General features: G+C 39.3%; 5 protein-coding genes across 9 annotated transcripts; 3 read left to right on the top strand and 2 right to left on the bottom strand.

The window, feature by feature from the left end:
- Positions 1-13,478: 13,478 nt before the first annotated feature.
- On the bottom strand, positions 13,479-25,635 carry LOC122911252 (DLA class II histocompatibility antigen, DR-1 beta chain). Its single transcript, XM_044255753.1, has 6 exons — positions 25,456-25,635; positions 18,135-18,404; positions 15,438-15,719; positions 14,594-14,704; positions 14,107-14,130; positions 13,479-13,814 (listed from the first exon to the last, which is right to left on the bottom strand). The coding sequence occupies exons 1-6, from the start codon at positions 25,553-25,555 to the stop codon at positions 13,801-13,803; spliced, it is 801 nt and encodes a 266-aa protein (XP_044111688.1). The 5' UTR covers positions 25,556-25,635; the 3' UTR covers positions 13,479-13,800.
- A 49,715-nt stretch (positions 25,636-75,350) lies between these two features.
- LOC122911244 (SLA class II histocompatibility antigen, DQ haplotype D alpha chain-like) lies at positions 75,351-81,867 on the top strand. The gene is made up of 5 exons (XM_044255740.1): positions 75,351-75,509; positions 79,962-80,210; positions 80,661-80,942; positions 81,169-81,343; positions 81,518-81,867. The coding sequence occupies exons 1-4, from the start codon at positions 75,428-75,430 to the stop codon at positions 81,321-81,323; spliced, it is 768 nt and encodes a 255-aa protein (XP_044111675.1). The 5' UTR covers positions 75,351-75,427; the 3' UTR covers positions 81,324-81,343; positions 81,518-81,867.
- Positions 81,868-103,642: 21,775 nt separating this feature from the next.
- On the bottom strand, positions 103,643-226,447 carry LOC122911212 (HLA class II histocompatibility antigen, DQ beta 1 chain). 5 transcript variants are annotated; one of them, XM_044255689.1, is made up of 6 exons: positions 226,280-226,447; positions 224,489-224,758; positions 220,621-220,902; positions 220,028-220,138; positions 104,501-104,586; positions 103,643-103,989 (listed from the first exon to the last, which is right to left on the bottom strand). In XM_044255689.1, exons 1-5 carry the CDS (start codon positions 226,386-226,388, stop codon positions 104,519-104,521), a joined length of 840 nt encoding a protein of 279 aa, XP_044111624.1. In that variant the 5' UTR covers positions 226,389-226,447; the 3' UTR covers positions 103,643-103,989; positions 104,501-104,518. The 5 variants fall into 5 exon arrangements, with proteins under 5 accessions (XP_044111624.1, XP_044111643.1, XP_044111617.1 ...); XM_044255708.1 differs by having other exon boundaries at positions 104,563-104,586; XM_044255682.1 differs by lacking the exons at positions 220,028-220,138; positions 220,621-220,902; positions 224,489-224,758; positions 226,280-226,447 and adding exons at positions 105,073-105,183; positions 105,665-105,946; positions 107,678-107,947; positions 109,424-109,623.
- LOC122911203 (creatine kinase B-type-like) lies at positions 139,873-140,780 on the top strand. The gene has a single exon (XM_044255671.1). The coding sequence runs from the start codon at positions 139,873-139,875 to the stop codon at positions 140,743-140,745; it is 873 nt and encodes a 290-aa protein (XP_044111606.1). The 3' UTR covers positions 140,746-140,780.
- LOC122911237 (HLA class II histocompatibility antigen, DQ alpha 2 chain-like) lies at positions 195,802-202,013 on the top strand. The gene is made up of 5 exons (XM_044255731.1): positions 195,802-195,928; positions 200,291-200,536; positions 200,980-201,261; positions 201,506-201,680; positions 201,855-202,013. The coding sequence occupies exons 1-4, from the start codon at positions 195,841-195,843 to the stop codon at positions 201,658-201,660; spliced, it is 771 nt and encodes a 256-aa protein (XP_044111666.1). The 5' UTR covers positions 195,802-195,840; the 3' UTR covers positions 201,661-201,680; positions 201,855-202,013.
- Positions 226,448-288,358: the final 61,911 nt, after the last annotated feature.

Below are 288,358 nucleotides of genomic sequence, written 5' to 3'. Positions count from 1 at the left end.
GTTACCCACGGAAAGGTAGGCCAAGCTTGTACTAGTCCTTGCAATACACCTGTATTGGAAGTCTCAAAAGCAAATGGGGAATGGAGACTAGCACAAGACCTGTGCCTGATCAGTGAGGCAGTGGTTTCTATTCACCCATTTTTATAGTGCCCAACCCCTACAGGCTTTCAGCCCAGATCCCAAGTAGCACCAAAAGCTTCTCAGTCCCAGATCTCAAAGGTGCCTTCTTTCGCATCCTAGTGCATCCGGAGTCCCAGTACTTACTCGTATTGAAAGATCCCCCCGGGGCTCCAAGCACCCCGGAATGGACCCCTTCTCAGGAGGAGACCCCCGGACCCAAAAACCAAGCCGAGTCCACTGATCAGATGCAAACAGCACGAGGTTTATTGAGTTGACACAGGTACCTGCGGGCGATCAAGTCTTAGGAAGACTCGCGCGCCAGCCCTTTGTTCAGGGCCTTTTTATGGGGTTTGGGGAAGCGAAAGCATACGTACAGAAGCAGAAACATAGTTACAAGGTTCTTATTGGCTGGTTTGAATGTAAGGCATACTCGGTGTTTGTAGATTGGCTTTGAAGGACCCCGGCGCGCGAAGAGAAAGGTGGGGAGGGGGAGTGAGGAGGGGGAGTTGGACCTTATTACTCAGCAGAGAAACATCCTGCCTACGTGACTAGGCCCACGTACCTAGGCGACCCCCTTGCCTATGTGACTATGCGCATAAGGTATCCTGTTGAAACAGGAGACCAGTATCACCCCCTAAAAGCCAAGTGGTTACAGAAAGGCAAGGGAGTGGTTAAACAATTAACTGGGGGAGGGGTCTAACAGGGGAAGGGCTAGCGATTACAGAAAAGCCAAGAAGCAGTTAGTTAATCAATGGCTGGGGGGGGGGGTGTCTATATGCGGAGTCTTTCAGTATTCCAGGCTCTGACCCAGAAGGATGCCCAGCTCACCTGGACGGTCCTGACTCAGGACTTCCGGGAAAGCCCTCACCTGTTTGCTCAAGTCTTAACTGAAGGTCTTTTGGATTTCAAACTCCCCAAAATACCTGTGCTATGAGACCTGGATGACATCCTGGTACTGCGTTAGCATCACAAAAAAGCACAACCACCCTCCTTAATTTCTTGGCCTCCTGGAGACATAAAGCCTAAAAGGAGAAAGTTCAAGTATACCAGGTCTCCACAAAATATCTGGAGCTGGTGCTGGCAGAAGGGACACGGGGCCGAGGAGAAGCCAGGATTAAGCCAATCTTATCCTTCCCTTTACCTCACACTCCCTGGCAACTTTGGGGGTTCCTGGACATCACTGGGTACTCCAGACTATGGATACCTGGATAGGGGGGAAAAGCGGGCCCCTGAATCAGTTAGTCATGGAAACACAATCGGTGGGAACCTTGATCATATAGCAGGACCCAGAAACCTTTCAAATACATGAGGCTCAAACATGCCTTGGTGAGAGCCCCAGGCTTGAGCCTTCCTATCGAGAAGAATTTTAATGTCTAGGTTATGGAAAGAAAAGGTATGGCTCTTGAGGTTGTAACCCAACCCAGAAGCCCCACACAACAACCTGGGAGGTACGTTAGTAAGGAAGTGCATGCTGTGCCTAGGGGATGGCCAGCCTGTGTGAGAGCTGGGGCAGCAGCGACCCTTCTACCACCCGAGGCCTTTGAGGTAACCAGGGAGCAGATATTACCATCTTGCCCCACATAACCTAATGGGGCTAATAGAATCAAAAAGAGGCCTCTGGCTGACAGATAACTGGCTCTTAATATGCCAAGCCTTGCTCCTGGAGGGACCTGCTGTCTGCATAATATCCTGTCCAATATTAAATCCTGCCACTCTTCTCCCAGAAGGTGGGACTCAATTAAAGTATGATTGTAAACAAGGTATTGTTCAGCATTATGCAGCAAGGTCGGATCTGCCGAAGAAAGTCCTCACTCACGCTGACTGGCTGGACTCTCCGTACCCGTGGAAGCTCATACAGAGAGCAGGGAATTCGAAAAGCAGGATATGCTCTTATTACAGCTTTTGAAATAGTGGAGAGTAAACCTCTTCCCCCAGGCCCCAGGGCACAGCCAGCAGAATTAATAGCCTTGACCTGAGCTCTGGAGCCAAGTAAAGAAAAAACAGTAAACATACACACTGACTCTAAATACGCCTTTCTACTTCTGCTGGTTCATGCAGCCTTCTGGAAGGAATGTAACTATTTAACAGCCAGTGGTTCTCCAATTAAATATTGTAAAGAAATAGACCGGTTATTAACACCCTCTTCCTGCCTGAGGAGGTGGGGGTTGCTCATTGTAAAGGTCACGAAGAGGGCGCAGAGAACATTCCCCGGGGAAATGCACTGGCAGACCTCACAGCGAAGGCGGCTGTACCCTGGAGGCCCCACTCATACAGAAACAATCTATCTCTAGCTTCAGACCCACTCCTGCAGCCATCCTGACTCATGGAGAGAAAAACTATTTGTTAATCCCCATTGAATCTCCTCAGAGGAACTAGGAGATTCAATGGGGATTAACAAATAGTTTTTCTCTCCAGCTGTCAGGATGGCAGCAGACAGCGCAAAGGCCCCTCTTGCTGGCAGCATCCCAGAGCTGGAACATTATGAAATCCTCACAGCAGAACTTCATCTGAGAAGACACAAAATGTACCAGATGGTTCAGATGTCCTTTGCTGGACACGATTTGTCTAAAGTTATCCAGCAGGTAGTATCGGCCTGTGATGACTCTCTTCAGAATGATCCTAAAGCAAAATCTTTAGTCCCTCCTGGTCACCAGCACACAGGAGATGATCCTGGAGACGACTAGGATAGATGTCACTCATATACCCAAATCCTGAGGATTCCAATGCCTCTGGTCTTGGTAGTTCCCTTTATTAACTGGTTGGAGGCCTTTCCACGTAGAACTGAGAAAGTTCAGGTAGTCATAAAGGTATTAAATGAAGTAATACCCAAATTTAGGCTGCCTCGGGGCACACAAAATGATAATGGGTCTTCTTTTAAGGCCACTGTGACCCAAGAGGACTCTAAGGCTTTAGGAATCTAATACCATGTTGCCTAGAGACTTCAGTCTTCTGGAAAAGTTGAAAAAATGAATGATATCCTTAAGGGCCCTTGGATTAATGTACTTCCCATGGCTTCAGCAAGAATACGGAATCCTCCTCTCATTCACGGACTTAGTCCATATGAGACGCTCTAAGGTCATGCTCTCTTACTAATGATTTCCTAAAAATCCTAAACTGAATGTTCAGATCCAGCTTATCACTTCTTTAGCCTTCTAGCCCAACAACAGCTTAGACAACTGTCTGAAGGACGGGAAAGACAGCAGGGCACCCACATTTGTCAACCAGGGGATAGGATAGTCATAAAAGCCATCCCCACTAACACACCCTCTGTGAAACAGACCTGGCAGGTCCACACATCGTCGTCCTTTCTACTCCCGCTGCAGTTAAAGATGCAGGTCTGGAGTCCTGGATTCATCACTCTCGAGTTAAGCCCTGGACCAGTGAACATAGAGATAAGGATCCCCCAACCTCCTCCGAAGACAATCCCACTGATTCCTGTGAACCAGTTGAAGATCTCTGGTTCTTATTCAAGAAAAATAAGCGAGTAATCCACTATGAAGGTAATCTATATGTTAGCTTAGCCATCAGGTGGACTGTAATCCAGGCCACTTTGGCCTTGAAATGTACCATCTTAACACCAGAAGTTATTAATGCAACTCTAGGGAGGCCCCTGACTCTTATCTGTTGGTCCGACTGCTCCACCCCAGTGGGCCCCAACATGGAAAAAAGGTGAGATACTATCTGCCCACAAAAGGTCATGAGATCTTTTTGTTTCCTAATTTAACTGACCAATACAAGCAGCAAAATGAAAACTTTTCCATACAATTAGCTGTTAGCACCTGCTAGATGCTGGTGAATATTTGTGTGTGAAAATGCAAAGGGGAAATCCAGACATTGAATACCATTCATCTTAATTCATGATTTTATTAACTCTGACCCCTTAAAATCCTTGTCTACCAATAACTTCTGTTTACATTTGGTGTAAACATAAAGAAACAGTGCCAGTGTCGTATAGTGAAGGTCATGGTCCTCAAGACTTATTTGTCAATAACCTCGTTGGCATTGGAGCAACACAGGCCAAGCTATAAAATTTAAAATTAAGCCAAAAGACATGATCCCCTGCTCTCACAGCAGCACCTAGACCCCCACTGGGACTAAAGCATATACTAAAACCTAATCGTGTTTGTATTGATTAGAACAGTGCAACAGTGTGAGTTTACTCTCCACATTCCATCACCACAGGTCGATTTTCACTTAGCAGGGCCTGGACTTTGTGTGTGTGTGTGTTTTTTTTTTTTTAAGATTTTATTTATTTATTTGTCAGAGACAGAGAGAGAGAGAGAGCGAGCGCACAGGCAGACAGCATGGAAGAGGGAGAAGCAGGCTCCCTGCGGAGCAAGGAGCCTGATGTGGGACTCGATCCCAGGACACTGGGATCATAACCTGAGCCGAAGGCAGCCGCTTAACCAACTGAGCCACCCAGGCATCCCCTGGTCTTTGTTTTGTCACAATAAGGTGTATTGTGAATATATATATATATATATATATATATATATATGTATCTAGAGAGATGATAGATTGATAGATAGATAGAATACTATACTACTCCCAAAAAGGTATACTATACTATTCCCAATATTTCCCATAATTTTACAAGATTGTTTCCTGAGACAAGTGGGACTATTAATGTTGTCCAAACCCAAAAGCCAAAAGGGAGATTTGCTGCATTTGTCATCTGATTGCAATGATAATGTCATCCTCCCATCAGAAGCAGATACAATAGCTTTGACTATCTCTTTGGTGGGACTCCTGGACTTACAGCATAAAATAAGCAAAACAGTAAGCTCACTCAGCAGGACTCGCAATGATATGTCCCAGGCACTAGATGCACTCAGCCAAGAATTAAGTGAAGTCAGAGAGGGATTTCTGGGCAGCAGGCCACTACTGCCTCTCCACCATTGGCTACACCATTTGGCGGGTGAGGAGTTCCTCACATGTGTTGTTTTAACATACTGAAAACTCCCACAAGGTGTTCCAATTAGTAGGGGACATTCGTGATCAATTAAGATCGAGAAATTCACTGTCTAGTTGATGGAATTGGTAATTGGGGAGCTTATCTAAGAGAAGTGATCACAATTTTGAGCCTAACATTTCCTGCATGCTTATTCTTTTGCATGTGCTGATGCACGCACCATTTGCTGTTCATTGTGATGCCCCTGGAGCCATACCAAGGCTCCTTGGAACAATCCCTGGATAGATTCTACTGCCGCACTGTCTGCCGCCCCATTTCCGCAGGAAGCTGCAAGAGTGGTCATCGTCCCATTCCCTAAGGGCAGTTAAGGTTACTGTTTCAGGGGAAGGAATGAGTGAGGGACAGGCAGGACTAGGTAGGGAGAGATAGGTAAGGGGTTACGTGACCAGCCTCACAGAAATCCCATATGTGGAAAAATGCTGAAGCATACAAAACCAGAAATAGGGAACAAAACGAATCCACCTCCTTTGTCTTAAAGGTCAAGATGAGATATTTTCCTGATAGTTACAAAGTGACCACTGAAAGTTACCAAACTTCAGAGGAGAAGTAATCATGGCGTGATGTAATCATCACGTGGTGATGCCAAGAAGTTTACGTTCCGTGGTCAGTTTTCTATAAAAGATTGTTCGTAAAAGCCCTCAGTGTCAATCCACTTGGAAGCCCGTTCACTCTCGGGAGCTTTTTTCTTTCCTTTATGTTCTCACCTTCATTTAATAAACTTTCACTTCACTTTGCCTTTTTATGTCCGCAAGATTCATTCTTTAACTCCTTGGCACAAGAACCCTGCAATCCTGCAACAGTAAGACTTTAGTTCATTCGAAATTGCCTCAAAATATCCCCTTCCCCCCAACCCTGGTGACCTGGTGTCCTAATCCTTTGGAACAAGGGCTCACATCCAGCTCTGCCTTTGATCTCTTGTTTTATCTTGGTCAGAACCCAACATGCACATAAATAACTGCCTCTGGACTGCTGATAACTTGGTACTGAGATGTGATTATTATTATGGGTCCCACTCCAGTGCCCATGTACAATAGAGACAAAGTCTCTGATAATATCAGGGACAAAATTTCTGCTATTATTCCCCCAGGAAAGGTACCTAAGTCAGGATATTGGCTCATGGGGATGAAACAACTACTGTGTTGTTGCCACATGAAGATTTGCCATATGCATTGTCTTTAAAACATTTGTCTTATTGTCCCTGCCTTCACTGCTGATGTCCCTCCCTGTTCCCTCAAGAAGCATCTGCCTGTCATAGGTCACCAGTGAGCTGAAATTCACAATTGTTCCAACTGCCAGGTCTGTGGAATACTGAACGTAATATCTCATAAGCAAAAGGTTATTAATCATTTAGAGAAGATCTCTTTTACTGATGCCCTCAGTACATGGCTTATGTCTTCTCCGGTTTTCTGGGGAACTATAGTTTTAAGTATTTTATTTTGTCCTATACCAGTTTCATGTTGCTATTTATGTTGTTTCTGGGATATAAGGATGCAAGTCACATCCTAATATCTGGCTCTAGGGCAATCACGGAAGAATGGCATGTAAAAGATTGTCCAGGTTATAAAGCTGCTGGGGGAGGAGGGCAGGAGTGCTGACGGTACCGATCCTTCTTTGGCCTGCTATCCTGCCCACATTGTCTTGATGACTCCCTTGGGGCTCCACATCCCAGGCCCCTTGGAGGTTAATGTATATTCCTTGGAACTGTAGGCCATGAGCAGAATGCAGGGAGGCTTATTCCAGTCTTCCATATATCTGCTTAGATAACTGTTAGACATAACAGTTTTTCTCCCTCCTGTGTACACATAGTGTCACAAATACATTAAATGTTGTCTATGAATCAACTTTGTCAAACCCCTGATGTCACTACATGCCCTCCTGTATTTCCCCCCACTCGGTAAAATCTGTAATCTAAGTCTAGCTGCACAGGTGTGTGGATTGCCAGCTGCTGGATCCTTCCTGTCTATACATGACCCTGAATAAAACTCTATAAACTATATGGAGTTCCCACCTTGGTTTTTCAATCTCAAAGCGCCTTCACACTTTCTAGGGTATTTTACAGTCCCTCCACCCTCTAACATTACTGAAATTTTTAATTGTGTCTTCTCGAGTCCCTTTGTCAGTCCTTGTAGGAGTTTGTCAGTTCCGTTGACCTTTTCAAAGAACAAACTTTATGTGTCACTTTTTTTTCTTTTGTTTTCTTTTTTCCAGTTTTGTTCATTTCTGCTCTTATATGTACTAATTCTTCTCTTCACCTTGCTTTAGGTTATTTTTCTGCTACTTTTTCTACATTATTGAATTGGGAACATAGATTATTGATAATTCCCCTTTTCTCTTTTTTTAATGTATGCATCTCGCACTATGTATTTCTCTAATTACTGCTTTAATTATGTGTCACAAATTAGATATATATTTTCAAAATGTGTTATTTTCCCTTTCATTTGGTTTAATGTATTTTATATGTTCCTTAAGACATCCTTTCTGATCCAAATACATTGTTCAGGGCCCAAGTGTTAGGAGTTGTGCTGGTTATCTTTCTATTGTTGATTTTTTTTCTTTAATTCAACTCCACACCCGGCATAGAACTCAACATGGGGATTGAACTCAAAATCCTGAGATCAAGACCTGAACTGAGATCAGGAGTCCAACACTTAACTTAATGACTGAGCCATCCAGGTTCCCCTCTGTTACTGATTTTTAGCTTAATTCCACTATATGCAAAGAAGACAATCTGTAGCATTTCAGCTCTTTAGCATTTGTTTAAGTTTCTATATGGCCCATGAGACCATCTATCTTCACAACGATTTCATGGACACTTGAAAAGTATATGTTCTGTTCCTGTTTGGTGGAATGGTCTGTGTTAATTAGATCATGTTGGTTGATGGTGTTGAGTTCTATAGTCTCGCTGAATTTCTGTCTAGTGGTTTCATTAATTGCTCAAAAAGACTATTGAAGCCTTCAAGTATATTTGTGCTTTTGTATATTTCTTCTTTCAGTTTTATCAGTTTTTGTTTCATCTACTTGGCAACTCTGTTGTTTGGTACATACACATTTAGGATTGCTATGTCTTCTTGGAAGATTATCATTATGATTATTATGTATCATATCTCTGCACCTGTGGCCATTTTCTTCCATCTGAACCTTACTTTAACTCATACAGCTATCTCTAATTTTTTTTTTTTTTTGGTAATTGTTTTCTTGGCTTATCTTTTTCCATTCTTCTATTTCAGACTTCCCATATTCTTAAATTTTAAGTGAGCTTCTTGTAGGAAGCACACAGTTGGGTCATTTTTTTTTTCCAAACTGATGTTTGTCTGTTAATTGATGGTTTAGGTCATCTACATTTAATGCAATTATTATTATGTGAGTGCTTTTGTTGACTATCTTACCATTTGTTTTCAGTTTACACAGCTCCTTGAATCTTAAGGTGCATATCTTTTCCAGGGTTTGGAATATTCATTCAAGTTGCCCTCATAAAGTTTTTCAGTGTCACCTATTTTTTCATCTCCTTCTGGAACTCAAATAACACAAAGATTTTATGTTTTGTTTTAGTCCCACAGATTCTTCATCATGAAGTAATAATAGTAAATATTATTAATAAGTTTATAAAAATAAATTTGTTTGTAGTGGATAAATTATTCAAAATATGCAATGTATCAAAACTCACAAATGATGTATAAAATAAATAATTTCTTATTTAATAAAGAAAATAAGTCCATTCTTTCCCATAACAAAACCCCAAGTTTAGCTCTCTAGTCAATTCTTCAAAATATTTAAGAAAGAAACCACCCTAATTTATACAAACCTCCAAAAGAGTAAAAAGAGAAAAAACATTTGTAAATAAAAAATGAGCCCAGGATAACCTTTATTTGAAAACCTAACAAGGACACTGTAACCAAAAGAAATATACAGCCTAGTCACTCTTATAATGTCAAATTCTTAAGAAAAAATGATCAAATTGAATCCAGTGATATTCAAAAAGCACAATACATTATGACTATGTGGAATTTACTCCCAGACTGCAAGGTTATTTTAACATATAAGAATTAATTAATGCAATTTATCATACTAAGTTAAAGAAGGAGAAAAGAAATATGACCAACTTGATAGAATCATAAAATATTATTTGACAGAATTCAACACCTACATTTAATTTTTCTATATCTAGACTTTAAAAATCTATTGAAAGGGAATTTTCTTGATCTAAGAAAGAATAGCTACCCTACTACACACATTAGACTCATTTACCACCCCCAACTTTCCACTTTTGGCAATCACCCATTTTTTTCTCTGTGTTTGTGAGTTTGGCTTTTTGTATTTGGGGGTTTTGTTTTTTTATTTTTTTAGTTCAACATACAGGTGAGATCACTCTAATTTGCCTTTTCTGTATGACATATTTCAATAAGCATAATGTTCTCAAGGTCTCTTCATATTGTCACAAATGGAAAAACTTCATTCTTTCTTATGGCTAAATAATATTCGTTGATGTATGTATACCTTATTTGCTTCACCCATTCATCTCGTGATGGACACTTAGGTTGTTTCCATATCTTCTCTACTGTAAATAGTGCTTCAACGAATATGAGGATGCAACTATCTTTTCAAATTAGTGTTTTAATTTTCTTTGGTTAAACACCCAGAAGTAGAATTCCCAGATCCTGTGATATTCTTATTGTTAATCTTTTTTAGAAATTTTCGCACTGTTTTCTATAGTGGCTGCACCAAATTACTTTCACACCTACAGTGCATAAGGGTTCATTTTGTCACAGTCCTGCCAACAACCCCTGTTACTTCTTGCCTATTTGATAATACCGTCCTAACAAGTGTAAACTGATATGTCAGTTTCGGATTGGATTTGCTTTGTCTTGATGATTCGTGATATTGAGCATCTTTGCATGGGCCTGTCGGTCACTGGTATGGATGCTTTGGAGAACAGATCCTCTGCCCAATTTGTAATTCGACTGGGACTTTTTTGCTACTAAGTTGAAAGAGTTCTTTATGTATTTTGGATATTAATCCCTCACCAGACATATTATTTGCAAATATTTTCTCCCATTTTATAGGTTGCTTTTTCATTTTGTTGATGGTTTCCTCTGCTGTGCAAAAGCTTTTTGGTTTCATGTAAATGCACCTTTCATTTTTACTTTTATGGCCTTTACCTTTGATGTCTAATTTAAAAACTCATCACCAAGACAGATGTCAAGGACTGACCACCTATACTAAGTCCCAGGATCACTGAAGAGTTAAATGGTTTCAGGTCTTACATTCATGTCTTCAATCCATTTTTGGTTTATTTTTGGGGTATATAGTGAGATAATGATTCCTTCTCATTTATTTGCATGTTGTTGTCCCATCTCCCAACACCATTTATTGAAGAGACTGTACATTGCCCATTGTATATGTTTGAAATGCCCTATTTTAAACTAAACTTTAACTGTTCAGAATCTAATTCTGGACTCTGCTGTATTAGTGTATTTAACCAATAACGAACCAATTCCAAAAAGAGTGCCTATCAAAATTGATGTACAACATATTTTAGCATCATATCAAACTTAATATTCATTAATGTTTTTGTTTGAAAATTTTTTGGAAAATGCACGTTTCTTAAAAAATTAAGTACGAGCACACTAACTTCTAAGAACAAATAATCCTCTTGCTTAGTTGCTGTTTTTAATTGTAATTGGGTTTATAGCTGCCATTTAATACCCTGTATTAAAAAAAAACCTCAAAACCTTCATGATCCTGCTTCCCAACAATCAACCGTCCTTCATGAGGAAACAATTAAAAATAATAACACTAGTAATACCCAATACTATAAGTTCCTTACATGAAATTGTTCTCCTCTACCGCATCTAACACTTATTTCTTCCTGAACAAGATTATTTGCTCCCATCTTTCCAATCCATCACGTGAGGCAGGCCCAGCCCACAAAGGATGGAGCATGGTTTGTCTGAGAATACCACAGTAATCCCATGGTCCTCCCCATGTGTGGGGAAGTAGGTCACTGGGGACACTTGAAAATGTTTAATTCTCCCTTAAAGTATATGAGGAGAAACCATTCTCTTTTCCTGCCTTTGTAAATTATGAACGAAAATGAAGCCTAAGCCACTTCAGACATCCTACTATCATTTCAGGAACACTGACATGTGGTATATGATAGAAAGATGAGATACTAAGTCCCAGGATCACTGAAGACATTACTGGTCTGATTAATTGATCAGTTCTGGAGATGAGCTACACTGGGTCTGTCTGCTATGTGAGACAAGGAGTTAAAGGAAAATAAAGCAAATTAGATTGTTTTTTCTCCACTAGCAATAGAAAGCATCTCCACTGAAATACTCTTGCCATGCATTTTAATCCTACATTATAATGTCAGACCACAGATCTAAGATAAATGAGAAGACACACTTCATCTTGGACAACACAGCAAAAGTCAAGTTGCAACCCTGAGGTCAAACAGGGTTTGATTAAACCATATAAATATTGAATTCATGAATGTTAGCTTATAAAATTCCTACAGGATGATAATCCATTTCAGACAAATAATGCATGATAGAACTAATACATAAGATAAACTTTGAATTGGCTTGATAATTATGGCTATCTCTGATAGTGGAGAAATTGTGTTGAAATCACTTTATTACCCTGAAATGAAGTTTTGAATCTATTGTCCACTTTTTAGTTTTGATTTACATTTTGAAGTGACTCTTCAGACAGAATATGAGAGCAGCACTCATCCCCATAACCAATTTAGGTGCATTCCTCTGAAGCCTTTCCAACTCATACTGTTGAAGTCTAAGGAATTTAGAACTATGTACTGATTTACAATTACAGTTCCACAGTGTTTTATCAAAGGGCCAAAAATACTTGGTTCACATTCTAGTTTGTCTCCCACCGTATAATTTTTGTCACATTTGTTTCATCGTTGCCATTTGGTTTTAGTTTTTATGTACTGTTTCTAAACTTTTTATTTAAAGTTTTTATTATATATTTGAAATTTCCTCAAATTAAAATTTTTAAAGAAGACATACTCAGAAAAGTCCAGCCTTCATCTCTGTCCTTTCAAAGTATTCATTTTGCCCAAGATGCAACCATTTTTCCTAAAAAAAAAAAAACTTCTATTTTCATATAAAGAGAATTATGTAGATTAGAGATAATGATAGATGTGATATATATAAAATGAGTTGATATAGCTATATATTCCTATTCTCTTCCTCTAATTAAAAAAAGTGTTGTGTACTATATAAATTTTCCTGTACCTATAAAAATGTTTTTTAGAGATTATTTTATAGTAATGTGTTGTTTTTCCTTCCAGCTGCATAGTATTTCATTGTTTATATGGACATCAGATTCATAACTTCCCCTTTCTTTCCCAGCACTGCTTCTGATTTCTACTAAGATAATATCTCTCTGGGATGTTCCTGTAGACAGTAAGTTTACACACAGTCTGGAAGGGTCAGAAATGCATCTTTACCCCTAGAGTCATGGCCTTGTCCAGATGATCTGAGACTTAGTTATGGGGAAGGCTGCACCCCAAGCCCAAGTATCAGCATGCTACCAAGTTTATCTGAGAGACAGAAAAAGATGGAAGTATAAATAGAGCTCACCTTCAGTATAATGAAAGGGGTTTACTCAGCTTTAGTTTCCTATAAAAAATCAGGGAAAGGGGCACCTGGCTGGCTCTGTCAATGGAATATAACTCCTGATCTCAGGTTTATTAGTTTACATACCGCATTGGGCATGGAGTGTACTTAAAAAATAAAATGGAATTCAAATATTTTAAAAATGAAATAAAAAATCAAAGATAAAGAGACAAAAAAATGTGATTACAAAAATTCTGAGCACATCGTATCCTTAAAACTTACTTGAATTTCTGGGATAGCTCTGTGGCTCAGGCATTTAACTGAGTCATTTGCCTTTGGCTCAGGTCGTGATCCCAGGGTCCTGGGACTGAGTTCCACATCAGGCTCCCTACTCAGCGGGGAGCCTGCTTCTCCCTCTGCCTGCCACTCTCCCCCCTCTCTCTCCCTGACAAATAAAAAGATAAAAAAAATCTTTAAAAAAAAACTTACTTGCATTTCTCATATTTTTTGTCCCCTTTCCTTATCCCAAGGTGAAAAGGGACTGTGTGTTTGTGTTAGAGAACACAGACATGTAGGGCACCATCATCACATGGATCATTAAGAATTTCTTCCTAGACCCAAAAAACATGCTTAATTACAGAACACATAAAGCCCAAGAATAAACAAGGAATGAAACAAGGATACCTTCCATGATCAACATCCCAAGCAAAATTATAGAATATAAATGAAAACCATTATTTTATTGTGATGGAACCCTCCCTTTGTCTTCTTTTATGCTTCTTTTCCTTGAAATTATATGAAGCAGATGATTTTTACTCCGTGTTTATTTAAGAAAAGCTTATGAAGACATGTGAGAAGAAGGTGAGTTACCATGCAAGGGAGGCAGGAAGGGCCACACAGAAGGGGACCAGGAGAGAAGGCAGAGGAGGTACTGTGCAGTCACATTGGGGCTTCCAGGTCAAGGAAGGGGCAGACAGAGCCACAGAAAGGACAAGTGCTGCAAGGTCACTGAAGCCAGGCCAACCACATCTGAGAAAGCACTGTAATTGTGGAGGAGTGAGAGCTGGAAGCCTTTCACTCTAAGAAGCTGGGAAGGAAGGTTCTTCCTGGAGTGTCACCATCTCCACGTCAGCTCAGGAGACCTGCAGAGACAGAGCAGAGTGTTGTTCCCAGACCCACCCTTCCAAGCAGCCTCTTCTCCTCTTTCCTAGGGCCTCAAGTTAAAGCCCTACAGTAAGAAGAGCATATTCTTAGGTCTCCATGAGACAAAGTATTCTACAACAGGGGACTTTTACTAAATGGGGGAAAGGAAGCTTCAGTGTAAACTGGGGATCAGAAGTCAGATCCAAAGTCTTTCCCATTATTTGTCTTTCACCTTTACCACCTGTTCTGGAATAACCAAATCTATCACTAAAGAGGATGACAGAGCATTACCTGTTGGCTGAAGTCCAGAGTGTCCTGAGAAAGAAAAGGGAAGACATATACTTAACAGATAAAGAGGTAGATCTGTCCCCACACATAAGGTCCCAGCTGCAGCCCCCCTCCTTAGATTTCTCCTACATCACAACCCACATGGCATGATGCCAGAGTGGAGAAAAAAGTGATTGATAGGACCCATGAAGCTTTCATCACACAAAAACAGTGAGATTTCACTAGCTTTAGTGACTCTTCCTGCATTTGGCCCAGGATTCCAAACCGAGATCCCCACGCTTGTCAACCTCTCTCTTATCTCTACAGGCCATAACCTCTTATGCAGCAACCCAGTAACCATGGGCTATTGCTTTCTAGATTTCTTAGAAATATGAGGTCAAACTGGGAAAGAAAGGCTCATACAGGGCCACTGGTACACAGAGACCTTGTTTGTTCAACTGTATTTCTCCTCCACAGGGTCTCTGTGGAGTCTCACAAACAGGCGCCTTACCCTTCTGATTCCTGAAGTAGATGAACAGCCCCACCATGAGGAAGAGCAGACCCAGAACAAAGCCTCCAGTTCCACTCAGAATCTTGCTCTGTGCAGACCCAGACTGTGCCCCTGAGAGAAGAAGCAGTTTTAATGATTTTTACAACAAATTCAATTTCAATGGACATTCGGGGATTGAGAACTCTGAGAATGAGAAAGGCAGGCTGCCTTTCAATTTCTGGAAAAGAAATTTAAAAGAAATTTAAAAATCACATTGCAGAGAAGCAATGTTTAGTCACTGAACTTTTTAAATATCACAGCTCTGACAAATCCACTATTTCAGCATCAAAGAATGAGAAACCTGGACTCCATGGAGCTCAACAGACTGTGCAGGACACCACAGTTAATGAAAGGCAGATCAAGATTGGATTCCCCTCAAGTCAGGAAGGTCCCTACATTATGGAGGATGTGCCTCTTCTGAGACCACAATCAACAACCCAGAGCAATAGTGCCTGAAGCACAAGCCCAGCCCGAGGCAAGGAACTGGTGCCCAGTGTGAAGAGGGAACCATGACCTGTGAGCCATGGAAAATGTCAAAACATGGACAAACTCTTTTCTGCCTGCCAGGCATAACTGCCTCCCCAAGGAATGCCGGACCTGTAGAAATGATCACAGAATATCTAGAAACTATCAGAGTATTTCTATCACAGGATATCACATGGCTACCCCCAGTGATCTGTGCTGAAGAGATGAGATCATGGAACAAATGAAAACATGGTGTAAAGAGAGAGAACCCTGACACTCAGGAAAAGGAAAGTCCCCTCCTTAGTGGGTGAGGAACTTAGGAGATCAGAAAGCTTCTCACTCCATTCCACGGTGACAGGGCTTATCAAACTGGGGTGCTCCACTTGGCAGGTGTAGACCTCTCCACTCTGAGGAACTGTCTCCAGCATCACTAGGGTCTGGAAGGTCCAGTCTCCATTATGGATCAGACCTGTGGACACGACCCCAGACTCCTCTTCCTGGCCATTCCGGAACCACCTGACTTCAATGTGGCCTGGATAGAAACCATTCACAGAGCAGACCAGGAGGTTGTGGTGCTTCAGGGGCTGGGTCTTCAAAGGATACACAGTCACTATAGGCTCCACTAGAAGAGAAGAGGTAAAGGGACTCAGTGAGGAAGACAGACTCAGTCTCCCAGGCTCGTTGCCTGGCTGCCTCTGGTCTCTGGTCCCCGGCTGAGTGTCGAGCAGTCTCTCCCAAAGCTGACCATGTAGCCCAATAAGACCAGTATCGTGAACCTTGAGTTTAATCCTGACAGCATGGGTCCATTAGATTTGAGAGCTGTTGGGGAAATTTGTGGGATTCATTTTTTGTAGTATGAAGCAGTTATTCCTTATAAAAGTGTTTCCAAGTTTTGTAAGGCATTAAAGTGTCTTAAAAACACAATTTCTGGAGCAGGCTGACTTGGTTCAAATCCAGAATCTGCTACTTTACTGTTTCATCCTGGGAGAATTTTGGCATTCTTCTGTGCCCCAGCTTTCTAAGGAGAATAGTGATATCAACTTAGCTCTTAAGAGTTATGTGAAGATTAATGCAACAAATTATGTAAAATGGTAACTGGAGTTTAGCCTTTAGTATGTGTTAACTACTTATTATCTTTGTTTTGTTGCTCAAAGCAGGGTGGATAAATTGGGGAACAGCTTGAGATAGATGGGGAAAGAGAGTGTGAAATCCTGGGAATGCTACACTCACACCTTAGAACAATCCAGACATGGTTCTACCCTGGGAAGCAGGAAAGACAGAGCTGGTTCTCTAGCTCTGGGAGCAGAGTCCAAGAATAGCAAGAGTCCTAAAAGAGGAAAAAGAGCAAGGAAACTCATTTATTTAATAAAGGTCTCATAATTCCACCAGCAGATCAATCCTTCTTTTTTGCAGTGTAAAAATATCTATTATTAGAATTGTTATCATTTTATAATTGTCTCCCATTTACAACTAACATTTGAGTTGAGGGCAGGGTCTGAGACTCACTAATTGGTATCCTTAATGCCCGAGACCATCCCTGACATTACAGTCTGAATAAATACAATTTCTGTTTTTGTAAAAGGAGAAATACGAGAAAAGCTCTTTATAATGCCATAAAATGGTAGATTTAAGATTGATGAGAAACCACTGTTAAAAATTTTGCAGTATATTTCCTTAAATAAAAATGTTTACATCCCTAGCAAGAGAAGTAATACACAGAACCAAAATACAAACCACAAACTAGGGAAAATGCTAGATCAAATGTCAGCAAAGCATTAATAATCTTATTTATAGAGCATGCATAAAATCACTGAGAAAAAAACAAAACCCAAAGATAATAGACAGTAAATAATTTTTAAATGGTAAAAATGATTAGCTAAATAATACATGAAAAAATGCTCAATAATCTTAGAATCAAAGGAATAGAGATTAAAAATTAACAAGATAAATTTTCAACTGAGTATGTGGCAGTATTGGAAAAAAAAGATCTAGCAAAGGGGAATGTGAGGTGAATTGTTACAACTATATAAAAAAATCATATGCAACTCCTTAAATACTTTCATCATTATAAAAACAGCAGTATCAATATGTTTTGTAACAAAAATATAATTAAAAATGCAATTTCAAAATCATTTCAAGTATGTAAGAATACATATGCTAAGAAACAAAGCAAGGAGCTTCTGGGTGGCACATTAGAATTTTGGTTTTGAATTTGGGGTCGTGAGATGGAGCTCGCCCCTTCTCCCCACCCCTTCCTCAGGCTCAAGCTCAGCAGAGAGTCCAGTTCAGAAGCTCTTTCTCCCTTTCCTTCTGCCCCTCCCCCTGCCTGTGGTCTGTCTCTCTCTAAAATAAATACGTAAATCTTAAACATTTTTTAAGAAAACAAGAAGTTGAGACCTAAAAGCTGCTTCAGATCAGAAGAGTCTCAGAGGTCCCCTGAACCTACTAAAAATTAGTCTGACACTTTTTCTCAATGAAATGGCCCCACACACAGACAGGCACACTTACTTCAGGGGTTCAGGATTAAGAAGGGTGAGTGCCAAGAACAGAGGGTGACTGGCCTCCTCACATTCTCCCTAATCTTTTAATCCTCCCCTCCCTTCCCCTAAACCTTCACCCCAACCAGGACACCCTCCACTTTCCTCCCCAGGTCTCCAACCACTTGTCTAGTGTTCCCTCCACCTGCAGCTCCTGAGCCCCCCTCACCTCTCCCTCAGGGTCCACCAAGGATGTCAGATGTCCCCTCCTGTGTCCTTCCCTCACACCCTCTCTCCCAGCCCATCCCCACATCCAGGCCACAACCATACAATCACAACCACACACTCTGCACAGTGACACAAACAGACCACAGTGTCCCTGACAGGGCACTCGCACAGGGATCCTTCTAACCTGTACTTGCTCAAGACCCTGTGCGCTCACTCCAGACGAGTCTGTCTCACAGTCTGTCTGTCTGTCTGTCTGTCTCTCTCAAACACACACACACACACACACACACACACACACCTCTTCCCCCAGTTTCTGCCCCTGCCGCGCTCACCTCGCCGCTGCACCGTGAAGCTCTCAAACACCCCGTAGTTGTGTCTGCACACGGTGTCCACCTCGGCCCGCGTCTGCTCCACAATGTCCTTCTGGCTGTTCCAGTACTGAGCGTCCGGCCGCCCCAGCTCGGTCACCGGCCGGAACTCCCCCACGTCGCTGTCGAAGCGCACGAACTCCTCGCGGTTATAGAAATACCTCTGCAGGAACCGCACCCGCTCCGTGCCGTTGGTGAAGTAGCATTCCGACTTCACCAGAACCAGGAAATGTGCTGTGGGGACAGAGACGATCCGGTCACCCGCGGGCTCCTGGAAGACACTGACGGCGGCTCCCTCGCTGGCTCTCCCCGGCGCCCCCAACCACCAGCACACACAGCCCGTCTTCCCTCTGCGGGCGGCGGCGGAGGCGGCCGCTGGGTCCCGGGCTCGGCGGCGGACCCCCAGCCTGAGCAGCGAGGACACTTGCCCCTCACCGTCTCCTCCTAGACGCCTGCGGCTGACAGACACCGGCCTCCCTCCTCGCCTCCCACAGCCCTTTCCCCCGCCTTAAACACGCCCCACCTACTTCCCCGCCCCCTGAACACTCGGTTTGGGCAGAGCTGACTCCGGCCCCTGCCGCCCCTGCGAATCCAGAGAAGGAAACAGAAGCGTCCCCTCCCCTCCCGGAGCTGAAAAATGCAGGGAAAGTGACGCACAAAACCCAACCAGACCAGACTTTGTGCGGAGTGAGAAACGTCCCAGGACACCTGTGCAGTTCTAGAGCCGAGAATAATTGGATGATCTCAGTTTCCTTGGAGTGCCAGAGAGGTGGTCTCAAGGGTGACATTCCAGATGTGACATGAAAGATTAAGTAGATGTGAGCTAGAGGATGTGTGTGTGTGTGTGTGTGTGTGTGTGTGTTTGGGAAAAAGGGAGGCATATTTCAGATCAAGGTCATGTAACTGTGCAAAAGCTTGAAAGAATTGAGAAACTTCTTTAAGAAACAAGAGAAAACAGTTCACTGAAGTAGAGAGTGAGAGGAAGGACTTTTAGAGACATCACATGGGGTGGTATTATTTGACTTATATACTGAATTCAAAGGCATAAGAGTGAGGAATTTTAAGGAGATTAAAACCATGGTTGTAATACAGTTCCTCAATTTTTACTTACATTTCCAAATTCAGAAGTCTCAGAAAACCAGATCGCATTAATGATTTTGACGCAGAACCCATTTGGCAAATCTAGTCTGATGAGGTAAAGGGTCAAATATGTCAGAGCTCTAATTGGTCAGTCAGTCACATGTGCTTCTGTAGTCCAACATATGTAAACATACACACATCAGAATATATGTATACATATATATGCATATTCATGCACACATATGCATACATGTATATATATATTGATCTTTCTGTTTTATGTTTAATCAAACTAAGAAAAAATTTTATTCAAGTATAATTAACACAAATTTTTAAAAATAGGGAAAAAATACCTCTGTATTTAAAAGGGAGACAAATAAAAGGGAGCATTTGACATTATCTATAGAATAGAATGTAGAATTAATACAAAAGTACAAGTTACTGAAAAATATTTGTGGCAGTCACAATTTATGCCTTATAAAGGCAAGTTGTTGAAAGTTAACAGAGATGGTGATGATTGAGAAATCATGAAATATTCAAAAACATTACATAAGGCAAAAAGTAAAAAATAAAGATTCTGTCTTGCATTGATTGAATGGGCTCGACAAGAAATTGGTGAATTTATACAACTTTATAGTTTATTATTTCTGTATTTAAACAAACTGAAATAAACCACAAAGACCTGAATTGGAAGGTGAGTGTGTGTATAAAGTGTAAGTCTAGAATTTTGAGAAGCAGCACAGTATAAATCAGTATTTTCAACCTCAGCACTGTTAACATTTTGAGGTTCTACTTGTTTGAAATTACACCCTGTAAATTTCCCAACTACAGTGGTACAAAACTAAATGCCAACAATAAAACAAAGCTAGAAAATCTACAATGTAAATATTAAATATTTATATGTAAATATTAAACAACACACTACTGCACAAGCAATGGGCAAATAGAAAATCAAATGGCAAGTCAAAATATGTCTCAAAACAAAAGAAAAAGAAAACACAAGTGAAATTTATGCTATAAATGCTTGTATTAAGAGAAAACGTTCAGCTCTCTTCACCAACAATCCAAGATGCTGAAAGGAAAGGAGGCTGAAGGTGGCTCTGGACCCTGGTGAAAAAGCAGAAGGCCAACAACGTGGTAAATCCCCTGTTGGAGAAAACCCAAGAATTTTGGAATAGGATAGGACATCCAGCCCAAAAGGGATCTCACCCACTTTGTCAAATGCCCCTGATACATTCCTCTGCAGCCACAAAGGGCTATAAATGTCTAAAAGTTCCTCTCACAACTAACTAGTTCCTAAACCTTGGACTGCCACACAACTACGCAACTGCTTAAGCTGGCCCACAGATTCAGACCGGAGGCAAAGCAAGAGAAGAAGCGGAGATTGTTGGCCTGGGTTAAAAAGAAAGCTGCCAGTACAGGGAGATAATCTCCCCTAAAAAGCCTCCTGTCCCTGGAGCTGGGGTTAATCCTGTCACCACCTTGGTGGAAAACAAGAAGACTAGCTGGTAAGGATTGCACATGATATGGATCTGAGCTGGATATCTTCCTGCCTGCCCTGTATCCTAACATGGGGATTCCCCACATGATTAAGGCGAAGGCCAGGCTGGGTTGTCTGGTCCACAGGAAAATCTGCACCGCAGTTGCTTTCATATAAGCTAATTTTGAAGACAAATGAGCACTTCTTAAGCTGTTGGAAGCTATCAGGTCAAATTACAATGACAGATATGGTGAGATGCACTGTTCCTGGGGAGGCAATGTCCTGAGTCCAAAGTTGGTGGTTCACAATGCCAAGTTAGAAAAGCCAAAGGCTAAAGAACTGACCACCAAATTGGACTAACTGTGCACTATATAATTTTCTGTACCTAAAATTAATAAAAATTCAATTTTTCAGTCAGTGTCAAGGGAAAAAAAAAAGGAAGAAGGAAAAAAAATTCAAACACAACATTACACCACAGGGAACCAGAAAAGAAGAAACTTGGAGGAAATTTATTAGAGGAAGGAAATAAAAAAGAAAAAGCAGAATTACATAAAATAGAGACCAGAAGAAACAATCACATAACATTGAAAGTAATGACCAGTTTAAAATAATAATAATAATAATGATAATAAACAAAATTGACAATGCTTTAACTATATTAACTAAGTAAAAAAAAAAAAAAAAAAAAAAAAAGACAGAAGACTCAAAACCCAAACTGAAAAATGGAAGAGAAAACAATACAATCCAGGTGAGTGCTGTGAATTTTGTAAGACTGATGAATCACAGACCTGTACCCCTAAAACAAATAATACATTGTATGTTAATTTAAAAAAAGAAAACAATACAATCCATAAGCACAGCTGTTGACATTTTGGACAAGATAATTATTGTGAGAAGGCTGTTCTGTACATTGTAGGATGTCCATCAGCATCACTAGCCTCTACCCACTAGAGTCAGATGAAACCTCAGTTTTGAAAAACAATAAGTGGCTCCAGACGTTGCTCTATACCCCAGGGGTAGAGGGTGCTGGCAAAAATGCCCTGGGTAAGTTAAACCACAGTTAAACCATCTGATATATATGTGGTAGAGAAGCTGCTGTTAATTATGGAGCAGCTGTGTATTACATTGAAAAACTTGCCAATATCATATTTGATAAAAACCTTATACCAAGGAAAGATTTTTGGTCTGAAAAACCTCAGTACAGAGGCCAGACTCCTAGAAAACATTCATAGTACCTAATGAGAGAGTATCAAAAGCTACTAAGAATTCGAACCAAAAGATGATTCTTCTTAGTTGTGCTAATGCTTCAGTCTCACCCAAAACAAAGTGATTGGACAAACTAAATCCAGGATGTCTGAAAGCTGTAACTATTTTCCCTGAGCATTATTTCCAAACAAGAAAATACACATAACCAGATATATATTTCCTAACTGACTCAGTCACCACTTTGCATCAATGACACGTTCCTGACAGCCAAGCTGGACTGTGAGAAGCCTATAGCGTCACTGTGTTGTACCCGAGTTTTCGCGTCTGAGAGACCACCAAGGAGCCAAGCGCCGATGCAATCACACAAGGGTTTATTTGACAAGCTTAAGCTTGGGCCCAAGTATACCCAACACAGTGGAGTAGGGACTTGGACCGCGAACCAGATTACAGTCAGAGTTTTTAAAGGCAGAGTAGGGGTGGACTCGGCAGTGGGTGAGGTCAAAGGGGATAATGGATGATGTAAGTCTCTAAGGACTTTCAGAAGCATGGACGCCAGGACCTTGAGGGGCTAGCTATTGTTGGGAGAAAGGTTATTTATTACCAGTAGTAAAAATCTTCTCATGAGACCCTTTAGCTATACAGTGGTCCATATGCTTGGGAATGATTCTTGACACTATCTTGGAGGTTTAGAGATAAACTTTCCTAAAGGAATTGTTAAAGTAGACTTACAGGATCCTGGTCGGACCTATTGGGGTTGGGGGTAGGTCAGGCTAGGATTGTCCTTCAAGGTGAGGGCAGTTAAGTCCCCAGGGGAGAGCCACTCTGTCTGTTTCAAGGGCTTGTCAGTAGGTAAGGAATTTTAATGATTTTCTTCTGCCTCTGTTTCCCACATCAGCTAAACCTGAGGTGGGATGGCCTTAATTTTCTTGGCCTCCACAACTGTTCCTGGATAATTGTTCCACCCAAGGTTCCTCTGAGCTTCCTGTAAAAACTAAAGCTTTTCACTTTGAATTTCCCCCAGTACGACATCTCTGTTGAAATCTTATGACCAAGGAATTTTTGTCTCATTAAGAGCAGGTATAAACAATTTTTAAATGCCTTTCTTGTTGTAGTTTACAGAAAGACACCTACAAATCCACAGTTTTCTGAAAGAATCAGTTCTAGTGCCTGTTTTGGAAGTAAAATTTAATAAAACAATTTTAACAAATGTTTGGCATAGACTTTGAGCTATATTCATGTTTGCATGAACTAGTAGATGAAGATTTTGAAAACTAGCATGTCATTAATGAAAGAAAATCATAGGGATGCCTGGGTGGCGCAGTTGGTTAAACGACTGCCTCCGGCTCAGGGCGTGATCCTGGAGTCCCGGGATCGAGTCCCACATCAGGCTCCCAGCTCCATGGGGAGTCTGCTTCGCTCTCTGACCTTCTCCTCGCTCATTCTCTCTCTCACTGTCTCTCTCTCTCAAATAAATAAAATAAAATCTTTAAAAAAAAAAAATCTTTAAAAAAAAAAAAAGAAAGAAAATCATATCATACTTGAACACAAATAATAGTTCATGAGATAAAAATCTAAGTGAAAGGACCCTGACATCCACCAAACACTGAGCGTGGACACTGAGGCCATGGTGGGCATTTCCCGAATGATGGAAACACAGTCATGGCGACCCTGAGGGCACTCCTCAGCTTCCTTCCCACACTCCAGCCTCTCCAGCTTTCCTTTCCCTTAAACTCAGCAAACATCTTCCCACACTTTGGCCTCTATCCTGTTCTCTCCGTAGAACACTTGTCCCTCATCCTGTGCATGTCTGGCTTCTTCTCATCAGTCACATCTCAACTAAATGTCACTTTCTCAGGGAGAGCTCCCTCACTGCTCCAGCTGAAGTCAGGGAATCCAGTTTTCTCAGTCACAATATTCTAAACTGTTCTGTTTACACTGCTCTTACTGCTTTCTGAATTTTTTTTTCTTTTTAAATGTTTATTGGGCTTTCTACTCTGTCAGTACATAACACCCATGATAGTAGAGATATTTTTTTAATCTTATTCAAACAGAATTCACTGAGCCTAGAACAAAATGTGGTTCAAAATAGCTGCTCAGAAAAATATCTGTGGCTTAAATGGATAAACCTAGGGTTCTGGGAATTAGTCACTGTGAGGATCCTAGAAAATAAGAAGGGACTTTAAGCTTTAATACTCTTTTATTCTTATGATACATTATATCCCTTCCACTTCCTGTGAGAAATTCAAACAAACTTCCTCTTTCTCCTACTGTTCTAAAAAAATGACAGGTAAAGAAAAGGTGATTTCAAGGGGAAAAAAAAGGAAAATTTCATTAAGTTTCAGCCCATCTTGTAGTTCTGTGATAGTGCTGAGGGTCTGTGTCAACAACGGGGATTCTCAGTAATGACGATGACACAACTAAGAAAAAATAGTGAGGAAATGGAAGTGGGGGCAACCAAACATGGCTAATTAAGGAAAACAGGAAACATGACGAATGAATTTATGTAATTCAGGACCAAGACCTCAGTAAGCCAATAAGTTCCATTTTTGCATATTGGCTTTCAGTCCTATGTAAATAACCTTCATTCTCTCTGTACCCTGCTCAGGGTGTATCGCTCGAACCATACAACATTCCTGACACTTGCCAATTTTTTACTTACAACATCATAATTTCATTTAATTTATCCTATACTAGTTGCACCCCTTCCTGTAGGTTCAGGCCAGACAATAGAAAGATGCAGGAGAAACTGACATTATAGAAAGGTTCAACACAGATTCATAATGAAAAATAACCTGTTCCAAGTTCTTAGAAGATATATTAAGTTCTTTAAGGCACCAAAGAACACCCACATGTGCTTCTTATCTACAGTGTCATTTCAAGTACTAAGGATCACAGCTGTAGCTCCAGGGTGAGAAATAGAGATAATATTAACCCCAACTTCCATCAGAGAACCTCCAGTATAGGGATAAAGGACTTATAAACTTTGGGACCCAAGAGAAAGGAAAGGAGATAATGGAAGAGACCTCTTGATACATCCTCACATATTAGGGAGAGGCACCAACATAACTGACCCAGTGCAGACATAACACAGGGTCTACTAGGAAAGATCTTACTAATTCCTTTTGATTCTCCTCAAATTTTTCAGAGAAAATTTCCTATTTTCTAGCTTAACTCAACATAATAAAGGGAACCACTTGATAGGAATTAATTTGAAATCATTATTTATAAGTCTTCTCAAGACCCCGAAGGAATGAGATACAAACCTGGAGAACTTTCATTGGAGGAGAGTTGTGAATAACTGGCCTATATATATGGAGGTCCCTTATGCAGCTCTTGAAGAGGGCAAGCATTAAGGATCCTTTTGTTTTGGGTAGAATTGGGGGTCTATACCACAAGGGTGGTCATTGAAGAAAATACCACAATATTCTAAGGGACATGGCCTAGACACAGTGACAAAAGTAATTTCTTTCCCTCCCTCCTCTCCCCCACAATAGCTTACCATCAAAGGTATGCACTTACGTGGGGTGTCCCTGGCCCAAGCCAAGAGGGGACTCAGCACCATCAAAATCAATGTCAGAGCTGTCATCCAGGAGCCTCCAAGGAAACACAGACACACCATACTGGAGAGCAGGGAGGACAGGGCACAGAGGGAGCAGGTAAGTCTCACTCAGACTGTGACCCTCCTTTGGCCACTTCCCAAATAATACCAACCAAGGACTTCATTTCTTTGTTACTGGATTGGGTAATCTCGGTGCTGAGAACCAACCAGCATCAGAGATATACTGCATCATCAGTTACTGGTCAGAGATTCAGTATGAAGAGTCTTTTCTGAAACTTGGATTTCCTGCATTGAAAGGATTATTTTAATTTAATGCTTTAAAGGTTTGATCCAGTTGTATTTGAAATATTTTACTGAACCCCTATTGTGAGCCAGCTCTGTACTAGGCAGTGCTTTGCTCAAAAGTTTGAACCTTTTAGGAGTATTCATGTCTCTCCCTTGAAGACATAAGTAATGTTTTGACATATGTAATGTGTGTGTTTTTAGGAGCTGTGGAAGTGGAAGGATGATATTTGCAAGTCGAGAAACCTTTGATGTGGACCTTAATGTACCATCACTTAGTGTTGTAGACTTGGGGAAATTATTTAACCTTAACCTTGAAATGAAGGCACTGCATTCTTTCTCATACTTCGATAGGAACTGTGGTGTGATTATCTGGACAGCTCAAGGAGCAGCACTCCATAGTAACTGATGATATGACAGAATTAAAGCTGTTGATTAGAGGGCGCCTGGGTGGCTCAGTGGGTTAAGCCGCTGCCTTCAGCTTAGGTCATGATCCCAGTGTCCTGGCATAGAGGCCCACATCAGGCTCCTTGCTCAGTGGGGAGCCTGCTTCTCTCTCCGCCTTTCCCTGCCACTTCGCCTGCTTGTGCACTCTCTCTCTCTCTCTCTGACAAATAAATAAAATCTTAAAAAAAAAGGAAAATTTTTTAAAAAGTTGTTGATTAGAGAGTACAGTCTGTATCTCCTTATGGGTAGGGGGATCTCTAATAAACTAAAGGAAATTGAAATTTAGTCATTAACTTAACCTGAGTGAAAAGGTTTTTCAAGTTTATTTCCAGATGCTGTCATTGAGTTTGTAGGTATCTCCAGAATATGCATAGAGAAGGGGCTTAGAACATGATCTATGTCGAATGGAGGGTCTTGAAATTTCCTTTATATAGCACTTAACCTAACAAAGTGATAAGCCCAACTATCCAAATCTAAGTATGCAGGGAGCTGAGAAATTGGTAAAGGACTCAAAGTCAGCCGCTAGCATAACAGCTCTGCTTTGGAATAATTAATACTTATGTGGCAAATGTGTTCAATCCATACTCCTGGACCCCGCTCTGATTTCCTCATTTTATAGGGACTATGTCTCTTTTTATGCACCTTTTCTTTTTTTTTTTTTTTAAAAGATATTATTCATTTATTTGACAGAGTTCACAAGTAGTCAGACAAGCAGGCAGAGAGAGAGGAGGAAGCAGGCTCCCTGCTGAACAGAGAGCCAGATGTGGGCCTCGATCCCAAGACTCTGGGATCATGACCTGAGCCAAAGGTAGAGGCTTAACCCACTGGGCCACAAAGGCTCCCTTATGCACCTTTTCTTGCTTTATCTTAAGGAGAGGTATAAGAAGCTGGTGCTAATGAATATATTATAGAATGTTCAGGAAATAGAACACAATATAATTACAGTCTTTGATGTAACCATATGGTTTTAAACACATATTTCTATTTTTAGATAATTATTATTATACATTATACTTAATATAAATGTAATATCTCAGATTTGGAATGGACTTATTTTTAAGATTTTATTTATTTATTTATTTATTTATTTGAGAAAGAGAGAGAGAACAAGCAAAGGGTGAAAGGGCGGAGAGAAAGAGAGCAGCAGACTACCCACCAAGCAGAGAGCCCAAACCAGGGCTTGATCCCAGAAAACTGAGATCATGACCCAATCCGAAGGCAGATGCTTAACCAACTGAGCCACCCAGGCACCCCCAGAATGGACTTTAAAGGGCAATTATCTATCTAAAGTCCTGCATTAATTCACATTCTACCGTAGTCTGATAAGTAGTCCTTCTTTATGGACGAGTGGCAGAAAACTCACCATGTTGCAATAAAAATGACTGATATTTACTAAGCAAATTTTGAGTATTTTACATTGCACCCAGAATTATACAAGGGCTTTTTTACACATATTTATATTTAATTCTCACATCATCTCAGTAATCTGAGTGTCCCTTGCATTCCTATAGATGGAAAGAATAAAATGATGGATGACATTAAACGACTTTGTCAAGGACACAAGTCAAGTAAATAGTGTGTTCCAGATTAGCCAAGTTATATATGAGTCTAAATACCACGAGCCTAGGCATTACATCATACTACCTCACATTATTCAGTTTCTGAAAAGAATAGTGTTCACAATGTTGAAATTATTCTAACACTTTAATTCATGATTATGCATATCTATATGATTACTCCTTTTAATGAAAGACAGAATTTTATATCAATTGAGGCAATTACTGTGTAGTAATTCTAGTTTCTTCAGAAGATTCCTCTCATCACCATCATTACTTTCCTCTGGAAATGACAAAATTTGCATTTATCTTATATAATGCCTCCCAAAGCTCCCACGTAAGTCTCCTTCCTATTAAAAATAACAGTAGTTCCAAATTCCTAAATCTAATCATTGTTCTCAATCATTATTTCAGATTTATCAGCATAATTTATTTCAAATTTAAATGTCAGAATCAAGTAAAAATTTTATCTCACATACTTCAGAAAAATGTATTTCTGTTAATGTAGAAACTTCAAAATAGCTTTTAGAAGGTAGGTAGAAGTCATTATTGTCTCATCATAGTTCAAAAGAAACTATGTCCCTAAATCCCAATGATAATTCAATACTGCTAGAAGTTGTGTAATGGCAACCAGGAGGATGCCATATTTAATTTTAGAAATGAAAATCATAATTTACTCAGAATTAACTACCTATAACAATGATAATCTGGAAGAGCCAAACTAAAGTTCACTTTAGATTATAAAAGGAACAGCAAAAAAAATTCTATATCAAGAACATACTGAAATATTGAACACATTGAAATATCAAAGAAAACAATATCAAAACTCATCCATATAAATTTGACACTTTATAAATCATACACATTTGTTTTTTAAAAGAATAAGCAAACAACTATGTCCTAAATTCTATAGTTGTATACATTTATGAGTAAGAAAGTGTGTTGCTGGGAGGGTGGGAGGCTGGGGTACCAGGTGGTGGGTATTATAGAGGGCACGGATTGCATGGAGCACTGGGTGTGGTGAAAAAATAATGAATACTGTTATGCTGAAAATAAATAAATTTAATTTTAAAAAATGGTAAAGACAGTAAAAAAACATTATGTTGCTTTAAATAATATATATTTCACACTTTTCTTCAATATTAATTCAGTATAAGGAAAGTTCAGGTAGACCAATATAGCAACTTCTACCAAACCATCAATCCTACAGATATCCAGGCTGAACTTCACCTGAAGCAAAAGGAGAAACAGTGTATGAGAAGTGTCAAGTAAGACCTTATTTCCTGAGGAAAAAACAGTTAATGTGGTTTCTAGAAGAGTGGTTATCAGTACAGAAGTTCTACAGTCTCTGTTCCTGATACATGAAGTCATAGGTTTGTTTTCATTGGTAATAAATCAAAACAGTCTTGAGAACACACAAGTGACATCAGAAGTGCAAACTGTTGTTGAAGACAGGTTGAAATATGTAGCATTACAGAATGTCTTGAGTACTACCAATTGTCACAGAATGGGACTCAATTGTGGTAAGCCTGAAAAGTTGCAGTACATCTGGGAAAATCAGCTCTTAATTATCAGCAATCCAGACTGTGCATCACTTGTCAAAGTAGTCTCAAAATATTCTCAATAGTTCTCAAAAGCTATGACCATGAATATGGAACTTAAAAGGGATTCCTTTATATAAGAAAAATAGTAATAACAGAAGTGGATAAACAAGGCCAATTTCTTCTGCACTGGAAAACATGTATTCTTGACAAGGACTGTGCCATTTACAGGTCATATTAGCACTTAGTAGACTTGATAGAACCCCTCCTGTGAGATCTCATCAGCAATGTCTTCCATTGAGTAACTTTGAATGAAGCCAGTCTTTATACTGTGGCATTATGTAAGTCAGTGGACAAGGCTTCTTCAAGTTCTGAGTGCCATTCTTTGACTCAACTTATCCGTGTTGCATAATACTTAACATGGCACATTTTTTTAGAACCAGAGTGTTTGCCATTGAGTACTCACAAGGAGAACATCTAGAATTCTTATAAGCTCATCATTAATATTGTATATAGGAAGAGTTTTCTTTTCTTTCTCTTTGTTCTAGGCCATGTTTTAATTGTGCTGTAGCAAAGTATTTACCTCTTACCTAGTGCAAATACTGCCCAGATTATTTTTCAAAATTCTGCTTTGTTGTTTGACTAGCCAACTGTGCACTGATTCTAGTTGCATGCCTAGAATGTTGCCTGTTTTATTCAAAACTAATAATAAAATCTTTTAGCTATTTTACTAATAGTTCAGTAGTCTATCCCCCATAGATGCGTAAGTTTCCACCCTGAAAAGTAAATTTTTAGTAATTATTCTCCCCAAGGGGGAGAAAAAGACTTTGTTTTGTGGTTTCTTCTTACATGGCATTCCTGTCAAATAAAGCAACTCTTTCAATATTGTAGAGCAATTTTGAGAACATTAGGATATACAAACCTCAATAATTATTGTTGGAATCCATATTTTGGTCATCGATTCATTTCATAGTTTACACAAACAAGACATAGGAGTATAACTTAGCTCTATTACAGTTCCACCTAGAGATGCTAAAGATGATTTGGGTACAGTGGCAACCTCTCAGTTTTTAGAGTTCAGAATTTAGTACCTGATCTTAAAGAAAAAGTTTTCAGATGAATCACATCAGTTGTTAAAATAAGATCCAAGGGGTTGTTTAGGGGGAAAAAAATCTATATTAACCAGAGAAAAAGTGTTTTCTAATAACCACAGCAGAAGATAACATAAGGACACTTGAAGTTTTAAGCTTCTCCATAGATGAGGGATCCTTACTGCTTTTATAGCTTCTAAACTATGAAAATCACAAAAGCGTTAAAAAGGATCCATCATATAGGCAATTGATTCTGCCATGTAAGCAAAATACATAGCTGTTGGTTTATTTTCCACCTAGAACATCGGTTAAACCCTAAATTATTTTAATTGCCAACATTTCCTTCAGTGCTATTGCTGGCATTAATTGCAATATCATCAAAATCAACCATGGTCTTTGTATCTGTAGTTTTATAGCCATGTGACTTCCGATCATCAGAAACAACTTCCTCCTCAACCTCCTACATGGACAATTCACTGGAGTGTTTACATAGATTTCTAAGGGTAACTCTAGTTTCCCTCTCTATTAGTTAAAAACCAAATCACTATCATGACAAAGATTTAAACTAAATGAGTTGTAAAATTCTGGGTGGGTTTAAGAAATTTCAGGTGGACCATGAAATGTTGGGAGAAATTTATGATTTGCTGTAATCTTTAGCATACCTTTGGCAGATCACAGTTATAATATCACCTGTGAAGTCTAAATATAAAACTTCTTGGGAAAGTGAAGAGACATAATCAAACTCTTCATAGTTTTTCTAACCAAGAAGTGTTGGGAGTTGTGGCTACAATTTCAATTTCGTTTAAACAACTATAAAATAAGGAAAATTAGCAAAATGAACAAAATTTAGGCTGATCTCATAAGTGCACAAACTGATAGTCCTTTCTGTAATGGGCCTCCAGATTTGAAGTTTATACCCAGGGAAAAAATAATGAAAACCCTTCCAGAATGCAATCTAATATAGATTGAATGCAATCTAATATAGAAAAATATCGTTGGTAGTTATGCCAATATCCTTAACTGTGTCTGAATATTATCCCCAGACCAAACAAAAAATGATATCTAAGATTGACAGGAGGGTAGTAAAGAAAGGTTCTCTAGCTTAAGAAGCCTAACGCAAAAGGAAACCTTTTCTATAAGTTCCTCAAAGGAAGCATCTCTGAATCCCAGCCGCTGTGTGAAGTTAAAAGTAGAGAGTTGTCTTTCCATTATCATCTTTAATTCATTTCCCCATCTCAAACATGGAGCATTGCAGGTCATATATTTTGATAATGTTTATATTACAAAAATGGTCAAAAGAGGGTCACAGTGTTCTGATCTTCAAAATAGCACAAGTGGCAAACATGAAAAAAAAAACAGCTATTAACTTGAAAGGCAATTTTGTTACCATTAGTCATTACAACACCTTTCCCCTCACCCCAGTCAGCCCAGTAGCTTAAGAAGACTGCTATATCAATATCCTATAGCCATATGCAATCACTATTTGACAGAAGACACAAATTCCACTGTGGTAACCATGGTAGCCATCAGCTGGTCGTAAGTCAATAGTCCCTCTAGTAAAAACTGAACCTGTGCCGCAGCCAGCCAGCCAGACTCTTCTCCAGGTACTGAGGACACTGAAGATGCTTCACTGGCACTGATGATGATGCTTACCTCTTCTGAAAATAGCTTCCAGAACCAAGGAAATACCAATTGACATGTTTAAGAAACTCCAAATATACCAAACAATATAAGTGAAAAAATAGAACATACTAGACATACTTTAGTAAAACCATAGAATACCTAAGATAAAGAAATCTTAAAGCAGCAGGGCTGGGGGTGGGGGGAGAAATGCAGATTGTCTTCAAAGAGAAAAATTTAGATGAATCGCTGACTTTTCTTCAGCAATAATGAAAACCAAAAATAGTACAGTGCTGTTTTCATGGTGTTTAATAAAAAATAACTGCCCACATGGAATTTTATACCCAATGACTCTATTTTTCAAGAATGAGGAAGACAGGGGTGCCTGGTTGGCTCAGAGGGTTATTCCTCTGCCTTCAGCTCAAGCCACGATTTCAGGGTCCTGGGATCTAGCCCAGCTGCTGGCTCTCTGCTCAGCGGGGAGCCTGTTCCCCCCCCCCTCTGCCTGCCTCTCTGCCTACTTGAGATCTCTGTCTCTGTATGTCAAATAAATAAATAAAGTCTTAAAAAACAAAATTAAAAAAATGAGGAAAGAAAAAAAAATGAGGAAAGCATTTTCAGATGAACAAAAATCAAGATAATTTGCCTCCAACATATTTTAATGAAGAAAATTATAAACTGTGTACTTCACATAGAAGGAAAGTAACCCCAGATGGAAAGTCTGGGATGAAATGAGGAATGAAGAACAAAGCCAGTGGTAAATATGTGAGCCATGCTAAAAGATCTCAATTTATAAAATAGTACTGATTATCTTGTGAAGTTTTAAAATAATGTATAATTTAATACCCAAAACAGTAAAATATAAATTGAGAGAGAGTATAAGGTGTTAAATCACTTCAAGATCTATGTATTGGTTTTCTTCTTCCTTTTCAAAGTAGAAATAATTATCACCCATATCAGTTATCACATCTTCCAGAGCATAGAAGAGGCTGATTTTATGTGTTACTTCAGACTTGAGAAGTACTAACACCAAATCACACTTAACAATGTAGGCTTAGACTCAGTCTCTCTCTCTTTCTTTCTAATGTGTGACTAATATAATATAATGTGTTAATTCCCGGGATCAGTCCCATTCGGATCATGAACCAAGAATGTATACAAACTAGTACCCGTAACATTAAGTATTGCACTGGTAATTCTAGCCAATGAGAGATATTTGGAAGAGTAAGCAAATCCCAAACTCATAAACTTTCCTTTATACTTAGAGTAACCTTTTGAAAAGTATAATAAAAATTTAATTACTTTAATATTAATAAACTGTATCCAATTCATACTGTAATAAGAAATATTCTAAATTTTATGAAGAAATTCTACTACTTTATTCAACAAAAATGTGTGTAATTCCAAATAAGGAAACCAAGACAAAAACTCTCCAGCATTCCTTCTGTCAATATAAATATAATTTTTTTAAATATCCTGATTCGTGATGGTGTCGTGGAATCACACACTGGACTCTTTTTTTTCACCTAAGATTTAATTTTAATAGCAAGAATCCATTTAAAAGGTGATTTAATAATGCTATATAAATAAAGAACATTACCTATGGGTGTGGTTGGAAGAGAATGGGTAGGGCTCATCATCAATGAAAATTTCAAAAGTTATGAGAAACCAAGGTTGGGGGAAGAAATCCTCAGATGTATGGGGGATGAAGACACACTCTCAAACAACTTCTAGAGGTATAGCCTAGAGGATACATGTATGGAATATGTGTCTGTTCCCATCTATACCCATCAATAATCCTTTCACTGCTCCCACCCAAATGCAGACTGTTACCAAAAAAGAATTGGAGTTCAAGGATGGCACCAACCTGACATTTTTCTTGAGTATGTATAAACCACTAAACATATATATAAATATTTATAAGCATAAAAATATGAGTACTTTTAAACAAAAAGCCTTGGAAAACTGAGAATATTTTTGTGGATATTTGAGCAGTTAAAAGAAGGTAAGTGTGGAAAAAGGAAGTGGAGAGGAAACATTTCCTGGAGTGCAAATGTTGGGGTTCAAGGAATGAGAGCTGGGGGAAAAGCTGAGCATTGTGTTCTGTGACTGAGAACATGCATGGTAGGGGCGCCTGGGTGGCTCAGTGGGTTAAAGCCTCTGCCCTTCGCTGAGGTCATGATGCCAGGGTCCTGGGATCAAGCCCCACATTGGGCTTTCTGTTCAGCAGGGAGCCTACATCCTCCTCTTTCTCTGCCTGCCTCTCTACCTACTTGTGATCTCTGTCTGTCAAATAAATAAATAAAATCTTAAAAAAAAAAAGAACATGCATGGTATATGAGAAGTTGCACATGTGAGTCATGGAAGGACCATAACTAACACATGCAGAATGGAACAAGATGGTGCTTTGGGCCAGTTGCCAAAGTCTAGTCAAAAAACAAAGTAATAATTCAGTATTGATACTGAATATGGACAGTGAATAATGTGAAAATAATGAGAAAGTATTGAGACAAGATTAATGATTCCCAGGATGCCTGGGTGGCTCAGTCAGTTGGACTGCTGTTTTTGGCTCAGGACATGATCGCAGGGTTCTGGGATCAAGTACCACATCGGGCTCCTTGCTCGCCAAGGACTTTCTAGGAAAGTTCATGACCAGAGCCCTAAAATAAGTACAAAATAAGCAAAATAAGTACATGGTTAATTTCTCCTCCTCCTCCTCCACCTCCTCCTTCTCCTTTCTTCCTCTCCTCTTCTTCTTCTCCTTCTCCTTCTTCTTTTTTTAAAGAGAGAGATTGAGCAGGGGAGGGGCAGAAGGAAAGGGAGAGAGAGAATCTTAAACAGGTTCCATACCCAGTGCAGAGCCTGACACAGTGTTTGATCTCACAACCCTGAGATTACACATCTCCAAAGGCAAATATCCAAAGATTACACGTCACTCTAAAGTGAAAATGAACTTTTGGGACTTCATCAAGATCAAAACCTTCTGCACAGCAAAGGAAACAGTCAACAAAACAAAAGGCAACCCACAGAATGGGAGAAGATATTCACAAATGACACTCAGACAAAGGGCTGATATCCAAGATCTATAAAGAACTCCTCAAACCCAACACCCAAAAAACAGATAATGATGTCAAAAATTGGGCAGAAGGCACAGACACTTCTCCAAAGAAGACATACAAATGGCTAACAGATACATGAAAAAATGTTCATCATCTCTAGCCATCAGGGAAATTCAAATCTAAACCACAGGGTGATACCACCTTACACCAGTTAGAATAGCAAGATTAACAAAGATTAACAAGACAGGAAACAACAAATGTTGGAGAAGATGTGGAGAAAGGGGAACCCTTTTACACTGTTGGTGGGAATGCAAATTGGTGCAGCCACTTTGGAAAACAGCATGGAGATTCCTCAAAAAATTAATTTAAAAATTAATTTAAAAAATTAAAATAGAGCTACCCTATGACCCAGCAATTGCACTACTGTGTATTTACCCCAAAGGTACAGATGTAGTGAAATAAAATGTGGTCCATATATACAATGGGATATTACTCAGTCATCAGAAAGGATGAATACCCAACTTTGGTATCAACATGGATGGGACTGGAGGTTATTATGCTGAGTGAAATAAGTCAAGCAGAGAAAGTCAATTATCATATGCTTTCAGTTACTTGTGGAACATAAGGAATAACATGCAGGACATTAGAAGAAGGAAGGAAAAGTGAATTGGGGTAAATCAGAGGGGAAAAAAAACCATGAGAGACTGTGGACTCAGAAACAAACTGAGGGTTTTTGGGGGGTGGGAGATGGGTGAGCCTGGTGGTGGGTATTTTTTTTTTCAGTGTTCCAAGATTCATTGTTTATGCACCACACCCAGTGCTCCATGCAATATGTGCCCTCCTTAATACCCACCACAGGCTAACCCATTCCCCCACTCCCCCTTTCCAAAGCGCTCAGTGTTTATATTCCAATGTATATATGGACCATAGCTTCTTTATCCATTTGTCTGTTGAAGGGCATCTTGGCTCTTTCCACAATTTGGCAATTGTGGTCATTGCTGCTATGAACATTGGGGTACATATGGCCCTTCTTTTCACTACATCCATATACTTGGGATAAATACCCAGTAGTGCAATTGCTGGGTCATAGGGTAGCTCTATTTTTAACTTTTTAAGGAATCTCAACACTGTTTTCCAAAGTGGCTGCACCGATTTACATTCCCACCAACAGTGTAAGAGGGTCCCCTTTCTCCACATCTTCTCCAACATTTGTTGTTTCCTGTCTTGTTAATCTTTGTTAATCTTTGCCATTCTAATTGGTTTAGATTTGAATTTCCCTGATGGCTAGAGATGATGAACATTTTTTCATGTATCTGTTAGTCATTTGTATGTCTTCTTTGGAGAAGTGTCTGTGCCTTCTGCCCAATTTTTAACATCATTATCTGTTTTTTGGGTGTTGGGTTTGAGGAGTTCTTTATAGATCTTGGATATCAGCCCTTTGTCTGAGTGTCATTTGTGAATATCTTCTCCCATTCTGTGGGTTGCCTTTTGTTTTGTTGACTGTTTCCTTTGCTGTGCAGAAGGTTTTGATCTTGATGAAGTCCCAAAAGTTCATTTTTGCTTTTGTTTCCTTTGCCTTTGGAGACATGTCTTGAAAAAAGTTGTTGTGGTTGCTGTCAAAGAGGTTACTGCCTATGTTCTCCTCTAGGATTTTGATAGATTCCTGCTCACGTTGAGGTCTTTCATCCATTTTGAGTTTATCTTTGTGAATGGTGTAAGAGATTGGTCGAGTTTCATTCTTCTATACATAGCTGTCCAATTTTCCCAGCACCATTTATTGAAGAGACTGTTTTTTTTCCCCTACTGGATATTTTACCTGCTTTGTTGAAGATTATTTGACCATAAAGTAGAGGACCCATATCTGGACTCTCTACTCTGTTCCACTGGTCTATGTGTCTGTTTTTGTGCCAGTACCATGCTGCCTTGGTGATCACAGATGGTGGTGGGTATTAAGGAGGGTATGTATTGCATAGAGCACTGGGTGTGATACATAAACAATGAATCTTGGAACACTGAAGAAATTAAATTAAACTAAATTAAATTAAATATAAAATAAAATAGAATTGGAGGCTTAACTGACTGAGCCACCCAGGTGCCCCAATGTTAGCCTCCTCTTAACTGCACAGACTCAGGCATTTGGCATGGGAAAGTGAAGAAAGAAAAGATTTCAACAGGGTCTGAAATAGATAATTTGATGAACTACCAGCCTTGAACAAGACTTTTCGTGCATGTAGTGAGGAGTAGGGATAAGTAGAAATAAAAGAAATCTAAAAGATCAAACAGCCAGCATCTAGAGAATCTTTTTTTGATAAATGAATTATGGAATCAGGAGCATCAGAAATCATCTGGTACTTGATCCTGGGAACAGTTAATCACCATTCAGTAGTTAGTTCGCACTCCCATTTTCCAGGAAGAAATGGTTATCTATTTCTACATAGGAGAAATCCTATGTATTTCTACATAGGAGTCACACAGGGTGACAGCAGTAGACAGTATTTTGGTTAAAAGATAATTTTGTGGAGCAGATTGTTCATACCTAGTATTCTTACAATTAGAAAAATATTCTTGATATATATCCCTTATATTTTTTGTTGCAATGATTCAATTCAGTAAATTTTATCTGATAATCCACTATGTGCATATTTACATACATATGTTACTTAGTTGGAGATACGTAATTCACAAAAAGTTTACTGAGGACTTCCTATGTGTGCAGAATTCTTCTAATGCTAAGGATACATATAGGTAGTTTAGATTCTACTTTTAAGGAAACTAAAGTCCACTGTAAAGATAGACATATAAAATTAATATAAGATAATGTGACAAAATCTACAATAGATACATTTGTTTTTAAAAAATCAAAACACATTGAGGTCTTTTATCCATTTTGAGTTGATCTTTGTGTACGGTGTAAGAGAATGGTCGAGTTTCATTCTTCTACATACAGCTGTCCAGTTTTCCCAGCACCATTTATTGAAGAGACTGTCTTTTTTCCACTGTATATTTTTTCCTGTTTTGTCAAAGATTAATTGACCATAGAGTTGAGGGTCCATATCAGGGCTCTCTACTCTGTTCCACTGGTCTATGTGTCTGTTTTTATGCCAGTACCATGCTGTCTTGGTGATCACAGCTTTGTAATAAAGCTTGAAATCAGGTAAGGTGATGCTATGACCCTGCAATTGCACTCCTGGGTATTTACCCCAAAGATACAGATGTCGTGAAAAGAAGGGCCATCTGTACCCCAATGTTTATAGCAGCAATGGCCACAGTCGCCAAACTATGGAAAGAACCAAGATGCCCTTCAACGGATGAATGGATAAGGAAGATGTGGTCCATATACACTATGGAGTATTATGCCTCCATCAGAAAGGATGAATACCCAACTTTTGTAGCAACATGGACGGGATTGGAAGAGATTATGCTGAGTGAAATAAGTCAAGCAGAGAAAGTCAATTATCATATGGTTTCACTTATTTGTGGAGCATAACAAATAGCATGGAGGACAAGGGGTGTTAGAGAGGAGTAGGGAATTTGGGTGAATTGGAAGGGGAGGTGAACCATGAGAGACTATGGACTCTGAGGGGTTTGAAGTGGCAGGGGGGTGGGAGGTTGGGGTACCAGGTGGTGGGTATTATAGAGGGCACGGCTTGCATGGAGCACTGGGTGTGGTGAAAAAATAATGAATACTGTTTTTCTGAAAATAAATAAATTGGAAAAAAAAATCAAAACACAAATTGATGACATTAATTTCCAAGATGAAATTAAATGGTTAAAATTAGGTAAAAGTAATCCTTTACAGTAAAGCAGAGCATTAGTATAGATATGAGTTCTAGCGGAAGTGAGACAGAGCATGGAGAAGAAGTTGTGCTTCTGGTTGGTTGGAGACTAGCTGGGGGCAAGGAACAACAGAGAAAAAACTGTGTGGGGGAAGGGGTGGTCAGGAGGTGGTAGAGAACATGGAATCCTGACTGACACAAATTGAGATTCCTCCTTAAGTAAAGCTGGGAGATCAGAGTGGATGTGCAGTATTGAACTATGCTGCAAAAGGAAAAATTGGTGAAGAAGTAACATCTTTTAGAAAGATGGGAGTAGGATCATAAAAAAAATATTAAATTTATAGCAATCTAAGGTTAGTCATGAGGGATTGAGCAGAAAGACTAGCATGATAACAATAGGAAGGGACATATAAAATGGACAATAGGGACCTTCCATAATCAGGAGGGGGACAAGATGGCGGGGAAGTAGGAGGAGGCGCCTTTTCAACCTGTATCCCAAAGTGAGCTGATTACCTACCAAAGAACTCCGATCACCCTTGAAATCAGCCTGAGATCAGAATTATACACGTCTGGATCTCTACAGGGGCAGAAGACACCAGTGGGCAGGTAAAGTGGAGTGGGAACGGCGAACTGATATCAGAAGATAAACAAAAGGGGGAGGGAGCCACCAGAGGCGACCGGTTGGAAACTAATACCCCCAAAAGAGCGAGAGTGCCCTACATCGGGGGACCAGCATTAACTTGGAGACTGGTTGAAAGCACTCCAAAAGAGCAAAGGATCATGGGGGGGGTGGGAATCGGGACAGCTAGGGACAGGGGCTTAAGTCCCTGGTCCCAGGTCAGCCTCCCCTGGCACTGAGCCAGAGAGAGTGCAGGGGAGAAACCAGGTCTTGGTCCCTAAAATGAACAATAGGAATACCATGCTTTTTTTTTTTTTTTTTTTTTTTTTTTGATTCCCAAACATGCATCAGAAATTGGTATTTGATGAATAAGGAAAGAACCTGAAGTTTTGTTTTGTTTGTTTTTAAAGAATGTATTTTCTTTCCTTTTGGAAATAACATCCAAAGGATCAGACTTTGTATTGATGTAGGTGTTAGTTTGTGGGTGAGATCCTTTGGATAAAGGTGGGGGGGTGGTATGGTGAAAATCTCCATCCTTTCTCAGATAATTATTTTTTCTCTGTGTCCAATGGTGATAAAGAGTGAGGCAGCATCACTTATTTCTGGCAGAGCCACCTGACCAGAAGGTCTAATTGAAAATCTGAGATAGAAGTCAGGGGAGGGCAGGACAACTAAGTTAGATGTGGATAAGAAAGGCTGAACATTTCCTGTCACGGAATTATTTAAGACATAATTAGGTGGTTAGCTATGAAAGGATACCTGCAGAGTAAAGCAAAATGTGGAGTGAGGATTGGAGGAACTAGGCATTTAGAATGACATGATGCCTGGTTTTCATGCCTATATAGGAAGTCCCTAGCTATGATTAAAAAGCACAAATGAAAAACTCTTATGTTGGAATCTCCCTACTATTCCTGTCATAAAAGATAAGGGGGGCGGTGCCTGAGTGGCTCAGTCAATTGAGCATCTGACTTGATTTCGACTCAGGACATGATCTCAGGGTCCTGGAATTGAGCCCCACATGGGGCTCGCCACTCATCAGGGGAGTCTTCTCCAGGATTCTCTCTCCCTCTGCTCCTCCCTCCACTCATGCTATCTCTTTCTCTGTCAAATAAATAAATTAAGTAACAAAATGTATAGTTCAGTGTTTTTGTAAAAGAGATGGGGACTATGAAAGAAATCCATAACCCTAATTCCAGTTGCAGACATATGAAGGGGGAAGTAAATAAAGAATGTGTAGTTTCTATCAGCCACTAAGTTATATACTTCTAGGTACCTTATTTCATTTAATTACCTTCATATCATTGCAATAAGTATAGTGTATCACCTCATGATATCAGTTAACAGCTACATCCCTAGCACATTTTAAAATGTTGACCACTCGATTAGGCCACTGCCTTCGGCTCGGGTCGTGATCCCAGGGTCCTGGGATCGAGCCCCACGTCGGGCTCTCTGCTCTGTGGGGAGCCTGCTTCCTCCTCTCTCTCTGCCTGCCTCTCGCCAACTTCTGATCTCTGTCTGTCAAATAAATAGATAAAATAAATCTTTAAAAAAAAAAATTTGACCACTCATAGTACTCAATAAATAGTGATTACTAGGATCTGGTCAGGAAATTAAATATTTTACATTTTTAACACTATAATGAAATAGACCACACATACTAAAAAAAACACACATAAAGCAAAAATGTACAACTTATTTGATTATTATCATGCCAACATCCATGGAAAGCCCCAGATCAAGGCACAGAACATTGGGCCAAAGCCTTACAAGCCCATCATGTGCCTCTTCACATCCCTACCAAGAGAACTCACTATCCAAACTTGTATAGCAATCACTTCCTGACTTCTGGGTATACCTTTGCAATGTGTTATTTATCTCTAAGCATGCTTAGTAGCACCACATAAATTAACTCATATGCACATTCACTTTGGTGCCCTAATTGTTTTCAATTGAGCAGTCAGGAAAGCATAGTCTTGTCAGTAAATGCTGTTGGATCAGCTGGAAATCTTCATTGAAAAAAATAAATGAAATTTGACACCTATCTCACATCATACACAAATTAATTCCAGTGGAAATTTATTTCTATATATGAAGAGCAATATAATAAAACCTTCAGAAAATACTATTAAGAAACTATCTTTATGACTTTGAAATTGAAAATAATATCAAGGGGCACCTGGGTGGTTAAGTGGGTTAAGCCTCTGCCTTGGGTTCAGGTCATGATCCCAGGCTCCTGGGATGGAGTCCTGCATCGTACTCTCTGCTCAGCAGGGAGCCTGCTTCCCCTCCCCCACTCTCTGCCTGCCTCTCTGCCTACTTGTGATCTCTGTCTGTCAAATAAATAAATAAAATCTTAAAAAAAAAAGAAAAGAATATCAAACATAAGATCCAAAGCTCATTGGTCATAAAGAAAAAGATTAGCCAACAGTCATCAATATAACATTTAAATGGGACAGTAAAAACTTACTGCACACAACTAAAGAGTGTCATGGAATACACTAGGAAAACTGATGCGGATCTTCAATGAGCATATGACACTACTGGGTTTCAATATTTTTGGTTAGGAAAAAGAGAAATAAGACGATAGAAGAGCACACCCTCAGAAACTTTGGAAATCACTAAAGAGAAAGGCGCAGTTAATCTATGAAGCAATATGATTTTTAGGAAGGTAATGAACTGAAATGTACAAGCAGAGAAGGGTGGGGAGAGTGGCATGTCAGCAATGACCTCCTTAATCATCAAATCTGAAGTCAAAGAAAGAAACTCTTCCTTAATATCCACCTTCATTTCTCCTTGATGCAATGAAATCAATTAAATAATAAATTTTACCTGATCACCTACAAATGTCAAGCATTATGCTAATTACTATGTGAACTAGACAAACCTGGACATAATTGGTGAAATTCAAAGAGCAAATATTTTTTGACCACCTCCCATGTTCAAAGGAGTGTGCTAGGGACTAGAAATACAAAGATGAAGATCACAGGAAGATCAATACCTACTAGAATAAAAAGAAACACACATAGGACATAAATTCCATGAGTCAGAGACTTTATATTCTTTGTGTCCCATTTTCTCCTCAGTTTCTACAGAAAGTCTTGGTCCAAAGTAGGTGATCATAAATAGTTGCCAAATTAATAAATAATACATTAAGGATAAATATAGGCATTTATAAGTTACAATAAAAACACAAATGGCTATAATTTAAAAGTAACAAAGCTGTTAAATAGTAGAGAAATGGGATATATTCATATAGTTTGGGATATTGAGAGGAAACTTGAAAATGTAATTCATTTGCAGAAGCGAGACTTGAGGCAGAAAAGAAGGAGGATGTGATTCAGAAGAACAGCAGGGGAAAAGGAACAATCATGAGCCCCATGAGCAAAAGCAGTACTAGGTGGGATGGATTAATGTAAGGAGCGACTCTGATTGACCAGAGTGAACATTCAGATTAAAGAACAGTGTGGGATAAGAACGGATATGCAGAGAGGACCTGATGTAAGAGAGGCCTTGGAGGCCAAGCAAAACAGTTAGTTCTTTAGGAAGGTGATGAACTGACACGTACTGAAATATACTGCATGTGTAAATGCAAAGCAACAAAATCAACTGTTGGTAACCCAGGTGTCTTGGAGGCATAGGAAGAGCATCAAGACTAGGGAGGCAACAGTGAGACTCAAGGGCTGGCATTACTGAATGTCTTGTGTCTTCATGAACTTGTACAAGGTGCCCCTATAGGATGAATAGGAAAGAAAATGTGAAGCCTTTTCAAACTGTCTCTCTTCTTCTTTCAAGAGTAGCATCCAAAGGCTCAGACCTTGAACCTCAGCCTGCTTCTCTACCCCAGATCCTAGTTTCTTTCTTTTAGGATGAAGCAGGTCAGTTTTCTGTACAAAGTCACTACTAAAAGTTCTCACTGCTTCACAGTTTCTTTCCTACAACCAGTGGGTGAAGTAACATGACCTGTCTTCACCAAATGATGCTACCTCAATAGTTCTAGCATTAGTCTGGTTTCAAGAACTTGTGTGAAGTAGAGTAGGGACAGATCAGCTACAAGGAGCGAGGAAGGCCTGACACCTGGAGTTTGTGGTAAGAAACAGGATATGGCTGGGTGGATTGTCAAACTCCCCACATTTGGTTTGCAAGCATGATTTAGATGGGTGTAGAGGGCTATAATCAGGATACTTGTTCCTTTTCAGGCATTGTTGGAAAGCCCCTGGCCAGGGTTAAATGGAAAGGAAATTGCTGTGATGCTAGTGTCTCATTGCTGGAAAAAAATTAATCTCTTCAGTGAAAAGAAGATTGAAAGGGGAGGGAGGGAGGGAGTAAGGATGGGGGGACAGAGAGAGAGAGAGAGATTAAGGACCATCACTTCACTTGCTGGTTATCATGAGAAAGTGCAAGGGTGATGATGGAAAATGCAATCAATAGTTTTGGGGCCTGATTGGGCATTTTAAAATTATTTTATTTACTCTTTACAAAAACTCTGCAAATAAAAATTTATACCATTTGTGGAAATATTAGTAGGAATGTGAGAATTATAGCTTGATTTCAAAAAGAAAAAAAATATTATTTGGGGGAAATAAATAGTTCAACTCTAAATTTAGTACAACTGTATTAGTGCTGCAATCAGACAAAGCATTCTTTAAGGTGCTGGCATTACAAGGATGAATGGGATCTGTAAATCTTATTTCATAAGAGTTCAGAACCTACATAATCATGCTATAATATACTGCAGTAAGAATTGCAGTAAGTTTGTTTATGACATACAGTGAATACATTGGTAGAGTCATGAGATTTCAGAAGTGGGCAGAATTTGTTTACATGTCTTACAAACCTATAGGAACCTTAAAATAAAGACTGGAACTCTCTGTGTATATGAAATAGTAAGACTCATAAAAAAGAGAAAGGGAATATATCTGATTGATTAAGGGAGCCGAAAGGGCAAAGAGAATACAATGAAATAATATGGAGAACAATAAAGGATAAAGGATTCAGGCAGGGAGAAGAGAAGTCTTCTTCAGGGAATGAGAACAGATAGAGTGGAACCATTCTTGGAAAGCAAAGGAATTGTACAGCTGCAGAGAGAAATGGAAACAAACCAAAAAGTCATTTTGGTAATTCCAGTGTAGTGACAAGGCTAAGAAGTGACAGTTGGAATGGAGTTTTAGGACTTGCTGAGCATTAAAATTTTCATAGTCATGCTATGAAACAACATTTGATGAAGAGGAGAAAATGAGTCCTTCTAGAAGAAATTCATCTTCTCTCTTTTCAACCAGCACCTACAGGCTTAGCCCTCAAACCTAGAATCTGACTCGTCAGTTCAGGTTCAGGTTAATGTCTTCTTGGGACAGGATTTCAGCTCTTGCACTGAGGCATTTTATGAAAGGAAATTCGTCCTGGAAATCCCCATCCCTTTATTGACATTTCTCTTCAACCAATAGGGATAGAAAGTGAAACAGCATCACTTGTCTCCAGCAACGATATCTACTACACAGGTCTGATCTGATCCAAGGTCCTGGAGAGAAGATGCAACAGAAGCAGGATGATTGATACACGTGAGAGGAATGGCTGACCACTTAGTTTCATGGAAAGAAATGATATGTCATGTTGGAGAACCAAGAAACCACATTTCATAATTGCGAAGCAGAACAGAGAGTGAGGATCTAACTATTTAGTGTTGGGTGGAGGGTGTGAGGGTACCTGATATTTTTCATGCATCTGTGGAAATCCCCTGCTCAGTTTTAAAAGAGAAAGAAATGGCTATGACATTCAGCATTCCCTACTAGTGATGCATGACTACCTGTGGTGGACAAGATGGAAACTGTGAAAAAAATCATTGATCACCTGCTGGTTGTCATATGACAATCTGAGGGAAAGTCACAATACCACATACTGATTATTTTGCTCTAGAAGGAAGCACTTCCATATATATTATCTCTCAATTAACTGTCATGACAGACTTGCATTTTTATTAACTTCTGAGTCTCCAGCATCCAGAATAGTTCTTAATATTCAATATATGGTGGGCCAATTAATTAACAAATGAGTAGGATACTAAGAATTAGTGAATTTAGTAGATATAGGATTATAATTATTAATATCCAACCCCAGTTCTACCTAAATCCAAAACCCAGGAATTAAAAATATTAGATTATCTGAGAACCGAAGAATGTCAGGAATAAAATTTGCATCTTCATTCTGTGAAGTTTACACACCTCAATTTAATATTTCTTCTTCCAGTATCCCTCCAATACAAAGCAGTATCTTACTTAATCAGACTTACTCAGGAATTCAATTAGGAAATATATATCTCAGGGTGGAAAAAGCATTGTGTTCATTGTTCCTGAAAATTAATCTATATCTTCATTCATGATTTACTTTTTTAAGCTTCTATGTCTTCATCAATAAAATTAAAAGGTTGAATTACATTAATTCCCCATGATAACACCTACCTGGTTCCTGGAATATTATACTATTAATAAATGTTTAATTTTTATTTCATTTATATTCGTCATTTCAGTAACAAAATAATCACGGAAAGGGGAAGGAAATGGCCTAAAAATTGACTTAAACTGATGATAAGGATAAATTTTTTAACAAGAGATTTAATTTTTTTATTTATTTACTTTTTTAATCCAGTATAATTAGCATGTAATATTATATTAGTTTCAGGTACACAATATAGTGATTCAACATTTACTCAGTGCACATCATAGTAAATGTACCCTTAATATACTCATCTATTTTACCCACCCTTCCACCGACCACCCCCTTGGCAACCATCAGCTTGCTCTTTATATTTTAGAGTCTGTTTCTTATATTTGTCTTTTTTTTTCCTTCATTGTTTTGTTTCTTACATTTCACATATATATGTCCTTCTCTGACTTATTTAAAAATGACTAAATATCTAAAATTGAGACATGAAACCATAAAATTCCTAAAAGAATTACAGGTGCTAATCTCTTTGACATCAGTCACAGGAACATTTTTCTAGATATGTCTCCTAGATATGGCAAGGGAAACAAGAACAAAATTAAACTATTGGGACTACACCAAAATAAAATGCTTTTGCACAGCAAAGGAACAAAAAGACAACCCACCAAATGGGAAAATATATTTTCAAATGGCATATCTGATAAAGGGTTAGTATCCATAACATATAAAAAAAAACTTACACAAATCAACACCAAAAGCAAAAAAAAAAAAATCTAATTAAAAACTGGACAGAAGACTTGAACAGACATTTCTTAAAGAAGACATACAGACGACCAACAGACATGTGAAAAGATGCTCAACATTAGCTCATCATCAACGAAATGCAAATCAAAAGTAAAATGAGACATCACCTCACACCTGTCAAAATGGCTAAAATCAACAACACGAGAAATAACAGTTATTGGCAAGGATGTGGAGAAAAGGAACCTTTGTGTACTGTTGGTGGAAATGCAACTGGTTCAGTCACTGTGGAAGACAGCATGGCAGTTCCTCAAAACATTAAAAATAGAAATACCCTAGGAGGGGTGCCTGGGTGGCTCAGTGGATTAAAGTCTCTGCCTTCAGCTCAGGTCATGATCTCAGGGTCCTGGGATCAAGCCCGGCATTGAGCTTTCTGCTCAGCAGGGAGCCTGCTTCCCTTCCTCTCTCTCTGCCTGCCTCTCTGCCTACCTGTGATTTCTGTCTGTCAAATAAATAAATAAAATCTTAAAAAAAAAAAAAAAAAGAAATACCTTATGATAGGACAATAGCACTACTGGATATTTACCAAAGAATACAAAAATACTAACTTGAAAGGATATAAGCCCCCTGATGTTTATTGCAGCATTATTAACAACAGCCAAATTTTGGAAGTAGCCTGTGTCCATCAATAGATCAATGGATAAAAATAAATGGATATATATATATATATATATATCCATTCATATATAGGTATAGAAGTATCTGTATATGAATTCAGCCATATAAAAGAATAAAATCTTCCCATTTGCAACATAGAGGGTATAATGCTAAGTGAAATAAGTCAGTCAGAGATAGATTTCACTCATATATGAAATTTAGAAAACAAAACAAATGAACAAAGAAAAATAGAGAGAGAGGAAAAACCAAGAAATAACTTTTAACTATAGGGAAAATGCTAGTGGTCATCAGAGGAGAGGTGGGTGGGAGTATGGGTTAAATATGTGAATGGGATTACACTTACCATGATGAGCACTGGGCAATGTATAGAATTGTTATATCCACTATATTGTACACTAGAAAATAATACAACACTATATGCTAACTACACTGGAAAAAATAAAAAACTTAATATAAAAAATAAAAATTAAAGAGTTTTATCTTTAAAAAGATAAAGGCAGAGGACATGAGCAGATATTTTTCCAAAGAGGACATATAGATGGCCAAGAGGCACATGAAAATGTATTCAACATCACTAATCATTAAGGAAATGAAAATCAAAACCACTATGAGATATTACCTCACACCTGTCAAAACGGCTAAAATCAAACATAAGAATAAGCGTTGGCAAGGATGTGAAGAGAAGAAGGAACACTTGTGCACTGTTGGTGGGAATGCAAACTGGTACAGCCATTTTGGAAGACAGTATGGAAGTTCCTCAAAAAAATTAAAAATAGAATTACTGTATGATCCAGAAATTTCAGCACTGGGTATTTACTCACATAAAAATAAAATTTTTAATTATCCCAGAAGAAGGGGCACCTGGGTGGCTCAGTCAGTTAAGTGGCTACCTTCGGCTAGGGTCATGACCCCAGGGTCCTGGGATCGAGCCCCATGAAAGGCCCCCTGCTCTGTGAGGAGCCTGCTTCTCCCTCTGTGTGACACTCTGCCTTTTTGTGCTTTCTCTCACTTGCTCGCTTTCTCTGTCAAATAAAGAAAGAAAGAAAATCTTATAAAAAAAGTTATCCCAGAAGAAAATGATTTCCCAAAATGTCAAATAAATAAATAAAATCTTAAAAAAAAAATCTAGTCCTTTTTGGATTCTTTTTCAAGTATCTCTTAATGGCAAGAATAGGACATTATTTGTTGGGAATGTTCTTGGGGTAACTGCTCATTACAATTCAGGAGTTAGCCAGGATACTACTAGTAATCTTTGCCTCCTAACATAGACTTGTGGAACAGGATCCTCACCCTTTGGGTGGAAAAGCATATTTCCTAAATTAGACAAAAATCTTTGTAGTTTAATTTTTATCACTAGGTAGACACCTTCATACTATTCTAGGCTTGCCAGTTCTGGGGCAATGGTGAGAAAGTGGAAATCCTTGTTTGTATATGAGCCACATGATCATAGTTCATGGAGCTAGGAATATCCTTAAATAGAATTTGTTGCAGTTTCTTATAGGTATCCATAGATTATTGGACTACCTGTCAAGAAAGGAGAAAAATAACAAAATATCCTGCCATTTTCAGCATTGGAAAGAAAAGAATGGTAGTGGTAATACAGTTCTACTTTATGACTTAAAAGTTGGTCCAGAATGAAGCCTCTTACACATGCAATGTATGCAGAGAATTGGTCACTGTCTTCGATAATCTATCATGTACAATAGAATATAAAACCAACTTTATTATTGTCAGTTTGCAGCTACCTCTCAATGGGGTGTCTAGATTTTGGAGGAATTCCAAGACTGCCAAAATCCAAGTCCATAAAAACTAGAGTGGTTCACATTATTACTTGTTTTAAAAAATAAAAATTAATGCACCACATTCCTTATTACATAAAAATGCTTGCTTGATAAAGAATGTTGAAAGTCTACATAATTAATAGAAACAAATTAATTTGTCTGCTCTATCATGAGATAACCACTATAACCATTTTAATGTATATTTCTGGCTTTTTTCCAAAATACATGCATCTTTATTTTTTTAAAGTGAGTTTATAATATAGATTTTTTTATCTTGCTTAGAGTACTTAACACTATATTTTAAATATTTTCTCATTTCCTCATTCATTATATTTCTATAAATATTCATTGTAAAGTCTAAATAATTACTCATGAAGACTTCTGCCATGGTTCTATCTGCCATAATTTACTACTGCCATAATTTACTACTGTAACAGAGAACATGTTTTATTAATTAAATTTGTTATTCTGAGTAATTGAAGACCCACATGAAGTTGTAACAAGAAATACAGAGAAAAAAAATACAAAGAGATCTTTGTATCTTTGTATTTGTACCATTTACAGAATTTAGTCAAATGGTAACTACTTAAAATATTGCAGTATAATACCATAACCAAAAGATTAATATCAATAGAGTCCAGATACAGAACATTACATAATCACAAAGATCCCACATGTTGCCCTGTCATGACCACATCTACTTCCCTTCCATCCCCTATGCTTACCCACAACCCTCACCTTAACCCCTGGAAAATACAAACTTCTTCATTTTTATATTCTTTTCCCATGTCTAATTTCTTTTATAAGGCAATCACTTATAGCAGTATGAAATGTAAGAAGTCTACTGACATGCCCTCCCCCAGAGAAATTACTGAAAAATTACTATTTAGAAAAACTAAAGTCTCCATCTCAGAGGAAGGGGCAAACAGCAAATGATGAAATAGCTGTTCAAGATAATCTATAAAAGTTTACAAAGAAAATGAGGGTCTGTGGTATTTCAAAACAGACTCTATCCCTCTGCACTTTACAGTTTATCAAAGCAGAGATTCCACTCCAGATTTTTCCAACCAAGAACAAAGGGCTTTGCCTCCCCTAAGAGCCAGCCATTGGCTTTCTTCCCAGGAGAAGCAGGACTTCAGCATAAATCATCCTGTCTTCAGCTATCTGTTGCTGAGGCAAAGTCCCAAATGAGTGCAGTCTAGAGATGGGGTCTCATCTTCTGCCCAACCACAACTTGTGGCCTGGAGGATCTACCTTGAGTGTGGCATGCAGAGAATACTGGGACCCCCTACCCCTTTCCTTGACTAATAATGTGATGATTCCATGCCAGGAAAGTCAAACCAAGAGAACTTCAAGCTATTGGCCACTCCATGCACCCATGCTCCGCCCTTAAAGAGGAGATATCACTCCAAGAAGCTTTCCATTGGTCCCACAACTAACTACATGATCCTAGCTCAAATATTTTTCCTGGAGTAAGAGAGAGACCATAAAAGAGACACCTCCTATAATAGGCCTTAAGAAAGTGACTTCACTTGTGCAGAGCATGGAGACGTTTAAACCAAAGGCACTCCCAAAAACAGTAGAGGTTCAGTGGAGGGCAATTGGGAGGGGATTCATGGATCTAATGAAGATGCAGCTTAGACTGTAGGTTGACAAGTTTGCAGGAAAAAGCTGGTGAATGAGTCAGCTGAGATGAGTCCTCCTGGGGTCAGAACAAAATTCAATAACTGACCTCAGAAACTGTTCCACAGAAAGAATCACAATCTTACTGGATCATTTGAAGAGAAATGTATGCCCCAAGGCACTATTGAAAGCAATGGCAATTAGTGGAGTTTTAACAGCTGGATGTGGTGAGGAAAAGAATGGAAGAGTCTTACCAGTACCACTGTCATTCCAGGGTAACTGTGGGCATACTAGAGCTGCATCTCCTTGAGGGGAAACACCAGAAGCTTAGCTCTATGGGTTGAGGGAAGGAAAATAGACTTCACAGAAATAATCTAACCAATCATTATACAAAAAGAGAAGCAAATAACAAGTCTCAGGGGCCAGGGGTAGTATCCAAAGATGCTATTATATATTTCCCAATATATACAGTTCCCCCCCCAGAATTGTGAGACATGCAAAGAAATAGGAAAGTGTGATCAATGCATCAGAAAAAAAGAAGGTAGGAGCACCAGGTTGGTCAATGGACCTTGTAACTCTTGTTCTTGGGGTCAAAATTGTAAGCCCCACATTGAATGTAGAGATTACTTAAAAATAAAATCTAAAAAAAAAAAAAAAAAAGGGAAGGTAACTGAAGCTGAAACTGCCTATGAGAATAAGCAGATACTAGATTTATTAGAAAAAGATTTGAGTAACCATTATAACCAGATTCACAGACATAACTGAAACTATGATTACAAAAGTAAAAGAAGATATATTGATAATGTTTGTCAAAGAATATCAATCGAGATGAAAGTGAAAGCAGCAAGAAAATATAATGATTCATTGCTTACAAGAAAACACCTTAACACCTAAACACCTTAACTAAGCTTATTTATCTTCAGAAAAAGACAAGCCATGTGTATTAAGGTAACGAAGTGCTCAAAGGAAAAAACACTATAACAAAGAATCCTATATCCAGAAAAGCTCTCACTCAAAAATGAAGGAAAAATAAAGTTTTCCCAGACAAGCAAGAACTGAAAGAATTTGTTGCGAGATTTCCTTTACAATAAATACTAGAGGAAATTCCTCAGGTGTAAGCAAGGCTGGAGATAGTAATTTGAATCCACACAAAGAACACTGCTAAATGTAATTATGTAGTTTTAAAGACACTAAATGCCTATTTTTACCAATTTTCCTTTAACTGTTTTAAAAGAATTATATAAAATAATATACATATAATATACTATGGAGTATATAATATATAAACATATGTGTATCTATATGTTGTCAATAACAGCACAAAGGAAATGGGAGAGAACACAATTATAATGGGCTAAGGAAATTAGAATAGATTATGAATAATTCTTTACAATCAATATATATTTATATCTATTTATAATAATATACAGTTGGTTTTTCAACATTAATAGATGTAATATTAACACCTCATAAAAAGGGAAAGGGGAATAGAGCTTTGTAGATGGAAAATGTATATATAGATATAGATATATCTCAATTAAGCTAGCATGATACTGAATAGATATAGATATAACTAACAAAATTAAAATGTTACATTAGGAAATATTTACTCCATTTAAAAGAATAGTAGAGGTACAGTAGAGAAACAAAAAAGACACACCACATAGAAAACATAAAAGTAAAGTGGCAGATATAAATTCAACTATATAAAAAATAACATTAAATGTGAATGGATTTAAAATCTATCAAAAGGGAGAGATAATCAGACTGGACAAACAGTTGTCCAATTGTATGCTGTACACAGGAGATCCACTTTATATTAAAAAACAAAAAGAATAAAGATAAAAGGATAGAAAGGGTATATTTTAGAAGCAGTAACCACAGGAAAGCAGGAATGGCTATACTAACAGACAAAACAGATGTTAAAAGTATCTTTCCAGAGACAAAGAGAGCATTTTGTAATGATGAAAGGAAGCTGTAACAATTATAAACATATATGCATCTAGTAATAGAATATCAACTACGTGAAATAAAACTTGGCGGAAATGAAGGGAGATATAGACAATTAAAAATAATACTCTAAGACTTTAATACTCTACTTTCAATAATGGGAGGAACAATTAGAGAGAGGATCAAAAAAGGAACATAGAACTTGGCTAACATTATAAACCAACCAGACCTAAGCGACATCCATAGAGCACTCCACCAAACAAAATAAACATTCTTCTCAACTGCACAGGAAACATTCTCCAAGAGAGATCATGTAGTAGGCCATAAAAAGAACTTCGATAAATTTAAAAGGATAGGAATATTACAAAATATGCTCTCTGACCTCAATGAAGTGAAAATAGAAATCAAATGAGGAAAATTGTGAAAAAATATGTTGAAATTATAAAACACATTCCTAAATAACCAATGGGTCAAAGAATAATCAGAAAGGACACCAGGCAATACTTTAAAATAAATGGAAAATGAAAATACAAAATATCAAAGCTTATGGGATACAGCTACAACAATGCTTAGAGGGAAATTTATAGCTATAAATACATATATTAAGAAAAAAAGAAATATTTTTTAAAATCAATAATTAAATCTTGCATACTAAGACACAAAAAGAGAGGAGGGACATCAGAAAAATGGAGGGCTAGAAGGTTCTGACACTTGTCTTTCCAAAAAAACAATAAACAACTACAACCAAAATAGCTCTGGGAAATCTCTGGATTGCAACAAAGAAGCAAAAACATTTGCAAATTTTAAAAACTGAGGATAGCCACATAGAAAAGTAAAGAAAGCATTTTACCCATTTCTTCCCTTTCCCCATCCCCAAGAAATTAGGTGCTAGAATGGATATATCCCACAAGAAAAAGGAGAGCAGGAGAACCCCAGCAAGCCCCATCACTGTAGGTGTTTGGAAACCTTTGTTCCAGAGTCCTCCCATACTCTTCACCAGTGTTAATCTATCTGATTGAGCTACCTAGAATCCCCTTTGCCTGCACCTACTTCCCCAGGCTAGAGTTGTCACTGTAGTGAGATCTGCCTCCAGGGTCTCCAGGTGCTGTCATGTCCACTCAACAGAACTGGAATGCCTAAGCATCTCACCATATAGAGGGCCAGAGTTACCACTGCTTGGTACCCTATTCCATGCCCCAAGCAGTGGCTTTTGACTACTTACTGGGGTAGTCTCCTGAGTACCACCCTCTATCCTATGTCAGGGCCCTGAACTTTCAATGCTGGCAGTCCTGCCAGCGGCCCTGTGCTCTGCTCTCAAGGGTCCCAGGTCGTACTCTGCACCATCACTGCAAGCAACACTACCCCCGCCTAAAGCACTCATCATGCTAGGTTGCAACATGTAACTTTAATAAGACATCATTAGGGACTGATGCTTCTGTCCTGTGACTCCCCTCTGTCGCTAGAGTTGGGATTTTGAGCCACTACCACAGGCTGTGTTGCTACTGCAACTTGGGTCCTGGGCATAAGCCACTGATGCCCCTTGTCGTCCCAGGAGACTTGTTTCTGTGTTTTCCCCTTTTGCCCTCGAAGAGACAATGAAGGAAGCCCCAGAACCCAGATCCTGGCTCCGGGAGATATCTACACACACTCACACCTTAGATAGCAGTACCACTGCCTCAGAAAACACACTTGAGCTCCAGGACCCAGGGGGTGGTAGTTTTGGGCACCTGACTCCAGGATCCTGTGTCAACTATTCCTCTGAGTGCCAGCACACCAGAGTAAGTGCTAAGATGGATAACCTAGACTAGAACTTCCAATCATTGGTGAAAAAGAACAGGAAGACTGCAACAGCCTTCACCTGCAAGGATCTCACTAGCCCTACCATCACTGCCATTCATAGAACCTCTGCAGTCTTCACCACAAAAGACCACCACAGTCTGGCCAATGTCAAGGTCAGTTGATGGAGCTGCACAGAGACTATGCCACTCTGATTTCCTAGAACTAAAATACTGCACCCCACTCCCTGGTGCCATCTTGTCAGGAGCATATAGCAACTGGAAATAGGCACCGAGTAGGAGAGTGCCTAAATATATTAAACACTTGTTAAAAAATCACAGGGAAAAATTGGGGCACCTGGGTGGCTCAGTGGGTTAAAGCCTCTGCCTTCAGCTCAGGTCATGATCCCAGGGACCTGGGATAGACCCCCACATCGGGCTCTCTGCTCAGCAGGGAGCCTGCTTCCCTTCCTCTCTCTCTGCCTGCCTCTCTGCCTACTTGTGATCTCTGCCTGTCAAATAAATAAATAAAATCCTAAGAGGAAAGACCAAGAAAATCTTTAAAAAAAAAAATCACAGGGAAAAATACACAGTGATGCAATAATAGTAGGGGACTTCAATACCTCACTTTTAGTAATAAGTAGATCATCTAGACAGAAAATCAATAGAGAAAAATAGATGTGAATGACACTTTATACCAAATGGACCTAAGAGATATATACATAACACTCCATTCAAAAGTAGCAGAATACACATCTTTCCAAGTGCACAGGAACATTCTCCAGGATAAATTGTGTTAGGTCACCAAATAAGTCTTAAAATATTTAAGAAGATTGAACTGAAATGATATCAAGTATCTTCTCTGACCACAGTGATATGAAACTAGAAATCAGTAACCAGAGGAAAAGCTGAAAAGTTCACAAATATGTGGAAATTAAATAACACACTTCTTAACAATAAACAGGGCAAAGAAGAAATCAAAATGTATCTTGAAACAAACAAAAATGGTAACACAACATACCAAAATCTATGGAATGAAACAAAAGCAGTTCTAAGAGGGAAGTTTATAGTAATAAAAGTCTACATTAAAAAGAAAGACCTAGGGGCACCTCGGTGGCTCAGTGGGTTAAGCTTCTGACTTGGGCTTAGGTCACGATCCCACATTCCTGGAATCAAGCCCCGCATCAGGCTCTCTGCTCGGCAGGGTGCCTGCTTCCCTTCCTCTCTCTGCCTGCCTCTCTGCCTACTTGTGATCTCTGTCTGTCAAATAAATAAATAAATAAATACCTAAAAAATAACATTACACCTCAAGGAACTAGAAGTAGAAGAAAAAACTAAACCCAAAGTGAGCAGAAGGAATGAAATAATAAATATCAGAGCAGAAATACATGACATAGGGACCAGAAAGACAATTTTAAAAGATCAAGGTTTGATTATACATATTAAATTGTCATGAGTTTAATGCATCATGAATACACAAAAGCATCATATCACATATGAGAAACTCCCAGACATCAGTCTGAGTTTGATCCTGATTTTCATTCTTCATAACAAAACTAGAATTATAAGTAGCAGAAAAAAAATCAATGAAACTAAAAGTTACAAATTTTTTGGTATTGTTTTGAGGGTTTTTTGTTTCATTTTGTTTTGTTTTGGGAGAGAGTGAGAGAGAGGGAAATAGGCCACAAGAAAGTCAGGAAGAGCAGAGGGAAAGGGAAAGAATGCACCAGGCAGGATCCTGGCCCAGTGCAGAGCCTGACCAGAGCCACAATCAAAAGTCAGACACCCAACCTTTAAAGCAACAAAGACATCTCTTTAAAAGTTGGTTTTTTGAAAACATACTTAATATGCAAACCTTAAGCTAAACTAATAAAGAAAAAGAGAGAGATGAGTCAAATTAATACAATTATAAATGGAATAGGAGAAATTACAACTGATACCACAGAAATAAATGGGATCATTAAAGACTACTATGAACAATTATATGCTGAAAAATTAGATATTTTAGAAGAAATGGATAAATTCTTAGAAACACATAACTTAACAATACTAAATCATGAAGAAATAGAAAACCTGAGCAGAACCAATAGGAAGGAAGGAATTTGTATCAGTACTAATAATCTCCCAACAAACAAAATGCCAGGATTAGATGACTTTCAAGGTGAATTCTACCAAACATTTAAATAAGAATTAGTAACAATCCTTCTCAAACTTTTCCAAACAATTGAAGAGGAAGGAACACTTCTGAATGCATTTTACAATGCCAGCATTCCCCTGACCCTAAAGTCAGGCAATGACCCTGCAAGGAAAAGAAAATCACAGGCCAATATCCCTGACAAACATATATGCAAAAATCCTAAACAAAATACTAACAAGGTGAATTCAAGAACACATTAAAAGAATCACACACCATGATCAAGTGGGCTTCAACATGGAATGCAAGGATAGTTCAATGGGATACACAACACTAACAGAATGAAGAATATAAATTATATAATGGATTCAACAGATCCACAAAAAACATCTGACAAAATTCAACATCCTTTCATGGTAAAAATTCTCAACAGATGGGGTATAAAAGGAATGTTCCTCAATATAATTAAGGCCACATTTGACAAGCCCACAAGCCTATAGTTAGCATCATACTCAATGGTGAAAAGTTAAAAGATTTTCCTCAAAAATAAATAAATAAATAAATAAATAAGATTTTCCTCCAAGATCGGGAACAAGAAAAGGATGCCCATTCTTACTGTTTCATTTAAACTAATACTGGAAGTCTCAGTCAGAGCAATTAGTCAATTAATTAATTAATTAATTAAATTGTAAAAAATAGAAAATCCTAAAGACCCTACCAAATACTGTTAGAACTAAGAAATGAATTCAGTAAATTTGCAGGATATAAAATTAGTGTATATCAGCTGCAACTTCTGTACACTAATAAGGAACTATCTGAAACAGAAATAGAAAAAAAATCCCATTTATAAAGCATCAAAAACAATAAAATACATAGAAATAAATTTAACCAAGGAATTTAAAGAATGTACTCTAGAAATGATAAGACACCAATGAAAGAGATTGAGGAAGACACAGGTAAATAGAAAGATATCCCATATTCTTGGATTAGAAGAATTAATATCATTAAAATAGCCATAATAGGGGTACCTGGGTGGCTCAGTGGGTTAAAGACTCTGCCTTCGGCTCAGGTCATGATCCCGGGATCCTGGGATCGAGCCCTGCATTGGGCTTTCTGCTCAGCAGGGAGCCTGCTTCCTCCTCTCTCTCTCTGCCTACTTGTGATCTCTGCCTGTCAAATAAATAAATAAATAATTTTTAAAAAATATCCATAATACCCAAAGTGATCTCTAGATTCTATGTAATCTCAATCAAAATTCCAATGGTATTTTCACAAAAAAAAAATATATAATCCTAAAATAGGTATGGAAACACAAAAGACTCCAAATAGCCAAGGCAATTCTGAGATAGAACAAAGCTGAAGGCATCACTTTCGCTTATTTCAAGCTATATTACAAAGCTGTAGTAATAAAAGCAGCAGGATATTATCATAAAAATAGGCACAAAGATAGATGAAACAGAATAGAGAGCCCAGGCATAAACCCACACATAGATAGTAAACTAATTTTGACAAGGGTGTGAAGACCACACAATGAGGAAAAGACAGTCTCTTCAATTAATGGTCTTGGGAAAACTGGTATCCACATGCAAAGAGTGAAACTGGTCCCTAACCTACACCACTCACATAAGTAAACTCAAAACACATCACAGACTTAAATGTAATACTTGAAACCATAAAGCTCCTAGAAGAAAACTTAGTAAAACACATCTTTGACATTGGCTTTGGCAATTATTTCTTGGATAAAACATCAAAAACACAGGAAATAAAAACTAAAATAAGCATTTGGGACTACATTAAACCGAAGAGCTTCTACACAACAAATGAAACCATCGATAAACTGAAAAGACAACCTACAAAATGGAAAAAAATATTCAAAAAGCAAATACCTGATAAGGTGTTGATACTGAAACATATAAAGAACTCATACAACTCAATAACAGGGGGAAAAACTCAAATAAGCCCTTTTTTAAATATGTGAAGAACTTGAAAACATTTTTCTGAAGAAGACATACAAATGACTAATAGGAATATAAAAAGTTGCTCAACACTAATCATCAGCAAGATGCAAATCAAAACTACAATGAAATATCACCTCACACCTGTTAGAATAGCTGTCATCAGGGCACCTGGGTGGCTCAGTGGGTTGGGCCTCTGCCTTCAGCTCAGGTCATGATCTCATGGGATTGAGCCCCACATCTGGCTCTCTGCTCAGTGGGGATCCTGTTTCCCCCTATCTCTCTCTGTCTGCCTCTCTGACTACTTGTGATCTCTGTCTGTCAAATAAATAAAATCTTTTTTAAAAATGGCTGTCATTAAAAAGACCAGAGATAAATGTTGGTGAGGATGTGGAATATAAGGAACACTTGTACACTATTGGTTGGAAGGCAAAATGATAGAACCATTATGGAAAACAATATAGTGGTTCCTCAAAAAATTAAAAACTGAACTACTATATCATTCAGCAATCCCAGTCTCGGGTATATATCTAAAGTAATTGAAATCAGTATCTTGAAAAGATGTTTGCACACTCATGTTCGTTACAACACTATTCACGAAAGCCAGGATATATAAACAACATAAATGTCCTTCAACAGACGAATGGATAAAGAAAATGTGGTATATATGCACAACAGATATTACTCAGCCATAAAAAAAGGACACATTGCCATTTATGACAACATGGATAGAATTTCAGAGTACTATGCTGATTGAAATTAGACAGGGAGAGACAAATACCATGTGATCTCAGGTGGAAGGTAAAAACAAAACAAACCAAAAAAGGCAAGCTCATATCGCAGAGAACAGATTGATCATTCCCACAGGAAGAGGGTAGAGGATGGGTGAAATGGTTTATGGAGGACAAAGTTACTAACTTCCGGTTATAAAAAAAAATTAATAATAAGGTTGTAATGTATGGCATGCTGCCTATAGTTCATAATACAGTATTACATATTTGAAAGTTAAAGAAGTAAAAATTTTGAAGTTTTCATGAGAAGAAAAAAAAGTTATAATTATGTTTGGTGACTGATGTTACTAAACTTATGGTTATAATTTTGTAAAATATACAAATATTGAATCATGCTGTACATCTGAAACTAAGATAATGTTATATGTCAATTATACATCAATTTTTTAAAAGCGTGGTAGTAAGATAAATCAGATAACAGGTGAACTAGACTAATTCTCAGAAAGACACAATCTACCAAAATTAAATCAAGAAGAAATAGCAATATGAAATAAACAAATTCTCTCATGGAAAAAGTTTTTAGAAAAGATTCTCAGAATCTCTTAACCATTTACCAGATATGCACAGAGAGTTGCTGTGATGGAGATGTTCAGATCAAAATGTTCAGAGTGGGAAAAGAGAACAGTGCCTCTCACCGAATTACTCAACACAGTGCAGCTGGTCTCCCCAAAATAAAGCAACCCGGAGGACTCAGGTATGTCCTTCATTTTCCCCATGGGATATAGTAAGAACTCCCATAGTAAGGAGCCCTCAATAACTGAGATAATTAGGAGAGAAACTTATCCTCTGCCAGGGTGAGCACGCTGTCTAGTTGATAGAGCTATCGAGTAAACAAGGAATAGAGATGCTTCTTTTTGGCGTCCAAGTGTCAGAAAGGATTCCTAGTCTTACATTTAAAATTATGTATAAGGAAATCCACTGGAAAAAAATTACAGATTTTACAAATTTACTGGATGATGCCCGAGCAAGAGTGAGAAAGCTGTAACAAACTGTAAGAGAAAATGCAGGACAGCTAAAAGTGAGCCCTCGTGATACCAATCTTGTTATAACTCCGTAATGTCATGTATCTTTATTCAGCACCAGAAAAGAACAGGAGCATAAATGGGTAGTGAGACACAGTTTTTGTCACTGGTAAATTTGCTCAACAATACAAAATCCTATTCTTATACTTCAATTACCACATTGCTCTTGACTCGGTAGCAATGTAAAAACAAACAACCAAACAAACAAACAAAAACGTGGTTCAAATTATCAGCTTTCATGTTTACAAAATTGTATAACACAAAGCGAATTAGGGCTGATGTATCAGATTTATCATTGGGTAAATGGTAATGGGGAGAAGGGAGAGGAGGGTGATGGTTAATTTAGCCCAGGCCCGGAAGGACTCACTGGTCTGGAAAACACACTTGTGTCCTTATTGATGGTCAGCACATACTCATATGCTGGCCTCCAGGAGGGGACATTTACTGCCTAGACCCCGAGCTGGCAGCCAGCATGGTTCCCATCTCTGCTCAAGTGTGAGCCCTACCAGCCCAGCCCCCTGTTAATGCAGTCCTCAGCCTTCAAGCCCAGGCTCTCAGATGTTGAGACAATGGCCCTGAGACTGTTTGCCCAAAGCTGAATGCATTCTCACTAACATACCAAACAATTTCTCATTCTTCTTATTGTAATGGGTTTCCCTATTATGTTTGGAAAGTTTTGCAACATAGTTACAAATATGTTGGATACACAAGCATAGAAAGTGTCCTGTAAAATGTAGTGCTTAACTGAAAATTGTCTTCACAGCGGGAAGTATTAACCTATACTCTTTGGATAACTTTACTTAATAAAACTTTTTGGAGGATCAACCAAAGTCTATGGTATTACCTCAAATTTACATTGAAAACGTCAGAGAAACTAGTAACACATTTGATGGTTGTAGGAAGGGAGGAGCTCTCTGGGTGTGGGAAGTAGTTATTAGACCAGGATTGTGGTTGAAGGGTAAGGATGATGACATAAAGCTTTGCATAAACCACACTTAAATGAAACCATGATACACTGCTAAATACTTTTCCTTCCAGCTAACAAGGCAAGAGAGGGAAGGCAGCATCATTTGTCTCCGGCAGACTAAACTATCAAGAAAGCACACCCAAATCTGCGGTGGCAGGCAGGGTGGGGGGAGAGAAATTCCATTTCCATCTCAGTTCCGTGAAACTGGTGTATGGAACACTCGTTTTTGGAGCAGTGGGCACAATTTCTGAAGTTACTGACCAGGCTGTCCCCACTGAGTCTCTTCTCTGCCTTTCTTCCCCTCCCACAGGATTTCAGGTCCCCCTGGGGGATCATGGTCACAATGTTTACCACTTTGGAATCCTTTTATGTATCTTAATCATTTGAATTTCTCGTTTTTGTCCAACATGTTCTTTTTTTACCCACTCACTACATGGAATTAAAAAAAAATAAAATAAAATAATTACTACTTTGTACCTCACACATAAAGAGAGGAAAAACATGAACCTTCTCTAAATCCAATGAAGCCTTAAATTCAGAGCCCATGAACTGTGGTAATCAAGTGAGCAGAGACAGAAGAGCACTACTGAGGTTCACACTGCTTTCCCTGCAAGAGGAAACTTTCAGAAGAAACGCCCAGTCTGTCGAAAGTACAGCAACTTTCATGTTGGAACCTCTGGGATCAGAGGCAGCCTTGACTTCTTTGGCTGAATTTAGCAATGGTCTCAGCACAGGAACACTTGTTTGGTTTTTGATGAAGCTGGAAAGTTTAGCCTCAGAGTGTTTGAACCTGTAAGGTTTCTAGTTGACTGAATAACATTTCAGAATCTTCAGCTGAGCATGGATATGTCCGAAGGGTGTCACCTCTTTAAATAACAGCCATACACACATGAACAAAATACTGTGTCAATGATGAGAAACAGAGATGAGGAACAGCTCTTTTCTACCCAAAATGTGTCCACAAGGAAGAGCTACACAATAGCAACTCTCCACCTCAGGCTTATCCTGGTGAAAGACTGCTAGGTGGAGGCAATTGAAGGTGTATGGATGTGGCCAGAGGACCAAGCAATTCCTTCTTTAGAAGAATTATGTGGTCTTCTGCCTGTGAGGGGAAGTGTGACACAAATGCCTTTCTGGGACACAGTGTAGAGCAGCCACCCCGCTAGCACATCACCTTGAGGTTAGACTGTCTGAGTTTGAATTCTGGCAAAACTGTCTAAGTTTGAATTCCACCCCTTCCTAATGGTGTGGCCTTGGGCAAGTGTCCACCTCCTTGCTACAATTTCCAAGCTGGTAAAATAGGAAAGGGAGGTGATAATAATATACCTACTTTGTGACATCATGAAGATGAAGACAGTTAATATACTACAAGCACTTAGAACAGTGTCTGATATATAAAAATCACTCAGTAAATATTAGCTATTATTATTATTATTAATTATCAATATCATCATGTCTAGAGGGCAACCTGGGAATCTGCCTTTATTCTCTCGCTAGCCTGTTTGGTTGGGATACAGTACATCAGGGAGAAGGGTAGGGATTCTCACTGTCCAAAGCCAAAAGAAGCCTGGCTTTCTTTATATTAAGTGGGAAAGGGAAGGAGAGAAGGAATAGGAGGAATCAACCATTCATACTTTAGGTTCTGCTCTCTCCCTACTCACCTCCAGGAAACAAACCACCAATAAAACATCTAGACAAGTAACTGACTCCATCCCCTTCCTCCCTTCCTGATTTTCTTTCCACCATTGACAGGTCCCAGAATGTGTTGGTTGATTCTGAAACTGTAGGAATCAGGTTCACACCTGATTGATTCAGGTCAAACATATAGTTGATTTGGGGATTTGGGCTGTTTGGTGAGCACAGCATATCCTGAAACTGAGCAGACATAAGTAAAGTATCTTCTGCATTTCTAGAAGTACAAAGACTTTAAGAGGTTGATATTTATAGCTGTCATTTCCCTTCAGACCTATGGTTGTGAGCCCAGCCTTGGTTTAAGTGCAACACTTGGTTATGACCTAGATAAAAGGGATAATAGATATTCCTCCATCTGACTGCTGAGGCCTTCGCTCCTCTTTGCATGTGGAACATTTTACTCCATAGAGAAGCAGAGCACTCTGAGCGACATTCCCATATTTGACGTGCTATCACATTTCTTCACCCAAATCCACAACTCCACAACCCAGTTCCCTCTAGCCAGGCTGTGGTGACAGTCTTTAGGGAAGTTGGGTGCAAGTGAAACCAAAATAAGATAATGGGTACATTCCTCTCAGGCCAATTAAAACCATATGGGAGTCAGCATCATTGGTCTCTGGCAGACTAAGCTATGAAAGAGTCTATGAAAAACATATGTAGATATATGAGAAGAAAAAGTATCCATTAACAAGAGTAAAAACAAAAAAACCCCAAAATATTCAGTCATATATTTACCAAGGGATATAAAGATTCATCGGAGAAAACATTACAAAATGTTTCTGAGGACACCAAAGATGAAAAAGTGGGGCAGGACATAATGTTTAGTGAGGAATATGAGCTTTGGATTTAATGTAGTTTCCATCAAGATCTACATGACATTCTAAAAATTAATAATGTGTTTCCAAAAGTCAGTATTCAAAGTACTCATAAACAAATAAATGTGTGTGTGAGTGGGTGTATGTATTTCTGACATTCTACTGAGTAGTTTTTAAAAAATAATTAGCTTTTGCCTCCACTTTATTGCTTAATTTATAAAAATACTGTTTCTTGGGATGCCTGGGTGGCTCAGTAGTTAAGCATCTGCTTCTGGCTCAGGTCACAATCCAGGGTCCTGGGATCCAGCCCCAGGTCAGGCTCCCTGCTAAGGGTAAAAGGCAATTTAGCCCAACCCCCCAGGAACCTATGAGTCTACTTTAACATTTAAAATTTCCTTTGGAAATTTCTTTTCTCTCTTACCCCCCCAAGATATTTGTTAGCAATTGTCCTCCAAGCATAGGGCCCACTGACACACAACTGAATGGTCTCATAACTGACTTCTTAGGAAAGAATAATAAATGACATTTTCCTAACAATAGTTAGTGCCCTCAGGGTCCTGGAAACTTTGTTTCTAAAATACTTTGGCGGTTCCTTTTGTCTCCTAAGCCCTTGTCCACTTGAAACTATATAATCACCACCCCTCACACCCACAGTGCAGCTCTTTCTATACACAGGTCCTGTCCCTGTGCTTTAATAAAACCAGCTTTTTGCACTGAACATGTCTCAAGAATTCTTTCTTGGCTCTCAGCTCCAAACCCCAACATTTCCACATCAATATGCTTTACTTTTTCTCATTCCATAAAGACACACTGCATTGCTACCCCCTTTTGCTTTAGAGAGTCTGTAACTTTCTAGAGCAATGATTCCTCCAAGTGATGTAAGGGCCTACTTAGCCAGAGGGAGCCATTTTGTTGTTTATTCAGTAAACTTAGATTGACCCTGCCCCTACCCAGAGAAACTTACTTACAAAGCCCAGATACAAGGGCAGGTCAGGACAGGTGGAGACATCCAATCAGTGGAGTATGTATACTGCCTCCCTAGCTAGGGAGAGTGGGCCCTGCCTTTTGGGCACCAATTCTGACCAAGGTGATAGGCTAGGGTAAATTGTAATCTCATTGGCCACCTGTGTGTAGCCAGGCTCAACCACATGACCTTTGCTCTATAAAAGCTAGTCTGTGAGGTGGGGAATGGTAACTTCTTTGTAAGAGATGGCCCTCACCAGACAGTTTGATTCTCGATGCTTGGCCCGAAATAAAGCTTTGCTTGACCTTCGCTTTGTATCAGTCTCGCTCCTTTAATCACGGGCCCATTATTGGGGGACCTAACAGTGACATTTGGCAATGTCTGGAGATACTTTGTGTTGTCACAACTAGGAAGTATGCTACTGACATCTATCAGGTATGATTAGGGAACAGAAGGCTGGCTGAGGACAAAGCAAAAGCTGATACCCTCCAACCTTCCCCCACCCCCACTCCTGGGTGGGACATAAGTGACATTCTTTAGGAATCTCCCACCCATCTTAATGTTAATACCTTGCTAGAGGCCAAAATGTCCTTGGCAATGGCAATGCCTTTGGTAACTGGGTATCTTGTAAGTCCTTTTTAACATATGAAAGTTCTATTGAAAACTCCCTTTTCCTTACCTCCATGGTATATAACCTGTCACCTCTCACAACCCCAGGTCAGCAGCTCTTCCTGCCCATGGGTCCTATCCCCGAGCTTTAATAAACGACCATTTTGCACCAAAGATGACTCAAGAATTCTTTCTTGGTCATCGGCACCAGACGTCATCCCACCAAACCTCACCTAGGTTCTAGAACTTCATCAGGCAGAAGACAGGGATGCTGCCAAACATCCTGCAATGCACATGGAAGTCCCTAGAAAAGAGAATTATCCAAGTAACTGTTACAAAAGGTACAAATGTATAATTATAAAATAAATAAATCATGGGATATAATGTATAGCATGATGACTATAGTTAATCACTTACTGATTAACTGTCAATAGTGAACTTATTACTATCAATAGTTAACTATATATTATTGTTATAGAGAACAAAGGCACAATAAGCATAGCTAAAATTAAATCTTCTTATAACTTGTAGCCCATTGACAAATACTGGAGGTAGGCAGAATTAAAACAATTAATGTTTTAATCCCTCCAAGAACCCCCAGTCTTAATGTTAATGTCTTCCTAGAGGAAAAAACAACACTACTTTGACAATAGACCTCTAGGTTCCAGTAAGTCTTCTTCAGCATATGAAAATCCTTTTGAAAGCTTCCCTTGTCTTTAACACCCAAAGTACATAACTCCACAGTTATATAATCATTCACCCCTCACACTTACCATGCAGCTCTTTTTGCCCAGGGATCCTAACTGCTGTTACAATAAAAAACACTTTTTTGCACCAAAAATGTCTCAAGAATTCTTTCTTAGCCATTGGTTCCCAAATCTTACCTACTTTAAACCACATCATTATATCAAATATATTGATATTATCAATATTATCAATAGTTAACTATCAATAGTTAGCAAATAAATGTATATTTGAAAATTGCTAAGAGAATGAATCTTAAGAATTCTCATCCCAAGGAAAAAAAAAGTATAACTATATATGGTGATGAATGTTAATTAGACTTACTGTGGTGACCATTCCACAATATATACAATTATCAAATCATTATATTGTACACCTGAAAGTAATATAATGTTATAGGTCAGTTATATCTCAGTAAAAGAAAACAAAACAAAACAAAATCCTAGTCAAAATACTGTGATTGAGAAACCTTAAAAAAAAAAGGGGGGGGGGGCTGCCTGGCTGGCTCAGTGGGTTAAAGCCTCTGCGTTTGGCTCAGGTCATGATCCCAGGGTCCTGGGATCGAGCCCCACATCTGGCTCTCTGCTCAGCTGGGAGCCTTCTTCCCTTCCTCTCTCTCTCTGCCTACTTGTGATCTCTGTCTGTCAAATAAATAAAATCTTTAAAAAAAAAAAAAAAAGAGAGGGTAGAAGAAAAGATGACTTTTCTATTTAATCTTCATTTATGCCGTTTTGGGTGTTTTCATAATCTTTGTATAAATCCAGGTTTCTGTGTAATATCATATTTCTACCACATGAAGAAATGGCATGTATACTTTTATAAAGGACTGTAAAAATTCTGTGGACTTCAATATTCCTGCTTCTCAAAGGTAAGAATGAATGCATGACTCTCAAAAGCACAGGCTGAAAAAAGAGGCCTAAGAGTTGTGCGTTCTTCCTCTCCCCCTTATCCTCTCCTTAGAGCATAGTCTAAGCCCTCTCAAGCTCTATTATCTCTGGGGTGCAAAACAAAGTTTTTCTTTTAATGAGATCGTGTTTTGTGCCTGCCTCAGGCTATCCATAAACAACGTTGTTGCAGGACTAACCCCTGTGATTTTTAATAAGATGGCAAAACTCTGTCAGCAAAAGCCAACAGGAAACTTTGAAAGAGACAATGTTTATTACTTACAAATCCTGGAAAATACACAGCAGCCTGGGGCCATTCAGGGAGGTCATGGTTGGGGGTGGGGAGGAGCAAGTCTGGGGTCCTGAATCATTGAGGCTGAGTGGGGGGCAGGGTTTTGCAGATTTACTCTTGGATGATGAATTTAAAGCATGAAGGAAAATTAAGGCAAAAGAAGAGGGAAAAAGGAAGGGAGGGGGACTTAGTTATCCAAGTGAGCTCCTCCTTCTCTAAAAGAAACAAAAAAATCAAAGTGGGACACTGGGCCCTTTACCTAGTCCTTAGGTTGGCAACTTGTTTATTCAAAATAGCTTTTGAAGTGGATGTTTCTTTGAAGTAGATCCCTCAGCAATCAGGCTTAAGTAGAGCAATCTCATTGCAAAAAAGGAAAAGCAACTGCCAGGGTGTATACTAGAGAGTTTTAGAGAAATACTTCAGTAGGAATGTTTTGTAATCAATTCTATTATTGTAAACACTTTTTGAAGTGTTGTTTTTTTTTTTCCAAAACTCCCAAATTTTATGCATATGTGGATTAGTTTTCCCTAATATATCAGTTATTAGAACATTAGAATTCAACTTCTGTTATCACTTGTATCTTTAAATTCTGGCTAAATACCAATTTAAAACTTTCTAGGCAAAAATGCTTTAAATATTTGTGTTGAAATCTGGTTTCAAAAATGTAATTAAAAATAAATAATTAAATTTAAAATTTTATTTAAGAGTTTTTTCTGACTAGTGATAAGTAAATTTTTCTGTATATGAATTTTCATGGTAGGTACATTAGGATTGGAGAGTTCCTGGAGAGAGAACCAATCACCACTGGACGTGAAGAACATCATCTGTCTCCAGGCAGTCAGTTCTATAACCAGATGAATTAAGAGCTTCAGTTCAATTTAAACAAGCATTTGTTGACTACATGCTATAATCCTAGCACACAGTCCTCATCAAAGAACCTATTCAGTTGAGCTGAAGAGTTCTCTTGAACTCTAGTGAAAGAAGATCTGGACTTGGAGGCAATTTTTCAAGTTTTTCAGCAGTTTAAAAGAGAAATTAACTAGTTCATACATATAGGACTTTTGGTGGCAAGACTAGATGGGAGTGATACTAAAATAAAATAATCGTCTTTGCAAAGCCCATCTGTTTCATTAATGTGGTGCCTAGAAGGGGTTTCTCTCTCAAGCTGATGGGGGCTCCAAATGTGGAGGGATGATCAGGTGGAAGCCAGTGGCACTGGAGGTGAAAGAATTCACCTTAGGCAGAACAAAGGAGAAAGAAGTTTACTGAATAAACAAGAGAGGGTAAGACCACAGAGGAGAGACTGTCTGTAAGGAGGCAGTGGGTGGGGGCTGTGTTTAAAGGGGGAAGAAAAGGAGGTATGGCAACCTATGGAACTCCCTTTTTTGGTTACTTCCTGGATGTGAGTAGCCCATTGGTCAGTGAGGGCCTGTGGATATTTTGAGGTGGGTCACCTGATGGACCTGTCTGTATTCCATCCCTCAAACCTGTTTGCCTAAAAGCAGCCTCTACAATTACCTTTGTCATATGAGAGGCCACATGACTGGATATCAGTACACAGGCCTTTGCATCAGAATGTGCTTAGTGACCATAAGAAGATCACTTATAATTCTCCCACTTTCTTTGTTTTCACCTGGAAATCCTAAAACGTTTTTTGAGAGAACAAATCAAAACATCTTGCGCATGTTGGAATTCAACTGTTCTTAATTCACATCTCCTTTGAGAAAGTTATGAGGAGAAAGTAAAACTTAGTAGGCGAGTGGATAGAATTCAGGCCATATAAGGAAGCACTCCAACTCTCACATGCAAAACTCATTGCTCTTCTATACCCAGAAGCCAGAGAACATTGTGGTAAATTACAAAATAGTCATAAGTTCTTTGCAGCTCATAGTATTAAGAACTGCAATGTTAACTCACCTTTTAAATTGACTTAGTACTGCGACTTGCTTTTACTAATAGAATGTAGTGGAACTGCTAGTGTGAGTCTGAATTTAGGCTGCAGAAGCTACAGCTTCTCTCTTGCTCTAGGGAGACTTCCAGCACCTTGTAAGTCTGAGCCCACCTGCTGGATGATGAGCCCAAATGGAGAGGCCCAGCCGTCTGGGCTGCCACAGTGGCTGCCACAGACCTGGGAGCGCCTGAAAACAGAGGAGCTGGCTCAGAACAGAGTGCCCACATGGGTGTGGCAATGATTAGGGAACAAAAGACAAGCAGAGGACAAAGTAGAAGCTGACACCCCACAACCCCCTCCCCCACCAGATGGCATATATGTGACATTTCTCATGCACTCCTGACTGCCCTAAAGCTAAGAAAAGGAAAAACAACTTACAGAGACCACAATCCTGCAAGACCTAAGTCTCCCTCAGTTTACTTACAAATGCCTTAGCAATAGCTTCCAGAAGAGAATGTAAATACAATCAAATGTCCTTATACCCTGCACCTATTAACAGATACCTAAGTAGGCAGAGTGTAATCTTCCTCCAGGAAGTTCCCAACTATCTTCATGTTAATGCCTTCCAAAATGGAAAAACAACCTTAACTTGACAATGACAAGACCTTTGGTATCCTGTGAGTCTTCTTTATCATATAAAAATCCTTTTGAAACCTCCCTTTTTCATTATATCCCCCAACCCCATAGTATATAATCAGCCACCCCTCAAACCCTGGGCAGAAGCTGTTTCTGCCCAGGGGTCCTGTCCCCCTGCTTTAATATATCACCATTTTGCACCACAGACTTCTCACGAATTCTTTCTTGGTCCTCAGTTCCAGATTCCACCTTATCAAAACACACCTGTGTCCCAAAACCCCATCAGCTGCATTTAGTATCTTACCGAATCATGAGAAAATACTAAAACATTACTCAAATCATTACATTTTATAGCAGTTTGTGTATAGAAAAAGCTGATGAGACAACATCCTTCACAAAAGAATTCAATTTCCTGGTGATCTCTTGGTGCTCCTGTGGCTCACAGGCTCTCCAAACTCATCCTGCCACGGAGAGAAGGTTGGATGAATGAGGGAAAAGCTATGGGCCATCCCTGCCCTAGCGCCATTAATATTAGTCAGTAGAGTTGCTATCGTTTGTGAGTATTGCCATGTGCCAGGCAATAGACTGTATTTAAATCTTACATCGTATGTAAGGGCCTACTTGATCAGAGCAACCTCATCCCCATTGAATAGCCATTCAGTTGTTTAGGCAGTGAAGTCAGGTTAACCCTGCCCTCTTCCCCCAGAGGAACGCACTTAGAAACAGAACCGGTGAAATACAGCCGGCTGGTAAAATACAGCCAGCTAGCCTCTGATAACATAGCGCAGGTACCAGGACGTGTCAGACCAGGTGGAGACGTTCAATCAGTAAAAGCGCACTTATTACCTCCCTACCCACCAAGGAATGTGAACCCCGGTCTTCAGGCGCCAAACTAAGGTGCCAATTCTAACCAAGGTGATAGGCTGATTTAAATGACTATCATAGGGTAAAGTATAATCCAATTGGCCACCCGCGTATAACCTAGCTGATTGTATGACATTCTCTGTGCACTACATTCTCATTGGCCAGGCTCAACTATATAGCCTTTACTCTATAAAAACTGGCTTATGAGGTTAGGGGTCTGTGGCTTTCACTTTGTAGGAAGCGGCCCCCACCGGTTGGTTTGGTTCTGGGTGCTGGCGCGAAATAAAGCCTTGCTTAACTTTCACTTTGGATCAGTCTCATCCTTTTGTCCACGGACCCTTCACGTACTTATTTATAATTTCATCTCATCACATACTAACACCTAATGGTTTTCATCCCCTTTAATAGAAATTTAACTTGGGATTATATATTTTGAGTGACTTGCCCAAGGTGATGCAGGGTTGAAAACTTACTTATTTGATTACAAAGTCTGTCCTTTTCTTACTACTGCTGTTCTGGACTCAGTTATTGGGGTGAAGCACCTTTAACGTCTGCAAGATGGGAGAGGCTTTGACCTTTTTAGTAAAACTTCACCAACACATAATAAACAGGGTTAGGACAGAGCAAAGGAGTTGAAAGTCAGAACCAAGAATTTTGAAAATACACAAGTCCCTAGAAAATGTTATAAATGTTAATTAGAACTAACCTACATTCTGTTGAAATAATTTCTTATATTTTATATTGTATAATATATTGTATATATCAATATATATTACATTTATATTAGTAACTTTAAGTTAAATCAATGGAGGAAATTTGTGATTTTTGAGAAAATTATTAGACAAAGTAATCTCCAAATTTTATTTCTACAATTAATTTATTAAAAAGAGTCTTTCATTTACCTTTCAGTTCATGACAAATTAATTTTTGTCAAAAATGATACACCATTCTCTTGGATCCAATTCACTACTAATTTTACCTTATGTTAAAATTGTGATCTGAAGACACAAATGACCAGAACATGTTCCTTGGGTGACAGCAGGAGGAGGTGAGACAGAGTCAGGTTATAGACAGAGCTCATCTTCTCTTAGTTAATGACATGGACTTCTTGGACATCAACATTCCCCAGGACTTGAGATCTGAGACTAGACCTTCAACTTCCCATCCAAGGTACAATTCTGATCCACAGGGCTGACACACTTCCCAATTTGTGTTGAATTTTCTTTAAAGATGATATTAATAGGTAAAGTTCTGAGTATCATCAAAAAAGTTTTTGTCCATTTGTCAAAATTTTGAGTAATTTTCACAAGGAAATATCAAAAGTTCAAAATAGCCAAAGTAAAACCAATGAATCGCTGAAGTAGTAATTAGTAAAAATGTATTTTTACTAATGCCACATGCCAAAAAGACAGTTTGTAAACCAGAAGCGTTTAAACCAGAAGGTGGAAGGAGACTCAGGGGTCTCTTGTTACAAAATAGCTTATGTTATGAGAAATCAGTGACTGCTTATTCTTCATAGTCATAGTCATTGGCTACAATATTACAGTTTTCAGTGGTTACCTCATATCAACCATGGGAAATAGTTCAATGTTCTTTGTCATTTCCAAAGACAAGCACGAAATGATCCGATTCATTTAGCCTTACAAAATAAGCTAACTTAAGTTTTGTTTATATGAATAAACTGGTTTTGTCTGTTTAGGGTATTTTTGAGGCAAGCTCCATTTATTTCTGATTTTAACAGTAGAAAGCAGTTAAGTCTGGATCTAGGAAAAGTGTAGAAACATGTTATTTTCTGCACAGAAAGAAGAATGCCACATGGTAAATGAAGCATGCCTCAGTGGAACCGCAGAATCTCTCTTCATCCATAATGACACACACTTAAAGACTAAATCCACCCATAGGGTCAAATATCTATCCTAATTAGCTTAGGACTCTGTATTCTGAATCCACACAGGAAACTCCCAACCTCTACAAAGACTCATGGCTTCTACCCTTGTCACATTTCACCTCTGCACTCACCAGCTGTGTGACCCTGAGCAAATTCCTCCACCTCTCTGAAACTCAATATCCTCTTTGAAAAGTGGGAATACTAGTGTACTACAGGTAAAGTGGAATTTTTCTTTTCAGGTGCAGCATATGTCTATTCCTCTCAGCACCCTGATGAGCTGCCATTGATGCCTCCAGCCAAAGACCACCAGGAGCACACCTGTGGATGAACAAGGTGGTTTAATTGTTCTTGTGGTGAGGGAGAAAACTCACCATGGAGAATCACAGGGCATCTCAGTAAGAGGGTGTTGGAACCAAAGAGCAGAACCAGGGGAAGTATTCATTAAGAGAATTCTTGCAAGGAAGTAGTTAATACAATTGGGTGCACAATTGTGGCAGATTTGATCCACAGGGCTGGCCATTGTCAGGGAAGACAGACTTGACTCCAGGAATAGGCAGGCGCTACCACCCACAGTGCAATCTCTTATCTCAGGGAAGCCTCATCTCTGCCTTTTTTTTTTTTTTTTTTTTTTGTCCTTAATTGGCTCCACACCTATCATAGAGCCCTGCATGGGGCTTAAATTACCAACCCTGAGATTAAGACCTGAGCTTCAATCAAGAGCCAGATGCATAACCCACTGAGCCATTCAGGAGCCCACAGATCTGCTCTGAAGACATTACAGCTGGTTGGTTCTGACTCATCCAGATTATCCAGGAAGATCTCTCTTTCCTGATCAACTGATTATGAACTGTAATCACATCTCCAGAATATTTTCAGAGCCACACCCCATTAATATTTGATTGATTAACTGAGGGCTAGAGCCTAACCAACACATAAAACTGACAGTTTAACTACTATAGGGTTTGGGCTTGTGTTAGGTGATTTTTTTTTAATTTTTATTTATTTATTTGACAGAGAGAAATCACAAGTAGGCAGAGAGGCAGGCAGAGAGAGAGGAGGAAGCAGGCTTCCTGCGGAGCAGAGAGTCCGATGTGGGGCTTGATCCCAGGACCCTGAGATCATGACCTGAGCCGAAGGCAGAGGCTTAACCCACTGAGCCACCCAGGTGCCCCGTGTTAGGTGATTTTGAGGAGGATTTAAGAGAGAGGGTATTTGCTCTTAGTTGGATTGTCAGGAGGTAGATGGTGGGATGGAATATTTCTACAGTTGGGCATCTTAATAAATCTTACCTAGAATAAGGAAGACCAGGCTGAGGCTAAAGCTCTAACTGGTAATGAAGCAGAAGCAATCGTATCATCTAGGAAAGAGGGAGGCTTGGTCATTTTTGTGGCTTTGACAATCTTTGTGTTTTGTCTGTGTTCAGGCATGATTACTGAGTGGCCTTGTCCTCTGTCTTGATCCGTCATGGTCACTGAGTGGCTGTCTGACACTGCTGTCCTATGACATTGTTTATGTTCACCAGGAAAACACCAGAGCCTGGCTGTGAGTTGCAGACCAGCTCCTGGCAACACCAAGACCGGCTTAATAGTACCAGGTGGCTGCTAGATGCCAGGGCTTTTCCTGTCCCACTCTTCCTACAGTCTCTGTCATCATGAGGTATGACAGTGTGCCGAGAAACAGAAGGCCATCTAACAGGGAAAGAGTTATTGATTCTGAGTGGAATCACCCATTAACCGGTGGCTTCCAAAACACACATAAAATCAATTCTTCTGAAAATAAAATTAATAATAATAATAATAAGTCTCCCTCTAATGACTGCCTTTGACATTAGCTCAATTTCTAGCCCCTTACAAATATCTGTAATATGTGGCAAGATAAAGAATATGAAAATATTCAGGAGGTTCTCAGAAGGAAACCAATTTCTAAATCATAGCAATTCTCAATCTGCCCTCAACATTTTATTTACATTGTTATTGTAAAAAAACTTAAAAACTAAAAATCATACAATGAGGCAGCCCAAGCTGTCTTTTATGTAATCAGTGTCCCCAGATTGCCCTTAAATGTGTATAGACAGCAGTAAAACACAGAGCACAGAGAATATTCCAGGCAGGGGAAAATTGAGGTGAAAGATGATGCAATTACTATAGACAGCATTCATGAATTTATGATTTCTTCTATTGTCCCAGGTGTAAATATGAGGCTTTTGAGAACAAAAGAAGAACTTAAATCAATTAGATTTACATAAGTAGAAAAGCAAAGGTATTCCTTGGCCATCAGCAGCAGAAATACCCTAGGTAGGTAAATCAAAATTTGGAAAATTGTACATGCACCATGGAAGCAAAAAAGAAAGACAATCCATTTTCAGAGGTCAGGAAAAAGGGAGGAGTTACAGATTGCCATGGAGGGAATCAATTATTGGAGAATTTTTGGAGATTGTAACCCAGAAAAGCCTGAAGAATACCATATTAGTGATGATATCTACACATGAAGCTACTCAGAAATTCCACCCCTCTCACCACCAACAAGTACACACACACATAAGAAGATTCTGATTTAAGACCCTCCCTCCTTTCCTAGAGAATATTCCCAGGAGGCTACATCAGAACAAGGGGATTTCCCAAACCCTTCTTGGCTCTTAGTACAAGCTCTTCAACTAGCAACAGAAGTGTCATCAGAGGGGATTTTTCTGATTGGCCAGAACCTAACCTGGCAGGGTTTGGTTTGTTGTCTTTAGATTCCCTTATCAGTTGGGTCCTTACCGCTGCTCTGCAACTCAGAAGGACCACTGAGGAGACCACATTGAGAAAAGGATGACCCTAAGCAGAGTTCTGATTCTGGGGACTCTTGCCCTGACCACCATAATGAGCCCTGGTGGCAGTGAAGACATTGTGGGTGAGTGCACAGCTGAGGGATGTGGGGACTAGACTTGCGAAAAAGTTGGAAGGGGGAAAAATGGAGATTGGCATAGAAATAGCAGAGGCTCCTCAAAGGTGTTCTCAATATTAAACAGATCTAAAAATTATGGTCACTCCTCCTTCAGGGAACTAGAGACCCAACCCACTCTCTCTGCTACCTGTGCTGTTGCAGATTTCATCCTTTCTAATATCAGATCCAGTGAATATAGCCTGCAGGGCTCAATAACATTCATTTATGGTTGCCTCAGAGATTAAAGATGTTTCCACGAGTGGATGTTTTGTTACTAAAAATTCATGAACTATTGCTCTCAAATGTTTCTAAACAACATTTTGAAGCTTTTTATGTTTCTTTAAAAAAAAAAGAAAATATTTTATTTACTTATTTGACAGGAAAATAGACAGCAAGAGAGGGCAAGTGGGAGAGGGAGAAGCAGGCTTCCTGATGAACAGGGAGTTGGATGTGGGGCTGGATCCCAGGACCTTGAGATCATGACCTGAGCCAAAGGAATGCTTAATGACTGAGCCACTGAGGCACCCCAGCTTTTTATATGTTTCTTCTGTAGTCTCACTTTGGGTAAAGAGTTCCGTGAATTATGTATATACTATGTAGATATAAAGAAGTGTGTCCTCTTCTTTGTCTCAGATTTACACATTTTCATGCCAGGAACTGGCATGGGGGCAGTGACTAAACAAGCCCAGCTGAATACCTTTAGACCAGTCTACCACATGACCTCATATATGTCACTTCACAAATAATCAAATCAAATATGTATTTAGAAATGCTTTTCCAATGATGAAGACATAGAAATGTCAATGATCCCTCTTGTTTCTTAATTGTTACTATTACAGGTGTGGCTTAATAATTTTTTAAATTTTAATTCCAGGATACTTAACATACAGGGTTATTTTACTTTTGGTTGTACAGTATAGTGACTCATCATTCTATACCTTACTCGGTGCTCACCTAGATAAGTGTACTTTTAATCCCTTTCACCTGTTTGTTTGTTTTTTAAAAGATTTTATTTATTTTACAGAGATACAGCGAGAGAGGGAACACAAGCAAGGGGAGTGGGAGAGGGAGAAGCAGGTTTCCCACTGAGCAGGGAACCCAATGTGGGCCTCGATGTGGGGCTTGATCCCAGGACTCTGGGATCATGACCTGAACCAAAGCAGATGCTTAATGACTGAGCCACCAGGCGCCCCTCCTTTTTTAACTGCCCCCCACACCTAAACTCTGGTAACCATCAGTTTTTTCCCTAAAGTTAAGACTCTGTTATTCTTTTTATTTACCTTTTTACTTGTTCATTAGTTTTGTTTCTTAAATTCCACATATGAATGAAATTATATGATATTTATCTTTCTCTGATTATTTCACTTAGCATTACACTCTCTAGCTCCTACCATATTGTAGCAAATGGCAAAATTTCAGTATTTATATAGCTGAACAATATATATATATATACCAAATCTTCTTTATCCATTTATCTATCCATTGATCCAAATATCTATCAATGGACACATGGGCTGCTTCCATAATTATGGAATTATGGAATTCTGTACTTTCCAAACTAGAGAATATCTTTATTTTTATTTTAAAATTGAGAACTTTATGATGAACTTAAATTATTTTATTAAAAATTAAAATAATATAATATAAATAATAAATATAATATAATATAAAAATTAAAATGCATTGTTCTCAAATTGTCAATTCAAATGACATGTCTTGCTTTCTAGCTAATGGAGATCCTTAAAAGGAAAACAAAGCAAACACACATTAATTATTTAATCCCTCCAGCCCCCTGCCTTTATTGCCTACCTCTTCCCACCCTCTCTTCAGCCATTCCTTTATAATCTTTTGCTTCCAGAGTCTATTCCTGGTCCTTTTTATTGTTGTTTAATGACATGAAGAATGGTTTTGGAAAAACAAAAGTAGAAAAACTAAATAGTTAAGAGGGGATGTGAAATGGGGTATACTCTAATTTTCACCAACTTTGCTAACCATGACTACTCCCATTCTAATTTTCATTTGGTGGTGGAAGTTTCACTTGTTTCTCCAGAGAATGTCCAATTCCTTTTTTCAGCATCACACCAGAGCACCCTAGTCAGACTCATCTTATCCATTAGGTAAGCACAGTACCAAGCACATCACCAAGGGTGATGCTCATAGAGCACCATGAAAATGTTTTAATTTCTTTTAAAGTAAGAAGAAAAAAAATGAACTTTTAGAGTAGAAGAAAATATTTTAATTTTTAATATAACCTGTATTATATTTGTTTTTGTACTGATACAGTCACAAATACGATTCTTAATATTTTTATGAAAAAATGGTCCCATGAAAGGAATAGCACTTAGGCTCACAAGTCATAATACAGCCTTGGTCACTGCTGCTTCTATCCTCCATATGGTCCACCTTTATGCCTCCCAGCTTTGACTCCCCCAATTTCTATGATCCTTGAGAACAGCAAATGACATTCAATACACACTTTTCAGCACACATAGAGATAAATTTTGGGGATTCAATGATGAAAAGACATGTTATCTGTCCCTTGGTGCAGGAGCAAGTTGAAAATATAAAAGTTGCTTCTAGTTGGCCCCATAATGTGATATTCATCAACAGTTGGCTACCCAGGACAAGTACCAGATGAAAACAACAGTTGCATATATTCATGTTTGGAAAACAGTCAAGGATAAAAGATAGAGTTTATAAAGGGTTTGTTGAGGTCCTTTTAAATAATCAACCAAGTGGACCATACTTGGCAGGGAAGAGAGTGAGTTGGATGAGGTATAGAAAAATTGGGGAGCAAGACACTGGGATGGAGGTGCTGGAGGGTATAATGTGGTCAAAAACATGTTCAGTGAGAGAACTTAGCTAAAATGTTGGTAAGCAAGAGGAAACTTAAGGGAAAAAATGGAGATATCCAGGAAATCTGTAAAGATAACTTTGTTTCAAGGAGAAAGGCCCCTGCAAAGACCAAGGAACATGAAGGAATAATATACTTTGGTCTGACTGGGTAGCTGAGGTATTTGCAGAGGAAGTGGGACCATAAGACTGCTGCGGTTCCCTTCCAGGACTCACCACAGCTTCCTGTCTTTGTTCCTGTACTTATGCAACTCTCTCACCAGCAATAAGCTCCTTGATCCCTCCTCCTCATGATGTCTGACATCCCAATGATGTTCAGTAAATGAGGAAGAACATAAAGAGGAAGTGATTTTAAAACAAACAAACAAACAAAAACACACATGTATTTCTTCACAAAATTGTCCAGGTAGGCTCATTGGATAGAATCCTACTGCTGCCATTCTACTTGGGTGTCCTCACACAAGTACATTATCCATTTGAGAAAAAGGGCCATAGTTTACCTGGAGCTCTCAATAGACAGAAATGTTGCATCAGAATAAGGGGAGAGGTTTAGTAACATCCTCTAAGCCGTGGTGGGGAAGAGCAGTGCGGTGTGACAGAAATCTAAAATCCAATATAGCTTTCATTTTGTATCTCTTGATAAAATCAAGTGCTCTCCTCTAAGGATTACTACTGTTAACAAAACAGAGACCTTAGGAGCATTGTTTATTTTTTATATACTTTGTAGTATTGTCACTGACCTTGTCATACTCTCATATCCTACAATATTTAGAAGAAACTCTTGTAAAACAATACGGTCCTGCGTGCTCTTCTTGGAAAGACAAGAAGAAGGAAGACGAGGAGGAAGGAGAGAAGGAAGGAAGGAAGGAAGGAAGGCCTGTGTAGAAAATGTTCTGTTCTGAACCAGTCCTGAGGGGAAGAGGAATCCAAATGTATTTGTTATTAACTGATGAAAGAATTAAGTAAGAGATAAAACTTATGAAGCAGAGGGAGGTAAACTCAATCTCTGAGAAAGGAAGCTAAGAACATGATGATTTGTTCATTCCTTTTTTAATTTCACTATGTTTAACGTAAATGGCACACCTGGGTGTGCCAGAGGCTAAGCTAACCACACAGGGAATAGCAGTAACAAGGCTGTTGAAATTCTGTCCTCATGGAGCCTCATGACAGTGGAAAATCAGCTGTATTCTAACTGTACATCTACCAACCCTGAGGGAAAGGGAGCAGAAAAATTTGCCTAAAGACTGTGCCAAAGGGGGCGCACAGGTGGCGCAGTCCCTTGAAAGACTGAATCTTGTTCAGGTCATGATCTCACAGGTCTTGAGACACAGCCTGGCATGGGGCTCTGTGCTCAGTGTGGAGTCTGCTGGAGACTCTCTCCCTTTGCCCCTTCCCCGACTTGTACTCTCTCTCAAAAACACAAATAAATCTTGAAAGAAAAAAAAAACACACAGTACCAAAGACAAAGCCCACAATATTTGAAAACCAGTTTAGTTTCTTCTGTCACTCAATTTAATAAGGTTCTTTCTCCCTCTGTTTTTTTCTTGCTCGTCACTATCTCATCAGCTGACCATGTTGGTTCCTATAACATAGACGTCTACCAGTCCTATGGTCCCTCTGGCCAGTCCACTCAAGAATTTGATGGAGATGAGGAATTCTATGTGGACTTGGAGAAGAAGGAAACTGTCTGGCGGCTGCCTGTGTTTAGTACATTTGCAAGTTTTGACCCACAAGGTTCACTGAGAAACTTGGCAATAGCAAAACAAAACTTGAACATCCTGACTAAACGGTCCAACTATACCGCTGCTACCAATGGTAAGGGTCCACCACTCTGCCTCTCTTTACTGAATTTATCCCTACATATCAGGTCTCATTCCCTTCTTCCCTATGATAGATACCCTTGACTGCTTTCCAAGGATCTCTCCCCAGATTTCTCATAATAATTACCGAACACTCATTCTCTGCCATCTCAGAGCTGAAATATTGTCATGTTATACAAGGACCCTAACTCCCATACCGTGTTCCTTGAACCCCTCAAAGAGAAGTCCTGTAGATCTGCCACTTTAATAAGCACATCCACAGGGGGAAGGGCATGAGCATAAAGTACAGGCAGTGTGTAGATAACATTTCCCAAGCAGAAGGTAAGTAATAACTCTTCTGCCATCGGATAGGGAACTGTTGGTAGACGGGCTCTTGCAGGACACGGTGCAGAACCTCAGGGCAGAGCTCTTTGCAATTCATATCAGTGCTGCTTCCTTACCACAGAGGTTCCTGAGGTGACAGTGTTTCCCAAGTCTCCTGTGAGTCTGGGTCAGCCCAACACCCTCATCTGTCTTGTGGACAACATCTTTCCTCCTGTGATCAATGTCACGTGGTTGAAGAACAGGCACTCAGTCACAGAAGGTGTTTCTGAAACCAGATTCATCGCCAGGAAGGATCATTCTTTCCTAAAGTTCAGTTACCTCACCTTCCTCCCTTCTGCTGATGATATTTATGACTGCAAGGTGGAGCACTGGGGCCTGGATGAACCACTTCTGAAACACTGGGGTATGTATGAATTCCACCCCCTTGGCACCTTCTTTCTCTATCAGGTTCAGAATATCCTGCCTTTGAGTCTGTGAATCTCATGTTTTCCACACTTCAAAGGTTTCAAATAATAGACTTTACCCTCTACCTTAACCATAGTGCCCTGAGTCCTCCTAGAACAAAAACCATCCCTCCCGCTCCACCCCACACACTCTGTCTTCTGATATCCACAACCTCATTTTCACAGAACCTGAAATTCCAGCCCCTATGTCAGAGCTGACAGAGACAGTGGTCTGTGCCCTGGGGTTGTCTGTGGGCCTTGTGGGCATTGTGGTGGGCACCGTCTTCATTATCCAAGGCCTGCGCTCAAGTGGTGCTTCCAGACATCAAGGACCCTTGTGAGCCGCACCCTAGGAAGGAAGGTAAGCGTTCGGATTTGTCAGAGCTGAGAGCTGGAGACACAGCACAGGAGGAAGGAAACTGGGAGGAATTTGTGGACACAGATACGGTTGAAAGGTTGTAGGAGTCTGGGGGAGGGCATGATGACAGCACAGGAGCCCCCAGGGATCAACCATGTCATGTCTGTCCTATTGTAGGAGCACCGCATGCCCACTGACCAGAGCAGAAGAGTGGACTTGATAGGTGACCTAGCACTATTGCCTGGCTGAGTTCGTCATATTCCTTCTCTGTCCAACGTTACCCCTCTCACCTCTTCTCTAGGATTTAAGGTCCAGCTACATCCTCTGAGAGCTCACATATCCTTTGGAATTCTGCACCTTGAATGGCTGATTTTTTTTTTCTTTTCTCAGTTTTTACTTACTGTGAGATCTCTGGGATATTCCACCCAGTTACCTGATTCTTTGTAACCCTGATCCAGAACTCCCATGGAAATAATAAATTTCCCTTTATGAAGTCTTCTAATAAAATTTTCCTTTCTTTCATCTCAGAACTGACTAGTACTCTGGTCCCTTATGCTTATTGCCACTTATTCTCATTTTCCATATTATGTTTCATGTCCAGTAACAGAGGAGCAAGCAAATATAGACTAATAATATCTTGATATTTTAGCTGATGTTAATATTTCTTTCTTCTTATTCCCACACTAGGACATTACCACTCCCCCTAATTCAGACATTAGTGAAAGTAATCTAAGCCCTTTGTCTTTGCTATAGATTTGGTATAGAAGAAATGCAAAAATGAAGAAATAAGTTCCTACTCATTTTAGTACTTTATTACAAAGTTAAGATGGAGAAGTAAGTTAGGATAAAGGAATTTTGAATTTCAAATATACTGAAAGTCAAAATTGTTTTCCAAAACTTCAAAATTTCAATTCGTAAAGAATGAATGGCAATAGGAGAAGCTTTCCTCTCCTTTCCTCACCCATGAGAAGATAAGAATTCTTTAGGCAGGAAAAGAAATGGATGTCAGTTAGGAGAGCATTAGAATAAGACCATAAGGTGAATATGTTAGAAGAACCAAATTTGGGTATGGGGTATGTGTGTGAGAGTATGTGTTATGTAATACAAGGGTTATATTGAATCACATGAATGGTGTTCCAAGAATACATAAATGCTGACCTACTCAGACCTCTTCCCAATGAAATACTGAGGAAAACAAATTTAATGGAAGTTGTGTTTTATTAAGGGAATTCATTCATAAAGTCTTCATGTAATTTTAAAATGAAATTAATTCTAAAATGAGCAATCATTTCATTTTATCAGCTAAAAGTTAAAGTGAAGATAACCAAGTTATATTACTGTACATAAAATTAGGTATCAGAACTCATGATAGTAAATTATACGATTCTTTAAAAATTATAAGTTCTTTGAATTATTTCTGATCTTGTGCATAATGTGACTTTATTAATATTTAATATCAATATTATACTATTTAGTAAGTAAATAATTAGAAAATCATTTTTCAGCAAATAATTTGCATGTAAAAATAGAGAACAGAGAATATTCACATAAAAAAACGAAGACATATCAATCAAATGTTAGTTTTGGGAGCATGTTCAAACAAAACAACTGTTAAAAACTTCTTATGAGACACAAAAATTGAGCAATGGCTGTATTAAGAAATTATCTAATTTTAGATGTGGTAATGGCAATGTTGTGTTTCTAAGAAGTCATTTTATTTTAGATTTTCATAATAAAATATTCATCAGTGACATGATGTGTAAGATTGTCTTCAAAATAATACAGTATGCATATAGAATTAAGTGGGTAGGTTTACTAAATTATCCAGAATTAATAATTATTAAAGCTGGACTACTGATACATGTCACTGTTCTCTCTAATACTACAAATAGCTAAAATTTTCCATAATACAAAGGTTTTTTTTAAGTATTACAGAAAAGGAAAAAAAAAAGACATAGAAACATTCTGTTTGAAGATATATTGGCTTTTAAGGTTTTCCTCATTTTTATCCCAGTTAGGAAACCATGAATATCCAAGTCCTGCTCCAGACCATAGGCCTCCCAGAAATGTAACACTAAAGAATATGTATGTCACAATGAATAATAATAAAGGAAAGCAAAATACTGCTCACTTTACTATTGGCTGAATTAAGCCCCAAACTTTGCTAATATATTTACTAATTTAATCGATAATGCAAAAATAAAGTGGTCATTGAGTACCAGTATTATTGTATATATCAATCTATGCTCTGAGTGTATTCAATTAATGTGAAAGCAGATATATTTACTATCTTAGGAGAATTTACATTCCAGTGGGAATAAATATACATATATAAAATAATTTCATTAGCATACAATTATAAACTCTAAGAATTCAAAAAAGAACAGAACAGTGTAACATGAGCCTATTGCACAAGAACCAAGCACAGTTTGGTAGAGGTTAGAGGACTCTAGAATAAGTGTATACAATAGGTATTATATAATATGTAAAGCAAAAATAAATGCATAAATAACCCAATTAAAACAGAAATAATGGGGGAACCTGGGTGGTTGAGTTGGTGAAGCATCTGCCTTCTGCTCAGGACGTGATCCCAGGGTCCTGGAATTGAGTCCCACAATGGGATCCCTGCTCCGTGAGGAGTCTGCTTCCCTCTCTACCCCCTCCCCACCCCACTCATGCTCTCTGTTTCTCACTCTCTCAGGTAAAATCTTTAAAAAATAAAATAAAATAAGATAGAAATGATGGACTTGAAAATACTTCAGGCGGAATGGACCTAAGGGATATTTCTAGAGACCTGAATAGACATTTTTCTTTTTTTCTAAATTGTATTTAAATTCAATTAGTTAACATATAACTGTATTATTAGTTTCAAAGATAAAGGTCAGTCATTCATCAGTCTTATATAATACCCAGTTCTCATTACATCACATGCCCTCCTTAATGTCCATCACCCAGTTACCCTCCACATACCCCCCTCCCCTCCAGCAACCCTCAGTTTATTTCCTATGATTAAAGGTCTCTTAGGGTTTGTCTCCCTCTCTGACTTCATCTTGTTCTATGTTTTCCTGTCTTCCTCCAGGATCCTCTGCCTTATTTCTTAAATCCCACATATGAGTGAGATCATATGATAATTGTCATTCTCTGACTGACTTATTTCACTCAGCTTAATACCCTCTAGTTCCATCCACATCATTGCAAATAGCAAGATTTTATTTTTTGATGACTGAGTAACATTCCACTGTCATATCACATCGCCTTCATCCATTCATCTGTCAATGGAAATCTAGGCTCTTTCTATTCTTCTTTTCATAGTTTGGTATTGTGGACATGGCTGCTATAAACATTGGGTTGCAGGTGCCTCTTTGGATCACTACATCTATATTTTGGGGGTAAATCCCTAGTAGTGCAGTGGCTGGGTCATAGAGTAGCTCTATTTTTCAACTTTTTAAGGAACCTTTGTACTGTTTTCCAGAGTGACTACACCAGCTTGCATTCCCACCAACAGTGTAAGAAGCCTGGGTGGATTAGTCATTAAGCGTCTGCCTTCAGCTCAGGTCTTGATTCCAGGGTCCCGGGATGGAGCCCTGCATCAGTCTCTCTGCTTAGCAGGAAGCCTGCTTCTCCTTCTCCTACTTCCCTTGCTTGTGTTCTCTCTCTCTCTCTCTCTCTCTCTCTCTGTGCCTCTCTATCAAATAAAAAAATAAAATCTTAAAAAAAAAACAACAGTTTAAGAAATCTCCCCTTTCTCCACATCCTCCCTAACATCTGTCAATTCCTGACTTGTTGATTTTTGCCATTCTGACTGGTATGAGTTGGTATCTTGCTGTGGTTTTGATTTGTATTTTTCTGATGCCAAGTGATGTTGAACAGTTTTTCATGTGTCTGTTGGTCATTTGTATGTCTTCTTTGGAAAAATATATGTTCATGTCAACTGCCCATTTTTGACTGGATTATTTGTTCTTTGGGTGTTGAGTTTGATGAGTTCTTTATAGATTTTGGATACTAGCCCTTTATCTGATATGTCATTTGCAAGTATTTACAACATTCTGTTGGTTGTCTTTTGGTTTTTGTCAACTGTTTCCTTAGCTTTGCAAAAGGTTTGATCATGATGGAGTCCCAATAGTTCATTTTTGCCTTTGTTTCCCTTGCCTTTGGAGATGTGTCTAGCAAGAAGTTGCTGCAGCTGAGGTCATAGAGATTACTGCCTATGTTCTCCTCTAGGATTCTGATGGATTCCTGTCTCACATTGAGGTCTCTTATCCATTTTTAGTTTATTTTTGTGTATGGATCAGGAAATGGTCCAGTTTCACTCCCCTACATGTGGCTGTCCAATTTTCCCAACACCATTTGTTAAAGACATTGTCCTTTCCTGCTTTGTCCGAGATTAGTTGATCATAGAGTTGAGGATCCATTTCTGGGTTCTCCATTCTGTTCCATTGATCTACATATCTGTTTTTTTTTTAAGATTTTATTTCTTTATTTGACAGACAGAGATCACAAGTAGGCAAAGAGAGAGGAAGGCAGAGAGAGAGGAGGAAGCAGGCGCCCCGAGAAGTGGAGAGCCCGATGTGGGGCTCAATCCCAGGACCCTGGGATCATGACCTGAGCTGAAGGCAGAGGCTTTAACCCACTGAGCCACCCAGGTGCCCCTACATATCTGTTTTTGTCCCAATACCATACTGTCTCGATGATTATAGCTTTGTAATAGAGCTTAAAGCCTGGAATTGTGATGCCACCAGCTTTGCTTTTCTTTTTCAACATTCATTTGGCTACTAGAGATCTTTTCTGGTTCCATACAAATTTTGGGATTACTTTTCCAGCTCTTTGAAAAAGTTGATGCTATTTTGATAGGAAATGCATTGAATGTGTAGATTGCTCTAGGTAGCATAGATATTTTAACAATATATATATTTTTTTCTAATCCGTGAGCACGGAATGTTTTTCCAGATCTTTGTGTCTTCCTCAAGTTCTTTCATGAGTGTTCTATAGTTTTCTGTGTACAGATCCTTTCCCTCTTTGGTTAGATTTATTCCTAGTTACCTTATGGTTTGGGGTTCAATTGTTCAATTGTAAATGGGATTGACTCTTTAATTTCTTTCTTCTGTCTCATTGTTAGTTTATAGAAATATAACTGTTTTCTGGAAATCGATATTATATACTGCCAGTTTGCTGAATTCCTGTATGAGTTCTAGCAATTTGGGGTGGAGTCTTTTGGGTTTCCCACATAGAGAATCATGTCATGTGTGAAGAGTGAGAGTTTGACTTCTTTGCCAATTTCAATCCCTTCTATTTCTTTTTGTTGTCTGATTACTGAGGCTAAGAATTTAGTACTATGTTAAATAGTAGTGATGATAGTGGACAGCCCTGGAATGTCCCTGACCTTAGGGGGAAAGCTGTCAGTTTTTCCCCACTGAGAATGATATTTGCTGTGGGCTTTTCATAGATGGCTTTTATGATATTGAAGTACATTCCCTATATAAATACACAAGTGTTTTGATAAACAGAAGATGCTATACTTTGTCAAATGGTTTTCTGCATCTATTGAGAGGATCCTAAGATTCTTGTCCTTTCTTTTATTAATGTAGTGTATTACATGATTAATGTGTGAATGTTGAAACACCCTTACAGCCCAGGAATAAATCCCACTTGGTCGTGGTGAATAATCCTCTTAATGTACTGTGGGATCCTAATGGCTAGTACCTTGGTGAGAATTCTGGTATTGATATTCATCAGGATATTGGTCTGTCATTCTCCTTCTTGGTGGGGTCTTTGTCTGGTAATGATGGTTTCATAGAAAGAGATTGAAAGATTTTCTTCCTTTTCTATTTTTTGAAACAGCTTCAAAAGAATAGGTATTAATTATTTTTAAATGTTTTATAGAATTCCCCTGGGAAACCACCTGGCCCTGGACTCTTGCTTGTTATAAGATTTTTGATAATTGCTTCAATTTCCTTGCTGGTTATGGGTGTTTTGGGGTTTTCTATTTCTTCCCGTTTTTATTTTGGTAGTTTATACCTGTCTAGGAATGCATCCATTTCTTCCAGATTGCCTAATTTATTGGCAAATCGTTGCTTATAATATATTCTTATAATTATTTCTCTTTCTTCAGTGTTGGTTGTAATCTCTTCACTTTCACCCATGATTGTATTTATCAATTCTTTTTTAAAAACTTTTCCTAGTTTCATTGTTCTGTTCTACTTTTCTTTTAATTTCTATTTCATTGATATCCGCTCTAATCTTCATTAATTCTGATCCTCTGCAGAGTTTAGACTTTATTTGCTGTTCTTTCTCCAGCTCCTATGGGTGTAAGGTTTGGTTGTGTATTTGAGACTTTTCTTGTTTCTTGAGAAAGCCTTGAATTGCTATATACTTCCTCCTTAGGACTGCCTTTGCTGTATCCCAAACTTCTGAACAACTGTGTTTCCATTTTCATTTGATTCCAAGAATTTTTTAAATTCTTCTTTAATTTTCTGGTTGCACCATTCACTATTTAAGAGGGTTCTGTTTAACTTTTAATCTCACAAAACAAACTGAGGGTTGCTGGGGGAAGGCGGGGTATGGAGAGGGTGGTTGGGTTATGGACATTGGGGAAGGTATGTGATATGGTAAGTGCTGTGAAATGTGTAAGTCTGATGATTCACAGACCTGTACCTCTGGGGCAAATAATACATTATATGTTAATAAAAATAATTTTAAAAAGAGGATACTCTTTAGCTTCCATGTATTTGAGGTCTTTTCAAATTTCCTCTTGTGACTGAGTTCAATTTTAAAGCATTGTGGTCCAAAAATATGCAGGAAATGATCCCAATCTTTTGGTACTGGTTGAGACCTGATTTGTGACCCAGAATGTGATCTATTCTGAAGAATGTTCTATGTGCACATGAGAAGAATGTGTATTCTAATGCTTTAGGATGCAATGCTCTGACTATATCTGTGAAGTCCTTCTGGTCCAGTGTGTCATTCTAAGCCCTAGTTTTCTTGGTTATCTTCTACTTAGATGATCTCTCCATTATAGAGAGTAGGGAGTTAAAGTCCCCTACCATTATTATATTATTATGGATGTGTTTTTTAAATTTTGTTATTAATTGGTTTATATAATTGGCTGCTCCCATGTTAGGAACATAAATATTTGAAATTGTGAGATCTTTTTGGATAGAGCTTTTAATTATGTTATCCCATCCTTCCTCATCTCTTATACTCTTTGGTTTAAAGTCTGATTTTTCTGATATAAGTGTTGCCACTCAGCTTCTTTTCATGTCCATTAGCATGATAAATTGTTTTCTACCCCCTCACTTTAAACCTGGAGGTTTCTTTGGGTCTAAAATGAGTTCCTCTCTGTTCCTTTCTAGTCTATGTTTCTTTTGGGCTCTCTCTTCACTTAAAGAACCCCTTTTAATATTTCTTGCAGGGCTGGTTTAGTGATCACAAATTCTTTTAATTTCTGGAAGCGTTTTATCTCTCCGTCTATTTTGAATGACATCCCAACTGGTTAAAGTGATCTTGGCTGCATATTTTTCTCATTTAGCACCCCAAATATATGATACCAGTCCTTTCTGGCCTACCAGATCTCTGTGGATAGGCCTACTGACAGCCTTATGTTTCTACCTTTATAGGTTGTAGACCTCTTGTCCCAAGCTGGTTTCAGGATTTTCTCTTTATCTCTGAGATTTGCAAGTTTTACCATTATATGATGGGGTTTTGACCTATTTTTTATTTATTTTGAGGGGTGTTCTCTATGCCTCCTGGACTTGAAAGCCTGTTTCCTTCCCCAGATTAGGGATGTTCTCAGCTATAATTTGCTCTAGTATACCTTCTGCCCCCCTCTTTCTTTCCTCTTCTTCTGGGATCCCAATTATTCCAATATTGTTTCATTTTATGGTATCAATTATCTCTCAAATTCTCCACTCATGATCCAGTAGTTGTTTATCTCTTTTTCTTAGCTTCTTTATTCTCCATAATTTGGTCTTCTATTCACAAATACACTCTTCTGTCTCATTTATCCTAGAAATTAGAGCCTCCACTTTTTATTGCATCTTTTTAGTAGCCTTTTTTATTTTGACTTGATTTAATTTTAGTTCTTTTATTTCTCCAGAAAGGGATTCTCTAGTGTCTTTGATGCTTTTTTCAAGCCCAGATAGTAACTCTATAATTGTTATTCTGAACTCTGGTTCTGACAACTTGCTTATGTCATTACTGATCTTGTCCTTGACAGTCAGTACTACCTCTTGTTCTCTTTATTGAAGTGAGTTTTTCTGTCTTATCATTCTATCCAGAGAAGAACACCAAACAAGAGTACAAAATAATAAAATGAAACCAACAACCCCAAAGAAATATACATTAAACAGATCAGAAGAATGCCAAAACCAAAATAAAATAAAATAAAAATAAGAGAATATAATCAGACAGGTGGACAGAACAGAGCAATACACTGGTTCCTGTGTGTATTTTGGTCTGTTTGCTAGAGAACTAAATCTCAAAATTGTGAAGAAAGAAAAACCTATATATATGTACAAAAATGAAATTAAATACTATGAAAGGATAAAATGTAACTAAAAATGAAACTCAAAAGACAGAAAAAAAGGAATATAAACAGATGGGTGAACAGAACAGAGCAATACACTATATACTGAGTGTATTTTCGTTGGTTTGATAGAAGAATAGAAGAATCTACATCTCAAAATTATAAAGAAAGAAAAACATATATAGACAACTTAATTTAAATACATTGAAAGGATAGAATGTAATTCTAAAGATGAAAATTAAAAGACTCTAACAAAGCAAAACAAAACAAAAAGAAAAGAGATAGAGAATATGATCAGATAGGTAAAGAGAACAAAGCCATACAATAGGTTCTGGGTATATTTTGGTCTGTTTGTTAGCAGTAACTGTATCTCAAAATTGTAAAGAAATAAAAACTTATATGCGTGTATATATACATATACATATATGTGTATATATACACAATGAAAGGATAGAATGTGACTAAAAATGAAAATGTAAGATTTTTTTTAAAGTTGATAAAATAACAAAGGAAACAGTTAACAAAACCAAAAGACAACTGACAGAATGAGAGAAGCTATTTGCAAACGATATCAGATAAAGGGCTAGTATCCAAAATCTATAAAGAACTTCTCAAACTCAACACCCAAAGAACAAATAATCCAATCAAAAATGGGCAGGGGACATGAACAGACATTTGGGCAAAGAAGACACCCAAATGGCTAACACTCACTTGAAAAAGTGCTCAACCTCACTTGGCATCAAGGAAATACAAATCAAAACCACAGTGAGATACCACCTCACACCAGTCAGAACGGCTAAAATATACAAGTCAGGAAAAAACAGATGTTGGCAAGGCTGCAGAGAAAGGGGAACCCTCCTACACTCTTGGTGGGAATGCAAGCTGGTGCAGCCACTCTGGAAAACAGCATGGAGATTCCTCAAAAAGTTGAAAATAAAGCTACCCTACAACCTAGCAATAGCACTACTGGGTATTTACCCCAAAGATACAAATATAGTGATCCGAAGGGGCATGTACACCCAAATGTTTATAGCAACAATGTCCACAATAGCCAAACTATGGAAAGAACCTAGATGTCCATCAACAGATGAATGGATAAAGAAGATGTGGTGTATATATATATACAATGGAATACTATGCAGCCATCAAAAGAAATGAAATCTTGCCATTTGCAAATGGTTGGAACTAGAGGGTATTATGCTTAGCGAAATAAGCCAATCAGAGAAAGACAATTATTGTATGATCTCCCTGATATGAGGAAGTTGAGAGGCAACATGGGGGGTTTGGGGTTAGGAAAAGAATAAATGAAACAAGATAGGATCGGGAGGGAGACAAACCATAAGAGACTCAATCTCACAAAACAAACTGAGGATTGCAGGGAGGGTGGCTAAGGAGAGGGTGGTTGGGTTATGGACATTGGGGAAGGTATGTGGTATGGTGAGTGCTGTGAAGTATGTAAAGCTGGTGATTCACAGACCTGTACACCTGGGGCTAATAATACATTATATGTCAATAAAAAAAAATTTTTTTAAGTTGCTAAAATAAGAAATTGGTTGAATAAGGAAAGAAAAAAATGGAAAGACTAAAGAATCATGGCATAAACACATAATTCTATATACTATTTTCCTCTAGGACTGGAGTTTTGCAATTCTCTATGATTGGTAAACTTGGTCTTGGCTGGATGTTCTTGCTAATCTTTTTGGAGGGCGGGGCTCTTGTGATGATTATCAGTTGTCTTTGCCCTGGGCAGAATTGCACTGCCCTTGCCAGGGGGTTAGGCTGGGTAATCATCTCTGGATTGCTCTAGATTGCTCTATGTGACTTTTGTTCCCTGAAGGCTTTCTGCACAGATTTAGAGGATGAAAATGAAAATGGCAGCCTTTCAGTCTCCACCTCCAGAGCCAAGAGCTCGGGGGCCCTACTCCTTGGGGCACTCTCAGGGACTAACAGTCAATCACTCCTGTCTCCCTGGTCTCCTTCCACACTCTCTGCTCACCCAGCCCGTGGCTGAGTGTTTCTGTCTCAGGAACATGACTCCATTTTGAGTCTCCAAACCCTCCAGACTCCTGCAGCACAAACCCACACTGCAACTTCCTGGAAAGGAAGGGTGGGGGTTCTCCAGTTCAAAGCTTGCTGGGCCTCTGCTTGGGGAACAGTTACCCAACCATGCTGGGGTTCATGTTTTATGGCAACTCCAATCTGAGAGCCCACTCCTGGGCTTGCTGATTAGAGCTGGTTTCCCTGCTCTGATGATGCCTAGGAACTCTGCTGCACTCAGGCACTCCTAGTCTGCCTGTGACACCAGGGATCCTGAGACCACATTGTTCTACCTGGGATTCCACCCCACTTTACCACCTGAGCATGTTTTAGGGAGGGACATCCCTCATTGGAGCAGACTTCTGAAAGTTCTGATTTTGTTATTTGTTGCTATATCACCTTATGGTAGCCAACTGCCAGAGGCTCCCTCCCCGCTACTCAGATCTAACTTTCCATATACCACTGTGGTTTAACTTCTCTGCACCTCCTACTTTGCAGAAAGTGGTTGCTTTTGTATTTGTGGAGTTGCAGCTATTCTTTTCTTAGATCCCCAGTTGAGTAGGCAGGTGATCAGAATGATTTGATAGCTACCTAGCTGAATTCCTGGGACCAGGTGAAACTAAGGTCTCCTACCCCTCCATCAACCTGGAACCAAAAAAGCTGAAAAGACATTTATTTTTCCAAGAAAGTATTAAAATGCCAAAAAGTACATGAAAAGTACTCAACATTATTAATTACTAGAGAAATGCAGATAAAAATTTAATGAGATGTCACCTCACACCTGTTAGAATTGCCATCATCAGGAAAATAAATAAAAAGTGTTGGAAGGGATATGGAAAAAAGGGAACCCTTATACACAGCTGATAGGAATGTAAATTGATTTAACCTTATGGAAAACAATACGGAATTTCCTCAAAAAACTGAGATAATTGCACCTTCATATTCATTCAGACTTTATTTACCGTAGCCAAGACATAGACTCTCCACAGCTAAATGGAGAGAAGAGGCCACATTCAAGAAGCAAGGAAAGGCAGAGACGCTGTTGGGAACAAAATGGACCCATAGGACTGTCCACAGAAGGATGCTGTGGGATCATAGTGGGGAAAGAAGCAGACCTTCATTGTAGGTTCTCCAGGCACAAGGAACCCACACAGGGAAGATGAATCCCCATAATATTTGTCTTTGACAACCAGAGTGACATAATTTTGCAGGTTCTTAACATCAGCAGGACTTAACACCTGGAACTTTAAAAATCAGCAGACCCCTGACCCTGGGGAGCCAGAGGGAAATAGGAAACTGAGCCCCTGCCTTTAAAAAGACAACACAAAAAACAACCCAGGGAGATGCAACACACAAGCAGCAGTTTCAAAACTGCCTGGAGTATACAGAAGACAGTTTTGTTTACTAAACTCAGAGCACATGCTGGAGTGGCAGGGATCTTTGGGAGACTTCCTCAAGAACAAAAAAGCTGATGGGTGTCATTTTCACCCCTTGACACCCACCCTAGATGCACAGACACCTGCAGGAACCAGCATAGAACCAACACTTGCTACTTGCTAACAGTGCTCCCCACCCACACACTGTCTTATTGACACACCTACTTCAACCAAACCTCATCTCTGGGATCACTCCCACATTGGACCTATGCAAACCTTAATAACACCTCACATCCTTTCCTGCCTTGTTTTGTGGACCTGCTTCCTACAATACCTCTGGCCAGAGGCCATCTGAAGCAATGCCACACTCCTGGCAAGAGGCAAGCAGCCCTGACAGGAGCCAACATCATGGCAAAGTAACTCCTGCCCAGGAAAGAGGGAAGATAACCACACACATGTGTCTAGTTACAGCCCCAGCAGTGGACTGGGGGCAGATATCTGGTCTGAGTGTAGACATCTGGTCTGACTGCAGGCTCCAACCAACAACAAAAGCTTCTCAGGAGACAACACAGAGAAAGGTAGCAGTTCAGTTCTACCCTATCTCTGGCAAACACCTGGCCTGATTCAGTTCAAGCCGGATGATCTTAGTCTGGAGAACCTACAGTGAAGGCCTGCTTCTTTCCCCTCTGTGAGCCCTCAGCATAGGACCAATGCAGGCCCAGACTGCCCCATAAATAACACAGGGACCAAATTCTGCCTACAACAGACACAGAGAGCCATTGCATACAACTGAACTGAAGGCAAATGTGGGTCAACCAGAATAATAGGGTGCATGCAACATACATAGGAGACATCCCTGAAGCACCAGATGCTGATGAGCGGGACCAGTGCACTTCAGGGCACCACAGGACCCCTCTCTCATAAAGCCACCATTTCAAGAGTAGGAGATGTAGCTGACTTTATAACACATAGAAAGAGACCCAGAGAGTTAGACAACATGAGGAGACAGAGGAATGTGGTGCCAAATGAAAAAGCAGAACAAAATCACAGGAAAAGAATTAAACCAAAAGGAGAAAATTAATATGCCTAATAGAGGATTTAAAGTAATCATCATAAAGATACTCAATGGACTTGAGAAAAGAGTGGAGGACCTCAGCAAGATCCTTAATGAAAAGACAGACTTGGGGAAGATGAAGAGTAGGAGGACCCTAAGCTCACCCTGTGCCATGTATATGACTAGAAATCAGCCAGAGAGAGTGATCCAAGGACTGGCAGAAACAAACTCCTCAACTAAAAAGAGAAGAAGCTGTATTTGAAAGTTAACCTTTCTGTATTTTCATTGTTAGTGGAGATTCCTCAAGAAATTAAAAATAGAGCTTCCCTATGACCCGGCACTCCTGGGTATTTACCCCAAAGATACAGATGTCGTGAAAAGAAGGGCCATCTGTACCCCAATGTTTATAGCAGCAATGGCCACAGTCGCCAAACTATGGAAAGAACCAAGATGCTCTTCAACAGATGAATGGATAAGGAAGATGTGGTCCATATACACTATGGAGTATTATGCCTCCATCAGAAAGGATGAATACCCAACTTTTGTAGCAACATGGACGGGACTGGAAGAGATTATGCTGAGTGAAATAAGTCAAGCAGAGAGAGTCAATTATCATATGGTTTCACTTATTTGTGGAGCATAACAAATAGCATGGAGGACAAGGGACATTAGAGAGGAGTAGGGAATTTGGGTAAATTGGAAGGGGAGGTGAACCATGAGAGACTATGGACTCTGAAAAACAATCTGAGGGGTTTGAAGTGGCGGGGGGGTGGGAGGTTGGGGTACCAGGTGGTGGGTATTATAGAGGGCATGGCTTGCATGGAGCACTGGGTGTGGTGAAAAAATAATGAATAATGTTTTTCTGAAAATAAATAAATTGAAAAAAAAAGGTATGAGAGATTATTCAGAAATAAACACTTCTAAAGGGTAAAAAAAATAAAAATAAAATAAAAATAAAAAGGCAGGAAGCAGAAACACAAAAAGTTTACACAGGATGGGGACAAACAGGAGACAGATCTGTTCATACTGATTTCAGAGCATGTTGGGGGATTTCTCCGGAAAAGAGATGGCAGGCACCATTTTCCTACCCTGCCTGCCAGGATAAACACAGAGCCAGCTGCAGGAGGTGGCACAGCACAGACATTTGCTACCTAATCTGCTAGCAGTGTGCCAGGCTCATGAGTTCTCCCAAGGACTCACCCACCCCCAGCCCTGGGCTCAGTACAAAGTTTGCTAAAGTCATGCTGGCACCCTGTCAAGCTGCAGGGTGCACAGCTACCACTGCAACCTGCGACCCACCACCCCACAGCTCCAGGCACTGCGCAGCCCCCAGCCCCCACTGAGTGCTGTGCATAGCTACCACCACACAGTGTAACCAGCCACACACCCCCAACCATCCTCATGTGCTGACCCAGCCATCACCAAGGACCTCTCCCAGCCTCAGTCCACTGGCCACCCCAGCATGCAGCCCCCAGCCACTGCAGTGCCTCAGTGGGTCTGGCATGAGACTAGTGTCCCACCACAAAATTTTCTAGCACTGCCACCCTGCTTTCAACTTTCCTAGCAGACACACCCTCAGAGCTGGGCTGTCAGGACTCCACTAACACCACAGAGAGCAAGCCCAGCTCAAAGTAGGCAATGAAATGACTGCACTGAAGGAAAAGTATCTCAGACATAACAAGAGGGCATAAGCAACACATAGAGGCTATTACTTGAAGTGGCAGCTTCTGGTGAACAGGGGACACTGCACTGCAGGCCACTCCAGGACCTCTTCTCCATAAAGTCACAAATTTCATGAGCAGAAAACATAGCTGACTTTCTTAACACAGAGAAAGACACAGAGAGGCAGACAAGATGAGGAGACAAATTTATCCAAAATGAAAGGACAGAAGAGCTAGGATGGCAGTGTAGTAGGAGGACCCTAGGCTCATTTCCTATCTTGAACTATCCCTAACTAGATAACTATCAAGTTATTCTAAATACCACAGAAATCAACCTGAAGACTGACAGAAAAAAATTTGCAAATAAAAGGAAAGAAGAAGCCACAAGGAAGGTAAGAAGTGTAAAGCAGTGGTTTGAGGAGAAACAGATGAAGGGTTCTGCATAGAGGAGGGAGCCATAGTCAGAGATAAAGGCAAGAAAGACAGGATTACACAGATGAAGGAGATTATACATGCAAGAAGAACACTTCCCCAGAGTCACTGGCTGGGAAAATGAAGGGAGCTGATATTCATGAGTTCTTGCTACCAGTGGGACTAAAAGACTGGAGTTTTAATGGCCAGGGGGTAATCTGAAGAATGCTTGAAATACATAGAGTGTTGGGGAGAGGTGATTCCCTCTTCCTAGAGCTGGTCCCTGAGAGGCAGAGTTCAGGGAGATGGCTCTTCAGGACAAAGGAGCTGGCCAGTGCCTTCTCCCTCCCCCACATCTCAGCACAAACACAGAAAGTAGCCTTAGACCTGAATTGGCTGCCTAACCTGCTTGCACCAAGTCCCACACCTCTGTGCTCTAGGATGACTACCCATCTTGGTCAAGTATGCCTCTGTCCCAGCATGGCAGTCCCCTTCCCCAGAAGACCAGAAGAAACCCCATTCCACACCATGCCTCCCAACCAGAGATTCTGCAAGGCTTCTGTTCTAGTGGAAATAGTATCAAGTCTCATTTAGCAATAATACCAGAGCATGACTACTTAAAACTTGCCACTTTCTAGGCAAGGACCAAAGATTGCCCACTGCAGACAAGGAGAGCCTCTGCAGACAACTGGCCTGAAAAAATGGAGCAACCAAAATACAACAGCACACCAGCACAACACACACCAGACACAGCCCCTGAAATTCCTTGCCAGGCTCTGGACACAATATGAGCTCTTTTTCATAAACCAATTACCTCAGGAGGAGGAAATTTTTTTTTAAGATTTTATTTATTCATTTGACAGACAGAGATTACAAGTAAGCAGAGAGGCAGTCAGAGAAAGGAGGAAGCAGGCTCCCCGCTGAGCAGAGAGCCCAATATGGGGCTTGATCCCAGGACCCTGGGAGCACAACCTGAGCTGAAGGCAGAGGCTTCAACCCCCTGAGCCACCCAGGCACCCCAGGAGCAGGAAATTTAACAGGCTTTTCTAACACAGAGAAAAAGGCAGAGACATAGAGAAAATACCAAGACAAAGGAATTCATTCCAAATGAAAGAACACAATAAGGTCTCGGCCAGAGATCCAAGTGAAACACATATAAGTAACATGACTAATGGAGAATTTAAAGCAACAGACATAAGGATACTTGCTGGGCTTGAGAAAGAGTGGAAGACTTCAGAGAAGCCCTTATCACAGAAATAAAAGAGTTAAAAAGGAATCAGTCAGTAATGAAAACTGCAATAACAGAGATTGGAAACAGGATGGATGCAATGAACACAAGGCTGGAAGAAACAGAGGAATGAAGAGATATAGAACACAAAATAATGGAAAATAATGAAGCTGAACAAAAGACAAAAAGAATTACAAAACACAACAACAGACTTATGGAGCTCAGTGACTTCATAAAAAGTAGTAACATCTGTATCATAGGAAGAAGAACAGAGAAAAAAGAGGGCAGAAAATTTATTGGAGGAAATAATAGCTGAAAACTTCCCTAATATGGGGAAGAAAATGGACATCCAGGTCTAGGAGGTACATAGAACTCTCATCAAAATCAACAAAAGTAGGTTAACATCAATATTATAACTAAATTTGCAAAATATACAAATAAAGAAAAAATCCTAAAAGCAGCAAGACAAAAGGAGTCCTTAACTTATAAGGAGAGACCCATAGGCTAGACACAAATTTCTCAACAGAAATTTAGCAAGCCAGAAGGCATAGCATGATATATTCAACATGCTGACTGGGAAAAATCTGAAGCCAAGAATACTCTATCCAACAAGGTTATCATTCAGAATAGGAGTAATAAAGAGTTTCCCAGACAACAAATACTACAGGAGTTCATAAGCAGCAAACCAGACCTCCCAGAAATATTAAAGGGAGATTTTTGAGTGAAAAGGAAAGAACAAAAGTGACATAGACAGGAAAAGAACAGAGAAAATCTGCAGAAACAACAAAACAGGAATAAAATGGCACCAAACACATATCTATCAATAATAACTCTGAATGTAAATGGACAAAATCTCCAATTAAAAGACATAAGGTGTGAGAATTAAAAAAACACCAGCCATCTATATGCTGCCTACACAAGACTCATTTTAGACTTAAACATAACTGCAGCTTGAAAGTGAAGGGATGGAGAAATATTTATCATGTAAATTTTTGTCAAAAGAAAGCCAAAGTAGTAATACTTATATTGGACAAGCTTTAAACCAAAGACTGTAACAAGAGATGAAGAAGGGCACTATATCATAATAAAGGCGACAATGAACAAGAAGATATAACAATTGTAAATATTTATACAGCCAATATGGGAGTGCCCAAATATATAAAACAATTAATTAATAACATAAAGGAATTCATTGATAATAATACAATAATAGTAGTGGACTTTAACACCCCACTTATATCAATGGACAGATCATCTAAATAGAAAACAAACAAGAAAGTAATGGCTTTTAATGACACACTGGACCAGATGAACTTAACAGATATATTCAGAACATTCCATCCTAAAGCATCAGAATACATTTTTTTCAAGGGCACATGGGATCTTCTCCACAATAGTCACATACCAGGTCACAACTGAGGCTTCAACAAGTACAAAAAGATTGAGATCATAACCAGGCATATTTTCTGACCACAATGCTATGAAACTTGAAGGTAACCCCAAGAAAAAATTTGGAAAGACCACAAATCCATGGAAGTTAAACAACATGCTGCTAAACAATGCATAAGTCAGTCAGGAAATCAAAGAGGAAAATTTTGAAAAATACATGGAAACAAGTAAAAATGAAAACACAATAGTCTAAATCTTTGGGATGGAGCAAAAGTGGACCTCAGAGGAACATATATAGCAATACAGGCTTACTTTAAAAAGTAATAAAAATCTCAAATAAGCAACCTAACCATACACCAAAAGGAACTTACACCTAAAGAGGAAAAAGAAAAAAAAAAGAAAAACAAAACCTAAAGCCAGCAAAAATGCAAAAGAAAGGACATAATAAAGGTTAGAGCAGAAAGAAATGATATAGAAACAAAGAAGAAGAAGGAGGAGGAGGAGGGTTAGAGGGAGGAGAAGTAGCAGAAATCAGTGAAATCAGGAGCTGATTCTTTGAAAAAAATTAATACAATTTACAAACCACTAGCCAGACTTACCAAAAAGAAAGGAGGCCCAAATAAATAAAATCACAAATGAAAGAAAAGAAGAGATCATAACAAAGAGCACAGAAATAAATTACAGAGAATATTCTGAAAAACTACATGCCAACAAATTGAACAATCTGGAAGAAATGGATAAATTCCTAGAAACATATAAACTACAAAAGCTGAAACAGGAAGAAATAAAAACATTTAACAGACTAATAATCAGCAAAGAAATTGAATCAGTAAAAAAAAAGAAAAAAGAAATTGAATCAGTAATCAAAAATCTCCCAAAAAACAAAAGTCCAGGCCAGATGGCTTCACAGGGGAATTTCTCACACTTTTCAAAAAAATAGAAATGGAAGGAAGACTGCAAATTTATTCTATGAGGCCAATAGTAACCTGATTCCAAAACAAGATAAAGACTCCATTAAAAATGAGAATTATAGGCATCTGATGAACATGGATGCAAAAAATTCTCAACAAAATACTAGCAAATCAAATTCAGCAGTGCATTAAAAGAATCACCGGCTCGATATTCACAAATCATTCAACGTGATACACTACATTAATGAAAAAGAATATAAGAACCATATGATCCTCTCAGTAGATGCAGAAAAAGCATTTAACAAAGTACTACATCCACATATAATAAAAACCTTCACCAAAGTACAGTTAGAGGAAACATGCCTCAACATAATAAAGGCCATTAACAAAAAACTTAATACTTAATATCATCCTCAGCGGGGAAAACTGAAAGTTTTCCCTCTATGGTGAGAAACACGATAAAGATGTCTATTCTCACCACTGTTGTTCCGCCTAGTACTGGAAGTCCTAGCCTCAGCCATCAAACAACAAAAAGAAATAAGGGCATCTAAATCAGCTAAGGAGAATTCAGACTCTCAGTATTTGCCAATGGCATTCTATTCTATGGAGAAAACACAAAAGACTCCAACAAAAAATATTGCTAAAACTGATACACAAATTTAGTAAAGCTGAGGGATACAAAATCAACATGCAGAAGTCTGGTACATTTCTATACTCCAATTATGAAGCAGCAGAAAGAGAAATCAAGGAATCACTCCTATTTATAAAGACACAAAAAGTAATAAGATACCTAGGAATAAACCAAACCCAAGAGGTAAAAGATCTGTACTCTGAAAGCTATAAAATAAATAGAAGATGACACACAAAGAAATGGAAAAACAGTCCATGCTTATGATTTGGAAGAAATATTGTTAAAATGTCTATACTACCCAAGGCAATTTATACATTTTAATTTAATCCCTATCAAAATATCAACAGAATTTTTTACAGGGTTAAAACAAGCAATCCAATAATCTGTATGGAATCACAAAAGACCCTAAATAGCCAACGCAACCTTGAAAATGAAAAGCAAAGCTCGAGGCACCATGATTCTGGTTTTCAAGATACATTACAAAGCTGTAATGATACTGGTACAAAAACAGACACAAGATCAATGGAACAGAGTAGAAAACCCAGAAATGAACCCACCACTCTACTGTCAATTATTCTCAGACAAAGCAAGAAAGAATATCCAGTGAAAAAAAGACAATTACTTCAGCAAATAGTGTTGGGAAAACTAGACAACAACATGCAAAAGAATGACACTGGACCACTTTCTTACACCATACACAAAAATAAATTGAAAACGGACAAAAGATCTAGGAAATCATTAAAATCCTAGAGGAGAACACAGGCAGTAACCTCTTTGACATCAGCTGCAGTAATTTCTACTAGATATGTGCCCTGAAGCAAAGAAAGGAAAGCAAAAATAAACTATTGGGATTCCATCAAAACAAAAAGCTTCTTCACAACACAGGAAACATTTCTCAAAGCTAAAAAGCAACCTATGGAATGGGAGAAGATATCTGCACATGATATATCTGCTAAAGAGTTAGTATTCAAAGCCTAGAAAAAAATAATCAAACTCAACACCCAAAACATAAATAATCCAGTTAAGAACTGAGCAAAAGTCAGGAGTACACGTTTTTCCAAGGAAGGCACACAGCTGGCCAACAGACCCATGAAAATGTGCTCAGCATCATTCATCATCAGGAAAATACAAATCAAATCTACAATGAGATACAACCTCATACCAGTCAGAATGGCTGAAATTAACAACATAAGAAATAGTAAGTATTGGCAAGGATGAAGAGAAAAGGGAATCCTCTTGTACTGTTGGTGGGAATGCAAACTAGTGCAGCCACTCTGGAAAACAGTACGGAGTTTTCTCAAAAAGTTAAAAATAGCACTACCCTGAGATCCATCAATTTTCCTACTAAGTATTTACAAAAGAATACGAAAATACTAATTTGAAGAGATACATGCAGACAAAGATACAAAAAGATACATGCAGAGAAAGATACAAAATAAGCAGAAATAAAGAGATTCAGATGAATAATGGCAAAAGTGCAGATAGAAATAGACAGAGGCAGAGATGCAATGAAAGAGTGAGAGACACAACAGGGACAGAAAGGCATAAAAAGATGCAGAGACAGGGGGCGCCTGGGTGCCCCTTTAGCTCAGTGAGTTAAAGCCTCTGCCTTCGGCTCAGGTCATGATCCCAAGGTCCTGGGATCGAGCCCCACATCGGGCTCTCTGCTCTGCAGGGAGCCTGCTTCCTCCCCTCTCTCTCTCTGCTTGCCTCTCTGCCTACTTGTGATTTCTCTCTCTCTGTCAAATAAATAATAAAATCTTAAAAAAAAAAAAAAAAGAAAAGATGCAGAGACACCCCTATGTTGACTGCAGCGTTATTCACAATAGTCAAGATGTGGAAGCAGCCCAAGTGTCCATGAATAGATGAATGGATAAAGATGTGGGGTGTGTGTGTGTGTGTGTACACAATGCAATATTATTCTACCACAAGAGTATTAGGTCTTGCCATCTGCATCAATATGGATGGATCTAGAGAGTATTGTGTTAAGTGACAGACAAAGACAGACAAATACCACTTGATTTCACTTATATATGGAATCTAAAAAGCAAAACAAACAGACTCATAAATATAGAGAACAAACTGGTGGTCACTACAGGGGAGATGGATGGGGGGATAGTCAAAAAGGTAAAGAGGATTAATAGTTACATCTTCCCGTTGTAAAAGAAGTCAGGAAGAGAAAAAGTCAATATTGTCAATAATATTATAAGAATGTAATATGGTGACTATACAACTATTGTGGTAACAATTGAGAAATGTATGAAATTGTCAAATCACTGTTTTGAATACCAGATACTAATAGAACATTGTATGTCAACTGTACTACAGCAATAAATAAAGAAACAAACAAATAAGTAAATAAGGTGCAGAGAGACACACTGAAAGAGATATAAAGGACAGGAAAAACACATAGAAGTTACTTTAAAAAAAAAAAAAAAGATTTGTTGATTTGAGAGAGAGACCAGGGAGAGAAAGGAAGAGAGAATCTCCAGCAGACTCCCCACTGAACACAATGCCTGACACAGGGCTGGATCTCAAGACATTGAGATCAGGGTCTGAGATGAAACCAAGATCCCCATTCTTAACCAACTTAGCTACTCAGATGCCACTAGATCTAATCACTTCTATAATCAGCTGGACCCCAGATGTCTGTGTAACCTGAACAAAGTAAACTTGAGTTGAGTTTCAATCATGTGAAATCAGAAACAGTACTTTTATTGTTAGTTATATTTTCTCAAAATAAAAATGGACCTTGATCAATGTGACTTGCCAAGATATACTGGAAACACCCTTGGGGTTCTCTGAAACACCAGGCACCACTATATCTGTGCCAACATAATCCCACGTCACCTTACATACATGATGCTCACCACACCTAAAAAGAGGCCGGCACACCCTTAGGCCATTGCACAGAACAATATCAAATACTCATGAAAAATGTGATTATCGAATTGATCTTCTCTCTCCTCTGCCTGCTCTTCACTTGGCACCCACAGGTGCCCCTAGTTTCCCTTCAAGGAGCAGTTATGATCCTTTCCTTCTGCACTGGTTTCCTGCCTCCACCCAGTTAAGAAGACTCAGGGTACAGAGAACTCATAATCATGTTTAATCACTGTAAAATCTCTACATTCAGCTAAATGGCTTCAATGTGCTCCTCTTGCACCACCTGAGAAGGAAGAATGGAAACAGAAAAACCCTTGGGGCGGGAGTAAATGTTGCTGGCAGGGAGCTCATAGGCAGAGGCTCTGAAGCCCCCGAAGGAAGTAGCACCTCAGGGCAGGGGTCACAGGAGGTGACCTGGTGACAGAGGCACTGTAGGACTCTGATCCATGTGGGGAAAAAAGGTCTGTAGCTGGGAATTCTGGGCAAGGACAGGCAGACATTAGAGAAGGCAGAATCCCATGTATCCTCGGGCGTCAGCGCAGGAGCCCTGTAGAAAAGAGGGTGATCAGCACAAGGGACCCTGAATTCATTCCCTCTCCCCTCCTATCAGGGCCACTGCAGCATCAGAGAAAGCTGGGGTCCAGGGCAACTGTCATCACCTCTCCCAGTATCTCTGGAAAGGTGCAATCAACTCAAGAGAACAGGGCACTCTCCCTGCACACAGGTGTGGGAGGCAGTGGAGCAGCTGTTAGCCTTTCAGGGAATATTAAGCTTTTACTAAATGTAATGATAACTCACCTTCTTTCCACCACTAGTAAGTGGTGGCCTTTCATTTATAAACTCACAGGCAGTAGCTGCCAACATGAAAAACAACATGGGCATCATCCTGGTGTCTAACACCCAAGATGTGGCTCTGGTTCCATGTTTCACAGAAAGATGCCACCAATGTTGTGGCCTGGTTCTGGAACAACTCTGGGTCCACCTACAGAAACTGGGCAAACTTCTCCCTAACTCTTGATCTCTGTAGCAGGGACGAGACCATGAACTGAGCGCCTGACCTCATGCTCTGCCTTCTTTCACCGGTGCCCACACCACCACCGAATCAGAGCAGAACTAGTACCTGTTGGCGGAGACCCAAGAGGTCCTACAAAAAGAAACGATACAAAAAAAGGTCTCGTTACACAAACAGCCAGTCTCTCACTGACCCCAAAGGGAGGTAAGATAAGCAACTTAAGTGGAATTTTACTTTGTCCCTACCCATCAACCACAAGACCTTAACTGCCCTAAGTTAAATCCCCCAAAATGAATGAAACTGTCCCCAGTAGGAAGGGAAGCAGATGCTCTGACCCTCATAAAGAACAAAGCTTTCAGAAAGGAGCCAGAGAGACAATGATGAGCTGTGGGGAGCCCTAGAATATACTCCACCTGGGACCTCCACGATGGGACTCCTTTCAACCAGTAACGTCAGAGTCCAAAGCCTCCCCCTAGGTTGTTCCATCTCCTCCCACCACCAGCCCAGCCTCCTTCCTTTCAGGGTCAGAAGGAAAGAGCTACATCTAGAGGCACAGGCCTCCCTGAACAGAGGGCCTCGGGCACAGCCCTTCTCCCCCATTTCCCCAGAGCACCTTACCTTTCTGGCTCCTGTGACGGATGATAAGGCCCAGACCGAGGAAGATCAGCCCCAGCACAAAGCCTCCGATGCCACTCAGCATCTTGCTCTGGGCAGATTCCGACTGTGCTCCTGGGAGCAGAGCCTGAGTGTCAGGCTGAGTGTCCCCATACCCCACAATGTCCCTTTGGGAAGCCTGAAGTCCAGTCTGAAGTACAGGACCTGGAGGTGCCAGGCAAGCCCAGTGCTCCCTTCTGGCCACCCTTAGGGGAGGAAAGGACCCACTGACAGACCCTCATACCCAGTGGGTATGTGAGAGTAGGGGAAAGCTGGATCCTGCTCCTCCAGACACAACTCTAACCTCAGATTCCAAGATCCCTGTCACCAGCCAGAGTATAAATCCATTAGAGTAAAGGACTGGGCTATAGGGTCAGGGTATGGAGAATGATCTCTCTAGTATCTAGAAAGACAATGAGATCGAGATTCTTCTGATGCCCCTGACCATGGGCATCAGAGTGACATCAAGGATGAGGAATGGAACGGGATGGGCTGGAGGAAGCTCTGCTCTCTGCCTTGTGGGGCCCATGGTAAAAGGAAACGGATTGTCCCTTACGCCATTCCACTGTGATGGGGCTCTGGAGGCTGGGGTGTTCCACATGGCAGGTGTAGACATCTCTTCGCTGGGGAGTCATTTCCAGCATGACAAGGATCTGGAAGGTCCAGTCCCCATTCCTAATAAGTGGAGTGGACACCACACCAGCTGTCTCCTCCTGGTCATTCCGAAACCACCGAACTTTGATCTGGCCTGGGTAGAAATCTGTCACCGAGCAGACCAGCATGTTGTGGTGGTTCAGAACCTCCGTCCTGGATGGGGAGATGGTCACTGTAGGTTCCACTGAGGGGAGCAACAGACAAGAAAAGACAGTGAGATGTGAGACTGCACAGCAAGTCTCCCCATGGAGAAGAGTCCTATCTTGGTACCAGGGTGGAAAGATCCCTGGATTCTTAGTCTTGGATTAAGATCTGAGCTTGGCCACTTTATTAGTTTGAATAAACGTATGAGTCAGTTTTTTTTCAAAGTCTGAATAAATCATAGTAATCATCCTATAAAAGTTATTCTCTTGATACTAATTGATAAAATGAGGCATTTTGAAATTACAAATTGCTGCATTACACAGGTTATTCATAAAATTTTTAAAAATAAAAATAATAAAGCAGGACTTCTCTCCCTCCACACTTTTTGATGTATAAAGTGGTTGCTAATCTCTAACTCCCAGGGTAGTTTGTTGTGAAATTAAATGGTGTAATATAGATGGTGTGTGGTAAGGTATTTTTCTAGACATAGGTGTTTATTAAATAACTACAATTAACTTGCAAAATGTCTACCCCTTAAGTGGATGGTGATGATTTGAGCAGGAGTTCCGGGAAGGAGGATGAGTAGGGTTCAGGCCAAAATAAACTTGAAACAATTTTTATTCAGTAATTTAATAGCATCAGTTTATTGACTCCAAAACTTCAGCTCTATTTTGACATTGGTTGAGATTTTCTAAGAAATTAAAATTCTGCCTTACAACACCATTCAATACTGTTTATATTTTTAGTAAACACCTTTTTCTTAGACTTCGCATTCACAAACCCTAAGTTATTAAAATTGAAGTCACAAGGGTTACTTTAAAACATGAAGCAAAATAATAAAGTCTAATTAATAGAGTCAGTTTTAAGGCTTATTTTCCCTTCTATATTCTCTTTAGCTTAAGTGGATGGGTGGCCAAGTGCATTCATTCCTTAATCCCAGGAAGGTTTGCCCAATTCTCACACTACCTGGCAGTCACGGGGTCAGGTACTAGGCAGACAAGGATAAGCAGTTCCTACCCCCCAGAGAAGACCAGGACTAGTCACAGCCATTTAAGAAAACAGCATTAAGGGGCGCCTGGGTGGCTCAGTGGGTTAAGCCGCTGCCTTCGGCTCAGGTCATGATCTCAGGGTCTTGGGATCGAGTCCCGCATCAGCTCTCTGCTCAGCGGGGAGCCTGCTTCCCTCTCTCTCTCTCTGCCTGCCTCTCCGTCTACTTGTGATTTCTCTCTGTCAAATAAATAAATAAAATCTTTAAAAAAAAAAAAACAGCATTAAGATGAATCATAATTTGAAACCAAGAAGTCAGAATTTGTCATGTGACGACTCTAACATATTTACCACGTGTACCAGGCGTCCTCCCCGGACCGGGTCCAGCTCACTAAGCTGCACTGGGGCAGGGGTGGAGGGCTCACTGGGCTCTGCTCAGGGAAAGGTGTGGAGGGAGGAAGCAAACACACTTATGGTGGCGGGCGGGGAAGCACAGAAATGGTGGAAACCGCAGAGGAAGCTGCCCCTCTGGATGGATCTGCCCACCTAACAGTGCAGAGCTGTGAGGTCCATCCCCTCGCTCTGCACCGCGTCCTTGCCCCTCCACCACGGGACCGCCCCCACCTCTGTGTCCCCGCCTCCCCATTCTCCCATGGGCAGCTGGGCAGGGCCCAGCCTCCCAGCGGTAGAGGCCGCTGCAACACGGTTCGGTGTGCCCCTCCCCACCGAGTGACTGCTTGGCCGAAGGGGGACGGCCACGGAGGGCGAATGGCCTGGCCCTCACCTCGCTGTTGCAGGATAATTCTCTCGTCAATCTCGTAGTTGTGTCTGCACACGGTGTCCACCTCGGCCCGCGTCCGCTCCACAATGTCCTTCTGGCTGTTCCAGTACTGAGCGTCCGGCCGCCCCAGCTCGGTCACCGCCAGGTACTCCCCCACGTCGCTGTCGAAGCGCGCGAACTCCTCCCGGTTATAGATGTGTCTGGTCACGTGCCGCACCCGCTCCGTCCCGTTGGTGAAGTAGCACTCGCCCTTAAACTGGTACACGAAATCCTCTGCGGGGAAGCACCACGGGTCAGTCAGGCCCTCGCCCCTCAGCCCGACCAAAAGCCACTGAACAGCGGGTCTTGTGCGGCACTGGCAGGCGGCCTGATAAACCTGAAGTCCTCCGCCTTGGATGCCTGTCACCCCTGCCCTGAGCATCCTCCTTCCCAGGACTGCCTGCCCTCCTCTGAGGGCTTCCAGAACAACCTTCATACAGGGAAGGGAGGGAAGAAAGCCGCTCTCTAGGAACAAGCCCTGCCACCTCTGAGCCCTGCCTGAGCCTGAGAACTGAGGAAAACGGGGCAGTCGGGCTGATTTTACATCCATCCCTGTGCTCAGATCAGGACATTCTCATATGAAATCCCATTTTCCATAGAACTCCAAGGAACCTCAGAGACAAGAGTTGAACACGAGTTCAACGGAATGAGCAGAAAGATGAAAACTTAGCTTCACCTCCTCCTGACAAGCATATTCTCTTGGTCCCTTGCAATGGGTCTTCCTTCTAATGCCTGGGTTTACCCTGAGTTTCTGTCACACCCACCCAACTGTGAGGCTTGCTCACTCCTGCTGGGCTAAAAGGGACACACACCATCCAAGTCCTAGAAAGAAACATTTTATTAACAGAAAGAGCACAGTCTTTTGAATGAGATAAAATAGATTTCCAGTTAAACCCTGCCTCTTCCCAACTTGAGTAGGTTACTAAATGGAGTAGTTATAGTGTATATAAAATTTGTAAACCGGAAGTTATAATCACTACACATAGCATTGTTAGGAAGATCCAGAGAGAATTCATATGAAGATACTGACCTTGTGGCTGAAATTGTTTCTCAGTATGTGCTATTTCCTCTTCTTTACATTCTCCTTTCTCCTAAATTCAGTCCACTTCAATTCAAGTCTCTGAATCCACACAAGTTACTATCTGACCATAAACTAGTGATACTTGAAGTTAAGACTCCTGTCTGTGGTCACTCAGTCAGCTTCACTCAAATACCAAGAGTTTGCATCCATTCACACGCCACTCAGAATCAGGAATGTGGAGTCCTTTTAGTCAAATACAAAGACTACAGAGATCATCGCTGTCTCATATTTCTCCAACACAGAATCCTATAGTGTGTGGCCTCTACAAGGTCTTGGGGGACCCTGAAACGAAAAATCCTGCTGTGGTTTTATTTTCTTACTTTCAAAATATCCTTATTTTCAAAAATAACCTGAATGTCACTTTGTATGAATGTCAGTGGTAGCAGATGCATGTTTTGTTTCCTCCTCCCCCTTATAACATCCCCAGGATGGTTTGAGCCCAGGGGATGGGGATTTTCCTCATCCTTAGAGGTGGCAATGAGAATGTAACACAGCTGTCTACCCCAAAGAGAGAAAACCTATAAAGACTATATTCTGAGAACATAGAAGCTTCCACACTCTAGCCCAAAGGTCCTTCACAGCCTGCTCCCCAGAGGGGTGGCTCTGGGGAGCAGGTGCCCTGCACTTACGTGGAGAGTCTCTGCCCTCAGCCACAGGGATGCTCAGCACCACCAAGATCATCATCACAGCTGCTGTCCAGAGGCCTCTGGGGATCCACAGAGCCATCTTTCCAGGCATCACTGGGAACAAAGGAAAAATTTGTAGTCGACACAACTCCTACCTGGTGGCTCTGAGTACTCTCTTCAGAGAATAAAGACCTGTGAAGATTTCCATCCACAGTAGGATTGGAGAGTCCCTAGGAAGGGAACCAATTAGCACTAGAGCTAAAGTACCTCATCTGTCTCTGGGCAGAGATTTTTTATGAAGGTTCTCAGTTTGGGGGAAGGTTCTCAGTCCTAGGTTCAGAGTCCCTAGAAAGTGAACCAATCACCACTGGAGCTGAAATTCCTCACCTGTCTCTGGGCAGACAGTTTTTCCGCGAGTTCTTAGTCCAATTATTTATGAAGGTTCTCAGCCTGGCAGTATGTCTTCATCAAATTACACTAGATGAACTTTTGAGGTGAAGATTTTCTCCTAGTTACAGAAAGTCTAGAGATTGAATGCCTCAGAGATTAAAGAATTGAATGAAAAATGACTCAAGAGTAGACATCTTTGTGACATTAAGGATTTTTAGTTTGTATGCCTGAGATTTTTTTAAATTATTTATTTTCAGAAAAACAGTATTCATTATTTTTTCACCACACCCAGTGTGTATGCCTGAGATTTTTAGTAGGAAATCATATTTCAGGGAAAAGAAAATTATTGTCTCAGAGATGGCTACTTCTATTACCTTAGACACTCTGAGGAGCCTTAAGTTGTGGTGGGAAGAGCATAGTTCTTAGGAGGGAAAGGTTTTGACTTGCAGTTCTACTACTAATAGGCTTTATGAGAGTCAGTGAATTACTGAACCTCTTTTGCCTCAGACTTCTCTTGGTAAAATGTGGATCACATTTCATGCATTTTATGTCTAGGTCATCTTCTACACAAACTTAAGACTAATATGACTTCCTTAATATTGCAAAATATTCCTCAGCTACCATGTGCAACTTTTGGGAATACCAGGTTAATATGGAGAGCAAGAAAACAAGCTGAGAAGAAAAGAAAAGTGACACCCAGTCCTGTGGGCATGTGATTCTTCATTATGCAAGAGTCTTTTATATTTGTGCTTTCTGAATGAAAGTATTTTAAAAGTTAAGTTCACTTTTAAGTATAGCCATCCTCTGTCAGCAAAGGTGCAATCCACAAACATTCACAGAAGTCAGACTCCATCACCTTTAGTTACAAGAGTAGAGAGCAAAAAATGAGGAGAAGCATTTCCTGGGAACTGAATGGTATTAATGAGGGAGCAGATGTTAGAGTTATAGATTGTGCACAGATGTGGCACTTACTGGGCCAGCCCTAAGTTATCAAACTGTGAATGGCAACAATATCGATGTGTCTTTTTAACAGATCTATTAATTACCAGGCTCCTCTCACTCATGACTAGGGTCAGTGTTAATGGTTATAGCAATTACAACAGTGGGTGGCAAACATTGATAAACAAAACATCAAGTATCTCCCTCTCTTTCTCCCTTCTTCTATCTCTTCCCTATATTTTGTGTTCTTTTATAACAGAGGCTGGGATACCAAAGCAGAATATAAGGAGTTTACCAGGTAAAAAGAGATAGAGCAGAGACACAAGAAGTTTCCATTGGTAGCACATGAAAGCCGTGAGTCAGCTCAGTATTCTGAACTAGGTGCATGGTTCCAGAGCACGTGAGATTTAGTCCCTGGACTTCCACTAGCAGTGGTGTACTTAGGATCAGAATAAGGAGGGTCTCCATGGTGAGATGGAAGGAGAAAGGAGGGACATCAGAGCTGGAATAGGGTTGGGGGGGAAGGAAGCGTGGTCAAAAGGGGACCTGGAAGGTACATATTCAAGCCCCATCGCAGTGTCCCTCAGAATAAATGGAGAAGTCTGGACCAAACCTTCCCTCTTGTCTTAAGGGGAAATTCTCTCCACTCTGTTGTGGGGCTGTGTGTAGAGACTGAATCAGACCTGCTCATTGCCCAGTCTCACAGGCCTCTTCGCACTTTCCAATGAGCAACAAAATTGTCAGTTAGGATCCTTTTTCTGATTGGCTAAAACCTTATCTGCAAGGCTCTGGCTTCTGTCAGCTGCCTCCCCCTGAGCCAGTTAGCATTCTCCACATTTCCTAGACCTCTCTGTGGTCCTCATACTCTGCTGCATTACTCAGGGAAGCCACTGCTGGCCTGGCCTAAGAGGAAAGCAACTCAGACAACTGATTCCAGGTGCTTATCTCAGTCTCCCTCTTGGGTCTCTATGGAGGTAGAGCACTTAGGATGAAGGCAGTATGTATGCCATGTGGGTAGATTGTGCAATATAGAAATGGTCATGAAATGGGCCAGGCTTACCATAAAGATATTCTTCCCAGGGAACATCCTTTGTTCCCCCAGAAAGAAAGATAAAATTTTTGTACTCTCTATAGCAATTTAGGGAGAAGTTATCATCCCTGGTCAGCATCTCTTGGGAAAGTTTCTTGGTAAGTGTAGTTAATCGTAAGCATAATAATAACAACCATCTGTGACCAGAAGGGCCCCCCAGGACCCTATTCTGTTTTTAACTCGGGAATTTTAAAACGTTAAATATTCTGAAAGGTTCTGGACTTCCTTAATGCCAGTAATAATATAATAGAAATCCTGCCCCAGCATATTATTTCCCTTTAATAAAAATTTAGCAAGCAGTTGTCCCTAATTTTTTCTAAATCTTTATAAAGCTGCTTACATATGTCCCCAATATCAACCCAGTTATATGAATTTTCCATGATGCTTATAAAGTAGGACCTTGCTCTTAGCACAGTTAATCTCTTTAAGGTCACATTTTAGAATCTGAAGAAGGAGTGGACTTAGTAGCACATCAGCCATGGATAAACCATTTCAGCTCTGAAAGACTTAGTTTGCCTCATCTGAGAAAGAATACACACCTCACTGGACCACTGTCATGATAGATATAATACATACGAATTATATACAGATATAATTTGTAAAAGGCCTCTGTAATCGATGCTGAGCGACACACACATCAGTTCCTAATTTAATAGTGAGCACATTTATTTGAACATCATTAGCAGACACAGAAAACTCTTCTTGTTATTTCTCATCTCTCTTCAGATGAAAGAATCATCATAGTATTGATCCCTGCTTCCTCCCTCATCAGTATGGAGAGAAAGGGAAGAGGAAGTATAGTAGATGTATTTAACCTTGAACCCATTACATGTTCCCTCTCTGAAGTGCCATGAATACCATTGCACAGATCTACCATTTCAGCTATAATTTCAGTCTCAGGATCTGGACCTCTTCTCAGTGTGCTCACAAATGTGGAAACTTGAGTGCAAAACACAGAGTCTCAATACAAACTGAGGAAAGAAGAAAGTGAACACAGCTGTGGGAGCTACATGGACAATTATGGCATTCATCTAGGTTTGACCGAGAGAAATAAGTCTGGTCACTTCTCATTGTGACTTCTGACAAATGTCTAAAAGCCTCATCCAGTGCCACTTTGCCTGAGTGCCCTAAATTCCTCACTTTCATGATCATGAGTCCCCTCTGACTGAGCTCTGACACATACATCTATGTAGTTCCATTTCCAATAATTCTCTCTTCCCCAAAATCCAACAAAAGTCAGATGGCGGTTCCTGTCACTCAATACTTTTTACACACCTACACAGTTAAGGTCCTGGGTTTCAAAGGTGAACATGCACGGATCCTATCTTCTAAGAGGTCAGACATATGTGGGGAAAAATAAAAGAGGAAAGTTTGTAACAACCACCGAATAACAATGTGAAGTACTTCCTGACTAAAGGCAAGACCCAGCAGTGTTGAAAGTCCAGGGGACACTTAAAACTGTCAAACAATAATGGTGCCCATTAGTTTAATTATTTTCTTTTCTCTTGGAAAGGGTTGGCAACGTAGGACTAGAAGATGATGATTATTGATAGATTTATTCATGCATAATAATTTTACAAGATGAGAATGAAGAGTTGATGGTACATTGGTAATGAGAGTTGAAAGTCAAGCTTTTCAGGTGTGCCTCTTAGAGGAGGTGATGGCTCAGCAGATAAAGGGCTACGTTCATTTCAGGCAAAAAGGCTTACGTGAGTGCAGGGGTAGGTAGGATGCTCAGAGCATACGGTTTGGTGTGAATAGAGTGGGATTTGGTTATCCTGGTCCTTGTGAGGTGTGGTGACAGCACCATTCAAAGCTGTCTGGGTTTTCCTCACAGTGTGACAGGTCATGATCCCAGGGTCCTGGGATTGAGCCCCGCATCTCATCGGGCTCTCTGCTCAGCGGGGAGCCTGCTTCCTCCTCTCTCTCTCTGCCTGCTTGTGATCTCTGTCAAATAAAAAAAAATTTAAAAATAAAAATTAAAAAAAAAGAAGAAGGAGGAGGAGGAGAGGGTTGCCTTGGTTTAAGGAAGTGGTTACCAAACCAGGAGCATAACCAAATATGGAATATTGCTTTAAAAAAAAAAAAAGATTCACTGAGGTTGTGTTTGAGTTAAATCATTAAACTCTCCAGCCAGTGAGCAGGTGTGAGGTAGCATCACTTGTCTCTAGCAGACCAAGCCACTAAGTCTGTTCGAGAAAAACGTGACTTATAAGAGCAATAAATATACAAAACTCAAAGCAATAAACTTCACTGGCATGTGTACAATCCCTCAAAAAGATATGACATAAGAACAGAAAGAAGTTTAATAATAAAGATAACCATGTTCTTGAACAGGACAACTTGTGTCAATTTCCCAAATAAAATATTTAAATTTGGTGTTGCTTTAATCTAAATATCTATAAGATAGTTTTATTAATAAAATGTTTCTAATTTTTGTCAAGAATAATAATGGGGGGAGTGCCTGGGTGGCTCAGTGGGTTAAGGCCTCTGCCTTCGGCTCCGGTCATGATCCCAGGGTTCTGGGATCGAGCCCCGCATCGGGCTCTCTGCTCGACGGGGAGACTGCTTCCTCCTCTCTCTCTCTGCCTGCCTCTGCCTCTCTGCCTATTGTGATCTCTGCCTGTCAAATAAAATAAATAAAATCTTTAAAAAAAAAGAATAAGAATGGTAACTAATAGTTGTTAATAAGTAAGATGGGGGTTGCTCTAATAGATGTCTATAACTTATTTTAAAGCCAAACAATTAAAAAATGTGTCATCCTTTACCAAAAGAAGGATAACTGTAGAATAAAATCATAGGCACAGAAACAGAACCTAATTTCTTTTAAGATTAATGAGATTGAGAAATTTACTATATTTCTAGGAATCTGTTAACTTTTTAATAAAGTTTTGGGAGGGGAGACAGAAACAGATTTCTAAGAAACTTTCACATTATAGGTTATGCTCTCCACTTCTCCATAGCATAGAAGGGCCAATTCTGGAGTCAAGCCTAGTTTGTGGGGTAAATGGCAGTAGCTAATGGGCATTGGAAATCAGTGGGGCATGGGAGTTAAGAGACCAGTCTTTTGAGAGTCTTTTAATATATGTTTGGTCATCGTGGCACCTAGAGCTATAATGGAAGGGAGGGAAGCATTGTGGTAAGGAAACTGTGATGAGTGAAAAAATTCTAATATGAAGTTTCAGGGGAAGAAGAAACTTAAAGAATTAAAAGAATTAAAGAATTTATAATAATTCTTCATGGTGGTAGAAATATAATACAAATTTGATATGTCTCAAGAGATTGCAATAAAGGTTTAAATCATTTTTAATTATGTCTTAAGGCATTTACTTCTCCTTCTTTTTTTTTTTCACCAATTTATTTATTTTCAGAAAAACAGTATTCATTATTTTTTCACCACACCCAGTGCTCCATGCAAGCTGTGCCCTCTATAATACCCACCACCTGGTACCCCAACCTCCCACCCCCCCCGCCACTTCAAACCCCTCAGACTGTTTTTCAGAGTCCATAGTCTCTCATGGTTCACCTCCCCTTCCAATTTACCCAAATTCCCTACTCCTCTCTAACGCCCCTTGTCCTCCATGCTATTGGTTATGCTCCACAAATGAGTGAAACCATATGATAATTGACTCTCTCTGCTTGACTGATTTCACTCAGCATAATCTCTTCCAGTCCCGTCCATGTTGCTACAAAAGTTGGATATTCGTCCTTTCTGATGGAGGCATAATACTCCATAGTGTATATGGACCACATCTTCCTTATCCATTCATCCGTTGAAGGGCATCTTGGTTCTTTCCATAGTTTGGCGACTGTGGCCATTGCTGCTATAAACATTGGGGTACAGATGGCCCTTCTTTTCACGACATCTGTATCTTTGGGGTAAATACCCAGGAGTGCAATTGCAGGGTCATAGGGAAGCTCTATTTTTAATTTCTTGAGGAATCTCCACACTGTTCTCCAAAGAGGCTGCACCAACTTGCATTCCCACCAACAGTGGAAGAGGGTTCCCCTTTCTCCACATCCTCTCCAACACATGTTGTTTCCTGTTTTGTTAATTTTGGCCATTCTAACTGGTGTAAGGTGATATCTCAATGTGGTTTTAATTTGAATCTCCCTGAGGGCTAATGATGATGAGCATTTTTTCATGTGTCTGATAGCCATTTGTATTTCTTGATTGGAGAAGTGTCTGTTCATATCTTCTGCCCATTTTTTGATGTGTTTGTCTGTTTCGTGTGGGTTGAGTTTGAGGAGTTCATTATAGATCCTGGATATCAACCTTTTGTCTGTACTGTCATTTGCAAATATCTTCTCCCATTCCGTGGGTTGCCTCTTTGTTTTTTTGACTGTTTTCTTTGCTGTGCAGAAGCTTTTGATTTTGATGAAGTCCCAGAAGTTTATTTTCGCTTTTGTTTCCTTTGCCTTTGGAGACGTATCTTGAAAGAAGTTGCAGTGGCTGATATCAAAGAGATTACTGCCTATGTTCTCCTCTAAGATTCTGATAGATTCCTGTCTCACGTTGAGGTCTTTTATCCATTTTGAGTTGATCTTTGTGTACGGTGTAAGAGAATGGTCGAGTTTCATTCTTCTACATATAGCTGTCCAGTTTTCCCAGCACCATTTATTGAAGAGACTGTCTTTTTTCCACTGTATATTTTTTCCTGTTTTGTCGAAGATTAATTGACCATAGAGTTGAGGGTCCATATCAGGGCTCTCTACTCTGTTCCACTGGTCTATGTGTCTGTTTTTATGCCAATACCATGCTGTCTTGGTGATCACAGCTTTGTAATAAAGCTTGAAATCAGGTAAGGTGATGCCGCTAGCTTTATTTTTGTTTTTCAACATTTCCTTAGCGATTCAGGGTCTCTTCTGATTCCATACAAATTTTAGGATTATTTGCTCCAGCTCTTTGAAGAATGCCAGTGGAATTTTGATCGGAATGGCATTAAAAGTATAGATTGCTCTAGGCAGTATAGACATTTTAACAATGTTTATTCTGCCGATCCAAGAGCATGGAATGGTCTTCCATCTTTTTGTGTCTTCTTCAATTTCTTTCATGAGTGTTCTATAGTTCCTCAAGTACAGATCCTTTACCTCTTTAGTTAGGTTTATTCCCAGGTATCTTATGGTTCTTGGTGCTATAGTAAATGGAATCGATTTTCTAATTTCCCTTTCTGTATTTTCATTGTTAGTGTATAAGAAAGCCACTGATTTCTGCACATTGACTTTGTATCCTGCCACGCTGCTGAATTGCTGTATGAGTTCTAGTAGTTTGGGGGTGGAGTCTTTTGGGTTTTCCATATAAAGAATCATGTCATCTGCGAAGAGAGAGAGTTTGACTTCTTCATTACCAATTTGGATACCTTTTATTTCTCTCTGTTGTCTGATTGCTGTTGCTAGGACTTCTAATACTATGTTGAATAAGAGTGGTGAAAGTGGGCATCCTTGTCTTGTTCCTGATCTCAATGGGAAGGCTGCAAGCTTTTTCCCATTGAGGATGATATTTGCTGTGGGTCTTTCATAGATAGATTTGATGAGGTTCAGGAATGTTCCCTCTATCCCTATACTTTGAAGCGTTTTAATCAGGAACGGATGCTGGATTTTGTCAAATGCTTTTTCTGCATCAATTGAGAGGACCATGTGGTTCTTCTCTCTTCTCATATTAATTTGTATCACATTGATTGATTTACGAATGTTGAACCATCCTTGTAGCCCAGGGATGAATCCCACCTGATCATGGTGGATAATCTTTTTAATGTGTTGTTGGATCCTGTTGGCTAGGATCTTGTTGAGAATCTTAGCATCCATATTCATCAGTGATATTGGTCTGAAATTCTCCTTTTTGGTAGGGTCCTTGCCTGGTTTGGGGATCAGGGTAATGCTGGCTTCATAGAAAGAGTCTGGAAGTTTTCCTTCTGCTTCAATTTTTTGAAACAGCTTCAGGAGAATAGGTGTTATTTCTTCTTGGAAGGTTTGGTAGAATTCCCCAGGGAATCCGTCAGGTCCTGGGCTCTTGTTTTTTGGGAGATTTTTGATCACTGCTTCAATCTCGTTATTAGATATCGGTCTATTCAGGTTGTCGATTTCTTCCTGGTTCAATTTTGGTAGTTTATATTTTTCCAGGAATGCATCCATTTCATCTAGGTTGCTAAGCTTATTGGCATATAACTGTTCGTAATAACTCTGATGATTGTTTCCACTTCCTTGGCATTAGTTGTGATCTCTCCCTTTTCATTCATAATTTTATGAATTTGGGATTTCTCTCTTTTCTTTCGGATTAGTGTAGCCAGTGGCTTATCGATCTTATTGATTCTTTCAAAAAACCAGCTTCTAGTTTCATTGATACCTTCTACTGTATCTCTGGTTTCTCCCTCATTGATCTCAGCTCTAATCTTGATGATTTCCCTTCTTATGTGTGGAGTTGGTTTGATTTGTTGTTGATCCTCCAGTTCTTTAAGGTGTAGAGACAGCTGGTGTGTTCTGGATTTTTCAATTTTTTTGAGCAAGGCTTGGATGGCTATATATTTTCCCCTTAGGACCGCCTTTGCTGTATCCCATAGGTTTTGGACCGAAGTGTCTTCATTCTCATTGGTTTCCATGAATTGTTTCAGTTCTTCTTTGATCTCCTGGTTGATCCAAGCATTCTTAAGCAAGGTGGTCTTTAGCTTCCAGGTGTTTGAGTTCCTTTGGAACTTTTCCTTGTGATTGAGCTCCAGTTTCAAAGCATTGTGATCTGAGAATATGCAGGGAATAATCTCAGTCTTTTGGTATCGGCTGAGTCCTGATTTGTGACCCAGTATGTGGTCTATTCTGGAGAAGGTTCCGTGTGCACTTGAGAAGAATGAGTATTCTGCTGTTTTAGGGTGGAATGTTCTGTATATATCTATGAGGTCCATCTGGTCCAATGTGTCATTCAATGCTCTTGTTTCTTTATTGATTTCCTGCTTCGATGATCTGTCTAGTTCTGAAAGAGGTGTGTTAAGATCTCCTACGATTAGTGTATTCATATCAATATGACTCTTTATCTTGATTAACAGTTTTCTTAAGTAATTGGCTGCTCCCATATTGGGAGCATAGATATTTACAATTGTTAGATCATCTTGGTGGATAGTCCCTTTAAGGATTATGTAGTGTCCTTCTGTATCTCTGACTACAGTCTTTAGTTTGAAGTCTAATTTATCTGATATGAGAATCGCTACCCCAGCCTTCTTTTGAGTCCCATTGGCATGAAAGATGCTTCTCCACCCCTTCACTTTCAGTCTGCGTGTATCTTTAGGTTCAAAATGGGTCTCTTGTAGACAGCATATGGATGGGTCCTGTCGTTTTATCCAATCTGCAACCCTGTGCCGTTTTATGGGTGCATTTAGGCCATTCACATTGAGAGTGATTATTGATAGATACGTTTTTATTGACATCGAGTTACCTTTGAAGTCTTTCTTTCTGTAGACTGTCTCTCTATTTCTGTTCAATGCTATTCTTGGGATTTTTCCTCTTTTATAGAACCCCCCTTAATATTTCCTGCAGTGTCGGCTTGGTGGTTGCATAGTCTTTTAAGCCTTGCCGGTCTTGGAAACTCTTTATCTCTCCATCCATTTTGAATGTCAGTCTTGCTGGATAAAGTATTCTTGGCTGCATGTTCTTCTCATTTAGTGCCCTGAATATATCTTGCCAGCCTCTTCTGGCTTGCCAGGTCTCTGTGGACAGGTCTGACGTTATTCTGATGGGCTTCCCTCTGTAAGTAAGGAGCCTCTTTGCCCTGGCAGCTTTCAAGAGATTATACCTACAATTATAATTTCTCAATTTGACTATCAGGTGTCGTGATGTTTTTTTGGAGTGTATAATCTTGGGTGGAGACCGTTGAGCCTCTAGTACATGAACGCCGGTTTCATTCGCGAGATTCGGAAAATTTTCATGAAGGACTTGTTCCACGATATCTTCTAGACTTCTTTCTTTCTCCTCCCCTTCAGGAATTCCAATAATTCTGACGTTGGAACGCTTCATGGCATCATTTATTTCCCTAATTCTGCTTTCGTGGGATCTAAGCTGTTTGTTCCAGGCTTCCTCCTGATCCTTTCTCTCTATCTGTTTGTCTTCCAGATCACTAATTCTATCTTCTGTCTCAGTTACCCTAGCTTTGAGAGAGTTTAGATTGGATTGGAACTCATTGAGAGCATTGTGGACCTCCTCCCTGGTAGCTTTGAGCTCCGCCCTAACATTGTGAACATCCTGTCTGGTCGCTTTCAGTTCGGCCCTAATCAATTCTGTTTGGTCATCCATGGCTTTCTCCAACCTAGCTATTGCCTGGATAATTGTTAGCCTGAATTCTCTTTCCGACATATTGTCTATGTTGATAGCCGTTAGCTCTATTGCAGAAGGTCCATCCTCTGTATTTTTCTTCTGTTGGGCATTCCTCCTCCTAGTCATTTTGGTGGGAGAAGACTGAACAGATGAAGCTGGATGTATCAACTCTGGTGCAGTCAAGGTGCACCCTGGAACACTTCCTGATCTCCGTCTCAGAGAGAAGCCTCAGTCTGGGTGCAGAAGCTGAATAAATTCCCCCTTGGACGCTGGCAGTGCAGGTTCCAAGTTAAAGACCCTGGGGGCGCAGGATCTTTTGCTCGTCCCCAAAGCCAAGGCAGTGGCGGCTGTCTGGGAGCTCCTGCCCGCCAGAGAGGTTCCAAGCAGCGATCGCACACTGAGATTTTGCCGCCGGCCCGGGCTGGGAGTGCCCGGCTTGCGCGCACCTCTTTTCAGAGGCGGCTGTGGGTCGGGCGCGCGTCTGGGGCACTGAGAACGGGGCGCTGGTCCGTAAGCCGCAGGCTGGGCTTTTGCGCGCCTCTGTCCGGGGAAGAGTTTCGCGCGCGCGCGGCTTAGACTTTGAAATAATGGCACGGTTCAAGAAGCGCCCCCGGGCCTTAGAAACCCAGGAGAGCTGGAGGGACGTGCGCGCGCATCTCAAGCTTTGTGGTAGGGCTAGCGCACGTTCTGCAGACCGGCGCAGCTCCCATCCCCTCACAGGAGCCGGAACCCCCGCGCTCTGGGGCGCGCTGGCGGCTTAGGGACCAGGAGCCGGTTTCTCCGCCGCACTCTCTCTGCCTCCGCGCCAGGGAGGCCGTCTGGGACCGGGGACTTAAGCCCCTGTCCCTAGCCACCCCGATTCCCACAATTTGCCCCCGCGATCCTTTGCTCTTTTGGAGTGCTTTCAACCAGTCTCCAAGTTAATGCTGGTCCCCAGACGCAGGGCACTCTCGCTCGTATCGGGGTATTATTTTTGCACCGGTCGCCTCTGGTGGCTTCCTCCCCCTTTTGTTTATCTTCCGATATCAGTCCACTGTTCCCATTCCGCTTTACCTGCTCACTGGCGTCTTCTGCCCCTGTAGAGATCCAGACGTGTATAATTCTGATCTCAGGCTGATTTCATGGGTGATCGGAGTTCTTTGGTAGGTAATCAGCTCACTTTGGGGTACCAGCTGAAAAGACGCCTCTTCCTAGTACCCCGCCATCTTGTCCCCCCCCCACTTCTCCTTCTTTAAAAAAAACTAGATCAGACTAATTTCAAAGATAGAACAAGTTACTCTGCTTTCCTTTTGGATAAATCAAGAACGTTGTACATAATAAAAATGAATTTCTAAAACAGTGGATAGGGAAAAATTTACTAAAACTAGCATTGGGTCTATTGATCATTACTAGCAAAGTAAAAAGAGCTCATATGTAAATGCATATATGGTGGTATTGGGACAGAGGAAAGTTTCACATTTGAATGAAGGTGGCATTCAAAATATAGGAAAAGTGTTAACATTTATTTTATTAAAAAATAGTGAGATGATTTTCAAGAACAAAGTAAAGAAATTACAGAGACAAACATTATTAAAATATATTTTTAATACTTTATATTTAAACTCATCATAAAGACAAGTTAAAAGAAAAATCAAGAATGGATATGTAAAATGTATATCAATCAGTAAGCATTCCAGTTTTATGAAAAAAACTACTGGAGATGCAGTTAGTAAAACTCAATAAGCAAAAGCTACTATATTAGTTTCCTGCTACTACCATAATGCATCAGTACAAACCTAGTGGCTTAAAACAACACCCATCTATTGGAAAGGCACAGGAGAATGAATGCTGGACTCAATGGGGCTCTCCACTTAAAGTCTCACAAGACCGAAGTCACCAGCTGGGGTTGCAGTTTTCATCTGAGTATTGGGGTCCTCTTCCAAGCTTGCTGGCTATTGGCAGGATTCATTTCCTTGTGGGAGTTCAGACCCTGCTCTCCAGCTGGCTGTCAGCCAGAAGACACTCTTAGCTCCAAGTGGCCACTCTTAGATCCTTGCCACATGCCTCTTCGCATATCCAAAGTCAGAGAATCTCCCTCACATGGAATTTCCCTCATCAGGATGAGGGTCAGTCATTTTCAGGGCTCACCTCTATGATCATACTCACCCCAAACCACCTCCCTTTCTTAAGGTCAGCTGTGCTCAATGCATATCTCAGCCAGAGCAGTGATTTTCCCATCACATTTGCACATTCCACCCACACTCAAGGGAAGGGGATTTTATAAGGCATGGATACCAGTGGGGCAACATTCCTGGGACCCATTTTAGAATTCAGTTTGCAATATTTTACTGTCTCGTCCCCAATAAGTCACATCCCCCCCAAATGGGAAATGCATTAGCCCCTCCCAAGGACCCCAAAGTCTTACACCATTATAGCCTCTGCTTAAGTTGAATATTTCGTTTAAGACTGGTTAAAGTCCAAGTTCTCATCACCTTCCTATCAAATTACAGGACCCAGAGGTGTGAAAGTCGGGGAAACTCACTGAAATGGCCAGAGCGTGATGACTGAAATGTGGGAATTCACAGTTCCAAGATAGATAAAATCTGACCTGTATACATCTCCCTGGATGAGACTAATTAAAAAGCAAAAGAGAAAAAAAAAAAATCAAAAGAGTAGTGCCCAGATCACTGGGCCTCCTTTGAAGTTTCTTGGCTGAAAGCAGCCTGATTCTTACTGCAGCTCAAGGTTCTCATCTAGGGAGTGAATGTTTAAATTTTGAAGAAAAACAGGCACTTGTGGTGGTGACATATGTCACAAACTCCTTGCCTCCTTGACTTGCACGAACATCACAAGCACTGCTTCCCTTATCACACACTGCTCCATATACTGTGCTGACCATTAAGGTACAGTTCCCCCCTTGTTTTGCACTTGCACTTCATGTATTGATAAGATCCCGAAAACAGTGGAGCCAAAGGTTGGCTCGGGGTCCTTCGCCCCTGGAGCATATGGTCCCCAGGTCCCACCTTCATGCTACTCAGCTGTCTGGAGTAATCTTTTCATTTGCCGTCTCAAGGTTTGCTGTCCAAACCCAACACTGGAGAAGTCATGAGATGGATTTGTTAATTTATCCAAATTTGGAAAACTTTCAGCTGTTATTTCTTTGAATACTTTTTCTTCTTCTAGGTTTTCAACGATAACTAGGATCTGAGGAACAAAATGTGTCCATGTCATCGGATCCTGGAGGATAGAGATGATAGGGAAGCACACAGATGTGATGACATTTATAGTCATTTAACTAGAAGGATTGGGTGCCATTTTTTCACCTGCAACTAACTTCACTAGCGAGGCACTGAGAAGGCACATCTAGGAGGATAACAAGCCATACATACCCCTCTTGACCATACATACCCTCTTGACCAAATAAAAATGAAGTGACTCTTATTGATGTCTTCTGCACTCTGATCATTTATATATTATGTACTGACATAGTATGCACCAGAATACTTTATAAAGCACTTTCATTTCCAATGAATTTATATTCTTGTTGGTTTTGCTGTCCCTCTTTTACTCTCTCTCTCTTGCCCCACCTCCCCGCTCTTTCCTCCATACCCTACCCTTCCTATCTTCAGTTTTTAGCCACCTCCTTCACAGCTCTGTAGCCTAACAATTAAAATCCCAGTTCTCCAATAGCTGTTCAGGTCTATCACGTTGTCGTGATGTCTGGGACACCTTTAATCTCAGAGAAGTCATGCCAGGTTGCTTCACCTCCTTCCTGATGGGGAAGCTCTTCTCTATCCTCTCATCTCTCTATTACCTATAGTACACAAGTGTCTGGTCACATTTTCCTCAACCTCCTTTAAAATGAGGAGGAAACAAATCTCAGCCCCTCACCAGCAGCAGAAAATCCATCTTTGACTCTCCTTTCCACATGGAGCACTTTAGTTTTTTTCCCCACCAAGTAACTAAATATCCAGTCAATGAATCCTGCTTCCATTCATGGAAGTCAAGACTTTAACCTCACTCTCTATATGCATTTCTGTGTGTGCCTCCTTCTGTCAGTACATGGGAGAAGAATGAGGTACAAACAAGTCAGCTGCAAGTGAATGAGAGCAGGGGGCGACAGTAGAAAAGACTGTCGCCCCGAACAACTCTTCGGTCTCATATTTATTAGAAAGTGAGTAGCAATCAACAAAGCTGGAGTAGATTACACATTGACCATGAATCTTGTACTTATGGAAAAAAAGGCAAAATATGTTTGGTTACATAGTACATGACCTACAGTGAGCAAGTCCAAATGAAAGGATTGTCTGACTAACTGCTGATGCTCTCCAGGGAAGGGGAGATAACGGAAAAATCAAACAGGTGGCATTTCACCCTGAGTGAGGTGGGCGTCCCCAGCAGCTTGGCTTCAAGGACAGATATTGTCCTCCCTGCCAGAGGCCTGTTGCCAGTACATGTTTTTCTTAAGGCTACATCTAAGGATGCTTGGTAACTAGTATAATTTCTCATGGGTTATATTTTAAGCAGTATGTTGTTCTGTGGGGTGGTTACATTTTTGAAGCTCTCTTGTATTTGAATGTAACCATGTTTTCTAATCTTTTTGTGTTGTTGTTGTTGTTTTGGTATACTACTTTGATTAGCCCTTATTGTGGTTGCTCTAGGTGCTGAAATATATACATGTAATTTATTACACTCAATGGGTATGGATATTTTCCCAGTCCAAGTGAAGTATAAATTCCTCACCCTTAGTGCCATTAGTACTCCTTACACTTTCCACTTTTTCAATATAATTATATAAAGTATTTCTTCTATGTATGTTGAGCACCACTTCAAGTGATGCCATCAATTTTACTTCAATCATCAAATATGAGTTAAGAGACTCATTAAGACGAGAGGATAATTTATTATATTTAGAATGGTTTCTACCCATTCTGTTGCTATCCTATCCTTTCTGAACTCTTAAACATTCTTCTGCTATCATTTTCTTTTTCTTCAGGATATTTCTCTTAGTTATTCTTATCCACTCTGCCCATTTTAAGGATAGATTGGCTAGTGACAACATTTTCTCTTTTTTCCTTTGTCTAAGTATCTTTATTTCTCCTTCATTCCTGAAGGATAGTTTTGCCAGATAAAGAATTCATGATTGACAATTCTTTTCTTTCAGGACTTGAAAAACATTGGATCACTTCTACCTGGCCTCTGTGTTTTCAGATGCGAAATCCACTGCCATTCAACTTAATGTTCCCCTAAAAACATAATATCATTACTCTCTGGACTGCCTTTAAGAATTTTTTTCCTTTGCTTTAGATTTCACAAATTCAAAGCTCCAAGTGTTTGAGGGTTTATCCTACTTGCGTATACCTCAAATTCTTGAGTGTGTAGGATTATGTCTTTATCCAAATTTGGGAAACTTTCAGCTGTTATTTCTTTGAATACTTTTTCTTCTTCTAGATTTCCAGTGATAAAAATATTACTTCCTTTGTACTTATTCCAACAATCTCAGTGTCTGTCCATATTCTTTGGTCTATTTTCTCTCTGTTGTTCAAACTGACTAAATTCTTTTGGCCTAGTGTCACGTTGGCTGATTGTATCCTCCACTTAACTAATGAGGCCACCTGGCAATTATTTTATTTATTTTATCTTTCAGCTCTCTAATTGCCATTTAGTTCTTCTTTACAACTATTATTTCTTTATGTAGATTTTCTATTATATCTATTTAAGAAAATTTATAATTGCTTGACAAAGCATTTGGTAATAAATGCTTTAAATTTCTCATTTGAAACTTCCAACATCTCATTCATCTTGGGATTGGTACAAGTTGATTGTCTTTTCTCATTCAAGTTGTTATTTTCCTAATTGTCACTATGACAGAGCAATATTGTATTGTATCCTGGACACTTTTGCTATGATATTAGGAGACTTGGGATCCTATTCATTTTTTTTTTTATTTTACCAGGCAGTCCCCCTTTTTGGGGTTAGCATGCATCCTGGCCTACTCTTTTGGGCTGTGGTTCTAAGGACAATTTCAGAGCCCTTAGAGTGCTGTCCCAGTCTTTTTCATTCACTTTGCACCACTGAGGCCTCCTACTCAGTTTTAGTTGGTGTCATCCAAGGGGATGGACCCCATAGGCCAACTGGTGCTGCTAGATGGGAGGTGAGGTCAATCAGCCAGAGGAGAGAATGTCCCAGTCTGATCTCCAGCTTCCCAAGTACTGAGAGGCTCCTTGCTTGCCCTTTGCTGGTGCCATAGAGACAGAGAAGCACCAACCAGAGCTGCCTCCTACTGCTGAGGGCAGAATGGCAGGAGTTGTTGGGCCTGAGTCCCTTTCTGCCCCTAGGTGACCAATAGACACTGCCCTGCTAATGTGTGTGTGGGGCATGGAGTGCCACACTTAGGGTTTGTTAGCTCTGGCATGGACAGCATGGGCCCTCCAACAGCTCCAATTTCTTTGTTCTTCCTTTTTCGTTTGTCTGTCAGTGCTGCAGCTGTGGAGTAGATGGATTTATCCCATAACAAAGTCTCAGCTCCACTTTGACCAGAAGTCCTCTTCATTTATCCCCTTGTGATTATTCTGGGTGTTTCATGTTTTGTGTTTGTACTTTTTAAGATGATCTATTTTTGTTAGGGCTTTTTTTTCTCTTATGAGAGTCCTGTATGCCCCTGGATATATAATGCCCCTGGCAAGCGGCTCTAAGTCTTACAGTATAGTTCTACAAATTCCACGATCCTGGACCAGCTTTAGGTCAATGTTTTACTTTGGTATTTCTACAGAAGTAAGAGATCAAGATTTTATAGTTTCATTTTTATCAATAAGACAGATAATTTCTTTTTTTTTAAAGATTTTATATTATTTATTTGACTGACAGAGATCACAAGTAAACAGAGAAGCAGACAGAGAGAGAGGAAAGGAAGCAGGCTCCCTTTTGAGTAGAAAGCCTGATGCAGGGCTTGATCCCAGGACCCTGAGATCATGACCTGAGCTGAAGGCAGAGGCTTTAACCCACTGAGCAACCCAGGTGCCCCTGTTTTTTTGTTTTTTTTTTTGAGATTGATTTATTTGGGAGAGAGAGCGAGAGCATGGGGAGAGGGAGAGGGGGAGGGAGAGAGAATCTCAAGCAGACTCAGTTGAGCGTGAAGACCAGCACAGGGCTTGATTCTAGGAGCCTGAGAGGATGACCTGAGCTGAAACCAAGAGCTGGAGCCTTAACAGACTGAGCTACCCTGACACCCTGATGGATATTTTCATTTACATTGATGAATAAGGAAAATGAATCCAAAAGACATGTTAGAACTTTACTTGTCAGTGATGTGAACAACTGTTTTGCTCAGTCAGGTAATAGTTTTCAAATATTGGAAGGATATTTTCTCCTGTCTTTGTGTTACTCACAGTGGATTGGCTACAAAAATGATATCCCTCTAAGTTTAATCTGCATTCACCACTTTCTTAAGTCCAAATCAAGGTCTGCAAACTGAAGGCAGTGGGCCTGCCGCCTGTCTTCTTAAGTAAGGCTTTATTGGAATTCAACCATGCTCATTTAATTATATATTGTCTAGGCCACCTCTAGCACCACAATAGAAGAATTGAGGAGTTGTGACAGAGCCTGTATGGATTACAAGCCAGACATATTTTCTATCTGTCCTTGAAAAAAAATTGCCAACCTCTGATCTAAATAATCAGCCAAACAGTAAATAAAGCCCCAACTTCTAGCACTTCATGATTTCCATAGTATAAATACTCCAAGCGTAGCTGATTTCACATTACCAACATGATGTCACTGAAGGAAGAGTTGGAAAGAGGTGTTCAGTAGAACACCCTTGTATAGCATTTTCAACATATACCTACAACAGTTGTAACTAGAAGCATATGCAAGAGTAACATGCAGTAAATTAAATAGGAAGTGAGGAATGTTTAGTATTTATTTCATTTTAATATTAATTACAAAGTTACATAATTTAATTTTTAATAATGGTTATGTTTAACCACTGACTTAAAGATTCATGAAACAGTTTGCTCTTGTAAGCTTGTATGATCTGGTTCCAGAGCAACACTGATGATATGCATGAAATAATTCTAGCTTCTTTGACTAGTGTCTTTCCCAGTGTCTGTCCAAAATATTAAGTTTCAGCTTCCATTCAGCTGCAGCTGGGATTTCCCTCTTGGTATCTAATATCTGTAGATTGCTTTTCTTTATTTTTAGCTCCTTTTTGTGTGTCTTTGTAATAATCTTCCACTACTTTCATATATTTAGTATAGGTAGAGGTATTTCCCAAGAGACTTCATGTTGCATCACTGATAGGTAGTCTGATTTCTTACATCCTTACACTTACTCCCTACTCTGTAAATTAATGTTTTATCCTTTGTCCTAGTGTTTCATTACTGACACTGCAGATAGAAATTATGGGTATTTCCTGACCTGGCCCCATGACTGGTGACAGATAGTAAGATTTCATGCACTATCAAGGGACATGATACCAGATTTTAACATAGAAAAACAACAGGGACATTCTGGGAGGAAAGAGGCAGGTGGAAGTTGGATTTAAATGTATATCAGTCAGGTTCCTGGCAGGAATAAGCTTGGAAACTCAAACTGGTTAATTTGAATAGAATTTATTTAATAAAGCATCTATTTACAAAGCTATGATCATCAGAGTGTAGCAAACCATAGTGACAGAAAGATGTCCTAGCCTAGGGACAACAGGAGCATGGTTACCTTCCTCAAGCCTGACTGGATGAAGGAACAGAGTGATAAAGGGTTCTTGGAGGCAGAGAGTACTGTGTAGAGAGCCACCTGATATCTGTGACCTTCTAGTTAAGTGAAACTGGCAGCCTCCTGTAACCTGCCTAGAGTTGGAGTGGGGGCAGCAGGGTAGGGACAGAATTCAGCCCACTTTCCTCTCTCTCTCCAATCCTCTGATTATGCTTTTCATTACTCAGAGCACTCAAGGAGCTAGGAAGTAATTCCACGTGGGTCAGCTACTCGGAGTACAGAGCAAGAAAGAGAGGAGGGGAGAATAAATAGGATTGTAAAGGGAAGAATTGGGCAAGAAAGGAACCATGGAATCTGGGAGAAAGACGGCCACAGATTGGAGGTGATGCAAACTCAAACAGATCATTTGAGTGGTTTCTCCTCTTTTCAGAAGATCAAAAACAAGGGTGATTTGGGAAGGAATCTTGCCCTACACTGGCTGGATTTCAGGATTATTTATATAAAATGTTATTCATGACTGTTTATATGGAGTCAAATGCATCCCCATCTTTATTTCTCCCTCTCTCTGTCTCCCCTGCATGCACACATAAGGTGTAAAATTTTTGAATGATCGTAATTCTTGGTTCATGACTCACTCTTGTTCATCTAAGCTTATTTTTTCACCTATTTTTTGTTTTCAATAATATAATAAGCTGTGGTGAATCCAACACTCAGCACATGCATGAGAACCTTTGCAATAACTTTATAATATATCCAAGTCCATTAGATCAAGCTTACTGATTGTGTTGTCTAAAACATCTATATCATTTCTCTCTACTGCATGACCTCTGAGGAATTAAAAGCTATATATTAAATATCCTCCTATAATGCTTTGGTTTATCATCTTCTACCTGTATATTGTATTTTTATTCTTATATTTTAGGTTATTATATTAGATGCATATATGCTTAGAGTAGCTATATCTTTCTTAAGAGGGTGAATGTTTATCATTACATGAGTCCTTCTGCCCTGAAGGTGTTTTCCCTGAATTTTTTTTTTTTTAAGTAGCTCTACACCCTACATGGGATTTGAACATACTACTCTGACATCAAGAGCTGTGTGTTCTATCAGCTGAGCCAGCCAGGTGCCCCTTTCCTTAAAATTTAGTTTTTGACCTTAATACATACATACCAATTTTATTTACTTAGTACTTGCACGACAGATCTTTTCCATCTCTTGCAATCAATCTCTGGAATGGCCTTTATGCTTTTAGTCATATGTCTCAAAAATCATATCACCTGCATTTATATTTTGTGATCAATCTGTCAATCTCTGTCTTTTAATCAAATGTTTAGTCCATTTGCTTTTACTGAAATTAATGAGATATCTAGATCTTTTATACCATCTCGTGTTTTTCAGTTCATTCTCAGTGTGATTTCCGTGGCTTCTTTCATTGTTCACTGATGTCTGGAATCCATGCTAGCATGTGTAGCAAGCCCAAGGCTGCTGCCTGGCAGGTGGTTCTCTTTTGACTTTTTCTGAGATGTGTTTTCAGAATCTCTTTAGGTTGCTCATTTCTAACATTTTCCTTCAGATGGGAATTTTTGTTCCATACCCGGCCTTTTTCAGATATTAAGATTCTGTCCTGCTTTCATTATGCCTTGTCCCTGGACCCCAAACCCTTTGTCTTCATGTAGACTGGGTATCTTTAAACATTGCATATTAATAGGGATTTTCTGATTGCTTCCATTTTTGTTTTCAAGAAAACTTCTAAAAGTCAATTACCAATATCTTTGAAACATTAATTTAATGAGTTATTTTCTTTTTTCTTTCTTTTTTTTTTATTGTGTTCTGTTAGTCACCATACAGTACATCGTTAGGTTTTTGTTTTGTTTTGTTTTTTGTTTTTGTTTTTCAATTTATTTATTTTCAGAAAAACGGTATTCATTATTTTTTCACCACACCCAGTGCTCCATGCAATCCGTGCCCTCTATAATACCCACCACCTGGAACCCCAACCTCCCACCCCCCCACCCCGCCACTTCCAACCCCTCAAGTGTTCCATGATTCATTGTTTATGTTTACCACCCAGTGCTCCATGCAATCCATGATTATTTCTTTCCAAATCAAGTAGTCTACTGAAACTCTATGGATGCTCCGAAACACACCGCCTTGATATTCCTACCTGAGAAAAGGAAACGAGGTTATGAGAGAGGACATATACATTTAGCTCTTGCAGGAGGAGAGTAACTGTCTGACCTTGGAAAAGGTTGCAAGACAAGATTTGTGGTGAAAAGAAAGGATGATGGAAAATAGCCTTTGCAGAATCTCATCAATATCATTGAACACATTTTTCTCCAACCAGGGAAGAGCATATGGGAAGGCAGGATCACTTGTCTCGGTCAGTCCAGGCTCCTAATAACCACAAATAAAATATACAATAGCAACAAGGGGAGGCAGAGAGAAAGTGGAGTGAATTTCCATTTAAAATAGGAACAGAAATATAATATTGCAGAGCATTAAATTGACAAGAAATATAAATTGACAAAAATTTGTAATTATAAAAATTTACCATGGAGCATAAAACCGTGAGTAATTGAAGAGACACAGCATCTTCATAGATGGAAATATAATTTTGGACTTAATATATTTTCCAAAAATCCATATGACAATGAGAATACAGATTAGATAAAATAACTAAATTTAATGAAATGGTACGTATACCCTGGCTATATAAAGAAAAGTCATTTTCTGGGTGCCTGAGTGACTTAGTCAGTTACATGTCTGCCTTTGGCTCAGGTCATGGCCCCAGGTACTGGGATGGAGTCGCACATCAGGCTCCTTGCTTAGTGGGAAGCTTGTTTCTCCCTCTGCCTCTCTCTTTCTCTCTCTCTCTCTCTCATGAACAAATACATAAAAATCTTCCTTTAAAGAAGTCATTTTCTGAGGAAATATACACTACAGTATTTAAAGACAAAGATCCAGGGCACCTGGGTGGCTCAGTGGGTTAAGCCTCTGCTTTCGGCTCAGGTCATGGTCTCAGGGTTCTGGGATCAAGCCCTGCATTGGGCTCTCTGCTCCGAAGGGAGCCTGCTTCCCCCTCTCTCTCTGCCTGCCTCTCTGCCTACTTATCATCTCTCTCCCGCTCTCTGTTAAATGGATAGATAAAATCTTAAAAAAAAAAAGACAAAGATCCATGATGTGTACAGTTTCTGAAAAAATATATATGTATATTTATGTATATTGTATTTTATGTATATTATACGTATATTTTTACATATATACTCTTCTTACTCTTCCAGCTTTTCTCTCTGTTTTACATTTTTACAACTAAAACAGGAAAAGGTTTTCAAGGTTATAAAAATATTACCCCCATAAAATAAAAGTAAAATTCTATGAAAAAGGACAATCAGAGAACTAAAAGATTCTAAAAGTCATTAAAAATAATGAATGGGCAAAAAATAATGAATTGGCAAAACTAACTAGGTACAGGGGTGTCTGGGTGGTTTAGTCAGTTAAGCATTGGACTTTTGATTTCAGCTCAGGTCATGATACAGGATCCTGGATTGAGCCCCACCTAGTACTCTGAACTGAGTGAGGAGCCTGCTTAAAACTCTCTCTCCCTCTCCCTCTTCCCTTCTTCCCAGCTCTCTCTCTCTCTCTCTCTCTCTCGCTCTTAAAAAGAAAAAGAAAAAGTAACCAAGTACAGCAATTCCTCTTCTTACTGCAACTTTATTTTTTAATTATCTCTTTTCTCTATACACTTTAATTTTCTGAAGGACTGTCTTGTTCCGTTTCTTTTTTCACAGTATTTCAAATCTCTCTGAGAATAATTATTTGTTTATGTTGTTGTCTTCCCTGCCTTACCTCTGAGGTCATTTTTTCCCCATTTTGTTCATTGAGTCCTTCTTTATAACACTGTTGGATTTCCAAAAAATATCTTCTCTTCATTGATTATTAGTTGATGTTTTCAAATGAGGCACTTAAGTCATGGCTTAAGTGACTGTAGTAGTAAAAGGCTTATGAAAAGATGGGCTTTGGGCTTACTTGGCTGATAATTCACTAAAAATACCATAATGAGAAAACTCTCTCTTTAGATGACTCATATATCCAAAAAGGAAAATTTCAGTCTCTTAGATGGGGGGTGGGGCAAAGTTATGGTAAATAAATGGATGTTCGTGTTCCATTGTGGGGAAGTCCAACCATTCAATAGAGTTGCTAGAGGTGCTTGCAATGAATTCCCATAAGTGTACAAAATTTTAAAGGACTAAATAAATGAGTTATGACATTATTATATATAGTCCTTCAAAACAATGGTTTAAAAGGACATTTAGCGACAAAACAAAATTGTTTATCATATGTTAAATTTAAAAGTAGTTACAAATAGCCTATTCCACCATGATCTCAAGCCTCTAAACATCTTTCTATTTATAACTATATGTAAATTTATATTTTCAAAGCCTGGAAGGAAAAAAAATATCACTCAAGAGTCTAGAATACAATAAAGGTGATCTTTTTTCTCCTCTTCCTGCTTCAAATGTTGACTGACAAATCTATTGTGATTGGTTTAAAAACATAGCAGTTAAATGAAATCTACATTTGGAGCTATTAGTCAGAATACTAGAACTCTTGAAGTTGAATAACCATATTTGTCCCTTTGTTCACCTCAGCCAGGCTTGTGGCTGCAAATCTTGTGGATGACGGCTTGTGATGCCATCAATGCAACACAATTAGTTTCCAATCTCAACTGCTAAACTCATTTATCAATCATTTTATTTATTCATTCATTCATTCTATTTTATTTTATTTTAATTCCCATATAGTTAACAGCAGTGTTATATTAGTTTCAAGTCTACCACATAGTGATTCAGCAATTCTATATATTACTCAGGGCTCTTTGCAGTAAAAGAACTCTTAATTCCCTTAACTATTTCACCCATCCCCCATCTACCTGTCCTCTAGCAACCACCGGTTTGTACTCTAAGAGCCCGGTTTTTTAAATTTTTCTCTTTTTTTCTCTCTCTGTTTTTGTTTTTATTTCTTAAATTCTGTATGTGAGTGAAATTATATGGTATTTGTCTTTCTATGACTGACTCATTTCATAATGATTCAAGATCTAAATTTGAGACATGAAACCACAAAGTTCCTAGAAGAAAACACAGGTGATAAGCTCTTGACATCAGTCACAGGAACATTTTTCAAGGTAGGACTCCTTTGGCCTGAGAAACAAAACCAAAATTAAACTATTGGGACTACACCAAAATAAAATGCTTTTTGCACAGCAAAGGAGGCCATCAACAGAACAAAAAGACAACCCCTTGAATGGGAAAAGATATTTGCAAATAGCATATCTGATAAAGGATTAGTATCCAAAATAATGAAAAACTGTATATAACTCAACACACAAAGAGCCCCCAAAAATCCAATTAAAAGCTGTACAGAAGATATGAACAGACATTTCTCCAAAGAAGACATACAGATGACGAAGAGACACATGAAACAATGCTAAACACCAACTCATCATCAGAGAAATGCAAATCAAAACTACAATGAGATATCACCCCACACCTGTCAGAATGACTGAAATCAACAATACAAAAACAACAGGAGTTGACAAAGATGTGGAGGACAAGGAATCCTCCTTCTAGGAACTTTGTGGTTTCGTGTCTCACATTTAGATCTTGAATCATTTTGAAATAAGTCAGTCAAAGAAAGACAAATACCATATGATTTCACTCACATGCAGAATTTAAGAAACAAAAACAAAAAAAGAGTAAAATAAAAGAGACAAACATAAAAATACAGGCTCTTAAACAAACCGGTGGGAATGCAAACTGGTGCAACCATTGTGGAAACAGTATGGAAAATCCTCAAAAAATTAAAACTAGAATTACCATATGATCCAGGAGTTCCACCAGTGGGCATTTACCCATATAATGATAAAATTTTTAATTATCCCAGAAGAAAACAATTTCCCAATATGACCAAACAATATTAACCAACAAAGTATTTGTCCTTTTGGATTCTTTTTTGGATTCAAGTATCTCTTAATGACAAGAATAGGACATTATTTGCTGAGAATATTCTTGGGGTGACTATGCTCTAGTAATTCAGAAGTTACCCCATACACAGCTAGAACTCAGCCTCCTAATAGAATTGTGGAACCAGATCTTTACCCTTTGAGTAGAAAATACATGTTTCCTAAATTAGACAAAAACAAACAAACTAACAAACACAAAAACAAAAACAAAAAACAAAACTCCGTGGTTTATTTTTTATCACTATGTATTCACTGACTTTCCAATCCATTCCCTGATTTACTGATAATGTAGCTACCCACATGGCAGTGCCATGTAAACACTTGAAATACTGCAAATCTGGTGTGGATGCTTGTGTTTCTACAGCAAGTGGACATCTTTGTATTACTCTAGGCTTACCAGTTTCTAGTCAATGGTGAAGAAGTGGAAAACCTCATTTTATATGAACCACAAGATCATACTTCATGATGGAATATCCTTCAATAGGATTTCTTGAAGTTTTCTATAGCTATCTGTAGGTTATTGGACTATCTGTCAAGAAAGGAGAAAAATACCCAAGTATCCTGCCATCTTCAGCATTGGAAAGGAAACAACAGTAGTTGTAATGAAGTACTACTTCATGACTTGAAAGTTGGCCCAGAATGAATCCTCCCTACTCATGCAGGGTATGCAGGGAATTGGTCCCTGCCTTTGATTAACTACCATGTACAAAAGAGTATAACACTGACTTTACTGTAATCAATTCCAAGCTACAACTCAGTGAGATTATTGAATTATTATTGAATTATTGAATTATTGAATTTTGGAGGAATTCCAAGACTGCCAAAATCCAAGTCCATAAGAACTCTAAAGTTTCACATTCTTCTTTGCTCTTAAAAGTAAAAATTAATACACCACATTGCATATTATTTTTTTTATTTTTGTTAAAGATTTTATTTATTTATTTGACAGACAGAGATCACAAGTAGGCGGAGAGACAGGCAGAGAGAGAGGAGGAAGCAGGCTCCTTGTGGAGCAGAGAGCCCAATGTGGGGCTCGATCGCAGAACCCTGAGATCATGACCTGAGCCGAAGGCAGAGGCTTAACCCACTGAGCCACCCAGGTGTCCCAACCACATTGCATATTATATAACAATGTTTGCTTGATAAAGAAGTTTGAAAGTCTATATAATTAATAGAAACTAATTAATGTCTCTTCTCTCTCATGAGATAACCAGTACAAAAACTTTAATGTATATTTCAGTATTTTTTCCAAAATATATACCATTGCTATATTTTTAAATTTTATTTTATTTTATTTTCAGTGTTCCAAAATCCATTGTTTATACACCACACCCAATGCTCCATGCAATACGTGCCCTCCTTAATACACACCAACAGGCTCACCCAACCCCCCTCCAAAACCCTCAGTTTGTTTCTCGGAGTCCACAGTCTCTCATGGTTTGCCTCCCCTCTGATTTCCCCCAACTCCCTTCTCCTCTCCATCTCCCAATGTCCTCCGCTTTATTCCTTATGCACCAAAAGTAAGTGAAACCATATGAAAATTGACTCTCTGCTTGACTTATTTCACTCAGCATAATCTCTTCCAGACCCATCCATGTTGATACAGAAGTTGGGTATTCATCCTTTCTGATGGAGGCATAATACTCCATTGTCAATATGGACCGTATCTTTAACCATTCATCTGTTGAAGGGCATCTAGGTTCTTTCCACAGTTTGGCGACTATGGCCATTACTGCTATGGACACTGGGGTACAGATGGCTCTTTTTTCACTACATCTGTATCTTTGCGGTAAATACCCAATAGTGCAATTGCTGGGTCATAGGGTAGCTCTATTTTTAATTTTTTAAGTAATCTCCAGACTATTTTCCAAAGTGCCTGTACCAACTTGCATTTCCACCAGCAGTGTAAGAGGGTTCTTCTTTCTCCTCATTCTCTCCACACTTGTTGTTTACTGTCTTGTTGATTTTGGTCATTCTAACTGGTGTAAGGTGGTATCTCAATGGGTTTTTATTTGAATCTCCCTGATGGTTAATAATGATGAACATTTTAAATGATCTGTTAGCCATTTGTATATCTTCTTTGGAGATGTGTCTGTTCATGTGTTCTGCTTGCTTTGTGTGTGTTGAGTTTGAGGAGTTCTTTATAGATCTTGGATATCAGCCCTTTATCTGCAGTGTCATTTGCAAATATCTTCTCCTATTCCGTGGGTTGCCTCTTTTTTTGTTGACTGTTTCCTTTGCTGTGCAGAAGCTTTTGATCTTGATGAAGTCCCAAAAGTTCATTTTTGCTTTTGTTTCCTTTGCCTTTGGAGACATATCTTGAAATAAGTTTACTGTGGCAGATGTCGAAGAGGTTACTGCCTATGTTCTTCTCTAGTATTCTGATAGATTCCTGCCTCACATTGAGATTTTTTATTCATTTCGAGTTTATCTTTGTGTATAGTGTAAGAGAATGGTCGAGTTTCATTCTTCTACATATAGCTGTCCAATTTTCCTAGAACCATTTATTGAAGATACTGTCCTTTTTCCACTGGGTATTTTCCCTCCTTTGCTAAAGATTATTTGACCATAAAGTAGAGGATCCATATCTGGGCTCTTTATTCTGTTCCACTAGTCTTTGTGTCTTTTTTTGTGCCAGTACCATGCTGTCTTGGTGACTCCAGCTTTGTAGTAAAGTTTGCAATCAGGCAACAGGATGCCCTAGTTTGTTTTTCATTTTCAACATTCCCTTAGCAATTCAGTGTCTCTCCTGGTTCCATACAAATTTTAGGATTGTTTGCTCCAGTTCTTTGAAAAATGCCAGTGGGTTTTGATTGGGATGGCATTGAAAGTATAGATTGCTCTAGGCAGTATAGACATTTTAACAATGTTCACTCTTCTGATCCATGAGCATGAAATGCTCTTCCATCTTTTTGTGTCTTCTTCAATTTCTTTCATGAGTGTTCTGTAGTTCCTTGAGCACAGATCCTTTACCTCTTTGGTTAGGTTTACTCCCAGGTATCTTATGGTTCTTGGTGCTACAGTAAATGGAATCAATTTTCTGATTTCCTTTTCTATGTTTTCATTATTAATGTATAAGAAAGCAACTGATTTCTGGACATTGATTTTGTATCTTGCCATTTGTATTACTGAATTGCTGTATTGATTCTAGTAGCTTGGGGGGGGCATGGAGTCTTTTGGGTTTTCCATATAAAGTATCATGTCATCAGTGACGAGAGAGAGTTTGACTTTTTTGCCAATTTGAATACCTTTATTTCATTTTGTTGTCTGATTGCTGTTGCTAGGACTTCTACTACTATGTTGAACAGCAGTGGCAAGAGTGAGCACCCTTGTCATGCTCCTGATCTCAAAGGGAAGGCTGTCAGCTTTTCCCCATTGAGAATGATACTTGATGTGTATTTTTCATACATAGATTTTTATGAATTTGAGGAATGTTCTCTCCATCCCTATACTATGAAGTGTTTTAATGAGGAATTGATGCTGTATCTTGTGGAGTGCTTTTTATGCATCAACTGAGAGGGCCATATGGTTCTTCTCTCTTTTCTTATTGATTGGTTCTGTTGTATTGATTGATTTGCAAATGTTGAACAACAATTGCATCCCATGGATAAATCCCACCTGGTCATGGTAGATAATCCTTTTAATGTACTGTTGGATTCTATTAGCTAGGATCATGTTGAGAATCTTGGCATTCATATTCATCAGAGATATTGGTCTGAAATTCTCCTTTTTGGTGGAGTCTTTGCCTGGTTTAGGGATCAGGGTAATTCTGGCTTCATAAGAAGAGTCTGGAAGTTTTCCTTCTGTTTCTATTTTATGAAACAACTTCAGGAGAATAGGTATTATATATTCTTTGAATGTTTGGGAGAACTCTCCAGAGAATCCATCAGATCCTGGGCTCTTGTTTTTTATCACTGCTTCAATCTCGTTACTAGATTTTGGTCTATTCAGGTTGTCAATTTCTCCCTGATTCAGTTTTGGAAGTTTATAGGTTTCCAGGAATGCATCCATTTCATCTAGGTTGCTTAACTTATTGGCATATAACTGTTGGTAATAATTTCTGATGATTGGTTCTATTTCCTTGGTGTTAGTCCTGGTCTCTCCTTTTCAATCATAATTTTATTAATTTGGGTCCTCTTTCTTTTCTTTCGGATTAGTTTGGCCAGTGGTTTATCAGTCTAATTGATTCTTTCAAAAACCAGGTTCTAGTTTTGTTGATGTGTTTTACCGTATCTCTAGTTTCTATCTCTTTGATCTCTGCTCTGATCTTAATTATTTCCCTTCTTGTGTGTGGGGGTTGGCTTAATTTGTTGTTGATTCTCCAGTTCTTTAAGGTGTAAAGAGAGCTGGTGTATTCTGGATTTTTCCATTTTTTTGAGGGAGGCTTAGATGGCTATGCATTCCCCCTTTAGGACCACCTTTATTATATCCCATAGGTTTCAGGTGGAAGGGTCTTCACTCTCATTGGATTCCATGAATTGTTTAAGTTCTTCTTTGATTTCCTGGTTGATCCAAACCTTGTTAAGCAGGGTGGTCTTTAGCTTCCAAGTGTATGAATTCCTTCCAAACTTTTTCTTGTGGTTGAATTCCAGTTTCAAAGCATTGTGATCTGAGAATATGCAGGGAATAATCTCAGTCCTTTGGTATCAGTTAAGCCCTGATTTGTGACCCAGTGTGTGGTCTATTCTGGAGAAAGTTCCCTGTGTGTCCAAGAAGAATGATTATTCTGTTGTTTTAGGGTGAAATATACTGTATGTATCTATGAGGTCTATCTGCTCCAATGTATCATTAAATGCTCTTGTTTCTTTATTGATTTTCTGCTTGGATGATCTATTACTGAAAATGGCATGTTAAGATCCCTTACTATTGATGTATTCATATCAGTATGACTCTTTTTTTTTTCCAATATGACTCTTTATCTTGATTAACTAATCAAGCATACATAAGCACTCTTCTGTAGTTGCTGCTCCCATATTGGGGGCCCAAGTATTTACAGTTGTTAGATCTTCTTGGTGGATAGACCGTTTAAGAATGATGGAGGACCGGCACGGCGGCTACAAGCCCAGCGACGAGCACAAGACGGACCTCAACCCCGACAACCTGCAGGGCGCCGACGACCTGGACCCCAATTACGTGCTGAGCTCGCGGGTGCGCACGGGTCGCAGCATCCGCGGCTTCTGCCTTCCCCCGCACTGCAGCCGCGGGGAGCGCCGGGCCATCGAGAAGCTCGCGGTGGAAGCTCTGTCGAGCCTGGACGGGGACCTGGCCGGCCGCTACTACGCTCTCAAGAGCATGACCGAGGCGGAGCAGCAGCAGCTCATCGACGACCACTTCCTCTTCGATAAGCCCGTGTCGCCCCTGCTGCTGGCCTCGGGCATGGCCCGTGACTGGCCAGACGCCCACGGTATTTGGCACAATGACAATAAGACCTTCCTGGTGTGGATCAACGAGGAAGACCACCTGCGGGTCATCTCCATGCAGAAAGGGGGCAACATGAAGGAGGTGTTCACTCGCTTCTGCAATGGCCTCACCCAGATTGAAACACTCTTCAAGTCTAAGAATTACGAGTTCATGTGGAACCCTCACCTGGGGTACATCCTCACCTGCCCATCCAATCTGGGCACAGGCCTGCGGGCAGGTGTGCACATCAAGCTGCCCCACCTGGGCAAGCATGAGAAGTTCCCGGAGGTGCTCAAGCGGCTGCGGCTTCAGAAACGAGGCACCAGTGGTGTGGACACAGCTGCTGTGGGGGGCGTCTTCGACATCTCCAACGCGGACCGCCTGGGCTTCTCGGAGGTGGAGTTGGTGCAGATGGTGGTGGACGGCGTGAAGCTGCTCATCGAGATGGAGCAGCGGCTGGAGCAAGGCCAGACCATCGACGACCTCGTGCCGGCCCAGAAGTGAGGCCCCAGCCCCCACTGCCACCACTACCAGCCCTGCCGCTTCCTAACTTCTTGCCCGGGCAGTGCCCGCCATGCATCCCTGATGTTCGCCACTTGGCGGCTGAGCCCTTAGCCTCGCTGTAGAGACTTCTGTCGCCCTTGGTAGAGTTTATTTTTGTGATGGCTAAGACGTTGCTGATGCTGAAATAAAACTAGAGTTAAGCCAAAAAAATGATGGAGTGTTCTTCCTTATCTCTGACTACAGTCTTTAGATTAAAATCTAATTTATCTTACATGAGAATTGCTACCCCTTTCTTTGGAGGCCTGTTGGCATGGAAGTTGCTTCTCCATCCCTTCACTTTCAGTCTGAATGTACTCTTAGGTTTTGAGTGGGTCTCTTGTAGACAACACATGGATGGGTCCTGTTGTTTTATCCAATCTGCAACCCTGTGCCATTTTATGGGAGCATTTAGGCCATTCTGTTGTGAGTGATTATTCAGAGATACATTTTTATTGACATCATGTTACCTGTGAAGTCCTTGTTTCTATATATTGTCTCTGTAATTTTCTGTTCTGTGACACTCTTGGGTTCCTTCTTCTTTTATAGAACTCCCTTAATATTTCTTGTAGCGCCAGCTTGGAGGCCACATACTCTTTTAAACCTTGTCAGTCTTGGAAGCTCTTTGTCTCTCCCCCCATTTTGAATGTCAGCCTTGCTGAATAAAGTATTCTTGGCTGCATGTTTTTTTTTTAAGAGTTCATTTATTTATTTGACAGACAAGTAGGCAGAGAGGCAGGCAGAGAGAGAGGAGGAAGCAGGCTCCCTGCTGAGCAGAAAGCCCGATGTGGGACTTGATCCCAGGACCCTGAGATCATGACCTGAGCCGAAGGCAGAGGCTTTAACCCACTGAGCCACCCAGGTGCCCCTTGGCTGCATGTTCTCTCATTTAGTGCCCTGAATATGTCCTGCCAGACCTTTCTGGCTTGCTGGGTTTCTGTGGAAAAGTCTGACATTATTCAGATGGACCTTCCTCTGTACATAAGGAATCTCTTCCCCTTAGCTGCCCTCAGAAGCTCTTGTCTAAAATTATGATTCGTGAGTCTCACTACCAAGTTTCTTGAGGTCGTTCTAGATTCATTGATTTGGGACAGGGTGACCTTTCTGTCTCTAGGATATGAACACTTGTTTCATTCCCCAAATTGGGAAAATTTTCATCCAGAATTTGTTCAACTATATCTTCTAGTCTTCTCTCTTTCTCGAACCCTCAGGGATCCTAATTATTCTGATGATGGAACATTTCATGGTGTCATTTATTTCCCTAATTCTGTTTTCATGGCTTCTAAGCTGTTTGTTCCATGTCTCCTCCTGATCCTTTTTCTCTATCAGTTTGTCCTCTAGATCCCAAATTCTATCTTCTGCCTCAGTTACCCTAGCTATTAGAGTATTTAGATTAGATTAGATCTCATTGATAGCATTTTTAACTACTTCCTAAGTGGCTTTCACTTCTGACAATAGAGATTCTATGTTGTCACTAATGGTTTTCTCCAACCTAGCCATTGACTGGATAATTGATACTCTGAATTCCCTTTCCAACATACTGTTTATGTCCATATCCAGTAGTTCTGATGGAGAGGGCACAGTCTCTGAATTTTTCCACTGTTGGGTGTTCTTCCTCCTAGTCATTTTGGTGAGAGGTGGTTGAGGGGATATGTAGCTGAATATATCAACCACGATCCAGGCAAAGCATACCCTGGAATGCTTCTGAGCAATCGGAAGTCAGCACTGTGCTGCAGTCACATGGAAGGTGTAATCAATGCTCTGGGAAGTGCTAATACCAGAACTCTGCAGGGTGGGGCTCCCTTTTTCTGTTTTTAAGTGTGTTTATAACATAGAATTTTTTATCTTGCAGAGATTGCTTAACACTATATTTTACATATTTACCCAATTTCTCCATTTATTCTTTTTCTATAAATATTCATTTTAAGGTCTAAATAATTATTCATGAAGACCTGTGCCATAATTCTATCTGCCATAATTTAATGCTCAAATGGGGAGCATATTAATTAAACTTGTTATTTTGAATAATTGTAGACCCACATGAAGTGATAACAAAAAATACAGAGACATCTTGTGTACCATTTACACAATTTACTCAAATGATAACTACTTTAAAATATTACAGTATAATACCACAATCAGAAGAGTAACATTGATAGTGTCCAGAACATTACTATCATCACAAAGATCCCATATGTTGCCCTGATATAGCCACACCTACTTCCCTTCCATCCCCTATACCTACCCCCAACCCTCACTTTAACCCCTGGAAAATACAAATTTGTTCTTCATTTTTATAATTTTTTTCCATTTCTAATATCTTTTATAAGGCAGTCACTTACAGCACTATGAAGTATTAAGAAGTCTACTGACATGCTACCCCCTGGAGAAATTGATGAAAAAAATTACTATTTAGAAAAACTAAAGTCTCCAGCTCAGAGGTTAGGGGCAAACAGCAAATGATGAAATATCTGTTCAAGAAAATCTATAAAAGTTTGGCAAGAAAGATGAGAGTTTGTGGTATTTCAAAACAGACTTAACCCCTCTGCACTTCCAGTTTATCAAAGCAGAGTCTCCATTCCAGATTGTTACAGCCAGGAACAAAGTGTTTTGCCCCCACCCCGCCAAGATCCAAGTCACTGGCTTCCATCCCAAGAGAGGCAGGACTTCAGCATTTGTCATCCTGTCTTCAGCTATCTGTTGCGAAGGCAAAGTCTCAAATGAGTGCAGTCCAGAGGTGGGAAGTCTCATCTCCTGCCCAACCACCACTTGGGAAATGGAGGATCTACTTTGAGTGTGGCATGCTGAGAATACTGGGCCCCCCTACCCCTTTCCTTGACTAATAATGTGATGATTCCATGCCAAGAAAGTCAAACCAAGAGACCTTCAAGCTATTGGCCACTCCCTGCACCTCAGGCTCTGCCCTTAGAGAGGAGATGTCACTCAGAGAAGCTCACCATTGGCCCCACAACTAGCTGCAGGTCCTAGCCCCCACAACCAGCTGCATGATCCTAGCTCAATATTTTGCCTAGAGTGAGAGACAGGCCATAAAAGAGATACCTCCTATAACAGTCCTTAAGAAAGTGACTTCACTTGCACAGAGCATGGGGAAGTTTAACCAAAAGCATTCCTCCAAACAGTAGAGGTTCTGGTGAAAAGCATTTGGGAGGGGATTCATGGATCTAATGAAGATACAAGTCAGGTGAGAAGAGTCCTCCTGGGGTCAGAACAAAATTCAACAACTAACCTCAGAAACTGTTCCACAGAGAGAGTTACAGTCTTTTTTAATTCGTTTGTAGAGAAAAGTATGCCCCAGGGCACTACTGAAAGCAAACCCAATTATTGGAGTGTAACAGCCGGATAAGGAGAGGAAGAAGTAGGAGAGTCCTACCACTATCACTGTCATTCCAGGGTAACTGTGGGCATACTAAAGCTGCATCTCCTTAAAGAGAAACATCAGAAACTTAGTTCTTTGGGGTGAGGGAAGGAAAATAGAAACATTCCAACAAATCATTATACCAAAAAAGGAAGCAAATAACAACCTCCAGGGGATCAGGGGTAGTATCCAAAGATGCTGTAATATATTTCCTAATATATACAGTTTCCAAAAAAAATTATGAGACATGCAAAGAAATAGAAAAGCATGATCAGTATATATATGCAAGAGCACCGGGTTGGCTCAGTTGGTGAAACATGTGACTTTTTTTTTTAAGATTTTATTTACTTGTTTGTCAGAGAGAGAGACAGAATGCACAAGCAGAGGAGAAACAGACAGAGGCAGGTTCCTTACTGAGCATGGACCCTGAATCAGGACTTGATCCCATAACCCTGGGATCATGACCTGAACCAAAGGCAGAGGCTTAACTGACTAAGCCACCCAGGCCTCCTAAAGCATGTAACTCTTGATTCAGGTTTATGAGTTTGGGCCCCACATTAAATGTAAAGATTACTTAAAAATTTAATCTTAGAAGAAAAAAAGAAAAAAGAAGGTAACTGAAACTGCCTATGAGAATAACCAGATGCTAGATTTAATAGAAAAATATTGTAAAGCAGCCATTAAAACTAGGTTTATAAACATAACTGAAGGCATGACTTGAGAAGTAATGAAAGGTATGACATAAATGTGGTGTCAAAGAGAGATTATCACTAGGGATGAACATTATTTTTAAGAAACAAAAAATTTACTGAAGTTGAAAAGCACAAAAACTGAAATAAAGAACTCATTAGTGGGGATCAACAGTTAGAAATAATAGGTATTAAACTGGAGGAGGTATTGATAGAAATGATGCAACCAAAAAAAGAAAGGAAAAGGAAAGAACAAAAATGAACAAATCTTCAGAAAAATATGGGAAACCATATAATGCATCTTCATATATGTACTGGAAATATCTGAAATAGAGGAGAGAAAGGAAAAGAAAATTATCAATGAAATAATGGCTGACAACTTCCCAAGTTTGTTGAAAGATGATCTTACCCATCAAGGAAGTTTGACAAACTCCAAGTAGAATAAATATACAGTGATCCACAGACACATTATACTATAAAATATTGAAAGTCAATAACAACACAAAGGAGATAGGAATGAGCAAAGCTCTAATGGGTAAGGAAATGATAATAGATGATAAATAATTATAACAACATACTGTTTTTGCAACATTAATAGAGGTAATACATATAATAATTCCTCATAAAAGGGGAGGGAGAATAGAGCTTTGTAGAAGAACATTTACATATATAGTATTCAAATTAAGCCAGCATAATACTGATTGGGTATAACTAACAAATTTAAAATGCTACATTAAGAAATATTTACTCGATTTAAAGAATAATAGAGGTACAGAAGAGGAACAGAAAGATATGCCACCAAGAAAACAATGAAGTAAAATGGAAAAATCTGAATTTAATGATACAGAAAAAAATGAAATGTGAATGGCTTTAATAATCTCTCAACAGGCAGTTTATCAGATTGGGTGGAACAATTATCCAAGTGTGTGCTGTCTGTAAAAGACACACTTTTATTAAAAAACAAATTAAGTAAAGATAGAGGATGGAAAAAAATGTATATTATGGAAGCAGTAAAATGTATATTATGGAACAGGAAAGATGGAATGACTATACTAACAGACAAAATAGACTTTAACCAAAAATATCTTACTAGAGGAGAGTTGGAGGAAGATAGCAGAGGACTAGGAGACCAAAGTTACATCTGATCCTTGGAATTCCACCAGCTATCAAACCTTTCTGAACACCTGTGTACTCAATCTGAAATCTAAGAAGAGAAGTGCTGCGACTCTACAATAGAAAAGTGACCACTTTCTGCCAGTAGGAAGTGTGGAGAAGTGAATCTGAGGAGATACGTCAGAAGATAAACCTCAGGAGGAGGGAGTAACCATAAACTAGCTACCAGAAAGCACCAAAGCACAAAACCAGAACTTTTAGAAGTCTGCTGGGGTAAGGAACGTCCCTTCCGGAAAGTGGTTCAGGTGGAGAAGTAGGGCAGAATCCTAGATGGGACAGTGTGGTCTCAGGATCCCCAGGGTCACAGAAAGAATGGGAGTGCCTAAGTGCGGCACAATTCCCATCAGAGCGAGGATGGTGGCTATAGTCAGCAAGTCCAGGAGTGGACTTTCAGCTTGATGTTTCCATAAACCGTGAATTGCAGCAAGGACAAGAACCATATAATCCTCTCAACAGATTCAGAAAAAGCATTTGACAAAGTACAGATGAATCAATTTCTTGACTAAAAGAAAGAAATTGATCAATTTCTTGATTAAAACTCTTCACAAATAAATGAAACAAGATGGGATTGGGAGGGAGACAAACCATAAGTGACTCAATCTCACAAAACAAACTGAGGGTTGCTGGGGGGAGGGGGTTGGGAGAAGGGGGGTGGGGTTACAGACATGTGCTAATGGTGAGTGCTGTGAAGTGTGTAAACCTGGTGATTCACAGACCTGTACCCCTGGGGATAAAAATATATTATATTTTTATAAAAAAATGAAGAAAATTAAAAAAAAAACTCTTCACAGTGTAGGGATAGAAGGAACATATCTCAATATCATAAAAGCCATCTATGAAAAGCCCACAGCAAATATTCTCAACAGGGAAAAACAGAGCTTTTCTCCTAAGGTCAGGGATGTGACAGGGATGTCCACCCTCACCACTGTTGTTCAACATAGTACTATGTACTATTTAAATTACCTCAGCAATCAGACAACAAAAAGAAATAAAAAGCATCTGAATAGGCAAAGAAACTGTTACTCTTTGCCTGATAGGATTAGGACATGATACTCTATGTGGAAAACCCAAAAGACTCCAGCCCTAAATTGTTAGAACACACACAGGAATTTGGCAAAGTGGCAGAATACAATATCAAGGCACAGAAATCCATTGCATTTCTCTACACTACATGAGACAGAGAAAGAGAGGTTAAGGAATTGATCCCATTCACAGAGCAATCAATACGTTCAAAGCAATTCCTATCAAAATACAATCAACATTTTTCACAGAACTAGAACAAAGAATCCTAAAATTTGTACAGAAGCAAAAAAGACCCAAATAGCCAAAGGAATGTTGAAAAAGAAAACTAAAACAGGTAACATCACAATTCCAGACTGCAAGCTATATTACAAAGCTGTAATCAAGATAATATGGTACTGGCACAACTAACACATAGATCAGGGAACAGAATAAAGAACCAAAAAACACACCTCAACACTATGGCCAACTAATCTTCAAATAGCTAGAAAGAATATACAATAGAAAAAGTCTCTTCGAAAAGTGGTGTTGGCGAAAATAGACTCAAAATGGATGAAGGACCTCAATGTGAGAAAGGAATCCATCAAAATCCTTGAGGAGAACACAGGCAGAAACCTCTTTGACCTCAGCCGCAGCAATGTCTTCCTAGGAACATCGCAAAAGGCAAGGGAGGCAAGGGCAAAAATGAACTATTGGGATTTCATCAAGATCAAAAGCTTTGGGACGCCTGGGTGGCTCAGTTGGTTAAGCAACTGCCTTCGGCTCAGGTCATGATCTCAGCGTCCTGGGATCGAGTCCCGCATCGGGCTCCTTGCTGGGCAGGGAGCCTGCTTCTCCCTCTGCCTGCCTCTCTGTCTGCCTGTGCTCGCTCTCTCTCCCTCTCTCTCTGACAAATAAATAAATAAAATCTTTAAAAAAAAAAAAAAAGATCAAAAGCTTTTGCACAGCAATGGAAACAGTTAACAAAACCAAAAGACAACTGACAGAATGAGAGAAGATATTTGCAAATGACATATCAGATAAAGGGCTAGGGCTAGTGTCCAAAATCTATAAAGAACTTAGCAAACTCAACACCCAAAGAACAAATAATCCAATCAAGAAATGGGCAGAACACATGAACAGACATTTCTGCAAAGAAGACATCCAGATGGCCAACAGACACATGAAAAAGTGCTCCATATCACTCGGCATCAAAATACACATCAAAACCACAATGAGATATCACCTCACACCAGTCAGAATGGCTAAAATTAACAAGTCAGGAAATGACAGATGCTGGCGAGGATGCGGAGAAAGGGGAACCCTCCTACACTGCTGGTGGGAATGCAAGCTGGTGCAACCACTCTGGAAAACAGCAGGGAGTTTCCTCAAAAATTTGAAAATAGAACTACCCTATGACCCAGCAATTGCACTACTGGGTATTTACCCTAAAGATACAAACATAGTGAGCCGAAGGGGCACGTGCACCCGAATGTTTATAGCAGCAATGTTTACAATAGCCAAACTATGGAATGAACCTAGATATCCATCAACAGATGAATGGATAAAGAAGATGTGATATATATACACAATGGAATACGATGCAGCCGTCAAAAGAAATGAAATCTTGCCATTTGAGACGACATGGATGGAACTAGAGGGTATCATGCTTAGTGAAATAAGTCAGATGGAGAAAGACAACTATCATATGATCTCCCTGATATGAGGAAGTGTAGATGCAACATGGGGGGTTAGGGGAGTAGGAGAAGAATAAACGAAACAAGATGGGATCAGGAGGGAGACAAACCATAAGAGACTCTTAATCTCGCAAAACAAACTAAGGCTTGCTGGGGGGAGGGGTGTCGGGAAAGGGGGGGTGGGGTTATGGACATTGGGGAGGGTATGTGCTATGGTGAGTGCTGTGAAGTGTGTAAACCTGGCGATTCACAGACCTGTACCCCTGGGGATAAAAATACATTATATGTTTATAAAAAAAATTTAAAAATTTAAAAAAAGAAAAAAGTGTTGTTGGGAAAATTGGACAACCACATGCCGAAAAATGAAATTGAACTGTTTTCTGACACCATACACAAATATACACTCAAAATGGATGAAAGACCTAAATGTGAGGTAGGTATTCATCAAGACACTAGAAAAGAGCACAGTCATCAAACTCTTTGACCATAGCCCCAGCAAACCTCTGTCTAGACATGTCTCCTAGGGCAAGAGAAACAAAGGCAAACATGAGCTATTGGGACTTCATCAAGATAAAAAGCTTTTGCACAGCAAAGAAACAGTTTACAAAACCGAAAGGCAGTTCTACAGAATGGGAGAAGATGTTTGCAAAGGTGCTATCAGATAAAGGGTTAGTATTCAAAATTTATAAAGAACTTAACAAACTCAACACCCAAAAAACAAATAATCCAGTCAAGAAATGGGCAGAAGACATGATTCTCAAAACAACAACAACAAAAACAAACAAACAAACAGAACACATTTAAATGACCAACAGACACATGAAAAAATTCTCAACATCACTCCACATCAGGGAAATACAAATCAAAATCACAGTGAGATACTACCTCACACACAATGACTACAATTAACAAGTCAGGAAATAACAAATGTTGGCAAGGATAAAGAGAAAGAGGAATCCTCTTACACTGCTGGTAGAAGTGCATGCTGGTATAGCCAGCCACTCTGGAAAAAAGTACGGAAATTCTTCAAAAAGTTAAAAATAGAGCTCTGCTATGGCCCAGCAACTACACTACTAGGTAAATATCCCAAAGATAAAAATGTAGTGCTCCAAAGGGATACCTGTACCCAAATGATTATAGCAGTAATGTCCAGGATAGCCAAACTATGGAAAGAACCCTGGTGTCCATCAATAGATGAATGTACAAAAGCAATATGGTTTATATATACAATGGAATATTACTAGCAATCAAAAAAAAAAAAGAAATCTTGCCATTTGCAACAAACTTGAAGGAACTAGAGGGTATTATGTTAAGTAAAATCAATCAGTCAGAGAGAGACAATTATCATGTGATTTCACTCACATCTGGAATTTAAGAAACAAAACACAGAAGCATAGAAGAAGGGAAGGGTAAATGAAACAGGAATGAATCAGAGAGGGAGACAAACCATAAGAGACTCTTCACTGTAGGAAACAAAATGAGGGTTGCTGGAGGGGAGGAGGGTGGGAAGATGGGGCAACAGGGTGATGGACGGTAAGGAGGGCACATGATGTAATGAGCACTGGATGTTATACACAGTTGATGAATCACTAAACTCTACTTCTGAATCTAATAATATACCATATGTTAATTAATTGAATTTAAATTAAAAAATATATCTTACTACAGACAAAGAAAGCATTTTGTAATGATGAAAGCATCATTCTATCTGGAAACTAAGACAGTTATAAACATCTAAGCCCCTAATAACAGAATACCAAGTGCACGAAATAAAACTTAACAGAAATGAAGGGAAAAATAGACAACTCAAAAATAATACTTGAAGACTTTAATACAATACTTTCAATAATAGATAGAACAACTAGAGAGATCAACAAGGGAATATAGAACTTGGCTAAATAAACCAGATCTAACCACCATGTATAGAATACTGCACCCAACAACAAAATGTACATTCTTCTCACATGTACAGGAAACATTCTCCAAGACAGAACAGGCAGTAGGCCATAAAATGAACTTCCATAAATGTAAAGGATGGAAATATTACAAAATATGTTCTCTGACCTCAATGAAATGAAATTACAAATCAAAAGGAATAAAACTGTAAAACAAATATTTTGACATTAAAAAACATCCCTAAATAACCATTGGGTCAAGGAATAATCAAAAGGGAAATCGGGCAATACTTTGAGATAAATGAAAATGAAGACACAATATACCAAAACTTTTGGGATATAGCTACAACAGTGTTTGGGGGGAAATTTGTAGCTTAATTTATATTAAGAAAGAAGGATATTTTAAAAAATCAATACTTTAAACTTGCACCTGAACACACAAAAAGAGAGGAGGGACATCAGAAAAATGGAGGGCTAGGAGGTACTGACACTTATCTCCCCAGCAAAAACAATAAACAACTACAACCAAAATAGCTCTGGGAAAGCTCTGGATTATAACAATGAAGCAAAAGCACGAGCAAATTTAAAAAACTGAGGAGGGCCACATAGAGAAGTAAAGGAAGCATTTTACCCATGTCTTCTCAATCTCCCAGCCTAAAGCAATTTGGTGCCAGAAGCAAATATAATTTCTCAGTGAAATTATAACCCACTGCCCTACCAGCTGCCCTAAGCCCCTCTCACATGGGTTCCAGTTCATAGCTCTGAGCTATCATTACTAGCAGCAGTAACACTTCCTTAAGGCCCCACCTCCCTAAGGTTGCAATGCGGGGCTGTCATGAAGCATTTTCACTGACCGATGCTTCTGTCCTCTGACTCACCCCTAAAGCTAAACTTGGGATTGTAATCCACTACAACAGGCTGCGCTGCGACTGCACCTTGGGCAGTTATAGCTGGAACAAGCTATGGCTGCACTTTTCAATCCCAGGACCCTTGCTTCTATGTTTTCTTCTCCTAACTCCCCGGACACTGAAGGGAGAGCAAGACCCAGATCTTAATGCCATGGGATATCTGCACACACCCACATCTTAGAGAGCATTGCCACTGCCTCAGAAAATTCACTCAAGCCCCAGGATCCAGCTGCTGTGGCAGTTTTTGCACACCTGACTCCAGGATCCTGGGTCACCTATTCCTCTAAAGGCCAGCACCCCAGAGTAAGTGCTAAGATGTAACCCCTAGACTAAAACCTTCAGCCACAGGTGAAAAGTACACGAAGACTGCAACAGCCTTCACCTGCAAGGATCTCACTAGTCCTATCCACCTTGGCCACTCACAGAACCTCTGCCATCTTCACCACACTCTGGCCAGTGTCAAGGTCAGCTGATGGAACTGCACAGTAACTATGCCACTGTGCTTTCCAAAAACTAAAATCCTGCATCAAACCCCTTGGTGCCATCTCGTAAGGAGCATATAACAATTGGAAGTACATAGGCACCCAGTAGGAGTGGATAAATATACGAAACACTTGTTAAAAAATCAGAGGGAAAATAGACAGTGGTGCAGTACTATCAGGGGACTTCAATACCTCACTTTTAAAAATGAGTAGATCATCCAAACAGAAAATCAATAAGAAAAAAATGGATGTGAATGATACTTTAGACCAAATGGACCTAAGAGATATATACATAACACTCCATTTGAAAGCAACAGAAAACACATCTTTCCAAATACACAAGGAACATTCTCCAGGATAAATCATGTTAAGTCACAAAATAAGTCTTAATAAATTTAAGAAGATTGAAATCATAATAAGTATTTTCTCTGACTGCAGTGATATGAAGATAGAAATCGGTAACTGTTTGGCACATAATCGATAATGTTTATTTAGTTGATCAGGCGTTTTATCTTCTAAGTCTGCTCTCCTACAATTCTCCACCCACTTCTGGCATCTGGCCGGATCCCGCGGGAACCTGAAGAAGGCCAGGTCCGACTGCATGCTCTTCCTCGTGCAGTTGGGGGCAGCGCAGAAGTTCGGCATCGGCATCGTAGCCCACCCGTCGGCCGGCCCAGCCCTCCCCTCCCCGCCTCCTCAGGGCAGCCCGCCCGCCCGTCGGGGCCGGGGAGGGGAGCCAGGCCGGCTGGCCGGCTCGGCATTGCATTGCTGGAGAATCAAATGGAAACACAGAAGGAAAGATATAGAGCTTCCATCTACCATTTATGAAGCCCTCCATCTACCAGACATCAAGTTTTTTCCTAATGTTTATGCATTGCTGAAAGTCCTGTGTATTCTTCCTGTGATGAAGGTTGAGAATGAACGCTATGAAAATGGGCGAAAGCGTCTCAAAGCATACCTGAGAAACATTTTGACAGACCAGCGGTCAAGTAATTTGGCTTTGCTTAACATAAATTTTGACATAAAACATGATCTTGATTTAATGGTGGACACATATATCAAACTCTATACAACTAAGTCAGAGCTTCCTATAGATAACTCAGAAACCATTGAAAATACCTAAGAAACGTTTAAAATAGGCTTTCTCTTATGTTTGATATTTGGAAATATCTGTAAGAAATTTGAAAACATCTTACAGAAAATCTGTCAGGTGTATGTAGGCCACTTAATCACTGAATATCTTGACATATTGACCTCTCATTGAGTATATTAGCCATTGATAATCTGCCTATTTAAATGGCCCCTGTTTAAACTCTCATGCTTTGGAGACATACCTGTTCTTCCAGAAGATAGCATTGAAAGTGCCACATTACACTTCTATGTGATTTCTGCTAGTGGCACTTGGAATTGTTTTAGTTAAGTCATTTTAGACATAACATTTATTATCACTGGATCCAATTGTCGGGTATTGAGTTATCACTTCTTAGAAGATAAAGATTTTGAAGAGGTATGGGGGGAAGGGATACATTTTAGAAAATGTTACAAGAAGCTCATGAGTGACCCTTGAGTAGTAGGAGTGTTAGTATGTTAAAATCTGTAATGGACAGTTCAGGGAGTTACCAGAGAGAAACACGTGAGCTTGCCAAGCAAGGATTGCAGTAGAGATTTTTGTCTTTATCAAATGAACTTAACAGAACAAGTTACAGTTAAAGTTTGAATGGGAGAGCCTCCCATTGTTCCACATTGGGTTGTTGCTGTTTACATTCCTTTGTTGAGCCTACATCTTCTTAAGCTCTTTAGCACGAGTATGTTGAAACACCTACAACTTCATAAGCTTTTTAGCAGGTATATGTTGAACACCTCTGTTCACGGTCAAGGCAGGATCAGAGGCCATGGATACTGACAACTGATTTGTCTGTTTTCCTCTGTCTTTTTTCCATGACTATATCTACTGCCTCGTCTTGATTTATAAACAAAACCTGGAAAACCTACAAAAATAAGTGTTTTGTGGTTTATCTAGGAATAATACAGAAAATATTGCTGTTATTTTTGGTGAAGAAGATCAATTTTGTATAGTTTATTTCAACTTAAATAAAATGTGAGTTTTGTTTAAAAAAAAGAAATCGGTAACTGGAGGAAAAGCTGAAAAATTCACAAATATGTGGAAATTAAATAACATACTTTTGAACAAAACATTAAATAAATGAAAACACACCATAGCAAAATCTATGGAATGAAACAAAAACATTTCTAAGAGGGAAGTTTAAGTAATGCAAATCTACATTAATAAGAAAGACTTAAAAATAACATTACACCTTAAGGAACTAGAAATAGAAGAGAAATCTAAGCCTGAATTTAGCAGAAGAAGTGAAAAAATAAAGACAGGAGTAGAAATACATAACACAGAGATGAAAGACAATTTAAAAAGATCAATGTTTGAATATACACATAATGCATAATGAATATACAAAAGCATCATATCACATTTGGGAAGCTCCCAAATATTAGTCTGAGTTTGACCCTGATTTTCATCCTTCGTAATAAAACTGGAATTGTAAGTGTAGCAAAAAAAAAAAAAAAAAATCAATGAAATTAAATTATTGTTTGTTTCATTGATTGTTTCTGTGTGTGTGTGTGTGTATGTATGTGTTTGTGTGTTTTGAGAGACAGAGAGGAAAAAAAGAGTGCACAAGTGGGTGGGGAGGGCAGAGGGAGAGGGGAAAGAGAGGTTCCTCACCCAGCACAGAGCCTGACACAAGACAAAATCAAGCATAAGATACGTAACTAACAGAACAACCCAGACACCCCTTTAAAAGTTGACTTTTTTTTTTCCCTAAGATTTTTTATTTATTTGAGAGAGAGAGAGCATAAAAGGGGCGAGGGGCAGAGGGAGAAGCTGGCTCCCTGATGAGCAGAGGGCCTGATGTGGGATTCGATTCTGGGACTCCAGGATCATGACCTGAGCCGAAAGCAGTTGCTTACCCAACTGAGCCACCCAGGTGCCCAAAGTTGGCTTTTTTGAAAGCACACTAAATTGGCGAACTTTAGCTAGACTAATAAAGAAGAGAGAGAGGCGGGAAAGCTCTGCTGCAAGGACATGGAGTATGTCCTCTTCAGGGAGCCACCCATGGAAAGGGGGGACAAGGGCTGTTTTTCCACCTCCCCCAAATCCTGCATACTTCTGCTGCCCTGCCACTTCCACCTGGACCCAGTGATGGTGAGGTCTCCTCCTCTGCCCCTGCACACACCAGCCTGCAGTGCAGGAAAGGAGAGATGGAGAGTGGGTTGCTGATGGGCCTCCAGGAGACCCTTTAACTTCCCCAGATCTGATTATTATGTTGCTCTGCCTGTAGGAGGGCACCAACTGCCTAAGAGGTGGGCAGTGGGAGAAATTACAATGGATGCCACAGAAATAAATAAGGTCATTAAAGACTACTGTGGACTCAGAGGATTTAGAAGAAATAGATAAATTCCTAGAAACACATAACTTAACAAGACTAAATCATGAATAAATAGAAAAATTGAGCAGATCAATAGGAATGAAGGACTTTGAGTTAGTATTCAAATATCTCCCAACACACAAAATCTGAGGGTGAGATGACTTTACGAGTGAATTCTAACAAACATTTAAATAAGAATTAGTTAACAATCTTTCTCTAACTCTCCAAAAAATTGAAGAGAAAGGAACACTTCCAAACTCATTTGACAAAGCCAGCATTTCCTTTACACTTAAGGCAGACAATGACAGTGCAAGGAAAAGAAAATTACCGGCCAATATCCCTGAAAAACATAAATGCAAAAATCCTAAACAAAATACTAGCAAGGTGAATTCAAGAACACATTAAAAGGGGTACCTGGGTGGCTCAGTGGGTTAAGCCTCCACCTTTGGCTCAAGTCATGATCGCAGGGTCCTGGGATTGAGCCCCGCCTCCCGCACTCTGCTCAGTGTGGAGCCTGCTTCCCCTCTCCCCCTGCCTCTCTGCCTACTTGTGATCTCTCTTTCTCTCTGTGTCAAATAAATAAATAAAATTTTCAAAAAAAAAAAAACACATCAAAAGAATCATACACCATGATCAAGTGGGATTCACCCCTAGAATACAAGGATAGTTCAACATATGCAAGTAAATAAATATGACACACAACCATCACAGAATGAAGAATATAAATCATATAATTGCTTCAGTAGAAGCTCAAAAATCATTTGACAAAATTCCACATCCTTTCATAATAAAAGTTCTCAACAGATTGGACATAGAAAGAATGTTCCTCAACATAATAAAGACAATATATGACAGGCCCTCAGTTAGCATCATACTCAATGGTTAAAAGATTTTCCTCTAAGATCAGGAACAAGACTAGGATGCCCATTCTTGCTTATACATTTAAACTAATAGTGAAAGAACCAGTCAGAGCAATTAGTCAAGAAGAAGGGGGAGGAGGAGGAGGAATAGGCATCTAAACCAGAAAGGAAGAAATAAAACTGTCATTATTTATGAAAAACATAATCTTTCATACAGAAAATCCTAAAGACCCAAACAAAACTGTTAGAATTCAGTAAATCTGCAGGATACAAAAATTAGTGTATAGCAATCAGCTTCAATTTCTATACACTAATAAGGAACTCTCTGAAACAGACCTAGAAGAAACAATCCCATTTACAAAGCATCAAAAACAATAAAAAATACATAGGAATAAATTCAACCAAGGAACTTAAAGAACTGTACTCTAAAAATAATAAAGCACTGATGAAAGAAATTGAAGAAGACACAGATAAATAGAAAATTATCCCATATTCTTGGATGGGAAGAATTAATATTATAAAACTAGCCATACTACCCAAAGTGATCTAAACACTCCCTGTAGGGGCACCTGGGTGGCTCAGTGAGTTAAAGTCTCTGCTTTCTGCTCAGGTCATGATCCCAGGGTTCTGGGATCAAGCCCCACATTGGGCTCTCTGCTCAACAGGGAGACTGCTTCTCCTTCTCTCTCTCTGCCTGCCTCTCTGCCCACTTGTGATCTCTGTCTGTCAAATAAATAAATAAAATCTTTTAAAAAGTAAGTAAATAAATAAACAATCCCTGTAATCTCAATCAAAATTCCAACGGCATTTTTCACAAAAATAGAAAAAAGAATCCTAAAACAGGTATGGAAACACAAAAGACTCCAAATAGCCAAGGCAATTCTGAGAAAGAACAAAGCCGAAGGCAACACATTCCCTGATTTCGAGCTATATTACAAAGCTGTAGTAATCAAAATAGCATGATCCTGGCATAAAAATGGGCACATAGCTTGATGAAACAGAATAGAGATATCAGATATAAAGCCACATGTAGATAGTCAACTAATATTTGACAAGGGTATGATGGCCACGCAATGAGGAAAAGACAGGTTCTTCAATTAATGCTCTTGGGAAAACTGGTATCCACATGCAAAGAGAGAAACTAGATCCCCAACCTACACCACTTACGGAAATGAACTTAAAATGTAACATAGACTTAAATGTAATACTTGAAACCATAAAGCTACTAGAAGAAAACTTAGTAAAACAGATCTTTGACATTGGCTAAAACATCAAAAACGCAGGAAATAAAAACTAAATTCAGCATTTGGGACTACATTGAACTAAAGAGCTTCTACACAGCAAAGGAAACCATCAATAAACTGAAAAGACAACCTACAAAATGGAAGAAAATATTCTCAAAGCATATATCTGATGAGAGCTTAATGCCAAAACATACAAAGAGTGCATACAACTCAATACCAGGAAAAACAAATAAACAAACAAATAATCCCATTTAAAATAGGCAAAGGACCTGAAAACATTTTGGCGAAGACATACAAATGACTATAAGTTTATAAAAAGCTGCTTAACGCTAATCATCAGGGAGATGCAAATCAAAAGCACAGTATCACTTCACACCTGCTAGAATAGCTGTTATCAATAACTGAATCCTATCATGGAAAAGGGTTTTAGAAACAGTCTCAGAATCTCTTCACCATTTACCAGGGATGCCCAGAGACTTGCTGTGACTATGTTCAGATCAAACTCTTAAGAGTGGGAAACAGTGCCTTTCACTGGATTACTTGACACCGTGCAGCTGGGCTTCCCAAATGAAAACAACTCTGTAGACTCAGGCCTGTCCTTCATTTTCCCCATGTGATGTAGTAAGAACTCCCACAGCAAGGAGCCCTCAATAACTGAGATGATTAGGAGAGAAATGTTTCTTCTGCTACAGTGAACAGTCTCTCCAGTTGATAGACCTGTTGAGTAAACAAGGGAATAGAGAGAGGTTTCTTTTCAGCGTCAAAGTGTCAGAAAGGATTTCTAGTCTTACCTTTAAATTTATATACAGGAAATCTACCAGAAGAGAGAGATTATGGAATTTGCAAGCTTACTAGATGATGGCTCAGCAAGAGTGAGAAGCTCTAACAAACTGTAAGAGAGGAAATGCAGGACAGCTAAAACTGAGCCTTTCATGGTACCAATCTTGTTATAACTCTGTAATGTTATGTATCTTTATTCAGAACCAGAAAAGAACAGCACTATGAATGGGTAGTGAGACACAGTACTGGTCACTGATAAATTTGCTCAACAATACAAAATTTTATTTGTCACTGATAAATTTGCTCAACAATACAAAATCCTTTTACTTCAGTTACCACATTGCTCTGGAGTCAGTAGCAACATAAATCAAGTTGGCTCAATTATCAAATATAGAGTTTAGAAAATTCTGTAATATAAAGCAAATTAGGGCTGATGCATCAGATTTACCACTGGGTAAATGGTAATGGGGAGAAGGGAGAGGAGAGTGCTGGTTAATTTAGCTCAGACCCTGAAGGACTCACTGTTCTGGAAAACACACTCGTATCCTTACTGATGGTTAGCACATTCTCATATGCTGGCCTCCGGGAGGGGACCATTACTGTCTAGACCCTTAGCTGGCAGCCAGCATGGTACCCATCTCTGTTCAACTGTGAGTCCTACTGGCTCAGCCCCCTGTTAATGCAGTCCTCAGCCTTCAAGCCCAGGCTCTCAGATGCTGAGACAGTGGCCCTGAGTCTGTTTGTCCCAGAGCTGAACACACTCACTATCACACCAAACAATCTCTGATTCTTCTTATTGTAATGTGTTTTCCCAATGCATTTAGAAAGTTTTGCAATGTGGTTACTAATGTTTTGGATTCACACGCCTAGAAAGTGTCCTGTAAAATATAGTGCTTAACTGAAAATTGCCTTCACAGTGGGAAGTATTAACCTACACTCTTGGATATCTTTACTTATAAAACTTTTTGAGGATCAACCAAAGTCTATTGTACTACCTAAAATATACATTGAAAACATCAGAGAGACTAGTTACAAGTTTGATCATTGTAAGAAGGGAGGAGCTGTCTGGGCATAGAAAGTAGTTACTATACCAAGGTTGTGGTCCAAGAGGAAGGATGATGACATAAAGCTTTGCATAAACTATGATTCAATGAAACCATGATATATTGTTAAATACTTTTCCTTCCAGCTAACAAGGCAAGAGAGGGAAGGCAGCATCATTTGTCTCTGGCAGATGAAACCATCAAGAAGGCATAACCAAACCTGTGGTGGCAGGCAGGGGTTGGGGGAGAGAAATTTCATTTCCATCTCAATTCAGTGAAACTGGCGTGTGGAAACTTATTTATGGAGCAGTGTGCACAATTTCTGACGTTACTATCCATGCTGTCCCCACATGAGTCTCTTCTCTGCCTTTCTTCTTCTCCCACAGGATTTCAGGTCCCCCTGGGGGATCATAGCCACAAAGTTTCCCACATTGGAATCCTTTTATGTATCTTAGTCATTTCTATTTCTCATTTCCCTCCAACATGTTCTTTTTTTACCCACTCACTACGTGGAACTAAAATAATTACCACTTTCTACCTCACAGATAGAAGAGGAAAAACATGAACCCTCTCCAAATACAATGAAGCCTTAAATTCAGAGCCCATGAACTGTGGTAATCAAGTGAGCAGAGACAGAAGAGCACTTCTGAGGTTCACACTGCTTTCCCTGCAAGAGGAAACTTTCAGAAGAAATGCCCAGTCTGTCGAAAGTACAGAAACTTTTATGTTGGAACCTCTGGAGTCAGGGGCAGACTTGATTCTTCACTTCATTTAGCAATGGTCTCAGCACAGGAACACTTGTTTGGTTTTTGATGAAGCTGGAAAGTTTTTTAGCCTCAGAGTGTTTGAACCTGTAAGGTTTCTAGTTGACTGAATAACTTTTCAGAATCTTCAGCTGAGCATGGATATGTCCCAAGTATGTCATCTCTTTAAATAACCCTTAGGTAAATGAAACAGGCACACACGCATGAACAAAATACTGTGTCAGGTACGAGAAACAGAGATGAGGAACAGCTCTTCTCTACTGATAAGGTGTCCCCAGGGAACAGCTACACAATAGCAACTCTCCACCTCAGGCTTATCCTGGTGAAACACTGTCAAGTGGAGGCAATTGAAGGTGTATGGATGTGGCCAGAGGACCAAGAATTTCCTTGTTAGAAGAATTACGTGGTCTCCTGCCTGTGATGGCAAGTGTGGCATAAATGCCCTTCTGGGCCACAGTGTAGAGCTGCAGCCCCTCTAGCACGTCACCCTGAGGTTAGACTGTCTGAGTTTGAATTCTGGCTCCACCTCCTCCTAACCGTGTGGCCTTGGGTAAATATCCACTTCCTCCATACTCCAATTTCTAAGCTGGTAAAATAGGAAAGTGAGGTGATAATAATATACTACTGAGTGATGTCATGAAGATGAAGACAGTTAATATACTCCAAGCACTTAGCAGAGTGTTTGGCAAATAGCACTCAGTAATTATAAGGCATTGTTATTATTTTTTTTAATTATCATTATCATCATTTCTGGAGGGTAACCTGGCAATCTGTCTTTGTTCTCTCACCAGCATGGGTTGGTTGGGATACAATACAGCTGAGGGGGATGTCCCAGTATCAAAAGCCAAAAAAAGCCTGGCTTTCTTTATATTAAGTGGGAAGGGGAGGAGAGAAGGAATAGGAGGGATCAACCATTCATACTTTAAGTTCTGCCCTCTCCCTACTCTGCCTACTCACCTCCAGGAAACTAACCACCAATAAAACATCTAGGCAAACAGCTGAATCCATCCCCTTCCTCCCTTCCTGATTTCCTTTCCACCACTGACATGTCCCAGAATGTTGGTTAACTCTGAAACTGAAGAATCAGGTAGGTTCATACCTGGTTGATTCAGGTCAAACATATGGTTGATTTGGAGATTTATTGGGAGTTTGGAAAGCAGAGCATATCCTGAAACTGAGCAGACATAAATAAATGAAGTATTCTCTGCATTTTTAGAAGTAGAAACTGTTTCAGATGTTGGTATTTATGTTGTCAATTCCCTTCAGACTTATAGTTGTGAGCCCAACCTTGGTTTTAGTGCAACACTTGGTTATGACCTAGATCAGAGGGATAATACATATTCCTCCATCAGACTTCTCTTTGCATGTAGAACACTTTTCTCCAAAGGGAAGTAGAGCACTCTGAGCGACATTTCCATATTTGACGTGCTATCACATTTCTTCACCCAAATCCGCAACTCCACTTCCCAGTTCTCTCTAGCCATGCTGTGGTGACAGTCTTTGGGGAAGTTGGGTGTAAGTGAAACCAAAATAAGACATTGGGTACATTCCTTTCAGGCCAATTAAACCATCTGAGAGTCAGCATCATTGGTCTCTGGCAGACTAAGACATGAAGGAGTCTAAGATGTAGATATATGAGAAGAACTTACGTAGACATATGAGAAGAAAAAAAGTATCCATTAACAAGAATAAAAACAAGAAAAACTCAAAATACTAAGTCATATATTTAACAAGGGATGTAAGGAATCATCGGAGAAACCATTAGAAAACATTTCTGAGGACACCAAAGATGAAAAAGTGGGGCAGAATACAGTGTTCACAGTGAGGAATATAAGCTATGGATTTATTGCAGTTTCCATCAAGATCTACATGACATTCTAAAAATTAATAATGTGTTTCCTAAAGAGCTAAATCCTGAGGCCAGACTCAGGATATCATGGGAAGAGAAAATCATATCCAGAGAGTAGCTCGGCAGCCCTGCCTTGCTCTGTTGGACTTCCATACCAGACTGCCTCATGCCCACAAAGAAGACATCAGCTCAATGAGAACTTATTCAGAACATTTGCAGAAGTCGTGTTTAAGAGGAACAGTGATCTGACATTGAACATGTTCTCTCCACCCAGTGAGGAGCAGATCTAGTGCAGCATCATTTGTCTCTGGAAAACAGAGTGGTCAAGATAACTCACAGGATAGAGCTACTGTGTATAGAAAAGTATCTTTCTCACAATACCAACAAAATCTAAAAAGTAGGAAACAAAAGATATAACAATTTTACTAACGTATTTAGTGTAACACAAAAAGCTAAATAGAAAAAATATAAATCAAATACCACATAAAATTCTAAAATTAACAATGTGAATCTAATTTTCAGTGGGAATAATGAGTAGACAAGGCTAAGGAAGAACGCTTTTCTATTACTGAACTTACTACTTGGTTGTAATGACTCTCTTCCCAACCACACTGTTTAATTTTCAAAAGGGCTTCCTTCTTTAAGCATACATTTCCTTTACTTAAGGAGACAATAGTTTCTTCAGTCTTTCTGTAGCTGGGGAGATGTTCCTAAAGTCAGTGGTTGGAAGAGAAATGCAGCATGGTTGAATAGTCCCCATGTTCAATGTCAAAACAAAGGCAGGTGGGCTTTCATGGTGTCTGCATGTATCATCCAGATGACCTGGACACCTGAGTGGTAACTTTCCCGTTATTCTGATTGAAAATTTATAATCCCTTGTCACCTCCCAGCCTGCCAGCAATGGCAGTGGTGTATGCCAAGGTATTTGAGAAATACAAGACTGGATAAAAGTCTTCCCAAAAGTCTATGGTGACCTCAGCAGCACACATGTAGCCTGGACATGGGACCCAGAGAAAAAGATCTACCCTCCCCATACCCAACACATGTGCTTTCACCTATAGAAGCGTCTCATCATTCTCTTAAACTCCGTTGCCAAGGTTTTTAAAGAACAAAGCTCTCCCAGATTTATGACAGTTCAATTCAGTTATCTGAAGGACCAAGAATTTTTCCTTTTCAGCTAAAAAAGATGGCTCTAACTTAGAAAACCAGTTGTCATTATATTCATTATATTAATCCATGGGATGAGGAATCAGAAAATAAATTTCCATATTTTAGAAGTAGTAATCACATCATCCTTTTTATGTGATTTGGGCAGTAAGGACAGGAGATCACTGCTAATTGGGCTGTACACTATTCCATCATATCCTAAAAGGTTTTTTTCAATTTATTTATTTTCAGAAAAACAGTATTCATTATTTTTTCACCACACCCAGTGCTCCATGCAATCTGTGCCCTCTATAATACCCACCACCTAGTACTCCAACCTTCCACCCCCCTGCCACTTCAAACCCCTCAAGATTGTTTTTCAGAGTCCATAGTCTCTCGTGGCTCACCTCCCCTTCCAATTTACCCCAACTCCCTTCTCCTCTCTAACACCCCATGTCCTCCATGATATCCTAAAAGTTTAAGTTCCCCAAATTTTTCTTCTTTTTTGAAAATTGTTTTGGCTATCCTATGTCCTTTGAATATATGTATAAATTATAGATAGTTCAGTTATTTCTACAGAGAGAAAAGAAGTGGGAAACAAGATGGGAGAGGGAGGGAGACAAACCATAAGTGACTCTTAATCTCACGAAACAAACTGTGGGTTGCTGGGGGAGGGGGGTTGGGAGAAGGGGGGTAGGGTTATGGACATTGGGGAGGGTATGTGCTTTTGGGTAAATTGGAAGGGGAGGTGAACCATGAGAGACTATGAACTCTGAAAAACAATCTGAGGGGTTTGAAGTGGCGGGGGGGTGGGAGGTTGGGGTACCAGGTGGTGGGTATTATAGAGGGCACGGCTTGCATGGAGCACTGGGTGTGGTGAAAAAATAATGAATACTGTTTTTCTGAAAATAAATAAATTGGAAGGAAAAAAAAAAAAAGAAAAGAAGTGGGAAGGAGAATCCTGCTGAGAAATCCTTTGACTCCATAAATCAACTTGAGAGAATTCATTTTAACAATACTGAGTCTTCAAATTCATTATATATATAATATCCAAATATTATAATATATATACACATATATACATATGTGTGTATATATATACATATATATGTATATATGTGTATATATATATATATATATATATATCCATGAGATGTATTCATCTGTTGCTTGCTTTTCTGAGATATATATATATATAGTATTTGATGTATATATCAAGTATACACACACACTATATATCAATGTTTTAGATTGTTTTAATGTCTCTTAGCTGTGTTTTGTGGATTTTGGATAAGAGGTCTTCCTTTTTTTGTTATAATTGTTTCTAATTATATTATGGTTTTGATAGCTATGATCTTGGTTGTTTTTAAATTAAGGCATAATATAGACAGTAAAATTCACCTTTTTAAATTCACAGTTCTGTGAGTTTTGACAAATAAATATAATCATGTAACCACTACCACAATCAAAATAATCGATGTACCCTTTTTGAGTCAACCCCTCTCCCCATCCTTACAATTTCCTTTTGCAAAAATGTCATATAAATGGAATTATACCATATAAAGGTTTTGGAGTCTGACTTCTTTCATATAGCATAGTGACTTGAAATTAATAGTGATGCTGCATGACTCTTTAGTTCCTTCCTTTTTAGGGCTGAATATTATTCCATTGGATGGATGTCGGATAGTTTATTTACCCATTTCTTAAAGGAGGGTCATTTGTGTTATTTCCAGTCTTTGTTCATTAAAAATTAAGCAGCTTTACTTTCTTCTGGAAATTTTATGATTTGAGGTTTACTTTAATTCTATAATATATTTTGAATTAATTTTTGTTTGAGATGTGACTTATGGATCAAGAATTATTATTTTGCATATGGATATCAAATTTTTCCAGCACCCTTTGTTAAAAAAATCACTGAATTGTTTTTGCACATATGCCACAAATCTATTGATCATATATATGTAGGCCTAAGTGTGAACCATTCTGTTTCATTATCAATATTCCTCTAAATCCACCAATACAATACCATACTGTCTTACTTCCTTTAGAGTAAATCTGGCAATCAGGTAGAATGAATCTTAAGTCTGTTTTGCTTTTTCAAAATCTTTTTTGGCTATTTTGTTGTCTTTTATTTGCATTTCCATATAAATTTTTTATTTTTTCATCTTATATTGAAATATATTTGATACATAACATTTGTATAAATTGTGTATAACATGCTAATTTGTATATTTAATATGATTGCCATTGTATCAATAATTAGTACCTCTATCATGGTATAAAATTACCCTTTCTTTTTAGTGGTTAGAATAATAAAGTTCTGGGCTCTTGACAGATGTTGAACTCAAAAATAAAACAGCTACTTTACCAGCAAAAATGGGTTTATTAAGGAATAGCAGAGAATTACAACTTGGGACAAAATAAGCATCAGCAAAAACTATCAGCTAGATCAATAAAGGAGAGGAACATTATTTTATGGAAAAGAAGAAAGTTGGGAAGGATTGTTTGGAACAAAAAATGTACTGGAGGAAACCAGGAATTCAGGTGATAACAGTCTCTCTTCGGCTGAGTCATGGGGTAGTTGATTTCTTGTAGATGTAATGTACATCTTTCCCTATTGGAGCCTGTAACTGATGATTCTCTCCTGTTGACAATTCTGGTAGGGTCTATAACTGGCATCAAAGTGGTAGTGGTTTGAGCTCCCCCTTCTGTCCTCCCAGCTCCATTTTAGTGAGGTTTCCTATTATTAATATTTACATGTGTGATGATTATAATGCAATATTGTTGTCTATATTCACTTCACTATACCACACATTAGATCAGTAGGGTTTCTTTATTATCAGTTGCAAGTTTGTACCCTCAAACAACATCTGTCCTACACCACCACTCCTATCCCCTGGTTATCACCCTTCTACTCTTTTTCTGAGTTTGAATTTTTAGATCCCACATGGAAGGGTTATCATACAGTGCTTGCTTTCTCTATCTGACTTATCTCACTTAGCATAATGTACTCAAGGTCCATCCATGTTTTTGCAAATGGTAAGATATCTTTCTTTCTCATGGCTATCATATTCCTGTGTGTGTGTGTGTGTGTGTGTGTGTGCATCTCTTTTCATTCATCCATTGATGGGCACTTAGGCTGTTTCCATATCTTGGCTATTGTGAATAATACTGCAATAAATTGGGAGTGCATATACCTCTTTGATATTGTTTCAATTTCCTTTGGGTGTATACTCAGAATGGAATTATTGGATCGAATGAGAGTTGTGTATTTAATTTTTTAAGGAACCTCTATACTGTTTTCACATTGTATGAACCAAACTATACTTTCAACAACAGTATACAAGAGTTCCCTTCTCTCCATATACTTGAGCACACTTACCTCTGTGTTCCCTTTTTTTAAAAAAGATGTCATTTATTTATTTGAGAGAGAGAGCACACGCTGGGAGAGGGGCATAGGAAGATGGAAATGCAGACCCCCCCCTCACTAAGCAGGGAGCCTGACATGAGGCTTGATGCCAGGACCCTGGGACCAAGACCTGAGCAGAAGGCAGACCCTCAACCAACAGCTACCCAGGTACCCCATCTCTTGTGCTCTTGATGGGAGCCATTCTAACAGGTATAAGGTGATAGCATACTGTGGCTTTGATATGCTTTTCCCTGATGATTAGTGGTGCTGAGCATCTTTTCATTACCTGTTATCATGAGGGAACAGAAGATAAGCTGAGGACAAAGCAGGAGCTGACACCCTACAACCCACCACCCATGGGATATATGTGACATTCCTTAAGCACTTCCGGCTCCCCTCTAGGAAAAACAAATAGTTAATTTATAGAGATTACAACCTTCAAGACATGAGTCTCCCTCAGTTTACCAAAGTCTTAGGCATTTACAAGAACAAAACATTTCTATCAATGGTCTAGCTTCCAGAAGGGAATGTAGGTACAATTAAATGTCCTTATAATCTGCAACCCATTGACAGATACTTGAAGAGGGCAAAGTGTATTGTTCCTCCAGGAAGCTCCCAACTATCTTACTGTTAATGCCTTAGTAAAAGGAAAGAGAGCCTTAACTTGGCAATGGCAAGGCCTCTGGTATCCTGTGAGTCCTCCTTAACATACAAAAGTCCTTTAGAATCTCTTTACCATACCTCCCCCAATTCCCAAATACATAATCAGCCACATCTCACAAACCCAGGGAAGCTGGTTCTGCCAATGGGTCCTGTCCCTGTGCTTTAATAAAACCACCATTTGGACCAGAGATGTCTCAAGAATTCTTTCTTGGCCTTCAGCTCTGGACTTCACCCCACTGTAGCTCACCTATATTCCAAAACCACATCAGTAACAATGAGACACAGAATATGTCCACCATCATATAAATTTGAAAGGTTAGCTGGGTTGGTAGTGATTTTAATAATGCGTCAGTGCATTTAGACCACACCCAGAGTACAGTGGCTTATCCAGCCTGGGGGAAGCCATGAGCCCAAGTTATAGCCTTTGGGTCCCAGGCAAGAGTGAGCCATATAATACTGGGCCCCTTTAGTGGGGGAGGAGTCAAAGTGGAGGAGAAGTAGCAGGCTGAGACGACATCAGGTAGCAGGAGATCAGCTAGATAGCTTATCAAACCATTCCAAACACCTACAAAACAGGAGATCGAAGAGAAGAAGAGCAACAATTCTAGAAACTGAAAATTGACCACTTTCTGAAAAGTAGGACTGGCAGAGAAGTGAATCCAAAGCGATGAGAAGATAGAGCGCTGGGGGAGGCGGGGGTGGAGGGCTCCAGGCAAGCGACAGAGCAACAGAGCACAAAATCAGAACTTTTAAAAGTCTGCTCCACTGAGAGACATCGCTCCAGAGGCTAAACCAGGGTGAAACCCACACGGAGACAGTGTGGTCTCAGGTCCTGTGGGGTCGCAGAAGGATCGGGGGTGTCTGAGTGTCGCCAAGCTCACAGGTATTAGAGAGGGGAAGCCAGCTACAGAGACAGAGCCAAGGAGTGAGCTCTCAACTCCGGGTTACCTTGAATCATAATCCATGACTCAGGACACTGCTCTGTGAGTGGGCACCCCACAAGTTCCAGGGAGACACCACCTGGAATAGCTCAGGGATCTGCGGGGTTCAGAGACTCCAGGTGGAGCTGTGTGCCAGAGACAGAGACGCTTGGTCTTGGTCACAGGCTGGGTAAGCTTGGAGTGCATCTGGAGGCCAGGGAGACGGGAGTGATGGAGCACTTTTCTTGAGGACACACTGAGGAGTGGGGCCGAGCTCTTGGCTCCTTGGAGCCCGAGATTGGCAGGTTGCCATTTTCATCCCCGTCCTCTGGAACTCTACAGAAAGCATTCAGGGAACAAAAGCTCCCGAAAGCAAACCTGAGTGGATTACTTAGCCTGGCCCCGGTAAGGGCTGTGCAATTTTGCCTCAGGCAAAGGCACTTGAGAATCACTACAACAGGCCCCTCCCCCAGAAGATCAACAAGAAATGTGGCCAAGACCAAGTTAACTTACCAAGAAGAGTGGAATTCCAGAGGAGGAGAAAGCAAAGCATGGAATTCATGGCTTTCTCCCCATGATTCTTTAGTCTTGCAAAGTTAATTAATTTTTTTATTTTTTTTTCTTCTGCTAATTTTTTTTAACTTTTACCCTTTCCTCTTTTAACATTTTTAACTAGTTTATGTTAACAATAACTTTCATTTAAAAAAAATCTTTTTTGAAACTTCATTATTATAGTCATATTTTATCCTTCATTGTATATAACTTTATTTTTTTTATACACATAGGGATTTTTCCTTCTAAAAAATTTGGGGTACAACTTCTTCTAATAGATGAAAATGCACCCTAAATCTAACACCAGAGTTGTTCTAGTCTCCAGCCCAACCAAATTCTCTCCAATTTCTTTTTCTTTATTCTCCCAAACAACTTATCTTATCAACTCCTTTTTTAGAAATTAAAAAATTTTTTTCATCTTTATACTCATACTCCATCCCTTCAATGTGTTTACCCTTATATATGTTTTTCATTCTTTAAAATGTTGGGAGGTAGTTTTTTCTAAGAGACCAAAATACTCCCAAAATTAAGCGGGCGAACCTGTTCTAGTCACCAGTCTAATAAATAAAGATATACAAATATATTTGTTCTTTTTTTATATTGTTTCTTTATTTGTTTTCTTTTTTAATTTTTTTTTCCTGAACTTCTTTTTACCACCTTTCTCCCCGCTACAAGTTGGGGTCTCTTCTGAATTGGTTAACATACATTTTGCTGGGGTCTTTGCCACACTTTTAGTATTTTATTCACTCCTTCATATATTCTTTTTTTTTAAGATTTTATTTATTATTTATTTGACAGACAGAGACCGCAAGTAGGCAGAGAGGCAAGCAGAGAGAGAGGAAGGGAAGCAGACTCCCTGCTGAGCAGAGAGCCCAATGCAGGGTTCAATCCCAGGACCCCGGGATCATGACCTGAGCCGAAGGCAGAGGCTTTAACCCACTGAGCCACCCAGGCGCCCCAGCTCCTTCATATATTCTTATCTGGATAAAATGACAAGGCAGAAAAACTCACCACAAAAAAAAGGAAAAGAGGCAGTACCAAGGCCTAGGGACCTAATCATTATGAACATTGGTAATATGTCAGATCTAGAGTTAAGAATGACAATTCTCAAGGTGCTAGTCAAGCTCAAAAAAGACGTGGAAGATATTAGAGAAACATTGTCTGGAGAAATAAAAGCCCTTTCTGGAGGAATAAAAGAACTAAAATCGAACCATGTTGAAATCAAAAAAGTACTAATGAGGTGCAATAAAAAAAAATGGAGGCTCTTACTGCCCAGATAAATGAGGTAGAAGAGAGAATTAGTGATATAGAACACCAAAAGACAGAGAATAAAGAAGCTGAGCAAAAGAGAGACAAACAACAACTGGACCATGAGGAGAGATTTTGAGATATAAGTGATACCATAAGAAAAAACAGTATTAGAATAATTGGGATTACAGAAGAAGAAGAAAGAGAGAAGAGAGCAGAAGGTATATTGGAGAGAATTATTGGGGAGAATTTCCCTAATATGGCAAGTGAACAAGCATCAAAATCCAGGAGGTGCAGAGAACCCCCCTCAAAATCAACAAGAATACATCCACACCCCATATCTAATAGTAAAATTTACAAGTCTTAGAGACAAAAAGAAAATCCTGAAAACAGCCAGGGAAAAGAAGTCTCTAACATCCCATGGTAAAAATATTAGATTGGCAGCGGACTTATCCACAGAGACCTGGCAGGCCAGAAAGAACTGGCATGATATATTCAGAGCACTAAATGAGAAAAACATGCAGCCAAGAATACTATATCCATCTAGGCTATCGTTGAAAATAGAAGAAGAGATCAAAAGCTTCCATGACAAACAAAAACTGAAAGAATTTGCAAACACAAAAACAGCTCTACAGGAAATATTGAAAGGGGTCCTCTAAGCAAAGACAGAACCTAAAAGTAGCAGGCCAGAAAGGAACAGAGACAATATATAGTAATAGTCACCTTACAGGCAATACAATGGCACTAAATTCATATCTCTCAGTAGTTACCCTGAATATAAATGGGTTGAATGCCCCAATCAAAAGACACAGGGTATCAGCACAGATAAAAAAACAAAACCCATCAATATGCTGCCTACAAGAAACTCATTTTAGACCCAAAGACACCTCCAGATTTAAAGTGAGGTGTGGAAAACAATTTATCATGCTAAGGGACATCAAAAGAAAGCTGGGGTGGCAATCCTTATATCAGATCAATTAGATTTTAAGCCAAAGACTATAATAAGAGATGAAGAAGGATACTATATCATACTCAAAGGGTCTGTCCAAAAAGAAGATCTAACAATTTTAAATATCTATGCCCCTAACATGGGAGCAGCCAGCATATAAACCAATTAATAACAAAATGAAAGAAACACATCAACAATAATACAATAATAGTAGGGTACTTTAACACTCCCCTCACTGAAATGGACAGATCATTCAAGCAAAAGATCAACAAGGAAAAAAAGGCCTTAAATGACACACTGGACCAGATGGACATCACGGATATATTCAGAACATTCCATCTCAAAGCAATAGAATACAATTCTTCTCTAGTGCACATGGAACATTCTCCAGAATAGATCTCATCCTGGGTCATAAATCAGGTCTCAATTGGTATCAAAAGATTGGGATCATTCCCTGCATATTTTCAGACCACAATGCTCTGAAGCTAAAACTCAATCACAAGAGGAAATTTGGAAAGAACCCAAATACATGGAGATTAAACAACATCCTTCTAAAGAATGAATGAATCACTAGCCATCAGGGAGATTCAAATCAAAATCAAATTGAGATACCACCTTACACCAGTTAGAATGGCCAAAATTAGTAAGACAAGAAACAGCATGTGTTGGAGAGGATGTGGAGAAAGGGGAACCCTCTTCCACTGTTGGTGGGAATGCAAGTTGGTGCAGCCTCTTTGGAGAACAGTGTGGAGATCCCTTAAGAAATTAAAAATAGAGCTTCCCTATGACCCTGCAATTGCACTCCTGGGTATTTACCCCAAAGACACAGATGTCGTGAAAAGAAGGGCCATCTGTACCCCAATGTTTATAGCAGCAATGGCCACAGTCGCCAAACTATGGAAAGAACCAAGATGCCCTTCAACGGACGAATGGATAAGGAAGATGTGGTCCATATACACTATGGAGTATTATGCCTCCATCAGAAAGGATGAATACCCAACTTTTGTAGCAACATGGACGGGACTGGAAGAGATTATGCTGAGTGAAATAAGTCAAGCAGAGAGAGTCAATTATCATATGGTTTCACTTATTTGTGGAGCACAACAAATAGCATGGAGGACAAGGGGTGTTAGAGAGGAGAAGGGAGTTGGGGTAAATTGGAAGTGGAGGTGAACCACGAGAGACTATGGACTCTGAAAAACAATCTGAGGGGTTTGAAGTGGCAGGAGGGTGGGAGGTTGGGGTACCAGGTGGTGGGTATAATAGAGGGCACGGATTGCATGGAGCACTGGGTGTGGTGAAAAAATAATGAATACTGTTTTTCTAAAAATAAATAAACTGGAAAAAAAAGAAATTAAAAATAGAGCTTCCCTATGACTCTGCAATTGCACTATTGGGTATTTACCCCAAAGATACAGATGTAGTAAAAAGAGGGGCCATCTGTACCCCAATGTTCTTAGCAGCAATGGCCACAGTCGCCAAACTATGGAAAGAACCAAGATGCCCTTTAATGGACAAATGGATAAGGAAGATGTGGTCCATATACACTATGGAGTATTATGCCTCCATCAGAAAGGATGAATACTCAATTTTTGTAGCAACATGTACAGGACTGGAAGAGATAATGCTGAGTGAAAAGTCAAGCAGAAAGAGTCAATTATCATATGGTTTCACTTATTTGTGGAACATAAAAATAACATGGAGGACATGGGGAGCTGGAGAGGAGAAGGGAGTTGAGGGAAGTTGGAGGAGGAGATGAACCTTGAGAGACTATGGACTCTGAAAAACAATCTGAGGTTTTGAAGGGGTGGGGAGTGGGAGGTTGGGGGACCCTGGTGGTGGGTATTATGGAGGGCATGGATTGCATGGAGCACTGGGTGTGGTGCATAAACAATGAATTCTGTTACACTGAAAAGAAATTAAATTTTAAAAATAGGAAAAAAAAGAAGAACATTTACATTTCAAAAAAAATTTTAAAGTCCAAAACAAAATTTAAAAAAAAAGAATGAATGGGTCAACCAGGAAATTAAAGAAGAATTGAGAAAATTCATGGAAACAAATGATAATGAAAACACAAAAGTTCAAAATCTGTGGGACACAGCAAAGGCAGTCCTGAGAGGTAAATATATCTCAATAAAAGTCTGTCTCAAGAAACAAGAGAGGTCTCAAATACACAACTTAACCCTACACCTAAAGGAGCTGGAGAAAGAACAACAAAGAAAGCCTAAACCCAGAAGGAGAAGAGAAATTATAAAGATCAGAGCATTAATCAATGAAACAGAAACCAAAAAAACAATAGAAAAAATCAACAAAACCAGGAGCTGGTTCTTTGAAAAAATTAATAAGATTGATAAACCCCTGGCCAGACTTGTCAAAAAGAAAAGAGAAAGGACCCAAATAAATAAAATCATGAATGAAAGAGGAGAGATCACAACCAACACCAAAGAAATACAAACAATTATAAGAACCTATTATGAGAAACTCTACACCAACAAATTTGACAATCTGGAAGAAATGGATGCATTCCTAGAGACTTGTAAACTACCACAACTGAACCAGGAAGAAATAGAAAACCTGAACAGACACATAACCAGTAAGGAGATTGAAACATTCATCAAAAATCTCCAAACAAACAAAAGCCCAGGGTCAGACGGCTTCCAAGGAGAACTCTACCAAACATTTAAAGAAGAATTAATTCCTATTCTCCTGAAACTGTTCCAAAAAATTGAAATGGAAGGAAAACTTCCAAACTCATTGTATGAGGCCAGCATCCCCTTGACCCCAAAACCAGACAAGGATCCCATCAAAAAAGAGAATTACAGACCAATATCCTTGATGAACACAGATGCGAAAATTCTCACCAAAATACTAGCCAATAGGATCCAACAGTACATTAAAAGGATTATTCACCACAAACAGGTGGGATTTATTCCAGGGCTGAGAGATTGGTTCAACACCCACAAATTACTATACATTAATAAAAGAAAGAACAAGAACCATATGATACTCTCAATCGATGCCGAAAAAGCATTTGACAAAGTACAGCATCCCTTCCTGATCAAAACTCTTCAAAGTGTAGGGATAGAGGGCACATATCTGACATCATCAAAGCCATCTATGAAAAATCCACCACAAATATCATTCTCAATGGAGAAAAACTGAGAGATTTTCTGCTAAGGTCAGGAACATGGCAGGTATGTCCATTATCACCACTAAGAATTTGTTCTTTGGGAAAATTGGACAGCCACATGCAGAAAAAATGAAATTGGACCATTTCCTTACAACACACATGAAAGTAGACTCAAAATAGATGAAGGACCTCAATGTGAGAAAGGAATCCATCAAAATCCTTGAGGAGAAGGTAGGCAGCAACCTCTTCGACCTCAGCCACAGAAACTTCTTCCAAGGAACATTGCCAAAGGCAAGGGAAGCAAGAGAAAAGATGAACTATTGGGACTTCATCAAGATCAAAAGCTTTTGCACAGCAAAGGAAACAGTTAACAAAATCAAAAGACAACTGACAGAATGGGAGAAGATATTTGCAAACGACATATCAGATAAAGGGCTAGTATCCAAAATCTAGAAAGAGCTTAGCAAACTCAACACCCAAAGAACAAATAATCCAATCAAGAAATGGGCAGAGAACATAAACAGACATCTCTGCAAAGAAGACATCCAGATAGCCAACAGACACATGAAAAAGTGCTCCACATCACTCGGCATCAGGGAAATACAAATCAAAACCACACTGAGATACCACCTCACACCAGTCAGAATGGCTAAAATTAACAAGTCAGGAAATGACATGCTGGTGAGGATGTGGAGAAAGGGGAACCCTCCTACACTGTTGGTGGGAATGCAAGCTGGTGCAACCTCTCTGGAAAACAGCAAGGAGGTTCCTCAAAAAGTTTAAAATAGAGCTACCCTATGACCCAGCAATTACACTACTGGGTATTTACCCTAAAGATACAAACGTAGTGATCCAAAGGGGCACGTGCACCTGAATGTTTATAGCAGCAATATCCACAATAGCCAAACTATGGAAAGAACCTAGATGTCCATCAACAGATGAATGGATAAAGAAGATGCGATATATATATACATGGAATACTATGCAGCCATCAAAAGAAATGAAATCCTGCCATTTGTGATGACGTGGATGGAACTAGAGGGTATTATGCTCCGCGAAATAAGTCAATCGGAGAAAGACAACTTTCATATGATCTCCCTGATATGAGGAAGTGGAGATGCAATGTGAAGGGTTTGGGGAGTAGGAGAAGAATAAATGAAACAAGATGGAATCAGGAGGGCGACAAACCATAAGAGACTCTTAATCTCACAAAACAAACTGAGAATTGCTGGGGGGAGGGGGGTAGTGGGGTTATGGACATTGGGGAGGGTATGTGCTATGGTAAGTGCTGTGAAGTGTGTAAATCTGGCGATTCACAGACCTGTACCCCTGGGGCTAGTAATACGTTATATGTTTATAAAAAAAAATTTTAATTATAAAAAAAATCTGGGTCCCTTTGAACTACTGTCAGGATTTCAAGGGCTACGTGGTTTTGTAGGGCCATCCTTTGAATTTTTGTAGTAATTTCATGCCCATATGTGAATGGGGAATTATGGCTTGAAAATAATTCCCTTTTCTTTAAGTTACTCCATAGGCATGTAAGATGAGAAAGACATATTTGAAGTCGGTACAAATATTTAAGGTTTTTGCATATTGCAAAGCACAGTTGGGCATTATTGAATCTGCTTTTGGGGCAGATGTATTTGTTGACAGTGCTTTAGCCTTAACAGTCTGAGTTAAGACTGACTATTGCATACCCAGCTTTTCTTACCCCTCTTTTCCATGAAGCTACTGCCATCAGTAAACTAGCTGTCATTTGCAATTTTAGTAAGGGCATCTTTTACATCTGGACTGCTAGAATAAACAAGATTAGTTGATTCTGAACAGTTTTGTTCCATAGAAGTACAATGGTCAGGTCCAGGCATAAGGGTAGCTGTGTTTAAAGTTTGACATATTTTTAAGTATTATTTCAGGCATATCTGTAAGAATAACCTGGTATTTAATAAGCCAGTCTCCTATCATCTATTGGTGGCCTTTGATTTCTAAGACACTCTGGACCTGATGTGAAGTCACTACAGTCAGGGACTCTCCAGGAGTGAGCTTTAACGCTCCTGCCAAGAGGACTATTGTGTGCTTGGCTAATGTCTTTGTTCGAAATAGTACCTCGGTAGAGGTGGCTTTTAAGATAAACATGACTAAGGAATAGTATCTTCAAGAAGACCTCTTTGTTTGAAATCCAGCCTTAACAACATTCTAATTGCAGAGAATCACTGGCAAGTGGGAGAAGACTTGGCTCCGGAGATAAAGGCATCCCCAAGTGCATCATCCAATCCAATCAAAAAGAAATTGGGGTGATCGATTATCTCCATGAGTCCATAATGAATCCCACGGTGTAGGGTATGTTGTGACTTTTAAGGAAATATTTTGTCATCCTTGCCACATATAATTGGTCAAGATGCTACTTGAGTTATATAGTCACTGGGGAATTGGGGAATTAATCCTAAATAGTCATATGCCCATGGGGGTCCTGTTATTATTCTCCCAGAATAAAAAGCAAGATTTTCCATACATGAGCTACTGTGGTAATTTTTCTAAAGTTTACCTAAAGTTGTCAAGCTTAGGTAAACAACAAACACTTAAAGACGATCAGAACTAGAATTTAACATCCACAAAGTTGCTATTGAAATAAATATAATTTTTCTCTCTAAAATAGCCCTCATTTCTAGAGATAGCCAAATCAGGACAAATTTGTTTGTAAAACAAGTACAATTTTTTTTTAATTTTACTAGTGTTTTTCTAATTATTATTTTCAATTTATTTATTTTCAGAAAAACATTATTTTTTGGTTGGTACCTCAACCTCCCACCCCCCACCACTTCAAACCCCTCAGATTGTTTTTCAGAGTCCATAGTCTCTCATGGTTCACCTCCCCTTCCAATTTACCCAAATTCCCTACTCCTCTCTAACACCCCTTGTCCTCCATGCCATTTGTTGTGCTCCACAAATAAGTGAAACCATATGATAATTGACTCTCTCTGCTTGACTTATTTCACTCAGCATAATCTCTTCCAGTCCCGTCCATGTTGCTACAAAAGTTGGGTATTCATCCCTTCTGATGGAAGCATAATACCCCATAGTGTATATGGACCACATCTTCCTTATCCATTCATCCGTTGAAGGGCATCTTGGTTCTTTCCATAGTTTGGCGACTGTGGCCATTGCTGCTATAAACATTGGGGTACAGATGGCCCTTCTTTTCACGACATCTGTATCTTTGGGGTAAATACCCAGGAGTGCAATTGCAGGGTCGTAGGGAAGCTCTATTTTTAATTTCTTGAGGAATCTCCACACTGTTCTCCAAAGAGGCTGCACCAACTTGCATTCCCACCAACAGTGGAAGAGGGTTCCCCTTTCTCCACATCCTCTCCAACACATGTTGTTTCCTGTTTTGTTAATTTTGGCCATTCTAACTGGTGTAAGGTGATATCTCAATGTGGTTTTAATTTGAATCTCCCTGAGGGCTAATGATGATGAGCATTTTTTCATGTGTCTGATAGCCATTTGTATGTCTTGATTGGAGAAGTGTCTGTTCATATCTTCTGCCCATTTTTTGATGTGTTTGCCTGTTTCGTGTTCATTATAGATCCTGGATATCAACCTTTTGTCTGTACTGTCATTTGCAAATATCTTCTCCCATTCCGTGGGTTGCCTCTTTGTTTTTTTGACTGTTTCCTTTGCTGTGCAGAAGCTTTTGATTTTGATGAAGTCCCAGAAGTTTATTTTCGCTTTTGTTTCCTTTGCCTTTGGAGACGTATAAACAAGTACAATTTTAACAAACTTGGCATAAATATTTACATAGGCTCACAAAAATAGTGATTGATCATATAGATCTTTTAGAATCTGCTTTGCTGGATCTTTTACAAGGAGTCTCTAGGTTGAACTTTTAGTAATCTTTCCAGGCCAGAAGCCAAGCCAAGTACTTGCTATCAGACATGCCTTAATTTGGGTGTATTCCACTTCATGGGATCACCAAAGTATCCTGAGGTTCCTAAACCTGCCAGGAAGTGACATTCTTTTCTCACCTGGTGAAGCTGCTGGGAACTCTGTAAACAAGGTATACCAGGTCAATATTTCCAAGAGGCTTTATGGATCCAGTTTTCATAAAGTCAATCTAAATTCCTTAAGGCTCTTTGGTCATGTCTGAGTGTATGCTTTCCTCAAATATGACATTCTAGTTAAACCCTGGTTAAAATAACCAATGTTTCCAATGGTGTCCTGTTACAAACAGAACAGATTCTTACTGAACTTAAGCAAATACTATGATGGCCAGAGAAGAAAGAATACTTACTGAGACCTTTTGAATTTTGGGAGGTTCAGGTATATAAAAAGTTAAATGCTTTAATTTTCTTATAAGTGAATATTTCATCACATTTCTGTAAGTCATAGATATTTTTAAAAGTTTCCCTAGTCTGGAAGAGTAAATATTAGAGAACCAGCAATGTTTTAACCAAGAGTTACAAAAAACTCTATAATTATTTTTCCCCATTCACCTAGTCCCATGTTACCATTTCTTGTTTAGTTTGAATGCAGCTTTAACTAGTTAGTTCTATAAATTCTTACCCATTTCAGTTTTAGGATTTTAAAGTTATCAAATACCTGTATTTGTCCTAAAAGTCCTTTAATTGAATTTCCTTGAAGATGAACCATTTTACAAGAGGATAAGAACAACTCTATAAAAGACAAAAGACTAAAAAATGGACATGGTTAAAGATCAGATGAGGTTACACTACAGCTGGCAAGGAAACAAGGTTATTTCTGTGACACATAACACTTAAATAATCAAAATATCAAGTCATGACCTACATTAAAACTTTAGGCATTACATCTCTATAATAGTTAATAGCATTTACCAACAATATAACCTAAGGCTTATCATTTGTTTAACAGTGCTTCCAGAGTAACTTAACATGCCAAATCAAAAGACCTAAGGAGTTAAAGAGACTTCATCTATTGACTTCCTTTATTATTAACGTAAATCTTGGTAAAGTTTGTTAAAACCTTAGAAAGATTTTTTTATTTTTTAAAGATTTTATTTATTCACTTGATAGAGAGAGATCATAAGTAGGCAGAGAGGCAGGCAGAGAGAGAGAGAGAGGAGGAATCAGGCTCCCCACTGAGCAGAGAGCCTGATTGGGGGCTTGATCAAAGGACACTGAGATTATAACCTGAGCCAAAGGCAGAGGCTTAACCCACTGAGCCACCCAGGCACCCCAAAACCTTAGATAGTTTTAAAGCACATGCCTTAATAGGATTAGGGCTACTAGGGCTATTAGGGCTAAGACCTGATACAGGCAAAACACAGAAACTGGTTTTTCTGGACAGGCAAAGAAAAACAAGTCAATAATTCAAGAAAACTTTGTCTTTGGAACAGAGAGAAAGCAGACTTTCAATTTCCATTTCTTGTATTTTTCTTACATATCTTCCACTTTTCCTCATATAGAATTGTTTCCCTTAATTTCATCAGTCTTAATTACATTTAGAATTTTGTATTCTTTAAAAACCTTAGTCTCCAGTGAAGGCTAAGGACTAACCAATTGTGAACTGTTACACCAGAATTTTTTAGACGGCAAATTTGTGAATCAGTTAAGAACAAAGCATGTTTACCAACAGACTCAAATACCCTTAGTTTTTTGCAATAAGTAGTCAAAAACACAAACCTACATCCAGATCTCAATGCTTTAGCACATTACCTTATTCAGAAAAGACCTAGATATCCAATAAATTCAATCCCACGTATCATACAAGCAAAACTTTAAAGTTTCAGGTTACTAAAGACTTTGAAGGCTATCTTAACTTCTATGAAAACTTTGATGAGACAAGATTAACCACCATTTAAAGCCATCCTTTTGCTAACAAACTGCAAAAAAGATAACATGAGCTTATTTGATCTCTAGCAAATCTTGGTAGAATAAGTTTTACCTTTAGTGCTGATAAAGTTGAAGATATGTCTATATTAATTAAACTGACAAACAACTTAGTTTAAATACTGAATTCTGTTCCCCTGGATCCTCCTCATTGTCAATTTGTTTATTATTTATTTTTTTTTTTACCTGAGACACTGGTGGGGAAATCTGGAGTGAGCAGTGTTGTGTCCAGGGTGTGTTCTTCTTGCTCCTTGACAGTGAAGGGAGGAGGAGACACTGAGGATGGTGCAGAAGCCAGTTATGCAGGCTGCACCCAAGGTGGTGCAGAAACAGGAGAAGGGGAAGGGGGAGACAGAAGAGATGAAGTGCTGCCAGAAGGCAAAGAAAGAGTTCTCAGTTCTAGAGTTCATCAGCTCTAACAGAGGAACAGATACCATGTTTTTCTGCCAACAAGGGGGAATAAGTAGTCCTTGTAGGGCCAGAGAAAAAAGGGAATTTCCCTGAAACAAAGAGTGTTTTGGCAGCTGCTTGGGAATATTCCTTAAAGTCCTCATCCTGAGGCACATAGAATAACCACAGATGGTTCCAGTTATAGCCATTAAACTGGGAAGTGAGTGAGGGAGGAGCCCCCACATCTATTAGGAACAGAGAGAGACAGAGTCCCCTTTGTCTGGGATGGCCTGTGTTTCCTCCAGCAACCTGGAGGAATTTGGAGGCCTATTTAAATAATTATCATTAAGCATATTGGGAGTGGGGTTTACTACCTGACAGGTTCAGGCAAACACATTCGGCAAGAGGCCCTTAGGTCAGGGTCATAGTGTAGAGCAATGAAGGCCTAAGTATGAACAGTGATAGGTCCACTTGTCCTATTTCCTCCAGACAAGATCTAGAGGGTAGATCCCACTGTGGCCATGCAGTGTTATAGGAGCTCAGCCCTTTCCTAAGCTTTGCATTCTGAATTGTTTCCAGTGGGTTAAAAGGCACCCCAAGAAAGAGTTCTTGAGAACCAAAGAAGTCTCCTGAGGCCATTCTCCCAGAAAATTAAAGAATATCCATTGCCAAATCCTCCAACTCCTGGGTAGCATCCCATGCAGAATATGTCAGAGGATCCATGTATTAAAAGCAACCAGAGGTGTCCCTCAAACAAAATTGTTGTTGATCACCATCCTGCTTTCCCTCATTTATTCCTTAAAAGATCCTGGAGGGATGCTGGCAACCCCTCCCATTCCTAACAATAGCTAGTCCCCTCAGCGTCCTGGAAACCTTGTTTCCAAAATAGCTTTGATGAAGTTCTAGAATATAGGTGAGGTTCAGTGGGGTGAGGTCCAGAGCCGATGACCAAGAAAGAATTCTTGAGACATCTTTGGTGCAAAATGGTGGTTTATTAAAGCACAGGGATAAGACCCATGGGCAGGAAGAGCTGCTGCCCCGGGGTTGTGAGGGGTGGTAGGTTATGTACCATGGGAGTGGGGCAAGTAAGGAAAAGGGAGGCCTCAATAGAACTTTCATTTGCTAAAGAGGACTTACAAGATACCTGATACCAGAGGCCTTGTCATTGCCAAGGTCATTTTGCTCTCTAGCAAGGTATTAACATTAAGGTGGGTGGGAGATTACTAAAGAATGTCACATATGTCCCACCCAGAAGTGGGGGGAGGGAGGAGGTTGCAAGATGTCAGCCTTTTGCTTTGTCCTCAGCCAGCCTTCTGTTCCCTCATCATTCCCTCCTGAACAATTTTGACCCTTAAATCTTTAAGGTTGTTGAAGGTGGAAGGTCTAATCTTCTGTAACTTCTTCCTACTGAACAGGGGCATACAGTTGTTCCTACCTACTCAGGTCAACACTGGTCAGTTGGGGAATATGTAGGGGAGTTACAAAAGACAGAGGCACCTGAGTCCAGGGGAGACTGCTCACGTGATCTTCCCAAGTGGGAAGGATCATCTGTGGAAGTTATGGCAGCAAAGGAGTTGACAACAGGTGAGGAGACATGGGAGAAAACAGCAAAACATGATTAGTGTTAACAAAAAGAAAATGAAGCTCAAATAAGTTTTTTTTGCAAGTTGACAAAAATCCTTTTCCAGTCCAGGAGTTTAATCAACCATTAAAGGAGAAAGGGACTGTTTAAAGTGTTAACTTGAGTATGTCAGAACCCAAGAAATATTTTGTGATAATCTGGAGAATAAGCATAGTATTTTCTTTTTGTGTTAGCACAAGGTCTACCTTGTGTAGCAGTCAAAACATCCAATGCCAATGCCATTCTATTTTGTAAAGCTGCTTTACACATTTGTATTACCGTAGCATTTTAATAGAGATATGCTACTTCAAGGGTCATTTGGGGCTGACCATGTACTTAGTAAGAGCTTCCATTGCCACCAATGAGACAGAACAAGTCCACCACTGTTTTAAGTTTTGGAAGGTTGGCCAGGTTGGTAATGGTTTTAATAATGCATCCATGATTCCAGGCAAAACCCAGAGTACAGTGGCCTATCCCCCCTGGGGGAAGCCATGAGCACAAGTTACAGTCATATAACTATTGGGTCCTGTTAGGAGACAGTCCTCCAATTTGGGGTTTCTGTCAAGGGTTATCCAGTTTTGGAGGGTCATTTTTTTTAATGTGTAAAAAAAGGCAGTCCACTGTTACTTTGTAGGGACCAAGGGAGTCCAAACCAAAGGACAATTTTCTTTCATGATGTTTTTGTCACCTCCATGGCCTTTTTGCCCAAATCAGTGGCCTGATGTAAACCCTGTATTACTTTCATTGGTTCCTAAGGTTGTATCTTTGACATCCTTGAAGTGAATTACAGCTGTCTTCTTAGGTAGGTGTACAGCCTTAAGAAGAGTAGTAATTTTAGGCCTGTGTTTTGTTGTGAAGTTATGGCTTGAAAATAATAAACCCCTTTTCTTCCAAATTGCTCCATGGACATGTACGACTAGGAAAGCATATTTGGAGTCAGTATTAATATCAATTTATGAGACTTTGGCAATTGCAAAGTGCTAGTGTGCACTATGGCATACCCAGTTTTTCTTATTCCTTTTATGGAAACTACTGTCATCAGTAAACCATCTGTCATTTGTATTTTTAATAGGAGCATGTTAAATCTGGCCAACTAGAGTAAGCAACATCAATCTGGCCAGAGGTTTCTGGCCAGGTTGAGGAATATGGATAACTACGTTTCAAGTTTTAAGTATTATTTCTGGCAAATCTGTAAGTGTAGCCCAGTATTTAATAAGTTGGCCTCCATCATCCATCAGTGGCCTTTGGTTTCTGAGATATTTTGGACCTGATGTGAAGTCATTAGAGTCAGGGACTGTCCCATGTGAGCTTTGAGGCCCCTTTTACAAGGAGGGCTGTTCTATGCTTAGCTAAAGCATTTGTTTTCAACTGTACCTCAATAGAGTTGGCTTCTAAGATAAATAGGACTAAGCTCCAGCCTTAACAATATCCTAATTACAAAGGATCACTAGCAAGTGGGAGAAAATTTGTCAAGTGATAAGGGGAGTCCCACATGCATTATCCAATCCAATCATAAAGAAAGTGGGGTCATCCATTATCTCCACAAATCCATAGTTAATCCTATGGGGTGGGGTATACTGCCTTTTAGGCAATTTATCCTAGCCCCACAGAATTGGTCAAGGTGTAAGTTACATAATTGTTGGGGAATCAATCCCATTTTCCAGTTGTTTAAATAGTTATGTGCCCATGGGGTTCTGTTATTATCCTCACAGAATAAACAAGATTGTCTAAATGAGCTATTGTGCAACTTCTCTGAAGCTTACCTCAAGTTGTCTAATTAGGTAAACAAAACTTTAAAGACAATCAAACCTATAATCCACAACGGTGTGTTATTAAAACACAATTTTTCTCTCTAAAATAACCCTCATTTCCAGAGATAACCAAATTAGGACTAATTTATTTGAAAAACAAGTCCAGTTTAAACAGATTTGGACTAATTATTTACATAAGATCAGCAAGAACAGTGAGAGATCATATAGATCTCTTTGCTGGAACTTTTTATAAGGAATCTCTAGGTTGAACTTTTATTAGCCTCTCCAGGCCAGAAGCCAAGCCACATACTTGCCATCAGAAATGCCTTCAATACCTGTCGATTTGGGTGAACTCCTCTTCCTGAGGTCTACAGTGTATCCTGAGGTTCCTGCACCTTCCAGGAAGTGACATTCTTTACTCACCTGGTGAGGCTGCTGGGAACTCTTTAAGCAAGGTACCAGGACAACAGTTCCAAGGGGCTTTAAGGCCCCAGGTTTCATAAAGTCAACCTTAGTTCCTTAAAGCTGTCTTTATGTCTTCTCGGGCGCCTGGGTGGCTCAGTGGGTTAAGCCGCTGCCTTCGGCTCAGGTCATGATCTCAGGGTCCTGGGATCGAGTCCCACATCGGGCTCTCTGCTCAGCAGGGAGCCTGCTTCCTCCTTTCTCTCTCTGCCTGCCTCTCTGCCTACTTGTAATCTCTCTCTGTCAAATAAATAAATAAATAAATCTTTAAAAAAAAAAAAAGCTGTCTTTATGTCTTTATGTCGTATTTGAGAAAGACATGCATAGACTCAGATATGACCAATATGACCACTATCTGAGTCTATGCATGTCTTTCTCAAATATGACATTCCAATCAAAGGCTTGGTAAAATACCCCATGTTTCCAATAGTGTCCTGTTACAAGGAGAAGAGATTCTTTTTTTTTTCTCCAATTTATTTATTTTCAGAAAAACAGTATTCATTATTTTTTCACCACACCCAGTGCTCCATGCAAGCTGTGTCCTCTATAATACCCACCACCTGGTACCCCAAGTTCCCACCCCCCCACCACTTCAAACCCCTCAGATTGTTTTTCAGAGTCCATAGTCTCTCATGGTTCACCTCCCCTTCCAATTTACCCAAAAGCACATACCCTCCCCAATGTCCATAACCCTAACCCCCTTCTCCCAAACCCCCTCCCCCAGCAACCCACAGTTTGTTTCGTGAGATTAAGAGTCACTTATGGTTTGTCTCCCTCCCTATCCCACCTTGTTTCATGGATTCTTCTCCTACCCACTTAAGCCCCCATGTTGCATCACCACTTCCTCATATCAGGGAGATCATATGATAGTTGTCTTTCTCCGCTTGACTTATTTCGCTAAGCATGATACACTCTAGTTCCATCCATGTTGTCGCAAATGGCAATATTTCGTTTCTTTTGATGGCTGCATAGTATTCCATTGTGTATATATACCACTTCTTCTTTATCCATTCATCCGTTGATGGACATCTAGGTTCTTTCCATAGTTTGGCTATTGTGGACATTGCTGCTATAAACATTCGGGTGCACGTGCCCCTTTGGATCACTATGTTTGTATCTTTAGGGTAAATTCCCAGTAGTGCAATTGCTGGGTCATAGGGCAGTTCTATTTTCAACATTTTGAGGAACCTCCATGCTGTTTTCCAGAGTGGTTGCACCAGCTTTCATTCCCACCAACAGTGTAGGAGGGTTCCCCTTTCTCCACATCCTCGCCAGCATCTGTCATTTCCTGACTTGTTGATTTTAGCCATTCTGACTGGTGTGAGGTGATATCTCATTGTGGTTTTTATTTGTATTTCCCTGATGCCTAGTGATTTGGAGCACTTTTTCATGTGTCTGTTGGCCATCTGGATGTCTTCTTTGCAGAAACGTCTGTTCATGTCCTCTGCCCATTTCTTGATTGGATTATTTGTTCTTTGGGTGTTGAGTTTGCTAAGCTCTTTCTAGATTTTGGACACTAGTCCTTTATCTGATATGTCGTTTGCAAATATCTTCTCCCATTCTGTCAGTTGTCTTTTGATTTTGTTCACTGTTTCCTTTGCTGTGCAAAAGCTTTTGATCTTGATGAAATCCCAAAAGTTCATTTTTGCCTTTGCTTCCCTTGCCTTTGGCAATATTCCTAGGAAGATGTTGCTGCGGGTGAGGTCGAAGAGGTTGCTGCCTGTGTTCTCCTCAAGGATTTTGATGGATTCCTTTCTCACATTGAGGTCCTTAATCCATTTTGAGTCTATTTTTGTGTGTGGTGTAAGGAAATGGTCCAATTTCATTTTTCTGCACGTGGCTGTCCAATTTTCCCAACACCATTTATTAAAGAGGCTGTCTTTTTTCCATTGGACATTCAGGAGAACAGATTCTTATTGAACTTGTGCAAATGACTGATTGTCATGGAAGAAGGAATACTTACTGAGACCTTTTGAGCTTTAGAGGATTCGGATAAAGAGAAAAGTTGAATGCTTTGATTTGTTTACAAATCAGTATTTTTACATTTCTGTAAGTCACAGATATTTTAAGAAAAAAGTTTCCCTAGTCTGGAAGAGCAAACATTAGAGAACCAGCAACGTTTAAGATAACAGACTCAACACTATAATCTTTTAGTTCATTTAGTCCCATGTTACTATTCTGGTTTAGTTTGAATGCAGCTTTAGGTAGTTCTGGAAATTCTTATCCATTTCAGTTTTAGGATTTTCAAATATATCAAATATCTGTATTTGTCTGGAAAGTCCTTTATATGAATCTCCTTTAAGATGGAACTCATTTTACAAGAGAATTAAAACAATTATAAATGACAAAAACTCAGAATGGATATGGTTAAAGAGCTGATGAGATGAGAGTTTACAATTTAGCTGGCAAGGAAATCAGGTTACTTCTGTGATACATAACACTTCAATAATTACAATATCAAGGGATGATCTATCAAAACACTAAAACTTTAGGAAATTCATAGAATCTCTAGAATAGTTATAGCATTTACCCAAATGTAGCCCAAGGTTTGTCATTTAGCAGTACTTCCTAAGTAATTTAGCATACCAAAAATAAGCATAATGAGTTAGAGATTTCATTTACAACTTAAATTTTGTCAACTTTTGCTAAAATCATATAAAGTTTTAAAGTACATACCAATATAATTAAATTAAATATAATTAGGGATGTTAAAGACCTGATAAAGGCAAAATGTGGGAAATGTTTTTTTCCAGATAGGCAAAGAGGAAACAACTGTTTACATTTTCTTCCTAACAGCAGATTAATTTAAGAAAACTGTCTTTTTGAATGGAGAGAATTTTAATCTTATACCAATGTACCTTTAAAAACCATTCATTTCAATCTTAGTCTGTCCTGACCAAGCCTAAGATTCTATTCCAAAGTTTTCCCTACACAAACCTTCTACAACTTTTCTTTGCATTCTGATGATGTCCCAAGCTATTTCTTTCCAAACAACCATTTCCTTTAGAACAAATTACCTTTTATCTTTAGCAAAATGCATTCCCATTCCTTATCTTGCTTATGTATCTACTTTTCCACATACAGAGTTGCTTCCCTTATTTCCATTAGTCTTAGATACAGTTAGCAGAATTTTGTACTCTTAGAAGCACCTTAGTCTCCAATCAGTTATTAATCAATTGTGAATGTTACAACAAAATTCTTTAGATGGCAAATTTGTAAATCAGTTAAGCACAAAACATGTTTACCAATAAATTTAAATATTCTTAGTTTCTTTACAGTAAGTCAAAAGCGCAAACCTATGTCCAGTAATTAATGACTTAGCATTTTGTCCCATTTGGAAGACCTAGATGTCCAACAAATTTAATTTCATTTATCATCCAAGCAAAACTTTATGAACTTTCAGGTTACCAAAGACTCTGAAAGCGATCTCAGCAATTACCCATGAAAACTTTGATAGACAATAAACCATCAGTTTAGTCATCTTTTTGCTAACAACCCAACAGAAGTAACATGAGGTTTATTGACTTTCAGTAAACCTTGATAGAATAAATGTTTCACATTTATTGCTGTAACTTCAAAGACATGTCTATCTTAATTAAACCAACAAACTTAACTTAGTTTAAATACTGATTTATGTTCCATCTGAGCCCACCCCATTTTCAGTGCCTATCTGAGACAAAGGTGGGGAAATCTGGAGTGGGGGGCGGGTGTTAGGTCCAGGGGTTGCTCTTCTTGCTCCGTGACAGTGAAGAGAAGGAAACTTTGTGCATGGTCTAGAGGCCAGTCATGTAGGCTGCACCCATGTTGGTGCAGAAACACAAGAAGGGGGAAACAGAAGAAATAAAGTGCTGCCAGGAAGCAGAGAAAAGATTTCCAGTTTTAGAGCTTATCAGTTCCACAGAATAAGCAGATGCCATGTTTTCCTGCCAACAGGGGGGAGGGGTTAAGCAGTCCAGGTCGGGCCACAGAAGACAGGGAATTTCCCCAAAATAAAGAGTTTCAGCAGCTGCTTGGGAATATTCCTTAAAGTCTCCGTCTCAAGTTAGACTAACCCCAGCTGGCTCCAGTTAAAACCATTAACACAGGAAATGAGTGAGGGAGAAGCCCCCACATCTATTAGAAGGCACAGAGAGAGTGACAAAGTCAGAGTCCCCTTTGCTAGGGATAGCCTGTGTATCCTCCAGCAACCTAGGTTTACTAGGAGAAGGCTGATTTACATAACTATCATCCATTAGGTCAGGAGGGAGTTTATTAGCTGACTCATTCGGGCAAACACATTCTGCAAAAGGCCTTTAGGTTGGGGTCCTGGTGTAAAGCAATGAAGGCCTAGGTATGAACAATGAAGATATCCTAGGTCCATTTGCCCTGTTTCCTGCTGAGGATATCTAACCAAGGGCATGCTGAGAAAAGAGGCCTAAGGGGTTGTGGGTCCTTCCCCTCTCCCTTATCCTGTCCTCAGAGCACAGTCTAAGCCCTCCATCTCTACAGTCTCTCAGGTGCTAGACAAAGCTTTCCTTTTCATGAGGTAGTGTTTTGTGCCTGCCTCAAGCTATCCATAAACACTGTTGTTGCAGGACCAACTCCTGTGATTCTTAATAAGATGGAAAGATCCCTCAGCAATAACCAGGAAACTTTGGAAGAGATAAGATTTATTACTTACAAATCCTGGAAATTACACAGCAGTCTCCAACCATATACTGAGGTCACAGGTGGGAGTGGGGAGGAGTACCTACCTCTTTACCAAGGCTGAGAGTAGGGGCCCAGGATTTTGCAGGTTTACTCTTTATTTTTTACTTTAAAACATGAGAGGAGATCAAAGCACAGGAAGAGAAAAAAGGAAGGTATAGGAAGTTAGTTATCTATATCAACTAAATCTCAGGCACCTTGGTGGCTCAGTTGGTTGGGCATCAGCCTTTGGCTCAGGTCGTGATCCCAGAGCCTTGGGATGGTGTCCCACAGCTGGCTCTCTTCTCAGTGGGGAGTCTGCTTATCCCTCTGCCCTTCACCCTGTTCATGCTCTCTCTCTCTCTCCCAAATAAATAAAAGCTGAAAAATAAATAGATGATAGATAGATCAACTAGATCTCTATAACAAACAGAAAAATCAGAGTGGGGAACCCTGGCTCATTACCTTTGGCTGGTAATGTGTTTATTCAAGGTAGCCTTTGAACTGGATGCCTCAGCATCCAGTTATTTGTAATAACACATTACAAAAGGAAAATCAACTGCCAGGGCTTATATTACATATATCTTTAGAGAAATACTCCAGGAAGAATAATCTGTTATCAATTCTATTATTGTAAACATGATTTTATAAGATACTTCTTTTGTTGGAAACGTTTTTTTGAAAATTCCCAAACTTGCACACATGTGGGTTACTTTTCCCTATTATTGTCAGTTATTTGAACATTAAAATGCTACTTGTGTTATGACTTGTATTTTAAAATTCTAGTTAAATCACAATTTAAAACTTTCTAGGCAAAATTCTTTAACTATATGTATTAACATCTGGTTTAAAAAATGCATTTTAAAATAGACAATTACATTTAAAATTATTTCATCTTTTTCATTTGCTTTATTGACTAACAATAAGCAAATATTCCTGTATAATGAATGATCATGGTAAGCCATGTGCTAAACAGAGACAAAAGAAAAAAATTAAATTACCTTTCTTTCTACAACCCATTGACCAGTCCTTGAAACTGTGGGAAATGAGCTGCTTAGATGTTGACACTTCGCTAAGGGCAAAAGTCAATCTTAGCCTGACCCTCCAGCGTCCTGTGAGACTGTTAAATGTATTCTACTTTAAACAAGTTTCTATTCCTTTGGAAGCTCCCTTTATCTCCATTCCCCTCTGCTCCACCCCCTTCCCAACCTCCCAGATAAATGTTAGGAATCATCCTCCAAGCATATGCCTCACTAATATATATCTGAAGGGTCTCATGACTGAGGATTCATTAAACAGTAGTGAAAGACCTTTTCCTAAAAATAGCTAATGTCTTCAAGGTTCTGGAAACCTTGTCTTCAAAATATCTTGGAGGCTTTTGCTGCCCCTAACCCCCTCCCAGCTTGAAAGTATATAATTGGTGACTCTTCAAGACCCTAGGGAAGCTCTTTCTGCCCATGGGTCCTGTCTCCCGTGCTTTAATAAAATCACTTTTTGCACTGAATACATCTCAAGAATTCTTTTTGGCCACCTTATCTAAACCCCACCTCTTCAAACTACCTCAAAGTACATTAGGATTGGAGAGTTCCTGGAAAGAGAACCAAACACCCCTGGACATGAAGACCATCATCTGTCTCCAGGCAGTCAGTTCTATAACCTGATAAATGAAGAGCTTCAGTTCAATGAACAAGCATTTATTGACTATATGCTATAGTCCTAGCATGCAGTCCTCATCAAAGAACCTATTCAGTTTAGCTGAAGAGTTCCCTTAAGCTCTAGTGAAAGATCTAGACATGGAGGCAATTTTTGAGGGTTTTCAGCAGTTTAAGAGAGAAAGCAACTAGTTCATAGAAAGGAATTGTTTGTGGCAAAGATTAGGTGGGAGTGATATTACATGAAAAACAGATAATCGTCTTTGCAATGCCCATCTGCTTCATTAATGTGGTGCCTAAATGTGGTCTCTCTTGATCAGATGGGGGCCACAAATGTGAGGCATGGATCAGGTGGAAGCCAGTAGCACTGGAGGGGAAAGAATTCACCTGAAGTAGATCAATGGAGACAGACAAGGGAGGGTAAGACCACAGAGGAGAAGCTGTCTGTAAGGAGGCAGTGGGTGGGGGCTGTGTTTAAAAGGGGAAGATAACGCTGTATGGCAACCTATGGAACTCTCCCTTTTTTGCTAACTGTGCCAAGTTGTAACTAGCTCATTGGTCAGTGAGGGCCTGTGGATATTTTGTGGTGGATCACCTGATGGACCTGTCTGCATTCCATCCCTCAAACCTGTTCGACTAAAAGCAGCCTCTACAATCACCTTTGTCATTTGAGAGGCCAGGTGACTGGATTATCAGTACAAAGGCCTTTGCATAAAAATGTGCTTGATAAGATCACTTATAATTCTCCCACTTTCTGTACTCTCATTGGGAAACCCTAAATGTTTTTTGAGAGAACAAATCAAAACATCTTGTGCATGTTGGAATTCAACTGTTCTTGGTTCACATCTCCTTTGAGAAAGTTATGGGGAGAAAGTAAAACTTAGTAGGTGAGTGGGTGGAATTCATGCAATTAAGGAAGCCCTCCAACTCTCACATGCAAAACTCATTGCTCTATTATACCCGGAAACCAGAGAACATTGTGGTACATTGCAAAAATTGTCATAAGTTCTTTACAGCTCATAGTATTAAGAACTGCAATGTTAACTCACCTCTTAAACTGACTTAGTACTGGGACTTGCCTGAGCTGCCCCAGAACAGAGTGTTCACATGGGCATGGCACCATTTGCTGTCTTTCAGAATCATGAGAAAATACTAAAACATTATTCAAATCATTACATTTTATTGTGGTTTGTGTATAGAAAAAGCTGATGAGATAATATCCTTCACAAAAAAATTCAACTTCCTGGTGATCTCTTAGTGCTTGCTTAGTGACTTGCCCAAGGTGAATCAGTGTTGAACACTTACTTATTCAATTACAAAGTCTGTCCTCTTCTTACTTCTGCTTCTCTGGACTCAGCTATTGCTGTGAAGCATCTCTCATGTCTACAAGAGGATTTGGCCTTTTTAGTAAAACTTCACCAACACATAATAACCAGGGTTAGGACAAGACAAAGGAGTTGAAAGGCAGAACTAAAGAATTTGAAAATACACTAGTCCCTAGAAAATGTTATAAATGTTAATTAGAACTAACCTACATTCTGTCTAAATAATTTCTTAGAGGGCTTCCAATGATGTCAGTTATAAGGACATATTTATATTAATAATTTAAGTTAAATCAAATGAGGAAATTAGTGCCTTTTAAGAAAATTATTGGACAAAGTAATATTTTAAATTTCAAAATTTTTTCTACCATTAATTTATAAAAAAGTCTTTCATTTACCTTTCAGTTAGTAACAAATTAATTTTTGTCAAAAATGATACACCATTCTCTTGGATCCAACTCACTACTAATTTTACTTTATGTTAAAATTATGACCTAAAGACTGAAGTGACTACAACAGTTTCCTTGGGTGACAGCAGGAGGAGGTGAGACAGTCGGGTTATAGACAGAGCTCATCTTGTTTTAGTTAATGACATGGGCTTCATTAGACTTCAACTTCTCCCAGGATTTGAGATCTGACACTGGACCTTCAACTTCCCAACCAAGATGAAATTCTGATCCACAGGGATGACACCCTAATTTCCTAATTTGAGTTGAATTTTCCTTAAAGATTATATTAATAGTAATAGGTAAAATTCTGAGTATCATCAAGAAAGGTTTTATCCATTTGTCAAAATCTTGGGTAATTTTTGCAAGGAAATATCAAAGGTTCAAAACAGCCAAAGTAAAACCAATGAATCTCTGAAGTGGTAATTAGTAAAAATTTATTGTGCATATGCCAGTAAGACAGCTTGCAAACCAGAAGCATTTAAACCAGAAGGTGGAAGGAGGCTCAAGTATATCTTGTTATAAAGTTGCTTATGTTATGAGAAAGCAGTTACAGCTAATTCTTCAAAGGGATTGGCTACAATATTACAGTTTTCCGTGGTTACCTCATATCAACCATGAGAAACAGTTCACCTTCCTTTGTCATTTCCAAAGGCACAAGCAAGAAATGAACCAGTTCAATTAGTCTTACAAAATAAGCTAAATTAAGGTTTTTGTATGAATAAACTGGTTTTGTCTGTTTAGTGTATTTTTTAGGCTGACTCCATTTGTTTCTGATTTTAGCAGTAGAAAGCAGTTAAGTCTGGATTCAGAAAAGCATAGAAACATGTTATTTCCTGCACTAAAAGAAGGTTGCTGTATCATAAATGAAGCATGCCTCAGTGGAGCCTCAGAATCTCTCTTCATCCATAATGACACACACTTAGAGACTAAATCCACCCATAGGGCCAAATATCTATCCTAATTATCTTAGGACTCTGTATTCTGAATCCACACAGGAAACTCCCAACCACTACAAAGACTCATGGCTTCTACTCTTGTCACATTTCACCTCTGCACTCACGAGCTGTGTGACCCTAAGCAAATTCCTCCACCTCTCTGAAACTCAATATCCTCATTGAAAACCGGGGAAGATATTAGTGTACTATACCTATACCTACAGGTATAGGGGGAGCCCTAGGAATTTTTCATTTCAGGTGCAGCATATGTCTATTCCTCACAGCACACTGATGAGCTGCCATTGATGCCTCCAGCCAAAGACCATCAGGAGCACACCTGTGGATGAACAAGTTGGTTTAATTGTTCATTGTGGTGAGGGAGAAAACTCACCATAGAGAATCATGGGCATCTCAGTAAGAGGGTGCTGGAACCAAAGAGCAGAACAAGCAGGAAATATTAATTAATAATTATGGGGTACACTGGGCAAATCCAATCCACAGGTCTGGCCATTGTCAGGAAAGACAGACTTGATTCCAGACATAGGCAGGTGCTAGAGCCCACAGTGCAATTTCTTCTCTCTCAGAGAAGTCTCATCTCTTGTCTTTTTTTTTTTTAATTGGCTCCACACCTGACATGGAGCCCAACATGGGGCTTAAATTCCGACCCTGAGATTAAGACCTGAACTTCAATCAAGAGCCGGATGCTTAACCCACTGAGCCACCCATGAGCCCACAGATCTGCTTCTGAAGACTTTACAGCTGGTTGGTTCTGACTCATCCAGATTATCTAGGAAGACCTCTCTTTCCTAATCAACTGATTATGGATTGTAATCACATCTCCAAAATATTTTCAGAGCCACGCCCCATTAATATTTGATTTATTAACTGAGGACTAGAGCCTAACCAACACATAAAACTGACAGTTTAACTACTATAGGGTTTGGGCTTGTGTTAGGTGATTTTGAAGAGGATTTAAGAGAGAGGGACTCTGCTCTTAGTTGGATTGTCAGGAAGTAGAGGGAATAATAGGATGGAATAATTCTACAGTTGGGCATCTTAATAAATCTTACCTAGAATAAGGAAGACCAGGCTGAGGCTAAAGCTCTAACTGGTACTGAAGCAGAAGACAATTGTATCATCTAGGAAAGAGGGATGCTTGGTCATTTTTGTGGCTTTGACAATCTTTGTGTTTTGTCTGTGTTCAGGCATGGTTACTGAGTGGCCTTGTCCTCTGTCTTGATCCGTCATGGTCACTGAGTGGCTGTCTGACACTGCTGTCCTATGACATTGTTTATGTTCACCAGGAAAACACCAGAGCCTGGCTGTGAGTTGCAGACCAGCTCCTGGCAACACCAAGACCTGCTTAATAGTACAAGGTGGCTGCTAGATGCCAGGGCTTTTCCTGTCTCACTCTTCCTACAGTCTTTATCATCATGAGGTATGGCAGTGTGCCAAGAAACAGAAGGACATCAGACAGGGACAGAGAGATTGACTCTAAGTGGAACCTCCCCACACTCCCACCCCCATTAACTTGTAGTTTCTAAAACACACAGAAAATCAATTCTTCAGGAAAACAAAAAAATATGTCTCCCTCTAATGACTGCCCTTGACATTAACTCAATTTCTAGTCCCTTACAAATATCTGGAATTTGTGGCAGGATAAAGAATATGAAAAGATCCAGGAGGTTCTGGAAAGGAAACTAATTTCTAAGTCACAGCAATTCCCCTCACTCTGCCCATTTGATCTGAATTCTTCATTACAAAAAGAATTGAAAAACTAAAAATCATAGAATGAGGCATCCCAAACTGTCTTTAATGTAATCAGTGTCCCCTAATTGCCTAAAACACAGAGCACAACAGCATTTACTGTAGGCAGCATTCATGACATTATGACATCTCTTTTTTTTTTTTTTAATTTAACACACTGAGAGAGAGCAAGAGAAGGAACCCCGGGGTGGGGGGGGTGGAGAAGCAGGCTTCCTCCTGAGCAGGGAGCCCAACCCAGGACCCTGGATTCATTACCTGAATCAAAGGCAAATACTTAACAACTGAACAACCCAGGTGTCCCAACATTATGATTTCTTTTATTGCTCCAGATGCAAATACTGGACATTTTGAGAACATGAGAACTTAAGTCAACTGGATTTACATAAGTAGAAAGGCAAAGGTATTCCTTGACCACCACCAACAATACTTTAGGTAGGTGAATCTACTCAAATTGTGGAGAATGTTTTATGCACTATGGAAGCAAAAAAGAAAAGCAATGAACCCACATATGGAAGCCAGGAAAGGGGAAGGAGTTAGGAATTGCCAGGAAGGAGAATCAATTTATGGAAGAATTTCTGGGAGTTGTCACCCAGAATATCCTGAAGAACACCATGTAAGGGATGATGTTACCGGTACACAAGGCTAATCAGAAATTTCCACCCCTCTTGCCACCAGCAAAAATACACTCCCATAAGAAGATTCTAATTTAATATCCTCCCTCCTTTTCTAAATAATTTCCCCAGGTCTATCCTGAATGGAGGCAACATCACAAGGGAATTTCCCAATCCCTTCAACTTTCTTTGTACAAACTCTTCAAGTGGCAACAGAGGTGTCATCATATAGGGGATTTTTCTGATTGGCCAGAATCTGACCTAGCAGAGCGTGGTTTGGGTGTCTTTAGATTCCCTTCTCATTTGGGTCCTCACCATTGCTCTGTCACTCAGAACAGCAACTTCAGAAACCACATGGAGAAAAGGATGAACAGAGTTCTGATTCTGGGGACCCTCACTCTGACCACCATGATGGGTCCCTCTGGTGGTGAAGACATTGTGGGTGAGTGCACAGCTGAGGGATGTAATTACTATATTTGGGAAATGGAATTGGAAGAGATAAAAATAGAGATTGGCATAGAAATAGTAGAGAATTTCAAAGGTGTTCTCAATATTAAACAGGTCTAAAAATTATGGTCATTCCTTCCTCCAGGAAACTGGGGAACAAACTGGAAAACAAACCAACCCATTCTCTTTGCTACCTGTGCTGTTGCAGAGTTCATCAAGGACATTATTCCTTTCTGCTATCAGATCCAGTGAATATAGCCTGCAGGGCTCAATGGCATTCATTTATGATTTCCCCAAAGATTAGAAATGTTTCCATGAGTAGATGTTTTGTTACTAAAAATTCATGAACTATTGTTCCCAAATGTCTCTGAACAACATTGAAGCTTTTTATGTTTCTTCTTAGTCTCACTTGGAGTAGGGTTCCATGAATTATGTATACTACGTAGATATAGACAAGGGTGTCCTCTTCTTTATCTCAGATTTGCACACATTTTCATTCTGGAAACTGGCATGGGGGGATTAGGCAAACAATTCCATCTGAATACCTGTAGACAAGTCATTCTTCCACATGACCTCATATATGTCACTTCACAAATAATCAAGTAAAAAATGTATTTAGAAATGCTTTTCCTATAATGAAGAAATAGAAATGTCAATGATCATTCCTGTTTCTTAATTGTTACTATTACAGGTGTGGTTTGGTATTTTTTATTTTAATTCCAGGATATATTTTAGTTTCATATGTACAATATAGTGACTCAATGGTTCCATATATATTCAGTGCTCATCAAGATAAGCGTACTCTTAATCCCCTTCACTTGTTTCACCCATCCCCCCACCCACCTGACCCCTGGTAACCATCAGTTTGTTCTTTGTAGTTAAGATTCTCGTTTGTTTTGTTTTGTTTTTTGGTCTTTTTTTCTTTGTTCATTAGTTTTATTTCTTAAATTCTACATATGAATGAAATCAGATAGTAGTTGTCTTTTTCTGGCTGACTTACTTCACTTAACATTATGGCCTCTAGATCTATCCATGTTGTTACAAAGGCAAGATTTTATTATTTTTATGATTGAATATTATACCATTATAGATAGATAGAGGTTAGATAGGTAGATAATGGATGATAGATAGATAGATAACTGATTGATAGATAGACACTGTATCTTCTTTATCCATTCATCTATCCATTCTTTATCCACCCATCCATCCACCTGATGGACACTTGGGCTATCCATAATTTTTATCTTTAACAAAGTAGAGAATATCTTTATTTTTATTTAAAAATTGAGAAATTTATTATTAAAAACTCCATTATTTAAATTATGTTATCCTTAAATTGTCAACTCAAATTACCTATTCTTCATTCTAGCTAATGGATACCCCTTCAGAGGAAAACTGGACAAGCACACACTAATTATTTAATCACTCCAGCTCTTCTACCTTCACTGTCCACATTTTCACACCTTCTTTTCATGAATTACTTTATCATCCTTTCCTTCCAGGATCTATTCCAGCCCTATACTTGTTGTTTAATTTTTTTGGATTTATTTATTTATTTAAGAGAGAGAGAGATTGAGAGAGAGAGTGAGCCTGTGAGTGGGAACAGGTAGAGAAAGAAAATCTCAAGCAAATTCCCCAGTGAGCATAGAACCCAAGGTGGGGCTTGGTCCCACAACCCTGCGATGATGACCTGAGCTGAAGCCAGAGGTAGCTCTTAACAGACTGAGCCACACAGCTTCCTTCTGTCTTATTGACCCAGAAAGTTCATTTATAATAACCAAAGTAGAAAAAACAAATTAAGTAAAATGACGCATGCTCTAATTTTCACCAACATTGTTACCATGACTACTCCCATTCTAATTTCATTCAGTGGTTTCACTTGCTTCTCCAGAGAACTTCTAATTTCCTTTCTTCAGTGTTACACCAGAGTACCCCGGCCAGGCTCAACTTATCCATTAGATACAGGTAGGGCAGTATCAAGGGTATGTCTTGCTTGTAGGGCACCTGTGAAAATGTTCTAATTTCTTTTAAATTTGAAAGAAAAAAAATGAACATTTAGAGTAGAGGAATACATTTTAATTTTTTTTAAAGATTTTATTTATTTATTTGTCAGAGAGAGAGGGAGAGAGAGTGAGCACAGGCAGACAGAGAGGCAGGCAGAGGCAGAAGGAGAAGCAGGCTCCCTGCTGAGCAAGGAGCCCGATGTGGGACTCGATCCCAGGACGCTGGGACCATGACCTGAGCCGAAGGCAGCTGCTTAACCAACTGAGCCACCCAGGTGTCCCTACATTTTAATTTTTAATTAAGTTTGCATTATATTTGTCTTTGGACCAATGCAATCACAAAATATGATTTTCAATATTTTAATGGAGAAAGGGGCCCATGAAAGCAACAGTGTTTAAGCTCGCAAGTCATAATACACCCTTGGTTACTACTGATTACTTCCATATTATTCTGCTACTTCTGTGTCTATCAGTCTCCACTCCCCACAACTTTCTCTGATCCTCAAGAATAGCAATTGACATTCAATACACACATTTGAGCACACATGAGGTAACTTTTGAGGATTCAAAGATGAAAGTACATACTATCTGCCCCCTGGTGCAGGAAAGCAGAAGGACCATTGCTGTCCAGGACCATGGACTCAGTTGGGACTGAAACTACAAAAGTGGACTGGTTCCAGTTGGCCTAGCAGTGTAATGTTCATCAACGGTTGACAATTCAGGACAAGTATCAGATGAAAACAATAATTGCATATATTCTCGTTTAAAAAAGGAGTCAAGGATAAAGTATAGAGGATAAAGAGGCTTTGGTGGAGGGTCTTTTAAGTAATCAACCAAGGAGGTCAAAGAGAGTGAGCTGGATGAGGTATAGATAAATTTGGAGAGCAAGACACTGGGATGAAGGTGCTGGAGGGTATAATGTGATCAAAAACATGTTCAATGAGAGAACTTAGCTAAAATTTTGGTAACTAAGCAGGAACGTGGAGAAGGAATTGGAGGTGTCCAGGAAATCTGTAAAGAGAACTTTGTTTCAAGGAGAAAGACCCCAGCAAAGACCAAGGAACATGAATGAATAACAAACTTTGGTTTGGCTGCTGAGGTATTGCAGAGGAAGTGGGACCATAAGACTGCTGCTGTTCCCTTCCAGGTCTCACCACAGCTTCCTATCTTTGTTCCCGCACTCACTTGGCTCTACTCACTTTGGCTCTTATTTCAAGGAGCAATAAGCTCCTTGAAAACCATACTGACTGGTGTTTTACTCCCTGCTCCTCATGATGTCTGACATCTTGCTGATGTTCTGTAAATGAGGAGGAACATAAAGAGGAAGTGTTTAAAACAACAACAACAACAACAACAATGCATATTTCTTCACAAAACTGTCCAGTTAGTCTCACTGAGTGGAGTCCTACTTCTGCCATTCTACTTTGGCTTCCTCACACAAGGACATTGTCCATTTGAGGGAAAGGGCCATAGTTTGCCTGGAATCCTAAACAGATAGAAATGTTGAGTCAGAATTATGAGAGAAGTTTAGTAACCTCCTCAAAGGAAAAAAAGGGGGGGTGGGAGGAGTTGGGAGTGAAAAAAAAAATCTAATAAAGCTTACACTTTGTGTTTATGATGAAATCAAGTGTTCTTCTCTGAGGATTACTATTGTTAAAACAGTGACCTTAGAAGCATTGTTTATTTTGTATATACTTTGTAATATTGTCATACAATTTCTTTTACCCTATAATAGTTAAGAAACTCTTTTAAAATAATATGGTTCTGTGTGCTTTTCTTTGGAAAAATAAGAAGTAGAAGGAGGAACAGAAAGAGAGGGGGGAGTAGGAGGAAGGAAGGAAGGAAGGAAAGAAGGAAGGAATGATGGAGAAAATGTTCTGCTCTGAACCAGTCCTGCAGGGAGGGGAATCAAAATGCATGTGTTATTAACTCATGAAAGAATTAAGAAACAGATAAAACTTATGAAGCTGAGGGAAAGAAAGTGAATTTCTGAGAAAGGAAGATAGGCTGTGATAATTTATTCATCCCTTCATTCATTTTATTATAATATTTATTATAAACCTACTGAGTGTACCAGGTGGTAACTAGGTACACAGGGAATAGCAGTAACAAGGCTGTTGTAATTCTGCTCTTGTGGAGCCTACATGACACTGGAAAAGCAGACTTTATTCTAACTGGACAATTACCAACACTGAGAGAGAGGGAGCAAAGGTGGTGCTGGGAAATATGCCTAAGGACTATGCCAAAGATGAAGCCCACTATATTTGAAAGCCAGTTTGTTCTGTCACTTGGTTTAATAAGGCTCTTTTCTCCCTGTTTTCTACTTCCTGCTCCTCGCCCTTACTGACCAACAGATCACGTTGCTTCCTATGGCATAAATGTCTACCAGTCTTATGGTCCCTCTGGCCAGTTCACCCATGAATTTGATGGAGATGAGGAATTCTATGTGGACTTGGAGAAGAAGGAAACTGTCTGGCGGCTACCTATGTTTAGTACATTTGGAAGTTTTGACCCACAAGGTGCACTGAGAAACTTGGCAATAGCAAAACAAAACTTGAACATCCTGATTAAACTCTACAACTATACTGCTGCTACCAATGGTAAGTGTCCACCACTCTGCCTCTCTTTACTAAATCTATCCCTACATTTCAGGTCTCTTTCCCTTTCTCCCTATGATAGATACACTTGACTGCTCTCCAAGGATCTTTCCCCAGATCTTCTCATAGTAATTACTGAACACTCATTATCTACTATCTCAAAACTGAAATATTGTCATGTAATACAAGGACCCTAACTTCTTGTACTCCTTGAACCCCTCAAAGAGAAGTCCTAGAGATCTGACACTTTAGTAAGCATGCCCACAGGGGGAAGAGCACAGGGATAAAATACAGGCAGTGTGTAGATAGCATTTCCCAAGTAGAAGGTAAGTAAGAATTCTTCTACCATCAGATGGGGAACTGTTGACGGGCTCTTGCAGGACACAGTGCAGAACCTGAGGGCAGAGCTCTTTGCAATCCATATCAGTGCTTCTTCCTCACCACAGAGGTTCCTGAGATGGCTCTGTTTCCCAAGTCTCCTGTGAGTCTGGGTCAGCCCAACACCCTCATCTGTCTTGTGGACAACATCTTTCCTCCTGTGATCAATGTCACATGGTTGAAGAACAGGCACTCAGTCACAGAAGGTGTTTCTGAAACCAGCTTCCTCGCCAAGAAGGATCATTCCTTCCTAAAGTTCAGTTACCTCACCTTCCTCCCTTCTGCTGATGATATTTATGACTGCAAGGTGGAGCACTGGGGCCTGGACGAACCACTTCTGAAACACTGGGGTATGTATGAATTCCACCCCCTTGGCACCTTCTTTCTCTATCAAGTTCAGAATATCCTGCCTCTGAGCCTGTAAATCTCATGTTTTCTATACCTTAAAGGTTTCAAATAATAGACTTTACCCTCTTCCTTAACCATGGTGCCCTAAGTCCCCATAGAACAAAAACCATCCCTCCTGCTCCATCCCACACACATATACATGAACCAACACTCTGTCGTCTGACATCCACAACCTCGTTTTCACAGAACCTGAAATTCCAGCCCCTATGTCAGAGCTGACAGAGACTGTGGTCTGTGCCCTGGGGTTGTCTATGGGCCTTGTGGGCATCGTGGTGGGCACCGTCTTCATTATCCAAGGGCTGCACTCAAGCGGTGCTTCCAGACATCAAGGACCCTTGTGAGCCACACCCTAGAAAGGAAGGTAAGCGTTCGGATTTGTCAAAGCTGAGAGCTGGAGACACAGCACAGGAGGAAGGAAACTGGGAGGAATTTGTGGACACAGATACGGTTGAAAGGTTGTAGGAGTCTGGGGGAGGGCATAATGACAGCACAGGAGCACCCTAGGATCAACCATCCTATGTCTGTCCTATTGCAGGAGCACCGCATGTCCGCCGACCAGAGCAGAAGATTGGACTTGATAGGTGACCTGGCACTATTGCCTGGTCTAGCTCACTGTATTCCTTCTCTCTCCAATGCTCCTCCTCTCACCTCCTTTCTGGAACTTAAGGTCCTCCTATATCCTCTGAGAGCTCACATACCCTTTGGAATTCTGTCCCTTGAATGCCTGATTTTTTTTTCTTTTCTCAGTTGTTACCTACAGTGAGCTATCTGGGATATTCCACCCAGTTCCCTGATTCTTTGTAACTCTGATCCATTATTCCCATGGAAATAATAAATTTCCCTTTATGAGATCTTTTAGTAAAACTTTCCTGTCTTTCATCTCATGGCTGACTAGAGCTGTGGCCCCTTATGCCTCAGGTCCACTTAATCTCACTTTCCAGTTTATTTTCATGGCCAGTTACACAGGATCAAGCAAGTATAGACTGATAATATTTTTTTTTCAATTTATTTATTTTCAGAAAAACATTATTCATTATTTTTGCACCACACCCAGTGCTCCATGCAAGCCGTGCCCTCTATAATACTCACCACCTGGTATCCCAACCTCCCACCCCCCCGCCACTTCAAACCCCTCAGATTGTTTTTCAGAGTCCATAGTCTCTCATGGTTCATCTCCCCTTCCAATTTACCCAAATTCCCTTCTCCTCTCTAACGCCCCTTGTCCTCCATGCTATTTGTTGTGCTCCACAAATAAGTGAAACCATATGAAAATTGACTCTCTCTGCTTGACTTATTTCACTCAGCATAATCTCTTCCAATCCCGTCCATGCTGCTACAAAAGTTGGGTATTCATCCTTTCTGATGGAGGCATAATACTCCGTAGTGTATATGGACCATATCTTCCTTATCCATTCGTCCGTTGAAGGGCATCTTGGTTCTTTCCATAGTTTGGCGACTGTGGCCATTGCTGCTATAAACATTGGGGTACAGATGGCCCTTCTTTTCACGACATCTGTGTCTTTGGGGTAAATACCCAGGAGTGCAATTGCAGGGTCATAGGGAAGCTCTATTTTTAATTTCTTGAGGAATCTCCACACTGTTCTCCAAAGAGGCTGCACCAACTTGCATTCCCACCAACAGTGGAAGAGGGTTCCCCTTTCTCCACATCCTCTCCAACACATGTTGTTTCCTGTTTTGTTAATTTTGGCCATTCTAACTGGTGTAAGGTGATATCTCAATGTGGTTTTAATTTGAATCTCCCTGAGGGCTAATGATGATGAACATTTTTTCATGTGTCTGTTAGCCATTTGTATGTCTTGATTGGAGAAGTTAGACTGATAATATTTTGATATTATAGCTAATGTTAATATTCTCTCTTCCTGATTATGCTGAGTGAAATAAGTCAAGCAGAGAGAATCAACTATCATATGGTTTCACTTATTTGTGGAGCATAACAATAGCATGGAGGACATGGGGAGATAGAGAGGAGAAGGGAGTTGAGGGAAATTGGAAGGGGAGGTGAACCATGAGAGACTATGGACTCTGAAAAACAATCTGAGGGTTTTGAAGGGGTGGGGGGTGGGAGGTCAGGGTACCAGGTGGTGGGTATTATAGAGGGCATGGATTGCATGGAGCACTGGGTATGGTGCAAAAACAATGAATAATGCTAAATAATAAATAATGAATAATGTTGTGCTGAAAATAAAAAATAAATAAATTTTAAAAAGTCATTATATTTTAGATTTTTCTAATAAAATATTCATCAAGAACATGATATGATATGTAAGATAACTTCAGAATAATCCAGGATATGTGTAAGATTAAGTATGTGGGTTTACAAAATTATCCATTAATTAGTAATTATTAAAGTCATATTGCATGGCACTATTGTCTTCACTACTATATATGGTTGAAATTTTCCATAACACAAAATTTTTCAAGAGTATTCCAAGAAAGACAAAAAATAATAATAATAATACACAGAGAGACTTTCTTTTGAAGTTACTTTGGTTTTGAAGGTTTCCCTTATTTTTTCCCAGTTAGGAAAATGTGAGAAACCAAATCCTCCTCCAGACCACTGACCTCCCAGAAATGTAACACAAAAGAATATGTATGTCACAAGAAATAAGAGTAAAGGAAACCAAAGTAATGTTCACTATATTATTGGCTGACCTAAGCCCCAAATTTGTTAATATATACACTAATTTAATTAATAATGCAAAAATAAAAATGGTCATTGAATACCAGTGTTGTGATACGTACCATGCTATGTTCTGTGTGTATTAAAATAATGTAAAAGTAGATATATTCATTGTTTTCACAGAATTTACATTTCAGTGGGAAGAAATATGCATATATAAAATCCCACTAGTGTATAATTATAAACTGTAAGAATTCATAAAGGAAAAGAACAAGGTAACATGAGACTAATGGACAAAAGACAAGCATAATTTGGTGGAGGTTAGAGAAGGTTTGAATAAATACCTGGGATGAAATAGATATTGTATAGTATGTAAAGCAAAAAACTAATAATAATCCAATTAAATAAAAATAATGGACTTGAACTATACTTTGGACCAAATAGAACCAATAAACATGTTAGTGATCTAAATAACATTTTTCCAAGAAAGGCATTCAAATGTCCAACTGGTACATGAAAAAGAGTTCAACATAATTAATAATTAGAGAAATGCAAATCAAACCCACAATGAGATATCACCTCACACTCGTCAGAATGGCTATCATCAAGAAAGTAAGAAATAACAAGTGTTGACAGGGATATGGAGATAAAGGAACCATTATGTACTGTTGGTGGAAATGTAAATTGGCTCAACCCTATAATATGGAGGTTCCTCAAAAAATTGAGATATCTGCAGCTTCATATCCATTGCAACTTCATTTATAATAACCAAGACATGGAAACAATTTAAATGTCCACCAGTGATGAAGGGCTAAAGCAAATGTTACACACACACACATACACACATATACACACCACACAACTGAATACCTCTCAGCCATAAGAAAGAATGAAATCTTGCCATTTGTGACAACATGGATAGACCTTAAATGTATTATGCTAAATGAAATAATACATAGAAAGAAAGACAAATACTGTATATTTTCACTTATATATGAAATCTAAAAAATAAAACAAATGAAAAAACAAAACCAGACTCCTAGATACAGAGAAAAGACTGATGGTTGCCAGAGGAGAAGGGGGTTGGTTGGTGAGCAAAATGGGTGAAATTGTCAAGAGGAATAAATTTCCAGTTATAAAATAAATAAATTATGAGGATATAGTGTCCAGCACAGGGACTATAGACAGTAATACTGTATTCTTTGTATGGTGACATGTGGTAACTAGACTTATTACACTGATCATTTCATAATGTATGTAAATGTTGAATTACTATATTGTACACCTGAAACACATATAGTATCATAAGTCAGTTATATCTGAATTAATTTTTTATGGTGACAGATGTTAACTAGTCTCATTGTAGTGATCATTTCACAAAATATACAAATATTACATCATGTTGTACTCCTGAAAATAATATAATGCTATATCAATTATATCTCAAGAAAAAAGAATGACTGTTTTAACTTTGAAGAAAATGTCTTGGCAACAATTTTTTGGATATAAAACCAAATGCACTAGTAGCAAAAGCAAAAATAAACAAGTGGGACTACATAAAATTTTAAAACTTCTGCACAGCCAATCAGCCAAATGCAAAGGCAACCTATGGAATGTGAAAAAAACATTTGTAAACCATCTATCTGACAAGAGGTTGATGTAAGGTTACCCATACAAATCAAGAACAAGGAAAACAAACTGATTTAAAAGTGGGCAGAGGAGAACTTCCAGGGAAGAGGGCAGAGTAGGAGAATCTTAGGCTCACCTCATCCCATGGATACAACTAAATTACATCCACATCATTGTAAATAACCCAGAAAATCACGTGGAGCCTGGCAGAAAAGACTCTCCACAGAAAAATGAAAGATACCACATCCAAGAAACAAAGAAGTGCAAAGATGCTGTTGGGAACTAAATGGAAACACAGGACTATCCACAGGAGGAGGGATGCTGTGGGCCCCAAGAGGGGAGATAAGCAGACCCTTCATACCCGGCACTCTAGGCACATGGAACCCACACAGGGAAGACAAATCCCCATAACATTTGACTTTAAAAACCAAAATGACACAATTTTGCAAGTTCTTATAATCAGTAAAGCTTAACACCTAGAACTTTAAAAATCAGCAGGCATGGCTCCTGGGGAGCCAGAGGGCAATAGGAAACTGGGTCCTTGTCCTTAAAGAGACAATACAGCACACAACCCTGTGAAGATACAGCATGCAAGCAGCAGTTTGAAAACAGCCTGGGGTATACGGAGGGATTTTTCTTTACTAATCACAGACCAGGTGCTGGAGTGGCAGGGATGTTGGGGAGACTTCTTCAAGAACAAAAGAGCTAATGGTTCCCATTTCCATCTCTTATCCTTCATACTAGACACACAGACACCCGTTAGAACCAGAGTAACAACAAACTTGCTACCTAACTTGCTAACCATGTGCCCCACCTCCACATTCTCTTATGGATGCAACCCTTCAACCAGACCTCATCATCAGGATCCCTCCACATCAGACACATACAAACTTTGATAACACCTCATACCCTGTCCCACCTTCTCCTGTGGACCTACCCCTTGCAGGTAAGGAGAACCTTCATAGATGACTGACCTGAAAGACAGAGCAGACAAAACACAACAGAAAACAGACAGCACACACCAGAAACACTCCCTGAATTGGCAGGCCCTGAACACAATATGACCTCTTCATGAAGCCATTATTCTCAGAAGCAGGAAATACATTAGACTATTCTAACACAGAGAAGAAGAAGAAGAAGGAAGAGGCCTAGACAAAGTGCCAAGACAGAGGAAATCATCCCAAATGAAATACCAAGATAAAGTCATGATCAGAGATCTAAGTGAAACAGGTATAATTAATATGTCTTGTGGAGAATTTAAGGCAACAATCCTAAGGATACTTGCTGGACTTGAGAAAAGAATGGAAGACTTCAGGGAGGCCCTTACCACAGAGATAAAAGAGTTAAAAAGGAATCAGTCAGGAATGAAAAATGCAGTAACTGAAATTGGGAACAGGATGAATGCAGTAAACACAAGGCTGAAAGAAGTAGAGGAACAAATACAAGATATAGAACACAAATAAATGGAATATAATGAAGCTGAACAAAAGAGAGAAAAAAAATATTATGGAACACAAGAACAGACTTAGGGAACTTAAGGAACTTCATGACTCTATAAAATGCAATAACACTAAGATTACAGAAGTCCCAAAAGAAGAGAGAAGAGGGGGGAGAAAAATTTTTCGAGGACATATTAGCTAAAAACTTCCCTATAATCTGGGGAATAAATAATCTGGGTAAGGAAACAGACATCTACATCCAGGAAGCACAGAGAACTCCCATCAAAATCAACAAAAGCTTTTGATTTTGATGAAGTCCCAAAAGTTTATTTTCGCTTTTGTTTCCTTTGCCTTTGGAGATGTATCTTGAAAGAAGTTGCTGTGGCTGATATCGAAGAGATTACTGCCTATGCTCCCCTCTAGGATTCTGATGGATTCCTGTCTCACGTTGAGGTCTTTTATCCATTTTGAGTTTATCTTTGTGTACGGTGTAAGAGAATGGTCGAGTTTCATTCTTCTACATATAGCTGTCCAGTTTTCCCAGCACCATTTATTGAAGAGACTGACTTTTTTCCACTGTATATTTTTTCCTGTTTTGTCAACGATTAATTGACCATAGAGTAGAGGGTCCATATCTGGGCTCTCTACTCTGTTCCACTGGTCTATGTGTCTGTTTTTATGCCAGTACCATGCTGTCTTGGTGATCACAGCTTTGTAATAAAGCTTGAAATCAGGTAAGGTGATGCCGCCAGCTTTATTTTTGTTTTTCAACATATCCTTAGCGATTCGGGGTCTCTTCTGATTCCATACAAATTTTAGGATTATTTGCTCCAGCTCTTTGAAGAATGCCGGTGGAGTTGGTGGGAATGCAAGTTGGTGCAGCCTCTTTGGAGAACAGTGTGGAGATTCCTCAAGAAATTAAAAATAGAGCTTCCCTATGACCCTGCAATTGCACTCCTGGGTATTTACCCCAAAGACACAGATGTCGTGAAAAGAAGGGCCATCTGTACCCCAATGTTTATAGCAGCAATGGCCACAGTCGCCAAACTATGGAAAGAACCAAGATGCCCTTCAACGGACGAATGGATAAGGAAGATGTGGTCCATATACACTATGGAGTATTATGCCTCCATCAGAAAGGATGAATACCCAACTTTTGTAGCAACATGGACGGGACTGGAAGAGATTATGCTGAGTGAAATAAGTCAAGCAGAGAGAGTCAATTATCATATGGTTTCACTTATTTGTGGAGCATAACAAATAGCATGGAGGACAAGGGGTGTTAGAGAGGAGAAGGGAGTTGGGGTAAATTGGATAGGGAGGTGAACCACGAGAGACTATGGACTCTGAAAAACAATCTGAGGGGTCTGAAGTGGCCGGGGGGTGGGAGGTTGGGGTACCAGGTGGTGGGTATTATAGAGGGCATGGATTGCATGGAGCACTGGGTGTGGTGAAAGATAATGAATACTGTTTTTCTAAAACTAAATAAATTGGAAAAAAATAAACAAAAGCATGTCAACACCAAGACATATTGTAATTAAATTTGCAAAATATAGCAATAAAAGAATCTTAAAACTAGCAAGACAATAGTAGTTCTTAACTTAGTATAAGGGTAGTTACAGATATCGCAACAGAAATTCAGCCACCCACAAAAGAGTGGCATGATATGCTCATCTGAATGGGGAAAATATATGGCCAAGAATATTCTATTCAGCAAAACTATCATTCAGAACAGAGAAGAGATAAGAGATAAAGAGTTCCCCAGACAAACAACTACTACAGGAGTTTATGACCACTAAATCAGCCCTGAAAGAAATATGAAAGGGGACTTTTGAGTGGAAAGACTAAAACCGATAAAGACAAGAAAGGAACAGACAAAATCTGCAGAAACAAAGAAAAAACAAATAATAAAGTGACAATAAATACATATCTATCAATAGTTACTTGGAATATAAATGGAATAAACGCTCCAATCAAAAGACATAAGGTGTCATAATGGATTAAAAAAAAACAAGACCTATCTATATGTTGCCTACATGAGACTCATTTTAGACCTAACCACAACTGCAGATTGAAAATGAAGGGATGGAGAAATATTTGTCATGCAAGTGAATGTCAAAAGAAACCTAGAGTAGCAATGTTTACATTCAACAAAGTAGACTTTAATCCAAAGACTGTAACAAGATGAAGAAGGACACTATATCATAATAAAGGAGACAATCCATTAAGAAGATCTAACAATTGTAAATATTTATGCCCCCAACAGGAGTGGCCAAATATACAAATCAATAGCAAACATAAAGGAACTAACTGATAATAATACAATAATTGTAAGGATCTTTCATCAATGGACAGATCATCTAAGTGGAAAATGAAGAAGAAACAATAGCTTTTTTTAAGATTTTATTTTTTTATTTGACAGAAAAAAGAGAGATCACAAGTAGACAGAGCAGCAGGCAGAGAAAGATGGAGAAGCAGGTTCCCTGCTGAGCAGAGAGTCCCATGCAGTCCTCAATCCCAGGGCCCTAAGATCATGACCTGAGCTAAAGGCATTGGCTTAACCCACTGAACCACTCAGGCGCCCCAAGAAACAATAGCTTTGAGTGACACACTGGACCAGATGGACTTAAGAGATATATTCAGGGAGCGCCTGGGTGGCTCAGTGGGTTAAGCCGCTGCCTTCAGCTCAGGTCATGATCTCAGGGTCCTGGGATCGAGTCCCACATCGGGCTGTCTGCTCAGCAGGGAGCCTGCTTCCCTTCCTCTCTCTCTGCCTACTTGTGCTCTCTGTCAAATAAATAAATAAAATCTTTAAAAACAAAAAGAGAGAGAGAGAGATTCAGAACACTCTATCCTAAAACAGCAGGATACACATTCTCACCAAGGGCACATGAGACATTCTCCAGAACAGATCATATATGAGGTCACAATTCAGGCCTCAACAAGTACCAAAAAAAAAAAAAAAAAAAAACAGATCATATCATCATATTTTCTGGCCAGAATGCTATGAAACTTGAAGTCAACCATAAGAAAAAATTTGAAAAGACCAAAAATTCATGGAGATTAAAAACCATGCTACTAAACAATGAATGGCTCAAGCAGGAAATCAAAGAAAAAATAAAATATATATGGAAACAGATGAAAATGAAAATTCAATTATCCAAAACTTTTCAGATGTAGCAAAAGTAGACCTAAGAGGGAAGTATATAACAGTACAGGCCTACCTTAAGAAGCAAGAAAAATGTCAAATAAATAACCTAACCTTATACCTATAGGAGCTTACACCTAAAGGAAAAAGACCAACACACAATGCCTGAAGTCTAAAGCAGAAGAAAGGAAATAATAAAGATTAAAGCAGAAATAAGTTACATAGAAACTGGAAAAAATTTTAAAAAGAACAGATCAATGAAACCAGGAGCTACTTCTTTGGAAAAATTTGTAAAATTGATAAACCCTTAGCCAGATTCATCAAAAAAGAAAACAGAAGGGACCCGAATAAAAAAAAAATCACAAATGAGAGATGAGAAATAACCAAAACCACAGAAATACAAGTAATTATAGGTGAATATTATGAAAAACTATATGTCAAAAAATTAACAACCTGGAAGAAATGGATAAATTCCTAGAAACATATAAACTACCAAAACTGAAACAGGAAGAAACAGAAAGCTTAAACATTCCCAAAGCCACCAAAGAATTTAATCAGTAATCAAAAAATCTCCAAAAAAGAAACCCCAGAAGTCCAAATCCAGATGGCTTCCCAGGAAAATTCTACTAGACATTTAAAGAAGAATTAATACCTATTCTCAAACTATTCCAAAAAATACAAATGGAAGGAACACTTTCAAATTCATTCTATGAAGCAAGCATAACCCCGGTACCAAAACCAAGGAAAAAGCACACTAAAAAAGAGGAGTATGGGCTAAAATACCTGAAGAACATGGATGCAAAAATTCCCCCATAAAATACTAGCACACCAAATCCAACAGTACATTAAAAGAATCATGTCACCATGATCAAGTGAGATTTGTTCCTGGGCTGCAAGAGTGGTTCACTATTCACAAGCCAAACAATGTGATACACCACATTAATAAAAGAAAGGATAAGAACCATATGGTCCAAATGAAGTCCCAGAAGTTTATTTTCGCTTTTGTTTCCTTTGCCTTTGGAGACGTATCTTGAAAGAAGTTCCTGTGGCTGATATCAAAGAGATTACTGCCTATGTTCTCCTCTAAGATTCTGATAGATTCCTGTCTCACGTTGAGGTCTTTTATCCATTTTGAGTTGATCTTTGTGTACGGTGTAAGAGAATGGTCGAGTTTCATTCTTCTACATATAGCTGTCCAGTTTTCCCAACACCATTTATTGAAGAGACTGTCTTTTTTCCACTGTATATTTTTTCCTGCTTTTGTCGAAGCTTCATCAAAATCAAAAGCTTCTGCACAGTAAAGGAAACAGTCAAAAAAACAAAGAGGCAACCGATGGTATGGGAGAAGATATTTGCAAATGACAGTACAGACAAAAGGTTGATATCCAGGATCTATAATGAACTCCTCAAACTCAACCCACACGAAACAGACAAACACATCAAAAAATGGGCAGAAGATATGAACAGACACTTCTCCAATCAAGAAATACAAATGGCTATCAGACACATGAAAAAATGCTCATCATCATTAGCCCTCAGGGAGATTCAAATTCAAATTAAAACCACATTGAGATATCACCTTACACCAGTTAGAATGGCCAAAATTAACAAAACAGGAAACAACATGTGTTGGAGGGGATGTGGAGAAAGGGGAACCCTCTTCCACTGTTGGTGGGAATGCAAGTTGGTGCAGCCTCTTTGGAGAACAGTGTGGAGATTCCTCAAGAAATTAAAAATAGAGCTTCCCTACAACCCTGCAATTGCACTCCTGGGTATTTACCCCAAAGATACAGATGTCGTGAAAAGAAGGGCCATCTGTACCCCAATGTTTATAGCAGCAATGGCCACAGTCGCCAAACTATGGAAAGAACCAAGATGCCCTTCAACGGATGAATGGATAAGGAAGATGTGGTCCATATACACTATGGAGTATTATGCCTCCATCAGAAAGGACGAATATCCAACTTTTGTAGCAACATGGACGGGATTGGAAGAGATTATGCTGAGTGAAATAAGTCAAGCAGAGAGAGTCAATTATCATATGGTTTCACTCATTTGTGGAGCATAACCAATAGCATGGAGGACAAGGGGTGTTAGAGAGTAGTAGGGAATTTGGGTAAATTGGAAGGGGAGGTGAACCATGAGAGACTATGGACTCTGAAAAACAGTCTGAGGGGTTTGAAGTGGCGGGGGGGTGGGAGGTTGGGGTACCAGGTGGTGGGTATTATAGAGGGCACGGCTTGCATGGAGCACTGGGTGTGGTGAAAAAATAATGAATACTGTTTTTCTGAAAATAAATAAATTGGGGGAAAAAATCTATATAATCACATAAAAAATAATGAATACTATTATGCTGAAAATAAATAACAAATAAATTTTAAAAAAAAGAATTAAAAAAAAGAACCATATGGTCCTCCCAATTGATGTTGAAAAAACATTTAACAAAGTACATCTATTCTTGATAAGAAAAAAAAAATACTCAACAAAGTAAGATTAGAAGGAATAAACCTCAGCATCATAAAGGCCATGTATGGGGAAAAAAAAGCACTCTTAATATCATCCTAAATGGGGAAAAATTAAAAGCTTTTCCTCTATGGTCAGGAAGAAGACAGGAATGTCTACCCTCAGAACTGTTATTTAACATAGTATTGGGAGTCTTAGCTATGGCAATCAGACATAGAAAGGCATCCAAATTGGCTAGGAAGAAGTCAAACCTTCACTATTTGCAGATGATATGATACCCTATATAGAAAACACAAAAGACTAGGAATAAACCTAACTGAAGAGCTGAAAGATCTTTACGCTAAAAGTTATAAAACGTTGGTGAAAGAAATTAAAGATGACACAAGCAAGTGGAAAAATATTCCATGCTCATGGGCTGGAAAGACAAATATTGTCAAAATGTCCATACTTCCCAAAGCAATCTACACAATCATTGCAGTCCCTATCAAAATGCCAAATGCATTTCTACACAAAGCTAAAACAAAAAAATCCTATAATTTTTGTGGAACCACAAAAGGCCCTGAATGGCCAAAACAACTTTGAAAAACAAAAGCAAAGCAGGTGGCACCGCAGTTCTGGATTTCAAGGTATATTATAAAACTGTAATGATAAAAACAGCATGGTACTGGCACAAAAACAGACACAAAGATCAATGGAACAAAATAGAAAACTTGGAAATGAACCCACAACCATATGGTAAATTAATCTGTGACAAAATCAGGAAAGAATATCCAGTGGGAAAAAGACAGTCTCTTCAACAAATGATGTTAAGAAAACTGGACAGCAACATGCAAAAAAATGAAATTGGACCATTTTCTTATACCTTACATAAATGTAAATTCAGAATGGATTAAAGACCTAAATATGAGAAAATAAACCATTAAAATCCTAGAGAAAACATAGAAAGCAACCTCTTTGATACTGGTCACAGCATTTCCTTACTAGGTATATCTCCTGAAGCAATAGAAACAAAAGTAAAAATAAACTATGAGGACTTCATCAAAATAAAAAGCTTCTGCAGAGTGAAGGCAACAGTCCACAAAATAAAAGGCAACCTATGGAATGGGAGAAGATAGTTGTAAATGACATATCTGATATATGGCTAATATCCAAAATGTATAAAGAACTTATAAACTCAACTTCTAAAAAACAAATAATCCAATTTTTAAAAGGGCAGAAGACATGAAAAGACATTTTTCCAAAGAATACATACAGATAGCCAACAGACACATAAAAAGGTGTTCAACATCCTTCAACATCAAGGAAATACAAATGAAAACTATAATGAGATATCACCTCACACCAGTCAGAATAGTAAAATTAACAACACAAGAAACAACAGGTATTCAGGATTCAGAGAAAGGGGAACCTCCTTATATTGTTGCTGGGACTGCAAAGTGGTACAGCCACTCTTAGAAAACAGTATGAAGATTCCTCAGAAAGTTAAAAGTAGAATTATCCTACAATCCAGCAATTGCACTACTAAGTATTTACCCAAAGAATACAAAAATACTAATTCAAAGGGATACGTGCACCCCAATGTTCATAGCAACATTATCAACAATAGCCAAATTATAGAAAGAGCCCAAATGTCCATTGACTGATGAATGGATAAAGAAAATGTGGTATATATACACAATGGACTATCACTCAGCAATAAAAAAAAAAAGAAATCTTGCCATTTACAATGATGTAGATGGAGCTAGAGAGTATTATGCTAAGCAAAACAAGTTGGTCAGAGAAAGACAAATACCATATGATTCCATTCATGTGTGGAATTTAAGAAACAAAATGAACAAAGGAGAAAAAAGAAAATCAAAAATGGACTATTAACTGTAGAGAACAGAGGGCTACCAGAGGGGAGGTGGATGGGCAGATGGGGGAAATCAGCATTGGGAGTTAAGACTACATTTATTATGATGAACCCTGAGTAACATATAGAATCGTTGAATAACTCTACTACACACGTGAAACTATATAGTACTGTATGTTAAATATACTTGAGGTAAAATTTAAAATTTAGAGACTATGGACTCTGAAAAACAATCTGAGGGGTTTGAAGTGGCGGGGGGGTGGGAGGTTGGGGTACCAGGTGGTGGGTATTATAGAGGGCACAGCTTGCATGGAGCACTGGGTGTGGTGAAAAAATAATGAATACTGTTTTTCTGAAAATAAATAAATTGGAAAAAAAAATGTAGCTTTGAAGACCACAATTTTAAAAATGGGGAGAGGAACTGAGTAGACATTTTTCCAAAGAAGACAGACAACTTGCCAGCAGTACCTATATATAAAATATTCAACTTGGGCAATCATCAGGAAAATGCAAATCAAAAGTACAATTAAATAGCAACTCTCATCTATTTGAGTTATCAGAAAGACAAGAGATAAGTTCTGGTGAGGATGTGGAGAAAAGGGAACTTTATGCACTCTCAGAAGGAATGTGTGTATTGGTATGGTAGATAGCCACTATAGAAGGCAGTAAGGATGTTCCTTGAAAAATTAAAAATAGAACTACTGTATGATCCAACATTATCACTTCTGGATATACATTCAAAGAAGATGAAAACTAGGTATCAAAGTAATATCTATACTACCATGTCTTTTGCAGCATTATTCACATCTTAGCACAATAGCTAAGATATGATAATATCCTAAGTATATCCACAGATAAATGGATAAAGAAGATGTGATATTTATTTACAATGGCATTTGGCCATGAATAAGAAGGAATACCGCCATTTGATTGAAAGTAAGACCAAATACTTACAACCAGTAGATTATTCTAGGACACCCATACATTTTTCTCCAAGGAATAAGCCTTAAAAGACTCAGCTCTTTTTGCGATGCCTGAGTGGCTCAGTGGGTTAAGCCTCTGCCTTCAGCTCAGGTCATGATCTTGGGATCCTGGGATCGAGCCCTGCATCGGGCTCTCTGCTCAGCAGGGAACCTGCTTCCCTCTCTCTCTCTGCCTCTCTGCCTACTTGTGACCTCTCTCTGTCAAATAAATAAATAAAATCTTTTAAAAAATAAATAAAAGACTCAGCTCTTTTTGTTAGCAAACTTCTTTATACAGGCTGTTCTTATTTTGACTAAATAATCAGTTAAAGACTATGTTTCCCAATGAAATGTGGCAGCAAGGAATAGTTGTTTATATGAAACTGTCACTGGACAGAAGGAAGAAGACTCTGATCTTACTATTAAAAGGATACCTGGTTGGCTTCCTTGGTGGAGCATATGATCTCTGGGCTTTGAGTTTGAGCCCCACCTTGTGTGTAGAGATTACTTAAAAATAAAACCTTAAAAAAAACACACACACACACCAAGAAGAAGAACCCTTCTTGCATAGGACCAAGATGACAATGCTGACCTGTAAGAAAATCCTAGAATACACTGTACCACTTACCACCACAACAGAGCTTAGGTTTCAGCTAGAAAAATCAGATATCATTCTTTCCCTAAACTCTGAATCTGGTTTAATCTCTAGCCCTACCTCTTCACTTTGCAGGGTCAAAATCAAAGAGCTACATACAGAGACCAAGGGCTCCCTGGACATCTAGCACAATCCCTTCCCATTTTCCCAAGAGTGTCACTCCCTCTTGACTCCCACAGGGAATGACAATGCCTACCTTGAGGAAGACAACAAAACCAGTACAAAACTCTGACCACTCAGCATCTTGTTAGGGCAGATTCAGACCATGACCTTGGAGAGCAAAATCCTGAATGTCAGTATTTGTCCACCTTCATAGTGCCCATGAATGACTGAATGATGATTGCATGAATAAGAAAGACAAAGGCACCAAGGAAGCCTCATTCTCCATTCTGACCTTGTACAGGAGACTAAAGGACCTGCCATTGGCTACTGAGGCCCACTGAGTGAGTGGGAGAGCAGGGAGGTAAGAAGCCTGTTACTCATTGGCATCACCCTTCATAACCTCCGAGTAAAGTTCCCAGCCACATGTCTTAATAACAAAACCTGGAGACTGAGATTGAGACTACCATTTATTGCTGGGCCCACATCAAAGGAGCCACTCTGTACAGTGACTTTCTTACCACCTGTCAGCAATCAATAAGTCACTATGTTCACAGACAAGAGGAACCCTATCCTCTGAGAATCCTAGCTCATTAAGGCCATTAGAAGACTGTCCAGGAGATAAGGGGTGGAATGGTTGTGAGTTGGTGCCCCAAAAAGGGACTCTAGAAGCAGAGGGGATCTCAGCCACTTATCCCCTGGGGTCCATGATATAAGAACAAACTGCCCCTTGCACCACTCCACTATGGTGGGCTCTGGAGGGTGCTCCACATGGCAGGTGTGGACATATTTCCACTGGGGAATCATCTGCAGCTTCACCAAGACCTGGAAGATCCAATACCTGTCCCCAGAAAAAGGGGTGGATACAAGGCTAGTTATCTGCACCCAATGCAAGTGAGGGTGTTTTTAAGAGATGTGCACGTTACTCAAGCTTGGCCAATCGGAATCTTCTAAAATTGTTCAAATGTTGGTAGATACTATAAAAACACACAAGGGAACCAGACAGATAGATGCACACACAGAAATAAAGATGAGATAAGATGTGAGGTAATGAGAAAGAGAGAGATGCAGACAGAAACAAAAGGATCCAGATAAATAATGCCAAAGGTGCAGATAGAAATAGACAGAGGCAGAAATGCAATGAAAGAGTGAGAGACAAAACAGAGACAGAGAGGCAGAGACAGACATAAAAAGATGCAGGGACATCCCTATGTTGATTGTAGCGTTGTTCACAATAGTCAAGATAAGGAAACAGCCCAAGTCCATTAATAGATGAATGGATCAAGATGTGACATAAATATACAATGCAATATTACTCTACCATAGAGTATTATATCTTACCATCTACAACAACATGGATGGAGCTACTGAGTACTATATTAGATGAAGTAAATCAAAGAAAGACAAATACCATATGATTTCACTTATATGTGGAATCTAGAAAACAGAACAAATGAACAAAGGAATAACAACAACAAAAAAAAAACAAAAACAGACTTTTGAAAACAGAGAACAAACTAGAGGTTGCCACAGGAGAGATGGATAGGAAGATAGGCAAGATAGCTGAAGAGGATTAAGAGGTACAAACTTAGAGTTATAAAAGAAATAAGCCATGGAAAGACAAAGTCAACATAGTCAATAATATTGTAATAAGGTGACAGATGGTGACTATATGTATTGTGGTAAGCATAGAATAATGTACAGAACTGTCAAATCACTGTATTGCACACCAGATACTAACATAATATTATATGTTAACAGTACTATAACAGTAAAGAAATAGAATAAAAAGATGCAGAGAGACACACGGAAAGAAATATGAAGAACAAAGAAAGACACATAGAAAGAAAGGTGCATAAATACAGATATAACAGAAAGATAAGAGGGAAATGAAGATCTCATTGAATGTCAGGATCCAGTAACTTCTGAAATCAGCTTGACCCCAGACTTCCTCGTAACGTGAACAAACTAAACTTGAGTTGAGTTTCTATCACCTGAAACAGAAATAGTACTTTTATTGTTAGTTATATTTCCTCAAAATAAAAATGGACCTTGATCAGTGTGACTTGCCAAGATATACTGGAAACACCCCTGTGGTTCTCTGAGACACCAGGGGTCACTATATCTGCCCCACATAATCCCACTGTCAGCTTACATACACGACGCTCACCGCACCTGAAAAGAGGCTGGCACATCCTTAGGCCATTGCATGGAACAATATCAAATACCCATGAAGGATGTGACAATCGAACTGATCTTCTATCTCCTCTGCCTGCTCTTCACTTGGCACCCACAGGTGCCCCTAGTCTCCTTCAAGGAGCAGTTATGATCCTTTCCTTCTGCACTGGTTTCCTGCCTCCACCCAGTTAAGAAGACTCGGGGGTACAGAGAACTCATAATCATGTTTAATCACTGTAAAATCTCTACATTCAGGTAAATGGCTTCAATGTGCTCCTCTTGCACCATCTGAGAAGGAAGAATGGAAACAGAAAAGCCCTTGGGGTGGGAGTAGATGCTGCTGGCAGGGAGCTCACAGGCAGAGGCTCCGAGGCCAGTGCAGGAAGCAGCACCACAGTCAGATCCTCGGGGCAGGGGTCACAGGAGGTGACCTGGTGACTCTGTCAGAGGCACTGTAGGACTCTGATCCACATGGGGGACAGGGTGTCAGGCAGCTGGGAATTCTGGGCAAGGACAGGCGGACAACACAGAAGGCAGAATCCCAGGTATCCTCCGGCATCAGTGCAGAAGCCCTGTAGAAAAGAGGGTATCAAACAGGGGACGCTGAGGAATGTGCCCTCTCCCCTCCTCTCAGGGTCACTGCAGCATCAGAGAGAGTTGGGGTCCAGGGCATACTGTCATCACCTCCCCCAACATCTCTGGAAAGGTATTATTAACTCACGAGAACAGGGCACTCCAGCTGCACACAGATATGTGGGAGGCAGTGGAGCAGCTGTTAGCCTTTCAGAGGATATTAAGTTTTACTAAATGTATGATAACTCACCTTCGTTCCACCACTAGTGACCTTTCATTTATAAACCCTCACAGGCAGTAGCTGCCAACATGAAACACAACAAGGGCATCATCCTGGTATCTAACACCCAAGACGTGGCTCTGGTTCCACGTTTCACAGAAAGATGTGGCCTGGTTCTGGAACAACTCTGGGTCTGCCTACAGAAACTAGGCAAACTTCTCCCTAACTCTTGACCTCTGTAGCAGGGACGAGGCCATGAACTGAGCGCCTGACCTCATTATCTGCCCTCTTTCACCGGTGCCCACACCCCCACCGAATCAGAGCAGAACTTGTACCTGTTGGCGGAGACCCACAAGGTCCTACAAAAAGAAACGATACAGAAAAAGGTCTCGTTACACAAACAGCCAGTCTCTCACTGACCCCAAAGGGAGGTAAGATAAGCAACTTAAGTGGAATTTTACTTTGTCCCTACCCAAAGTTAAGGTCCCTTTGACCTTAACTGCCCTAAGTTAAATCCCCCAAAATGAATGAAACTGTCCCCAGTAGGAAGGGAAGCAGATGCTCTGACCCTCATAAAGAACAAAGCTTTCAGAAAGAAGCCAGAGACAATGATGAGCTGTGGGGAGCCCTAGAATATACTCCACCTGGGACCTCCACGATGGGACTCCTTTCAACCAGTAACGTCAGAGTCCAAAGCCTCCCCCTAGGTTGTTCCATCTCCTCCCACCACCAGCCCAGCCTCCTCCTTTTCAGGGTCAGAAGGAAAGAGCTGCATCCAGAGGCGCAGGACCCCCTGAGCAGAGGGCCTCAGGCACAGCCCTTCTCCCCCATTTCCCCAGAGCGCCTTACCTTTCTGGCTTCTGTGACGGATGATAAGGCCCAAACCAAGGAAGATCAGCCCCAGCACAAAGCCTCCGATGCCACTCAGCATCTTGCTCTGGGCAGATTCCGACTGTGCCCCTGGGAGCAGAGCCTGAGTGTCAGGCTGAGTGTCCCCATACCCCACAATGTCCCTTTGGGAAGCCTGAAGTCCAGTCTGAAGTACAGGACCTGGGGGTGCCAGCAAGCCCAGTGCTCCCTTCTGGCCACCCTTAAGGGGAGGAAAGGACCCACTGACAGACCCTCACACCCAGTGGGTATGTGAGAGTAGGGGAAAGCTGGATACTGCTCCTCCAGACACAACCCTAACTTCAGACTCCAAGACCCCAGTCCCTAGCCAGAGTATAAATCCTTCAGAGCTACAGGGCTGGGCTGTAGGATCAGGGTGTAGAGAATGATCTTTCTAATATCTAGAAAGACAATGAAATCGAGATTGTTCTGATGCTCCTGCCATGGGCATCAGTAGTGACATCAAGGATGAGGAATGGAATGGGACGGGCTGGAGGAAGCTCTGCTCTCTGTCTTGTGGGGCCCATGATGAAAGGAAATGGATTGTCCCTTACGCCACTCCACTGTGATGGGGCTCTGGAGGCTCGGGTGCTCCACATGGCAGGTGTAGACATCTCTTCGCTGGGGAGTCATTTCCAACATGACAAGGATCTGGAAGGTCCAGTCCCCATTCCTAATAAGTGGAGTGGACACCACACCAGCTGTCTCCTCCTGGTCATTCCGAAACCACCGAACTTTGATCTGGCCTGGGTAGAAATCTGTCGCTGAGCAGACCAGCATGTTGTGGTGGTTCAGAACCTCCGTCCTGGATGGGAAGATGGTCACTGTAGGTTCCACTGAGGGGAGTAACAGACAAGAAAAGACAGTGAGATGTGAGACTGCACAGCAAGTCTCCCCATGGAGAAGAGTCCTATCTTGGTACCAGGGTGGAAAGATCCCTGGATTCTGAGTCTTGGATTAAGATCTGAGCTTGGCCACTGTATTAGTTCAAATAAACACGAGTCAGTTTACTTTTCAAAGTCTGAAGAAATAATAGTAATCATCCTGTGAAAGTTATTCTTTGGTATTAATTGATAAAATGAAGCAATTTTAAATATTAGATTGCTGTATTACACATGACACTATTCATAAAATTTTTTAAAAATGGAAATAGTAGAATGCCGGTGGAATTTTGATTGGAATGGCATTAAAAGTATAGATTGCTCTAGGCAGTATAGACATTTTAACAATGTTTATTCTTCTGATCCAAGAGCATGGAATGGTCTTCCATCTTTTTGTGTCTTCTTCAATTTCTTTCATGAGTGTTCTATAGTTCCTCAAGTATAGATCCTTTACCTCTTTAGTTAGGTTTATTCCCAGGTATCTTATGGTTCTTGGTGCTATAGTAAATGGAATCGATTCTCTAATTTCCCTTTCTGTATTTTCATTGTTAGTGTATAAGAAAGCCACTGATTTCTAAGGAAATGTTGAAAAACAAAAATAAAGCTGGCGGCATCACCTTACCTGATTTCAAGCTTTATTACAAAGCTGTGATCACCAAGACAGCATGGTACTGGCATAAAAACAGACACATAGACCAGTGGAACAGAGTAGAGAGCCCTGATATGGACCCTCAACTCTATGGTCAATTAATCTTCGACAAAACAGGAAAAAATATACGGTGGAAAAAAGAGAGTCTCTTCAATCAATGGTGCTGGGAAAACTGGACAGCTATATGTAGAAGAATGAAACTCGACCATTCTCTTACACCGTACACAAAGATCAACTCAAAATGGATAAAAGACCTCAACGTGAGACAGGAATCTATCAGAATCTTAGAGGAGAACATAGGCAGTAATCTCTTCGATATCAGCCACAGCAACTTCTTTCAAGATACGTCTCCAAAGGCAAAGGAAACAAAAGTGAAAATAAACTTCTGGGACTTCATCAAAATCAAAAGCTTCTGCACAGCAAAGGAAACAGTCAAAAAAACAAAGAGGCAACCCACGGAATGGGAGAAGATATTTGCAAATGACAGTACAGACAAAAGGTTGATATCCAGGATCTCTAATGAACTCCTCAAACTCAACCCACACGAAACAGACAAACACATCAAAAAATGGGCAGAAGATATGAACAGACACTTCTCCAATCAAGAAATACAAATGGCTATCAGACACATGAAAAAATGCTCATCATCATTAGCCCTCAGGGAGATTCAAATTAAAACCACATTGAGATATCACCTTACACCAGTTAGAATGGCCAAAATTAACAAAACAGGAAACAACATGTGTTGGAGAGGATGTGGAGAAAGGGGAACCCTCTTCCACTGTTGGTGGGAATGCAAGTTGGTGCAGCCTCTTTGGAGAACAGTGTGGAGATTCCTCAAGAAATTAAAAATAGAGCTTCCCTACAACCCTGCAATTGCACTCCTGGGTATTTACCCCAAAGATACAGATGTCGTGAAAAGAAGGGCCATCTGTACCCCAATGTTTATAGCAGCAATGGCCACAGTCGCCAAACTATGGAAAGAACCAAGATGCCCTTCAACGGATGAATGGATAAGGAAGATGTGGTCCATATACACTATGGAGTATTATGCCTCCATCAGAAAGGACGAATATCCAACTTTTGTAGCAACATGGTCGGGACTGGAAGAGATTATGCTGAGTGAAATAAGTCAAGCAGAGAGAGTCAATTATCATATGGTTTCACTCATTTGTGGAGCATAACCAATAGCATGGAGGACAAGGGGCGTTAGAGAGTAGTAGGGAATTTGGGTAAATTGGAAGGGGAGGTGAACCATGAGAGACTATGGACTTTGAAAAACAGTCTGAGGGGTTTGAAGTGGCGGGGGGGTGGGAGGTTGGGGTACCAGGTGGTGGGTATTATAGAGGGCACAGCTTGCATGGAGCACTGGGTGTGGTGAAAAAATAATGAATACTGTTTTTCTGAAAATAAATAAATTGGGAGAAAAAAAATAACTTAAAAAAAAAAAAACTTTAAAAAAAAAAAATGGAAATAGTAAAGCAGGACTTCTTTCCCTCCACACCTGTTGACATATAAAGTGGTTGCTAATCTCTAACTCCCAAGGTAGTTAGCTGTGAAATTAAATTGTGTTATATAGATGGTGTGTGATAAGGTATTTGTCTAGACATACGTACTTATTAAATATTTACAATTAAGTTGCAGAATATCTACCCCTTAAGTGGATGATGATGACATGAGAAGGAGTTCGGGGGAAGGAGGATGGGTAGGGTTTAGGCAAAAGGAAACCTGAAACAATTTTTTTATTCAGTAATTTATTGACTTATTAATCAATTAATTGATTAATCAATTAATCAACTTATTAATCAATTTATTGAATCCAAAAGTTCAGCTCTTCCTATTCTGACATTTGTTGAGATTTTCTAAGAAATTAAAATTCTGCCTTCCAGCACCATTCAAATATTGTTTATATTTTTAGTAAACACTTTCTTTCTTAGACTTTGCATTCAAAAACCCTAAATTATTAAGATTGAAGTTACAAGGTTTACTTTAAAACATGAAGCAATATAATAAAGACTAATTAATGCAGTCAGTCTTTAAGGCTTATTTACCCTTCTGTTTTCTCTTGAGCCTAGTGGATGGGTGGCCACCTGCATTTATTCATGAATTCCACGAAAGTTTGCACTCACTCTAGCTGGCAGTCATCGTGTTATATACTATGCAGACAAGGATGAGCAGTTCCTCCCCTCAGAGAAGTCCAGGACTAGTGGCAACCATTTAAGAAAACAGCACTGAGATGAATCATAATTTGAAACCAAAGTCAAAATTTGGCTTGGTGACAACTCTTAACATATTTACCACGTGTGCCAGGTGTCCTCCCCCCACCAGGCCCAGCCCACTAAGCTTGGCAGGGGCTGGCACAGCTCACTGCAGGACCAGGGCAGAGACAGGCGCTCACTGGGCTCTGCTTAGGGAAAGGTGGGGAGGGAGAAAGCAAACACTCTTAAGTAAGGAGGTGGGGAGATGCAAATCTGAGGGTTTTGAAGGGGCAGGGGGTGAGAGGTCAGGGTACCAGGTGGTGGGTATTATAGAGGGCACGGATTGCATGGAGCACTGGGTGTGGTGCAAAAATAATGAATGCAGTTAGGCTGAAAATAAATAAAAAATAAATTATTTAAAAAAAAAAAAAAAAAGAAGCGGTGGAAACCGCATAGGAAACACAGCCCTACTGGCAGACCCACCCACCTCTGCGGGGAATAGCGAAGGGCTACGAGGAGGGGCCGGGGGGCGGGGTGGTTCCTGTCCCCACCCCCACTCCCTGTCCCCGCCTCCCCATCCACCTTGTGAGCCTGGGTCCCATAGGAGAGGCCACACCCACTGTGCTGGGTCTTGCGGGTACCCACGAGAGAGACGGAGAGGGAAGCCCAGCTAAGATCCAAAGGCAGTGCTTACCTAGCCTCTGCAAGGTAGAACTCTTCTCCATCTGGTAGTTGTGTCTGCAAACTGTGTCCACCTCCGCCCGCGCCCGCTCCACGACATCTTTTTGTCTGTTCCAGGATTGGGCGATAGACCGCCCCACCTCTGTCACCGCCTGGTACTCCCCCACCTTGCTGTCAAAGCGTAGGACTTCCTCCCTGTTATAGATTAATCTATCCAGGAGCCGCACCCGCTTCGTCCCGTTGATGAAGTAGCACTCGCCCTTAAACTGGAACACGAAATCCTCTGCGGGGAATCACCACAGGTCAGTCAGATCTCCACCACTCAGCCCAACCAACAGCCACAGCCCAGCGGGTCTTGTGGGGGCCCTAGCAGGCGGCCTGATAAACCTGAAGGCCTCCCGCCTTGGATGCGTGTCACCCCTGCCCTGAGCATCCTCCTTCCCAGGCCTGCCTGCCCTCCTATGAGGGCTTCCAGAACCGCCTTCATATGGGGAGGGGAGGAAAGAAAGCCCCTCTCTAGGGACAAGCCCTGCGATTTCTGAGCTCTGCCTGGGCCTGAGAACAGAGGAAGACAGGGCAGTCCGTCTGATTTTACATCTATCCCTGTGCTCAGATCAGGACATTCTTACATGAAATCCCATTTTCCATACAACTTCAGGGAACCTCAGAGACAAACAAGTGTCCACCTAAGCGCAAGAGTTCAAGAGAATGAGGAGAAAAGTCGAAAATGAAGCTTGACCTCCTCCTGAAAAGCATATTCTCTTGGTCCCCACCCCATTAGAAGGCAGAGGGCCTTCCTTCTAATGCCTGAGTTTACCCCAAGTTTCTGTCACACCCACCCAACTGCACTGTGAGGCTGCTCACTCCTGCAGGGCTAGAAGGGACCCACATCTTCCAAGTCCTAGAGAGACATTCATAGAAAGAACATAGTCTTTGAATAAGATAAAATAGATTCTATTAAACCCTTCCATTTACCAGCTTGAGTAGGTTACTAAACAGAATATTGATATCATATATATAATTTGTAAAACGGAAGTCATAATGCCTACACATAGGGGTGTTAGGAAAATCCAGAGAGAATTTATATGAAGATACTAATTCTGTGGCTGAAGTGGTGTCTCAGTACGTGCTATTTCCTCTTCTTTACAGTCTCCTTTCTCCTAAATTCAGTCCACCATCAATTCAAGTCTCTGAATCCCACACAAGTTACTATTTGACCATAAACCAGTGAAACTTGAAGTAAAGACTTCCTGTCTGTGGTCACCCAGTCAGTTTCACTCAAAAACCAAGAGTTTGTATCCATTTGGACTCCACTCAGAATCAGGAATGTAAAGTCCTTTTTGTCAAATACTAAGACTGGAGAGACTATCGCTGCCCTATATTTCTCCAACAGAGAACCCCATAGTGTGTAGCCTAGATAAGGTCTTGCGAGGACCTGAAATAAAAAATCCTGCTGTCTTCTTTGGACAAATTCTTATTTTCAAAAATAACTCCAATGTCAGTTTGTCCCATCAGTGGTAGAAGATGCATGTTTTGTTTCCTCCTCCCCATTATAAAATCCCCAGGATGGATTGAGCCCATAGATGTGGATGTCCTTATCTCAACATTAGAGTAGAAATAAGAATGTAACAGAGTTGTCTACCCCAAAGAGAGGAAACCTGTGATGAAAGACTATATATTCGGAAACCTGTGATGAAAGATTATATATTCTGAGATCATAGAACCTTCCACATTCCAGCCCAAAGCTCCTTCAGAACCTGTTGCCTAAGGCAGTTGCTCTGCAGAGCAGGTGCCCTTCACTTACGTGGAGAATCTCTGCCCTCAGCCACTGGGATATTTAGGACCACCAGGATCATCATTTCAGCTGCTGTCCAGAGGCCTTTGGAGATCCACAAAGCCATCTTCCCATGCATCTTTGGGAACAAAGGAAAAAGAAATGGTAGTCAACACATCTCCTACTTAGGAGCTCTGAGTACTCATTTCAGAGAATGAAAGCCTGTGAAAGCTTCCATGCACAGTAGGATTGGAGAGTCCCTAGGAAGGGAACCAATCTGAACTATTGCTGAAGTACCTCACCTGTCTCTGGGCAGAGATTTTTTATAAAGGTTCTCAGTCCAATACCTAGAACTGTGTCTTCATCAAATTATACTGGATAAATATTTGAGGTGAAGATTTTCTCCTAATTATAGAAATTCTAAAGACTGAATGACTTAAGGGTTTAAAGAAACAAACAAAAAAATAACTCAAGAGTAGACATTTTTGTGATATTTGGAATTTTTAGTAATAAATAAGTGGGATCATATTTCAGGAAAGAAAAATAATTGTCACAGAGATGGCCACTTCTATTATCCTAGAAACTCTGAAGAGCCTTAAGTTGTGGTGGGAAGAGCATTGTTCTTATGAGAAAATGGTTTTTAGCTGCAGTTCTACCACTAATAGGTTTTATGAGAGTCAGCAAATTACTGACCCTCACTTTGCCCCAGGCTTCTCTTGGTAAAATGTGGATCATGTTTCACACATTTTATATCCAGATCATAATATATACAAACTTAAGTGTAATATGACTTGTTTAATATTGCAAAATGTTGGAGAATTAGTCCAAAATGGTGAGGAATAGGAAAATTTAGTTTTGTCTGGTCCCAGGAATTCAGCTAGATAGCTATCAAATCATTCTCTACCCTATGAACTCACCCTGAGATCTAAGAAAAGAATAGCTGCAACTCTACAAGTAGAAAAGTAACCACTTTCTGAAAGAATGGCAAGAGAGAAAAATTATCTACAAAAAAGAGAACAAAAGACAGTATTGACTGTCAGGGACCTAATCAGTATGGATAAGTAAGATGTTAGAACTAGAGTTCAGATTAATGATTATAAAGATATTAGCTGGCTTTGAAAAATGCATAGAAGACAGTATAGAACCCCTTTCTAAGAAAGGTAAATAAAAGAACTAAAATCAATCAAGTCAAAATCAAAAACTGTATTATTGAGATAAATAAAATGGAGACTCTAACTGTGAGTATAAATGAGGCAGAAAAGAGAATTAGTGTTACAGAAGACAAAATAATGGAGAATAAAGGAGCTGAGAAAAAGATAAACAACTATTGGATCACCAGGGTAGAATCTGAGAGATAAGTGATACTATGAAGTGAATCATTACTAGAATAATTGGGATTCCAGAGGAAGAGGAAGCAGGGAGGGGAGTGCAGAAAGTATATTGGAGCAAATTATAGTGGAAAACTTCCCTAACTGGGGGGAGGAAACAGGCATTCACATCCAAGAGGCACAGTGAATGCCCCTCAAAATCAATAAAAATTGGTCAACACCTCCACATCTAATAATGAAACTTGCAAATCCAGGAGATAAAGAGAAAAATCCTAAAAGCAGGTTGGGGCAAGAGCTTTGCAACCTACAAGGATGGAAATATTAGACTGGCACCAGACTTAACCACAAAGACCTGGCAGTCCAGAAAGGACTGGCAGGATATATTCAGGGTGCCAAATGAGAAAAATATGTAGCCAAAAATACTTTATCCAGCAAGGCTCTCATTCAGAATAGAAGGAGAGATAAAGAGCTTCCAGGACAAACAGGAGCTAAAAGAATTTGTGAACACTAAACCATCCCTGCAAGAAAAGTTAAAAGGGATCCTTTAAGCAAAGAGAGAGACCAGAAGTAACATAGACCCAAAAGGAACTGACACAATCTACAGAAACAGTGACCTTATAGTTAATACAATGGCATTAAATTCATATTTTTCAATAGTTACTCTGAGCATAAATGGGCTAAATGCCCAAATCAAAAGACATGGTGGGGCACCTGGGTGGCTCTGTGCATTAAACCTCTGCCTTTGGCTCAGGTTATGATCTCAGGGTTCTGGGATCAAGCCCTGCATTGGGCTCTCTGCTCATCAGGGCACCTGCTTCCCCCCCTCCCCTGCCGCCGCCTGCCTCTCTGCCTGCTGGTGATCTCTCTGTCAAATAAATAATAAATAAAATCTTTAAAAAAAAAAGGGGGGGGAAATCCCTCCTTCTGCCTGACAGCTGGTACCTTAAAAAAAAAAAAGGCATGGTGAATCAGATTGGATAAAAATGCAAGACCCACTTATATGCTGCTAATAAGAGACTCATTTTAGACCCAAAGACACCTCCATATTTAAAGTGAGGGAGTGGAAAACTATTTGTCATGCTAATGGATATCAAAAGAAAGCTGGGGTAGCAATCCTTATATCAGACAAATTAGATTTTACCAAAGACTGTAATAAGAAATGAGGAAGGACACTGTATAAGAATTAAAGGTTCTATACAACCAGAAGATCTAAGAATTATATTTATACCCCACATGGGAGCAGCCAATTAATAACAAAATTAAAGAAACACATTGATAATAATCCAGTAATAATACAGGACTTTAACATCTAACTCGCTGCAAAGGACAGATCATCAAAGCTGAAGATCAACAAGGAAATAAGAATATTGACACACTTGGACTTCACTGCTATATTCAGAACATTACACCTGAAAGCAACAGAGTACACATTCTTCTCAAATGCACATTGAACATTTTCCAGAATAGATCACATACTGGGTCACAAATCAGTTCTTAATTGGTACCAAAGATTGAGATTATTCCTTGCATAATTTCAGACCAAAATCTTTGAAACTTAAACTTAATCACAAGAGTAATTTTAGAAAGAACACAAGTACATGGAGGCTAAAGAGGATCCTATTAAAGAATGAATGGGTGGACCAGAAAATTAAAGAAGAATTTTTAAAAATTCATGGAAACAAATTAAAATGAAACCACAACTGTTCAAAATCTTTGGGATGCATCCAAGGTGGTCCTAAGAGGGAAGTATATAGCAACACAAGACTTTCTCAAGAAACAAGAGAAGACTCAAATAGACAGCAAATAAAGCCTAAACCCAGCAGGAGAAGAAAAATGTTAAAGATTAGAGCAGAAATCAATGAAATGGAAACAAAAAAAAGCAGTAGAGCATATCAAGGAAAGTAGGAGCTGGTTTTTTGAAAGAATTAATAAGATTGATAAACCCCCAGCCAGACTTATCAAAAAAGAAAAGAGAAAGGACCCACATAAAATCATGAATGAAAAAGGAGAGATCACAACCAACACCAAAGAATATAAACAATTTTAGCATATTATAAGCATCTATATGTCAACAAATTAGGCAATCTGGAAGAAATGGTTGCATTCCTATAGAGGTATAAACTACCAAAACTAAAACAGGAAGAAATAGAAAACCTGACCAGACCAATAACCAGCAAGGATATTGAAGCAGTAATCAAAAATCTACCAACAAGAGTCAAGGGCTGGATGTCTTCCCAGTGAAATTCTAGCAAACATTTAAAGAATAATTAATACCTATTTTTCTGAAGCTGTTTCAAAAAATAAAAATGGAAGGAAAACTTCCAAACTCATTCTATGAGGCCAGCATCACCTTGATCCCTAAACTAGCACAGAGACCCCACCTGAAAGGAGAATCACAGAGCAATATCCCTGATGAACATGGGTGCAAAAATTCTTACCAAGATACTGCCAATAAGATCTAACTGTACCTTACAAGTATTATTCATCACAACCAAGTGGGATTTATTCCTGGGCTACAAAGTTTGTTCAAGCTCCATAAATCAACCAACGTTATACACTACATTAGTGAAAGAAAGGACAAGAGCCTCATGATTCTTTGCTTTCCTTAATTAAGAAAAGATCCATCTTTTCTTAAAGTTCTTCACAATGTAGAAATAGAGGGAACATACTTCAATATCATAAAAGTCATCTATGAAAAGCCTACAGTGAATATCATTCTCAATGGGAAAAAAATGAGAGCTTTTTCTAAAATTTTTTCAATTTATTTATTTTCAGAAAAACCCAAAAGACTCCACCCCCAAACTCTAGAACTCATACAGCAATACAGCAATGTGGCAGGATACAAAGTCAATGTGCAGAAATCAGTGGCTTTCTTATACACTAACAATGAAAATACAGAAAGGGAAATTAGAGAATCAATTCCATTTACTATAGCACCAAGAACCATAAGATACCTTGGAATAAACCTAACCAAAGAGGTCAAGGATCTGTACTTGAGGAACTATAGAACACTCATGAAAGAAATTGAAGAAGACACAAAAAGGTGGAAGACCATTCCATGCTCTTGGATCGGAAGAATAAACATTGTTAAAATGTCTATACTGCCGAGAGCAATCTATACTTTTAATGCCATTCCAATCAAAATTCCACCGGCATTCTTCAAAGAGCTGGAGCAAATAATCCTAAAATTTGTATGGAATCAGAAGAGACCCCGAATAGCTAAGGAAATGTTGAAAAACAAAAATAAAACTGGCGGCATCACCTTACCTGATTTCAAGCTTTATTACAAAGCTGTGATCACCAAGACAGCATGGTACTGGCATAAAAACAGACACATAGACCAGTGGAACAGAGTAGAGAGCCCTGATATGGACCCTCAACTCTATGGTCAATTAATCTTTGACAAAACAGGAAAAAATATACAGTGGAAAAAAGACAGTCTCTTCAATAAATGGTGCTGGGAAAACTGGACAGCTATATGTAGAAGAATGAAACTCGACCATTCTCTTACACCGTACACAAAGATCAACTCAAAATGGATAAAAGACCTCAACGTGAGACAGGAATCCATCAGAATCTTAGAGGAGAACATAGGCAGTAATCTCTTTGATATCAGCCACTGCAACTTCTTTCAAGATACGTCTCCAAAGGCAAAGGAAACAAAAGCGAAAATAAACTTCTGGGACTTCATCAAAATCAAAAGCTTCTGCACAGCAAAGGAAACAGTCAAAAAAACAAAGAGGCAACCCACGGAATGGGAGAAGATATTTGCAAATGACAGTACAGACAAAAGGTTGATATCCAGGATCTATAATGAACTCCTCAAACTCAACCCACACGAAACAGACAAACACATCAAAAAATGGGCAGAAGATATGAACAGACACTTCTCCAATCAAGAAATACAAATGGCTATCAGACACATGAAAAAATGCTCATCATCATTAGCCCTCAGGGAGATTCAAATTCAAATTAAAACCACATTGAGATATCACCTTACACCAGTTAGAATGGCCAAAATTAACAAAACAGGAAACAACATGTGTTGGAGGGGATGTGGAGAAAGGGGAACCCTCTTACACTGTTGGTGGGAATGCAAGTTGGTGCAGCCACTTTGGAAAACAGTGTGGAGATTCCTCAAGAAATTAAAAATAGAGCTTCCCTATGACCCTGCAATTGCACTCCTGGGTATTTACCCCAAAGATACAGATGTCGTGAAAAGAAGGGCCATCTGTACCCCAATGTTTATAGCAACAATGGCCACAGTCGCCAAACTATGGAAAGAACCAAGATGCCCTTCAACGGATGAATGGATAAGGAAGATGTGGTCCATACACACTATGGAGTATTATGCCTCCATCAGAAAGGATGAATACCCAACTTTTGTAGCAACATGGACGGGACTGGAAGAGATTATGCTGAGTGAAATAAGTCAAGCAGAGAGAGTCAATTATCATATGGTTTCACTCATTTGTGGAGCATAACAAATAGCATGGAGGACAAGGGGTGTTAGAGAGGAGTAGGGAATTTGGGTAAATTGGAAGGGGAGGTGAACCATGAGAGACTATGGACTCTGAAAAACAGTCTGAGGGGTTTGAAGTGGCGGGGGGGTGGGAGGTTGGGGTACCAGGTGGTGGGTATTATAGAGGGCACGGCTTGCATGGAGCACTGGGTGTGGTGAAAAAATAATGAATACTGTTTTTCTGAAAATAAATAAATTGGAAAAAAATAATAATAATAATAATATAGCAAATTATATTGGTAAAAAAGAGAGCTATAGACCAATATCCTTGATGAACACAGATGCAAAAATTCTCACCAAAATACTAGCCAATAGGATTCAATAGTACATTAAAAGGATTATTCACCACTACCAAGTGGGATTTATCCCAGGGCTGCAAGGTTGGTTCAACATCCGCAAATCAGTCAATGTGATACAACACATCAATAAAAGAAAGAACAAGAACCATATGATACTCTCAATAGATGCTGAAAAAGCATTTGACAAAGTACAGCATCCCTTCCTGATCAAAACCCTTCAAAGTGTAGGGATAGAGGGCACATACCTCAATATCATCAAAGCCATCTATGAAAAACCCACTGCAAATATCATTCTCAATGGAGAAAAACTGAAAGCTTTTCCACTAAGGTCAGGAACACGGCAGGGATGTCCATTATCACCACTGCTATTCAACATAGTACTAGAAGTCCTAGCCTCAGCAATCAGACAACAAAAGGATATTAAAGGCATCCAAATCGGCAAAGAAGAAGTCAAATTATCACTCTTCGCAGATGACATGATACTCTATGTGGAAAACCCAAAAGACTCCACTCCAAAACTGCTAGAACTTATACAGGAATTCAGTAAAGTGTCAGGATATAAGATCAATGCACAGAAATCAGTTGCATTTCTCTACACCAACAACAAGACAGAAGAAAGAGAAATTAAGGAGTCAATCCCATTTACAATTGCACCCCAAACCATAAGATACCTAGGAATAAACCTAACCAAAGAGGCTAAGAATCTATACTCAGAAAACTATAAAGTACTCATGAAAGAAATTGAGGAAGACACAAAGAAATGGAAAAATGTTCCATGCTCCTGGATTGGAAGAATAAATATTGTGAAAATGTCTATGCTATCTAAAGCAATCTACACATTTAATGCAATTCCTATCAAAGTACCATCCATCTTTTTCAAAGAAATGGAACAAATAATTTTAAAATTTATATAGAACCAGAAAAGACCTCGAATAGCCAAAGGGATATTGAAAAACAAAGCCAAAGTTGGTGGCATCACAATTCCGGACTTCAAGCTTTATTACAAAGCTGTCATCATCAAGACAGCATGGTACTGGCACAAAAACAGACACATAGACCAATGGAACAGAATAGAGAGCCCAGAAATAGACCCTCAACTCTATGGTCAACTAATCTTCGACAAAGCAGGAAAGAATGTCCAATGGAAAAAAGACAGCCTCTTCAATAAATGGTGTTGGGAAAATTGGACAGCCACGTGCAGAAAAATGAAATTGGACCATTTCCTTACACCACACACAAAAATAGATTCAAAATGGATTAAGGACCTCAATGTGAGAAAGGAATCCATCAAAATCCTTGAGGAGAACACAGGCAGCAACCTCTTCGACCTCAGCCGCAGCAACATCTTCCTAGGAACATCGCCAAAGGCAAGGGAAGCAAGGGCAAAAATGAACTTTTGGGATTTCATCAAAATCAAAAGCTTTTGCACAGCAAAGGAAACAGTTAACAAAACCAAAAGACAACTGATTTTTGAATGTTATTTAGATCAAACCATTTTCTTGGGTGACCTTTGGTAGTTTGCATTTTTCAAGTTTTTCCATGTCATTTAAGTGGTCCAATATTTAAGGATAAAGTTTTTGATATATTCTTTTTATTTTAATTTTAATTTCTGCACAATCCATAGTGATTGGCCCTTTTCTCATTCTTGACATTTGTAAATTGTGTTTTCTCTCTTTCCTTCTTGATCAGTCCCACTAGAGGTTTATGAAGTTTACTGACCTTCCCAAAGAATTTTATTTTTGCACCATGCTTTTCTCTATTATTTTTCTGATTTCCATGCCATTGACTTCTACTCTGGTCTTTATGATTTCCTTTATTCTGCTTAATTTGGGATTCAGTTTCTATCCAATTTTCCAGTTTTTATCCAATTTTAGTCTATTGATTTGAGATCTTTCCTCATTTCTATATAACCCTATAATCGTTCATAAGATTACAAATGATTTACATGCATTGCATCAATTATGATATATTATGATATATTATGTTTTATTTCATTCATCTCAAAATACCTTCTTAATCTTCAGATTTCTCCTCTGACCCATGGTTTATTCAGAAGTGTGTCAGAAGTGTGTTTTTTGTTCATAAATATTTTGTAATACATTTTTGCATTGATTTCTAATTGAATTTCATTTTGGTCAATGAACAAACTTTGTATGGTTTTAATCCTTATGAATTCATTGACCCTTAGATTCTCCCTGCAAAAAAAAAAGCATTCGGCATAATTCAGAGTCCACTCATTTCAAAATCATCCAATAAAATAGGAATGTATGGATATCATCTTAATTATACATATGTGTGTATATGTTCCCTTGGAGGAAAAAGGAGGCATGAAAGGCTCCTGTTTTATTAAAATACAATGCTATTGTTTAATTTAAAAACTATACAAATGTATTCTTCTGATAATTTTAAATATAAATTTAAAATAAAATACCACTCTTTCTAAAGTATCAGAAGTGAATGCATTAGATAATGCAGAAGGTAATGAAAGCTCGGTGTGAAAAAGAAGAGCAGCTTGCACTGGAGTGGAAACAACGAAGGTTTCTTTTTTTAAAGCATGAAATTTTATAGTAGCAACTTCTTACCTGTTAGAACATATAAAAGACTGAGCTCCTCGGTCTTCAAAAAAAAGCAAGCTTTAAGTTCGGCTCCATTTCAGGCTTATTTGTCAAACATCTAAAACCACATCTCAGTGGGGTGCCTGTGTGGCTCAGTGGGTTAAAGCCTCTGCCTTTGGCTTGGTCATGATCTCAGGGTCCTGGGATCGAGCCCTGCATCAAGCTCTCTGCTCAGCAGGGAGCCTGTTTCCTCCTCTCTCTCTCTCTGCCTGCCTCTCCACCTACTTGTGATATCTGTCTCTGTCAAATAAGTAAATAAAATATTCTTTAAAATAAAATAAATAATAATAATAATAGAATGAAAAAATAAAATAAAACACCACATCTCGGATTGCACCATATTTTGGAAACGAGGAAGGAATGATCAGGGAAACAAGAGCTGACCAGGCAGCCACTCTCTAGGAAGGAATGCTGGCCTTTCCCAGTCCAAATCTGTGCAAGTTGAGAGGAGGAAGAGAAAGCCACAGCTTGCCTTTAATTTCTCAAGTGCAGAGTCTCCACCTGCTGGCTTATGGGATGCTTATAGCTATCACTTTCCTAGGATGGTCAAGAGGAATCTTGAACTTCCAGTAGAATCAATGTGTTTAGTATAATTTTACATCAGGAGAAAAACAGGATATATACTCCAAATTTTTTTTAATTTTTTTAAAATTAAATATTTATTTATTTATTTATTTGACAGACAGAAATCACAAGGAGGCAGACAGGCAGAGAGAGGAGGAAGCAGGCTCCCTGCTGAGCAGAGAGCCGGATGTGGGGCTCTATCCCAGTACCCTGGGATCATGACCTGAGCCGAAGGCAGAGGCTATAACCCACTGAGCCACCCAGGCGCCCCGATACTCCAAAATTTTTAAAATGTAATTTAGTTCTTTAAGGTGTATCAATGAGAAGTTTTGAATCATGCCATAGAGGGCAAGTTTTAAAATAACACCTTTGTTAGCAATCCCTTTCCTTCTACCCACTCCTCTTAGTTTCTGCTCAGATTTTCTTCTCCCCGCTTTGTATCGCCTCATCTCTCCATCCCAACCAACTCTTCCACTCTTTCTTGCAACACCCAGCTTCCTACACTCACCTTTCTTCTTCATTGTTTTCTGCCTTCTGATATTTCAGATAAGAAATCTGTTCATTGCCTAGTTCCTACCCTTTTATGTATAAACTGTGTGTTAGTTAGCTTCTTTCCTTTCTAAAATCTGTGAGATCAATCTTTAATTATCGTTTTTCTTTTACTTCTGATCTTGTAATCAAACAATTTCATCACTACATATGTAACCTTATATATTTTCATTATTCCTGCTTGATGCCTTTAAACTGCTTGAATCTTACCCACCCAAAGACTAAAGTCCTCCTTTTTTTTTTTTTCCTTTGGAATTTCAGATTTGTTTATTAAATTCCCTACTCAACATTTCCTATCCATAATAAAATTCTCCTGCCCAGGTAGGCCACTTCCCACCACCACCAAGCCTCCTACAGGGCAAATAGCAAATCCATTCATACTAAGACATTCGGGCCAAAAATTTGCAGTCACATTTGTGAGATTAAGAGTCACTTATGGTTTGTCTCCCTCCCTATCCCATCTTGTTTCATGTATTCTTCTCCTACCCACTTAAGCCCCCATGTTGCATCACCACTTCCTCATATCAGAGAGATCATATGATAGTTGTCTTTCTCCGCTTGACTTATTTCGCTAAGCATGATACGCTCTAGTCCCATCCATGTTGTCGCAAATGGCAATATTTCGTTTCTTTTGATGGCTGCATAGTATTCCATTGTGTATATAGCAATTGCACTACTGGGAATTTACCCTAAAGATACAAACGTAGTGATCCAAAGGGGCACGTGCACCCGAATGTTTATAGCAGCAATGTCCACAATAGCCAAACTATGGAAAGAACCTAGATGTCCATCAACAGATGAATGGATAAAGTCCTCCTTTAACTCAGGAAAGCGTCTTCTATTATTTCTTTAATTATATTCTCTTCTACATCTCTGATGCAGAAAGTGGAGGTTGCTGTTTAGAACTTCCTCAATATATTTTCTCAATTTTGCGTGACTCAAGGGTCTCTTTGCTGAGACTCAAGGGTCCAGTTTTGTCTTGTTCTCTCTTCATCACCCATCTATATTTTTATGACTCTAAGACCATTACCTGAGAAGTCTAACTGATTACTGTTAAGTGCTTCTACACTGCCTTTAAGAATGCTCCCTCATAATGAGCACTGATTATTATATAAAACTGATGTATCATTGACTTGTACCCCTGAAACCAATAATACGTTATATGTTAATTAAATTTTTAACAATTATCTTAAAAAGAATGCTTTCTCAACTTTTGTAGCAACATGGACGGGACTGGAAGAGATTATGCTGAGTGAAATAAGTCAAGCAGAGAGAGTCAATTATCATATGGTTTCACTTATTTGTGGAGCATAACAAATAGCATGGAGGACAAGGGGTGTTAGAGAGGAGTAGGGAATTTGGGTAAATTGGAAGGGGAGGTGAACCATGAGAGACTATGGACTCTGAAAAACAATCTGAGGGGTTTGAAGTGGCGGGGGGGTGGGAGGTTGGGGTACCAGGTGGTGGGTATTATAGAGGGCACGGCTTGCATGGAGCACTGGGTGTGGTGAAAAAATAATGAATACTGTTTTTCTGAAAATAAATAAATAGGAAAAAAAAGACCTTAAATAAATGGAGCAGCACCTCCTTCATGGAAAAAAAAATAATGAATAATGTTTTTCTGAAAATAATAAACTGAGAAGAAAAAAAAAAAGAATGCTTTCTTGTTACCGTCAAGAATGAAAACAAAGTTTGGGTTTTTGTGTTTTTTGGGTTTTTTTAAAGATTATATTTATTTATTTGACAGAGATCACAAGTAGGCAGAGAGGCAGGCAGAAGGAGGGGGGGAACCAGGTTCCCTGCTGAGCAGGGAGCCAGATGTGGGGCTTGATTCCAGGACCCTGAGATCATGACCTGAGCCAAAAGCAGAGGCTTAACCCACTGAGCCACCCAGGCACCCTTTGTGTGTGTGTGTGTGTGTGTGTTTAAAGATTTTATTTGTCAGAGAAAGAGAATGCATGTGAACAAGAGGTGGGGAGTAGGCGCCACAGGCAGAGTCGGGAGTGGGAGTGGCAGGTAGAGGGAAAAGCATGCTTCCCACTGATAAGGAGCCTCAGGGCTCAATCCCAGGACACCAGGATCACAACCTAACTTGAAGGCAGATGCTTAACCCATTGAGCAACCCAGGCATCCCAAGAATGAAAGCAATTTAAAATGAAACAATTTTTTCAAATTTTTTATTTTTTTTATTAACATATAATGTATTATTAGCCCCAGGGGTACGGGTCTGTGAATCCCCAGGTTTATACACTTCACAGCACTCACCATAGCACATACTTTCTCCAATGTCCATAACCCAGCCACCCTCTCCCTAGCACACACACCACCCCCACCACCAGCAACCCTCAGTTTGTTTTGTAAGATTAAGAGCCTCTTATGGTTTGTCTCCCTCCCTACACCATCTTGTTAAATGAAACAATTTTAACATTATCTTGTTCTTTCCTCTCTCCTTTAAGGAGTCCAATATACATATTTCCCTTCTTTATTCTCTGTATCAGTTGTTATAGCACTGTGGCAGACACACTTTGGAAAGATCTAATGACTAGAGAATTCGGTCCCACAAAGGACCCTCTCGATAGCTTCAAGATGTGCCTCACCACTCCACTCCGGTGTTATCTCTCAAACAGCACAGCCAGAACCAACACAGAGAAGTATGTGAAAAGATCAGTGGATGTGGCTTATGTCTATGGGATGAATGACCACAAAATTCACAGAAGACAAGTTTTGCAAAAGTACTGCTGCTTGGAGTAAGGGGAGAAAGTACAAAGTGAAAAGAGGCTATAAGGCTCCCCTAATGCCATTAGCAGGAAGCAGTCTGATGAAGCTATTCACCAGCAAACAGGTGCCACTTCCATGAAAAAAGAATGACTCGGGACAGAACCAAGAATCCAGAAAGAAAACAAAGAGCTACCAGGACCTGTTAGGGAAAAAAGAGCCGGTGGGCTGCCACTTTCGGGGAAGGAATGCTGGCCCTCGCAGTCCAACATCTGTGAAAGTGAGAGCATCGATTATTCCCAGTCCTTGCAATGTTATCAAGGAAGTCTGGCCGGAGTTTTCCCAACTGGAATTCAGAACTGCCATGGATTAGTGACTCCTTTTTACCTTCTGCTTTTCCCCTTTTCGAACAAGAATGCTTTTTTGGTTGTTGTTGAGATTTTATTTATTTACCTGACAGAGAGGTAGAGAGAGGGCATAAGTAGGCAGAGCTGCAGGCAAAGGGAGAGGAAAAAGTAGGCTCTCCTCTGAACAGGGAGTGCAACGTGGAGCTTGATGTCAGGACCCTGGGATCGCGACCTGAGCTGAAGGCAGCCACTTAACCAACCAAGCCACCCAGGTGCCTCTCGAACAAGAATACTTATAGCAGTTACCCTCTGCCTGCCCCACGATCGTTAAGTTGGGTATATTAGAGATAGATAACTTGTCTCTAGTTTCTCAGGGCCACAGGTGATGAGGAATTGTACCCCAGGACTGGTACCTAATGGAATAAAACCAGGGGCCTCATTCTCACCTGGACCTGATTTAGATGATGAGATCTGGGGCCTTGAGCTGGTGCTGTAATGGAATGAAATTTGTTATTCTGCATGTGGGAGGAACATGGAGCTTTGTGTCACACTCGAAGGTGACCCTCAATGAGTCATGCCCTCATATAATCTCCTCGCTGGAAAGTTAAAGGGAATTGTGACTTGCTTCTAACCAGTATAATATGGCAAAGATGATGGATGTCATGTCTTTTTTTTTTTTTTTAGGTTTTATTTATTTGTTTGACACAGAGAGAGAGGGAACACAAGCAGGGGAGCAGGAGGGGGAGAACCTCAGCAGGAAGTCCAATGTGGGGCTTGATCCAAAGCCCCTGGGACTGATGGGGTCCGTGATTAAAGGAGCGAGACTGATACAAAGTAAAGGTCAAGCAAAGCTTTATTTCACGCCAGTATCGAGAATCAAACCGACCGGCTGGGGCCATCTCCTACAGAGAGAGCGATGACCCCAGCTTCACAGACTAGCTTTCATAGAACAAAGGCCATGTAGTTGAACCTGGCCAATGAGATTGTCTCCACCCGGCCTAACTCGTCCTTGCATTTTGGACTCTGTTATCTCCCCTTGACCTGACCCGTCCTTGTATTTGGGCTCTGTTATCAGGGACTCTGTTATCAGGTCGACATATTTTACTGGTTTCCCAGACTTGCTTCTAAGTAAGTTCCTGGGGGGGAGGGGGGTTGGGTCTGTTTAAGTTTTACTGCACAAACAACAAAATGGCTGTTCAACCGAGATGGAGTCGCTCTGGCTAAGTAGGCCCTTACAGGACCACGTCCCATGCTGAAGGCAGATGCTTAACAACTGAGCCACCCAGATGCCCCAAATGTCATGTCTTTAACAAGGTCACGTTAAATGGCAAATGTGATAGGATGCCATTTCTTTGATTTGGATGTTATTGGGCAAAGTTGATGGGGGGTCAACCTGTGACTGTGTTTTGTCATATTGGGCTTTATTTTAGCATGCTGGAGAAAAGGACTCTTCTTTGCTGGCTTTGAGGTAAACTCCATGTTGTCAGAGGACTGGTAAGACAACATGGTAATGAACAGCCCATGACCTCTAGGAGTTGAGAATGGTCCCTAACCAGCAGCCAGCAGTAGATTAATTCTGCCAACAACGTGAATAAGCTTGAAAGTTCATTTTTCCTCAGTCAAGCCTCCAGTTAGTAACACAGTCTGTGAGACCCCAAGCAGAGGAACCAGGTAATTTGTGACCGAATTTCTGTCCTATAGAAATTATAGGGGAAAAAAACCTGTGTCTTTATAACCTGCTGTTTGTGGTAATCTATTATGTAGCAGTAGAAAACCAATATCATCATTAATACCCATTTACTTATGTGCTTTCACTGTCATTCTCCGGACTCTATGCCATTTTGCAATGCCCCTTGTTGTGTTTGAATTTGAATATATTACCCATTTGTAATTGAGTCTTTATTTCCCATATGATTTTGTCTTGTTAAATTACTATTTCTGGGATGCCTGGGTGGCACAGTGGGTTAAAGCCTCTGCCTTAAGCTCAGGTCATGATCCCAGAGTCCTGGGATCGAGCCCTGCATCGGGCTCTCTGCTCAGCGGGGAGCCTGCTTCCCATCTCTCCCTGCCTGCCACTCTGCCTACTTGTGACCTCTGTTTGTCAAATGAATAAATGAAATCTTTAAAAAAAAATTACTATTTCCTCTCCTGAGTTAAGTTAACTCTCATTTCATGACTTCCTGTCTTCCTTCCATTTAATTCCTGGGTCTTTAGTTTCAATTTTAGCTTCTAAATTTGAAATTTTTTCAATTCATGAATGCCTGGTTCAGTCTGGGGCATAGTTCTCTTCTGCTTTACTGGTGGGGATGATGCTCTTGTTCTTGTTTTCATTCTCATTCTTGTTTTGGAGAAAATATGGAGCTTCGGTGGAGGACATCTGCAGCTATCTGTTCATTCTGTAATGTCTATTTTCCTGGACCAGTAAAAACAGTTGTGTGTAGGTGGGATAAGAGTTCTTACAGCTCTCTAGGTGGTTTTTCTTTGTCTTTTTAATTTAATTTAAATTTTTTTGTTGTTGTTTTGGGATTTTTTTTTAACATCTTAATTTTATTTTCTTAAGTGTTCCAAGACTCACTGTTTATGTACCACACACAGAGTTCCATGCAATACATGCCCTCCATAATACCCACTGCCAGGTTCACCTATCTCTCCACCCCAGTCCCCTCCAAAACCCTCCGTTTGTTTCTCAGAGTCTAGGTTTCTTAATTCAAGATCACCCTGTGCTATTAGCACAGTGAAGTACATTTTCACTAATAATGGGAATCTTTGGGGAAGAGAGAGGTTGACAGATCTTCTGATTTTGTGATTCTCTTTTGTTTCGGAAAGTAACACTATTTCCCCTACCTGCTTCTTTTTTACTTTTACTACCATAATTCTTTGGAACCTCCAAGATTTAAGACACCACTTTGTTCCCTCTAATAATACCTTCTCAATCTTATTCTCCTTTGACTCTCTCCATATTCAAGTTCCTTTTTGTAGGTTCCACAGTGTATATACCATATCCATATACATGTCCCAGATTTGTTTCAAAATCTCCCCACTCAGAAAAAAAATAAATAAAATTATTTGCAAGAATGATTTTCTCTCTGCCCACTCCACTCTTTTTTTTCCCCAGTCACACTAACCATTCTGACATAGTCCCTAAATTTGGCTGTGAAGGATTTGGGTATTTATTTTCTATTTATATATTAAGTCAAAGTTCATAGTATTTTCTGTGTTCTTGCTGCAGTGTAACTGTAGCTTACACATGATTTTCTTGTCTCCTTTGGAGCGTAAATCATGAGTAGAGTTGGATGATTTTAACAAAATGAACACACTGGTTGGACCAATATTCACATCAAGAAATGAAATGTTTACCTCAAACTCAGAAGTCCCCTCCTACTACCTTCCAGTGACTTCCTCAAGTATAGCACTATCCTAATTTTTAGGAGTATAGCTTATTTTTATCTGTTTTGAACTTTATATAAATTAAATCAAATCTTGTAAGTCATTCATGTCTGACTTCTTTTACTAAAAAATATGTGAGATTCATTTGTGCTGTTAGTTCATTCATTCTTATAAATAGCTATTGTATTCATATTCCTAAATTTATATGTTTTACTCTTCATATTTATTTTGATAGTCTCCAGTTTCTATTTATGACTGGCACCATAATTATCATCCTTTTATATGTTTTTTTATTGAACACATAAACACAATTCTTTTAAATGAGTACCTAGTAGTGACTTCACTGGGTTTTAGGGTATGCATGTGTTCAACTTTAGTAGATTTTGAAAAAAAAAAAAAAGACACTTCTGCAATGAAGACATACAAATGGCTATCAGACACATGAAAAAGTGTTCATCATCACTAGCCATCAGGGAGATTCAAATTAAAACCACATTGAGACACCACCTTACACCAGTTAGAATGGCCAAAATTAGCAAGACAGGAAACAACATGTGTTGGAGAGGATGTGGAGAAAGGGGAACCCTCTTACACTGTTGGTGGGAATGCAAGTTGGTGCAGCCACTTTGGAAAACAGTGTGGAGATTCCTCAAGAAATTAAAAATAGAGCTTCCCTATGACCCTGCAATTGCACTCCTGGGTATTTACCCCAAAGATACAGATGTCGTGAAAAGAAGGGCCATCTGTATCCCAATGTATATAGCAGCAATGGCCACGGTCGCCAAACTGTGGAAAGAACCAAGATGCCCTTCAAAGGACTAATGGATAAGGAAGTTGTGGTCCATATACACTATGGAGTACTATGCCTCCATCAGAAAGGATGAATACTCAACTTTTGTAGCAACATGGACAGTACTGGAAGAGATGATGCTGAGTGAAATAAGTCAAGCAGAGAGAGTTAATTATCATATGGTTTCACTTATTTGTGGAGTGTAACAAATAACATGGAGGACAAGGGGAGATGGAGAGGAGAAGGGAGTTAAGGGAAATAGGAAGGGGAGGTGAACTATGAGAGACTATGGACTCTGAAAAACAATCTGAGGGTTTTGAAGGGGCGGGGGATGGGAGGTTGGGGGAACCAGGTGGTGGGTTTTAGGGAGGGCACGGATTGCATGGAGCATTGGGTGTGATGCAAAAACAATGAATACTGTTATGCTGAAAAGAAATTTAAAAAAAATTTTAAAAAGAATTTTTTAAGTGTTTATACCAATTTACACTCCCACCAGTAGTATATAACAATTCTAATTACTTTACTTATGTGCCAAAACTTAATGTTATCTCTTTTTTTTTCCTTACAACAATTCTGGTAAACATAGAGAGATATAACATTGTGAATTTAAACATTGCTAACCAATGATTAATGTGGTTGAATCTCTATTTGTATGTTTATTGGCCATTTGGGTATTCTGTTTTATAAAGTAACTGCTAAATTTATTTACCCATTTTTCTGTTATTTTCTACCTTTTTGAGATTGATTTATAGAAATTCCTTGTTTTTTTTTATTCTAGATAAAAACTGTCTTGTTGAATATATGCATTGCAAATATCTATGCTCATGAGAGAGATCAGTCTGTAGTTCATCTTCTGGTCATTTTGAGTTTGATTTGTTATTTTCCTAGTTTCCTAAGGTGGAAGCCTATCTCATTAATGTGAGGTTTGTTCTTTTCCAATAGAGGTGGTTACAGCTATAAATTTCCCCTTAAACAATTGCTTTAGCTGCATCCCATAAGTTTGGTATGTTGTATTTTTGCTTTCTCTTGTGACTTTTTTCTTTGACCCACGGGTTATTTTAAACTATGTTGTCTAATTCCCAAATAGTAAGGAAATTTCTAATTTCTTTCTGTTCTTGGTTTTTAATTTAATTCCACATACTTTGCATAATTTTAGCCCTTTTGAAATTTATGAAGACTTTTTCATGGCTTAGCATATGATCCATTGTGGAGACTATTCCATGTGCATTTGAGAAAAAGATGTGCTCTGCTATGACGGAGTGGAGCTTTCTACAGATGTTCATTAGATCAAGTCAATTGATAGCATTGTTTGATTTGTCTATACCCTTGCTAATTTTCTGACCACTTGTTCTATCAGTTTTGAAAGCAGCATATTGAGATCTTCAACTATCATTATTGAATTGTGTCTTTCTCCCTCCACTTTTGTCATATTTTGCTTCATATACAATAATATTGTATTGTATATATGTTAATAATTGTTATTATTGTATATATTATTGTACATATGTTAATAATTCTCTTATCTCCCTGATTGTATATATGTTAATATTGTATATATTGTTATTAATACTTGTATTGTATATATGTATATATACAATATATGTATATTGTATATATGTTATTGTATATATTGTATATATGTTAATTGTATATGTTATTGTGTTGTATTATTATTGTATATATGTTATTGTATATATGTTAATAATTCTTATATCTCCCTGAAAAATTGACCCTTTCTTTTATCATTGTGAAGAGTCCCTCTTCATCTCTAATAATGTTTATAACAAAGTCTATTTTTGACTTATATTAATGTAGTCACTCAATCTTTCATGATTACTGTTCATATGAATATTTTTTCCATTCTTTTACTTTCAAACTATGTGTATCTTTGGATCAAAAGTGTGTTTCTCATAAATACCATGTAGTGGGATCATGTTTTTTAAACATGTCTGGCAATATCTGCCTTTTGGTTAGAGTATTTAATTTATTCAGATTGAATGTAACCATTTATGTGGTTGGATTTACAATAGCAATAGCCATATTGCTATTTATTCTTTATATCTCGTGTCTTTTTTGTTGTTTTATTTCTCCTTTATAGTCCTTTGTTCTTTTAAACAGATTTTTGTAGTATTCCATTTTAATTTTTTGTTGATGTTTTAACTTTTTTAAAGTTATTTTCTTAGTGTTTTCTCAAAGAATTGTAATATGCATCTTAATTTATTGCAATCAACTTCAGATTAATACTGAGTTTCAGCAAAATACTAAAGCTTTTGTACCAGATAGAGGTATAAAAATACCCTCTCACTCTTGTATGATTATTGTCATATATATTGTTAACATGTTACAAGCCCAACAATTAAGTATTATAAGTATTGTCTTATAAATCTTTTTTCTATTAAAGAAGTTAAAGGAGTTTAAAAAAAACATGTTTAAAGTGCCTTTTACATTACCCTACATATTTACTAAGCCTGGTATTCTTCATTTCTTCCTGTGTGTTCAACTTACCATCTAGTTCACTTCCCCCAATATAGTTCTATTCCTACCTCTACTTCTTTGTGCTACTGTTGTCATATGTGTTACTTTATGTGTTATAAACCCAGCAATAAAATTTTTTATTTTATTGTTGTTTGCCTTTTAAGTAAATTAAGAAAAGCTACTAAGTATTTACCCAGAGGAAACAAAAACACTGATTTGAAAGGATACCGACACCCCAGTATTTATAGCAGCATTATCAACAATAGCCAAATTATGGAGAGAGCCCAAATGTCCATCGACTGATGAGTGGATAAAGATGTGGTGTCTATATACAACAAAATATTACTCAGCCATAAAAAAGAATGAAACCTTGCCATTTTCAATGGCATGTTTGAAAACAGAGAGTATTTTGCTAGGCAAAATAAGTCAGCCAGAGAAAGACAAATACCATAAGATTTCACTCATATGTGGAATTTAAGAAAGAAAACAAATGAACATGGCGGGGGCGGGGAGAGAAAGGCAAACCTGAAAACAGACTCTAAACTACAGAAAATAAACTGAGATTTACTGGAGAGGATATGGGGTGCGCGTGGGTTAAGTAGCTGATAGGTATTAAGGAGGGCACTTATAATGAGTCCTGGGCATTGTATGAGAATGAAGAATCACTAAATTCTACACCTGAAACTAATGTCACGGTGTATTTTAACTAACTGGAATCTAAAACTTAAAAGGAAAAAAAAAGAGGCCAACAGGCATATGAAAAGATACTCAATATCATTAATCACCAGGGAAATACAAATTAAATCTACAATGAGATATCACCTCACATCTGTTAGGGTGACTATTATTAAAAAAAGATAACAAATTTTGATGAGGATGTGGAGAAAAGAAAACCCTTGTACACTGTTGGTGGGAATGCAAATTGATGCAACCATTATAAAAAACGGTGAGGAGATTCCTCAAAAAATTAAAAATAGAGCTACCATATGATAAAGCAATCCTCCTTCTGGAAATATATTCAAAGGAATTGAAATTAAGATTTTGAAGTGTAATCTACACTCTCATGTTCATAACAGCCAAGCTATGGAAACAACCTAAATGTCCATTGATGGATAAATGGATGAAGGAAATATGGTAAGTATATACAATGGACACTATTCAGCCTTTAAAATAGAAAGGATATCCTGCAATTGTGACTACATGGATAAACCTGGAGGACATTATGCTAAGTGAAATAAGCCAGACACAGAAAGACAAATACTATGAAACACATAGTAAACACATAAAAGCAGAGTTGATTGGTAATTTCCAAGGGTTGGACGGAGGAAGAAATGGGGAGGTATTAGTCAAAGGGTACAAAGTGTAAGTTATGCAAGGTGAATAAGTCCTAATGCATATGCCTATTAGTTAATAATACTGTATTGTACTCTTAAAATATGTTAATAGGATTTTTATGGTAAAAATGTAACAGGATATGTCTTACGGTTCTTATCATAATATAATGACAATAATAATTATTATTAACCAAGGAAAAGGGCAGGAGGAAATTTTGGAAGTGCGGATATATTTATGACATAGATTGTGATGATGGTTTCTCAGATGTACACTTACCTCCAAACTCACCACATATATATATATATACAGTGTTTTGTATGTCAATCATACCTCAGTAAGGTGGAGGGTTTTGTTAAAGAAATATATGTATATATTTTTATAATTACTTTTACTAATATTTTTTGTTTCTTCATGTAGATGCAAGTTTCCATCTGCTGCCACTTTCTGTTAATTCGAAGAATTTCCCTTAGTATTTCTTGCAGGGAAGATTTACCAGCAAAAAATTCAGTCCCGACATCTGTATCTTTGGGGTAAATACCCAGGAGTGCAATTGCAGGGTTGTAGGGAAGCTCTATTTTTAATTTCTTGAGGAACCCCAATGTTTATAGCAGCAATGGCCACAGTCGCCAAACTATGGAAAGAACCAAGATGCCCTTCAACGGATGAATGGATAAGGAAGATGTGGTCCATATACACTATGGAATATTATGCCTCCATCAGAAAGGATGAATACCCAACTTTTGTAGCAACATGGACGGGACTGGAAGAGATTATGCTGAGTGAAATAAGTCAAGCAGAGAGAGTCAATTATCATATGGTTTCACTTATTTGTGGAGCATAACCAATAGCATGGAGGACAAGGGGCGTTAGAGAGGAGTAGGGAATTTGGGTAAATTGGAAGGGGAGATGAACCATGAGAGACTATGGACTCTGAAAAACAGTCTGAGGGGTTTGAAGTGGCGGGGGGGTGGGAGGTTGGGGAACCAGGTGGTGGGTATTATAGAGGGCACGGCTTGCATGGAGCACTGGGTGTGGTGAAAAAATAATGAATACTGTTTTTCTGAAAATAAATAAATTGAAAAAATAAATAAATAAATAAATATTTTGTTTGAGTTGCCCGAGTGGCTCAGTCAGTTAAAAAAAAAAAAAAAAAAAAAAAATTCAGTCCCACTTGAGCTGGGTATATCTTCCTTTCATCTTCATTTCTGAAGGATAGTTTCACTGGATCCTTTCAGCACTTGAAATACATCAACTCTTACTCTCTACTGGCCACTATTATTACTGATGAAGAGTTAGTTGTTATATTATTAGGATTCCCTTGTACAGGTTGAATCATTTTATTACATTAAAGATTTTCTCTTCACCTTTGACTTTCAAAGGTTTGACTATGATGTGCCCAGATGGGGATCCCAGTGTTTCTTTTACCTGGATATGTAGATTTATGAAATTTGGCAAGTTTTCAGCCATTATTTCTTCTCCTTTCTCTTTCTATTTCATTACATGTATATTGATGACACCCCACATGTCTCTAATGCTGCTTTTCTTCATTCTTTTTAGTCCCCATTCTTCAGGGTGGATAAGTCCTATTGACCAACCTTCAAGTTTACTGCCAGAACAGATCTACTGTAGAATGTTTCATTCTAGTTATTGTACTTTTCAACTCCAGAATTTCCAGTTGAATCTCTTCTTCTTTTTGTTGATATTCTCTATTTTATGAGAAGTTTATTCATTCTTTCCTTTAACATTTTAAGTATTATTTCTTTTAGTTCTTTGAACGTATTTATAACTTATTTGAAGGCTTCATTGAGCCAGCATCCGGGCTCCCTCAGAGACACCTTCTGTTGACTTTTTTTCTAGTGTGTGGGTAACACTTTCTGTTTCCTTTTGCATTTTTTGTTGTTTTTGTTGTTGTTGAAAATCAACATTTTAGATAATATGCTATATTCATTCTGGATTCTGATTCCCCACCCTCTGGAAGGGAATGTCCTTGCTGTTTGTTTATTTTCTGTTTCAGTGACATGCTTGGGCAAATTCTGTAGTCTCTTTCCCCAAAATGTACAGACCATGGTGTCCCCACTCAGTTTCTTTAACAATTCTTGTTTTTATTTTTAAGGCTGCATTTCTAGGGTCACCCATGGGTCATTATAACTTAATGCAGCAGCAATTGATCAGAGGTTCTGCTTCAATATCTTGTGCCAGTAAGGCTTGTACAATTTATACTATTAGATCTGAGTGTGACTTGAGGAATATTCTCAAAGTTCAAGGAGTTTGCAAATATGTCCTAGTTTTTACTTTCTACATTCCCAAGGCCTTCCCATTCATCCAGGGAAGAGTAGATTCCTAAGACCCTATCTGGTCCCTCCTGAGCATGCATAGCCTAGCTTATGTGCTCAGACTTCTAGACCACCAGGCATAAGTGGGATTTTAGCAAGATTCTCTTTGGCTGTCTTATTCCCTGGAGTCCCCTGTTAAATTTTTGACTGCTCTGCCATTTTATTGCTTGTTCCAAGCAGTATTGTGACTTCAAACTTGTTGAAATGTTCATCTTCCCTGATTATTTGCTCCTAAGATCTTTGCTGTTATTTCTATAACATCCTAAGACACTGATTTTTCTTCATGCTCTTTCTCAAATAATATCGGTTTCCTCTGATAAACCAGAGGAATTGTCACATTCCATGGCCTGGCTGGCCACCTAGAAGAAATTCTACATGATCAACTGAAGTTGGGAGGGGGTGCTGTTCAAAAAATCCTCTAACTAAAATACTACAGACCTCTACTGTTATTATTAGGTCTTAGTTTAGATTCCCTTGTTAAATGTTTCCCAATTTTTCTTCCTTTGGTCAGTTTTCGGAGTCTGACAACTTTGTCCAGTTTTATCACTGCTTTTTAGTTTATTTAAAGTTATTGAAATGTTTTCAGTGTCAACATATGTGGTATACTTTGGTGTATTCTCCATGTAAATTGAAAATGTATATACAGCAGTTGTTGGCATACATACACTTAAATTATATATCTTTTTTTTACACTTATTTTTCTCCTTTATTAGAGAAAAAACTAAAATATAAGTCATTTTAAACAAAGTCAGAAAAGGGTGGTAAAAGGAAGACTCTAGGCTTTATCGCCTGCATGGATTTAGCACACAGACTTCTACAAAAGTTTCAGTTTTGGTTAAACCTATCAGCCATGATACATCCACAGCGGCTACCCCACAGGAAGGAGCAGTGAGCTGGTCAAACAGGTTGCTTAGATTCTACCACTGCAAGCTCATGGAGTTTAACCAAACCCTCGATTTTAAATGAATCTGCAACCAAGAAAGTAAAAAAAGCTTTTATAAATCTTTAGGGAAAAATGTTCCCATACAAGACACTTGTCAGGCAAGAAGGTTTCCATAAAATCAAGGATTTCTCTCCTTAAGTAGCTTGCTTTCAGAAACATTTTCCTCTAGAATCATGTATCGGCTCTTTCATTTTGAATTGTCTCTCTTTATCTTCATATCTTCATTAAGTTTTCTTTGATTAATATTAATGTAGGCATTCCACTTTCTTATTAGTAGATGCACAATATTTTTTCCATTTTTTACTTTAGATCTATGTTATTATACTTACAATCTTTCCTTTGTGGGCAACATATATTTAAATGTTTTTCTTGTGAGAAGCCTTGCTTTTTAATCCAATCTATCAATTTCTGCCTTTTAATTAGAGTATTTAATGATATTTGTTTAATGCAATTGTTGATGTGGTTGGATTTAAGTCTACCACTCTGCAGCATGTTTTATTTTTTCCCACATCTGTGTCCTTTATTTTTCTTTACCTGTCTTTTTGGTATCTTCATTTTATCTCTTTTAATAGTAGTTGAGTAGAGATGTCATAGCTAGAGTCTTCAATATTTGTGAAACTTAACTGGAAAATCTCAGAAAAGGAAAATACAACCTTTTAAAGGCATGTCGAATAGGCTTTCCTCTTTGAATCTTCAGCCTTTTTGAAAGTCTCTCCTCAATTTCAACCAACTTTTCAGCATCAATCTCTGACCTCTGTCTTCTCACTGTATGTTTTTGTTTAAGCTATAATCTCCCAGCTTCTCCTTAAAACCAACAAACACCTTCAGGGGAAGATCTGAGGAAATGTTGAGCTTACCTAACTTATCTTGTGTCCCTTTTCTGAAAAAAAAACTTTTCCCATTTATTCTACTTTGAATGATCTCCAATTCTTCTAGTAGCTTTTTTTAATCATTCTTTTAGTTAGGCTTTATATTTTTTATAAGTAAAAGGGCTAGATGCCTGGTCTGAGACTTTTGACATCTCAATAACAATGAGTACACCTAGCATACAGATATTGCTTTCAAAATACTATTCTCTCCAAAAGGAACCAGAGTTCCTTGGAGATATAACTGATTCTAGAGCTGAGGAAAGGAAAATGCAAAATGATCATAGAATGTAAGAATGCATTAAAAAATGGTAGGTGCATGCCAGATATCAGAAAGTAAGGATGTGTTCAAAAAATGGTGGAGACATGCATTTCACACAGATAAGTGAAAAATAACTGAAAAAATAAATGCATACCATAAAAACTCAAATCACAATATAGTATGGCTATATTAATATCAAACAACATAGACTTCATAAAGTTTTGCAATAAATAATTTAAAATTTTAATAACAATAGGAGCAATAAAGAAATAGATAACATTTCTAAATATGTGGGCAACTAATACTATACCTTTAAAATAAATGATGCAAAAGTTGAAAAAATAAAAGAAAAAATTGCAATCATAGATATTTTTATTTTTTTCAAGTTTTTATTTTAACTCCACTTAGTTAATGTACAATATTATATTAGTTTCAAGTGTACAACAAAGTGATTCAACACTTCCATAAAATACCCAGGTCTCATCACAGCAAGTGTACATCTTAATCCTCATTACCTATTTCTCCCATCCTCCCCCCCATCTCCCCTCTGGTAACCATCAGTTTGATCTTTGATTCCTATAGTTAATACTCTTTTCCTTGGCTTATCTCTCGCACTCTCTATCTCTTTCTCTCTCCCTCCCTAACTCCCTCTCCCCCCACACTCCCTCCTTCTCTGTTTTTTTCCATTTGTTTATTTGTTTTCTTTCCTAAATTCCACATGAGTGAAATTGTATGGTATTTGGCTTTCTCTGACTGGCTTATTTCACTTAGCACTATACTCTCTAGCTCCATCCATGTCACTGCAAATAGCAAGGTTTCATGCTTCTTATGGCTGAATAATATTCCACTGTATATATAAATGACATCTTCTTTATCCACTCATTAATAGATGGACACTTGTACTGCTTCCATATCTTGACTATTGTAAACTGTGCTTCTATAAACATTAGAGTGCATGTATCCCTTTAAATTAGTGTTTTTGAATTCGTTGGGTAAATACTTTACTTTTAACTGTTTGAGGAACCTCCATACTATATTCCAGAGAGACCACACTGGTTGGCATTTCCCATCAACAGAGCAAGAGGGCTCCTTTTTCCCCACATCCTCACCAACATACATTGTTTCTTGTATTGTTGATTTTAGCCATTCTGACAGGTATGAGATGGTATCTCATTGTGTTCTTTATTTGAATCTCCCTGATGTTAAGTGATGACAGACATCTTTCCATGTGTCTATGTCTTCTTTGAGGAAATATATGTTCATGTTTTCTGCCCATTTTTCAATTGGAATATTTGTTTTGGGAGTATTGAGTTTTTTAAGTTCTTTATATATTTTAAATACTAACCCTTTATCAAGTATGCCATTTGTGAATATCTTCTTCCATTCTGTAGATTGCTCTTTAGTTTGTTTTTTTTTTTTTTTTTTTTTTTTGCTATGCAAAAGCTTCTTATTTTGATGTAGTGCCAGTAGTGTTTTGGTTTTGTTTTTGTTTTTTGCTTTTGTTTCCCTTGCCTCAGAAGGCATATCTAGTAAGAAATCGCTATAGCCTATGTCAAAAAAAAAATTACTGCCTGTATTCTCCTATAGGACTTTTATGGCTTGTTGTCTCACTTTTAGGTCTTCAATCCATTTTGAATTTATTTTTATGTATGATGTAAGAAAATGGCCCAGTTTCAATCTTTTGCATTTTTTTTACCAGTTTTCCCAACATCATTTGTTGAAGAGACAGTCTTTTCCCATTGGATATTCTTTCCTATTTTATTGAAAATTAATTGAGCATATAGTTGTGGGTTTAGTTTGGGATTTCCATTCTGTTCCATTGGTCTATGTCTGGTTTTGTGCCCATACGATACTGTTTTTATCACTCCAGCTTCATAACGTAACTTGAAGTCCTGAATTGTGATGCATCCAGCTTTAACTCTTCTTTTCCAAGATTGCTTTGGTTATTTGGGGTCTCCTGTGGTTCCATACAGTTTTAGAATAGATGAATAGATTGTGCTAGTTCTGTGAAAAATACTAGTGCTATTTTGATAAGGATTTTGTTAAATGTATAGATTGCTTTGGATAGTATAGACATTTTAACAGTGTATGTTTTTTCAATTCATAAGCATAAAATGTTTTCCCTTTTTTGTGTGTCTTCAGTTTCTTTCATCAGTGTTTTATTGTTTTCAGAATACAGATATTTCCCCTTTTTGCTTAGGTTATTCCTAGGTATCTTGTTTTTGGTGCAATTGCAAATAGGACTGTTTTCTTAATTGCTCTTTCTGCTGCTTCATTATTGATACATAGAAATGCAACAGATTTCTGTATATTAATTTTGTATTCTGTGACTTCACTGAATTCATTTGTCAGTTCTAGAAGTTTTTTGTGGAATCTTTCAAGTTTTCTATATATAGTATCATGTCATATGAAAATACTGAAAGTTTTACTTCTTCCTTACCAATATGAATGCCTTTTATTTCTTTTTTGTTTTGTTGTCTGGCTGTTTTGGCTAGAACATCCAGTATTTTGTTGAATAGAAGTAGTGAGTGTGGACATCCTTGTCTTGTCCCTGGCCATAGAGAAGAAGCTATTGGGTTTTTCCCATGAGGGCTGATGTTAGCTGTGGGTTTTCCATATGTGGCCTTTATTATATTGAGGTATGTTTCTTGTAAACCTACTTTGTTGAGGGTTTTTATCATGAATGGATGTTGTGCTTTGTCTAATGTTTTCTCTGCATCTTTGGAATGATTATATGGTTCTTATTCTTTTCCTTGTTGATGTAATGTCATCACATTGATTGATTTGTGCAACCCACGGAATGATTTGTGAATATAGAACAATCTCTGTAACCCGGGAATAAGTCCTCCTTGATTATGGTAAATGATTCTTTTAATGTACTGTTGGATTCAGTTTGCTAATAATTTATTGAGAATTTTTGCATCTATGTTCATTAGAGGTATTGGCTGTAGTTCTCTTTTTTATTGGAGTCTTCATCTGGTTTTGGAATAATGGTAATGCTGGCCTCTTAGAATGAATTTGGAAGTTGTCCTTCCTCTTCTATTTTTTAGAATGGTTTGAGAAGACTAGCTATAAACTTCCTTAAATGTTTAGTAGAATTTACCTGTGAAGCTTTCTGGTCCTGGAATTTTTTGGGGAGTTTTTGACTACTGGTTCAATTCCTTTGCCAGTTACTGGTCAGTTCAAATGTTCTATTTCTTCCTGTTTGTTTTGGTAGTTTAAATGTTTCTAGGAATTTATCAATTTCTTCCACATTGTCCAATGTGTTGACATATAGTTTTTCATAATACCTCTTATAATTGTTTGTATTTCTGTCCTGTTGGATGTTATTCTCTTGACTCAATTGTGATTTTATTTATTTGGGTCCTTTCTGGTTTTGTCTTGATAAGTCTGGCTAGTGGTTTATCATATTAACCTTTTTTTTTTTTTTTCCAGAAAATCAACTGGTTTCATTGATCTGTCCTATAGTTTTCTTAGTTTCTATATCATTTATTTCTGCTCTAATCCTTATTATTTCCTTTCTTCTGCTGTCTTTAAGCTTCATTGGTTGTTCTTTTTCTAACTACTTTCAGTATCAGGTTAGATTTTTTTTTTTTCCTTGCTTCTTGAGGTAGCCTGTATTGCTATAAACTTCCCTCTAAGAACCACCTTTTCTGAATCTCAAAAGTTTTCAATCATGATGTTTTCATTTCATTTGTCTGCATGTACTTTTTTATTTCTGTTTTTATTTCTTGGTTGACTCATTCATTGTTTAGTAGCATATTTAACTTCCAAGTTTTGTGGTGTTTCCATATTTTTCCTGTGTTTGACCTCTAGTTTCATAGCTCTGGGGTCAGAAAAGATGGGGGAGACAAGATGGCGGGTAAGTAGGAGGAGGCGCCCTTTCAACCTGTACCCTAAAGTGAGCTGATTACCTTCCAAAGATCTCCAATCACCCACGAAATCAGCCTGAGATCAGAATTATACACGTCTGGATCTCTACTGGAGTAGAAGACGCCAGTGGGCAGGTAAAGCGGAGTGGGAAAGTCGGACTGATATCGGAAGATAAACAAAAAGGGGAGGGAGCCACCAGAGGTGACCCATTGGTAAGTAATATCCCAATATGAGAGTGCCCTGCGCCTGGGGACCAGCATTAACTCCGGAGTCTGGTAGAAAGCACTCAAAAAGAGCAAAGGATCCAGGGGGGAGGGGGGGGAATTGCAGGAATCGGGGTATTAGGGTCAGGGCTTAAGTCCCCAGACCCAGGACAGCCACCCCTGGCTTAGAGCCAGAGAGAGTGCAGCAGAGAAACCAGGTCTCGGTCCCTGAACCACCAGCGCGCCTGAGAGTGCGTGGCACCTGTCTCCCGTGAGGGGCCAGCCAACAGAAGCACAGCCTTTTTGCAGTCCCCACGCGAGTGCCCTGCCGTGCCATCAGAGTCTGAGTCGTGCCCCGCACCCTCCCCTGAGAGAGGTGCACACAAACGCCAGCCTGGTGCTCTCAGCCTGGGCCAGCGGGAAAATCTCAGTGTGTGATCGCTGCTTGAAACCTCTCTGGCAGTCTGGAGCTGCCCAGACAGCCGCCGCTGCCATGGTTTTGGGTACAAGCAAAAAATCTTGAGTCCCCAGGGATCGCGACTGGGAACCTGCTCTGCCAGCGGCCAAGGGGGGATTTATTTGGGCTCTTCAGCCAGACTGAGCCTTCTCTCTGAGAGGGAGGTCAGGGTGCAGTTTGCTTTCCTCTAAACCTACAAAAACCATCAAAAGCGGCCAAGGCGAGAGAGAAAAACAAAAGTGAACAAATATAAAAACCTCCAGAGAACAAAAGCATGAAAAAACCAGTTTCCTCAGAGCCCACCCCCTTGAGGGGGGGTGGGAGGACTTAACTGAGAGAACCTCATTGGCTGAAAACCCACGTGGCAGGCCCCTCCCCCAGAAAACCAAGGAGGAAAGGGGAAAAAAAAGACAAGAGAACAACCACCACTACTTCATAGGACAATTTTTATTATTAATTCGATCCCACTATTCTGGCTCATTTTTTATATAGTTAATTTTTTATTATTATATAGATAATTTTTAACCTATTTACCATCACAGTGAGATGTCCAGTACATCAAATCTTATAATAACCTTCTAACCTGAACTTTTTGATACCTACACCTGTGTTTTCCTTTTGCATTTCCATTTTTTAAATTTCTTTGTTTTTTTTTAATTTTAGTTTAGTCTAGTTTATTCCTTTTTTTAAATTTTATTTTCTAATATTCATATAGAGTTAAACTTCAAGGTAATCCCCTTTCCCCAATCAATGCCACCCCTATAGGTAAACCAATTCCTAATCCCCCCTTATCTTAGGAAAGTTGAGTCCTTTAACAAAGATATCAAGATACATCCAGGAAGAATCAAAACATGCTTCCTCACCCACACTGAGAATTTACAACCACTCTCCCATCTTTTTCTTCCACCAGTATTTCTGTGTTTTTGTGTTTGTCCTGATAGTATATAAATCTTACACTTGGGGTTCTTTTTGACGAGGTTCTTCCTTTATTTGCATATATATATGCAAATATATATATTTTGTTCTCTTGTCATATACTTTTATCAGTCTTTTTGTTTGTCTGTGTCTGTTTGTATACTTCATAAATCTTACCTTGAGGCCCATTTGGGCTGAACCTTCTCTTTTATCTCACCTTTCTTTCCTGTCTCTCTCCCTCTCTCTTTTTTTCTTTCTTTTTCTTTTCTTTTCTTCTTTTTTTTTCTCTCTTTTTTTCTTTTCCGCTGCTTTTCCCTCTCATTTTGGTGGGGAACCCTGATTGCTCAGAAGCATTCCAGGCTGCACCTTGACTGCACCACAGTCGATACACCCAGCTACACCCATTCAGCCATCTCTCACCAAAATGAATAGGAGGAGGAATGCCCAACAGAAGAAAAATACAGAGGATGGACCTTCTGCAGCAGAGCTAACAGCTATCAACATAGACAATATGTTGGAAAGAGAATTCAGGCTAACAATTATCCAAGCAATAGCTAGGTTGGAGAAAACCATGGGTGACCAAACAGAATTGATTAGGGCCGAACTGAAAACGACCAGAGATCAATGTTTTCAATATTAGGGAAGAGCTGAAAGCTACCAGGGATGAGCTTCACAATGCTCTCAATGAGTTCCAATCTAATCTAAATTCTCTCAATGCTAGAGTAACTGAGACAGAAGGTAGAATTAGTGATCTGGAGGACAAACAGATAGAGAGAAAGGATCAGGAGGAAGCCTGGAACAAACAGCTTAGAAGCCATGAAAACAGAATCAGGGAAATAAATGATGCCATGAAGCATTCCAACATCAGAATTATTGGAATCCCTGAAGGGGAGGAGAAAGAAAGAAGTCTAAAACATACAGTGGAACAAGTTCTTCATGAAAATTTTCCAAATCTCATGAATGGAACCATGTACTAGTTCATGTACGAGAGGCCAAAGGTTTCCCCCCAAGATTATAGATCCTCAAAAGTTCTCGAGACAGCTAATAGTAAGAATGAAGAATTATAATTGTAGGCAGAATCTCTTCAAAGCAGCTAGGACAAAGAAGATCCTTACATAGAGATTAAAGCCCATCAGAATAACATCAGACCTGTCCACAGAGACCTGGCAAGCCAGAAAGGGCTGGCAAGATATATTCAGGGCACTGAATGAGACGAACATGCAGCCAAGAATACTTTATCCAGCAAGACTAACATTCAAAATAGATGGAGAGATAAAGAGTTTCCGGGACCAGCAAGGCTTAAAAGACTATGCAACCACCAAGCCAACACTGCAGGAAATATTAAGGGGGCTTCTTTAAAGGAGGAAAAAGCCCAAGAATAACATTGAACAGAAATATAGAGACAATCTACAGAAAGACAGACTTCAAAGGTAACTCGATGTCAATAAAAACGTATCTATCAATAATCACCCTCAATGTGAATGACATAAATGCGCCCATAAAATGGCACAGGGTTGCAGACTGGATAAAACGACAGGACCCATCCATATGTTGTCTACAAGAGACCCATTTTGAACCTAAAGATACACGCAAACTGAAAGTGAAGGGATGGAGCAGCATCTTTCATGCCAATGGGCCTCAAAAGAAGGCTGGGATAGCCATTCTCATATCAGATAAATTAGACTTCAAACTAAAGACTGTAGTCAGAGATACAGAAGGACACTACATCATCCTTAAAGGGACTATCCACCAAGATGATCTAACAATTCTAAATGTCTATGCCCCTAATATGGGAGCAGCCAATTACATAAGAAAACTGTTAATCAAGATAAAGAGTCATATTGATATGAATACACTAATCATTGGAGATCTTAACACGCCTCTCTCAGAAATAGACAATCATCAAAGCAGAAAATCAATAAAGAAACAAGAGCATTGAATGACACATTGGGCCAGATGGACCTCATAGATATATGCAGAACATTCCACCCTAAAACAACAGAATACTCATTCTTCTCAAGTGCACATGGAACCTTCTCAAGAATAGACCACATACTGGGTCGCTAATCAGGATTCAACCGATACCAAAAGATTGAGATGATTCCCTGCATATTCTCAGATCACAATGCTTTGAAACTGGAGCTCAATCACAAGGAAAAGTTCAGAAGGAACTCAAACACCTGAAAGCTAAAGACCACCTTGCTTAAGAATGCTTGGATCAACCAGGAGATCAAAGAAGAACTGAAACAATTCATGGAAACCAATGACAATGAAGACACTTAGATCCAAAACCTATGGGATACAGCAAAGGCGGTCCTAAGAAGGAAATACATAGCCATCCAAGCCTCCCTCAAAAAAATTGAAAAATCCAGAACACACCAGCTGTTTGTACACCTTAAAGAACTGGAGAATCAACAACAAATCAAACCAACTCCACACATAAGAAGGGAAATAATCAAGATTAGAGCTGAGATCGATGAGGTAGAAACCAGAGATACAGTAGAACGTATCAATGAAACTAGGAGCTGGCTTTTTGAAAGAATCAATAAGATCAATAAACCATTGGCGACACTAATCCAAAAGAAAAGAGAGAAAGCTCAAATACATAAAATTATGAATGAAAAGGGAGAGATCACAATGAACACCAAGGAAGTAGAAACAATCTTCAGAAGTTATTATCACAGTTATATGCCAATAAGCTAAGCAACCTAGATGAAATGGATGTATTCCTGGAAAACTATAAATTCCAAATTGAACCAGGAAGAAATTGACACCCTGAATAGACGAATATCTAGTGATGAGATTGAAGTGGTGATCAAAAACCTCCCAAAAAACAAGAGCCCAGGACCTGACAGATTCCCTGGGGAATTATACCAAACTTTCAAAGAAGAAATAACACCCATTCTCCTGAAGCTGTTTCAAAAAATTGAAGCAGAAGGAAAACTTCCAGACTCTTTCTATGAAGCCAGCATTACCCTGATCCCCAAACCAGGCAAAGACCCTACCAAAAAGGAGAATTTTAGACCAATATCACTGATGAATATGGATGCTAAGATTCTCAACAAGATGCTAGCCAACAGGATCCAACAGCACATCAAAAAGATTATCCACCATGATCAGGTGGGATTATCCCTGGGCTACAAGGATGATTCAACATTCGCAAATCAATCAATGTGATACAACAAATTAATATGAGAAGAGAGAAGAAACACATGGTCCTCTCAATTGATGCAGAAAAAGCATTTGACAAAATCCAGTATCCGTTCCAGAATAAAACGCTTCAAAGTATAGCGATAGAGGGAACATTCCTGAACCTCATCAAATCTATCTATGAAAGACACACAGCAAATATCATCCTCAATGGGAAAAAGCTTGCAGCCTTCCCACTGAGATCAGGAACAAGACAAGGATGCCCACTTTCACCACTCTTGTTCAACACAGTATTAAAAGTCCTAGCAACAGCAATCAGACAACAGAGAGAAATAAAAGGTATCCAAATTGGTAATGAAGAAGTCAAACTCTCTCTCTTCCCAGATGACATGATTCTTTATATGGAAAACCCAAAAGACTCCACCCCCAAATTACTAGAACTCATACAGCAATTCAGCAATGTGGCAGGATACAAAGTCAATGTGCAGAAATCAGTGGCTTTCTTATACACTAACAATGAAAATACAGAAAGGGAAATTAGAGAATCGATACCATTTACTATAGCACCACGAACCATAAGATACCTGGGAATAAACCTAACCAAAGAGGTAAAGGATCTGTACTTGAGGAACTACAGAACACTCATGAAAGACATTGAAGAAGGCACAAATAGATGGAAGACCATTCCATGCTCTTGGATCGGAAGAATAAACATTGTTAAAATGTCTATACTGCCTAGAGCAATCTATACTTTTAATGCCATTCCCATCAAAATTCAACCGGCATTCTTCAAAGAGCTGGAGCAAATAATCCTAAAATTTGTATGGAATCAGAAGAGACCCCGAATTGCTAAGGAAATGTTGAAAAACAAAAATAAAGCTGGCAGCATCACGTTACCTGATTTCAAGCTTTATTACAAAGCTGTGATCACCAAGACAGCATGGTACTGGCATAAAAAGAGACACATAGACCAGTGGAACAGAGTAGAGAGCCCAGATATGGACACCTCAACTCTATGGTCAATTAATCTTCGACAAAGCAGGAAAAAATATACAGTGGAAAAAAGACAGTCTCTTCAATAAATGGTGCTGGGAAAACTGGACAGCTATATGTAGAAGAATGAAACTCGACCATTCTCTTACACCGTACACAAAGATCAACTCAAAATGGATAAAAGACCTCAACGTGAGACAGGAATCCATCAGAATCCTACAGGAGAACATAGGCAGTAATCTCTTTGATATCAGCCACTGCAACTTCTTTCAAGATATGTCTCCAAAGGCAAAGGAAACAAAAGCGAAAATAAACTTTTGGGACTTCATCAAAATCAAAAGCTTCTGCACAGCAAAGGAAACAGTCAACAAAACAAAGAGGCAACCCACGGAATGGGAGAAGATATTTGCAAATGACAGTACAGACAAAAGGTTGATATCCAGAATCTATAATGAACTCCTCAAACTCAACACACACGAAACAGACAAATACATCAAAAAATGGGCAGAAGATATGAACAGACACTTCTCCAATCAAGACATACAAATGGCTATCAGACACATGAAAAAATGCTCATCATCATTAGCCCTCAGGGAGATTCAAATTAAAACCACATTGAGATATCACCTTACACCAGTTAGAATGGCCAAAATTAACAAAACAGAAAACAACATGTGTGGGAGAGGATGTGGAGGAAGGGGAACCCTCTTACACTGTTGGTGGGAATGCAAGTTGGTGCAGCCTCTTTGGAGAACAGTGTGGAGATTCCTCAAGAAATTAAAAATAGAGCTTCCCTATGACCCTGCAATTGCACTCCTGGGTATTTACCCAAAGACACAGATGTTGTGAAAAGAAGGGCCATCTGTACCCCAATGTTTATAGCAGCAATGGCCACAGTCGCCAAACTATGGAAAGAACCAAGATGCCCTTCAACGGATGAATGGATAAGGAAGATGTGGTCCATATACACTATGGAGTATTATGCCTCCATCAGAAAGGATGAATACCCAACTTTTGTAGCAACATGGACGGGACTGGAAGAGATTATGCTGAGTGAAATAAGTCAAGCAGAGAGAGTCAATTATCATATGGTTTCACTTATTTGTGGAGCATAACAAATAGCATGGAGGACAAGGGGCATTAGAGAGGAGAAGGGATTTTGGGTAAATTGGAAGGGGAGGTGAACCATGAGAGACTATGGACTCTGAAAAACAATCTGAGGGGTTTGAAGTGGCGGGGGGGTGGGAGGTTGGGGAACCAGGTGGTGGGTATTATAGAGGGCACGGCTTGCATGGAGCACTGGGTGTGGTGAAAAAATAATGAATATTGTTTTTCTGAAAATAAATAAATTGAAAAAAAACAATTCAGCAACATGGCAGGATACAAAGTCAATGTACAGAAATCAGTGGCTTTCTTATACACTAATAATGAAAATACATAAAGGGAAATTAGAGAATTGATTCCGTTTACTATAGCACCAAGAACCATAAGATACCTGGGAATAAACCTAACCAAAGAGGTAAAGAATCTGTACTCGAGGAAGTACAGAACACTCATGAAAGAAACTGAAGAAGACACAAAAAGATGGAAGACCATTCCATGCTCTTGGATTGGAAGAATATTGTTTTTTGGTTTGTTTGTTTTGTGTAAGATTTTATTCATTTATTTGACAGACAGAGATCATAAGTAGGCAGAGAGGCAGGCAGAGAGAGAGATAGAGGAGGAAGCAGGCTCCCCACCAAGCACGGAGCCCGATGCGGGACTTGATCCCAGGACCCCGAGATCATGACCTGAGCTGAAGGCAGCGGCTTAACCCACTGAGCCACCCAGGCGCCCCTGGAAGAATATTGTTAAAATGTCTATACTGCCTAGAGCAATCTATACTTTTAATGCTATTCCAATCAAAATTCCACCAGTATTTTTCAAAGAGCTGGGGCAAATAATCCTAAAATTTGTATGGAATCAGAAGAGACCCCGAATCACTAAGGAAATGTTGAAAAACAAAAATAAAGCTGGCGGCATCACGTTACCTGATTTCAAGCTTTACTACAAAGCTGTGATCACCAAGATAGCATGGTACTGGCATAAAAACAGACACACAGACCAGTGGAACAGAGTAGAGAGCCCAGATATGGACCCTCAACTCTATGGTCAGATAATCTTTGACAAAAGAGGAAAAAATATATAGTGGAAAAAAGACAGTCTCTTCAATAAATGGTGCTGGAAAAACTGGGCAGCTATATGTAGAAGAATGAAACTCGACCATTCTCTTACACCGTACACAAAGATAAACTCAAAATGGATAAAAGACCTCAATGTGAGACAGGAATCCATCAGAATCCTAGAGGAGAACATAAGCAGTAATCTCTTCGATATCAGCCACAGCAACTTCTTTCAAGATATGTCTCCAAAGACAAAGGAAACAAAAGCGAAGATGAACTTTTGAGACTTCATCAAAATCAAAAGCTTCTGCACAGCCAAGGAACAGTCAAGAAAACAAAGAGGCAACCCACATAATGGGAGAAGATATTTGCAAATGACAGTACAGACAAAAGGTTGATATCCAGGATCTATAAAGAACTCCTCAAACTCAACACACACAAAACGGACAATCATATCAAAAATTGGACAGAAGAGATGAACAGACACTTCTCCAATCAAGACATACAAATGGCTATCAGACACATTAAAAAATGTTCATCATCACTAGCTATCAGGGAGATTCAAATTAAAACTACATTGAGATATCACCTTACACCAGTTAGAATGGCCAAAATTAGCAAGACAGGAAACAACATGTGTGGGAGAGGATGTGGAGGAAGGGGAACCCTCTTACACTGTTGGTGGGAATGCAAGTTGGTGCAGCCTCTTTGGAGAACAGTGTGGAGATTCCTCAAGAAATTAAAAACAGAACTTCCTATGACCCTGCAATTGAACTCCTGGGTATTTACCCCAAAGACACAGATGTCGTGAAAAGATGAGCCATCTGTACCCCAATGTTTGTAGCACCAATGGCCACGGTCGCCAAACTGTGGAAAGAACCAAGATGCCCTTCAACGGATGAATGGATAAGGAAGATGTGGTCCATATACACTATGGAGTATTATGCCTCCATCAGAAAGGATGAATACCCAACTTTTGTAGCAACATGGACGGGACTGGAAGAGATTATGCTGAGTGAAATAAGTCAAGCAGAGAGAGTCAATTATCATATGGTTTCACTTATTTGTGGAGCATAACAAATAGCATGGAGGACATGAGGAGTTAGGAGAAGGGATTTGGGGAAAATTGGAAGGGGAGGTGAACCATGAGAGACTATGGACTCTGAAAAACAATCTGAGGGTTTTGAAGGGGTGGGGGGTGGGAGGTCGGGGTACCAGATGGTGGGTATTATAGAGGGCACGGCTTGCATGGAGCACTGGGTGTGGTGCAAAAATAATGAATACTGTTATGCTGAAAATAAAAAATAAATTTAAAAAAAATAAAAGAAAAGATGCATGATTTCGGGCTTCTTGAATTTGTTGCAGCTTCATTTGTAGGTTAATATACTATCCAAAGAATGTTTTGTGTATACTTGTAAAGAACGTGTTCTTCCGTTTTAGGTTGGAATGTTCTGAATATATCTGTTAAGTCCATGTGGTCCAATGTCATTCAAAGCCATTGTTTCCTTGTTTTGTTTTGTTTTGTTTTTTTCTATTTAGATGATCTGTCCTTTGATGTAAGTGGGATGTTAAAGTCCCCTACTCTTATTGTATTTATTGATTACTTCCTTTATGTTTGTTACTTACAGTTTTACTTATTTGGGTGCTCCTATGTTAGCTGCATAGATATTAACAATTGTTATATTTTCTTGTGGATTGTCTTTTTTATTATTATATAGTGTCCTTCTTTGTCTCTTGTTACAGTCTTTGCTTTAAATTCTAGTTTTTCTGATATAAGTACTGCTATTCCAACTTTCTTTAGACATCCATGTGCCTAATAAATTTTTTCCATCCCCTAACTTTCAATCTGCAGGTGACCTTACGCTTAAAATAACCTTAGGTCTACCTCCTATAGGCAACATATAGATGAGTCTTGTCTTTATCCATTCTGTCACCCTATATCTCTTGATTGGAGTGTTTAGTCTGTTTGCCTTCAAAGTAATTATTGATATATATGTATTTATTGACATTTTATTATTTGTTTTGTGTTTGTTTCTGAATATTTTCTTTGATCTTTTCTTGTATTTCTATCTTTCATGTTTTGCTGATTTTCGTTAGTGATATATTTGGATTTCATTCTCTTTATTGTTTGAATATGTATTAGTATGTTTTGATACAATATTAAATTTGTATATGAACTTATGCATTTTACAGTCTGTATTAAGTTGATGGTCATTTTAGTTTCATTTAAATAAGAACGTATTCTTTACTCTTCTCCCCATATGTTAGGTATATGTTATTATATTTTACATCCTTTTATTTTTTGAGTTCCTAGACTGATTTTCTTACATAAATATTCATTTTTACTACTGTCACCATGACTCCTTTACACCTAAAGAATTCCTTTAATATTTCTTGAAGGGCTAGTTTAGTGGTCATAAGCTCCCTTAGTTTTTGTCTAGGAAATTTCATCTCTTCTTCTATTCTGTCTGATAGCACTGCTGGATAGAGTATTCTTGGCTACAGATTTTTCCCATAGGCATTTTGAATATGTTATGCCACTCTCTTCTGGCTTAGAAGATTTCTGCTAAAAAATCAGCTGCTAGCCTTGTGGGTTTTCCCTGGTATGTTACTATCTTCTTTTGTCCTGCTACTTTTAAATTTTTTTCTTTATCACTACATTTTTCCAATTTAATTACACCATGTCTTGGTGTGGACCTGCTCCTGTTAATTTTGTTGAGGGTTCTTTGTGCCTCCTGATATTGCTATCTGTTTCCTTCCCCAGACTATGGAAATTTTCAGCCATTATTTCTTCAAAAAAGTTTCTGCCCATTTTCTCTCTCTTCTTCTATATTCCTATAATGCTCTATAATTATATTATAATTATAATTATATATTATAATTCCTATAATTCTCTCCCTTCTTCTATATTCCTATAATACAAATGTTATTATGTTTGATGGAGACACTGAGTTTCCTAAATCTATTCTTGTTTTACTTAATTTTTTTTCTCTCTTTTGTTCAGCTTGATTACTCTCCATTACTCTGTCTTTTAGGTCATTAATTTGCTTCTTCCAGCCTGCTGTTCATTCTATCAAGCATCCTTCTCATTTTGTTTATTGAGCCCTTTATCTTTCCTGTTATTCCTTATCTCTACATTAGGGTCTCACTGATGTCTCCCACTCTTTTCTCAAGTTTAGTGAGTATCCTTATGATTGTTGCTTTAAATACTCCATCAAGCATAATACATATATCTGTTTCACTTAGATCTCTGGCCATAGTCCTATCCTGTTCTTTCATTTGGGATAAATTACTGTGCCTTAGCACTTCAAATAAATTTATGTATCTATGCATGTTTCTGTGACTTAGGAATGTCAGCTGTGTCTCCTGTTCTTGAGGATAATGAAAAAAAAAAAAGGTTCTCTAGTCCCCTGCCATGTAGTGTTCTCTCTTCCCCAGGGCCTGATGCTTCCAGGAGTGTCTCCAGTGTGTTTTAGCTGTGCTCTGCTATTTTATTTTGGTCACTTTATCCTTCAGACCTGTTTGTTATCTTTGCCTGCTGTGGGCTGTGTTTAGTACCTAGGCTTAATATGGTGTGTCTTAACTAGGTGTGCTCTGGTCTGAAATGAGACCTGTCACACCACCACTGGAACTGAGACACCACAAAAGTCCCCACTCAGGAGATATGTGAGGAGGGGTTTGGGCCTGTCTTCTGAAGAAAGGAGTCCACTCTGCTGGGACTGAGGCAAGTATAACTGGAAGGACAGTTCTATGGGAGCATGAAGGACATAGTCTGGTATAAGCAAGTTAGGTAGCAAGTGTCAGCTTGGTGCTATTTCCTACAGGTGGTCCTGCGCTTATGCTGAGGGATGGGGGAGGGAAATGGAACCTGCCAATTCCTTTGTCCCTAAAGGAGTCTTCCCATGAATGCTGCCTCACTGAGACATGTTCCAAGATGAGCAAATAAGTTCCTCACTGTGTGTCCCAGGTGCTCTTCAGATTGCTATTTCCACATTGTATGCCCATGCAGGCTATTTACCCTGCCTTCTCTCCAAGAGCAGTCCTAATAATTGCTGAGCTCTATCCAAGCCAAGCCCACTGATCTTTAAACTCTAGGCCTTAAGCCCCACTAGTTGCAAGAGTTCACGATATTTGCCCTTCTGTCTTTCCAAGTCAATTGCTATGGAAATTCATGTTCCCCATGTACTCCCTTATGTCCTACCCCAGTCCACGACTGTGACTACTCCCTTTTCTCAATAGCAGCCACAATCTGTTTTTCCCAAACCACATCTTTGTACTTCCTATATTCTTCGATGTGGCTTCTTCTCTATCTTTAGTTGTGGAATTTGTTCTGCCAGCCTTCAGGTTGATTTCTATGGATTTAGGATGATTTGATAGTTATCTAATTGTATTTGTAGGACAAGACAAGACTACGGTCCTCCTATTCCACTGCAATCTTCCCCTCTTTCCCATAATCAGAGATTTTTAAATGCTTCTCTTTGTGATTATAAAATAAATAAACTTTAAAAAATCAGTTAAGTATATTGAATAATTGAGTAGCACTAATGATCAAATTAACTAAATGACATTTTTAAGACATTACACTACATGATGGAAAACTACAAATTCCTTTCAAGTGTACATGGAACATTCATCAAGATTAACAATATGCTAAGAGCATAAATTAAGTCTCAAGAAATCCAATGGTATTAACATTATGTTGGTGACAAGGGAAGATCCTAAACTCACCTCTTCCCAGGGATACCAAATCTACAGCTTTATATGGAACAATGTCCTCTTTTTTAAAAACTAGCTGAGCAACTCCTACACATAAAGTCAACAGGAAAAAGGACTTCAAAGTGGGTTGGAGAGCCTGTGACACAATTTCATAATAGACATCAACTCAAAGCTCAGGAACCACAATAAGGAGGTATTTCAAAACACAGAGCTTCTCCATGAGGAGAGAGGAGTATTAACCTCATATTTGGTACCCCAACTTTTGAGACCTTCACCTAAGAGATGAGCTCCCAAGACCTCTAACTTTGGAAACCACCTGGGCTTGTGACCATGAGACCCACAGGGCTATAGTAAACTGAGAAATGGCTCTTACACTGCCCATGAACTATGACTTATTCATGCCAGTGCCAAGCACAGAGGCAGCCAGCTGAGAGGCATCCAGGCTTTCTGTGAACCAGACCTGAACATTCTCTAGGAAAGATCATATGTTAGGCCACAAAACAAGTCCTAATAAATTCAAGAAAATTTAAATCATGTTGAGCAACTTCTCTTGCCACAATTGTAAAAATCAGTTACAAGATGAAAACTGGAAAGATCCAGGTCAAGATGAGCATTATTGCAATTAGTACTCGCAGCAGCACATGTTGGACAGCAGGAATGTTGACAGTTTAAAGAATTTAGTGTTTAATTGCTGTTCTGCAAGGAAAATAAACCAACTGCTATGTATTTTGCCTGGATGGCAGAGCCAGTTGCCTCTAGGACAGATTATTTTATGCTTATGTGTTTTTCATAGGTTAGAATTTATAAAAACAGTAAGGATTCCTCAATTCTGGAGAAGCTTAAAATTTCTAATAGTCCTCACATTACCTTCTGCTGTGATTATTACAAAGCTTGTGCAGTCAATGGTTTAAAGAACTTTTTATTTTATGTTCTCTATGTTCTTATTCTAGCAACTAACTCCTCTGAAAGCTTTTTTCTTTAAGATCAGGTCCTAAATTTTGAGCTACAAAGACCAACAGGCTATCTTTTGAATTCAGATGATCCTTAGCTTTCTAAATAGATGTGCAATAGCACCCTGTTTTGCTCCTTTATCTTGCTTACATAGCCTACAGAATGAACATATGACCAAAATACAGATGCTAGTGATAATTAGTCCAGGCCATATGCTGCAAAGTTCTCAAAATTACTCTACACTATTGAAATAGTTGGTTTGTTTGACAGGTATTCCACACTGGAAAAGATGTTAAAACAAAGGAAGCATCTCATTCTCTCCTTTGGGAAGAATAATTACCAGTAAGTTTAGTTTTTCAAAGTAGATACTTGTTTGTCTATAAAGATGGATTATAAGAAAAATAACTGCTAAAAGATTTTATTTATTTTCAAGAAGACAAACAACTTTCCAGGCACACACCTGGAATCATTGGGCAGTTGTTAATGAAAAACCAAAGTGGAATTTTGAAAAATAATCTTGCCAGTATTTATATTGAATAAAGAGGTAAATACTTTGCCACATCACAATTAAAACAAGGTCTAGATCAAAGAGAAAAAAAAAAACAAAAATCTTCCTGCACACACTGTTAATGGACAGACCTATGAGAAGTTGTTTTCTCCAGCTGTTCTCTCTGAGACTACTCAATGGCAAACACTCTGGTTCTCAAAAAAAAAAAAAAAAAAAGAAGGAAGGAAAGAAAAGAAAGGAAAATAAAAAGAGAAAGAAAAAGAAAAGAAAAAAATTCAGAAGTTGAAACCCTGTCCACTAACTGAGATAGCATCAGAGTGTCAAAACTGGCTTCATGCAAAGTTCCTAAGGTAGGACATCACTGAGATCTCACTGGGAAGGGTCCCATTAAGTAAGCTAGGTGATAGTACAGACTGTAAATGACTCACTCTTCTTCTGTTGAGGATATATATCTTCTATGGTAAGAAGAAATTCGCCCTGTTTATCCATTTCTTGTTACTAGGTTAGGGACCACTGACCTGCTTCTCACTTTAAGTTCCATATTGGGGGGGGGGAGTTCCAAGATGGCCGAGTAGAAGAGGGACTCTGGACTTGCCTTGTCCTTCAAATACAATTAGATCAATCTTCAACTACTTTGAACAACTAGGAAGAGGATCAGAGGAGTAAGGAAATAATCTGTACAGTTGGAGTGAGAGGATTTGGCAGAAGAGAAATTCAGAGTCTGGAATTGGGGGAGTGGGAAGATGCATAGCCAAAAAGGGGAGGAACCACAGTTTGTGGAGCAAAGTCAGGAGGAGGGAGTAAGTTGGAAAGATAGCAGTGGTTTGTAACCACACAATAAGCCATGGCAAGAGGATCCCTGGGTTGCTCAGGGAAAGCTTGCTCCCCTTCCTGAAGAGCATATTAGTCTCCTGCAGACAAAAAGGGACTATCAAGCAGTCACTGAGTGGAGCATAGCAGTGAGTCTCAGAAGTACAGAGAGAGCAGAAAACCTCTTAAATTTCTTTGTGAGCCACAACAGACTTTAACCTCAGTGCAAATGACAAACAACTGCTTTTCTGGGACAGATTGAGAGGAGTACAGAGACTGGAGCAGCTCATGGATAACCTGGCTGCTGCTTTTTGCTGTCTGACACAATACAATCAGGTTTCTGCAATGGCTTTTCTGGGACACCAGGGATTAGGAGACTGAGTCAAGTGCAGATGGCTGGTAGCCTGGCTCTAACTTTTTGCTGAGCGTTATAATAAACTCAAGCCTTTGAGTGTGCACTGTGCAGCAGTTTTTTTGGGATGGTGCTGGGCACACCCTGAGCCTCACAACTGGGACATGGGAGTGAGTGTACATATTACCAGGCCCTTTAAAACTTGGAGTTTTACATCCCAGCCACTGGACAGAAAGAAAACACAGGTGATCTGTGGATCTGGGCACACCTCTGACCTGGACACAGACAGGTAGGACAGGGAATTCACCAGGCCCCAAGTCAGAGAAGATTGCTTCCTTCTCCAAGAGGGTCTCCTGAGCAGCAGCTGTCAGGAATTCCACTCTCCAGGAGCAAGAGGGCAAAGTGATCTCGTGTTCTACCTCTTCCACTACCCCTCCCAGCTCCCACGCAACAGCAGAGTCAGACTCTGATGAGAAACACAGCTCCTCTAGTGGAGACTGGAGTCCACTACACTAAGCCCTACGACTCTGGCCTGGTAGGACCAATGTTATAAAAGCAAGTCATAGTTTGGCGACTGTGGCCATTGCTGCTATAAACATTGGGGTACAGATGGCCCTTCTTTTCACGACATCTGTGTCTTTGGGGTAAATACCCAGGAGTGCAATTGCAGGGTCATAGGGAAGCTCTATTTTTAATTTCTTGAGGAATCTCCACACTGTTCTCCAAAGAGGCTGCACCAACTTGCATTCCCACCAAGATGCCCTTCAACGGACGAATGGATAAGGAAGATGTGGTCCATATACACTATGGAGTATTATGCCTCCATCAGAAAGGATGAATACCCAACTTTTGTAGCAACATGGACGGGACTGGAAGAGATTATGCTGAGTGAAATAAGTCAAGCAGAGAGAGTCAATTATCATATGGTTTCACTTATTTGTGGAGCATAACAAATAGCATGGAGGACAAGGGCGTTAGAGAGGAGAAGGGAGTTGGAGTAAATTGGAAGGGAAGATGAACCACGAGAGACTATGGACTCTGAAAAACAATCTGAGGGGTTGGAAGTGGGGTGGGGGAGGTTGGGGTACCAGGTGGTGGGTATTATAGAGGGCACGGATTGCATGGAGCACTGGGTGTGGTGAAAAAATAATGAATATTGTTTTTCTGAAAATAAATAAATTGAAAAAAAAAGAAATTTATTTTTAAGTAATCTCGACACCCAAGGTAGGGCTTGTACCCACAACCCTGAGATCAAGAGTTGCACACTCATGGTTGGGCCAACCAAGCATTCCACAGATATTTTTTAATCAATAAAAGTCTTAGCAGCCATCATCTATCAGTCACTGCACTAAGGGCTAGAGATACACGGTATTCCCCTCTACTTACTCACAGTTTCACTTCCTGTGGTTTCAGTTACCCAAGGTCAACCATGGTCTGGAGGCAGAAGATCTTCCTTCTGACGATATGTCGTAACGTCAATAGTCCCCTAATACTACTTCATGGTGCCTATGTCATTCACCTCACTTCATCTCATCACCTAGGTATTTTGTCATCTCACATCCTCACAAGATGAAGTATGAGTATAATATATTTTAAGATAGACTACCTTCACATAACTTTTTTATAATATATTGCCTTATTTTAATTCTTTTGTATCTATTTCTCTCACTGTTAATCTCTCTCACTGTGCCTAATTTAGAAATTAAATTTTATCATAAGTATGTATAGGAAAAAATATAGTATATATAGGACTCAGTACCATCTGTGGCTTCAGACATCTCCTGGGAGTCTTAGAATGTATCCCTGGCAGATAAGGGGGGATTATTGGAATATAGAAGAAAAATGGGGCTCCGATTCCAGTAGATGTGACAAATATTTCCCTTTTCTTTATGATATTAAGACCCAGAGATTCTACACAATAGACAGTACAAAGCCCCTAAAGAGAGTATGAGTCTCATTTGTTTAGAGAACAAGAAGATCAGTGTGGCCGGAACAAGATTAGAGAGTATGTAGGGAAAAAGTCATGTAAGACATGGCAAAGAGGTCTGATTTATCCTAATGTTAATCTGAGCAGAGGCCCCCACCTTAATACTTGATTATCATATTTCATAAACATAAAATCTGTTAGTGGTTTTTTCCTGCTTTTTTCCCTAAAGATTTCTTTATATTTTCAAAAATAAATCCAGACAATAGGCTATTATTCAATATTGGAAAGAACTATCAAGCCATGAAAAGACACCTAGGAGACTTAAATGCATACTACTAAGTGAAAGAGACCAACCTGAAAACATTACATGGTGCAGATTCCAACCAAATGACGCTCTGGAAAAGACAGAACTACAAGGACAGTAAAATATCAGTGGTTGCCAGGAGTTGGGGGGGTGGGAGTGATGAATAGGCAGAACACAAAGGATTTTGAGGACAGTAAAACTGTTCTGTATGATACTATAATTATGGATACATGTTATATCTGTCAAAACCCACAGAATATACACCAAGAGTGAACCTAGTGTAAACTGTAGACTTTAGGTAATAATGATATGTCTGTGTAGGTTCATTGATTGTAACAAATACACCATTTTGGTATGGGATGTTAATAGTGAGGAAAGTTGTACATGTGCAGAGACAAATACTGTATAGGAACTCTGTATTTTCTTCTCAATTTTCCTGTGAACTTAGAACTGCTCTAAAAAAAAACAAAATCTATTTGAGAAAAATATATACATACATACATGTATAAATAGAAATAAAGAGCTAGCACACAAGAGAAGAACCTACAGAGAAGCAAATCAGGAAAAAGATGTCAGAAGTAAGAAAGAGCTAGTAGTTTTCATTGGTAGCAAGAGGAATTAAGCATTCCTACATTGAAGGAATGGGGAAAGAGCTTACATTTTTGCACTCTTGTGGGGGTGGGGGGGATATAAAGCTGACCTTAGATGTCCACCAACAATGAGCTATGATGAGCAGTGGCCTCTCAATACAGAAATGTGTTCTCTGGAAGCTCAGAGGAGAGACATCTAACCCAGCCTGGGAGAGGGTGTTTATGTTGAAAGAGTACTTCAGGAAAGAATTTTCTGTATGGGAACATTGACTATGATCCCAGAGTACATCACACAAGCCCTCACCTAACTACCCACCCACATGCCCCTCACCTCTCATCTCACACCCCACTGTGAAGGTAAAGGCATTCCTTTGCTATTTGTCCTAGGCAACCACAGCAACTTCAGATCTACTATGACTTTGTGTGTCCTAGACTTTGTCAGTCCGTAGAAATTCCTGATCTCAGAAGTGTCTTTACACAGACTATTCAAGTTACAACAGAATTAATAGCTCAGAAGTCTTTTATGAATACCTGAAACCTGATCTGACAGGGCCAGCTGGTTCCACCTGACCCCACGCTTCTCTAGATTTCTTCTTGACATTTTCTTCATCTGTGTTCTATTATGAAGGCAATCACTACCAAGAAACCCCTGAGAAGATAGTGACCCAGGAAAATATCTTGGTTCTGGGTAAAGTCCTTCTAATTACATTTGGCAAGAGCATACTGCAGACAGATATGGGAATGGAAGTAGGAGAGAGAAAAGGAAACTCAGTGAATGTGAGTGGTAGTAGTTGAGAAGAGTCAAGAGAGTGACTCCTGGTGAACACTATCTGGCTAAATCCAGATACTCTCAGTTTTGAAAGATCCTTTGGGACATATGCCAGAAAGATACCATCTTCCTTGACCAACATCTCTTAGAATCTAGGCTTTATGAGTTGATTTCAACAACAAAACCTTCTACTACTACCAGAGGACTCAAGGTCTTATTTTGTAACTTATTTGGAAATCAAGAAATATATATGAAATTATTCTGTAGTTCTCTTTAAACTAATCTCAGTAATTTTCAATATTCTCCAACACCCTATTTCCTTCACTAGCAATTACTAATTAATCACTTAATTGCTTTGTAAAATTTCCATGTCTTATACATTTTTAACCTATACCATCTTTGGACAACCATTTGTATTAATTACCTAGGTGTCATTTAAAGTACATATTTTGTCACAAATTTTCCCTTTCAAATCATAAAGTGAGAGTATAAGGGGTATTCTCTTTTTTGTTTTGGAGAAACTAATGAACAAACTAAATTAGTAGATGCATAATCATAAACACACCAGAGGTCTGTTGTGAACAGCAATTGACAGATTTTGCAATAGATAAATGTACATGTTGCTTTTTATTAGAATGGATATACCTTCAATTATCAAAATCAGAAATGTGTTTCTTTTTTGTAATCAAGAATTTATCTCATAATGATCTGTAAGCTCCTGATACCTCTCTTTAAACTCATGCACATCTGACGGTTTCAGGTCACGACTCTGTGTCCTGCCCCGTCAACCCCATCTGCCTACACAGGTGTTTCCCCCACAGGAGTGCTGACCTAACAAACCCATATGCACTTACACACAGTCCTATTCTTGGAACAGATTTCCCAAAATCAGAGGCCCAAAAAAGAGTGTGTCTGAGAGCTGAGGCCAGAGAGATTTTTGCTGTCTCGTGCTGAGAACAAACTACATGCTCACAGACCATTTTGACTTTAGCCCCCATATCATTCTTCTCTGATAATCCCAATCTTACTTAACTAATAAATGTAATATACATTGATATATCTATATTAAATATATTTACAGCATGCTAAATAACATATTGTAGTGTCACAATTTTAATTTATTTAATAAATATTTAATGCTATTTAGTGCCAGATATTGTTCCATGCACTTAAGAAATAATAATCCTCATAAAAATCATATAGGATCAAATACTGTCATTCTCATTTTGTAAATAGAACTATTAAGGTATAGAGAGGTCAATTAGCATATCTATGTTCACCTAATCATTTCATGGCAAGGATGGCATTTAAACTCAAATATTGTGGCTTCCAATCTGTGCTCTAAACCACTATGGTGTGCTACCTTTGATAGAACCATGATGATGGATAGCTGATAGCTGATAGATGGGTAAATGGATAGAGAGATTTATGAAGGGAGGGAGGATGGAAGCGAGAGAGGGAGGGAGATGAAAAAAAGTTATGTATTTTGACCTCTATGTCTCTTTTACCACACCATGCAAAAGTAGTGCTAGAAATTTGTTAGGCATCAGCAGCCAGAGCTCACTCTGCAGGCTGGTGTAGGTGTGGTGCTCACAGAGGAGGGCAAAGTGAATGTGGAACGCATGGTGATTACTGCTGCTATACACAGGGTCAGAGACAAATTCTAAAATATCTCACTGCATGAGTTACAGATTCATTGAGAAATGCAAAACTTCAATGGCAAGGATCAACCTCATAAGGAAAGGCCATCCTGCCCCTTCCCACAGAGGCATTTACATTCCAGGACTGGGACCTCCTTATTGTCCTAAAGGTGAGAAGGTGGCCTTATCAGTGGGGATATTCAGATTGGTGTCAAGGAGAGAGGATTTGGGCACAGTTATTTATAAGATTTTTCTATGTGGGGAATGCCTACGTGACTCTTGGTTTTGACTCAAGTCTTGATCTCAGGGTCATGAGATCTAGCCTTGCATTAGGCTCCATGCTGGGTGGGAATCCTGCTTAAGATTCTCTCTCCAGGGGCGCCTGGGTGGCTCAGTGGGTTAAGCCGCTGCCTTCGGCTCAGGTCATGATCTCAGGGTCCTGGGATCGAGCCCCACATCGGGCTCTCTGCTCAGCGGGGAGCCTGCTTCCTCCCCCCCCCCCCCCCCCCCCCGTCTCTCTGCCTGCCTCTGCCTACTTGTGATCTCTCTCTCCCTCTGTCAAATAAATAAATAAAATCTTTAAAAAAAAAAAAAAGATTCTCTCTCCAACAGATGAATGGCTAAAGAAGATGTGATAGATGTGTGTGTGTGTGTGTGTGTGTGTGTGCGCGCGCGCGTGCGCGCATATGCACGCATGCGCGCACACACACAATGCAATATTACTCGGGAAACAAAAAGAATAAAATCTTGCCATTTGCAACAATGTGGATGGAACTAGAGGGTGTTATGCCTAGCAAAATAAGTCAATCAGAGAAAAACAAATATCATATGATTTCACTCATATGTGGAATTTAAGAAACAAAACATATGAACATAGGGAAAGAAAATAAAAAATGAAATAAGATGAAATCAGAGAGGGGACAAACCATAAGAGACCCTTAACTATAGGAAATAAACTGAGGGTTGCTGGAGGGGAGGTGGGTGGGTGGATGGGGTAATTGGGTGATGGGCATTAAGGAGGGCACTTGATATAAGAAGCACTGGGTATTATATGCAACTAATGATCACTAAATCCTACCTCTGAAAATAATACACTATATGTTAATTAACCAATTATTTTTTAAAAAGGAAAAAAGTTCTCTTTCTCTGCTCTCTCTTTGCCACCCCCCCCCCAGTTGCGCACTCTCTCTCTTAAGAAAAAAAAACTTTTTTGTTGTTTTAAAGGGTTGTCTAGGAACACATGCTGCCAGCATCTGGGGCCCTTCAGCCCATGGGAAGTTTAATTCTTCTGGCAGGAAATTAAATATTGGCCTCAGTTCAGCCCCAAGAGCTGGTAAAAGAGGCTCTGTGGACCAGCTAGCTCCCAGTCCAGGCAATCCAAGTGAGTACCTGGATGGCCTTCAGCCTCTTTTCTCACTGCATAGTGATGAGTCAGGGTGGAGACCTGCAAGCCTGCTCCATGCAAAACACCATGGTCAGAAACCAAATGAATGGTGGCTTCAAATATGAGCCCTTTATTTAAGAAAAATACAAGATCTGGATTGCAGAATTGCAGAAATTGATTATCAGTCAAGTTGTAATTCCATGAAGTCAAGTAGCATATCCTAGAGTAGATAAAGGCAGCAATTTTAATTTGTCTCTGTAAAGACCTATTTAGCCAGAGCGCTTCCATCAGTTAAACAATAACTTTGTTGTTTAAAACTTAAAGGGTCCCTGCCTCCCTTCCCCCAGGGGTCTTACTTTAAAAAAGTCCCTGAAACCAGTCCCAGGTAACAAAGCCCAAACACAAGGGTGGGTCAGGCCAGGTGGAGACATCTGATCAGTGGGGGGATGCATAGTGTTTCCCTAGTTACCAAGGAGTATGGGCCCCGCCCTTTGGGCACCTTTTGGGCACCAATTCTGACCAAGGTGATAGGCTGGTTCAAATACCTACTAGGGTAAATTGTAATTCAATTGGTCACTTATGTGTGACCTAGCATGACTGTTCAGCTTTCTCTGTGTGTTACAATTTCATTGGCCCCCTGTGTGTGGCCAGGCCCAACCACATGACCTTTGCCCTTAAAAGCTAGTCTGTGAAGCAGAGAGGGGTCACCCTCTCTGTAAGAGGCATGGCCCCGAACATTCAGTTTGGCTCTTGATGCTTGGCGCGGAATAAAGCTTTGCTTGACCTTCGCTTACTATCAGTCTCACTCCTTTAATCATGGACCCATTATTGGGGAACCTAACAGTCTCAAGAAATACCATATAGTGATGTGTGTATTAATATGCAGATGTGTATATATACATATTCAGATAAGCTCTAATTGCTAACAAAACTACCTGATGAGGAAGATAAAAAAAGGGAAAAAAGGAGTCTAATGAATGCAGTCAAGATAGAAGAAAAATAATTTATATCATTTAGACACTTCTGACAAAAAGAAAATCTTTCGGGATCTCTAGTGACTAAACTGCTTTAAAGAGCGGATAAAGTCTTTTGTATAATAATTAGAACTAAAAGACTTGAAATAGAAATATTGTTGGTTTCATACAAATTTGTGAAAGGAGCACTAAAGGAAAAAAAATTTTTTTGCCTTACTACTAATTGACCTTATTTATGACTATAACAGTAGATAAGCTACTTAGATCGGTATTGATGTGGGAAACAGAGGCAGAAGATAAGTTATTAAATTTCCTTACTACCTAGAGCCCACTGACAAGTCCTTGAAACAGGCAGAGTGACATTCCTCTGCCTTTACCTTAATACTTTGCGAAGGGCAAAAGGAATCCTAGTCTGACTGTCCCCTATCCCCAACCAGGATCCTATAAGTCTACTTTAACATATAAAAATTCCTTTGGAAACTTTCTTTATCTCTAAACCCTCCAAGATACATACTGGCAATCATCCCCAAGCATAGGGCCCACCAATATACATCTGAAAGGTCTCAGGACTCAGGTCCTATTAGTTGGTAATAAATGACTTTTTCCCAACAATAGCTAGCCTCTCAAGGACCTGGAAACTTTGCTTCCAGAATTCCTTAGAGACTGACGCTATCCCTGACCCCCTCCCAACTTGCAACTATATAATGGACCACTCCTCACAGCCCCAGGGCAGCAGCTCTTTCTGCCCATGGGTCCTGTCCCCAGTGCTCTAATAAACCAGCATTTTGCATCAAAGACATCTCAAGAATTCTTTCTTGGTCTTGGGCTCTGGACTCCACCCCACTGAACCTCACTTACATTCTAAAACTTCATCAGTACGGCCTGTATTTTTCTACTTCATTCTTTCATTGAACAAATATTTATGGAGTGGTACTGTTCTAAGGCACCGGAAATACATTGTGGGGTGGGGGGGAACTGGAAGCATTCCTGCCCTCCTGGAGCTCAGTTCTAGTAGGACTACATTATACTCAGCAAAATGTATGGATTTCCAAACTCGATCATCTCTCTTGTTCCTTCTAGGCCCCAGGACATCTCAGGGTGATTGAGAGGCTGCCTCTGCCCTGAAGTCACTGAATAGCCAATTTGCCAAATGGCCTTGCTTCCTGTTAACTCCTAAGTTTTAATTAGCCAGATTTTGTTTTTAGCCATAAGACCATTTTACAGAATATCACATTGAATTTGTGTTTGACCCAGCTCCCTGTTGCTACAGCTGCAGACTTCTGCAGGCTGGGTGACAGCTTGCAGGAAAGAGGACAACTAGCAAAGGGACAAGCAAGAGGGCTTCTGTGACTGGGTGTCCCCATAGCTCAAACCGTTGCAGACTGACATGATATGAGAAAGGAAAGAGACACAGAGGCTACATGGGGAAAGCCCCTTAGCAACTCCGGGATTTCCATGGGGATTCCCTCCATAGAGGAAGTTGGAAAATTTAAATGTCGATCTCGATGGCCATCTGGTGGTCAAAGGGCCACATGACAGCCTTCTGTTGCTTAACAAAGTTTAAGATAGTTAAATTTCTTTAAGATTGTTTAAGTTTAAGATTGTTAAATTTCTTTTAAGAAACAAAATGAGCAAAGGAAAAGAGAAAAGGAGAAATCAGGAAACATGATCATAATTATAGAGAACAAACTAGTGATTCCCAGAGGGGAGGTGGGTTGAGAGATGGGCAAAACAAGCGAAGGGGATTAAGAGTACAATTATTGTGATGAGCACTGAGTCCTGTATAGAACTGTTGAATCAATATATTGTATACTTGAAACTAATATCACACACTATGTTAACTGTACTGGAGTTAAAATTTAAAATAAAATAATAAAAAAGATTGTTAAATTTCTTAACTTTTTTCAACTGGAATTTTATTACAAAATGGGTCCATACCTTTATCCTATGTTATGTTAATAAAGCTTGAGTCCTTTCTGGGATGGAGATTTCAACATTGCAATGAAGCAGAGGTAACTCAGAAAAGGGGAGGCTGGAGGGGAGACAAATGAAGAACTCAAAGTGCCCTCTGGAAGCTGAAAAGGCAGGAAAGATTCTCCTCTAGAGCCTCCAGAAGAAATGCAGACCTGCTGATACCTTGATTATTCCCATATGACCTATTTCAGGCTTATAATCTCCAGGATGGCCAGAGAATAAGTTTGTATTGTTCTAACTCACTAAATTACTGGTTATTTGTTACAGCGAAATAGGAAGCTGATAATGAGAAGCAATAGAGCTCAGAGCTCAAGTCCTGAAGTCAAACAGAATGGACTTCTTACCATAACTACATTTCTTCCTAACCATATGAACCTCTCTAAGCCTCTTTTTTCTCAGCTGTAAAATGGGGCTGCCCAATAAAGTCTGCGTGTGGAGAGAGAAAATGGGGAGGCAGTAAGGTCTGCTGTTGTTCATAACAAGCCTGATACAAATATTTGACATTTTAAAACATGTCTATTTATAACTTTATTTAAAAGGTTAAATGATTATGGGATGCATGGGTGGCTCAGTCAGTTAAACATCCAACTCTTGATTTCATCTCCAGTCATGATCTCAGGGGGCCCTAGAATCAAGGCTTGTGTTGGGCTTTGAGCCATTCTTGGTGTGAAGCCTGCTCGGGATCATCTCTCTCTTTCTCTTCCTCTCCCTCTACCCCACTTGTACATGTGAGTTCTCTTTATCTGTCTCAAAAAAAAAAAAAAAAAGTTAAATGAGGCTAAAATAGTAAAGTACTTAGGGAAATAAAAAGAGGAGAAAAAACTTTCATTTCTGTTTTGTAAGGTGAAAACTCTGATACATTTCACTTTTAATCCCTTCAGAAAAAGTAATACGATACTTTCGAGATTCATAGAAAATTGCAAAGAATGAATATTAAATATATCAGAATATATGTTCTATATCAGAATTTATCTACTACACATTTAATTAACTATATTAGGTTAAAATGTTAACAATATTCTGCTGAATTATCACTGCAACTGTGTAATTTAAGAAAGTTTGGGAGATCGTCAGCAAAGGAAATAAAACCTGACTTTTCCCTTTCTGCACAACTACAAAGTGTTGGGCTGGCAGAAAGAAAGGGCTACTTAAGATGGCGAAAGTCCCCACCACAAAACCTGAGCTTGGACAGGAGAACAAGGACCCAAGCAGGAATTTGAAAACCCTCCCGCCACGGGCTCCGTGGACCAATAGGACCCTGACAAGCGGGAATCTGAGACCCCCGCCCCTGGGCTCCAGTGGACCAATGGGATCCCGACTAGCAGGCAAAATTCCAAATAAGGGAAACTTGCCAAAAGACCCCTGAACTCCCCCCCCCCAGGCCCCTTAAAAGCCCCCTCCTCCCTGCCTTAGGCACGACTTCCGCCACTCTGCTTTCCAGAAACTTGCCTGAGGGTGCCCACCTTCTCCCGGCACAACTTTCCCAGCTCCCCTTCTCCTGAGCCCTGAAACTTCCCCAGAGAGTGTTTTTTAATAAATCTTGCCTTGCCCCCACTTTGCCTGGTGTTGTGTTTATCTCACCAGAAAAACTTTACACAAAGTAGGGGAAATATAACAGATTCTGAGTGTTCATTATACTGTTAACAATTCTAATGCCACTTGATAGAATATACTAAGAAACTGACAAATGTAAATCACTCTGCTGGACAATAAACTACTCAAACTAAGAAAATTACAAGTTCTGACAGGAAAAAAAAAAAACTTTCCCAAGAATAGAAATAAACTCTAATGAATGATTTGAGATGCAGAGCATTTGGTTAATAAATCAAGATTATTTTATGGATCATTCCTAAAGTATAACACCATTATGCCTTTTGAGTACTTTATTAATGGAGATTATATCCACTTGAATAACCTTAAATGTGGGCTTGACCCTCACATAACATAGAGGGTTTATCTTAAAGAAAACACAACACAGCAGAACTCTCCAGGAACAGACGCTGTAACATATGAGGAGAGGTACCCCTGATAAGTACATACACCACACGTTTAAGAAAAAAAGGAAAGGGAAACAAATGTCAGTGTACTCTCATCAAAAAACTAAATTGTATGAGCCATAGACCACAAGAAGTGCTTACTTAGCTGAAATAGTATTAATTTGTGTTGAAAACCTGAAAGGGGAGTACTTATCAGAGTCCATATTCAAAGCTGTATGTAGGCATTAAATGGAAAGAATATGCCCTCTATATATAGCCCATATAGCCATTCAACCAGCAAAAAAGGCAGCTGTAAGAAAAGTATAATCCAAGTTAATGATGTACATATCTAGAGTAAAGTTTACATAGTTCAACATCCATTTGGATAAAATGTTCAGAAAAATAAGGATAGAAAGGAACTTCCTCAACCTGGTAATTAAACTCTACAAAAAACTTTACAGCTAACATACTTGGTAAAAGACTGCATGCTTTCCCCGCCTAAGACTGGGAACAAGGCAAAGATTTCGACTGCCCACTCTCATCCAACAGTCCTGGGACTTCTAGCCAGCACAATAGCAAGACAGGGAAATAAAAAGCATGTATATGGTAAAGGAAGAAAAAGAAATGTTTGTATTTTCAGAAGACATGATAGAAATTCCACTGAATATACATATAAACTACTAGAACTAAAAATTGAGTTCAGCAAGTTATATGATATAGGATAAACATATAAAAATCAATCTCTATATACTAATAAAGAACACGCAAATACCAAAATTAAAAATATAACATCTTAACTCACTTAAGCCTTTCTGGAGATGCCGGCCTCCCAGTAAGAACATGCTTCTCGCAGAAGATCTCCAGAAGAGAAGAGAAAACACAAAAGAAGTACCTGACTCAGAGCCCCAGTTCCTACTTCATGGATGTGAAGTGCCCAGGATGTTGTAAAATCACCACAGTCTTTTAGCCAGGTGCAAACAGTGATTTTGTCCGTCAACTGCTCCACTGTCCTCCACCAGCCTACTGGAGAGAAAGTAAGCTTCCAGAAGATGATCCTTCAGACATGCAGCACTAAACCACCCTGAATCGAGGTGAGTGGGAAACCATCCAAAAAAACACATTACGGATTTTGGAAATCACTCAGACACAAAATGTGCAGGTATACTTCTAACAAAACATGCAAAATTTGTATGCTGAAGACTACATAATACTGATAAATCAAAGAATATCTAAATACAGGGAGAGACACACTGCATTTATGGATTGAAAGACCCACCATAATAAAGATGCCAGTTCTTCCAAATTGATAAACTGCTTCAATTCAATGACTATAAAAAATAAAACAGCAAGAGTTCTTTTAGATATAAACAAGATTATTCTAAAACTTACATGCAAAGACAAAGGACCTAGAGCAGATAAAAATAACTTTGAAAAAAGGAACGATAAGGGGAGGAATCTTTCTTCCTGATTTCAAAACTGATTATATAGTTGGAGTAGTCAGGACTATGATATTGGCAGAGGCACAAACACATAGATTGATGGAACAAAATAAGGAACCCAGAAGCAGACCCATGCAGTGTGCTCAACTGATTTTCCAACAAAGGTGCAAAAGCCCAATGTTTATAGCAGCAATAGCCACAGTCGCCAAACTATGGAAAGAACCAAGATGCCCTTCAACTGATGAATGGATAAGGAAGATGTGGTCCATATACACTATGGAGTATTATGCCTCCATCAGAAAGGATGAATACCCAACTTTTGTAGCAACATGGACGGGACTGGAAGAGATTATGCTGAGTGAAATAAGTCAAGCAGAGAGAGTCAATTATCATATGGTTTCACTTATTTGTGGAGCATAACAAATAGCATGGAGGACAAGGGGCGTTAGAGAGGAGTAGGGAATCTGGGTAAATTGGAAGGGGAGGTGAACCATGAGAGACTATGGACTCTGAAAAACAGTCTGAGGGGTTTGAAGTCGCAGGGGGGTGGGAGGTTGGGGTACCAGGTGGTGGGTATTATAGAGGGCACGGCTTGCATGGAGCACTGGGTGTGGTGAAAAAATAATGAATACTGTTTTTCTGAAAATAAATAAATTGGGGAAAAAAAAGGTGCAAAAGCAATTCAATAAAGGAAACCATTCAACAAATGGTGCTAAAGCAACTAGACAACTACAGGCAAAAGAAAGTATCACACATTATATAAAAATAAACTTGAAATGGATCACAGACTAATATATAAAGTGTTAAACCATAAAACTTTTAGGAAGAAATGTCTTAGGATCTAGGACTAAGTATAGAGTTCTCAGACTGCACACCAAAAGCGTGATTCATAAAAGGGAAAATAATAAATTGGATTTCATCAAAATTAAAACATTTTTCTCTGCAAAAGACCCTCGTACTTTAATGAAAAGACAAGATATAGACTGTGAGAAAATATTTGCAAATCACATAACTGAGGAAGCCTAGTACCTAGATAATTATAAATAATTCTCAAAATTCAACAGTAAAGGGGCACCTGGGTGGCTCAGTCACTTGGGTGTCCAACTCTTGATCTCAGCTCAGGTTTTGATCTCAGGGTCACGAGTTCAAGCCCTGCAATGGGCTCCATACTGACACCTATTTTTTAAAAAATAATAATAAAATAAATTTTAAAAACTCAACAGTAAAAAAACAATCCAGTTAGAAAATGGGCAAAAGACATAAAATGACATTTCACCAAAGATAAGATACAGATGTCAAATGATGTTATGAAAAGATGTGCAACATCATTAGCCATCAGAGAAATGCAAACCACAGTGATATATCAGTATATATCTATCAGAATAGCTAAAATAAAAAATGACAATATCATTAGCAAAAACAAGGTTGCAGAAAAACCAGATCATTGATACATCACTGGTGAAACTGTAATGTGGCAAAGCTGCTCTGGAGAGCAGTTTGGCAGTTTCTTTAAAAACTGAACATGCAACCACCGTGCCGCCCAGCAGTTACCCCAGAGCAGTAAAGATCTGTGTTCACACAAAAACCTGTACAGGAATGTTTATAGCAGTTTTATTCATAATCGTCAAAAACTGGAAGCAAACTGTGGTATAAACATAGCACGTGATACTAGGTAACAATAGAAATAAGCAAAGACACACACAACAACCTGGATGAAACTTCAGAGAATTGGGCGGGGAGGGGGGGAGCCATGGGGTGTCAATCCCAAAGAGTTTTATAGTGTATGATTCTATTTATATAACATTTTTGAAATGACAAAATTATCGAAATGAAAATGGATTAGTAGGCCCAGGGGTTATGGAAGGAGCAGGAGAAGTGGGTTTGGCTATTAAAGTACAAAATGAGGGACAGCGTGGTGATGGAAACATTCTGTATCTGGACTAAATCAAGGTCAATATTCAGACTGTGACAGTTTACTATAGTGTACAAGATGTCATCTTTCAGGGAAATCGGATAAAGGACACATGAGATCTCTGTATTATTTCTTATAAGTAGATCATATAATCTACAATTATATCAAAATGTTTAAAAGCATATTAGCATTTTTGACAGAACTAGATGATAAGGCATATCCATACGCCTCAAAAGACAAGTTGGAGGGGCCCAATCCACTAATGGTCACAAGATCTCCCTAGAGTTAGTGTCTGTGCTGGAGAACGTGCGTGGAAGCAAGCAGGCACTTGACATGTCTGAGAGTAGAATAAATCCCAAACAGTCAACACTCATTGAAAAACACAGAAACCAATACAAGAGCAACAGATGAAACTAGAAATGACCTCCCTGATCCAATAGCCGTTGAACACAAAGAGCGGGGTAAAGTTCAAAGGGGATGGAACAGTCTCATCCTTAAGAGTTCTCTAAACAGATCCTCCAGGAACTTTTCCAAGGTAGGGTCCTACACTAACGGAAACACAGACATAGTGGAATCAAAAGTGAGCCGGGGGGGTGCCTGGGTGGCTCAGTGGGTTAAGCCGCTGCCTTCGGCTCGGGTCATGATCTCAGGGTCCTGGGATCGAGTCCCGCGTCGGGCTCTCTGCTCAGCGGGGAGACTGCTCCCCTCTCTCTCACTCTCTGCCTGCCTTTCTGTCTACTTGTGATCTCTGTCAAATAAATAAATAAATTCTTTAAAAAAATAAAAAATTAAAAAATTAAAAAAAAAAAAGTGAGCCGGGCAGAAATAAGGAGATGAAGAAAATGCAGCTTGAAGTGAAGGATGGAAACACAGTCTGGAACTCTCCCGAGCAAGCTGTCATATTTTCTAGCCTTATGCAAAAATAACGGGAAAGCTCTGGGAAGTGGGCAATTATCCTAAAGTATGCCACCTTCTAAAATCCAAGGAGATCATTTTCATATAAAAAGAGCAACAGAAAAGGACTGAAGCTATATCTTCTACAAAGTTAGTGTAAATACGAAGAGAATATGAAACGGAATAGATCCTTACAAAGCACACAAGAAAAATCACAACACCAAAAAACTGAACTATAATCTATCTTGAAACAAGCTAAATGTCATTAAGAAAGTGTTAGAAGTATGAAACAGCACCATAAATCAGAATTAGAAGATCTCAATATGGACAATAATATTGTATTATAACATGTGCTAAAATGATATACTAAATATTACTTCAATGACAATCATACTACCATATATAAATGTATCAAAATAATACACCGTACACTTGAAATTTATAAAATGTGGCATGTCAAATTTATCCAATAAGAAAATAATTTTTTAATTTCAGAAATATGGTCATAGTACTCAGGAGATAATTAGAAATAAAATCCACTTCGGAAATGAAGACTAAACGAAAAAAGAAGAGAAGAACAAATAAACACAATGAGGAAGTCCTCAAAAGAAAGAAAGAAAAGTAAAAAAGAAAAAATTTAAAGAAAAAAGAAATGAGAGGTCAAGAGGATTCAAAAGAAAATGACAAGTATTGAAGATAACGCAAAAAAATCTAATATGTAAATGGTAGGGGTTCCTAAAAAAGGAAAACCAAATCAAATACTAAAAAATAAAATTCAATAAAGCATTCCTAAAATTAAAAAATTTTGAACAGTATACTGAAAGAGAATATGTGGCAGGGTTCCTGGGTGGTTCAGCAGGTTAACTCTTGATTCTGACTCTTGATTTCAGCTCAGGTCATGATCCGAGGGTCCTGGCATCAAGCCCCATGTCTTGGCTCCATACTCAGTGCAGAGTCCGGTTGAGATTCTCTCTCTCCCTCTCCCTCTCCCTTTGCCCCTCTCCCACACTCACACTCTAAAAAAATAACAAATAAATAAAATATTTTTTTAAAAGAAAGAGAATATGGCTTATTTGAGAACATCAACCCAGATGATCATAACCAAGATGTATTCTAACAAAATTTCAGAATATTAAAGTCATCTCAGCAAAAACAGTAACTGACTTGATCATTAGATTGTCATAATATGTTTTGATAATAATGTTAAATGAAAATGTAGTAACGTTTTTAAGGTACTCAAAACCAGAAAATAAGAACCAACTTTTTCATATCCCGCAAAACCGACTTTCAAACTATTGACTATAATGTCGTCCTAGGAAGCAACTAGGGAAAGAGCTTCTTGTAAATCGCAACCACACAGGATGCCTGGGTGGCTTGGTCCTTAAGTGTGAGCCTTCGGCTCAGGTCATGATCCGGACCCAGCCCTGCATCAGGCTCCCTGTTCGGCAGGAAGCCTGCTTCTCCCTCTCCCACTCCCTCTGCTTGTGTTCCCTCTCTTGCTGTCTCTCTCTCTGTGTCAAATAATGAATAAAATCTTAAAAAAAAAAAATTGCAACCACAGTGATTATATCAGTAGTTCACAGCTTTTGGTGTCAGGATCCCTTTGCATTCTTAAGAATTACTGGGAACTCCAAAGAGCTGTAGTTTATGTGGGTTATGTCAAGCAGTACTTACCTATTAGAAATTAAAACAAAAACATTTAATATTGGGTTGCCTGGGTGGCTCAGTTGGTTAAGCCTTCGACCCAGATCATGATCCCAAGATCGAGCCCTGTTCTGTTGAGCAGGGAGCCTACTTTTACCTCTCCCTCTGCCCCTCACCACTGTTTGCTCTCTCTCTACTGCTCTCCCTCTCTCAAATAAATAAACAAAATTTTAAAAAAAGAAAGAAAAGAAAAACTTCTATT

This window comes from Neovison vison, chromosome 1 (assembly GCF_020171115.1).
Source record: "Neovison vison isolate M4711 chromosome 1, ASM_NN_V1, whole genome shotgun sequence".
Lineage (NCBI taxonomy): Eukaryota > Metazoa > Chordata > Mammalia > Carnivora > Mustelidae > Neogale > Neogale vison.
Note: the sequence above shows the minus strand (reverse complement) of the source record. Positions and strands in the feature narration are given on the sequence as shown.

What these genes read in the sequence shown, in the direction of transcription:
- LOC122911212 (XM_044255689.1), bottom strand. Translation starts at nt 226,388, where the DNA reads ATGCATGGGAAGATGGCTTTGTGGATCTCCAAAGGCCTCTGGACAGCA. An exon ending in TTCTACCTTGCAGAGGCTAG is followed by an intron (nt 220,903 to 224,488) that starts GTAAGCACTGCC and finishes TACTCCCCTCAG; the next exon opens with TGGAACCTACAGTGACCATC. An exon ending in CCGTCACAGAAGCCAGAAAG is followed by an intron (nt 104,587 to 220,027) that starts GTAAGGCGCTCT and finishes TTCTTTTTGTAG; the next exon opens with GACCTCTTGGGTCTCCGCCA.
- LOC122911203 (XM_044255671.1), top strand. Translation starts at nt 139,873, where the DNA reads ATGATGGAGGACCGGCACGGCGGCTACAAGCCCAGCGACGAGCACAAG.
- LOC122911252 (XM_044255753.1), bottom strand. Translation starts at nt 25,555, where the DNA reads ATGGTGTGTCTGTGTTTCCTTGGAGGCTCCTGGATGACAGCTCTGACA. An exon ending in TTGGGCCAGGGACACCCCAC is followed by an intron (nt 18,405 to 25,455) that starts GTAAGTGCATAC and finishes CTGTCCCCACAG; the next exon opens with CACATTTCCTGGTTCTGGTG. An exon ending in CCCTGTCACCGTGGAATGGA is followed by an intron (nt 14,705 to 15,437) that starts GTGAGAAGCTTT and finishes TTCTTCTCTCAG; the next exon opens with GGGCACAGTCTGGGTCTGCA.
- LOC122911244 (XM_044255740.1), top strand. Translation starts at nt 75,428, where the DNA reads ATGACCCTAAGCAGAGTTCTGATTCTGGGGACTCTTGCCCTGACCACC. An exon ending in TGGCAGTGAAGACATTGTGG is followed by an intron (nt 75,510 to 79,961) that starts GTGAGTGCACAG and finishes CTATCTCATCAG; the next exon opens with CTGACCATGTTGGTTCCTAT. An exon ending in ACCACTTCTGAAACACTGGG is followed by an intron (nt 80,943 to 81,168) that starts GTATGTATGAAT and finishes TCATTTTCACAG; the next exon opens with AACCTGAAATTCCAGCCCCT.
- LOC122911237 (XM_044255731.1), top strand. Translation starts at nt 195,841, where the DNA reads ATGGAGAAAAGGATGAACAGAGTTCTGATTCTGGGGACCCTCACTCTG. An exon ending in TGGTGGTGAAGACATTGTGG is followed by an intron (nt 195,929 to 200,290) that starts GTGAGTGCACAG and finishes ACTGACCAACAG; the next exon opens with ATCACGTTGCTTCCTATGGC. An exon ending in CTATACTGCTGCTACCAATG is followed by an intron (nt 200,537 to 200,979) that starts GTAAGTGTCCAC and finishes TCCTCACCACAG; the next exon opens with AGGTTCCTGAGATGGCTCTG.